This window comes from Peromyscus californicus, unplaced genomic scaffold (genome assembly GCF_007827085.1).
Source record: "Peromyscus californicus insignis strain IS unplaced genomic scaffold, ASM782708v3 Scaffold_10__1_contigs__length_136768540, whole genome shotgun sequence".
Lineage (NCBI taxonomy): Eukaryota > Metazoa > Chordata > Mammalia > Rodentia > Cricetidae > Peromyscus > Peromyscus californicus.
In genome coordinates, this window is record NW_026294391.1 from 26,994,113 (window position 1) to 27,282,470 (window position 288,358).

At 42.7% G+C, this 288,358-nt stretch overlaps 3 protein-coding genes, 1 non-coding gene and 1 pseudogene across 9 annotated transcripts; 4 read left to right on the top strand and 1 right to left on the bottom strand.

Moving 5' to 3' along the window:
* The first annotated feature begins 16,692 nt into the window (after window positions 1–16,692).
* On the top strand, window positions 16,693–17,142 carry LOC128114051 (DNA-binding protein inhibitor ID-2-like; annotated as a pseudogene).
* Window positions 17,143–97,569: 80,427 nt separating this feature from the next.
* Ctps2 (CTP synthase 2) lies at window positions 97,570–214,916 on the bottom strand. 4 transcript variants are annotated; one of them, XM_052719111.1, is made up of 20 exons: window positions 214,343–214,502; window positions 213,631–213,659; window positions 209,213–209,417; window positions 208,497–208,667; window positions 204,842–204,942; window positions 198,611–198,727; window positions 198,408–198,491; window positions 197,022–197,102; window positions 191,226–191,374; window positions 186,227–186,359; window positions 183,940–184,028; window positions 181,506–181,600; window positions 177,303–177,365; window positions 177,170–177,213; window positions 146,133–146,229; window positions 130,710–130,765; window positions 127,703–127,799; window positions 118,123–118,267; window positions 101,378–101,487; window positions 97,570–99,451 (listed from the first exon to the last, which is right to left on the bottom strand). In XM_052719111.1, the coding sequence occupies exons 3-19, from the start codon at window positions 209,376–209,378 to the stop codon at window positions 101,418–101,420; spliced, it is 1,758 nt and encodes a 585-aa protein (XP_052575071.1). In that variant the 5' UTR covers window positions 209,379–209,417; window positions 213,631–213,659; window positions 214,343–214,502; the 3' UTR covers window positions 97,570–99,451; window positions 101,378–101,417. The 4 variants fall into 4 exon arrangements, with proteins under 4 accessions (XP_052575071.1, XP_052575156.1, XP_052574989.1 ...); XM_052719196.1 differs by lacking the exons at window positions 213,631–213,659; window positions 214,343–214,502 and adding an exon at window positions 214,806–214,916; XM_052719029.1 differs by lacking the exons at window positions 213,631–213,659; window positions 214,343–214,502 and adding an exon at window positions 214,509–214,670.
* Window positions 155,591–158,007, top strand: S100g (S100 calcium binding protein G). 2 transcript variants are annotated; one of them, XM_052719316.1, is made up of 3 exons: window positions 155,591–155,802; window positions 156,088–156,233; window positions 157,793–158,007. In XM_052719316.1, exons 2-3 carry the CDS (start codon window positions 156,099–156,101, stop codon window positions 157,895–157,897), a joined length of 240 nt encoding a protein of 79 aa, XP_052575276.1. In that variant the 5' UTR covers window positions 155,591–155,802; window positions 156,088–156,098; the 3' UTR covers window positions 157,898–158,007. The 2 variants fall into 2 exon arrangements, with proteins under 2 accessions (XP_052575276.1, XP_052575361.1); XM_052719401.1 differs by lacking the exon at window positions 155,591–155,802 and having other exon boundaries at window positions 155,836–156,233.
* Window positions 214,917–233,975: 19,059 nt separating the features above from the next.
* On the top strand, window positions 233,976–262,658 carry Syap1 (synapse associated protein 1). Of its 2 annotated transcripts, XM_052719527.1 has the most exons (9): window positions 233,977–234,356; window positions 234,753–234,871; window positions 235,095–235,161; window positions 238,865–238,938; window positions 247,722–247,861; window positions 255,387–255,532; window positions 258,106–258,164; window positions 258,581–258,728; window positions 260,729–262,658. In XM_052719527.1, the coding sequence occupies exons 1-9, from the start codon at window positions 234,164–234,166 to the stop codon at window positions 260,854–260,856; spliced, it is 1,074 nt and encodes a 357-aa protein (XP_052575487.1). In that variant the 5' UTR covers window positions 233,977–234,163; the 3' UTR covers window positions 260,857–262,658. The 2 variants fall into 2 exon arrangements, with proteins under 2 accessions (XP_052575575.1, XP_052575487.1); XM_052719615.1 differs by lacking the exons at window positions 258,106–258,164; window positions 258,581–258,728 and having other exon boundaries at window positions 233,976–234,356.
* Window positions 262,659–267,943: 5,285 nt separating this feature from the next.
* On the top strand, window positions 267,944–268,048 carry LOC128118445 (U6 spliceosomal RNA). Its single transcript, XR_008221219.1, has one exon. It is a non-coding gene; the product is annotated as a U6 spliceosomal RNA (small nuclear RNA).
* Window positions 268,049–288,358: the final 20,310 nt, after the last annotated feature.

Genomic DNA, 288,358 nt, shown 5'->3' on the forward strand with positions numbered 1-288,358 from the left:
GTGTGCGTGTGCGTGTGTGTGTGTGTGTGTGTGTGTGTGTGTGTGTGTGTGTGAGAGAGAGAGAGAGAGAGAGAGAGAGAGAGAGAGAGAGAGAGCCCATTTTGCTTATTGTGCTCACTGTGAGCAACAAAGTCTCTGATCTGTGGGTCTTACATTATCTGCCAATACCCATAAAACCCAGGCAGACTGACTTGCTAGCTTAGGAGCAGAGTCAAACCTCACACTTTTCACAGCTTTTGATATCATCTCATCCTCCAATGCCTAATCAAGGTCTAACACCTCCACGACACCTTTACTAGCCTTGGAAGTCTATTGTTTTGTTTGTTTAAGACAGGATTTCAAGGATCCCAGGCTAGCCTGGAACTCAATATGCAGCAGAGGATAACTTCGAACTGCTGGACGTCCTGCCTCCACCCTCTCCATTGCTAGGATTATTGTAGTACATGACCACACCCTGTTTATGACCACCCTGTAGTCAGACAGTCTACCAACAGAGCTACATCCCCAGCCCCTTCTCAGAGCTCTATTCATCCCTTCCCATGTACCACAGATATGTCGGTATAATTTTGTATGTGTTCACATTTTAACATCTCTAACCCCATTGCTGTCTACATGACACTGGTTTAAATATTTGCTGATTAACTCACTGGCAATTATCCCATCCATGTAAAATATCAGAGACTACTCACAACATGTGAACACGAATGGGCCTGCTCCTCCTTACACACACACCATCCTCACATCTGAAGGGGACAAAGGGGCAGGCAGGAAGGAGGATCAGAAGTTCAAGGTCATCTTCCTTTCCTGCAGTGGTTTCCTTTCTCCTCCATCCCCAGTCTCCTATAGTCCTTCACTATACTTTTGCCTTACAAACTCTAACCAGATAGTCTTAGTAAAGTCAAAGCCACTAAACTTGGACTACTCAGTGGAGACACTAAAGAACATTGGAGGCTGGGAAAATGATTCAGTGGTTAAACACTTGCCATGGAGCATTAGGACCAGACTTCAGAACCCCAGAACTACACATAATACCCTAGATGGGTATGGTGGCCTTCTTGCATTTCCAGTCTGGACACAGGGGACCCCCACAGCAAACTGGTTAGGAAGACTAGTGTGTTGGTGAGTTCTGAGTTTGATTGGGAGACCCTGTCAGAATGCATAAATGATTTTACCGTTATCCTCAAGCTTCCCTCCCCAACACATGCATGCACACACTCAAACATGTGTCCACACATATACCAAAAATGCATATATACATATACACAGCATACACAGATAAAAAATGGAAAAGAAAAAAATCATTGTAATATAAATAAAGACCAAAGCACATTTGTCTTTAGATTGCCTTAGGTAAAAAAACAAAAAACAAAAAACAAACAAACAAAAAAAAAAACTTCCTTTCTTTCCCCAATGCATATCCCTTTGGAATAAGGCCTCACTAACAGAATAAAATGAATATATTTTTTCCATTCCTTTATTCACCAGAAAAGTAAATAGCTGTAGCCCGAGTTTATTGACAGGCATAAAATATCTACCATTCAATTGCCCATAATTAAACCAGAAATGTCAGTCATTTTAATGTAGCCACTATGAAAACATTTATTTCCCAGATAGAAATTCTTCTTTCCTCTCTTTCCTTTCTGCCTCCTTTTTTTTCATTCTCTCCTTTTCTCCTTCCCCCTCTAGCTTCCAAGTCCACAGTATTAAATGCATTTATTTTGCAGCTTTTCTAGGTGAACCACTTGATAAGCAGCTGGGATTTATCTGTAACATCAAAACATCCCAAGTTCCCTTAGAGATGAGGGATTGCTCTTGGGCCACAAAAGGTGTCTATAACTGATTGAAAGCTAGGCCATCAGTGAGAACCGGAGTCTTTTCTGCTATAGATGGAATAGGCTATAAAGGAGAAAGGAGATTGAACTAAAGCTCTCCCTGCATCCCCTTCCTCCATAATCAGAGAGGCAGGAAGAACACTGAATTTCCGAGAAGAGTGACTTCACTATGGTGACATTCACCGTCTGCTATCCCCGCAAAGTTGCATACACAAATGAGAGATGGAATGCTGTATGCACAAATTAGAGATGGGAACTCGCATACACAAACGACAGATATATTAGCAGTGAGGGCTGGGGCTGCAGCTCACTTGGTGGGCACTTGCCTGGCATGTATGAAGCCCTGGGTTTGATCCCCAGCACCTTGTAAACTAGGAGTGGTGTCGAACACCTGTAATCCCAACACTCAGGAAGTGAAAACACATCACAACCTGAAGGGTGTGATGGTCACAGTGTGATGGTCACAGTGTGAAAGCACGGTGTGAATGCCACATCAGGCCATCAAGATGACTCAGTGGGTGCAGACCCCTAAAGCCCACATAAAGTTTAAAGGGACAAAATGACTCCATAAAGTTGTTCTCTGAGGTAGGTGCACAATGGTATGTACACACACACACACAATAATAATAATAATAATAATAATAATAATAATAATGACAATAATAATATCACCCTCATTAAAATAATTAATAAACTATTTTAAAGTTGAAGGTTATTCTTGGCTTAATAGCAAGTTCAAGGCCAGCCTCGGATACATAAGACTCTGTCACAAAAAGAGATTTATTATCAGTGAATGGCCTTTTTGCATTTTGCATGAGGATAGCTCCAAAAGCATACTGTTAAAATTATGCATTTTTAGTAGTTTTTAGAAATAAATTAATGTCCTAGAAGATGGCAGCTGTTCTGTTTTAGGAACCCGAAAAGAACAACTTTTGCAGTGGCAATTTCCCCCCATCTTATCCTTTAGTGTGTTGGGGGAGGTGTATTCCCCCACATTGTAATGCCTGCTTTTTGTAGACAACAGATGACTGGAGAGTTGCAATTCAAGTCTTAAGAGCTGTGAAGGTTATTGTTCTTTAGGGAGGGCTAGCAATCTCTGGGGAGATGCTATGAGGAGGGATGAAGAAAGAGAGAGCTAGGAGACATCCACAGGAGAACATATCAATGGCTCAGTCACCAAGATTTTTTTTGCTTCTCTGTGTGATACAAAGAGCTAAGGAAGCCAGGTTAGAATAACTGGTAAGGAGAGGCTCACACTCCCAGCTACAGCAGGCCCTGCCATTCAGAGCCTCTTTTGGTTTCACTGCCTTCAGAGCCTGAATCTCCAGCCTGCCAATCATATCTGTGACCTGCTCGAGAAGTTCCACAGAATTCCTTTCCTGAATAGAATGAGTAAATAATTTTGTTGCCTGCCTATACCCCCAAAATGCCTTAACCAATAAACTCATTAGCTTCTCAGTGAGATAACCAGCGATGCCTGTTCAGATCTCCATCCCAGAAAGGAGTTTTCTGATCCTAATTCACCTTCTCATGTATCAGTCAAAAGATCTGGATGCTGGATAACTGTTTCTCGTTTCAAATGAGAGGCTGGAGAGATAGCCCAGTTGTTAAGCATGTGCTGCATAAGCAGAAGAGCTGAGTTTGACCCCCACAACCCACGTTAAAAAAGGCAAATGCAGCCGGGCGGTGGTGGCGCACGCCTTTAATCCCAGCACTCGGGAGGCAGAGCCAGGCGGATCTCTGTGAGTTCGAGGCCAGCCTGGTCTCCAAAGCGAGTTCCAGGAAAGGCGCAAAGCTACACAGAGAAACCCTGTCTCGAAAAACCAAAAAAAAAAAAAAAAAAAAAAAAAAGGCAAATGCGCTGGCACACACTTGGAATCCTGGAGCTGGAGAGGCAGAGGCAGGTGGACTCACTGGTCAGCTAGCCTGGCCTCATTGGTGAGCTCTAAGCCAGAGAGAAACCCTGCCTCAAAAACACAAGGTAGACAGCACCTAAGAAATAAGAACAGAGGTTGACCTCTGCCCTGTGCCCCCACACACACACACACTCAGGGAGGGAGGGAGGAAGGAAGGGAGAGGGAAGGAAGGGAATATGGAAGGGGAAGGGAGGGAGAGAAGGAGAGAGAAAGGAATTTAACTTTCCAATGATAAATAGGAAAAAGGGACATCCACTCCAGACAAAATTTAGATTTCATAATTTACCATGTCCAGAATGTAGGTTGTGACAAATTCACCAAAGAGAGGGTCTCCTATGGAGACACTACCTGGATAGCCACCCAGCTATGCTCAGGTAAGCCTTTCTACATAGTTAGAACTCCTACACAAGCCTCTGACAGCTGCAGTGAGTTAGCTCCACATCTTTACAGACGTGCTGAAGGCTGAATCCGACTCACTGTACCTTCTAAGTCTGGAACAGGCGAAGGATTGCACAGGTTTGAATGAAGCTCTTAGAAGTTTATAGCTTGCCAGCGAGGCAAGCTATGAATCTTCAAAGAAATGTGTGTGTATGTATCGCATTTGCATAGCTCCCATTTATCACCCATAAGCATCTCATAGCAAAGCCATTTGGAAAGAATCATTATCAAAAAGCAATCTGTGTCTCCTTATTGACTACACCTCATTAATTTCTGACTTGAGTCTCTCAAAATTGTGTCACTGAATATTTGCTTGTTGGTTTCATTTCCTTAAACATGAGTGATGGCAGTCATTACATCACCTTATATTTATGGAGTTGTTTATACTTTTCAGGAAATTTCTAGCCTCACAACAATCCCCCAAAGAGCTTTTAGCCTCTTTTAAAACAAATGTGTTGGGGATGGGGGAACCACACACACAGAACAGCTAGCCTCAGGTCATATATAATGTGGACTTGAGCAACTTCAGTTTTTCAAAATCCAACAACCTAACACGGTAAAGGTTCCTGCCATTATGCGGCAAGTCCTTGATAGTTCTGTTACATAAGGATTACTTTTCAAAATCTGGATTAAACTGCCACCAAAATATTTCGATAGTGTCCCTCCACTATCAATGAAAATACTACCCAATAAATCAGCGTGAAGATCTTGTTTCTAAAAGCAAATGACTGGGCTGGTTAGATGACTTAGAGAGTAAAGGCGCCTTTCCACCAAACCTGATGACAATCCTCAGGACCCACAAGATGGAAGGAGGGGACCAACTCCCACAAGTTAGCTTCTGACTACCGCATGCTTGCAGTGGCATGCACCCTCAAACACACATTAAATAAATAAATAAATAGCAATCTTGTGGTAGATATAGTGGCATATTCGAGCAATACCAGGCAGGGTGATTAGTACCAGTTTGAGATCAATATGGGCCATATAGTAAGTCCCAGGCCTGGGTTACACAATGAGACTCTATCTCAAACACACACACACACACACCAGAGAAATCTTAGCCCTCCAAATGAAAACACTCTAGGTCTCCAGCAATGCCATTAAGATGTCAATTCTCACAGCAGCAGTGGCTACCTGCATAAGACTATCTACACAAGGCAACATCTGGGCCCGTTAACATCATGAAGAAAAAGGGACTTATAAGGCCCCACCCCTTCTGTTAAAGCTCGCAGTGGGGGGAGGGGAGTCATATTCCTCAGAGGTGGAGCCACTGGCTCATTGACCCTACTGAAGCAAATAATCCCCCACCCATGCTCATACATGCAATCTTAATTAAATGCAGTAGTAGGTCACACACAAAAAAAGGACATGAAAATAGGAGGGGGATTTGGTGGGAGGGTAAAGGGATAAGAGAGAACAATGGAGAGGAGAATTCAATCAAAGAACATTATACGTATTACGAAATTGTAAGAGAAATTACTACAAATTTAGAAATTTTAAATCTAAAAGAAGTCAGCTCTCAGTTTGATGTTTCTACTCTGCTAGTTCCACAGGATCTTCTCCTTCCTATCAGCAAGGCGTCAATGTCAAGTACCATGCTCACTCAGGACAGCGCACCTTACATGGTGCTTTATGCAAATGTATGACATTCCTACAGCAATCCCCAAGTGATGGTCTGTCCCACTTCCATTTCTGTTGCCGTTATAAAATATCCTACCAAAAGGCAACCTAGGGAAGAAAGGGTATATCTGCCTTACAATTCCAGGTTAGAGTCCATCATAGAGAGGAATGAATCTGAGGCAGGAGCTCAAGCAACTAGTCACATGACTCCATAGTCAAGAGCAGTGAGAAACAAATGGATTCTTGTTTGCTGCTGCCGCCGCCGCCGCCGCCGCCGCCGCCGCCGCCGCCGCCGCCACCGCCGCCGCCGCCGCCGCCGCCGCCGCCGCCTCCATTATCTAGCTTTCTCCTGTTGGATACTGTTCAGGACCCAGTGCCTACAGAATGGTGCCATCCACCATCCACAATGGGTGGGGTCTTTGATGTCAATTATTAGTCAAGACAACCCCCCACAGATGTTCTCACAGGCCAACCTGATCTAGACAATTCCTAACTAAGAGTCTCTTCCTAGGTGATTCTTGGTTCTGTCCAGTTGACAAAACTAATCATCAAGTGGTCTATTGCAGAATTTACTTACTTTGTTGTTTGTTTGCTTGTTTGTTTTTGAGACAGGGTCTCGCTATGTATGTAGCTTTGGCTGGCCTGGAATTCACCATGTAGACTTGTCTGTCATGGAACACAGAGACCGCCTGCCTCTGTCTCCTGAACACTGGGATTAAAGGCGTGCCCCACCACGCCCCCTTCATGCCACTATTTTTATTGCCATTTTGGTGATCAGAGAGAGGCCTTTCTCAAAATGACTCACCAGGGAATTATCAGAGCTAAGACTTGCTGAAACCTCAGTACTTCCTCAAACACTAGGCCAGTGTGAAAAGCAATGAAGACCTTCTCCAAACCCCACGGGTACAGTCTTCCTTTCCTGAGCAAATTAAAAGGCAGGACCCTACTGCCTTGATGATGCTAGCATCCTATCTGCCCACCCCCCCAGTCTCCTTTTCTCCCCAGTTACCTACTCTAAAAGATTAATCAACGCAAACCTGCTCCTGGTGAATCCTGTTCTTCTTCATTTTATGGGCTAGTTACAAGGATTAAACTTTTTAATGTATGTAAAAAGACTTTGTAATCATGTAGAGCATGAGCATATCTAGCAAAGTGTCATTATAATAATTACAGGTTATTCAGAAGCCAACAATAGCAGCTCTCTTCCCTCCTCCCTCTCCCTTTTCTCCATTTTCCCTCTCTCTCCCTCCCTCCACCCTTAGTAATTCTGAGCAAAATGCAGTAATCCGTGGAATAAACAACCAGCATAGACACCACAGGATACAAAAGACCAGAATACAAAAGGCCCGGGGTCTCCAGAGCCGTAGGAGTAGCCAGGAGATTTGGCCTCATTTTAGAGGAGAGTGGTTGGTGGCTGTCACTTTATAAAACGGAGTCCCCATTTCCTCCTGTAATTATTTATGAGGCAAGTTAAGTGATAGAAGCCAGCAAAATAAATACAAGATGCTTCCATATCAATGAGGTGTGTTCGGCATTGTTTCACAAAATAGCAATAGGAAACCTGTAGACGATTAACAGAAAGACTATCAGAAAAACAGGGGCTGAGGAGATGGCTCAGTGGGGAAAGGGCTCTCTGCGCAAGTGTGAGGACCCATGTAAAACCCAGGTGCATCGTGCTTCTATAACCCCAGAACTGGGGAGAGGAGGGGACAGAGACAAGAGAATCTCATGGGCTTGCTGGAGAGCCTGCCTAGCTGAAACGACAAGCTCCCAATCTCAAAAACTAAAGACTCCTGACATTGATCTCTGACCTTCACTCTACACACACACACACACACACACACACACACACACACACACACACACACACACAAAAGAATGAAATGTATAGGTTTCTCGCAGAGGAGAAATTCAGTTTTCACCTACATATCCCAGCTTTGGTGGATCCCAGGAAGATAAGATGAACTTCAAGTTTTCTTGGAAAACCATGTGAAGCTACAGAACGAGAACTGGCCTTTCTCAAACACAATTTATGAAATATGTTGTTTTGTATGTTAATTCATTCCTTACTGTAGAGAACAGTCCTGAAGAGATATGCTTATTCTTATCTTAGAGAGCAGAAAAATTTCTGGACACTAGCGCAAGGACCTAATGTCAGCACTTGGTAAGTAGTAACAGTAGAATGAAAAGTTCAAAGTCAACCTCAGCTATATAGCAAGTCTGAGGCCGGCCTGCTCTACATGAGACCTTGTCTACAACAATAGCAAAAAAATGAAGTTCAAAGTCATCCTTGGCCACAGAGGGAATTTGAGGTCAGCCTGGACTATGGGAAACCATCTCACAAAAGGAAGTTGTAGACTGGGAATACAGCTCAGTCGGGACATTGCTTGCCTTGCACGCATGCAGACGTGAGTTCAGTCTCTAGAACCCAGGTAGGTGAAAGACAAAAAGCTGGGTATGATGATGAGTGTTTGTAATCCCAGAGCTGGGAAAGGAGAGACACGCAGAGCCTGGGGGCTCACTAGCCAAATACTCTAGGCTACTGAGTGAGTTTGAGACCATTGAGAGATCCTGTGTAAAAAGGGTGGACAGAGCCTGAAGAACGATATCTAAAGTCGTCCTCTGACCTCTACACACATGTGCTCATGTACATGTGCACTCACACACATATGCACCTGCACATATGCAAACGTGTGCTCTCTGTCTGTCATCCTCTCTCTCTGTCTCTGTCTCTCTCTTTCTCTCTAAGCGAGTCTGAAACAACATATTACTACATTACTATATAAAATAACAACACTTGCCTGAGTTGCACTAGGTCACAGGCACTCTACAGAATATGAGCCTCCCTCCCTCTTCTTTTAGCTCTGCATTTGAGAGAATCCCCAAACATGCAAGCTGTAAACAAAGTCCATCTGATATCTGCCGGTTGAGCTGGCTCTGCCCCATAACCACAGGCTCCAGTGAAGGCCATCATCCCTTCTGTGTGGTTTTCGCCATACTGAAGTCACCCTGAGGTCCACAGGAAGGGAGAAAATAGCCCTATCTCCCTCTTGTACATACTTCCTCACATGGGCACCTACATGGTTTTGTCTGTGTCACAGGACCTCTCTATGGAATAACCTCTTTCATATCTGCTACCTGCAGTGCTTCCAACACCCTCAGCCACGAGCCCATGGGGCCATTTTGGAGAGCTGCTCTGAGACAGGCACTGCCCTCCCCAGAGTCACCTCCTATGATCATCATTGGGCTCCTGTGTTCTTATTCTCCTCAAACCCTCTGTGGTGGTTTGAATGAGAAATGTTCAGGTATTTGAAAACTTGGTCCCTATTAGTGGGGATGTTTGAGGACTGTGGGGAGAAGGCGAAGTCCTGAGTAAATGTGTATTATGGACATGAGCATGGCCGTGCCAAGGACACTAATGCCTTAGACCCATGAGGCCTTCCCTGAGTCAGGCTCAAAGTAATGGTAAGGACCTCCCCTGGTCTGAAAACAGAAGTTGATAGCCTGTGTAGAAAGTGTCAACCACAGCTTCCTCCTCCCAGATTACCTCCACCTGAGACTGCTCCTATATACAGACCCTGCCACCCCAGAGATTATTTAGCCCACCTCGTCCAGTTGCATATAACAAACCTGTTTCCTCATTCAGCTGTATGTGAATGATGTGATCATTCAGCCTTCTACTCCAGCCACCTGATGCCACACCTCCACCCCACCACCATGGACTCTAACCCTCTGCTACTGTAAACCAAGTAAACTCTTTTTTCTACAAATCACTTTTGGCCATGGTATTTTATCATAGCAACAAAAAGTAACTACTATACCTTCTGCCTGCAGACCTCTGATACACCCATTGTCTTAGTCACTGTTCTATTGCTGCGATGAAACACCATGACCAAGACAACTCTTACAAAAGAAAGCATTTAATTGGGGGCCTGTTTACAATTTCAGACAGCTAGTCCATGACCATTGTAGTAGTCTGAATGTAATTGGCCCCCATGATCTCATAGGGAGTGGCAATGTTAGGAAATGTGGCTTTGTTGGAGTGGGTATGGCCTTGTTGGAGGAAGTGTGTCACTGTGGGGGCAGGCTTTGAGGTTTCCTTTGCTCAGGATACTGCCCAGAGTCTTAGTCAACTTCCTGTTGTCTGCAAGATATAGGATTCTTCAGCTACCTCTCCAGTACCATGTCTGCCTACACGCTGCCATGTTCCCCACCATGATAATGAACTGAACCTCTGAAACTGTAAGCAGGCCACCCCAATTAAATGTTTCCTTATAAGAGTTGCCATGGTCAGGGTGTCTCTTCACAGCAATAAAAATCCTAACTAAGACACTATCATGGCAGGAAGCATGGAAGCAAGTAGGCATAGCCCTAAAGTAGTAGCTGAGAGTTTAGATCCTGATCCACAGCAGGAGGCAAGACAGAGAAAATTGGGCCTGAGACGGGCATTTGAAACCTCAAAGCCCATGCTCTGTGACACACTTTCTCCAACAAGGCCACACCTCCTAATCTTCCTAAACAGTTCCACCAACTGGGAACCAAGTACTCAAATAGATGAGCCTGTGGGGGCCATTCTCATTCAAACCACCATACCCATTACTTCTTAATCATCCCTTCACATATATGTGAAGTACAGGACTGGGCAAAGCTTAGGGCCAGGCATGTATCTTGCTTCACTCACTTAAAAAGACACATTCTTATCTTCCACACTGTCTCTGTTTACTCAGCTGACCTCAAAAATCTAAGACAAAGTAATCTTTGGGCACTGAAGTCAATTGGGTAGAGTGATGGACTGGTCTAAGAATTCCATCCTAAAATCAAGTCTGCCACATGTGCACATAGACATGGTGACCTTCATTCTGAAGATCTTATATACCTTATACCTTCACTTATTCCTGGAAGCTTTGAAAAGGCTTTTGGTTCACAGTACTAAAGTCTGACCAGATCAGACTTAGGCAGCCTTAGGAGAAATCCAAGGCCCAGGAGTTTTCAAGTGTTGCAGCAGAGAATAACAAGGGTGTGAAGAGAAGATGAAGATGTCATCAACTGAACACAGAAGTCTGTGAAACCAGAAAGGCAGCTCAGATGCTGTGTTCTCTCCTCAGTCCCCTCGCGTTTCATGTTTCCATGTGCATGTCTACACAGGAGCATTTGCTCATCTGAACTTGGCATAGTATGCCAATTCTGGAAGTGGACTATCAACCTCCCCACACACACATCTGCCTCTTGCTACTTTGTAACTTGGACTAATGACTTAAGTGTGGACATTAGTTTCTGCCATATGAAAATGAAAGATAATAACTGTTTATGGGTTTAATGAGTTATGTTTCAGTTTTTTAAATGTCTACTGTGTATGTTCATTGGATGTGGTACTACCTTACATAGAGACATTTTCATTTTCAGAACACACACACACACACACACACACACACACACACACACACACACACACACATATATATATATATATATATATATATATATATATATATATCACATCACATAGAACATATCACTTTCATAACCACTTCACTTCCATAACCACTTCACTTCCATAACCACTTACCTCCCCTTCCTCCCTGTCCCCCTCCCATTTGTCTCCTTGGTTTCCCCAGATGCTTCACTTCTATTTAATGTCATATATACACATTCTATTGGACGTGTCATCTGAATGGAGCTTGTACTTCATGGCAATCTCTAGGTAGGTTATTTCACCATCAACAATGGAACCAGTATACATAAGTCAGGAAGTGGTTGGGAAACAGGATCACTGTTCCACAAACAATTCCTACTTGAAGAAAGAAAAAGGAGAAAAACAGCACAATGGTCATGATTCATAATGCATCCTCCTTGAAAGACATTACAACAGAAATCTACCCTAGAAAACCAGCTGCCCTTGGTTCAGTTCACTATAGCTGCATCTGAGGTGAGGAGATCTGCTTCCTGCTCCTGTTCCAGAGGACTCGAGTTCAATTCCCAGCACCCACATTGGACGGCTCACAGCCAACAGTAACTTCAGTTCCAGGGGATCCAGTGCTGCCTTCTGGCCTCTCTGGACACACATGGGTGCTCTCACATGGAATACACACATAAATTTTAAAACAAAAACAAAAGTTTGGTGGGGTTTTGCTTATAATCCTTCAGTCAGTTCTCAATGCTAAGTCAGAGATCTCCTCAAGTCTTAGGTGTGAATCTAGATACTAACCTAAGAATAACCATCTTTTAGTAAGAAATTTATGATCTCTGCTTTGCCTGGAGCGTTCCACAGGATAGGTTCCCACCCCCAACATCTGATTTAGGAAAAAATACAGAACAATAGCAAGACTAGGGAGACACAACTATTCTGTACCCCCAGACTACATATTCTATCTCTTTGATGGACAAGGAGCACACAGTGGAAGATGTCCTGGGAAGGCAGAAACAGAGCTATGAAGTTCCCCAGGCTCCAGCACCATGGCCTGCTTTGTTTCCTGCTTCTGTTCATCACTCTCCCCCACCCTGCCACCAGTACTATGGACTATTTATTAACTGCATGGTGTGGGACCTTCCCCTTCCCTCAGAAACATTTAAGAAGAGGAATCTTGTTTTGTGTGGTGAGATTAAAGTCTTTTCTAAACCCCATTGGTTATTATCTGTGGTGATAATATTTTTGGTTGTGAGCCTATCCTTTAATGGCTGAGCCATCTATCCAGCCCACCATGGGGTTAACAAATGCCCTGCTCTGAAGGAGCTTTCTCTAGCTGCTTCTTCAATTTATTCCTTCCCCTAACCTTCCCCAGGACCTGACACTTGGCATTCATTCTAGGCAAGGTTCCTTACTAAACTGTTTAGAATTTGCTGCACTGAATTCCTTCTGCACCATCACAAACAGCTGCCTTTTAGGTCAACTTCTCCCCTCATTTACCCATTTCAAAGCCATGTTGAGGAGCCCCAAGGTAAGCCCCTAAAATCCAATTTGTCTGGTTTTTTTCTTGTTGTTTGTGTGTGTGAGTGTATAGCAGAATTCTCCCTTTCTTCTGCTCATATCCCCATCCCTGTACCCCAGCACATGACTTTTGTATTTAAAGTTCCACAGAACCTCTCAGCAGCTGTCAATAAACACCTTCCCACCCTTAACACTCCCGCCCATGTGCATTTCAAATCCATACTTCCATTCCAGTAAAACCACATCTTAATCCCAGTACACAATGGTCTACTTCGGCCTTAATTGACTTCTTACCCAGGAAAATAAATATGTATCTAGTCCATTGACTTAACCACTTAGCCTTGACTACATGCAGCGTATAAGGCTCAAAATAAATATTTATCTAATGTACAAATTCAAAGGCCCTAAATCCAGCCCAATTCTTTAAAACTGGCATTGTGAAAAGAACTCCCCCATACTGTTTTGAAGTTATTAATATGTAGCTGCTGTGTCCCCAAATCTCATCAACTTCTCAGCATTCCCTGAACAGCAGCTTCCTTTAAGACAGGAGCAAACTGGCAGACAGGAGTGGTCTGTACATTGTAGAAAAAAAGGTTTTAATATTCTTCTTTTATCTGTTTTTATGTTTTCTAAACTATCTGAAATAACTATTGTTTTATAACAAAAAGTAAAAAAAAGTGTCCTATAATGTCCCTTCTCTTACATAAATTTTAAATTTTTATTTAAATATTTCTCTTACATAAATTTTAAAAATGTATGTGTGTATATGTGTGTCTGTGTGTGGGTATGTAGATATGTGTGTGCAAGTGCCCACAGAAGACAAAAGATGTCAGCTCTCTTGGTACTGAAGTTATAGGCAGTCATGAGCTACTGAACTTGGGTCCTCTGCAAGAGCAGGAAGCACTTTTATCCGCTGAGCCTTGTCTTCAGTCCTACATAAATAAATACACATACACATACACATATACATATTCTGTCTTAGGGTTTCTGTTGCTATGAAGAGACACCATGACCATGGCAACTTTTATAAAGGAAAACATTTAATTGGGTCTGTCTTACAGTTCAGAGGTTCAGTCCATTATTGTCACAGCAGGACTCATGGCAGAGTGCAGGTAGACATGGTGCTGGAGAAGTTAACTGAGAGTTCTACCCCCAGATCATCAGGCAGTAGCAAGAAAGAGACACTAGGCCTGGTTTGACACACATCCTCCAACAAGGCCACACTTCCTGAGAGCACCACTCCCTATGAGCCTATGGGGGCCATTTTATTTCAAACCACTACAATATACATCTATTTAAATTCAATCAGGGGCCAGTGAGATGGCTCCTCAGGTAAAGGCATTTGCCCCCACAAGCCTAGCAACTTGAGTTCAATCCCTGGAACCCATGTAAAGGTGGAAGGAGAAAACAGACTCCACGAGTTACCCTCTGATTTCCACACTATGTGCTATAACATGCATACCCAACCCTTCCACACAATAATAACAATAAATAAAATACATATTTTAAATGCAGGGAGCTGAAGAGATGGCTCAGTGATCAAGAATGATGACTGCTCTTGGAGAGTCCACAGTTCGCATTCTCAGCACCCACATTAGGTGGCTCACAACTGCCTGTAATTCCAGTTCCAGGGGATCCAACAAACACCCTCTTCTGGCCTCTAAGAGCATGCATGCACACACACACACACACACACACACACACACACACACACACACACACACACACACCATACATGTAATAAAAAGTAAATCTTTTCAAATTCAGTCAGCACAGTTCTTCTGTAGGTCATGAAAATATTCTAAAATGGAACGATGTTGTATTTGCACAGTTCTATAAATTTCCTGAAAACCATTGGATTACACACTTAAAATGGATGGATTTTGTTGTGTGTAACTTATACTTCAAAACAGCAGTTTAAAAAGATAGAAATTCCATTTTATTCACTTAAAGGATAGTTATTTCATCAGAATACCCATACAGCAACCTCATGAAATGTTGGGAGCAAGGAGAGGTCAGCTGGTAAAGTGATGAGGAGGGAGGAAGGGGCGGGGAAAGGATGGAAGGAAGGAGAAAAGACTGAAGAGAGAGAAAGAGTGTGACATGGCCCCCTATAGCAGTCACATGAGGAGGTGTCAGCACCTTTAAGAAGTGGTACAACCTTTGGGAGGTGAGGCCTATCTGGAAGTCTTCAGAGAACACTGGAATATCCCTTTGAAAAAGAGATTGAGGCCCTGGCTCCCCCACCTTCTGTACTTTCAGGATGCCCTGAGGTAAGCAGCTAGCTTTCTCATGGTTTTTCTCCCCACCATGATGGACCAAAAACAATGAAACTGTGTGGCAATGGAAACTTTTTTGCCTTTTTCAATTGATTATCTTAAGCATTTTGTTACAGAAACACAAAGCTGATTAAAACACAGATAGAGGGAAGAAGGAGAGAAGAAAATATGTGGATTGGAGAGAAAGAGGAAGGGAAGAAAGGGATGAGAGAAGGAGAACAGATATAGAAAACTCAACAAGAGATGTCTCATTTCAGCATAGTTAAAGACAGCATAGCTACCCAGCTCTGTCACTCATCCCTACTCCGAGAGCTGTATGTGGTCTATTCGTCGGTTAGTAAATGAACAGTTCTGGCCCTCCAACACAGCAGCAGAAGGCTGAGACTTTGAAGACATTGATAGGATGTAAAAATTGCACTACCAATTTTGTCAGATGCACACAGCAATTGTAGCATTGTGTCTTTGAAAGACAGATTTTATGCAACAAACAGAATGCTCTCTTCATGTTGGTCTACCACATGGGGCTAAACAGCCCAAAGTGTTGCACCTCAAATGGAGAAGTGCTACATTCATATCATCTAATCTGACAGTTGTTTAACACATATTGGACACAATGAAATATGCTTCCTGTTTGGGAGGCTATAGAGGTGAGCAAGATATGGTTCCTATTCTCTAGGAATTTACAATCACATCAAGTAATCCTATACTAGGGGAGCTGTTATACTTTATGAGAGAGGAAATGAATGAAAGTAAGGCTGAGGCCTTTGTGAATAATTTTCAAAAAAAGAAAAGGGAATTCCTTCTAGCCGGGGGAAATAGCATCCACAGAGGGTAAGACACAATAAACTAGGCAACAGTGATTAATAGCACTTGTTGCCCTTGCATAGGACCCAGGTTGAGTATCCAGAAACCACATGGTAGTTCACAGTCATCCATAATTCAGGTTCTAGAGGATCTAACTTCCTCTGACCTACACAGACACTACACACATGTGCTACACACACATACATGCTGGCCAAACACTCATACATATAAAATAAAATAAATAAATAAATCTGAAAGAGAGTTTTTAAAAGAGATGGTGAACCCCAGTAAAATCAACAGAGTGAAAAGATGCCTTCTGGAATGGAAGAAAATATGTATATACCATAAGCAGAAATACAAGGAGTTCAAGAGGCTATACAAATAACTCAAAAAGCAAATAAACAAACAAAGCAAAAAAAAAACAAAAAGAAAAACAAAAAACCTCAATAGTTGGGGCTGGAGAGATGGCTCAGCAGTTAAGAACACTTGCTGCTCATTCAGAGGACTAGAGTTGAGTTCCCAGCACCCATGTCAGGCAGCCCACAAGCACCTGTGACTCCAGCTCCAAGTTAGTCAACCCCATATTGTGGTCTCCACAGGCACCCACCCATACAAAAATAAAATTAAAATCTTTTTAAAACTCAACTGTAAAAGAAAAACAAATAACCCAATCAAAAACCTAAATAGATATTCCTCTGAAGAAGACATACTACCATAGGAAAATATACTCCACATCACTAATCATCAGGGGAATGCAAACCAAAACCATAATGAGGTACCACCTCTCCCTGATAGAATGCTGCATTCTCAAAAAAAAGTTGGGAGGATGTAGAGAAAAGGGAAAACTTACCCAATGGCCAGCAAAGCTAGCTTAGCAGATGTCAGTGGTGGCCCAGGCTCCAAGGCAGCGCTCTCCCTCCAGGTCTTCTTCTACCGTGATCAGCACGAAAGCCATCAGTTGGGTGAGGTCTGTTGGGAAAAACAGCTTGTCAGATCAAGCCTGAACATTTCCTGGAGGAAAGCCCCACCCAGTAGGTGACCCAATGAACTTGCTATACAAGAAGGACTACTACACCAAGCTTGAGGATCTGGTACCCAGCATCCCCTAGAACAAGAAGGTGACCAAGATGGAAATCTTGCCACACATCATCGATGATGTCTTGGACCTTAGACTAGCACCTTGTGATCATCCTGTACCGCCAGAGACCTGGGCAGAAACAGATATCCAGGATGCCACTGACCACTTCAACACAGACATCAGCACCCTGTCCTTGAGGGCTTCTGAATCCCCCTCTGGGTTAAGGACAAGTGATAACAAAGCACTCTGAGGCTGAGTAACTAAGATTTGGAACTTTTTTTCTTTCCTCCTTTAAAAAAAATTCTTATTCCTTTTCCTTTTACACAAGTCTGCGGAATCTTTTAAAGCACTGAACTTAATTTTTCTCCCCAATCATTTCACCAGTAAAACAAGTTGAATGGATCTTTAGAAAGAAAACTAAGACTGTGGTAGCAATATTTGTTAAAAAAGGGCCTTAGATACCCTTACTGCAGTTACAAGGTTTTCTTTATATATTATCTCCACTATGGGGTGTAGAAACACTAAAAAAAATAGGGAATTGCCCAATAGAAGCAGACTTCACTTATTTTTCAAGTTACATATGGGAAGACTTTTAATCTGAAATTACATTTTTATTACATTTTAAATTTTGTTTATTATATACACATATGTTTATTCATAAGTGTGTAGGTATGCATGTGCCACAGCACACACAAGAAGGTCAAAGAGCAACTTCAGGAGTCAGTCTTCCTTTTCCACCACGTAGGCCCTGGTGTCTTGGACCTTAGACTAGCACCTTATTGACCCCAGAAATAACCTTATAGACACAAGCTTACTGAATGCAATATATATCCTTACCTGTGTGTGTGTGTGTGTGTGTGTGTGTGTGTGTGTGTGTGTGTGTGTGTTTGCGTGCGTGCGCGCATTTTCTTATACAGTGACAGAGATGTATATTTCTTCATAAAAATGTAAGGGTGTACCTATTCATGCTGAACTTTTTATAAGTTTAGTCATAAATGTACCTTTTGTAGAAAATAAATCAAGTGTGTTTATTGAATGGTGATTGTTTGCTTTATTGCTTTGATTTTTATGATGTTATGGCATAAGTGAACCCAAATAAACTCAAGTTCAAATTTATGGATGCGGTATTATGATCATAGTAAAATGTATCTGAATTTAAAAAAGCAAACAGAAGATATACTGGCACTTACAATAATATAACTAGAACTGATAGAGGATCATTACACTAAAGGAAACAAGCCAGACACACAAAACTGAGTATAACATGCTGCCATTCACATTTTGAATAACAAAAGTGAGTTTCTGGGCAGTAAGAGAGCTCAACCAGTCACCAAGGCTGACAACACGCCGGTGGTGGAAGCAAAGAGCTGACCCCCACATGTGGTCCTCTAAACTCCACGTGCATTCTGCGGCATGCGAGCGCACACACACAAACAAAATAGACAAAAAATGTATTAACATTTTTTAAGAGTTAATCTTATGGAAATTGAAAAGTAGAACCATAGTTACTAAGGGCTGAGGAGAATTGGGGGCAGGGAGGGATGGAGAGAGATTGATCAGTGGCCACTAAGTCATAGTTAAGAGAACTACATTCTGACTTCTATTGCACAGTAGGGCGACTTTAGATAGCAATAATGTGCTAGATTTTTTTAAAGCTGTAAGAAAAGGTTTTGAATGCTTTCGCCAAAGCAAAATGATAAATGTCTAGAGAGAGATAACATATGTACCTTGATTCAAACTTTACACGGTGTATATTTGTGTATATATTGAAATATCCCACTGGGGTTCCATAGGTACATATAAATTGATATTGGTAGACATCAGTTGAAATTTTAAATAAAAAGCAGGGCATGATGGTGCACGCTTATAATCCCAGCATGTGAGAGGTGGGGACAGGAGGTTCAGAGGTTCAAGACCAGCTTCCATTAGCAACAAGTTCAAGACCAGCCTGAGCTATATGAATCTTTGTCTCATTTCTTTTTCCTTTTAAATAAAAAAGTCAAATTATTTGGTTTGACTGCATATAAGAGTCATAAGCAAGATATGAGGGATGTGTAATTAGGACCAAATAGTGGGAGATCTGGGGAAATAAACCCTCCTCTACGGGTAAAATAAAGTCAATGTTTCTCAAGATCCTACTTTCTGGGCTGGTGAGATGGCTCAGAAGATGAAAGGCATTTTCTGCCAAACTTGAAAAGCTAAGTTCAACCCCCGAGACCTGCATGACAGAAGAAGAGAACTACCTCATACAAGTTGTCTTCTGGCCTCCACATGCATACTCTGACATGCACATGCCCAAATAAAAATGCCTCCACAAAGTCTTTGCTATGTACTTTTCATATTAAAGAAAGATAAGTTATTTGTGTGAGAGAATAGATTGTAATGGTTCACAAATTCTTCCAGTCTCCAAAAGAGATGGAGCATAACTTCCCTCTTGCTGACCTGAGTGTTGTAGTGACTCTGCTGATGCATCAAACATGCCATTGACACCATCAAGCTATAAAAAGTCCTTGACCTCCATCTAAGAGGCTCTCACCAGATGCTCTTTATGGGATAACTGAGTTTTCCTTGGCTAAGACCTTGTGGACAGGCTCACGTGGTTAAGAAACTAAAGTCCAGGTGAGTGAGCTAAGAAGCTGGTCTTTCCCCTAGGCAAGTTCAGATGTGAGCCCTGGCTCACACCTTGATTATAGTCTCCCACACAGCGTGTGATGGTTTGAATGAGAATGGCACCCAGGCTCATGTGTTTGAATGCTTAGGCCCCAGTTAGTAGAATTGTTTGAGAAGGATTACGAGGTGTGGCCATGTAGGAGGAGGTGGGTCACTAGGTGGGGGCTTTGAGGTTTCAAAAGCCCATAACATTCCTGTTGGCTCTCTCTCTGCCTCATGCTTGTAGATCAGATGTAAGCTCTCAACTACTGCTCCAGCATCATGTCTGCCTGCCTGCTGCCATGTTCCCTGCCATGATGATCATGGACTCTACTACCTTCTGGAATCATGAGCCCCAAATTAAATGTTTTCTTTTATAAGTTGCCTTAGTCATGGTGTCTTATCACAGCAATAGAAATCTACAGGCCAGCCAGCTTTGCATACACAGCATTGAATAACAAAGAGACCCTATCTCAAATAATACAGAGGACAAAGACTGAAACCCAAGGTTATCCTCTGACCTCCACACATGCACCTGCACTTACACATACACACACACGCACACACACACACACACACACACACACACACACACACACACACACTTTAAAAAGTAGGAAGAGCCGGGCGGTGGTGGCGCACGCCTTTAATCCCAGCACTCGGGAGGCAGAGCCAGGCGGATCTCTGTGAGTTCGAGGCCAGCCTGGGCTACCAAGTGAGTTCCAGGAAAGGCGCAAAGCTACACAGAGAAACCCTGTCTCGAAAAACCAAAAAAAAAAAAAGTAGGAAGATTCAGTCATTAACATAGATGGGCAAATGCTTGGAGTAACAAAGCATTAAAGTATTTTCTAGAGGTCCGAGAATGATTGTTTACTGGTTAAGAGCACTGGTTGCTCTTCCAGAGGATCAAGGCTGAGCTCCCAGCACCCACAAGGCAGCTCACAAGTATGTGTAATCTCAATCCCAGGAATCCAGCACCTTCTTCTGGCTTCCTCTGGCACGTATACTCATGATTTGTAGACATACGTGCAGGCAAAACACCCATACATATAAAAATAAATAAATAAAATTTTAACAAAATAATATTTAAGATAAAGTATTTTCTTTTTATATTTTATTTTATTTAAATAACTTTTTTTCATTTATTTTACATACCAACCGCAGTTTCCCCTCTCTCCTCCCCTCCAAGTCTCCCCCCACTTCTCATTCCCTCTCCCCTTCCACTCCTCCTCCATCTCCATTCAGAAAGGGGCAGACCTTCCATGGGCTTGAACAAAGCATGGCACATCAAGTTAAGGCAGGACCAAGCTCCTCCCCTTGCGTCAACACTGGACAAGGTAATCCATCATGGGGAACAGGTTCCCAAAAGCCTGCTAAGCACCAGGGACAGGTCCTGATCTCACTGCTAGGAGCCTTACAAACAGACCAAGCTACACAACTGTCACACACATGAGGAGGGCCTAGGTCAGTCCCATGGAGGCTCCCTAACTGTTGGTCCAGAGTCCATGAGCTCCCACGAGCTCAGGTCAGCTGCCCCTGTGGGTTTCCCCATCATAACCTTCCTGGTTCATACAATCCCTCTTCCTTTTCTTCAGTAAGACTCCCGGAGCTCAGCCCAGTGCTTGGCTGTGGATCTCTGCATCTGCTTCCATCAGTTACTGGATAAAGGCTCTCTGATGACAATTAGGGTAGTCATCAATCTGATTACAGCAGATGGCCAGTTCAGGCACCCTCTCCATTATTGTTAGGAGTCTTATCTGGGGTTATCCTTGTGTATTCCTGGGGGTTTCCCTGGTGCCAGGTTTCTCCCTAACCCCAAAATGTCCCCCATCACGATGTCTCTTTTGTTACTCTCCTCCAATCTGCTCCCTCAAGTTCCAATTCCTCCATGCCCTGTCCTCTGCCCCCAGTTTACCTAGGAAATCTCTTCTATTTCCCCTTTCCAGGGAAACCCATGCATTCTTCTTTGGGCCCTCCTTGTAAGATAAAGTATTTTCTAGACTTACAATCTTTGGATTGCATGAAGATAAGAGAAGGTTCACTCACAGCATAATTAGGAAGTCTAGTAGAGGGAAGTTTCGAAGGCAAAACAATGAGATGGGTAAAAATGAAAGTCTACAAGAGGGTCCTGGGATAATTAGAGTGTTCTCTTTGAAGTTTGCTTACATGTGATGCAGAAAGTAATGAAAATAAGAAAAGGAATGCTTTGAGACATTTAGTCCCACTACTAACGAATGGTATAGACCAGTGGTTCTCAACCTTCCCAATGCAACCCTTTAATAGTTCCTCATGTTGTGGTGACCCCCCAAAATAAAATTATTTTCATTGCTACTTCATAACTCTAATTTTGCTACTGTTATGAATCATAATGTAAACATTTGCCAAACGGGGGGGGGTCACAACCCCCAAGTGGAGAAAACTTATATAAATAAATGATGGAGCAGCAAGAAGCTGAAACTTGGGGTTGGAGAGATGTCTCAGCATAAGAGTACACGCTGCTCTTGCAGAGGACACAAATTCAGTTTCCAGTACCCACGTTAGGTGACTCGAAAGCTTGTGAAGCCACAGCTTCAGGGTATCTGACTCCCTCTTCTGGCCTCTTGGGCATTGTACTCATGTGCACATACCACCCCCCACACATACATATGCACATAACGAAAAAGAAAAGAAACTGTTTAAAGAAGAGAACTCAGAGAATAAATAAATACTTATAACTTTTCTCTGACACCTTGTGTCACAAATACCTGCCTACGGAATTTTGTCTCATTTGCATAAAATACATATTTGTATATGAAATGAGTTCTATCTAGACAGCCAATTGAGTCACTTAAGTAAAGTGACAATCTATGATTCTTTAAGCCAATTATTTGCAAACACATCCCAGACTCGCATTTAATGCAGAAGACTCCAAAGAAATCATTAAAAAGCCTCGAGGGAAGAAATCATGCTCCAAACCTACAGGAACGAACTTTACAACTGAAGTTTCACATTTTGTCCTTTAGTTGATGCATTTGGGTAGAAACATTCTCAAAATAAACTTATTTCAGTGCTTCTCAGAGTCTTTCTTTTTATTTTTGTTTGGTTTTATTTGTTTATTTGTTTGTTTGCTTTCTTTGCTTTGGTTGAGCCTCTGCATCCAAGTTGGCCTGACACTCACAGTGGAGCCTGGACTGTCCTCAAACTCATGTCCGTCTTCCTCCCTGGCCCTCCCCAGCACTGGGGTTAAAGGCAAATGTGTTTCTTTAGTCTCTGGCCACTGTTAAATCTGAAGTTCCTCAATTGCCCTTCTTCAGATCAAATAACCTATATTTTGTCTGCACGGGGATCTTTGTCTTCTGGCTCTGCAGTCAGCAGAGGACATGCCTGCACTGGAAATTTTCTGCATCAAATTTCTTCTCCAAGAGCTGAGTGTCCCCCAACACCCGGCACCAGATCCCAGGAGCTAGGTAATTATCTCTAACAGAAAAGCTACTGTTGGTTGGACATTTTTAATAAGAAACAGGGGTGAATCTCAGCAAGCAAGGTCATATTTCTTAGTTGCCTTGTAATTTCAAATAAAATGGACTCTGAGCCAGGTTCCTCTAAGTTTGTGATCACCCTCTTCCTTTCTCTTCCCCTGGGGTTGTGAAATGTCCCAACAGCCAGCCTGTCATCGGTCATTAGTCTAGAGGAAGTCGAAGTAATTGATGAGTTACAGGTATCTCCCTTCCTTCTGAGATGTATACATTCACCAAGAAGCTAAATAGAAAGAATCCAACAAAAGGTCTTGGATAGATCAGGAATACAGGAAACATACCTAAACATAATAAAGGCAATTTACAGCAAGCCAACAGCCAATATCAAATTAAATGGAGAGAAACTCAAAGCAATTCCACTAAAATCAGGAACAAGACAAGGCTGTCCACTCTCCCCATATTTATTCAATATAGTACTTGAAGTTCTAGCTAGAGCAATAAGACAACAAAAGGAGATCAAGGGGATACAAATTGGAAATAAAGAAGTCAAGCTTTCACTATTTGCAGATGATATGATAGTATACATAAGTGACCCCAAAAATTCGACCAAGGAACTCCTACAGCTGATAAACACCTTCAGTAATGTGTTGCTCGAGTTTTCCTGACTGGCCCACAGTCAGGACAAATCTCTCTCACCCGCCAGTCCCAAGCCACTCAAACCTGATCAAGTAAACACAGAGACTTATATTGGTTACAAACTGTATGGCCGTGACAGGCTTCTTGCTAACTGTTCTTACAGCTTAAATTAATCCATTTCTATTAATCTATACCTTGCCACGTGGCTTGTGGCTTACCGGTACTTTACATCTTCCTTGTCCTGATGGCGGCTGGCAGTGTCTCCTGACTCAGCCTTCCACTTCCCAGCCCTATTCTCCTCCTTGTCCCGCCTATACTTCCTGCCTGGCCACGGACCAATCAGTGATTTATTTATTGACCAATCAGCAACACATTTGACATACAGACCATCCCACAGCACTTCCTCCTTTTTTTTTTCAAAAAGGAAGGTTTTAACCTTAACAAAGTAAAATTACATATAATTTGGGAATTTGGACGTAGCTTCTCTTACTACTTCCTGCTGGAGGGGGGCGCTGTATCTTATGGGGGACATAAAGAAAATTTAAGGATCATGGAGTAGTCCATGAGGCTGTATTGTCTGAGCCAGTTGCCTTGAAAGGATTCTGGATGTTGGATCATCTGGGCCATGGTGTCATCGGAGACCTTTCAGGTGGTCTTGGCTGGTCAAACCTGATGTGTCTTAATCTGGAACAAATCCATAGCCTCTGGCTTTCTGTGGAAACAAAAGCAGAATCTCCTTTCCAAAGCAACATATCCTTATATCCAAATTTTGAAGTCAAGGTACCTTTAAAATATGCATATTGGTTTAACTCAGCTTCCTTTACAATCAAATATCTCTCTGTAGTTAAGAATCCCAAAGACAACACAATCCAGATTCTCTGTGTAATATTCATCTTCACGTGGCTTATTTTTTATATTAATTTTACTGTCTCTTTAAAGACTTTATTTTTTAAAACCATGTATTTGTTTCTATACTGTATATATCACCTTTTTTGTCTCTTTCAAGCCTACATATATTTTGCACATATTTTAAACTATTACATCTGAATCTGTCTTATTGTGAATCTATTGCTTTAAACTGCAGCATCTGTGGCTGCTGGCTCCGCCCACCTCAGCTTCCCAACATGGCAGCAGTACTGTAGTTTTCCGCCAGCTCTGGGAGCTATCGTGGGTCTATGCTTTTATCCAAGCAGCGTGTAGCCCAGAAACCTCTTTTTTTGTTTTGTACTAGAAAATCCACCATGCAGCTTAATGTGTCACTTGCAGAGGCCTCATTCCCGCCATACCGCAGGTCGAGCACGCACGCTAGGAACCCGCCAGTAGCTCAAACCGGCAGCTGCCGCTCATTTGAGAGAGACAATTAGGAAGCTGTTTTTAGCTCCGTTTTAGAATCTTTTTTTTTAGTTTTTAGGTGGAAACTCTTGCCCCACGTTGGGCGCCATTTGTTGCTCGAGTTTTCCTGACTGGCCCACAGTCAGGACAAATCTCTCTCACCCGCCAGTCCCAAGCCGCTCAAACCCGATCAAGTAAACACAGAGACTTATATTGGTTACAAACTGTATGGCCATGACAGGCTTCTTGCTAACTGTTCTTACAGCTTAAATTAATCCATTTCTATTAATCTATACCTTGCCACGTGGCTCGTGGCTTACCGGCATCTTTACATCTTCCTTGTCCTGATGGCGGCTGGCAGTGTCTCCTGACTCAGCCTTCCACTTCCCAGCCCTATTCTCCTCCTTGTCCCGCCTATACTTCCTGCCTGGCCACGGACCAATCAGTGATTTATTTATTGACCAATCAGCAACACATTTGACATACAGACCATCCCACAGCAGTAATGTGGCACGATACAAGATTAAGTCAAAGAAATCAGTAGCCCTCCTATATACAAATGATAAATGGGCTGAGAATGAAATCAGAGAAACATCACCCTTTACAATAGCCACAAATAATATAAAATACCTTGAAGTAATTCTAACTAAGCAAGTGAAGGACCTGTATGACAAGAACTTTAAGTCTTTGAAGAAAGAAATTAAGAAGATATCAGAAAATGGAAGGATCTCCCATGCTCATGGATAGGTAGAATTAGCTTAGTAAAAATGGCAATCTTACCAAAAGCAATCTACAGATTCAATGCAATCCCCATCAAAATCCCAGCACAATTCTTCACAGACCTGGAAAGAACAATACTCAACTTCATATGGAAAAACAAAAAACCCAGGATAGCTAAAAGAATCCTGTACAATAAAGCAACTTCTGGAGGCATCACAATCCCTGACTTCAAGCTCTACTATAGAGCTATAGTAATAAAAACAGCTTGGTACTGGCATAAAAACTGACATGTGGACCAATGGAATTGAATTGAAGACCCTAACATTAACCCGCACATGTATGAACACCTAATTTTTGACAAAGAAGCCAAAACTGTACAATGGAAAAAAGAAAGCATCTTCAACAAATGGTGCTGGCATAACTGGATGTCAACATGTAGAAGATGGCAAATAGATCCACATCTGCCACTGTGCACAAAACTTAAGTCCAAGTGGATCAAAGACCTCAACATAAATCCAGTTACTCTGAACCTGATAGAAGAGAAAGTAGGAAGTAGTCTTGAATGCATTGGCACCGGAGATCACTTCCTAAATATAACACTAGTAGCACAGACACTAAGAGCAATAATTAATAAATGGGACATCTTGAAACTGAGAAGCTTTTGTAAGGCAAAGGACACAGTCAATAATGTTGCTAGAGTTTTCCTGCCTGGCCCACAGTCAGGACAAATCTCTCTCACCCGCCAGTCCCAAGCTGCTCAAACCCAATCAAGTAAACACAGAGACTTATATTGGTTACAAACTGTATGGCCGTGGCAGGCTTCTTGCTGACTGTTCTTACAGCTTAAATTAATCCATTTCCATTAATCTATACCTTGCAACATGGCTCGTGGCTTACCGGCATCTTCACATGCGACTTGTCATCATGGCGGCTGGCAGTGTCTCTCCCTCCGCCTTTTACTTCCCTTCTCTATTCTCCTCCTTGTCCCGCCTATACTTCCTGCCTGGCCACGGGCCAATCAGTGATTTATTTATTGACCAATCAGCAACACATTTGACATACAGACCATCCCACAGCACCTCCCCTTTTCTTTTCTTAAAAAGGAAGGTTTTAACCTTTACACATCTCCAAAGTCAGCTTGGTATATTTGGGAATTTGGGCGTAGTTTCTCTTACTACTTCCTGCTGGAGGGGGGCGCTGTATCTTCCGGGGAAACAAAGAAAATTTTAGGATCATGGAGTAGTCCGTGAGGCTGTATCATCTGAGCCAGTTGTCTTGAAACGGTTCTGGATGTTGGATCATCTGGGCCATGGTGTCATCGGAGACCTTTCAGGGGGTCTTGGCTGGTCAAACCTGATGTATCTTACTCTGGAACAAATCCATAGCCTCTTGCTTTCTGTGGAAACAAAAGAGACTCTTTTCCAAAGCAACATATCCTTACATCCAAATTTTGAAGTCAAAGTATCTTTAAAATATACGTACTGGTTTAACTCAGCTTCCTTTATAATCAAACATCTCTCTGTAGTTAAGAATCCCAAAGACAACACAATCCAGACTCTCTGTGTAATAGTCATCTCTACGTGGCTTATTTTTTATATTAATTTTACTGTCTCTTTAAAGACTTTATTTTTTAAAACCATGTATTTGTTTCTATACTGTATATATCACCTTTTTTGTCTCTTTCAAGCCTACGTATATTTTACACACATTTTAAACTATTACATCTGAATCTGTCTTATTGTGAATCTATTGCTTTAAGCTGCAGCAGCTGTGGCTGCTGGCTCCGCCCACCTCAGCTTCCCAACAGGGCGTGGTACTTTACCACCAGCTCTGGGAGCCATCGTGGGTCTATGCTTTTATCCAAGCAGCATGCAGTCCAGAAACCTCTTTTTTTGTTTTGTACTAGCAAAGGCTAAATCCACAATGTAGCTTAGTGTGCCACTTGCAGAGGCCTCATTCCCGCCATACTGCAGGTCGAGTGCGCACGCCAGCAACCCGCCAGTAGCTCAAACCGGCAGCTGCCGCTCATTTGAGACAGACAATTAGGAAGCTGTTTTTAGCTCCATTTAAGAATCTTTTTTCTCAGGTTTTAGGTGGAAACTCTCGCCACCACGTTGGGCGCCAGAGATCGACTACAGACTCTTAATGACTTTCAAAGATTATTTGGAGACATTTCTCATCTAAGAACTATTGTTGGGGTAAAAAATGATGAACTGAATAATTTGTTTAAAACCTTAGAAGGTGATAAGGACTTAAATAGTCCAAGAGAATTATCACCTGAAGCTGAGAAAGAATTGGCCTTGGTAGAAAAGAAAGTACATGAAGGGCACGTAGATCGTATTGATCCAAAGCTGGATTGCATTTTGGTTATTTTACCTTCTAGGCATTCCCCAACAGGAATATTAATGCAAAGGGAAGATATTATATTGGAATGGATATTTTTACCAAATAAACCAAATAAAAAATTAAAAACTTATGTGGAAAAAATCTCTGACTTGATTTGGAAAGGAAAATTGAGACTTCGTCAATTAGCAGGAATAGACCCAGCAGAAATTGTCGTACCTTTAACTAAGGAGGACATTGAAAAATTATGGATAGAAAATGAAGCTTGGCAAAAAGCTTGTAGTAATTTTTTGGGAGAAATTAACAGCAAATATCCCAAAAGCAATAGAATTGATCTTATAAAGAGAGCTGATTGGATCTTGCCTCAAATTGTGAGGAAAAAACCCATATCTGGAGTTCGTACATTTTATACAGATGCCAACAAACAAGGAAAGGCAGGTTACAAATCAGAAAATTTAAGTAAAGTGGTTCAAAGTCCTTATAATTCAGTTCAAAAATCAGAATTGTATGCTATTCTGTTGGTATTAATGGATTTTTCAGAACCTCTCAATATAGTAACTGACTCTCAGTATGCTGAAAGAGTAGTATTACATATTGAGACTGCAGAATTTATCCACGATGCTTCAGAATTAACTTCATTATTTATTCAATTACAAGATACAATCAGAAAACGGAGTCATCCTTTATATATAACTCACATCCGATCCCATACTGGTCTGCCAGGCCCTCTAGCACAAGGCAATGATGAGATTGATAAATTATTGATAGGAAATGTGCTGGAGGCCTCAGAATTTCATAAAAAACATCATGTAAATAGTAAAGGTTTAAAAAAGGATTTTTCCATAACCTGGCAACAAGCCAAAGAAATAGTAAAGAAATGTCCTACTTGTTCCTTCTACAATCAAACACCATTACCAGCAGGATGTAACCCAAAGGGTACTCAGAGGAATGAAATCTGGCAGATGGACGTGTTTCACTTTGCAGAATTTGGAAAACTGAAATATGTACACCACACTATCGATACTTATTCAGGATTTCAATGGGCAACTGCTTTGAGTTCTGAAAAAGCTGATTCTGTAATCACTCATTTGCTAGAAGTTATGGCCATTATGGGTATACCTGCACAAATCAAAACTGATAATGCTCCATCATATGTCTCTGTTAAAATGAAACAGTTTTTTGCTTATTATAATATAAACCATGTTACAGGTATACCACATAATCCTACAGGTCAAGCAGTTATAGAAAGATCAAACAGAACTCTAAAGGATATGCTAAATAAACAAAAAGGAGTAACAAAAACCCCCAGAAATAGACTACATAATGCTCTATTAACTTTGAATTTTCTCAGTGCCAATGAGAAAGGAACAACAGCTGCAGAGAGACATTGGATAATAGAAAAAACTACAGAATTAAATCAACCTATATACTTTAAGGATGTGCTGACCTCAGAATGGAAACCAGGGTATGTGTTACGTTGGGGACGAGGTTTTGCTTTTATTTCTACAGGAGAAGATAAGCTGTGGGTACCATCAAAATTGATAAAGGTTCGATTTGAACAAGAGAGACCTCTTAATTAGAGGAGGTGATAGTTCATCAACTATCGTAAACATCCAATTTAAACTAACTTACACCAGTAACACATGCCTTTTCATTTAATCAGATAACTTGTCAAAAAGGAACATCCCCAAAAAACCTTGGGGAAAGGTTTTTGTTTTTGTCTTTTAGGAGAATGAAGGTTAACAAATTTGAAGAACACTGGACAAATGAGACAACTGAAGAAAAGGAACAAATCATCTATCCTAAGAAACAGAGTGAAATGGCGTATGGGTATGTTATCTAAAAAAATTTTATGTCTTCCTAAATGTTTGTTTCTGCTTTTCTTTAAAGATTTAACACTATTTAACTTCTAATAGTCCCAGTTCAATTAAAATTTAAAGCTGACTTTGGAGTTGGAGAATGGCTCTCTCCTTCTTTAAACTCAAGCATGTTGTTAAAAGGAAAATGCAAACTCCCTGTATCATGCCAGAGGAAAAGAGCCATCTTCTGCTATGGGACAGGAGAAAAGCCAAATTAATTAAGGGACTATTCTATTACGAATCTCAACTCTTTGATTCTATTCTGATTCTTTAAACTTTTCTTAAAGTATGAATTTTATATCAAAATTTACAAGATCAATATATATAGATATATATACATTTTAAACTTTGTTAAGATATAAATGGTCATATAGTGTACTAACTAATTCTAAAAAGTCGCATATATAGTCTTTGTGTTCGAGTCTCTTATCAGTTTTTTGCAGGAAATCACGGTTAGGCCTAACATCAACTGAAGTCTCCAGGAAGAAGATGGGGCCCCACAACAACAACAATTCCACGTGGACAATAATAACATCACTAAGCTGACAAACATCATCTACAGATCAGCTTTGAACTACAAAGTGCTCAGAGCAATTTTGAGAAGAGCTAGTTGAGATGATCCAGTCTCAAAGACTACTTGAATAAGGATTTGAGATAAACCCTGAATTTTGGCATTATACACAGACTGGATAACGAAGGATATATTTACCTTTCCTAGAATTTGACAATTAACCTAAAATTTTTCTTTCAGGATAAAGATACCTTCGCCCATACCCAGCAGGAAGCAATTTCAAGAATACGACGCCCACATTCCCAAAGAGGTGGTGTGGGGCGGTTGGTTTTTTTTGGTCTTTTAATGGGTTTTGGGTCTGGGATAATTTTCATTGATTAGGGGGGTTGGTTACAAGTTGTTGTCAAGGGTTAGGAAAAAGGCTAAGCAAAGGAGATTAGATTTAAGGTTCTTATTAAAAAAAAGAAAAGAAAGAAAGAAAAGAAAAATGTAAATACTTTACATTGGATTGGATTGTTTTATATTGTATACAAATTATATATATTGAAATTGATATTGTTAGAAAATGTTATATATATTTTTCTAACTGTACCGTTCATCTAACAATGTAATGCAATTTTCTGATCCTTGAATGTTATTACCAACTATTAGGATATAAAGAAATGAAAGTTAGTAGTTAGATATTATAATAGAACTTGTAGTTATATTAGGTATGTTTTCAAGATTGAGTAGATATATTTTAGATAGACAGGTTATCTTCAAACCCTTCAGAGATCTACAGAATATGGCATTTAAAATGTTTTAATAACTTAGAAAATTTTTCTTTTTTGTTATGACTATGAGACATGTCGGCTCCTGGCAGTACCAATCTACTTCAGAGAAAATATGGGCATTGAAGAAACTGCATATGGAGTTAACTTTCATTGTGGCAAAAGTTAGCCACTGGACAACAAAGTATCCTCGAATCAACAGGACAAAATGGACAGACAGGACATAAAACAAAGGATTACTGATTCTTGCCAAAACAAGTGTGGTTATGGCTTTATCAAAAGGCATCTTCAGAGGCCAGGACAATATGGCACCATCCCTGAAGTGGCCTTCGCAATTCGAAAAAGGTACAGTGCCCTTTTCTTCGAAGGCAGCTGAACAGGCAGTGGGCCGATGGCCTCTGATGTGCAATGGAACAGCAGCTGAAACAGTTATTCTTGAAGAGTAACTAAGCTCACGCCTCTCAATAGTAGACTGGCATTTGATGGAGGGATATGGAGAAGAATGGGATGCTGAGATGAAGCCATATATACACAGCCAGGAAGAATGGACAGCTGAGTTGGAAAACCATCAGCAATTTCCAGAATTTGAAATCCTGAATCAAAGCTTTTGTAAGGCAAAGGACACAGTCAATAAGACAAAACAACAGCCTACAGAATGGGAAAAGATCTTCACCAACCCCACATCTGACAGAAGGCTGATCTCCAGAATATATAAAGAACTCAAGAAACTAGACATCAAAATACCTAACAGTCCAATTAAAAAATGGGCCAGAGCTAAACAGAGAATTCTCAACAGAAGAATCTCAAATGGCCAAAAGACATTTAAGGAACTGTTCAACATCCTTAGTCATCAGGGAAATGCAAATCAAAATGACTCTGAGATACCACCTTACACCCATCAGAATAGTTAAGATCAAAAACATTGAAGACAGCTTATGCTGGAGAGGTTGTGGAGCAAGGGGAACACTCCTACACTGTTGATGGGAATGCAAACTTGTACAGCCACTTTGGGAATCAGTATGGCAGTTTTCCAGAAAATTGGGAATCAATCTTCCTCAAGACCCAGCTATACCACTCTTGGGCATATACCCAAGGAATGCTCAATCATACCACAAGGACACATGCTCAACTATGTTTTTAGCAGCATTATTTGTAATAGCCAGAACCTGGAAACAACCTAGATGCCCCTCAACTGAAAAAGATAAAGAAAATGTGGTACGTGTACACAATGGAGTACTACTCAGCAGAGAAAAACAATGACATCATGAGGTTTGCAGGCAAATGGATGGAACTAGAAAATATCATCCTGAGTGAGGTAACCCAGACTCAGAAAGACAAACATGGTATGTACTCACTCATAAGTGGATACTAGATGTAAAGCAAAGGATAACCAGACTGCAACCCACAGCTCCAGGGAGGCTAGTTAGTAAGGAGGACCCTAGGAAGGACACATGGAATGCCCAGCAATGGAGAAGTGGATGAGATCTACATGATCAAACTGGGGGGGGGCGGTAATGGAGGGCAAGTGACGGGGAATGAGAGCTTAGGGAAGTGGGAGGTTTGAGCTGGAATGGGAACAGAGTGGGAGAGCAGGGAAAGAGATACCATGATAAATGAAGACGCCATGGGAATAGAGAGAAGCAGAGTGCTAGGGAGGTTCCCAGGAACCAACAAGGATGACTCCACCATAGACTACTGGCAATAGTCAAGAGGGTGCCTGAACTGACCTACTCTGGAGATCAGATGGCTGAATACCTAACATCATAGAACCCTCATCCAGTGACTAATGGAAGCATATGCAGAGATCCATGGCCGGATCCCAGGCAGAGCTCCAGGAGTCCAATCGATGAGAGAGAGGAGGGATTATATGAGCAAGGGATATCGAGACCATGACTAGAAAAAGTACAGAGACAACTAGCCAAACTAGTGGAAACACATGAACTGTGGACCAATATCTGTGGAGCCCCCATGGAACTGGACTAGGCCCTCTGGATAAGCGAGGCAGTTGTTTAGCTTGAACTGTTTAGGGGGCCCCCAGGCAGTGGGATTGGGACCTGTCCCTAGTGCATGAGCTGGCTTTTTGGAGCCTAGTGCCTATGGTGGGACACCTTACACAGCCTTGGTGCAGGGAAGAGGGGCTTGGACCTGCCTCAACTGAATGTACCAGGCTCTGCTGATTCCCCATGGGAGACCTTGCCTTGGAGGAGGTGGGAATGGGAGGTGGGTTATTGGGAAGGCTGGGGGTGGGAGGAGGGACGACAGGGGAATCTGTATTGGTATGTAAAATGAATAGAAAATCTCTTAATAAAAAAAGAAAGAAGCAACAACAATTTAAAAATAAATAATAGCAGTAATTGCATTATGCCAGGAATCTAGCATGCTCTGGTCCTAACCCATATGTTATACCTTAGACAATAACCTACCATGACTCCACCCTTCCATCTAAAAATATATCCAACTTCCTCAGACTTTGTTGATATCAAGAGAAATAGAGACAACCCTGGCTTAGGACCATGGAAATGGAAGCAAAGTCATCAAGTATAAATAAAGGACTGGATTTAAAGGCCAGACAGGCCTGCATAAAGCCCTAGAAGTTCATAGTCAGGATATACATAGAAGGCTTGAACTGGGTGAGCAATCCAAGGGCTGAAAAAGAATACATTGGTGTGAGCATCTGATGAAGCCATCCATGACTTTGATGAAAGCCGTTTTAGAGTCAGAGGAAGAGGAAATAAGATTGAAATGGGCTTAAGAGTCTTTAAGAAGGAAGAAACAGATATAGCAAGTTTAGGCTGTTCTTTGGGAAATGTGATAGCTAACCGTGATTTAGAGCTCTGCCAAGACTTGTTAAAGGTTTTCCCCCCCCCTTTGGAGATAACAGCAACTTTAGTATCTTAAAAGGCCACAGGGAAAGAGCCAAATTGAACACATAAGAAAAATATCAAGAAATATCTTTATTCTAGTGGAGATGGGAAAGAAGAGGCTTAAAAACACATAGAAAAGGATTGGCTTGGAAAAAGTGAGCAATGGCTAAGTGGGGGAAGGTGCATATCCCCAAGCCTAACAACCCGAGTTCAATCCTTGGGAATCACACAGGGTAAGGAGAGAACCAGCTCCCACAAACGGGCCCCTGATTTCCACACATGCACCATAGTGTTGGTGTGTGTGTGTGTGTGTGTGTGTGTGTGTGTGTGTGTGTGTGTGTGTGCAATCAATCAATCAATAAATTTAAAATGTTTTTCAACTGAAATACAGGAAAGAAAAGGAGGGTCTGGACTAACTTAGGGAAGTTTGAGATCAGGAAGTTATCAGAGTTTCAAATCTCAGGATTCATTTCTCTCTGTATAGTACAAAATAAGATCACCTTCTAAGTGAGAGTATACACAGTGGGTTTGAGCATTAGATGAAGATTTTAGATTCCTTTACTTGTATCATTTTTGCACATAAATATACAGTCATATTAAATCTACTCATTTTTATAAACAATGGTCTTTTTTAGGATTGATTTTTATTTTATGTGTATGAGTGTTTGCCTACATATATGTATATGAACACCACATACATGCCTTGTGCCTGCATGCCTTGTACCTGCAGAGGCCAGAAGAGGGCATTGGATCCCCTGGAACTGGAGTTACAGACAGTTGTGAGCTGCCATGTGGGTGGTGGGAACTGAACCTGGATCCTCTGTAAGAGCAGTCAGTACTCTTACCCACTAAGCCATCTCTCTGGTTTGCATTGATTAATTCTAATAGTTTGTTGGAGGCACCTGTAACTCTAGGACTTGGGAGATGGAGACAGAGTGTTACAAGCTCAAAAATAGCAAACATGCGCTATCCAATGAGGTCCTGTGTCAAAAAAAGAACTAATGTGCAAACCAATTACAGTAGTTCGAGAATTCTCCATTTGCCTTTTGCTATAAATCTCTGAAGCTGGACATTCTTGTTCAGGAGTCCTCAACCCCCCAGGTGGAAAGATGAACAGAGCAAGGATTACATTGTCCTGCTGGGTAGGGCCAGCACGAGAGGAAGGCAACAAGAGGGTTTGGAAAACAGTAGCATGTTAGAAGAGAGAGAAGCTGCGGAAGCAATGAAGTATGGAGTCTTCCTCTGGACAGGAAAAGACTTAAAGCCCCAGGGGCAGGAAAAAGAAGTTGAGTCAATGAGTTAGTGGAGCAGATGCTCTGGAAACAGAAGGGTGAGTATGAGGAAAGGCTGGATGGCTAATGGAGTATAAGCTTTAAAATGAAGATTAATTCCAAAAGGGTCAAGACCATTAAAAGAGATTACTGATGTGGAAAGTGGGCAGTCTCCTGGAATCTCACTCTGGTTGGCAAGGCTTCAGATTCCTCTATCTTGTCTTCCAGACTGAAGTAAACCATTTCCAAGCCTCAAAGCCATCCTGAAGAGTTCATTTAAGCAAATGTTCACTAAATGTTGATTCAGTAGCTCCTGAAAGCAAGGCTACCTGGAAGTTAAGAAAATAGCTTGAGAGTCAGGCTCCCTGGCATGGCTGCCCACCCTGATGTATAACCCTGGTGTGACTTTGTTGTTTGGTTGGGTTTGGTTTGGGTTTTGTTCTGAACTGACTAAATTTATTCTTTTGACAGTTTCATACATGTGTGTAACACGTTTTGTTCACTCTCACCACTGTACTGTTATCTCCCTCCAATCCCTGTCACTCCTGACCCCTCCTCCCCACAAGCTCCTTCCCCACATTCATGTTTATAACAGTGAGTTTCAATTGTCATCTTGACAATCTAGATTCACCTGGGAAGGAAGTCTCGGTGAGGGATTGTCTAGGTCAGTGGTTCTCAATCTTCCTAACGCTGAGACCCTTTAATATGGTTCCTCATGTTGTGCTGACCTGCAACCATAAAATTATTTCATAGCTACTTCATAACTGTCATTTTGCTACTGTTATAAATCATAATATAAATGTTTTTGGAGATAGAGGTTTGACAAAGGGTCTAGATTAATCCTGGAGTGAGTTCTTGAATACCTCTGAGCCTCAGTTTTCTAGTTTCTAAAATAAGTGTATTGGGACTGGATAGATGTCACAACAGTTAGGAGCATTTGCTGTTTTGTCCAAGGACCTGAGTTCAGTTCCCAGTATTCATGTCAGCCAGCTCACAACTGCCTATAACTCCAATTCTAGGGGATCCAATACCCTCTTCTGGCTTCCACAGGTACCCATATGAACATGCAAAGACATAGGCACACACATAAACAATAAAAGATAAACCTTTAAAATATGGTTATTGCTGTGGAATAATCCTCTTGTACACTAAAAGATTTGTCACTCAAATTGGTTTAATAACACACTGATTGGCCAGTAGCCAGGCAGGAAGTATAGGCAGAGTGACCAAACTAAGAATGCTGGGAGGAGGAAGGGCAGAGTCAGGAGTCACCAGCCAGATACAGAGGAAGCCAGATGAGAATACCTTACTAAGAAAAGGTACCAAGCCACATGGCTAAATATAGATATGAATTATGGGTTAATTTAAGTGTAAGAGCTATTTAGTAATAAGCCTGAGCTACTGGCCAAGCATTTATAAGTAATATTAAGCCTCCAAGTCAATTATTTGGGAAGCGGCTGCTGGGTATTTGGGAGTTGCTGGTGGGACAGAAACTTCTGCTTACAGGGTATTGATGACACGCACTTGCCAATGATTCTTCCTGGGTCTGACACATCAGAAACATCCAGTAAAGTTTAACCACCATTCTTGAAGATGAGGAAAACATGCAACCACTTTTCCAGCTCTAATAGAAGATGATGTCAAAGACTTCAGTCCTCCATTTAAATAAAAGACTAGCTGTTTGTTGATGGTTTTAATAAGGTTACTGGAATCTGCTGTTTATGTTCTCTGCCTGCATTTAATGGGAGCTTCTCTCCATCCCTAGGAAGACAGCAAATCCCTTCTGCCCATTTGCATATGCTGATGGTGTTACCCCAGTTCTGAGGAAGGATACTGTGTTTGGGTGTATTTATCACAGTGTCTCCAAGTAGGTGAGATATTCTGTTGCTGTTTGAGTTATAGATTACTATTTAGCTCCATCCATTTAATTTTAGGAGTTATCTGGCTGACTCAATAGTTGGCTGTATTAACTGCTTTTTTCACTGATGCAAACAAAATACCTGACAAAGGCAACTAAAGAAAGGAAGAGTTGGCAGACTTAGTGGCACACACCTTTAATCCCAGTACTTGGAAGGCAGAGGCAGGTGGATCACTATGAGTCCAGGGTAGCTTGGTCTACATTGTGAGTTCTAGGATAACCAGAGCTACATAGTGAGACCCTGTGTCAAAAAAAGAGAAAAAAAGTGGAGGAAGGAAGAGTTTCTGTGGGTCCACAGTTAGTGGGTACAGCCCATGGCAGCAGAACCATGAGGTGGCTACATTCAAAGTCAGAAAGCAGAGAATGAATGATAAATGCTGGTGCTCAATCACTTGCTTCATTTTATTCAGTCTGGGACCCCCGTGGAATGGTGCCACCTACATTCAGGATGAGTCTTCCCACCTCTGTTAACTGAATCTAGACTCTCCCTCAGAGACATGTATAGAGATTTGTTTCCTAAGTGGTTATAGATCTTGTCATGTTGACAACCAATATTAACCATTATATGGTGTCTTAGTGTTCTATTGCTGAGAAAAGATACCATGACCAAGGCAATTCTTATAAAGGAAGTATTTATTTGGGGACTTGCTTTCAGTTTCAGAGGTTTAGTCCATTAACATCATGGCAGGGAGGAGCATGACCACATCCCTGATGCTGGAGCAGTAGCTGAAAGCTACATCCTGATCTGTAGGCCAAAAGAGAGCCACTGGGTCTAGCATGGGCTTTTGAAACCTCAAAGTCCATGAAACACTTCCTCCAACAAGGCCACGCCTCCTAATCTTTCTAATCCTTCTAAATAGTTCTACACCTTGCATTCAAATACATGAGCCTCTGTGGGGTCAGAGTAGGGAGTCTTATTCAAAACACCACATATGAGTTGTGTTGGTTAGGGGTTTAATATTTTATTTTCTGTCTGAATGTTTGCTTTCACACATGTATGTGCACTACATACTGCCTTGTGCCCACAGAGGCCAGAAGAAGGCATTGAATGCCCCAGAACTAGAGTTACAGGCAGTTGTGAGATGCCACATGGGTTCTGGAAACTGAACCCAGGTCCTCTGCAAGAGAAGCTGTAGTGGGGTGTTTGTTTGTTTGTTTGTTTGTTTGTTTGTTTGTTTGTTTTGCCACCAGTCAGCTCCCAAACCATGACATGGAGACTTATAATTAGTTAGGAATGCTCAGCCTTATCTTATGCTTGTCCCACGAGCTCTTATAACTTAACCTGTTTCTTTTCATCTATGTTTTGTCTCGGGGCTTTTTTGCCTTTCTTTGATTCTGTATGTCCTACTCCATGTCTGGCTGCCTGGCTAACTGGCTGCCTGGCCCCAGATGTCTCCCTCTCTCCCTCATTCTCTCTCATCCTCTTCTCTCCAGTCTAGATTCCTCCTCCTACTTATTCTCTCTGCCCACCAGCCCCACCTATCCCTCTACTGCCCAGCTATTGGCCATTCAGATTTTTTATTAGTCCAATCAAGTGCCTTAGGCAGGCAAAGCAACACATCTTTACATCGTTAAACAAATGCAGCTTAAACAAATGCAACCTACCTTTAGTTAAAGCGATCTTCCATAACAAGCAGCAAGTTATTTTAATCACTGAACCATCTCTCCAGCCCCTGCACTAGTTAGTTTTTCTTGTCAACTTGACACAACCAAGAGTCATCTGGGGAAAAGGAACCTCAACTGAGTAACTGCCCAGATTGACTTGACTTGTGGCCATGTCTCAGAGAGATTGTCTTGAATGATAATTGATGTAGGAGGGCCCAGCCTGCAAGTGTTACAGCTCTGGAGGAAAACGTATCCTGACTTTTCAGGAAGTCAGGCTATACTTACAGCTGTGAAGAGAAGGTATCCTGGATACCTAGAGCTGTGAGGAAAAAGGGATCCTGACTTGTTGGGAAGTTAAGCTATACCTGAAGCTGGGGTCCAGTGGGGGTTGGTCTCCCCACAGGATGTGACAATCCTGCTCCTCTCCAAGAGAAAGCAGTTACAACTGAGCTCTGCTCTGCCCCTCTAAGGGAGTTTCCCAGCAGAGGCATCCATTTCTTCTCATCTCCAGCCCAAGTTGTTACTTCTTCTGCTTCACTCTGCTAAGGGGGAACCCCTGCAGAAATGTAGCAATCTGCTCCAGCTCCGGCAAAAAGTTGTTCCTTCTGCTCTGCTCCCTTAAGGGAGCTTCCCAGCAGAGATTCTGCTGCACACTGGCAAAAGAAGGTCTTCACCCAAAACTCTTTCAAAACTCTTTGGGAAGGAGGAATCTGGGAGATTGGCTGCCTCTACCAAGGTGAAGGGCAGCTGCCAACTGAACAGGCAGAGGGGCTTATATAGGGCTTCTTAGGGGTGGAGTTTTTCCGGGGAGAAGATTTTCAGAGAGAGAATTGGTCATATTTCAATCCCCTTATGCTTACACAAGCTCAGATTGGCTAGATTTTGTGCTCAGGAATTGACTGGTTTTCTGCTTAGGGATTGGCTGGTTTCATGTTCAGTTGGTCAGGGGCAGATTTAACTCTAGTTTCAGGACCAGGGTGTGTTTCTTTCACTGGCTCTGGTTCCAGGACTGAATTGTGTTTCTTTGGCTCTGGTTTCAGGGTCAGGGTGTGTTTCTTTTGTTCTGGTTGGAAGGCCAAAGTGTTTCTTTCACTGGCTCTGGGTCCAGGGACAGGGTGGGTTTCTTTGGCTAGCCCTTTTACCCTACATAGTCCACTGTGGGCAGCATCATCTCTTAGCTGGTGGGCCTAGGTTGTATAAGAAAGCTAGCTGCGCATGAGGCAGAAAGAAGCCTGTAAGCGCTGTTCCTTACTCCGACGTTCAGTTCTCTCTTGAGTTCCTCCCTGGTTTCCCTCAGTGATGGACTGACTGTGCCCTGGAAGTGTAAACTAAAATAAACCCTTTCTTTTCCCAGGCTGCCTTTGATCATGATGTCTGTACCATCAACAGAAAGGAAATAAGAACATTTTGAAGGAATGGGATTTGAGACTCATAGTGTTCCAAGAAATGGACATTCAAATGCATATACATTGATATATGATTCCCTACTACTATTTTGGTTTTTCTTAACACACTGAAAGGAAACTGTCACTTGGAAAAGCTAAGTCAGATATTTGAGTACTGTTAGTTGCCACTAGCAACATTGAAGAGCATGCATACAGTGGTTTTATGTGTTTATTTATATGTGACTGTGCACACATGAGTGCAGGTAGTACCTGTGGAAGCTAGAAAAGGGCATTAGATCCCCTGAAACTAGAGTTACAGACTGTTGTAAGCTTCCATATAGATGCTAGGAACAGAACTTGGGTCCTGTTAAAGAGTACTTAAAGCTCTTAATTACTGAGCCACATCTCTAGCCCCATAGTGATTTGTTCCATAAAATATTTTGCAGACTTTTAACTTGGGAATAGTGTGCTAAATAAGTCAGCAGAGCCCAGACAGGTTAGGAAAGCAAATGTACTATATGCACAAAGTCACATTCATTCTTCCTGAAACACAATGACCACAAACATCCACAGTTACCTGATGGCCAAGCTGGGCCTAGAAGCCAAAGCTGCAGCTCTCAGTCAAATGTTCTTTTGTGTGCCTCACCTTGTAGCCTGGATCTTGGCGCTTAGTTGAACTGTGATGTCTTGCCAACATAAATAATTGCTCAGCTGGTAGAAACCTCAAGGAGCAGCCAATTCCATGTTAAAGAATAAGACTTGGAGAGTTCAAATCTGAATCCTCTCTACCATACGAAACAGCCAATTTTGTGGCACGAGATAAGAACCACTACTGCTCATCACCAGTCTGAAAGCAGAAACAGGTATTTTTTTTTTCTTTTTGCGGGTCTTGTTGGGAGCAAAATGCCTTGTACAGAGCACATGCAGAATCATGATCTCATTTTCCAAAGTCTTAGCTCTGGAAACACAATCGGCTGAAAGAAATTTATCCCTGTCCATAAATTAATTTTGCGGACAGTTTTTCACAGACACCTCCCTGGAAAGCTTACACCAAATGAGTCACACTTACGCTTACAACTACAATTTATCTTGGTTAATGGGCATTTTTTGGCTCCCTGAAAGGGAATTTTAATCTTCTGTAGAAGCAAAGGGATTTGGTAGTGAGGAGATATGTCAAACTGTCAGAAAGAGAGAGGGCGGGAGGAGAGAGAAATCCAGAGAAGCCAAACTAAGTCAAAGAGAACTATTGGGTTAAGCCATAGGAAATCTCTGAGCCCTCTGTGATTAACCCTACATGGTGTCTCCTGACCTATAACACCTTTGCCATCCTGTTTACCAATGTTTTCCTGTTCTAATTGGCATCCTCTTATGGAAATCAGAGGTCCCACAGAACAACCAGGTTTACTGGAAAGATCTCCAAAAATTCTGATAAATATAAAACTGTCCCCATGCCAACAAGTAGATAAATAACTGTGACTCAAATCTCAGTGCTCTGTACCACACAGATCTGAAACACTGATTACTGTTCTGTAGACTACCCACTGGCTTTGCAAAAAACAAAAACAAAAACAAACAAACACCACAACTCCCAGGCACCAACATCCATCTTTCTAGGTCCTATCCGCCATAGAAAGTTTGTTTCTCAGGTGGGAGAAGCCACTCCATCTGGTAATGTTACCACCCAATAAGGAAATGTGTAGCTAGAGTTTTCCTGCCTGGCCCACAGTCAGGATAAATCTCTGCCATCCGCCAGTCCCACAACCGCTCAGACCCGACCAAGTAAACACAGAGACTTATATTGGTTTCAAACTGTATGGCCGTGGCAGGCTTCTTGCTAACTGGTCTTACAGCTTAAATTAATCCATTTCCATTAATCTATACCTTGCCACATGGCTCATGGCATCTTTACATGCTGTTTCTTATCATGGCGGCTGGCAGTGTCTCTCTGACTCAGCCTTCCACTTCCCAGCTCTATTCTCCTCCTTGTCCTGCCTATACTTCCTGCCTGGCCACGGGCCAATCAGTGATTTATTTATTGACCAATCAGCAACACATTTAACATACAGACCATCCCACAGCACTTCCCCTTTTCTTTTCTTAAAAAGGAAGGTTTTAACCTTTACACATCTCTAAAGTCAGCTTGGTATATTTGGGAATTTGGGCGTAGCTTCTCTTATTACTTCCTGCTGGAGGGGGGCACTGTATCTTATAAAGAATATTTTAGGATTATGGAGTAGTCCATGAGGGTGTATCGTCTGAGCCAGTTGCCTTGAAACGGTTTTGGATGTTGGATCATCTGGGCCATGGTGTCATCAGAGACCTTTTAGGGGGTCTTGGCTGGTCAAACCTGATGTATCTTAATCTGGAACAAATCTATAGCCTCTGGCTTTCTGTGGAAACAAAAGCAGAGCCTCCTTTCCAAAGCAACATATCCTTACATCTAAATTTTGAAGTCAAGGTACCTTTAAAATACACATTTTGGCATAACTCAACAGCTTTTGTAATCAAATGTTTTTCTTCAGTTACGAATATCAAAGAGAACATAATCCAGATTCTCTGTGTGGTAGCCATCTTTATGTGGCTTATTTTTTTATATTAGCTTGAGCCTATTGTTTTAAACTGTAGCCTTCTAAGCCTGAAATGGCGCTGGCGCTATGGCTGCTGGCTCTGCCCACTTCAGCTTTCCAACATGGCGGTGATATGTTCTCCGCCAGCTCTGGGAGCCATCAACTCTCAGAAATAGTGGGTCTATGTTTCTATCAAAGCAGCGTGTAGCCCAGAAACCTCTTTTTTGTTTTGTTTTGTTTTGTACTAGCAAAGGCTAAATCCACCACACAGCTTAATGTGCCACTTGTAGAGGCCTCATTCCCGCCATACTGCAGGTCGAGCATGCACGCACGCTAGGAACCCGCCAGTAGCTCAAACCGGCAGCTGCCGCTCATTTGAGAGAGACAATTAGGAAGCTGTTTTTAGCTCCATTTTAGAATCTTTTTTTTTAGTTTTTAGGTGGAAACTCTTGTTCCACGTTGGGCGCCATTTGTTGCTAGAGTTTTCCTGCCTGGCCCATAGTCAGGATAAATCTCTGCCATCCGCCAGTCCCACAACCGCTCAGACCCAACCAAGTAAACACAGAGACTTATATTGGTTTCAAACTGTATGGCCGTGGCAGGCTTCTTGCTAACTGGTCTTACAGCTTAAATTAATCCATTTCCATTAATCTATACCTTGCCACATGGCTCATGGCTTACCGGCATCTTTACATGCTGTTTCTCATCATGGCGGCTGGCAGTGTCTCTCTGACTCAGCCTTCCACTTCCCAGCTCTATTCTCCTCCTTGTCCTGCCTATACTTCCTGCCTGGCCATGGGCCAATCAGTGATTTATTTATTGACCAATCAGCAACACATTTAACATACAGACCATCCCACAGCAGAAATGCCCAAATGCCCAGTGCCCATCTGGTCTTCCAGACTGTGGCCCATCATTGCATGCCCATACTCCCTTGGAGTTGTCATTGGATGGCTATTTTCAAGAACTATTATCTGCCACAGGGTAACAAAATTATTATGGCAGTCCCCACTTAGCCAGCTTTCTTTGCAAGGCTTCAGTTACACACAATCAACCATGGTCTAGAAATGTAAATGGAAGATTACAGAAGTAAATAACTTCAGAGTTTCCAAGTACATATCACACTGAGGCGCCTGATGGAATCTTGTACTATACCACTCCATCTGTGACGGTTCATCTTCACTGTCAACGTGACAGGATTTGAAATCATCATGGAAACATACCTCTGGGTGTATCTGTGAGGCTGTTTCCAGAAGTCTCCAATGGAAGAGGGAAGACCCGCTGTGAATGTGGCTGTTACCATCCTATGGGCTGAACTGAATGAAAAAGTGAAAGTGAGCTGAGTACCAGAATTCACTTCCCTCTGCTTCCGAGGTGACCAGCTGCCTCAAGCTCCTGCGCCATATCTTCCCCTATCATATGCTCAAAGTATGAGCCAAAATAAACCCTCCTTCCTTAAGCTGCTTTATGATTATGATTATTATTATTGTTATTATTATTATTATTATTACTACTACTACTTCTACTACTACTATAGTGTGATAGTGTGATTGTGTGTGTGTGTGTGTGTGAGAGAGAGACAGACAGACAGACAGACAGACAGAGACAGAGGGAGAGAGATGGAGGGAGAGAGGAGAGAGATGCACATGTGCATGCAGACCATAGTCCACATGTGGAAGGCAGAGGACAACTTTCAGGAGCAGGTTCTCTCCCTCCACCTTGTTTTGAGGCAGGGTCTCTCTCATTGTTTCTGCTATGCTGTGCACTCCAAACTATTTGACCCACAAGCTTCCAGACAATTCTCCTGTCTCTACTTCCTGCCTTGCAATAGAAGTGCTAGGATTACACTCAGCTTTTTACATCGATTCTGGGGAACCAAATTCAGATCATCAGGTTTGTATGGCCAGCCCTTAGAAAGACAAAAGTAATTAATACAGCATTCTACTTGGGCCACGAATAATTCCCTTTCCAGCATATTCATGCTATATACTCTACTAGCCCATTAGTCATTTTGCAACTATCTTGGTTGTCAAAGCCACTGTCACTGTATTAAGGGCTTATGATTTGAAGAAGGGACAAAATAGCCTAACATTACAGCAAAATGCATATGCCATTCACCTCACTTCATCTCATCACACAGGCATTTCACTAGAGGAAGAGTGATAGGTCTGGAAAAATGGTTCTGTGGTTAAGAGCTCTTGCTGCTCATCCAGAGGACCCAAGTTCAGCTCTCAGTATCCACATCAAGTGACTCACAACCACCTGTAACTAAGTCCAGCTCCAGGGGATCCAGTGCCCGCTTCTGCACAGACTCACATACAGAAGCAGACATAATACACATAATTTAAAATAATAAAAATAAATCTTTTTTAAAAGAGTATGAGCCAGGTATGGAGGCATATACCTTTAATGCCAGCACTCGGGAGACCCAGGCAGGCTGACCTCTGTGAGTTCAAGGCCAGCCTGGAATATATAGTGAGTTCTAGGATACCAAGGGCTACATAGTAAGACCATGTCTCAAAGAGAGAGAGAGAGAGAGAGAGAGAGAGAGAGAGAGAGAGAGAGAGAGAGAGAGAGTACAGTAACATATTTAGAGAAAAATCATACCAGCACAACTTTCATTATGGCATATTTGTATACTTGTTCTATTTTTATTAGTAGTAATCATCTCTTACTGTACCTAATTTATCAATTAAATTCCATCATAGGCTTGGAGGTATAGGAAAAAAAGATATATATATAGATATATATGATATATATATATATATATATATATATATATATATTATATATATCACACATTCATTTCAGTATTACCCCATGGGTAAGCAGACACTATTGTGTTAGTAATTTTGAACCCCACCTATGACTAAGAGCACACTCACTGTCGTTCTCTTCAGCATGCTGCTTTTGTTCATTTCTACAGCGTGGTTGTTCCTCACTCTTATGTGAAACAGAACTGGTTGATTGTACAAAAGATGTTTCTGGTTTCCCTGAAGTCTTTCCTGTGTTAGCATTTCAAAAAAATGAGGACTGGGATATTCACGAATACACTTCTGGAATGTTCAAAATCTTACCTCACCAGGCTCACTTGCCCACTGGCTCTTTTTGTCTCAGTGGTTGTCTTTGTTTCTCCCTGCCTTATTCCTGTAGAGCTTTTGTTTGACTTGTCATTTGAGCACTATGTGTCCTTGTGTGGATTGTCATCTGTGCTGGCTAATCTTATGTCAACTTGACACACAAACTAGAACTATCAATTGAGAAGATGCCTCCATAAGATCTGCTGTACGGCATTTTCTTAATTAGTGATTAATGGGGGAGGGCCAAGTCCATTGTGGGTGATGCCATCCCTGGACCGGTGGTCCTGGGTTCTATAAGAAAGCAGGCTGAGTGGGTTATGAAGAGCAAGCCAGTAAGTAGCACCCCTCCATGGCCTCTGCATCAGCTCCTGCCTCCAGGTTCCTGCCCTGTTTGAGTTCCTCTCCCAACTGCCTTCAATGATGAACAGTGCTACAGAAGTATAAGCCAAATAAACCCTTTCCTCCTCAACTTGCTTTTGGGCATGGTGTTTCATCACAGCAATAGAAACCCTAACTAACATATTATCCTTGTTGTTTTACTAAGACTTCCCTGATTTGGAAAATGATCTAACCATTATCTTTTCAAATATGACCTCTTCGCCATTCTGACTCACTCATTAATTTCTTCTTCTAGAACTTAGTCTAGATATATATTTTACAAGTTTTCATTAGCTTTTCCACCCCCTTCAGCTCTCTGTGCTCCTTTATGGACAACGTATTTTGATACATATTCTAGAAAACTATAGCTTGAGCATTATATAGCATGTTGTTAAGTACATTGAGGGCTGAGGATGCAGCTGGTAGAGTAGCATGAGAGAGGCCCTGGGTTGGATCCACTGCATCACAAAAACTGGCTGTAGTGGCGCACAACATTTATATTTTAATTTCCACAAATACATATCTGAATTATAGTTCTACATGGCTCTCTTTAATTGCAGTGCTGGACATTGAACCCAGGACCTAACATGTGATAGGCAAACATTCTACCACTGAGCTATATCCCTGCCCAGTATGTCTTTATGCCTTTGGTCATTTTTTAAGGCTATTTATTGTACAATGTTTGTGATAGTTAAAAAATTCTACTACTTGGTATTTAAAATCATTGAAGAGTTTGGTATGTCTGGGAACTTATGGAGAGGATAAACTGAGCGAGGAAGGCACACCCTGACTGCAGGCAGTACCATTCCATGGGCCAGGTTCCCCGATGGACTAAAAGAGGCAAAGGAAGAACATTCCCCAAATGAGTGAGTGCATTTTCCTTCTCTGCTTCTTTGCCACCAGGACATGAACTGTGCTGCTCCTACTTGCCTCCATCACTACAATCTTTGAACCCTCTGAGACTGTGAGCCAAAATCAACCTTCCTTGCTTTAAATTGATTCTATCAGATATTTCATGGTGGCAACATGAAAGTAACCAACACGATGTTTATCCAATGATTCTGCAACCTGAAGTTCTTGGCATATGATTTTGCTGTTAGTCACATCTGCTAATTCTTGCTCTATGTGTATTGCTAGTGGTGACTGTTTTGAGTTATTAACTAATGTTCAGTGGGATTATTTCCTTGTCCATGAAAACGACATGCTGCTTATGTTGAAGGTATTGTCCTCCAGAGAGTACTTGTCAGGAAGCCAAAAAAATCAATCTAGACATATATCCTGTCTATTTTTTGAGTTGGTGATTTCCTTTTCATACAAGCAATATAAAGTCAAGATCTAGGGCTGGAAAGATGGCTCAGTGGTTAAGATCACTTACAGCTCTTTCAGAGGACCTAAGTTCAGTTCCGAATACTCACATCAGGTAGCTCAAAAAACACCTGCAACCCCAGTTCCAGAGAATCCAGTGAATTCTTCTGGCCTTCCAGGGTACCGGCACTCACACATGCACATACCACCCCCCAACCAAACATATAATAGAAATAAAAATATTTAAAGAATAAAAATAATAAATTCAAGATACAAGATACAAGAAGGCATATTTATAGTTACAACTTCCCAAGAGAAATTTGTTTCTCCCATAAGAGCTGAAAATCACTTTCTGATAAGCTCTTTTAAAGCTCAAAATTTATGACAATGTCTCTTTTTTTTAATCTCTCCCATAAACAGTTCCTATTGCTACATGGTCTTCAAGACCCAATTGTCATGGTACTGGCATTTACCATCTCTTAGCTTCTCAAGCTTAATTTGTTTATTTCTTTTGCTTGTTTTGTTTGTTTGTTTGTTTTGAGACAGGGTTTCTTCGTGTATCCCTGGCTGTCCTGGAACTCACTATATAGATCAGGCTACCCTCAAACTTACAGAGATCCACCTGCCTCTGCCTCCTGAGCGCTGGGATCAAAGGCGTGCGCCATGATCACCTGACTTTGGTTATTTCTAATAATATATAATAGTTATATTTTCGGGGATCATTTCTATAGTTGGGGTTTGCTACACTGGGAGTTAATGGGTTTGCCATCCCTCCTGCCATCTCAGGCAGGCCTCAGACTCTGTAAGTAGTCGAGGATGCCCTTGAACTTCCGATCTACCTGCCTCCCTCCAGAGTGCTGAGAGTACAGGCGTGTCTCAGTTGGTTTATGTGGTGGTGAGGATCAAACTCAAGGATTCCTGGATGGCAGGTGAGCACTTTAGCAACAGAGCCACATCTCTCACCCAGTTGCTCTATGTTTTTGTTTCCTACAGATATTCATTACTTTCTTATAAAGTCAGTGACTATTTGAGGTAATGCTAGTTACATATCACCCAGAGATCCCAGTTGTTTGCAACAGGAGAGTTACGTCATCTCTTCAGCTGTTGTGTCATTAAAAAGGTCCTTGTGGCCATTGGACATAACTGGATTTTAGTTCTCATATTTGTCTCAATAAGAAAACAAAATCTGGTTCAAACAACATTGCTCTGCCTTCCGTAGAGTTTGGCAGCTGCTTATGCATGTCTGGTGCACTCCTAGAATCCAAATACTTGGGATGTGGAGGCAGGAAAATCAGGAGTTCAAGGCCATCTTTGGCCACATAGTGAATTTGAGACCAGTATGGGCTACACGCATCTTGGAGAAAATAAGGAATAGATACTAATTATAAAGTTCTGTAAGAAACTAGCAACCTTGAAAAATTACTGAATTATGACATCAATCTGATATAACAAGAACTTAGATTCTTCTGGTTATTTTTGCTTAATAAATAATATGCTGACAGTCAAATATGGCATAATTGGCTTAAAAACACAAATTTTATTGCTGAGCACTTTTTATGTAATATAACTCCTAAAATATTATGTATCCTAGACAATAATTTCACAGTGACTTTGATTTGTTCTTCATCTACAATTAACAGGCAAAACAGCAGTTCCGAAATTGGATTCCTTCTTGCAATCATTGCTCAAACATTCATTAAATTCTGGGCATTTTGTTAACACAAATGGAATGAGGATCACAAAAGCTAAATAGGGCCTAGGGCTGTGGCTCAGCATACATGGAGCACTATGTTTGGTCCTTAGCACACACAGAAAGGAAGAGGGAAAGAAGAGAAGGAGGAGGGAAGGTGGGAGAGTTTCCTGTAATCCCAGCACTCCAGAAGTTTAAGGTTTAAGGCCATCCTCAGCTATTTATCCAGCTGGAGGTCAGCATGGGCTGCAAGATATCCTGTCTAAAAAGAAGAGACTGGAGGGGGGGAGGAGAAAACAAGGGAATAACCTCTGGCCCCAGGAACACGGGTAGATTTTAATGACATAGTATAAATATAGATAACCAAAGCATGTTCTTACATTCATTGAGCTACAAACTACTTGTTGAAATGACCTCATTTCCATCCAAATACATAGAAAATGTATGCAGAATTTACACACCATTTTTACTGCTTTGGTGTGAAGCTTGAAACTTAATGGTTTCCAAGCTCTACAGTCAGGGACAACAGTGACAAACTTCAATGAAGCTCAGACACAGGATTATTTTTCATTCCTTAGAAACATCAATAATATTTTTAAAGGTTCTTTAAATTATTCTTATTTGTGTGTGTGTGTGTGTGTGTGTGTGTGTGTGTGTGTGTGTGTGTGTGTGCTATGTGTGTGCAGCTGCCCAAAGAGACCAGAAGAGAGCATCAGATCCCCTAGAAGCTGAAGTTGAAAGTGGTTGTGAGCTGCCTGATGTGGGTGCTGGGAACCAAATTTTTAACCATTGAGCCATCTCTCCAGGCCCATCAATAGTATTTTTTAATAGCTATCATTTGTTGCACAAATATTACGTGAAGTTTTAACAGCAAAGACTTGCATCTCTTTTAGGCCTCACACAATCTCTGCTTAGATGTTTCTCCCCTTACACAGTAACAGAGTGATTAGAAAGGTTAGCTTACTTGTCCCATAACAGTTACATTGCCTAGGGGCTGTTCAATTCTTAAGTTTTCAGGTATGCTGACTTGGGCTCTGCCTCTACTCAGACACCTGACACCAATCCCAAAAGGAACAGATGTTCTAAATAAAAATTGAAATTGACCTTGATTGGCATACCAGAAAAAAAAGATTCAGTCTTGTTCTCAGAAATGAAGATTTCCTTGCTAATAAAAGCTCTCATTCACTCAACAAATACTCCTTGAATATCTATTGTGTCCCAGAATTTCTTCTGATTATTAAATTTAAATTGAAGAAGATGCTGCTCATTCGATAACTTTGCACTATATTATGAAGAATGAAAAGGAAGGAAAACATAATTTGAACTATTCTTTCTAAGTATAGCTGAGGAGTCAGCTTGAACCTAAACTTTACTCCCCATAGAAATCAGGTATACTCAGGAACTTGGGAAGTAGAACCTGAGGTAGCCAGGGATTTATGAAATGGGCTCCATTGCTATATTGTTTGCCTAGTGTGTGTGCATGAAGCCATGGGTTTAATCCCCAGCATTAAACTGGAGGTGGTGGCATATGCCTGTCATTCTAGCAGTAGGAAAGAGGAGACAGGAAAATCAGAAATTCAGTCTTCCTCAACTTCATGTTCAGTTTGACAGCAGACTGGGGATACATGATACCCTGTCTAAAAAAAAGTGCTCCTAAGGAAAGAGATTGAAAAATAAAGAACAACTAGTGCACCAGAAAGTGGACAGAAGATAGCTCAGTTGATAAAGCATGTGCCTTGCAAGCATGAAGACCTGAGTTCAATCCCCAGAACCCAAGTTTAAAAAACAAAACATAGTGGCACATTTGTAATCCCCAGGCTAGAGAATCAGAGACAGGCAGATTTCCAAGGCTCACTGGCCAGCTAGCCTAGTCTTCTTAGTGACAGACTTTGTCTCAAAGAGGAGTGGAAGTGGGTGTGTGGAAAATGCCCGAGGAATGACATTCCAAGCTGTTCTTTGACCTCTACACGCATATGCACACACACACACACACACACACACACACACACACACACACACACACACACACACAAGAACGTGGGAGTGCATGTGTGCATATGCATGTATGCACACACACACATACACAGAGGAGGGGAGAGAAATGGAGAGGGAGAGTAATCAAGAGAAATGAGATAGATCTTCAGATTAACTGGTTTTACAGTGCAGTCCTGGAAGCAGAGGACTGAAGCAAAGGAGCAAACAAACCTCCTAAGAACTTGACGCCAGGTATCAAGAAGAGCAGTTCCTTTCATGGACAATAAGTCCCACTGCCCATGACTCTCGAGGCAAAGAGTGTCTTCGTTTTAACTGTCAACTTGACACAGCCTAGAGTCATCTGAGAAGGGAGTCTCAATTGAGGGATTGCCCAGCTCAGATTGGCCTGTGGGCATGTCTGTGGAGGGATTGTCTCAACTGCTAATTGCTGTAGGATGGCCCAGACCACTGTAGACAGCACTATCCCATAGTCATGAAAAATCTAGTTTGCCTGGTCTACAAAGTTCCAAGTAAGCCAGGGTGACATAGTGAGAGTTTGCCTTTAAAAAGACAGATAAACAGGAAGGGATGAAGGAGTAAAGGAAGGAATGAAGGAAAAGAAAGAAAGAGAGAAGAGAGAAAGGGGGAAGAAGGAAAGAAGGAAGGAAGGAAAGAGAGGGGAAGGGAGGAAGGAAAGAAGGAAAGATGAGGGGAAAAAGAAAAAAGAAGGAAGGAAGAAAGAGAGAGAGAAAGAGAAAGAAAGAGATAGCGAGAGAGAGAGAGAGAGAAAAGAAAGAAAGAAAGAAAGAAAGAAAGAAAGAAAGAAAGAAAGAAAGAAAGAAAGAAAGAAAGAAAGAAAGAAGCTAGTTAAGCATGCACCTGTGGGCCAGCCAACAAGCTTGAAGTCCCTGCTTGAGTTCCTGCCTTGACTTCCTCAAGGATAGACCTGTAAGCTACAATAAACCCTTTCTCCCGCTAAGTTGCATTGGGTTGTAGTATTTTATCACAGCAACAGAAAGGAAACCAGAACACCGTGCAAACCTGATAACTGGAGGTTGATTTCCCTGAACCTAGTTTCAAAGCCAGGTGTGACAACCCGACAACGCTGAGAGTTAAAGACCTTGAAATACTCAGACCTAAATGGGATGTCCTCATCAAACCCCTCCCCGTAGAAAAGGAAGTGAAAAGACTATAAGAGCCAGAGGGATTGGATGGCTTTAAGAAAACAGTATCTTGCCAGGCGGTGGTGGCACATATGCCTTTAATCCCAGCACTCGGGAGGCAGAAGCAGGTGAATCTCTGTGAGTTTTACGACAGCCTGGTCTACAGAGTGAGATCCAGGACAGGTACCAAAGCTACAGGGAGAAACCCTGTCTCAAAAAACCCAAAAAAAAAAAAACAAAAAAAAAAAAACAGAAGGAAACAGTATCTTCCAGACACAACAGGACTGATGCACATAAGAACTCCCAGAGACTGTGGCAGATACACGGGGCCTGCACGGGTCCATGCCAGATACAGTCCCAGCACTGAGATGGGGAAGTGGGCAAGGGCCCCCATCTCTAATGGAGAAGCTATCTGCATCAACATCTGCTTGCAAAGGAAAGATTAGTTTTCTCCAATGGAATCTCACTGGGTATATAAACCACATTGAAGGGCAGGCCCCATGCCCAACAGCAGAAGGCCAACACAAAATAAACTCAATGGTGTTTTTGGAGATTCTTTCTCTCATATTGCTTTGTTTGGGAATGTTTTACCTCACTAGTCTTTTGCTTGTACATTATTGTTTCTGATTTTGTATTTTTATGGATTTTGGTTTTTGTATGTGTTTCATGTGCTTTTTCTTTGTTTTTTGTTTGTTTGTATTCTGATCTGTTTGTTTTCTAAAGAAGGGATGGAGTTAGAAGGATGGGGATGTAGAGAGAATCTGGGAGGAGATGAGGGAGAAAAAAAAACATGATCAGAATATATTGTATGGAAAAAAAACATTTTCAATTTAAAAAAAAAAAAAGCCAAGTGTGAGATACACATCTTTAATCCCAGAACCCTATCCTGCAAATTGGGAGGACAAGATAGGAGAATAGCCTGGTAACTCACAGGCCACTAGCCTAGAGTATGCATCAACAAAAAAACTGCGAAAGATGTTGCCTCAGCAAGGTAGGAGAACAGAACCCCTGGAAATTGTCCTCTGGTCCCCACACATGTGCCATGGCACAAGTACACCTGCGCCATGCACACACACACACACAAAGAAATAAGAGCATGCACTTGAATTGTATAGCTTTTGAAATTCATTGTTGTGTCTCACATAGCCCAGGCTGGCCTGGAATTCTCTATGTAGCCAAAGATGCCCTATGAACTTCTGATCCTCCTGTCTCCACCTCCTGAGTGCTGAGATGACAGGCATGCACCACCATGCCTGATGACTGATGATGTAGTGCTGGGCATGGAATACTGGAGGTCAGGCATGCTAGGCAACTCTAGCAACTGAGCTGCATGCCCAGCCCTGAATTACAGGGCTTCTGCTTGGTTTCTACAAACAGCAAAGACAAAGGGGTTGATGTGTCAAATACAGCCTCTCTGATCAATGACGGAAAATGTTTCCCCCTTTCATTCCAATAAACTAATACCTCATTTCTTCCAGTATGGCATTTCTCCGAAGACTCCTAAAAATGAATGAAGCAGTTGCATTGGAAACCGGCACCTGCAGAGATCTGTCACCTAAGTAGCCATTATTCTGATGTGCCTGTAGTGTTTTTATTTTTCAATTTATCACTGATTACACTAGTCTATTTTTCATCTCCCTGTGAGCCTAATTCTGTCCACCCACTCAGATGTCACCCCTGGCTATGAGCAGTTCATGAGCCTTTTGCAGCATAAGGAGATTATGTATGTTATAATGACTTTTCAGGGGTGGGTTATGGCAAGAGTAATGTAGTCATTGAGATGAGCAGGCTCTCACACTAAGGTCTGCTTGTTTTTAAAAAAAGAAAAATAGAGTGATGAAAGAAAGAAGGAGAAAAATAAGAAGGAAGGAATAAAGGAGAGGGAGAGAGAGGGGGAGGAGGGGGAGGGAGGAAGGGAGGGAGGAAGTGTGTGTTAGACCTGCATTCTCTGTACTTCACATTTTTAAATGAAAAAAGTGTAAGGTATGTTCATAATAATGTCATGATGATTAAATGTTGACTACAATAGCCTGAACATATTGAATAAAATGAAATAAAATGCTGACATTGATTTCATCTTTCTCAGTTTACATTTCCATGCAGTGCTGAAGACAGAACCCAAAGCATGATGCACACAGGATGAGCACTACTGAGCTGCATCCCCCAACCCTGTGTTTACTTCCTGGATGTGAGTAACAGAACATTTTTTAAACAGAGGTAGATGTGGTGGTATAAGCCTGTAATTCCAGCACTCAGGAAGTTGAAGCAAGGAAGATTGTGAGTTCAAGGCTAATCTGGTCTACAGGGAGAGTTCCAGGACAGCCTGGGCTACATAGTGAGATCCTGCCTCAAAAAAAGAAAGAAAGAAAGAAAGAAAGAAAGAAAGAAAGAAAGAAAGAAAGAAAGAAAGAAAGAAAGAAAGAAAGAAAGAAAGAAAGAAAGAAAGAAAGAAAGAAAGGGGGAAGGAAGGAAGGAAGGAAGGAAGGAAGGAAGGAAGGAAGGAAGGAAGGAAGGAAGGAAGGAAGGAGGGGTCTTGGTTGGTAAAGTGCTTGTCAAACAGGCATAAGGGCCTGAGTGCCGCAGCAGAGACTTAAGAGTCCCAGGACTGGGGAGGCTGAAGCAGGAAGATCCTTGGGGCTTGCAGGCTAGCCTGCCTAGCTGAATCTAAGAGCTCCAGATTCAGTGAGAAATGTTGTCTCAAAGAACAAGCTGGTGAAGCAACTGAGGAAGACACCCAGCACTGACCTCTGACCTCCCTGCGCATGCATCTGCACGTACATGTCCATATATACACAAACGTGTCCATATACACCCATGTGGCTCACATAAGTATATTTCTCTTCAGCGCTCAACTAGATGCTGCCCTACTCAGCCCTCAGTACTTCACTTGGTCTTCATGGACACATGTTAGGGCTCTTTATGTTATCACTGTTTCAACAGTGGAGATCCAGGTATCTCCCAAACATTCTCAGGGAATATGTGTTCATCATGATGATCATTCTGAGCTGCCTTCATGCTTCTGCCCTCACAGAACACAGCATCTCCCCCCATACTCATACCCCTAAGAAATGATGTTTCCAACTCACACACACATATACACACACAAATAAATTTGGGAGTTGGGTAAAGATGCTTGCTGCCAAGCCTGATGACCTAAGTTCAGTCCCCTGGACCCACCTGGTAGAAAGAGAGAACCACGAGAAAGAGCCACCTCCTAAATGTCCTCTGACTTCCACATGTGCTCGCTCTCTCTCTCTCTCTCTCTCTCTCTCTCTCTCTCTCTCTCTCTCTCTCTCTCTCACTACACACACACACACACACACACACACACACACACACATTTTAAATAAATGAATAAATAAATAATTTTATGCTAAAAAGAATACATTTTTAAGGGCATGCTTCTAAGGAGGGGTTTAGTAACCCATTTTATCAAGCTCTCTTATCATATCCAAGTCTCTGGATCTTTCACTTGCATAATAAGAACTCCTTTCAAAATATTTTCCCAGTGCTGGGGATATAGCTTAGTTGGTTGAGTGTTTGCCTAACATGCATGAAGCCTTGGATTCTACCCCCAGAACCACATAAATGAATCATGTTGGTGAACACTTGGTTTGATTTGGTTTGGTTTGGTTTGGTTAGGTTTGAGACAGGATCTCATTGTGTGGTCCTGACTGGCTTGGAACTTGATTTGTAGACCAGGCTGGCCTTGAACTCACAGAGATCCACTTACCTCTGCCTCCTGGATACTAGGGTTAAAGGTGAAAGTCATCTGCCATTATGACTGACTTATACTTGTAATCTTTTTTTTAATTTATTTTTTTTAATTTTTTTTCATTTTACATACCAATCCCAGCTCCCCCTCCTTCCCCTTTTCCCGCCCCCCCACCTCCTCCAATCCCACAAAAATGCCTCAGGCACACATACACACACACACACACACACACACACACACACACACACACACACACACAAATAAAAATAATTTTTTTTAAATTCTCTGTTTTGGAAACTGAGCATGGTGAAAACAAACACCTGTAATCCTAGTACATTGAAAGTGGAGGGAAGGGGACAAGAAGAGTTCAGTGTTATCCTTGGCTACATAGTGACCAACCTGAGATACTACATAAGATCCTCCAATAAATAAATAAATACATACATACATACATACATACATGCATACATAAGTAAATGCCTCTCTAAATGGTCCCATTTATCTTAGCAAGATCGTTTCTAGACTTTAAGCCAATATCCCCCAGTACTATCCTCCAACCATTCTAGGGCTCTGGAGAAATAAACTATGTAAAGCATCATCATTTGTGTAAGTTGCAATTCCCAGAAAAAAGAAAAGCTGCCCCTGTTGTCTTAGTTAGGGATTCTGCTGCTGTGAAGAGACACCATGACCATGGCAACTCTTATAAAGAAAGCATTTAAATGGGGCTGGCTTACAGTTCAGAGGTTCAGTCCATTATCATCATGGCAGGACATGGTGGCATGCAGGCAGACATGGTGCTGGAGAAGGAGCTGAGAGTTCTACATCTTGATCCACAGGCAGCAGAAGAAACTCAGCGTCACACTGGATGTAACTTGAGCATAGGAGACCTAAAAGCCCACCCCCAGAGTGGCACACTTCCTCCAACAAGGTCACGCCTCCTAATAGTGCCCCTCCCTATGGGGGCCATTTTCTTTAAAACCACCACACTTGTGTTAAAGACTCTTCGAGGCCAAATGACTCAACTAGTGACAGTGGAAAGTTAGAATGCTGCAGATAATAGCCAAATTATCTCGGGCTATTTTTATTCCTTGTGAAAGCCATTCATTGCCCATTCCTGTGTCTGACTTTAAATCCTTTTGACTAATCAAAACTTTTAGATTGTGTTTGGGGGGAGCTGAAGACTCATCAATTAAGAAGTACTTGGTGCTTTTGCAGAAGACCTGAGTTTGGTTCCCAGCACCCATGTCTAGGGGTTCACAACTGCTTGTTACTCCAGCTCCAGGAAATCTGGTGCCCTCTTCTGACTTCCTCAGGCACCCTAACAAACATACAGCATTCAAGCACACATACACATAAATATAAAACAAATATTTAAAAAATGAATTAAATATAATGTATTTGAATTAACTGTGTATGTGTGTTTGCATGCATGCACATGGCATGACTTACATGTGGAGATCAAAGCACAACTTGTGGGAGTCACTCCATCCACTGTGTAGGTCCGAGAGCTAGAACTCAAATGGCCAGCCTTAATGGCACATGGCTTTACCTGATGAGCCATCTTGCTGCCCATAAAACATATTCTTAGCAGAACAGTAACTTCCACCAATTAAAAGGCTAAGAATGTCATCAGCGCCTAAAACCTCAGTGGAGTTTCCCCGACTTTGCTGTAATTGCTTGTCCATGGCCCCCATCAGTTGTGCATGGTCAATGCCTTGATTTACAACTTTCCTAATAAATTACTCAGAGTAACTATAACTACTCACATTTGGCTTAAGGATAAAGTACCTCTTATTCCCTTTAAGGTGAAAGCTGTGTTGTTTTGTTTTAAGTCCAGATCTCATGTAGCCCAGGCTGCTGCCTACTTGCTATGTAGTTGAGGGTGACATTAAACCCCAATCTTCCTGCCTCCATCTCCCAAGTGTTTCAATCATATTCACCAGTTGCCCTTTCTTATTCTCTTCCCACTCCCATTAATCTCCTCCTTCTTCCCAGCTAGCTCCATTTCTCCTTTATATCCGTGTGTGTGTGTGTGTGTGTGTGTGTGTGTGTGTGTGTGTGTGTGTGTGTGTTTTTTACAGGAGTGGGGATGAGAATTCATTTACAAGAGCGTGTCTTCCTTACCAGTGGTTTAAAAGGCTGTGGAAATTGTTTTGGGTCCCAATAAAAATATCAGGAGACAACAGTGAAATATGTGAAGAAGGGCGTGGTTTGAATGTAAATCTATTTCTCTGTAGAATACCCCCTATTAAGTTGGTTTTCTACAGAACTCCACTTAGTTATTCCATGGTGGTTCCAGGGTAAAGGAGGAACAGAAAAAGAAGTCCTGAAAAGTAATTAAACAGTAATTTGTGTGTATGGAGTTACCAATACAAAATAAGTTTATGGAAAAGAATTCAACTCGAGAAAAATAATTGCCCAGAGACCATCCAATCCATCATGTGTCGTCTAAAGCATAGACAGTTGCTTGTTTCTTCACATCCATTCTCCCTTTCTTATAGCCCCTGATTTTGAGGTAGGCATATGACTATCGGGTAAAGACCACATTCCCCGCCTCCTGTTCAGCTAAATTGGGCATGTGAGCAATGGGCTATAAACCAGATTTTGTCTGACAATCTTATGTGAGGACCTTAATAAATGACCAGGCTTACATTTTCTCCCCTCCTTTCCATATGTCTTCTTCATCCAGCTGCTTTGACCATTTTAGCTTCAATTAGAATATTGATTGGCATGAGAGCTATGCCCAAAGGATGGCAGAGGGGAACAGGAAGGGGCTTCAACAGAATCATCATGGAAGACCTGGAAGGCCCCTTCCTGACTTCACAGTGAGAAGCACAACTTCTGATAGGAGTTTCTTTTTTTAGTGTGTGTGTGTGTGTGTGTGTGTGTGTGTGTGTGTGTGTGTGTGTGTGTGTGTGTGTTTAGGTATGCACCTTCCATGGCACGTGTGTGGAGGTCAGAGGATAACTTGCCAGAGTCACTTCCTTCCTTCCACTATGTAGATCCCAGGGATCAAACTCAGGTCATCAGGCTTGGTGGCAAGTATCCCAGCTCCTCTTGAGAGTTTTCACTACGACCCAAATAGTCCTAACTAAGATGCCATTCTTTTCCTTATTTATTTAAACATGTGACTCAGATTCTCCTAGGAAAGAATGCAGGCACATGCCCCATTTGGAAAGACAATTTTATTATAATCAACGGCTGGATGTGATCCAAGTCTGGTTTTGAAAAAACTATCTCTCTTACCATTTTGTTACAATGTGTGGTACCTCAGCAATTGGTATTAGACAAGAATATTAAGAGTCAGCTAATATTAATAATGGATTAATTTAAAATAATACAAAGAATCAGGCAATAGTGGCACACACACCTTTAATCCCAGCACTCGGGAGGCAGAGGCAGGCAGATCTCTGTGAGTTTGAGGTCACCTGGTCTACAGAGAACGTCCCAGGACAGCCAGGGCTGTTACACAGAGAAACCCTGTTCTGAAAAACTGAAAAACAAAAATATTACAAGGGTCTGGAGAGATGGCTCAGTAGTTAAGAGCCCTGCCAAGGAACCTGTGTTCAGTTCCCAGCACCCACATGGCAGCTCACAACCATCTCCTTTTCCAGGGAATCTGACACCCACCCTCTTCTGACCTATGCAGGCATTCCTGCATATTCAGGCAAACACTCATTAACATAAAACAAAAATGAATAAATCTTTTTTAAAAAAAAAAGAGCAAAAGAACATCCCTAGCTCATTATTTTTGTAATTGTATGTGCAGGCACATATAAGTCCCTACCTAATAACTTCAAAACTGACCAATATGAGGGGCAATTATAGTAGTTTAAACGAGACTGGCCCCCATAGACTCATATATTTGCATGTTTTGTCCCTAATTGATGTACCATTAGGGAAGGATTAGGAGGTGTGGCCTTGTAGGAGTGGTTGTGGCCTTGTTAGAGGAGATGTGGCCTTGTTGGAGGAGGTGTGATCTTGTTGGAGGAAGTATGTTGCTGTGGGTGGGCTTTGAGGTTTCCAAAGCCCATGCCATGGGTATGCAGACAATTTGGCTGTAACATCTGTCACCCCATTGATCACCAGGGCTGACTCAAATAATCTGGCTGGCTAGGCAGGTGTCCGGTTCCCCCATCACTGTTCCATGTACATGCGTCCCTCCTGAAGCTGTGTGCTCAGTTGAAGAGGATAGTCTTTCCCAAAGAGAAGGCCAGTCTTCACTCAGGGGCATAGGAGTAGCTGCGTTTTCTGCTAGAACCTCCAAACAAGCTCCCAAACCTGCCTGCTGCCTGTGGATCAGGATGTAAAGCTCTCAGGTACTTCTCCAGCATCATGTCTACTTGCCTGCTGCCTGTGGATCAGAATGTAATGTAGTGGGTAGCTGTTCCAACTTTTACCTGGAAGTACTACCTCAAGCACTATCTGAGGCTTCCGGTAACTGTCATGCCTATGAGGTCAGGCCGAGAGAGGAACCCTTAAGACCCGAGATCCAGATGTGCTGGCTCTCTTGGTTCCTGGATCCTGGACGCTGGAGGTAGATCGAGCAGAGTTCTCCAGACGACACCGCTGGACTGTTCTACACCTTTCCTGGACCCTGTAACCTATCCCTTTACTTGTAAGTTACCCCACAAATTAAACCTCCTTTTTAACTATGTGGAGTTGCCTTAATACTTCTGCCAATAATGTAAAGCTCTCAGGTACTTCTCCAGCACCATGTCTACCTGTATGCTCCCTACAATAATGATAATGGACTAACTCTCTGAAACTGTAAGCAAGCCCATAATTAAATGCCTTCCTTTATAAGTTGCCTTGATTGTGGTGTCTTTTCACAGAAATAGAACAGTAACCGAGACAGTTGCCATTCTTTTTCATCTGATCAGAATATTATTTTATCATGAAAAATGGCAACTTGGAAAAAAGAAACCCACAAACATAGCTAACAGGACACTGGTTGTTTCTGAATGAAAATAAGAAATAAAAAGGAAAGGATATGACTGCTCCTAGTTATGGTGGAGGAGAAAGTTTATTATAGATATGTGGGAGAACATAGTCAGAGGTAGGGATATCTGGGAGAGTCCAGAGTGAACATGACCAGGCTGAGTTGGACCATGTGAGGAGGGGGGAAGGGAAAGGGAAAGAGGGGAATCAGGTGCAGCAGCCAGGAGGCAAAGGTACAAAAAGAGTGGGTAATCACAATGTCTGGATTATGTAGGGAAGAGCCTCTGGGGGAAGGGCAGCTCAGTTCCTGGGCTGGAAAAGTTTAGAATGTGGGGGTGGAGTATTCCAGACATATCTTGTAACAAGTAGGGACTGAGAGATGTTGGAAGAACCTTGCATCCAAGGTTCACTTTGACATGTTAAATAGACCCTCAGCCATTTGTCCCGAGTTTGAAACCTAACATCCCAGCCTCTTTGCTGATAATAAATAAATGATAAGGGGAGATAAAATCTTCTCTGTGACTACTTCCTGCTGACATTGGGGCATTGTTGTTGGGAGTGCCCATGGAAGCTGGGAATGCTGGCCAAGTCTGGGAAGAGCAGGCTGTTTCGCTCGCTGTCCAGGCTTTGAAGCTGTCTGGGATGCAGTTTTTGAGGGAACATCTGGTGCTGGCATTGGAGCAGTTTGCAGTTGACTTGAAATCTGCTGGGACAGATAGACTAGGGAGAGAAGGTAAAGATAAGGAGTCTGGGGGAAAACCTTTATCCAGGGTATACATTTGAAACTTTTAGGCCCATGGTCCTGGTAGTTGAGGGAGGGAAGTGCCAAGACCAGGGAAAGGGGGAGAGATTCTACCCTAAAGAATAGGGGGAATAGGCAGGCAGAGAAACAGGCTGTTGGTTGACATTACTTATCTGGAGTCCATTTCACCTGCGAGAGGTGGAGCCAAGTGGATTCCCTGAAGCTTACAAGTTTTTTGTTTTTGTTTTTTGTAAGTTTACAAAGAGACGAAAGTTTTAGATATTTTTGTTCCATTGGAAGCTCCGCCTCAGCCCCCTCCTCCCTCTCCAAACCCTGCCCCTAAGCAGCAGCTCCTCCCCCGGAGCTGCTCAAGACCACGCCTATGGGGTTTTTAACCTTAGGTCCATAGACCTGCCATGTGATTTCTCCTCCTCCCTACCTCCCCCCCTACCCCACCCTCACCCCCGAGATCACCCAGGAATGCTTTACTCAGATTAAACCTTGTCCTTTACCTTTTAATTTGGCTCGATTTGGCTTACTGCGTTGGTGGAGAATCCTAGTACTGGGGATTCAAAGTACTTAACAATGTTAGCATTACCACTGTTTGTAATCTGTACTGAAATTCACATTGTAGAAAGGGCAATAGACTTATGCCTTTAAGTCATAGTAAAAGCTTTAGGACCCAAAACTGATTCTGGGTTAAAAGCATTAACACATCTTCCAGAGGGCTGAATATATAGATTGGATGGAGGTGTTTTTAGCATGATTGAGAAGCACTTTTATGTCTGTACTTAGAAGACTACCAAAGAGAATTTAAAATCTTGAGCTTGTGATTATGATAATAGTAGTCAGTGTTTATCAGAGCTAAATCAATAGTTTATTAGAACTCTATTGATTAATGTTAAAACTCTGAACGTTTGAAGTCTTAATACAACAGTAGCATAGCAAGTGAAAGAAATCTGAAACATTTTTTATATACCTTAAATCACTTCCTTAGACCTTTACAACTTGCATTTATACACCTCAAAACAATTTAGACCCTTACAGCTGGATTAAGTTTTTATATCCTCAGACCTTTTATAGCTTGTATTTGTGTATCTTAGAATCTGGTAACAAGGCAAACTGTCTTTCTCAGCTGGAGGCCCAGGAAAGTGAGGCTTGGGGCCTTATTTTTATATGAAGCGAATCAAGACGGCCTCTGAAGCCTTGGGGAAGGGGCTGGTATGCTTGCTGCTGTTAAAGCTACAGTCAGTCAGTCAATATCGCCAGAGATCTGAGAAGGATAAATTATAGCTGGAAGTATAATCCAAATGGTCTACGTATCAATTAAAATTACAGAGACCTGTTGCCTAGATGGGTTACCCTGGGCTCCCGTAGTTCATTGGGGCCAAAAGTAGTCGCTCTTTGGCTCTCATACAAGACAGCATTTAATCCTCAGTTGTCATACAGAGCAGCATGGCCTTTGGCTGTCAGACCCAGGTCTGAGATTTTTCCAGCATAGGAATTTGGGAAAACTGACCTTACTCTGACCAGGCAGAGTAGGGCAACCAACCCCCCAAAAATGTTCAGTTTTTGAAAAGCTCCGATGGCCGGCGAGGCTTGGGGCACTTTTTCCCAGTGATTAGTATTTCCACAATTCAGCTGGAGTTGTTGTGCCCCATATATCTTCTTTGGGGACAATCAGGTTCCCACTAGGAAGGAGTATGTCTATTAGGGAAAGCTTAAACATTTTAAGTGTCATATTCAGCCGATCTCTGAAGAATTTCAGGACCATCTATCTATTAAGTATACCTGACTTACTTGCTTTAGGCTTAACTTTGAAAACATATAAAGGAGGTCAAATAAGACTTATTTCTATAATTAATCATGACTATAAGTATAGTTCTGAACACATTAAAGGATTTGATTATTTTTAAGATGGTTTACTGTTAACTTGTATGTTTTAATTATCTTTAACAGTTTATGATAAATTAGTAGCTTTTATAAGACTAATATTTTATAGAGTTATCCTTATTAAGTTTAAGCCTTAAAATTTGAGTTAAAGATTTAACTGAAGATCCTTTAGCATCAAAATGAACCATAAATGCAGTAAACTTTTACCGTTATAGACTATCACAGTTTTTTGTGTGACTTAGTTTATCCAAATAGATAAAGCTTAACAAAGTGAGCAAAGATAAAGAAGCAATATAAATATTACTGTGAACCTGAGTAGAACCTAGGAATTTATCAAATATACGTTATTTATCAAACATATGTTACTTATCCAAATTTTTTAGATGCTTGGTATTGAACAGTTAGCAAAGACGTAAGTAGTTAGACATACATCTTAAATCAGCTTTTTAATCTGAGTAGACCTTTATAACCTTACATTTTTATCATCATACAAAAATCCATATCATCCAAAATATGCTGGAGACTTGTCGTTGCTTCCTTAGTATAAAAAGAGATACAGTGATAAACTAAGGGCTCAGTAGGACTGAGAAGTTTTATAATTGTTGCTTTATACCATGTGGTCATCTAAACCAAGACGATGGTGAAGTCACATGGTATGTACGCTTTAACATTGCTAAAGATGGCTGCCAGCCCTGTAGTTGGTTACATCTTGATGAAATTATCTGCCAAGATGGAGGACAGTCATATGGTTATCTAAAAACATCTATTTCCTAAACAAGAATCACATATATAGTAAGTTGTAGCAAAATAAGATTACTTACGTACAGGTTCTAATTATAAGCCTTTTATTATAAGTTTAAAGCCAAATTTTGTTACAAATTTTATAGATTTTTTGCACCATACCCAATGAACTTACAAATCCTGAGATAGAGTTTACAGCATAGTCTTAAGAGATTTTTTGAAGCCGGGTGGTGGTGGCGCATGCCTTTAATCCCAGCACTCGGGAGGCAGAGCCAGGCGGATCTCTGTGAGTTCGAGGCCAGCCTGGTCTGCAGAGTGAGTTCCAGGACAGGCTCTAAAGCTACACAGAGAAACCCTGTCTCAAGAAACCAAAAAAAAAAAAAAAGAGAGATTTTTTGAGAGCAGAGCATAGAGATAAAAGACTTTTAAGAGTAGGAAGTAGAGCCCTGGAGATAAGAGCCTTTTTGAAGTGTAGAGCAGAGCAAGTTTACATATAAGGGATTCAGGGATCATTTGTGTGTACAGTAGCAGATGTTACAATTTGTGAGAATCTGGAAATCAAGTGAGCCAGTTTTGGGCCATTGATATGTACTGAGGCCAAGCTGTAGTAATAAAATCAGAGTCTGTGGAGGAAGAGAGAGGCTTGCAAATTAGAACACCCTGCCGGGGTGTTCCTTTAGGCTCCAAGAGGGGAGCTGAGAGCTGGGACTGCATGCTGGAGTGAAAGACAGCATAGGAGGAGGAAAGAGAGCCTGTAAGTGTCTTTAGTAGCAAGACCCAGACGCGTGTACCAGGACAAAGCCGAGAGAAAGTTGCCCATGTGGTGGGCACTCCAAGAGCATAGCAAGCCCTAGGAGCCAGAGAGACGCCTATGGAAATCCAAGTGGGAAGAAGCAAGGAAAAGAAAGAGTCCCAGTCTGCCGCAGGTGAGACTGCAGTTCCTGGGGGAGGCCAGAGAAGAGGAAAGGGTGGGGGAAAAGGGAGAAGATGTTCAAGTCGGTGTAGCAGGCCAGAGGAGTAGCAGCCTACAGGAGCCAGAGAGGTGCCCATATGGAGAGCATAGCCGGCCAGAGCCCAGAGAGACAAGAGACCAATGGTTAGAAAGCAGGCAGCGGGAAGCAGCAGCTGAAGAATCAGGCTCTAGAATTTGGAATCGCATTGGATGGATGGCAGGAGCCAGCAGAAACAAATGATCCATACATACCTTAGGGGAGTCAAATCAGCAGCTTGGTTCAGAGCATCAAGTTCCTTGGGGGAGGGAACTCATTCATGCCAGTCCTGGGTTTCGAGCACCAGATGAATGAAAAAAAGAAATAAAAAAGAAAGGTTATGACTGCTCCTAGGTATGGTGGAGGAAAAAGTTTATTATAGGTGTGTGGGAGAGCACAGTCAGAGGTAGGGACATCTGGGAGAGTCCAGAGTGGACATGACCCTGAGCCATATGAGGAGATGGGGACAGGAAGGGAGAGGGGAGAGAGAGGGGAAAAGGGGAGAGAGAAGGGGAGAGGGAGAAGAGAGAGGGGAGAGAGGGAGAGGGGGAAAAGAGGGCAGCCTAGCCCTTGGGCTGGAGAATTCAGGGTAGGGGGTGGGGTATGCCAGTCAGGAGGACCCTATAATGGGTAGGGACTGAGGGATGCTGGGAGAACCTGGCAGCCAGGTCTGCTTTGATATGTTAAATAGGCATCTCAGCCATTTGTCCCAGGTTTGAAACCCAACAATGCCCAGCCTGCCAGCTTCATTTTAGATAAAAGCATTGTCAGTCTCTGAAGGAGGCAGGCATCTTTAGAGAGAAACTCCTATACCAATGCATCTTCAAAAGTTCCTTTCCTAGTTGGGTGTGGTAGTTTACACCTCTAATACAAGCACTCAGGAGGCTGAGGTATGAAGATCTTCATGAGTTCAAGGCCAACCTGGGCTACAGAGTAAATTCCACATCAGCTGAGTTAGATACTACCTAGATAGACAGACAAACAGAATGTTTCAGCTCAAACTTTGGCAGGAAAACTAATCATCTGTGAAGTGCATGCTCAGAAGTGTTGCTGTCTGCCATTTTAACCTTCTAAATATATGTTCAATGGTGTGTTCATGAGCTAATGGCCAGAAATATCCTGGTCATTTCCTGAACTATGGCCTTAATCTGAGCATACTCAGTAACATATATCTTAAACTTCATGTTCTCAAGAATGTGCTCTCCTATATAAATATGTCTAAGCTCCTGGCTGAAATTCCCAGGCTTCCTTTCTAGAGGAGGGAGCTATTTGGGGAATAACTCCACTGTTCCCTTACCTGATGCACGGGATAAACCCTTTTCCATTTCCTTTTCTTCTGCTTGAGCTTCTGGGCTTTGCATTTATCAAGAGGAGTGAGAGATGGAGCTGGAGAGATGGTTCAGTGGTTAAGAGTGCTGACTGTTCTTGCAGAAGATCTGAGTCCAATTCTCTAGTGCACACAATGGGCAGCTCACAACTGCTTGTGACTCGAGCTTCAGGGGACTCAGCCCCCTCTTCTGGCCTCTGAAGGCACCTGCATTCACACACAGGTATGCACACACAGAGACATACACACATGAGCGTAATTAAAAATAAAATAAATCTTGTATAAGAAGAAGGACAGATCATTGTGTTCTGCTGAAGTATATAAAAAGGATGGAAGGAAGGAAGAGAGGGAGGGAAGGAGGAAGGGAGGGAGGGAGGGAGGAAGAAAGGAAGGAAGGAAGGAAGGAAGAGAGGGAGGGAGGAAAAAAGGTTTTCTCCAATAGTTCCCTTTCCTAGCTTCATTTCTGCTTTGGCTGCAATTTCTCTAAAAAGGGAATTGGAGTGGCAATGCAGATCTCAGGTACAGTATTTGTGCAGCATGCAAAAAGCCTTGGGCTTAATACCTAATACTAAAAAAAATAGAAGAGAGGGATTGTCCTTGGCAGAAGAGAGGAAGAGTTAGAACAAAATGAAAGAGCAGCTTGTACTTGGCCTTGACTGGAGCTGGAGCTAATGAACACTGCCCCCACCCCAGCCTCAGCCATCTCCAAGCAATCTTTGCCTCCGATAAAGCTGCAGGCCTGCTGATCTTTCCAGGACCAACACTATATGGAAGTCAAGTAAATAGATACGGAATGCTTATGTGGTCTTACCTTGCCAGACCCAAACCTCAGTAAAACATGAAAAGGAATATCCATTTTGGCCCCTTTGATCATTTGTGTTCGCCAGAAGTCTCATTGCTTGCAAGGCATCTCTTTCCTTTGTAAAGAAGTTGATGGTTGGGGCAGGGTACCAAAAGTCCAGGCAGCTTCCTTACTGACAGTTCTGCATGAACAGTTCATCTTGATTCAGCTAATCTGAAACCTGCTCCCGCAGTTTCTGTTGCTGTCTGTCTCATTCCGAGACAGGGTCTCATGTAGGCTAGGCTGCTCTACAACTTGCTCTGTAACTGGGGCTATCCTTGAACTCCTGAACCTCTGCCTTCACCCGCCAAGAGCTGGGATTACAGAAGGGCATGATCACAACCAGACTCCCCTGTTTCTTTTCTACAGCAGGAAATCCAAAGCTGAAGAGAGAGCATCCATGATAGACACTTTACCTTATCAATTCAAAAGTTACATAAGAGTGTCTAAGTTTTATAAAATTGATTAATCTAATTTTAGTACTTTTCCTGCTCTCCAACCTGATATTGAATTAGAGGTTGTCAGTAATCACAGAGCAAGAAGAATTTCCATACTCAAAATGTTGGAAATGCTTAGAATATCAAACAATTGGGTGAGCAGTATTTGCTTATTAAATTGCATAATGTCAAATGAATATTACTTTCAGATATTCAAATAAAAGACAAAATACCAAACAGCCTTGCAAGTTCTAATTCTCCATAATCATCAAAAGGAAAAGGTAACCCAAATAATAAAAAGTTAGATAATATTTCTAGAAGGAAAAATAAATGTCAGGTCTTGTCAAACTAATAGATAAATTCCAGTAAAATCACCCTTGAAATGGGAATTTTTAATGAATGAAATTATTGCAAAGTTCACATGAAGGATAACTGTAAGAAAATAAATCCAAGATAAAATTAAAGACAAAAAATGAGAGGATTATTTATTTGTTTAGATATTAAATTTTACCATAGAAGCCTCACATAGTGGTGCAGGTCTTTAATCCCAGCACTCAGGAGGCAGAGGCGGGTGGCTCTCTGTGAGTTCAAGGCCAGCCAGGACTAAATAATGAGACCCTATCCAAGTGCTGAGATTCCAGGAATGTGACACTACACAGGTTCTATTCAGTATGGGGGATGGAACCCAGGGCTTCATGTATGCAAGTCAAGCTCTTTACCAACCAAGCTACATCTCCAGCCCCTGTAAGACTACTTCACAATAATAATAATAATAAAGCCGGGTGGTGGTGGCGCACGCCTTTAATCCCAGCACTCGGGAGGCAGAGCCAGGCGGATCTCTGTGAGTTCAAGGCCAGCCTGGACTACCAAGTGAGTTCCAGGAAAGGCGCAAAGCTACACAGAGAAACCCTGTCTCGAAAAACCAAAAAAAAAAAATAATAATAATAATAATAAAAAAAACTCCTTAATATTATTTGGTCACAAATATGATATTGGAAGGATTTTAAGTAGCATGAAAATTACCAACACCCCCACATATGCTCTGGTATACATGCATACCTCTAGAAGGCCACACGGGAAATGGTGATAATTATTGCTATAGAAAGTAACTCTCTGAAAACTCTCCATTTGCCCTTTTGCATCCAATTTAATCCTCCCTCCTATTCAGTGTATAAGGCTCTTCAAGATCCACTTCCACTGGCTTCCCAGCCTTATAATTTCTTTTTTCTTTTTTCTTTTTTTTTTTTTTTGGTTTTTCGAAACAGGGTTTCTCTGTGTAGCTTTGCGCCTGTCCTGGAACTCACTTGGTAGCCCAGGCTGGCCTTGAACTCACAGAGATCCGCCTGGCTCCGCCTCCCGAGTGCTGGGATTAAAGGCATGCGCCGCCACCGCCCGGCTTATAATTTCTAAGTGATAGCCAATTATAGGCCCCAGGGGAAAAAAAAGAGACATTAAGTATTTATTGTCCCAGATCCTGCCTCTTACAATGACGAGAATTACGCATGTATATGTCCCTCTAAGAAAGACTATGGTACCTGTTGCCTTGCCATCTGTTCTAGGGTGATCTCTGTTGCTGTGACAATGCACTCTGAGGGGAGTTGGGGTAGGAACTCAAGCCAGAACTTGAAGCAGAAACCATGGATGGAGGTCTACTTGCTGTCTTGCTTGAAAGCTCATGCTTAGCTAGCAGTCTTAGACAGCCCAGGAGTGCCTGCCCAGGGAATGGTGCTGCCCACGGTGGGTTGAGCTCTCCAACATTAATTAACAATCAAGACAATAACCCCACAGACAATCTGATCTGGGCAATCCTTCAACTGGGACTCCCCTCTCAGATGACTCCAGGTGGTATCAAATTAACAATTAAAACTAGAATACCATATTAGAATTCTCTAGAAAAAAAATGAAGCCAACAAGGGGAGTGTGTGCATGTGTGTGTGTGTGTGTGTGTGTGTGTGTGTGTGTGTGTGTGTGTGTGTGTGTGTGTCTGTCTGTCTGTCTGTCTGTCTGTCTGTCGGTTGGTCGGTCTGTCAAAAAACAGAGAGAAAAAGAGGACTTTCTGTACATTCAGGTAACCATGGCTTCCCCTTGCCCATTCAAGTCTAGAATACTATTTCCTGTAGTTGAAATTTGGAATGTCTTCCATAGGGTCCTGTGCTAATGGCTTAGCCCTCAAGTGGCTACATTTCAAGGTACATTGGCCTTTAAAGAAGCAGAGCCCAGGTCTGGTGAGATGGCCCAGTGGATATGGAAGCTGGCCTGGGAGCCGGATGACCTGAGTTTGATCCCTGGACCTGCATGGTAGAAGAGAATGAACTCTTGCAAGTTGTCCTCTGGCCTGTGTGTGCACATCCATCCTCATACAAATAAAATTATAAATAAATAAATAAAACTTTAAAATTAAGAAATAAGAGATTCCCTTAAGGAACTGTGCTCCATTATTCCATTTAACTACAATGATACCTGTTTCCTACTGGGTATCTGGCTAAAGCTCTCATTAGTAAATATTAATAGCTATAGTTAAACATCACTACAAACAGCTAACATGATGAATTATATTAGCTTATTACAATCATAGGCCAGCCAAGTGATCAAAAAGCTCGCTCTCTCTCTCTCTCTCTCTCTCTCTCTCTCTCTCTCTCTCTCTCTCTCTCCTCTCTCTCCTCTCTCCTCTCTCCCTTCTCCCCTTCTCTGAAGAATTTTCAAATGAAACCAAGGACAAAAATGCAGAAGAAACTTGAAATGCTAACACACCTCTACAGCCATTGTGTCTGGCCCTCTGAACCATGGTCTGGCCTCATTGTCAACTCCAGGACACAGCTGGCCACGGACAGGCAGTCCAACACAATATTTAAAATTCAAAATATGAAACTCTGAATAATGAAGCCATCTGGTCCATATTATGTTGTCCCACAATCATAAGTAATGTGGGCTATAAATACAACAAGCAGAAGGAAGCAAACAAGAGACTATTCATCAACTCAGAAAATGCACACATGATATGATGACTCCAGTAGGGATACTAACACAAACACAGACATACCTTTTTCAGGATACTCTTTACAAATGGTGGGCTGCTGTGGATATCACTCTATATAAATAAAATGCTGATTGGCCAGTAGCCAGGCAGGAAGTATAGGTGGGACAAAGAGAGAGGAGAATTCTGGGAAGTGGAAGGCTGAAGGAGAGAGATGCAGCCAGTTGCCGCCATGACAAGCATGTGAAGATGCCGGTGAGCCACGAGCCATGTGGCAAGGTATAGATTAATAGAAATGGGTTAATTTAAGATAAAAGAAGTAGATAACAAGAAGCCTGCCACAGCCATACAGTTTATAAGTAATATAAGCATCTGAGTGATTATTTTATATGTGGGTTGTGGGACTGCGGGGGCTTGGTGGGACCTGGAGAGAAACTCTCCAGCTACAGTGGGCTAAAAACTAGCCTGCATTGAAATAGTCAACCTGTTAGTGCCCTTCTGTCTGTTGCTTTGTTAAGAATGAATAGTTAGCCCACCATGGTAGTACGTATCTATAATCTCAACCAGTTGGTAAGCTGAAGCAGGAGGACTATGAGTTTGAAAGCAAACTGGGCTACATAGTAAGAACTTATCTCAAAAAAAAAAGGTGTGCACAGGGCTGGAGAGACGCCTCAGCAGTTAAGAGCATTTGCTGCTCTCGCAGAGAACCAGAGTTGGGTTTCTAGCACTCACATCAAGCTGCTCTCAACCACCTGTAACTCCAACTCTGGGGAATCCAGTACCCTCTTCTGGCCTCCAAGGATACCTGCACTCATATTTGCATATACACACAGAGAGAGACACATAAGTTTAAAAAAAATAAATATATCCTTTTTTACTATTTTATTTTTTAGTTTTTTTGTTTTGTTTTGAGACAGGGTCTCTCTGTGTATCCTTGGCTGTTCTAGAACTCATTATGTAGACCAGCTTGGCATCAGACTCACAGAAATCTACCTTCCCTTGCCTCCAAGTGTGGGAATTAAAGGCATTTGCCATTTTTTAATGTATCATATATGAATGACAACAGGAGGCCATATGTGGTGGTGTACACCTTTAACTCCAGCACTCAGGAAGCAGAGGCAGGAGGCTATCCACAAGTTTGAGGCTAACCTGGTCTATATAGCAAGCTCCAGGGCAGCCAGGGCTTCATAGTAAGACCCTGTCTCAAAAGAAAGAAAGACAACAAGAACCTATAGCGGTTCCAAATCCAGAGTCAGTCCCCAAGTGTTACATTCTAAGGCCACCTTAGTGGATAGTACCCTAAGCAACTAGTATGGCTTGTCGTTAACTCCCTCTATAAAATCTGTAAGAGCTTGTGGGAAAAAAGATGACAAACAAGCAAAATGGTTTAGCTCTAGATCTGTCTATCCGACAGTCTCCTTTTCTCTCTGATTACCTCCATAGTTCCCTCCAACTCTACATCTAAAATCGAGCAGGAGGCCAGCAAGATGGCTCAGTGGGTAATGGTGTTTGCCACCAAGTCTGGATGGCCTGAGTTCAGTACCCACATAGTAGAAGAAGGGAACTGACTCCCAGCAATAATGTGTGTGCTCACACATATTTGCACATGCAAAAGATAAAATGTTTTTAAAATGGTAAAACAAAAGTGACAATGAGTTGAGGGTTCATTGTACTATTTTATTATTCTATAATACTACAAAGTTTCCATAGTAAAAATTATTTACATTTAAAGGAAGGTTTTAAGGTTTGTGTATGTTTCTTAATTACATTTATTGATTTGGAAATGGAGCACACACATGTTCCAGGGTGCATGTGTCAGAGGGCAACTTTTTTGTTTTTGTTTTTGTTTTTTCGAGACAGGGTTTCTCTGTGTAGCTTTGCACCTTTCCTGGAACTCACTCTGTAGCCCAGGCTGGCCTCGAACTCACAAAGATCCACCTGGCTCTGCCTCCCAAGTGCTGGGATTAAAGGCGTGCGCCACCACTGCCCGGCTCAGAGGGCAACTTTTGGGACTCAATTTTCTCCTTTTACCATGTGGGTTCCAAGGATTGAAATCAGTTCATCAGACTTGCTGGCAGGCGCCTTTATCAGCTGAACCATCTTGTTGTCTTGGTTTTAAAGTTTTTAAATGTAGATATCTATCATTCTATTATCACTCCAGATTTTTGTTGTTGCAAAAATACAGGCTCACTTGAAATTTTAAATACAAAGACAAAATAAGAAAGTCACTATTAATCTTACCATGAAAATACAAGCAGTGGCATTTTCTCTGTATTGGTCCTATTTTATGAAAATACATGTGGGTTGATGTTGTACATACCATGAGTTGATCTTTTTTGGCTTAAGGTTGTGGATATTTTCTACAATTTATATATTGTTTCCTTGTCCTTTTTCTTTTCCTTTTTTTCTTCTTTCCCATTGATCATCTAGAAAACCAGTACCTATTTGTTATCCATACTTTGAGCCTCAGGATTTAGCAATTATTAATGTTTAATAATTGTTTGAATTCCTATTCCAATTCTATTTGAATTCCTATTTCAAAAAAGTGAATGATGAATAAATTGGTGTTATTACTTATTTGATTAGACATCATTTCAGGCGTGAAGAATAATTCAAAGAAACTTCCCTTTCCTTGGGTGACTCCTCTTCTCCTTACTTGTGGGATTTCATAGAAAGGACTTAGGAATTCAGTCATTTAACTCTTCTAAGATTGCTTCCATACATTTGAGAAGTGAATTAACATGGGCTTCAGAGCATATATCATACACTGGGAAGTTAGATATGAAACTTTGATGTGCATAGGATTGCATTATTATTTTGTAAGTAATGTATGTTTTGTGGTTGGGGTGAAGGTGTACACATGCTATATCAGGTATGTGGAGGTCAGAGGATAACATTTGGGAGTCAGTTCTCTACTTCCACCTGGGTCTCAGGGACTAAACTCAGATCTTTAGGTTTGGCAGCAAGCACCTCTGCCCACTGAGCTTTCTCACTGACCCCCAAAACTGACATTATATAAGCAAGGATATACATGCACTCCTCTCCAATCTCTTCCTCTTACATTTTTTCTACCCCTTCTTCCACAATGTTTCCTGAGCTTTGGAGGGGACAATAAAGAAGTCCCATTTAGAACTGAGCAGTTCACAGTAACTTATTCTTTGTATTTTGACCACTTAAGAGTCTTTACATCAAATGTCACCCACTGGAAAAAGAAGTTTGTCCAATGAAGTCTAATCTATGGGTATATGTTTGTTGATTAGTTTGGTTTTTGATCCAGGGTTTCATGCAGTCCATGGTGGCCTCTGAGTGCTGGGATCACAGGTATGTGCCAGCATGCCAGGTTCATGCAATACTGAATTTGAAACAAAGGCAACCTGCATGCTAGACAAGCATTCCACCAACTGAGCCGCATCTCCAGTCCTTTATTCATTTTTGTTTCAAGTAATATTGATGGAGCATCTACTATCCTTCACTCACTCTTCCTAATGAAAGAGACATGTCTCACCACAGTATGAATAGATTTGACTGTGCTGTAAAGTGAGTAAAAGCCCAAAAGAATGGGCACCTAATTTATCTTTGACTGAATTGAGGAACTGTCTGGGAAAAACTTCTGGAGGAAGGAGACAGTGCTTGAGTTATAAGCAATACTTTTGTGACAATTGTTTCTGCCAACGATATTTACGTTCTTTTCAGTCAACAAGATCCATTTTGTTTTGTTTCAAATAGCTTAATTCCAATTACACAAGCCCATCAAAAAATGAAAGAGAGCCGGGCGGTGGTGGCGCACGCCTTTAATCCCAGCACTCGGGAGGCAGAGCCAGGCAGATCTCTGTGAGTTCGAGGCCAGCCTGGGCTACCAAGTGAGTCCCAGGAAAGGCGCAAAGCTACACAGAGAAACCCTGTCTCGAAAAACCAAAAAAAAAAAAAAAAAAATGAAAGAGCAAAACAATCACTTGAATTGTACAGGTGAGTCTCTTTCTGCAACCCAGTTAGAAAACCCATCACAAAATATTTCATCATGACAGCCAGGCATGGTGACACACAACTGTAATCCTAGCACTTGGGAGGTTGAGGCAGGAAGAACACCTCAAGTTCAAAGCCAACTTAAGACACATATTGAGGCCTTGTCTAAAAAAAAAAAGCTGTCAAAACACTACATGTCTTACTCTGCTTTCTGTTGCTGTGATAGGACCAGGACCAAAAGCAACTTAGGGAGGAAAGGGTTTATTTCACCTTACAGTTTATAGTCCACTGTGGGAGCCTACAAAGATTCCAACTTGTGGTTTGACTCAAGGTCAGAGAATCAGAGTTTATATTGCTCTTCAAGGCTGCATAATAGGGTGCAAAGGCATGGTTACCAGGTGTCTTATACTTCAAGGCCTAAGCACAAGATGCTTTGCAGTGGGATGTGGTTACCAGGTGTTTTGAAGGGTCTACTTTTGTATGTGCTTTGATCTTGAAAGAGGGAGGTCTTTTGCCTCTCCCCTTGCTATTATAAAAATCCCATTAGAAATAAACTCGAGGCTGCTGGGTATTGACCCAGAGCCCTCCCAAAGCTATCCTGTGTCTCTGTTTTTTCTTCATCTATATTTCCATCTAGCATTTCTCAATTTCTCACTCCCCTCTTCAAGGAACCCTTTGATAGGTTGGGGCTGGACCGCAACACTGAACCCCAATGCTGGTACCCCAACAGTCTATCATAGAGAGAAGCAAAACAGGAACTTAAGTAGGAACCTGGAGGCAGGAATTGTAGCAGAGACCATAGAGGAACACTGCTTACTGGATTGCTCCTCATGACCCTCTCAGCCTGCTTTGTTACACAGCCCAGGACCACTTGCACCTGTCCAAGGATGGCACTTCACACAGTGGGCTGGGCCTTCCTACATCAGTCATTAATCAGGACCATACCCCATTGACTTGCCTACAGGCCAATCTTATGGAGATATTTTTTCAATTAAAATCCATTCTTTCCAGATACATCTAGGTTTGTCAAGGTGACAAAACCAACCAGCGCACTACATAATGATGAACACTGTACTGCAAATATCCTTTAAATTTTTATTTTGTTATTTGTGTGTGTGTACGATGTGAGGAAGAACACACACCACAGCACACGTGTGGAGGTAGGAGGACAATCGTATAGAGTCAATTCCTCTCCTTCCACCTTTACATGACTTCCAGAGACTGAACTCAGGTTGTCAGGCTTGCTGAGCAATTTATTAATTTTTAAAAAGGAGAAGGAAACAAGGTTGAAGTTGTAACCATGATCCCCTCATTACAACACACACTCATGTTTGTGAGGCACACATGCACACACATGTGCACATAAGCACAGACTAATAGAGACAAAGTGCTGACCTTCAGTGAAAAAGAATAAATTGAAAAAGCCCACTAGACATTTCTCAACTAAATGTTTTGTAAGCTATTTCATGTGTCAATTGTACTTACAAAGACATATACTTTTAGGACTCTTTCACATGTATTTACATGTGTATGTACATATGATTAAATTTCCTTGCATGTACACTAAAATGTGATTTTTTTCCCTGTCTCTATAACTAGGAATTTTGTTTTAAGGACAGGAGCCTGCTTGTTTAGGTCTTGTTTGGCATGTTGTATTTCTAAATGGAGATTTGTTTGTTTGTTTTGTTGGTTTTTTGTTTGTGTTTGCTTGCTTGGTTGGGTTTTTTTTCTATTTTTGTCTTTGTTTTTGGAAACAGAGTATCTCTGTGTAACAGTCCTGGCTACTCTGGAACTCACTCTGTAGACCAGGCTGGCCTCAAACTCAGAGATCCACTTGCTTCTGCCTCCCGAGTGCTGGGATTAAAGGTGTGCACCACCACCACCTGGCTGTTACTTTTGTTTTACTTATTTATTTGTGTGTTGGGAGGCAGACTCACATGTCACATGCATGTGTAGAAGTCAGAGGACAATTTGGGGAAGTCAGTTTTCTCCTTCCTGAGTTTTGGGGGTTGAACTCAAGTATTCAGTAGTGGCTGCAAACACCTTTACCTGCTTTTATGTGTATTAAATCTAGATTCTACATATAAGAGAAAACAGGTAATATTTGTCTGAGTCTAGCTTGTTTTACTTAATATGATTGATTATCTAAAGTTCCATCTTACTTCTTGCAAATGACAATTCTATTTTTCTTATGGATGAATTAAACTCCATTGTGTATATATACCACTTTTTTAATCCATTCATGTTTTGGTGGATATCTAGGCTGAATGCATTACTTGGCTAGTTTGTTTTTTATTGTTATCATAAAATAGGATTTCTTAAAGTTAAATAAGCTATGGCAAAGGGGATTAAGGAGCTTTCAGCAGCCAGATTTACTCCCTTGTATAATAAAATCACTTCCAATTGTGTCTCTTAGATAATTAACATGATGCCTGTCTTAGTTACTTTTTTCTATTGCTGTGATAAAATATCCTGACAAAAGCAACTTAAGGGAGAAAGGCTTTCAAATACAGTCTATCCCAGTGGGGAAATCAAGGCAGCAGCAGCTTGAAGCAATTGACCATTTTGCACCCACAATCAGGAAACATGAACAATGAATGTCTGTGCCCAGCTTACTCTCTCCTTCTTATACAGTCTAGGATCCCAGCCCAAGGAATGGTGCCACCCACAGTGGATGCGACTTTCCACTTCATTAACCTAATGAAGATAAGCCCTACCCCCAGGCATACTCAGTGGTTCCTCTCCCAGGTAATTCTAGATCTCATCAAGTTGACTCTTGAGATCAACCAGCACAATGCCTTATAAGAAAAATTATGTTCTCAGTTATGTAATAAGCATGTCACCTTATTTACCTACTTCACTGCTGTCTCAGCAAATCAAATGATTGTAGCTAAAATAAATCATCTTGATTGAGGCACCAAATTTATAGGCAATGAGTATTTTCTCACAGCTATGGAGTTTTATTTTCACAATAATCCTCTTGCCTAAAATTCCAGTTCTAAGTCATTTAACCCCTATAGCTGCTTACTTGAGCAGGCATAAGAGTAAAGTAACAATAAAAGAAATGAGGAAAACAAGACAAAATGAAATAAAAATACCACTGAGAGTTTACTTGAGTTAGCTAGAAATAGTAGGAGGATTGCAAGTTTGGTGTCAGTCTGGGTTTCACAGTGTCAAGAAGAATTCCTGAGAAGATGCTGGGTCTGAAGAGAGTGGTTGATTGAATAGAACTGCAGTACTATTGAGAGGTGGGAATGTCACAGGTGCCAAAGCTAATTATATTATCTTGGGCTAGCTTTAGCCCTCTGGATAGCCATTCATCTATGTCAGAACTAGCATCCTGTGACTAATAGAAACCTTCTGGAACCTACGAACTTAGCAGACCACTGGTTTCCACCAACTCAAAAGCTAGAATGTCATCAGATAGCATCTGATGCCTATAGGAAAGCTCCCCCCCCCATCTTCTGTAGCAACTCTCTGATGTTTCCATCGATCTATCTGAAGAGAGTCTTGATTTATGACTTTCTTTGTTCTGTTACTATAGAAACTTAGCGAAACTGTGTCCACATTGGGACATAGAATTTGTGTTCTCGGGCCATTGTCACTCAAGTTTGGCCCTAGGATTAACTATCTGTTATGCTCTTTGAGGGGAGAGGTGTGGTTTTGTGTGTGTGTGTGTGTGTGTGTGTGTGTGTGTGTGTGTGTGTGTGTGTGTGTCAACAATTGTGAAAAAGAAAGGAAAAGCAAAAGAATAGTAGATGCTATAAGAAAAATGAGTCAGGAAGCAGACAAACTTGATGTCAACAGGCTGAGAATTTTATTGAAACAGTGAGGGGCCCAACCTTCCCTAGGGATGAAGGTTGAGCACACTTAGAGGGGCTATGTGTATATATATATACACGCACACACACATACATACAATCTGGTAGCTACCAGGAACTTACAGCTATTTTTTGTGGTTTGACTGGAAGCAGGGTGGGTTGTTTTTTATACTCAGGCATATTGTTTCTGCAGGTAGAGTAGAATGGTCTGGCTGAGACTAAGCCATTCTTTATGGCTAGTGGCTATCCTGACTCAGTTCCTCAAAACCTGAGGCTATTACCCAACAGATGTCATAATAGCCACTCTAATGGATGTCATTCCTCCCTCCAAGAACACTATTTGGCATCTAAAGAATTCTAAGGAAAATGTGGTAGTTTGAATGTAATGGACTCCCATAAACCTATAGAGCGTGGTACTATTAGCAGGTCTGGCTTTGTTGGAAGAAATTTGTCACGGTGGGGGTGGACTTTGAGGTCTCATATATGCTGAAGCCAGGCCCAGTGTCTCAGTTCACTTCCTGTTGCCTGCAGATCAAGATGTATTAACTCTTAGTTCTTTCTCCAGCACCACATCTGCCTGCATGCCATGTCCCACCATGATGATAATGGACTGAACCTCTGAAACTGTAAGCCAGCCCCAATTAAATGTTTTCCTTTATTAGAGTTGCCATGGTCCAAATGGATGGAACTAGAAAATATCATCCTGAGTGAGGTAGCCCAGACTCAGAAGGACAAACATGGTATGTACTCACTCATAAGTGGATACTAGATGAAAGGCAAAGGATAACCAGACTACAACCCACAGCTCCAGAGAAGCTAGCAAACAAGGAGGAACCTAAGAGGGATGTACGGATCACCTTGGGATGGGGAAACAGAGATCCTGATGAGTTAACAGAGGCCTAGGTGGAGCAATGGGGGGGGAGATGGGAATGAGAACATGAGGAAATGGGATGGTCGAGCTGGGAGAGGGATGGAGTGGGAGAGCAATGAAAGAGATATCTTGATAGAGAGAGACATTGTGGGGTAAGGGAGAAACCTGGTGCTAGGGAAATTCCCAGGAATTCGCAAGGATGACCCCAGATTAAACTACTAGGAGTAGTGGAGAGGGTGTCTGAACTGGCCTACTCTGGTAATCAGATTGGTGAATACCCTAACTGTCATCATAGAGACTTCATTCGGTAACTGATGGAAGCAGATGCAGAGATCCACAGCCAAGCACCGGGCCGAGATCTGGGAATCTAATCAAAGAGAGAGAAGAAGGATTAAATGAGCGGGGGGGGGGGGGGGGGGGGGGGTCAAAATCATGATGGGAAAATCTACAGAGACAACTGAACTAAGCTCATAGGAACTCATGAACTTTAGACTGACAACAGTGGAATCTGCATGGGACTGGACTAGACCCTCTGCATACAGGAGACAGTTGTGTAGTTTGGTCTGTTTGAGGGGCCCCTGGCAGTGGGATCAGGATCTATCCCTGGCACATGAGCTGGCTTTCTGGATCCCATTACCTATGGTGGGACACCTTGCTCACCCTTGATGCAGGGGGAGGGGCTTGATCCTGCCTCAACTGAATATACCAGGCTTTGCTGGCTCCCCATGGGAGGCCTTACTCTTTTGGAGGAGAGGATGCAGGGTGGGTGGAGGGGAGCAGGAGGAAGGATGAGAGGGATATCTGTAGTTGGTATTCTTAAATTTAAAAAAATAGCAAAAGGAAAAAGTTGCTGTGGTCTTGGTGTCTCTTCATAGCAATAGAAACCCGAACTAAGATAGAGAAGAAAGGGCCTTGGTATGTAACTGCCTAGTTATGTGCTTGCCTGGCATGTGTAAGGCCCTAGGTTCAATCCCTGGTACCAGGAGAGAAAAAGAGGAGAGCAAAGAACTCCCTCAAACACCAGAGGGAAAGCCCGACATGGTGCCCTACATCTGTTAGCTCAGCACTTGGGAGGTAAGAGGCAGAAAGATCAGGAGTTTAAGGCCAGCATAGCTACAAAGTGGAATTTTTGAGACAGTTTCAAAAGAAAATAAAAGAAACAAACAAAACTGAGGCAGTGTGTAGGGCTGGGGTATCCAGGGAGCCACTTAAAGAAACAAGCAGAATGTCAGAAGACTTGGAGGAAGCCAACCACAGTCAGGCCAAGGGGACAGACCTTGTAGACATACCACTTTCTCAAGGCACGCCCTGGATAGAATTCACGGTGCTCAGGATGTACACTAAAGCCTCCAAGCAGCTCACACGTGCTCACACATTTCTGTGCTTGGCATGAAAGTGGTATAGCAGTTCCTACGAGACAGCCACTTTTGCTCTGGGGTGCAGCCTTGGCTTCTGGCATAACTACCTTTCCTGCGGTTTAGTCTCTCTTGCAGGTTTTGTTCTACCCAGAATCCAACATGACTTCAGGCTCAAGACAGCAACATATCTCTGTACTTTCAACAAAAATAAAGGAAACAGACAAACATAAAATGAAGGCAGGGTGCCAGGATTTCATCCTGCTTTTAGTTAGTTTGTAGGCCAAAGCGAGGAGCCAGGCCATTTTTTTGCAAAAGCAGCTTCTAAATCTGTCTATTTTACCTTGGACTGACCATACTAGATATTGTATCACCCTGGTCTACCTTCCCCGAGAACCCTGTTGAGTTTGTCTAACCAGAGTCCCCTTTGGAGGGACCAGCAAGGTGGCTCCGTGGGTAAAGGTGCTTGCCACCAAGCCTGATGACCTGAGTTCAAGCCTCAGAACCCACATGGTGGAAGGAGAGAAGTTATGTGGATGTAAGAGATAACTCTCAGTTTAACAAGGCCTGCCACCTTGTTAAAAACTCTTGCTGCCTTCAGTGAGTCAGTGCCAATGCCACACGTCATTACTAAAGGCAAATGTGACAGGTTTCCATTGTCGCCGCTGTCACGTATGCCCATGCTCCATATCTGCGCTACCACGGCTTGCCCTCTCTCTCTGTCTCTCTCTCCCTGTCTGTCTCTCTCTGTGTCTCTCTCTCTGTCTCTCTCTGTGTCTCTCTCTCTCTTGCTCGTTCTTGCTCTCTCACTCTCGCTCTCTCAGTCTCTCCCTTCCCCAGAGACAGTCTTTTGCGTCCCCACCACCCTACACCCCCCAAAAAAATCTCTTGCATGAGGTCTGTTGCATGGTGTGATTTTTGCAGCATTCCTTGGCCTTCCAGTCATCACAAAACCCTTACACTGGTAGCTTGGCTGGGAAGGGGATTCTCTGGACTCCACCTCCCATCTCAGCTTAGGTGTGTTTTGTTTGTTTGTTTCAGGTTTATGCAGATAGCATTTTTACCCACTGAGCCTTCTCTCCAGCCCTACAATATAGATTCCAAGCCCAAGGGTTTTGTGTGTGTGTGTGTGTGTGTGTGTGTGTGTGTGTGTGTGTGTGTGTGTGTGTGTGTGTTGAGTAGGGCAAGACACACTCAGGCATAAGCATAGACTTCTCAAAGGAGAGCCATGCCTTATTGTCTTTACAATGGCTTTGTGTTTGATCCTGTTACACAGCTCAGAGAGAGAGAGTAATTTACAGCAAAGTTTAAAGGTGAAAGAATTTCCTTTTGTAAACAAAGCTGTAAGGTGGATTTATGAGGGTTTTGTCCTGATTTAGGAAAGAGAGGCCAGTGCTAAAAACTGAAAGTTATAGATCATTTTGGCCTGAAGTGAGCACAGTTTATTTATTGTCTTTGACATCTCGGTTTGAGGTGTCTTTAGGGAAGCATGCATGGTCTCTGCAGGCAGTTTTGGTTTTATCAGTGGTGTCTGAAGTTCCCTATACCTGTTTTCTTTCTCATGCATTTCTTTCCATGGCCCTTCTTTTTTTGCCTATTGTGCCTCAGAATCATGACATTTGCAGGAAAATGGAGGTGGATAGAAATCATCATGTTAAGCAAAATAAGCCAGACCCAGAAAAATACCTCATGTTTTCTGTCATATTGAGACTTTAGGAGTTAGGCAGACTCCCTGATAAACAGATAGGGAGAGGAGCCATAGCTAGGTAATAAAGGTGGTGAATCTCCAAGATGGCCAGCTTCTACATCAACCTCCTAATTTGAGACAAAAGGCCTTGTTGGCTTTTGTCTCCCACCATCCGGCCCCCTGCTGATGGACTACCTCAATGAGTTCAAGGCCTGCTCAAGACATGTCACATTGCAGTTATAGGCCAATCAGCTATCCTATCTCTCTTCAAACTGACCAACCCTAAATTATGGGAGGAAAACTCTTCAGAGGCTTTAAAACCCCCAGCTCTCCAGAAGAGACTGGATTTTTCAGCTTCCCAAGTACCCTCTGCTTTGCCGAGCATCTTTTTCTCTGTGTGTCTACTGCATGTGTGCATTCTCTCATCCCCAATAAATGCCTTTCTTTAGCTGCTGATTCTGTCTGCAGTGCTTGAGATTTCTCTGCTGCTACCTGTTGCACTTCGGATTTTTCCCGCCTTTTAAATTCTTTAACTGGCAGAGAAAATGAACCTAATCAAGACCCCTGGACTCTATCAATATCCAGAACCAAGATGCAAAGATGTGTGTGTGTGTGTGTGTGTGTGTGTGTGTGTGTGTGTGTGTGTGTGTGTGTGTGTGTGTGTCTTTGAGAGAGAGAAAAAGCCTTTTATCCCTGATGTTTCTGCACTGTAACTTTCTATCCGTTGATGCACCCTTGCCCCTGTTCTTGGTTATAAATCCCCAGTTGCTTTTGTAAGAGTCAGAGTTGATTTCAGTCTCTACTGTTCTACAAGACATCATAGTGGTGATTCCTGTAGCTACTGTGACAGCCCACCCACCCCCGGCCCCCCACCCTGCTTAGATCCTGCCTTACTATTCTAACTCAACACTTTTCAAATTTTCATGTGTATGTACTACATGTGTGCATATGTGTGTATACACACTTATATTGCATGGGCACACATGAATATGGATGTGCATGCATGTGAAAGCCACCTGTGGGTTCTGGGAATCTGAACCACAGAATCAGCCACATGTGGGTTCTGGGAATCTGAACTCCTCTATCAAGAGAAGGTTGATGTCAGGAATCACCTTCAATTGTTCTTCAACTTTACTCAAGGAGGCAAGGTCTCTCTAGCGAACCCAGAGCTCAGGGATACAGCTAGTCTTGCTAGCCAGCTTACTCTGGGGATCCCTGTATCCACCTTCCCAGGCTGAAATTATAGCAATGTGGTACCTACAGGAGTTCTGGGGAATCTGAACCCAGTCCTCATGCTTGCACAGCAAAACTTAACCACTAAACCATCTCCCACCCACCCCCTTTCCTTCTTTTCTCTTTGCCTTACTGTTCTTTAACGGCTGTCTCCTTAGCCATGTATGTTTCCTTTAAACAATGTCTAAAGCCGTGCTCTTCATATGGCTGTGATACAGTCTAGGGGGTCTTGACTGGGTTCGTTTTTTCTCTACCAGTTAAAGAATTAAAAGGCAGGAAAAACATCAAGCTCAAAAAGCAAACCAGAGCAGACAGAAGTTTAATATGGCCACTAGAAAATTTGCACTGGGCTGACAAGATAGCCCAATTAATAAAAGTACTTGTCACACAAGCCTGACGACTTGAGTTTGATCCCCAGAACCCACAGTGGAAGAGAACCGACTCTCAAAAGTTGTCCTCTGACTTCCACGTGTGTGCCAATAGCGCACACAGTGACACATGAGTGCCCCCTGTGCATACCATATACATACACAAATACTATTAATTAAAAAAATTTTTTAAACCAAACTTTCTAGTAATATATGTGGGCCAGGTTTGGGGGGGTCACACCTGTAATCCCAGATTTTTTTGATTGTTTAATTTTTGAGACAAAGTCTTGGGTAGATGAGGCTGGCCTTGAACTTGACATGTAGCCAAGAGTAACTTTGAGTTCCTCATGCCTCTATTCCCAAATGGTTGGATTACATGTGTGATGTGTGTGTCATCACACCTACTTCAGGAATAAAGACTTCTTCAGGGAGGTAGCTGGAGAAAAGCTCAAAGATTAAAAGCACATACAGCTCTTACAGAGGTAGTTCAGTTCTCTGCATCCACACCTGGCAGCTCACAAGCACCTGTAACTCCAGTTTCAGAGGATCCAATGCCCTCTTCTGACCCCACAGGCACCCATATACACATCACACACACACACACACACACACACACACACACACACACACACACACACACACACAAAATTAATCTTTTAAAAAAAAAGACTTCTTCCAACCGTCTTGCAAAATCAGAACTGAAACAATGAGTGATCAGAACACACCTTGACCAGGACTGCTGATACATACAGACCCCCTGTTCCTGCATTCATTCCAATTTTTCTCTACTAAACCCAAAGCTCATGTCAGGACCCCGGAGCCAGACTTGGGGTCACTGGATGCCTTTGTCTCTTCCCAATGTGTTCACATGGAATAAATCTCATTTCTTTGTTCCTCACAATTACTGGGCTGTTTCATCGGTGTACTGATAGCAAAGCTTTTGCCCTTAAAACTCCAGTAACAACTTCTCTCAAGATCCTTCAAATCTGGGCAGCATTATTTGAGGTGGGACCACTGGGTCTCAGGAGCATCCTTGGGAAAAGTCTGGGATGCCAGCCAATAACTAGTGTTGCCAGGACTCATCATCCAGAGATGCATCTGCTCTCCTCCTAGTCACCCCTGAGGATCCAGTTAAGCACTGCATTAATGCCTTCCCTGGTTAGACCATGTCTTCTATGTTCTCTTTGGCTGACTGCATCAATTCAGAGTCAAGCCTGTGACTGGATGAATTAATTATTGGACCTTCTCCCAAACACTTTTTTCCTTCATATTATTTTATTATTCTTTTTCTACTTAATAGAATATCTTAATATCCTATCTAAGATAAAAAATGCTTCTTTAACCATGCAACAAAAAGAGAAAAGAAATCATCTTTGCAGAATATTTCTCTGGAAGAATCCAGAACAACTTGGTAATCTGAACTCTAGGGATGAGAGTGAACTCCCAAGTACCGAGGCTAAATTGAGACTTTCCTGCAATCTTTCAATCTCACATCATGGTTTTGCTTGTTTAAAAAACCATTTTCACTATATAATTTTTTTTCAAGCTTAGATTCCGTTTTAGACTTGTCAAAAACCTTTTCTTGCATTATGCAATCAGTAATTGACAAGCTTTTTCTGCAAAAGTATTTTATGCTTTTGGTCTCAACAACCATTCATTTCATAGAAAGAAAGTAGCTATAGACAAGATGGGTGTGGCTAAGTTCCAAGAGAACTACAAGACCTTACCCCCAAATGTACTACATACCACATGGTCTTTACTTTTCCTCTCCTCTCTCCCTCTCTCCCTCATGTTCACTCCATGCTTTCATGGAAATAGAACTCAGAGATTCTCAAATATTAGGAAAGTGCTTGGCCACTGAGCCACATCCCCAGTCTTACTTTTCCATTTCTCTTTTTCTTCCTTCCTTCCTTTCTTCCTTTCTTTCTTCCTTCCTTCCTTTCTTCCTTCCTTCCTTTCTTTCTTTCTTTTTTATTTCTTCTCTTTTCTTTTCTTTCTTTCCTTCTTTCTTTTTTTGGTTATTTGTTTTGGGTTTTTGATACTGTGTCAGGGACCTGTGAGATGACTTAGAAGGAAAAGGCCCTGACAACCTGAATTTGATCCTTAGAATCCACAGTAAAGGTTGACCTCCACATTTGTTATGGCATGTGTATGCCTGCACTCACACATACATCAGGCATGCACACATGTGCATACACCTGCACACATGCACACACATACAAATACAATAATAATGAAGTTTTTAAATTAAAACAGTAGAGAGCATCATATAGCCAAGACTGGCCTCTCACCTGCTATGTAGCTGAGGCTGGCCTTGGACTCCAGATGCTCCTGCCTCTACCTCCCAAGTTCTAGAATTACAGACATAGAGGCCAGACTGATTCCTCCATCCCTCACCCCCTTTTAAAAATGTGTATGGGTGCTTTGCCAGTATGTATGTCTGTGTGCCACATATCTGCCTGATGCCCAGAAAGGCCAGAAAGGGGCATCAGATTCCCTGGAACTAGAGTTACAGATGGTTGTCAGCCACCGTGTAGATGCTGAGAATCAAACCCAGGTCCTCTGGAAAGATAATCAGTGCACTTAACCATTGAGCCATCTCTCCAGCCCCTACTTCCCCATTCCTAAACAGAATAAAACAAATCTCAACTCAAGAGGAGGGCTTAGGAGGGCTGGGAAAAGGAAAGCTAAGGCTGAGTGTGGTTCAGTAGTAGAGCACCTGCCGACCATGCTTAATACTCTGGGTTCAGAAAAAGAAAGGAAAGGAAAGGGAAGGGAAGGGAAGGGAAGGGAAGGGAAGGGAAGGGAAGGGAAGGGAAGGGAAGGGAAGGGAAGGGAAGGGAAGGGAAGGGAAGGGAAGGGAAGGGAAGGGAAGGGAAGGGAAGGGAAGGGAAGGGAAGGGAAGGGAAGGGAAGGGAAGGGAAGGGAAGGGAAGGAAAGGAAAGGAAAGGAAAGGAAAGGAAAGGAAAGGAAAGGAAAGGAAAGGAAAGGAAAGGAAAGGAAAGGAAAGGAAATAGGGAACAGAGGGAAAACATGGAATCCTTTATTCACTCAGAAAAGCAAAGTATTTCACAAGTGGGAGAAAAGCCTGTGGATGATGGCTCACACTTAAAATGCCAGCATTTGAGAAGCAAGAGTTCAGAGCCAGTTCAAGTCAAGAGTAAGACCATGACTGAAACAAACAAAAAGGCCAACTTGGGCATGATGTCTCAAAAAATGAAAAATAGATGAACATTTAAAGCCATAAAAACAATAATATCTTCCTCTCTTTTTTGTATAAATCAGTGGAGCCAGCAAAGAAGTTCCTTCTAAGTTGAAAATCACTTGAATTTTCTTTCATCTCTAGGCCTTAAAACAACATACACTCCAAATTAGCTAAATATATTGCTCTCTTGAGCCATTAAATTCTCTGCAAAAGCAACCATTGTGACAAGTGGTCTCATCACCCTGGCCTGTGTTGAGGTATCTCTAGCTCAGAGAACCCCTTCGGGACAGTGATGCAGCCTAGATAGGTCAGTTTTCTGGACCACTGGCTCTAACCTCCAGGTTCTTAGACTTTATCTTATGCTACGAAATGTTGTGCCCAACATACTAACTAAAAGCAGTCTTCCCAGAGGAAACAAAGCAACACAGAATGCCCATTTTCAAACGTTTTTGTTCCAAGAAAAAGCTGGGGAGGAAAAAAAAAGACAATCTAAACTGTTCAGGCTTAGAAATTAGTTCCAGCTGGCCATAGTGACTCATCTCTGCAATCCCAGTATTTAGGAGGTGAGGCAGGAGGATAATCTTGAGTTTGAGGCCAGCCTGGAATACACGGGGTGTTCCAGGACAGCCTACACTATAGGGTAAGAAACTGTGCTTTAAAAAAAATCCAGCTGGGTGTGGTAGCATGCACCTATAATCCCAGCACTTGGGAGGCAGAAGCAGAAGGTGTTCTGTGAGTTCTAGGCCAGGCAGAGCTCCATAGTGAGGCCCTGTCTAAAATAACAACATAATTCCATAATCAAATGGTATCACCTCTACTTTCTAGCTTCTCACTGGCAATTTTCTCAGAGGAAGCAAATAATGCTCAAGAGGCCATGGGTATGGAAAACGGACCCCACTCTGGAGAGACCAAGCTGAATGGCATCCCTGGAACTTGGAAACATCTTCTCAGGATCCTGACAGACAAGAGTCATAAAATCAAAAGCTGCTTGCCATAGGGTCCACTGCACCAAAGATCTTTGGCATGGTGGCTATTTTCAGCTGAAGAAATCTGAGAGAGCACATACAGGAAAGTTTCTTGGGCCTTCCCCTTCCCTCCATTCCTGAAGCAGATAAAAAAAACAGGACAGATGTTCTGACATTCCCCCTGAAGCAGTCATGAGACTCGCAGATGCGAGGTGCCCTCCTTAGGTACCAACCAAATAGAAGCTATTTCTTGCACCTCCTTTTCCAATCTTTTCTCACCCTTTCATGCTCTTCTAAAGGGGACTTTGTAACACCCACTCCTCTCCTTAGATCAGTGGCTCTCAACCTTCCTAATGCTGTGACCCTTTAATAGAGTCCCCCATGTTGTGGAGACCCCCAAGCATAAATTTATTTTTGTTGCTACTTCATAACTATAATTTTGCTACTGTTATGAATCATAATGTAAATATCTGATATGCAGGATATCTGATATGTGACCCCCCAGATTGAGAACCGCTGCCTTAGAGTCTATGAAGGAAACTGCAAAAATGTAAGTCTGTTTGAACCAAGATGGTGGGGCTCATGTGAGGAGGAAGAGGAGACATGCAGGCATGAGCTGGAAAGGAAAACCCCTTCCTGGCACTTGGATCCCCTGTTTGCTTCCCCACTGTACTCCCTTTTTCTCCTGCACCTGAGTCCCCCCTGCCCCCAACACATACAAATGGATATTTGAGATGGAAAAGTCTCCTCTATTTTCCTTAGGTCTGGATTTGAACAAATCTATTTCCTTCCAGTAATTTCTGTCTCATGGGTCACAGTGGGCTGTAGGAACCTTGAAGTTCTGGTAACATCTATACTTGGAGGTAGCCATTACTATATAAGTAAGCCCTCCTAAGCCCTCCTCTTGAGTTGAGATATAAGACTCGTCATTAGGCCTAATACCCTCCACATTATGTTTCCTCTCATTGTTTTTTATGAGGGTCCCATGAAACACAAAATTCAGATTAGATAAAGGTGAACCTCTCTTTTGTCACAGGAAGCTCAGTCGTGAACTTAACACTGGCAAAGCAAAAAAAGTATTTTTTCTCCCCTCCATGTCTCTGAGTCTGTTCATCTCCCTAGGGCGCCATCTATGGCTTGCAGAAACTCAGCCCTCAGGGAAGCACTAGTGAGTATCAGTGCTCACTGCCGACCTAACAGGATAAATGAGAAACACACACAACTTTGTAAAGCTCAACTAAATAGAAAGTTCAAGTAAAAAGTACGTCAGCAAAGGGACCATTAAGATTGGAGCTATCAGCTTTTTAAAAGGGGTGGGGGCAGTTAGAGAGATGGCTCATTGATTAAGAGCACTTGCTGCCCTTGCAGAAGACTGGAGTTCAGTTCCCAGCACCCACATCAGGCAGCTCACTACCACCTGGAACTTCAGCTCCAGGGGATCTGCTGCCTTCTTCTGTCTTCTACGGGTATTGTATAAATGCAGTACACATATAGACAAGCAGATGGGTGCCCACGCACTATTTTAAAAAAACAGGAGCTAGAGGGCTGTGGAGATGGCTCATTGGTCTGCTGCACAAGCCCAAGGATCTGAGTTTAGATCCCCCTGCATTCACATAAAAGCAGGATGCAGAAGCATGTGTCTATAATCCCAGCAATGGGAGAGGGGCAGAGACAGGCAAAGCCTAGGGGCCTTCCTGGCCAGCCAGTCTACTAAAATGACAAGCTCCATGTTCAGTAGAAAACTGTCTCAAAAGAGTAAGGTGAAGAATTATCAAGGAAAATGCCTAATATTGACCTCTGGTCTCCACATGAACACTCATGGGTGAGTGTAACTACACATACACGTGTATACACATATACACACACATGCGCACTCGCGAGCACATGGAAAGAAACGGAAAAAAAATAGACGGAAGTGGGAAAAAACTGAACAAAACAAAAACCCAAGTCCATTCAGCTTTGATGGGGTCTAAACTTCAATAAAGTGTAGACTGACAGCAAGCAGGTACAGTCACTCCAACAGTTTTGTACCAGACATTTAAGCCAGATAGATTCAGGACTTCCAATATCAGGTCCAGACACTCCACCCACCCAAACAAAGTAATGGTCCAAAGGCAAGGAAAAAGTTTAATCAACATGACCATGTGCAGCTAGTCCCTTCCCTTGCAAAGATGTAAACAAGGTCTACCTTCTCTCCTAAGGTCCCACAAGGTCTACCCACTCTCCTAAATCCCAACTACAAACCCAGGCATGATTCTGCCAAAGTCCACTCTGGGGAACCAATGAGTTTATTGGGCTTCCTTACGGAGCATAGATGAGTGGTTACTTACAGGAGTGTGGGTGCTCCTTCCCCTAAAGGCTGCATATGGAAAGCCTTTACCCAGCAGGGATGAGGGCTTCCCCACAACCACACAGATGGAGCCTCTCCTACTCTTCCTTGGTCTATATACTCTAGCCCCCATACAAGAGGTGGTAGGGAATAACTAGAGACTTAGGTGTGGGTGGGTCTTGTGACCCTTCTCACCCCTCTGTGAGGATATGTAAACAGTCAACAAGCCCAGCTGGGTTGCAAGGGGGTACAGCTGAACTGCCAAAGATGATACTTACTTGGCTTGGAAGATACATAACATGTTGGGAAAACAATGTAAGAATTTCAGCCTATTTTCATGGCATTGACAATAGAGAATTGGGTCTGAGTCAAGAGGCATAATTAAGAAGTTCTGCTCAGCTAGGTATAATGGTACACACCTTTAATTCCAGCACTAGGAAGGCAGAGGCAGGAAGATGTCTGTGAGTTCGAGGTCAGTCTGGTCTACATAGTGAGTTCCAGAAGTCAGGGTGTCTTAGTTCTGGTTTTTATTGTTGTGAAGAGACACAATGACCACAGCAACTCTTATAAAGAAAACATTTAATTGGAGCGGCTCACTTAGTTTCAGGGGCTCAGTCCATTAGCATCATGACAGGGAGCATGGCAGTGTGCAGGCAGATGTGGTGCTGGCTACATCTTGACCAGAAGGCAGCAGGAAGTCAACTGACTGTCACACTGAGGGAAGCTTGAGCAAAAGAGACCTCAAAGTCCACCCCCACAGTAACACACTTCCTCCAACAAGGCCACACCTCCTAATAGCCACTCCCTTTGGGAGCCATTTTCTTTCAAATCACCACACAGGGCTATATAGTGAGACCTTGTCTTGAAAAAAAAAAAACAAACAACCCAAATATAACAACAACAAAAAAGAAGAGTCCTGGTGAAAATGTAGTCTGGTCAAAATGTGGTCTGGTTGATCATCATCTCAGTTCTTGTCCTTATTACTCAAAGAGTCAGACCAATTCCCATGAGATAACTACTCTTGGGGTGATATCATGGAGTGAGCTGTGAGGCTCTGTTGTTCCTAAAATCTAAGATGGACTGCAGATTTAAGACAGTGAGTGGAGACTTTTAGGTCCCTTGTGCATGTGGGGGGGGAGGAGTCTGACAAAAAGATGCCTGTCTTATCTTTTTATCTTCAGCCCAGAAGGGGGATAAGATAAGATTGTATTCAGTCAATACAGTGGCTGCACCTTAAGCAACTGCTGTTCCAACTGGCAATTGCAACTCCACAGTGGTTCAGCAGCACTGGCCTCAGCCATGGGGGAATTCTGTTCCCTCAGGCACCGACTCTATCACGGCTGCTGAAGGGAACTTTATCAATTCTCTATCCTTCTATAGAACTCAGGATTCAAAGGTTGAGGTGAAATCTTCCTAGCTCAGAGAGGCTGAATAGCGAATAGCTAGCTTTTTCTCCTTGTTTGTGTCTCCCTCAAAAAGGGCCGTCCCCCTGCTCAGCCCCCTACTAAAGAATCCTCGCTACACTTAGTTCCTCCCTACCACTTCCTGTCAGCTAGTTGATGACTCAGCCTCCTGACCCCAGGTTAATTTTATTTAATCAAACAAAAGTAACATGTCTTTGTATCATTAACAAAAGTAGCAGAAACACATGTAACACACCTTTACACAGATAAAATAACATTCCACAACATAAGATAGATTAGGTACCACTCATTCCTAGATAGGCACCCCTTGGTGCTATGTGCAGAGTCAAGCAAGAATCTGGCCCAAAGTAGTAGAGATGGGTGCAAATGGAAGGCGGAGATGCCAGGTTTTCAATCCTGCTTGCAGCTATGTTGTGGGCCCAAGTGAAGAGTCAGAGCATTTTAACAAAAGCAACTTCTAAATACTCCTTGTATAATAACCGTTAGACTTCAGAGAAGAGCAGCTGCATGACGGGTTGGCTTGGAAAAGGAGCCGACACAAATCACCCTTCAGCAATGAGCTTTATTAGGAGAAAGGGCTTCATGTCAGCAGGTGTGCCAGCAGGTGCCTTTATCCACTGAGCCATCGTGATGGTCCTAGAAATTATTAAGTGAATTGTCAGATTTAGAAAGATAAGCATCACATTTTCCTTCATTTTTGGATCCTATATTTTACAGAAAGACATAAAACCATGTGTACTTATATGACACGAAAGCAGAAGGGAAACTATAAGGAAACACAGGGAACTAATGGGAGGGCAGAGAAAGGAAATGTTAGTAACAAAAAAATAACCCGTGTCACACACGAACCAAATGAAAGTAGCCTGGCAAGGCAATTCTTTTTGAAGAAAGAGTGGGCCAGAACACACAACAGCCTAACAAGCACACTTGACCAAGACGGCTTCTGTCTTTTATCCCTAACTTAGGTGGTGAGTGAGTCTCATACCGTTGGTAGAAGCTTGGCTTCACAATTTGATGTAACTGGCCAACAGATGCAAGGAGAAAGGGGGAGGTTCCAGAAATGTGTATTCCAGTAGGGCTGTCTTTGATAGAAAGAACAACAATTTCTTACCGGGAAGACTGAAGGGGTAGAGGGTAGGAATATGGTCAAGACACATTTTACACATATATGAAAGCCAGTACTGTGTACATTGACTTTATGTCAATAAAAAGGTGACTTGCTGAGTGAACAATTTAGAGTAACTTTCTAGGTGTTCCCGCCTGGGCTGGTTAGTTTATGCCAATTTCACACAATCTAGAGTCACCTGGGAAGAGGACCTCAATTGAGGAATTTCTTTTCTTCCATCAGATTGGCCTGTGGGCATGTCTATGAGGCATTTTCTTGGTAATTGATGTAAGAGGGCCCATCCCACTGTGGGTGGTGCCAACCTTGGGCAGGTGGTACTGGACTGTATAAAACAAGCTGAGCAAGCCATGAAAAGCAAGTCAGTAAGCAGCATTCCTCCAGTAATCTCAGCTTCAGTTCCTGCCTCCAGGTTCCTGCCTTGGCTTCTGTGGTGGTTCAAAAGAAAACAGCCCCCATGGGGAGTGACACTATTAGGAGGTGTGGCTTTGTTGGAGTAGGTGTAGCCTTCTTGGAGGAAGTGTGTCACTGTGGGGATGGGCTTTGAGGTCTCCTATGCTCAAGCTATGCCCAGTGACACAGTTCACTTCCTGTTGCTTGCAGATCAAGATGTAAACTCTCAGGGCTGGAGAGATGGCTCAGCGGTTAAGAGCACTGGCTGCTCTTCTAAAGGTCCTGAGTTCAATTCCCAGCAACCACATGGTAGCTCACAACCATCTATAATGAGATCTGATGCCCTCTTCTGGCCTGCAGGCAAAACATGCAGGCAGAACACTGTAGACATAATAAATAAATACATCTTTAAAAAATAAAATAAAATAAAAAGATGTAAACTCTCAGCTCCTTCTCCAGCAACATGCTGACTGCATGCTACCAGGTCCCACCATGATGATAATGGACTAAACCTCCGAACTGTAAACCACCCAATTGTGGTGTTATTGTGTTCCCCGAAATAGTGTGCATGCTAATAAACTTATCTGGAGTCAGAGAATGGAACAGCCACAATATTAAACATAGAGGATAGGCAGTGGTAGTACATGCCTTTAATCCCAGAAAGTGAGCCTTTAATCCCAGGGAGTGATGGCAGAAAACAGAAAGATATATAAGGTGTGAAGACCAGAAACTAGAAGCAATTGGCAGGTTAAGCTTTTAGGCTTTTGAGCAGCAGTTCAGCTGAGATCCATTCGGATGAGGACTCAGAGGCTTCCAGTCTGAGGAAACAGGATCAGCTGAGGAATTGGCAAGGTGAGGTAGCTGTGGCTGGTTCTGTCTCTCTGATCATTCAGCGTTCACCCCAATACCTGGCTCAGGTTTGATTTTATTAATAAGAACTTTTAAGATTCATTCTACACCCAATTAAATGTTTTCCTTTATAAAAGTTGTCATGGCCATGGTGTCTCTTCACAGCAATAGAAACCTTAAGACAGTTTCTCTCAGTGACAGACTGTAACCTGTAAGCCAAATAAATAAACCCTTTCCTCCCAAAGTTGTTTTTGGTCAGTGTTTTATCACAGTGACAGAAAGCAAACTAGGACAATGACACTTAGTCACTTGGGTATTTGTTCTATTCTTTGCGAGATTTCAAGTTCAGGAGGAGTCTCCTAAAGTACACACACACACACACACACACACACACACACACAATCACATGACAACAACCAAGAAGGTGGTTGTTTCTTAAGTGTCCTTCCTTCTGGTCCTACTCACTGCCTCATTAGCCCCAGCGAAAGCACTCAATTGTTAAGTGACTTGAAAAATCAGGATCATTAAAATTGAAAATGTCCATTTAAACCAGCCTACCCTTTGTGATGTTAAAGTGTCCCCTTTGTGAGTACATTCTTCTCTCTCAGCTAGGCCTATTGCAGCTTTTAACCTGGGCTTTTCAGAGCCTCTAGTGGTCTTATTGCTATAATTTTCACAAGTGGAACACTGAAGCAATTTAATATTATTTTTACCACAAAGATTTGTTTCCATGTTTTCCATGTATTGGGTAGCTGAGATTTCTGTGGCATCTTGCAAAATAATGATGTGGAACCTTATAGCAGTAAAAAGGAAATGCTTAAAAGGCAAACAAGAACCACCCAAAAAAAAGTAAGAGGTTAAAATATTTAAATTAGTATGTGAGGGACTGGAAAGATGGTTCAGCAGATAAAGAACACTTGCTGTGATGAACTAGTCTGCCCCCATCTTAGGCTTAAAAGCCATCTTATAGTAAAGACAAACTAGGTTCATTTCTGTTTATGATTCAACCTGTTTCTCAAGGATGGGGCTATGCCTCACCTGTAACCTTAACTACAAATGGTTCTGTACTGCCTGTTCCAGGAATGGCAATCATGCCTTTGTTTCAAAAAGTTAATAGCTATCTTGCAATCCTACCTGTATTTCAAATGGGTTGTTATAACTACCTTGTTATGGCTACCTGTTGTCATGACCACCTTGCTATCCCCACCTTGCAACCATGTCTTTGTTTCAGCAGGCCATTAGGACTAACTTGGTATGCTTATGTTCTGCTCATAAATTTTGCCCACCAAATCCCCCATTTGGAAACCCCCTACCACTAAGCTATGAAAACCTTGTCTTCCTCATGTCCAAGGCTGACCTCTTGAATCCTGCCTTAAGTGGAGGCAGTCTGTGTACATGAATAAAAAAGCTTGCTTTAAGCCGGGCATTGGTGGCACACGCCTTTAATCCCAGCACTCGGGAGGCAGAGCCAGGTGGATCTTTGTAAGTTCGAGGCCAGCCTGGTCTACAGAGCGAGATCCACGAAAGGTGCAAAGCTACACAGAGAAACTCTGTCTTGGGGGAAAAAAAGCTTGCTTTAATAAAATAAAATAAAAACTGCTTGCTCTAATTAATTTGGCCATGATGATTTGGGTCGGTGGTCTTTCTCATCATATCTTTGGGATTAACAGCATCCATATGGTGGGTCTAAGCTATCTGAAGTTCCCAGAAAAAAGCCACACCTACAAAGAACATTCCACAAGGCTGAACTTCAATAGTTGTGAAGAAACTGGAAAGTTGCAAGTCAACAACCAGATTATCTTGGGATGTTTTAGACCTCCAAATAGCCACACATTGCCTACCTTTGTGTATGACCTAACATCCTTGTGACTATTAGGTAAATCCACTTGGAATGTACAAACAGAACCTTAGCTTCCACCAATCTAAAATCTACGAATGTCATCAGGCCTAAAGCAGATGTTTCCCTGCTTTTCTGAAACCTGCCTGCCTGATGTTTCCACCCATGTATTGGAAAAGTGTCTTATTTTCTTTGTTCTGTTACTATAAAAATTTATGAAAGTTATTACATTGGAACATGGAATTTGGGGTAACTTAAATTTGTGTTTTTGGGCCATGGTCACTCATATTTGGCTCCTGAAGAAATTATGTTTTCTCTTTTGAGGCACAAACTGTGTTTTTATACATTTATGAGCACTCAGACCAGGAATGGCAGGTAAGGGAGGTACGAGTCTAAATTATTACTTTATTTGTACATATTTTTATTTATGTGGTGTTTGTGTGTGTGTGTGTGTGTGTGTGTGTGTGTGTGTGTGTGTGTGTGTGTATGCCACATGGATGCAGGTGCCAATGGATGCCAAAAGAGGGTAACTGGATCCCCTAGAGATAGAGTTTCAGGCATTTGCAAGCTGCTCAATGTGGACACTGAGAACCAAACTTGGGTCATCTGGAAGAGTAGTAAGCACTCTTAACCACTCAGCCACTTCTCCAGTGCTACAGATTCTGTTTTAAAAGTAAAGTTGTTACTTTGTTCACTGTGTTTTTTAATTAATTTTCAATTTTAAAAAACATTGAATGAGAGGACTGGAAAGATGGCTCAGGAGTTTAGACCACTCATTGCTCTTCCAGAGGACTGAGATTCCATTCCTAGTATGGACATGATGGCTCACGACAATCTGTAACTCCAGTTCCATAGGATTTGATGCCCTCTTTTGATTTCAGTGGGCACCGGTACACATGTGGTGCACATACATACATGCAGGCAAAACATTCATACACATAAACTTTTTTAATCTAAAAAAGGTGCTCATTAAAAAATGTTGAATTAAAGTAATACTGATTCTTTGTCAAAAGTTAAAAATAGCATATACCACAGCAATCCTACTCCTAGGTCCATACTCAGAACTAAAAACATATTCACAACAAATATTTATGCATGATGATTCCTGGTAGCACTATTCACAAAAGACCAAAGGTGGAAACTAGCCAAAGGCCCATCAATAATGAATAAACTGGCAAATGTATACAACAGAATTTTATTGAGTCATAAAAAGGAATGCTACCATTTGGGTAAGCCTTGACAAGATTAAGGTCAACGAAAGAAACCAGACACAAAGGGGTCACATACACCGTACACTTTCACTTTATGAACTACTGCAGTAGGAAAAGCTGTCCAAAAAGGGATTGGTGGCTGCTGAAGAGCTAATGACAAAAAATACAAACAAAAGCCTCAGGTGGGCTGAGAAACTCTAGACTGAAAAGCTGACTTGACTAGTAATACCTGTGGGCTGTTAGGACCCAGGACTCTGATAGGAGGATCAGCACACTAACCTCCTCTGCCATCTACCACTTTGAGACTGTAGGGGAACTGATCTGCAGATGCTGTCTTCCATCCCAAGGGGAACTGATCTGCAGATGGAATCTTCCATTCCCAAAGTCCTCTTTTCTGTCCCATAAAATCCCCAACCCTTCTGTACCACATGCACACAGTCTCCACTCCCAAGGAGAGACTGATGTCCTCCAGTTATTCTGGTTAACGAATAATTCTGCTCGTGTAAAGGCTGGTCTGCACTTTCTTTAATTCCCAAATTGCCTCAATCAATCTGGATCTAACAGTTGCCAGGGGATGAGGAGTGACTGCTAATGAGAACAGGGGTTAATTGTGGAGTAACTACATAAAGCTAATAGTTGTACAGTATGAGTGAATGCTACTGTACAATTAACTTTAAAATAGTTATTTTTGCTATAAAAAATTGCTAGCCAAGCATGTTTGTGCACACCTTTAACCCCAGCAATCTAGAGGCAGAGGCAGGCAGATCTTTGTGAGTTTGAGGACAGCCTGCTATACATAGTGAATTCCAGGACAGCCAGGGCTATGTAGAGAAGCCCTGTCTCAAAAAAAAAAATTGCTAATGTTCAGCAGGGTGTAATATCTCATACATATATTCCTAACATTTGGGAGGCTGAGGCCAGAGAATCACAGTGAGTTCATGCCTATAGTAGGCTACACAGTGAATTCCAGGTCAGCTTGGGCTACAGTACGAGATGCTGTCTCAAAAAGAAAAAAGACAGTGGTCACAAAAACTGAAAACAACAAAAAAGGCATGAGAAGAAGGCTTTCAGTAAGCATGGAATGAGAGAGTGTAATAAAGGATAAAAATGACCAAAAATTGATTCTATACATTTGTGAAGCTGTCGAAAGAATAATACAAAGTAAACTTAATTAAAAAAGAAAGAAGATTATTAATTTTTACATTTTTTTACATTGTTTGGTGTCTGTGTGTGTGTACATGCAGGGGTCAGAAGACAACTTGTGGGAGTTGGGTTTGCTCCTTCCACTTGAAGACAGCAAGTTGAAGAGATGGAACTGGGCCCTACTTATCCTGGTTCCTGAGTTTTCAGATCCCCTTTACACTTTGTATTTGAGATAATAGACTCACAACCCCAAGGTTTGCACCTGCGAAATTTCACTTCTAACTGGAAATAAACAGAATGAGAAACCAAAATCACCTTAACTCCCACATCAAGCTATACTTCATATCCAGGTAAAAGAATAACTCATTTTAAACCTGAAACTGGCACATGCCTGCCACCTTTCCCATACAATATTAGGAAGGCAAAGTCTCCCCAGTTCCTGCTTCCCACTTTGACCTCACTATGTTCTGGACAAAACACAGAAACACTTTCTGTGCCAGGATGCTGCTGAACGAAGTTTAATTAAGTATAGCAAAGTGTGACTACTACAGGCTGCCTCTGGAGGGAAAAGAAAAGGATCCCTTTGGTTCTGTTTCATGAAGTAAACATTTTCCGATTCCCTTTGAATCTTCATAGCCCATGTCAAGGGAACAGTGTGGTGGTTTCTTCAGATAATTCTTTCATCTTAAGTATAATTACTTCGGAGGCTTGAAAAAAAAAAGGTAAGTATTAGTTACATCAAAAAGTGAATAATAAGCTCCTTTAAAATCACCCCTGTTAATCTTTACAGCATTTTAGTTTGAGGTCACCCCATTTATGACACACAGTAGTCTCAGATAAACAGAAAAATCTACAGAGAGCTCATAGTACAGCGATACAACTCTTTGTGGTTCTTTTTTTTTTCTTTTTTCTTTTTTTTTTTTTTCAATTCTGGACATTGAACTTGGGCCCCAGGCAAACCAGTCAAGCACTCTATCACTGAGAACAGCCCCAGTTGAATAGAGCAGTGAACTCTTGACAAGTTGTCCAAAAGTTGCTGTTCCAACAAAACACTAGCATATCCAACCCCAGGCCTGCCATAACCTCTAGGGTCATCCCAAGTGGCATCTGGCTCCAAGCAAAAACTTATTAACACTATCCATGATGCTGTCTTCTCTTAGAATACAAAATATAGTAACAGAGGAAATAGGCTGCCCTTGAACACCAATCCTATCTCTAGCCTCTTCTTGCAAAGAAACACTACTACTCTATAATTTTTATTTCTTGGATTTATTTTGTGTTTGAGCACTTTGCCTGCATGTATGTATGTATGTGTGCTGCATGTGTGCCTGGTGCTCTCAGAAGCCAGAAGAGGGCATCAGATCCCCTGGAACCAGAGGTACAGACTGTTGTAAGCTGCAATATGGGTGCTGTGAACTGAACCCGGGCCCCTCATAAGAGCCACAAGTACACTTACCCCATCTCTCCAGCCCCAATCATATTTTATTTTTATTTTATACAAAGTCAAGAGAATCTGCCCTGCTATGAGTGGTCTATAACACATTCAGCAAGATGGTCTTTGTTTGATTTTGTTGAATTTTTTAAAACTTTTTAAAGATTTATTTATTTCATTTTACATGATGAGTGTTTTCCTGTATGTATATTTATGCACCATGTACATACCTGGTGCCCACAGAGGCCAGAAAAAGGCACCAGATGGTCTGGAACTGGAGTTATGGATAGTCATGAGCCACAATGTGGGTGCTGAGAACCAAACCTGGGTCCTCTGGCCAGCACTTTAAACCACTGAGCCGTCTCTCTAGCCCCCTATTTTGTTTTTAATTTTATTTTTACTAATATGTATTGTATAAATGTTAGAGAGAGACAGAGAAAGCATAGCTGTGCCATAGCATGCGTGTGGGGGTCGGAGCACAAATTCCAGGAATCAGCTCTGTCCTTCCAACATGGGGTCTGGGGATTGATTCAAATCATCAGGCTTGCATAGCGGGTGCTTTGACCTGCAAAGCCACCTCACTGGCCCAAGGGTATCATTTAAAAAGAAAAGGAAAAATTAGATAGCACACAAATCAGTGGTTTTAATTATGATTTGACCTTTTCATACATGGATAACTGCAATTTATTCAGAAAGCAGGTTTGGGGGGGGTGTTTTTGTTTTTAATATAGAATCTAATATAATCCAGTCACTGTGTACCTGAGGATTATTTTGAACGGCACTGCCCGAGTGCTGGCATTATAAACATGTAACATGTACACAATTAGCAAGTCGTTTTTGTAAATAAAGTTGTATTGGCACACAACTATGTCCATTTGTTTCTATATTGCCTATGCCTGCTTTCTCACTGCAATAGCTATGACAAGCCCATAAGCATAAATACTATCTGGCATTACAATCTTTTCTGGTCAATCTCCAACATAGACTATTACAATTCTAACCAGTAATTTACAGGTACTGATATGCTCATTCCTGGCCTCAGATGTATGCCATTTCTCCCAAACACTGTCTTTTAACAGCACCCAAGGCTAAATCTGGGCTGAGGAGGACCCTGGGAACCAAGTCCTGTAATGCTCCCATCTCTACCAAGATGCCAGCTTCCTGTGAGACAAACAAATAATCCTCCAAAATGCTTCCTTACCCTCTCAGGTGGCCCGTTATTCCTGAGGCAAGAAAGAGCTTCAGTTGATTTCCAGTTCAGCCAGCTTTGCCTCGGAATAGCTGTCATCGCTGACATCACTGTATACATCACTATATTAACAGAGAAAAGTCACTCAGCAAGATGTTAAAAAATGCCACAAATCATTAGTCAAGTTTTAGCTCCAAACCTGTTCCATAATTAAGATCCATGTAGAGGACATACTAAGAATATTTGATGATCATTTTGTAGTCTAACCACATGCAATGGTCCTTCTTGGCTCAGAGAAACTGATTACATGCCTTCATCACAAGTCGGAGGTTAGTTATTATTATTAGAGCATTTAGGAAAGTGTTTCATAGGTTGAAATGTATAAATCAAAGACTACAGATCAGCTGTCCACTTCCACAAAGCCTTGACTGCTCTGCTGCCTGACCCTGTGCCTGTGGCTTGCTTTCTACTCGAGGAGTTCTATTAACAATCTGATTTCATACGAAAGCCTGAAGCCAGGAATGGTAGCTCACACTTGTAATCCCAGAACTTATGAGGCTGAGGCAGGAGGACTGCCGAAGAGTTCTAGGCCAACCTGGGTGGGCTATTGTGAAAACTTGTCTCCAAAAAAAGTCATGTCATCTGCAGGAAAATATATGCAACTGGAGATGATCATATGCAGAGAATTAACCCAGTCTCAAAAAGACAAATTTTGCATGTTTTATCTTATTCGAGATTCCTATTATTTTACAGAAAATATATAAAATCATGCATGTCTATATGACATGAAAGAAGTAAAACTGTCTAGGGGGATGAACATGACTAATGGGAGGAAGGGGCAAGAGAAAGGAGAGTGAGGATATAAAGGGGAATACTTCCGGTATTCGATACATACATATACTTCTAGGATAACCTTAAAATTGTGTTTAATTTTAATTATTTTATAAAGAAAGTGGGCCACCAAGATGGCTCAGTAGGTTAAAGCACTTTCTGTACATATAGCCTTAAGACCTGAGTCTGAAACCCAGATAACTGACTCCCAAAAGTTGTCCTTTGACCTCCACTCTCAGCATTGTGGCAGATGTGTATGCAAATACACAACCCATACACACACATGTGCACACACGCACGCACAAAGAAACTTTTGAAAGAAGTGAGACAAGTGGAAATGAGGCCACTATGGACACACCTTGAAGGGGCTATTGGGACTTCTGCCCCTCTTTGCCCTTTTTGCCTCCTAGCCACCATAATGTAAACAGTTTTCTTTTACCATGTGCTCCCCACCATGGTGTTTTGCCTTACCACAGAACCAAAAGCAATGGAGCCAGAAGATCATAGCCAGAACCCTTCAAAACAATATTTTTTAGGAAAAGAAAAGCATAGAGGATGGATCCCTTTATTTCATGTCAATCTAGACTAGGGACTATTGTAGAATATTTTTTATGGTGTGTTACTTTTGTTTATGTTGCATTTGTTTAATTCTGTGAAGCTGTGTTACTATGCCTGTCTAAAACACCTGATGGTCTAATAAAGAACTGAACAGCCAATAGCAAGGCAGGCGAAAGGACAGGTGGGGCTGGCAGACAGAGAGAATATATAGAAGGAGAACTCTGGGAGAAAAAGGAGGAAGAAGCCAGAAAAGGAGGAGGACTCCAGAGGCCAGCTACCCAGCTACACAGCAAGCCATGGAGTAAGAGTAAAATATACAGAAGTAAGAGAACTGGAAAATCCCAGAGGCAAAAGGTAGATGGGATAAGTTAAGGAAAGCTGACAAGAAACAAGCCAAGCTAAGGCTGAGCATTTATAACTAAGAATAAGCCTCCATGTGTGATTTATTTGGGATCTGGGTGGTGGGCCCCCCAAAAGAGTAAAAAAGAAACAAGGGACTAAATCTCAGTCTATCTGAGGTTGAGCACCACATTGTCTTGTTCCTACTGAAGTCAATCTGCTCCTAGTTCAATGCTGGATTTTTTTTTTTTCATTTTTCATTGCTCTGATGACAACGATTTTCTTTGGCAATGAGAGGGTTCAGGACACACTACTCCAAAATATGGCACCTTGGCATAGTGAACATTTTAAAGTAAAGGAATCTGAGGTAATGTGACAGGGCAAGACAGTGCAGAGGTTCCTCCATCTCATATTCTTGATGAGACCATTTTAGGTTTGCCTAGAATTTGATCTCCTTGATAGCAAATCCCACGGAAAATTACCTAGCTCTATTCTAGGAACCAAGGCCAAGATACCCCAGCTAATTTATCTTGGCTTCTGTTAAACAACCACATGCTTATACAAACCTCTCCCTCCATAACTGCTCATCTTAGTTTTTGTTAAACTGCTTGCTTGTGCAAAACCTCTCCCTGCAGCTGCGGAGCAAGATAACTGAATGTGGTTTTTACTTCTGAAAGCCTCTTGCTCTAAAATCTCTGGGCTATACTGGGGTCCTGAAGACCTGAGAGTAGTCCCAGAAGCTGGAAGAAAGACTTTCAATAGACTATCAACTCTGTCTGAATGGTCTTCTCTGGTGGGCTACCGGTAACAAAAGCATACACAGGAAGGTCTCTTGAGCTTTCATCTGGCCCTTCTGCCCTAAAACAGGTGCTCTGGCCTTCCCTGAAGCAGATGATGTAGACCCTGAAGTGAAGGGTGCCTCCCTAAACAGGGAGTTGTCCCAGTCAATTGTCATGATATCCCGTCCTCTTTGTCCACGTCTATGTTCCATGCCTCTCCTGCTGTTCGTCAGTTATGCTATAACAGAAACCCCTGAAGAGGTCAGCGAGGTAACTCAGCAGCTAAAGAACTCACTGTGCAAGCCTGAGGACCCGAGTTCAATCTCTAGAAGCCACCACATAAAAGGTGAAAGGAGAGAAACAACTCGATAAAGTTGTCCTCTGACATACACACACAGGAAGGAATGGGGAGGGAGGGAGGGGAGGGGAGGAGAGAGACAGGGAGAGAGACAGAGAACAAATGAAAGTTTCTCTGGGTCTTCATTTCCTGATAAAGACTCCTAATGCCTGACACATCCCTAACTTTGGCCAGGCATTTGCTGACCTAAATGGCAATAAAAGTCTGAAATCCTTAACCAGTGAAATTTCACTTTTGTTCTTTTAAAGGGAAAAGGGAAAACCACTGGGAAAGCTCTATGCAGATAGACTAGAAAACAAAACTCCTACTCTCCACTTACTGAGTGATTATCAATAAACAGATATACTAAATCATCAAAGTTTCTGTTTTGTTTATTCATTCTCCTTCTTGACTTTCTGACAAAACAGCAGAGGTATGGTGGCATCAGACCAGAGAAAACAGCGAGGAAAAGGTTAAGAATTAGTCAAAAATGGAATATAGGTTAGCTAAAGATATAAAACAACATATCATTTTTATTAAAGTCAAATACCACCTCCCACTTTTTAGTTAGAAAAAGCACTTGTACTGCTATATAATGACTGAGAGCTTGTTTTAGTTGTTAGTTTGTTTGTTTTTAAGATTGACCCAAAGGCTGGAGACGTAGTTCTGTTGACAGAGTGCTTGCCTTCAATCCCTAGCACTGCATAAACTGGGCATGATAGTCCATGCCTCTAACCCTCTCACTCACAATGCTGAAAATGGAAGATGCACCGTGAATCTGAGGCCAGCCTAGACTCCAGAGTGAATTCCAACATACTGTAGGCTTCAGAATGAGAGCCTATCTCAAAATCAATTAACTAGTTAATTAACAATCAAAACAGCTACAACTTCAGAGATTGGCCAGAGATGTATAAATCTGGTCTGAAAATTACATAAAAATAAGCTTTTGTTATTCATGAAGGTTACATGCTCCTGTGACGTGCTCTCAAAACTTAGGGAAATACAGAGAATCAGGAAAAACCATTAGGCACTTAAGTTTCAGAATTCTTTCCTAAAAATCATTTTTAAAGTTAATTTAAAAACAGAAATTAGTTTAAGAACGAATTATTTCCTGTGCCAGGTAGAATTCCCCACGAGGGCCTTAGATGGGTCAGCTCTAACCCACCAGCTCTCACTTTCTACCAAACTGCCAATGCATCAAAATGGAACAACCTGAGTCAAGCAAATTGAGGCTCAGCTTGAGTTTATTCATCTCTAAGGTTAATAATTTTTTCCTAAGTGTTCTGAGACTAGGTAGGACAATAAACCATGACACTCGAGAACAGAATTGTCAGAATAGGCATTACTGCTAAACTTGCTGATTTAGAGCACTCATCTGGAGGCCAAAAACAAGTGACAGAAATAAAATGTGGGTCATCAAACAAACACAAAACAACACTGGCTTCTGCAACAGACTGGAAAATGTAAGCACCACTCTGGGCCCTATATGATTTGGGGGATTATTTTTGTTTCACACAAAACAAACTTAAGAGTCAGTCATAAGCTAGATATGCATATTTCACTTAAAGTTATCTCAGCTCTATATTAATATTAACCTATCTTTTAAAATAATTATACACACACACACACACACACACACACACACACACACACACACATATGGATCTATTGTCATTTATGGAACATGATTCTGCAGTGTAGCCCACACAGCCTCAAACTCACAATTCTCCTGCCTCAGCTTCTTGAGTATGGAACTAAAGACGAGCACTATGCCCAGCTAAATATTATGGTTTTGCATGTTAAATTCCATTAAGTGTCACAAAACAAACAACTGTATTTCTTATTACATTTAAGGAAGCAAAGTTTTAAATTGTCCAGTATAAGTACAAGCCACCGTGGTTATATAAATTTAAAACAATTAGAGTCAAATGGAATTAAAAATTCCATTCCTTACTTGAACTAGCACTTCAAGTACTCTACAGCTATGTGCGGCTAATGACTGCCATTTTTGAATAGTGCAGATTATCGAACATTTCCATCATTTGAGAAAGTTTTAATGGATAGTATTGATTTAAAACTAATGGGGCCAGCCAGATGGCTCAGCAGGTAAAGATGCCTGCCGCCAAGCCTGAGGACCTGAATTCGATCCAAAGAACCCCTTGGTGAAAGGAAGAGAACTGGCTTCTGAAAGCTGTCCTCTCAACACACACACACATACACACACATGCATGCATCCATGCATGCACACACACATGAATGCACACACACACACACACACACACACACACACACACATGCACTCATGCAAAATAAAAATGTAATACATAAACTTTAAAAAAAGATTAAAAAATAAACTACAATCACTATGATAGTGATTATCATTATTATTTCCTCAAAAAAAGTGTTTTTAAAGGCCTTGCTATGTATGATTAATTAAAAGCATAGCAAATATTTCTCATATACATGTTCCCCAAGTAGTAGAAACTCCTTTTTAAAATAGTTCATCTCTCTCTCTCTCTCTCTCTCTCTCTCTCTCTCTCTCTCTCTCTCTCTCTCTCCAGGGTTTTTCTGTGTAGTCCACGAAAAACCAAAAAAAAAAAAAAAAAAAAAAATCTATCTAGCCGGGCGGTGGTGGGCGCACGCCTTTAATCCCAGCACTCGGGAGGCAGAGCCAGGTGGATCTCTGTGAGTTCGAGGCCAACCTGAACTACCAAGTGAGTTCCAGTAAAGGCGCAAAGCTACACAGAGAAACCCTGTCTCGAAAAACCAAAAAAAAAAAAAAAAAAAAAATCTGTGTAGCCCTAGCTGTCCTGGAACTTGCTGTAGACCAGGCTGGCCTCGAAAGCACAGATGAGCCTATCTCTACCTCCCGAGTGCTGGGATTAAAGGTGTGCACCACCACCACCTGGCTCAAGGTAAATCATCTTTAATGCAAGATATTTAGCTGGGGATTTGAAGTAAGAAGCTTCAGTTACACCAACAAAGCAAGGCGTCTCCTCTTACAGGCTTCTAAGGGAAAGGGAGGTCTTACATTCAGCAGGAGCAGGCTTCGTTAGTATGTAACCTGTGTTACTTGACCGAGGCCAGGGAATGAGGCCTATGTGATTAGGCTACAGGAGAGGACAGGGAGTGGGGCTTGGTTAATGTGTGACTATGCAATGTGAAAGCCATCAGGCTGCCTTCCACCTCCAGGTGGCAGCAGAAAGACTGGGTGTGTGCCTGGCCTGCTCACGGCCCTCTGTGCTTTAGGCCCGGGTTCTAACAGTTGCAAGATCAAAACCATCAGTTTCAACACAGGTGGGAATTGCTATCCTAGCACACTACTTTGACCTGCAAGGCTTGACCACAATGGTCTCCATGTTTATTTGTTTTTGAAATAGTCTTTTGTAACTCATGCTGGTTTCAAATCCACTATGTAGCCAGGGATAAGCTCAAATTTCTGATCCTCCTGCCTCCACCTCCAAAGTGCTAGACTGCAGACATGATCTACCAAACCTAGTTTACCTAGTGCTGGGGATGGAACCCTGGACTTCAAACATGCTAGACAAGGTGAAACATTTCTGTCATTTGAGAAAGTTTTAATGTATAGTTATTGATTTAAAACTAATGGATAACCTGTCTGCCAATGACTCCTTACTCCTAATAAATTCCCAGTAAATGAAAATATTCCAAGATAGGAGGGGAAGGGTGTGGTGATGTTCCATATATCCCACCTTTTATGCTACCCTGAAGCAGCCATTAATCACTTCTTCTCTATTAATAGAAAGAGGTGGTTGGAATTTAAAAACAAGCTTAATGGCATAGTTAGGACTCCCAGCATGCATGAGTTCCTATAGTACTTTGTATCAAAATCCATTTCATGTGAAAAAGTGTGTTTTAAAAACACATTGCCATGCATAGTTTTCCCCAAAGCATTGTTACTGCTATACTTACTTGTTTCTCGAAGGGCCCCTGGAAGCCATAAAATACAAGAGCAAGGGAATAAAAACTTAGTATGCTCTGAATGTGTTTTGCATCTCAGAGTAAACAGGAGACTTCAACCCAGGCAGGGCTTTAAAAGCACAGTGGTCTGTATCACTCTGAACTCCATTCCTGGCTGGCAACCATATTATCAACGCCACAGTGAAGTGAGACCTATAAAGAGCACCTTTTAACCAATGCATAATCCCCAAAAGAAGGAGTACTCAGATGTGACTTATTAACAATAATTTGCCAGAAAAAAAACCCTCTAAGTATAAGTTGAAGTCAATCATGGGGGTGGTGAAAAGATGTTGAAAAGAACAGCTCAAAGCAAAAATAAAATAAAAATAAAAAATAAAAAAGATTAGGCTTTCTGTCCCAATTCCCTTTGTTTGAAAAGTAACAAAGGAGAGAAAGTGGTCTTTTGATAGAAGTCTATACCAAGCCTCATGTCCACTATGTCTCAGAGCAGCCCTAAGGATGGTCGACAGCAACTTGGACACTCCCCTCCAATGAGTGGCAGATCCAGAAGCATCAACTCCACCATCAAAACCACCACCACAGCAATAAAACATTTAAGCACATATTGTATGATTGGCCCTAGCAGCATCAACCATGAAGGCCAAAAGTCCAAAAGCAAGGTGGGTCCAAGTTTACAGTGTACTAGAAACTGAACAGCACATAGGTGCAGGGGAGAACATCTGAGTCTTTGGTTCGGAGCAGGCAAAGTGAGGCAAGCATGCCTCAGACTCTAGGGCTTAGAAGGAGAAAGGTACAGTGTTATCACGGTACAGTTAACCTGGGGCCCTCAGCCCCATGCCCACCTTCCCAAGTCCCATGAACTGAAATCCTAATAGGATATAGATTGGTGTTCCTTCTCACTAAGCAGGTCCAGAATATATATCAAGAGCCAGGAGGCAAAGGCATTAAACCCCTCTAGGGAGTTCTCAAGACTCGGAGGTCTTCTGTATGGATTTATGTGCATTTTATTCCATAAACCAAAGTAAGCCTTTGAGGGTTTTGAGCTGCAAAGTCATGTGAGAAGACCATTCTCATGGCAGAAGATGGATTATGAGGATTAGAAGGAGAAAAACCAGAGGCACAAAGTCCAGGCAAGAGGCTTTGTAGTAGGTAAAAGATGAAGGCAGCTGGAACTAAGGTAAAATTAGTAACAATAATAGAAGAAGAAGAAGAAGAAGAAGAAGAAGAAGAAGAAGAAGAAGAAGAAGAAGAAGAAGAAGAAGAAGAAGAAGAAGAAGAATTCACATTTAAGTTCCTACCATAGACCAAGCATTGTGCAAAATGATTTCTATAATAGTGGGAAACTTAATCTTCATTATAACTATGTAAACTAGGAACTTTTACTTTGAGTTGGGGGGACTGTATGTGGTGTGTTGCTAGGGTACAGTCCAGGGCCTTATAAATACTAAACTATAATATTAATCCACAGCCTTCCACCCCCTTTTTTGAGACAAGGTCTTACTATATATCCCTGGCTGGCCTTGAACTCATAGAGAACAGCCTGCCTGGCTCCAAAGAAACTTTTTTTTTTTTTTGGTTTTTTGAGACAGGGTTTCTCTGTGTAGCTTTGCGCCTTTCCTGGAACTCACTTGGTAGCCCAGGCTGGCCTCGAACTCACAGAGATCCGCCGGCCTCTGCCTCCCGAGTGCTGGGATTAAAGGCGTGCGCCACCACCGCCTAAAGAAACAGTGCAAAGAAAGATGAGGTCCCAACCTTTCAGGAAAGAAGAGTTGGGTTTGGATTCAGCAAGTCCTACTCAATTCCAGAGCTCAGGGTCTGAAAGCTCAGGCCACATGTCCTTGTAGTACAGTACAATGCTTGCCTAGCATGGACAGAGCCTTGGGTTCAATCCTCAGCACCACATACCAAGTGTGGTAGTACAAGCCGGCAATCCCATCACCAGGGAGGTTGAGGGAGGAATTCAAGGTAATTCTCAACTACATATTGAGTTGGAAGCAGCCTGGGATATGGGAGACCCTCCTACAAAGCTAAAAGATAAAGTATAGGCTAAATAGTAGGTCGTGTCATTGGAACTGATGTTAATTTTCTTAGGTATGACATTGAATTGTGTGAAAATGTGAAAATTTAAGAAAATTTTATGAATATTTATGTATGAAGTGCTACCATGTTTGCAACTTACTTTTAAATGGTTCAAAGCTAAACTTTGTACCCAGAAGATGGAGGAAGAAAGGGAGCATAGTAGAACTATAACAACTGGTACATGTGGCCAAATAGCTAAAGGATTACTGGACTAATCTGCTATCTTGTTGGTATACTTGAAAGTTTTCGAAATAAAAGAACTGCAGGGAAAATATATATATTCACTATTGTACCTGGCTTACTTTTCTGTTACTGTGAAGAGACACCATGACCTAGGCATCTGACAAAAAAGAAGGCATTTAATTGGGGGATTGCTTACAGCTTCAGAGGATGAATCCATGACCATCATGGTGGGAAACATGACAGCAGGCAAACAGGCATGGCACTGGAGCAGTAGCTAAGAGCTCACATGTTGAGACAGCAACCATGAGGCAGAGAGAGTTCTAATTGGGAATGGTGCAGGATTTTGAAACCTCAAAGCCCAATCCCAGTGACAAAAGTCTTCCAACAAGGCTATGCCTCCTCCAACAAGGCCACATCCCTTGATCCTTCCTAAATAGTTCCACCAACTGGGTGGCAAGCATTCAAATATGAGTCTATAGGGATCATCTCATTCAAACCACTACTACAGCCAAGGAGAACCACATATAGGTAGAAAGACTAGAAGGAAATATTTTTAAAATGAATACAGTGCGATTGTATTAGGTTGTTGAGCTTATGGCTGTTTTCCCCCCAAATTTTCTATAGCATTACATCTAGAAATCAACAAAAAAGTAACTCATCTCAGGTTGGAAGTCAGCATGTGATTTAGAAAGACAGACAGAGACAGTGTGAGTGAAATGGGTTCCTTCTCTTCCTGACTGCCTCCGGGATTCAAAGAGAAAGGTATCATGGTAGGCTGGGGATGGAGCTCAAGGCTGGAGTACGTACAAAGCCCTGGCTGGGTTCAATCCTCAGCATCACTCAAAGAAAATTAAGTGGCAAGAGCAAATGGGAAGAAGACACTAGGAGTCCAGTCTAGAAGGGAATCAGGAAATGGGAGAGCCAGACTCCAGGAACACACTTCCTTTAAGGACCCTTTTAATTATGAAGTAGTTCTGACTTTTGAGTTTGGTCTGCAATAGTCAATCAAATACAGTGCACCATCAAGTACCTTCTCTATTGGTTTGAATACCACCACGCCTCTTGTTTTGCTATGAAAAGATGATCTCTCTGTACAAGAGACAGTAAATGTTGGTTGGAGTCATGATTCAAGGTCCAAAACTTAAAATAAAATGTTACTCAATTGTCTTAAAAGCCCAGTTTTATCCTTTAAAACACCATTTCCCCCAAAGAGTTGTATTCCTGTGAACTGTGGATTGACTGTACCTGAGTTCTTGTGTTCTGATACAGATGAGCACTACCTAAGCAAGAGTCTTACTCTAACCTACAAATGGGCCTGACAGATGCCCACATCATAAAACTAGAAGCTGCTCTTAAACTTGTTGTGTACCGACTGGGCATGAGAGCTGTGCAGGGCAGACAGAGACACACATGTGCTGAAAAAGGTAAATTGTATATCCTTCTGCTGCTTTAAAATGGAATTCCTGGGCTGGGGCTCAGGAGTGTGACTCAGTGTAAAGCTGTATGCTTAATACGAGCAAGGCCTGGAGTCCAATCACCAACACCAGCCCCCAGAGCAGTTCCTCATACAGGTTATATAGATGCTTTGTTTCTACAGACTAAAGAACTCCCCGTTCCAAGCACCTTAGCATATTCCTCATATTGGTTATATAGATGCTTTGTTTCTACAGACTAAAGAACTCCCCGTTCCAAGCACCCTAGCATATTCCTCATACAGGTTATATAGATGCTTTGTTTCTACAGACTAAAGAACTCCCCGTTCCAAGCACCTTAGCATATTCTGTGTAGTGCAAGTAAGGTGGGAGAGAAAGACCAGGGACGTTTGGGGACACGAGAAGCAGAAAGGAACTCTTCACCCTGGAATCCAAGTCTCTTGCCAATGGAGAATCGAGAATTCCAGCACAATTAGTTACTAGCTGCTTAAGGCCCTTTTGGGGGCTGGAGAGATGGCTCAGCAGTTAAAAGAACTCACTGGCTGCTCTTCCAGAAGATCCAGGTTTGGTTCCCAGCACCTATGTGGTCACTCACATCAGTCAGATATGAGTCCAGAGGATCTGACTCCCTCTTCTGGCCCCAATAGGCACTGCACACACCTGGTGTACAGAAATACATGCAGGCTAACACCCTACACACAGAAACTAAAAATAAATAAAATCTCAAAAAAAACCTTTTCCCCTTTCTAGCTATAAAACATTTTCTAGGAATTTCACTAGAAACTCCGTTGATAGAGAAAAGACATATACTAAACTCCTTAATGCAACCCTAGTGGCTCCTGGTTCCTTTTTACCAGACTGTAATTCCATTCAAGGCATCTTTAGAGCCACCTCAGATATCTCTTATCAAATGAAAAAGAAAAAAGGAAAAAAGATTTCTAAGCAACCTTTTGAGATGTAACTTTTATATATGGCTAATGCTAAGACAAGTCATTGTGACTGCCCCTTTCAGAACCTGTATTCAACTTGGGTATGCTGTACTTTCAGTGAGTCTGGAAGAAGCCCACACCATGCTCTCACCACATAGTACTTTCTTCTGAGTACTTCTCTTTTTCTTAACCCTCTCTATTAAAATACCCTCAATAAAATCTCCAACTCTACTTCATTATATACCGGCTAGTCCTGAAATTCTCTTCAGTGTCCAAGCCACAAACTCTCAGTTTGGCCTGAATCAAGGTCCCTGAAAGTCTAGGGGAATTCCTGAAGCTGCTGAGACTAATATCGAGGAGCTGCGTTTCTGTACCCTCACTGCTGACACAAGCGTCCAAGTTTTCTACATTTTTCTTACAATTATATGAAGCAGTCTCATTCCTCTTGAACTGTGCTAGCAAGACCATTCAAACTTGTGGTTACCTTTTTAAAAACATGCATATGTATATGTCTGGGTGAGTGTATACCACTTGTGTGCAGGCAGTCAAGGGGGCCAGAAGAAGGTGGTGGATCCCCTGGAGCTGGAGTCATAGGTGGTTTTGAGTTACCAGATGTAGATGCTGGGAACCAAAGTCAGGTGCCCTGGAAGACTGGGGTTAAGCCATCTCTCTAACCCTTGTGTTTACCTCTTATAAATGGGACAGATAAAATTTTGACACAGAAAGAGACATAGTACCAAAGATTACAATTACATGTTGAATGGAGCATAATTTCCTGTTAGACATGTTTACTCTAAAAATGGATTTGCACTTATTCAAAATGAATTAACCTGGCAGCTGCCATCTTTCAAAAGGCTTGTAGGGTCAGTCTGTAGCTGATGACTTTCAGGATGAATTCTCTACTACTAACTTGAATCGGGTCACTTTTCTTGGCCTACATTGTTTGTACAATGTGATTTATGATGACTATTGCTTTCCTTCAGGGAGTCTGGAATTTTGATGGATGCTAGGCAGAGAACATCTGCGTGACCATCCCTTAGTAAAAATCTCTCAACTCCAAGTCTATGGGCAGAACCACCACCACACATACACACACACACACACACACACACACACACACACACACACACACATACACACACACACACACACACACACACACACTCATGCACGCACACGCATGTGCACACGCAGTGCTGGAATGAGGGTGCACTTGCTAGCACAGAAGGGAGTGAGGGAGCACAGGAAACCTAAAATGGACTTCTCCAAACTCCGCTTACATCTTGTCCCTGACTGCTCCTTGTGTGCATGTATACTGTGTCACTGTCATAGATATTAGCTGTGAATACAACTATGTTCTGATTTTGACTCAAGAATTACTGAATATGTGGGTATTCTTAGGTGGGACCCGCAAAACAAGGCTCTTATTTTGATTTTTTTGTTGTTTTGTATTTTGAAGCAAGGTTTCGATCTGTAGCTCAGGTTGGCATCAAACCCATGGTGACTCACCTACCTGAACCTCCCAAGTGCTAGAATTATAAATGTGAATCAGCACATCTGGCTGTGGTGGCAGCTGCTGCTGCTTCTCCTCCTTCTCTTCCTTCCTCCTCCTCCTCCTCCTCCCCCCTTCTTCTTTTTTCCGGGGGGGGGGGGGGGGTCTCACTGTGTAGTCTTGGTTGGCCTGAACTCAACAGTAGACAAGGCTTTAAGCCTCAAACTCAGAGTTGTGCCTTCCTCTGCCTCCTGGTGCTTAGACTAAAAACATGGACCCCCATGACTGGCTGCATGTACTTTAAATTACATTGTGGGGGGAGAGGAGGGTGCATGTGTGGAGGTCAGAGGACAACTTGTGGGAGGCAGTTCTCTCCTGGGGACCCAATTCAGAGTGTCAGGCTAGGCAGCAAGCACCTTTACTCGCTAGGCCATCTCTCTGGCCTGATTGGCGTGTACTTTTCAGCAATTAATAAAAAAATTTTTAAAATACTACCCTAGAACGACTGTGCCCTTGAACCAACTGCTGTAAGCCTAAAACTAGGGGGAATTAGCCTTTAGAACTGCTGCCATTCTGAGATAACAGAGTGGCTGACAATTTAGTTCACCAGCTCTAAATCCCTAAATAATATTCTTACTACGACTCCCAAGTGCTCAATGATAAATATTTTCTCCACTGGGCAGAATGCAGAGGTTACAGCTCAGGTGTTCTTATTAAAGCCAAGAATTTTTACACTCTGCACCTTGAAGACAAAGGCTGCCCACGTGCCATACAGCTGAGTATAATCAGAGACAATTTCAGGGGAAGGAAGTCATTCTTCCAGTGTTCATGCTCAAGCTGTTTACAAGCAGTACTCTTGTTTGAAAGAAGCACAGCTTGTATCAGTGTGTGGCCAGCAAGGCAGTCACCTGCCGTTCAGAACTCAGCAATCCCATGGCGGTGCCAGACAGCAGTTGAGGTAAAAAGTCCTTTGTGATCCTGGTGTCTGTCGCTGGATAATTAGTCACCACTCTTGTGGTTTGGGGGATTTGTTTATTGGCCTTTTTGTGGGTTGGGTTGTGTGTGTGTGTGTGTGTGTGTGTGTGTGTGTGTGTGTGTGTGTATGTGTGTGTGAGCAAGGTTTTACACAGCCCAGGCTAGCCTTGATGACCTTGAACTTCTGATCTTCTGGGTTCTACCTGCAAAGTGCTGGGATTATAGGCATGCATCATCGTGTGGTGCTATGTGGTGCTGTATGGTGCTAGGGATCAAACCTCAGGGTGCATACATGCTAGGCAAACATTCTACAGCTGAACTACATTTCCTAGACTGGTTTGGGGTTATTTTGCTTTATGGAGGCAGGGTCTTGATATGTAACTCCAGCTGGCTTGGAACTAATAGTGTAGACTAGACTAGCACTGAATTTGCAGTAATCCTCTAGTCTCTGGAGTGCTAGCATTACAGGGCTGTACAACCACACCTGCCACATCAATCGCCATTCTTCATTGAGATCCCTGCAATATGTCAGGTGTAGACCACTCTCCTCTGCTGCCTGCACTCTCCACGTTAGTGGAGAGCCACCTGTGTGCTCAGTAGCCAGGCAGACATAAGGGAAGGCACCGACTTGTGACTGATGCACAACCATGGAGGACTACGGGTTGGCTGAACTCGCAATGAGCTCCATTAAGAGGGCTAGTCTCTCTAAGAGTGTATCTGACTTAGCTGTTTCAGGCAAGTGCTCAGCTATGGAGGAGCTTCACTCATAAATGCCAGCCTCCATGCAGAAATCAATAGGCCTCACACAACACAGCAAGTGGGTAAAAGGACAGCCAGACTACACGAACCATACACATTCACTTGTGAGCTGATGCTTGCAAACGGCCAGATACTTATCAGTGTATAATTTCTCTCAGCCAACTAACTTGCTCCATTGTCACCTCCTTCCCTACATGAGAATCTGTAATAACAGAGAACGTCAGGTAGCCATAAAATGTCATAGGACACTTGTGATTTGGAATTCCACATTGAAATTTCAATCTGCAATATAAACTATGCAGCCTGAGAACCCAGAAATGTTTTCATCATATGAAATCTCTTGTGCAAAACAATAGCACAGAAGCCAGGAGATTTGGAGACCACATCTGAAGCAGGGAAGAATCTGAGTCCCCTTAGGCTGTTCCTTATGGTAGTCGCCAGACACAGTTGAAAGCCACTGCAGCCACTGCTGTGGGGCGTAACCCACCACCCCACAGTTCCCCAGAGTTTTCTTGAGTGCGAGCAGCAGGAAATATTAGATAGAAGGATTCATATTGCGGAGAATATCGCGGAGATAAACAGATAGAAAATAAAGGATAGCCTCGAGAGGGCCTGGAACCTTTTCCAACGGGCCCTGACTGTCTCTGCCCCAGGGTTTTTATAGAAACGCCAAGGGGTGGAGCAAAAGACCTCCTCCCCCAGCACAGCCAAGTGCAGACCATCTCAGACACCTGCACTCAGGCCCGTGGTCCTAATCATCCTCTATGTGGACCTGCTGGGTAAAGCCACGAGGAACCTGAAAATGGGCTCCCACACACTGCCCTGGTTGTGACAGCCAAGAGTGACTATCAATTTGGTCAAGGCAGCAGCCATGTAAGCCATGTAAAGCTGTTTCCATATGAACCCACAGGAAAGTGAAGCACTAGCGATGTGAGCTTCTCTGAACAATAATGCATTACAAGAAGACTGTGTAACACAAGCTTACAGACACCCCTTGTCCTGATGCTCCTGATCTCAGCTGCAGTCCTGCAATGGTTGTTTACAAGGGCAAGAGTCTAAGCAACATACAGCATTACCGTGATACTCAATCACGCTTCCTAAGTCTGGTATATTCTAGGTAGTTCCTTCTACTTCTAAACTCGCTACACATAATCCATACAATATTCTCAGAGGAGAATAAATACAGATATAAATTCTATCCAAACTATTATTTAAATGTCATGAAATCTCGGTCACTACCTAGATCTTAACAATTACTGTGCTGTTCACATGGGAAATTAGAACAGAGCAATACCTTCCCTCCTCTCCTGTTTTTTGTCTGTTTGATTGGCTGGTTTTGGTTTTTTAGGTTAGAGATGTAGTTGAGTAGGTAAGAGTACTTGCCTAGCATGCATGAATCTCTGGGCTCCATCCTCAGGACAGCTAAATGTGATGACACATATCTGTAATCCCAGCACTTGGAAGTTAGAGGCAGGAGAATCCAAAGTTCAAGGTCATCCTTGGCTACAAAGCAAATTCAAGAACAGCCTGAGCTGTGAGACCCTGTCTCTAAAACCAAAAACAAAAGACATGATGTCTCACTATTTATACCAGCTTGGCCTGGAATCCATGATCCTCCTGCTTTAGCCTCTCAAATACTGGGGATACAGATATACATCACTACAACCAGCAAAATATATCTTTAAAATTTTAAATGATTATTCCTAAGGTCAATACAGTCTCGATGTCCATTAATACTATGATAATGAAAAGAATAGCAAAAGTTTAGGATCATCAATTGAACTAAACAGAAATTAAATAAAAACCAATTTACTTAACAACTTTCAGGGAAGACAAGAAAAATCAGATCCCTTACCTTACACTCTTAACTCAAAATAAAGTCCAGATACACTGTTGGATATTAAACTATGAAAGTGCTAGAAGAAAACACTAGGGTTATGACTTATAAGATCTTTCTACAGGAAAGACTTTTGGCATGATACTAAAGATAGAATACAGAAAAAATAAAAATATGCTTTTTTTCAAAACTTAAATTCCACAATGACATTCAATTTTGTGGAAAAGCTAAGATGATAGTAACCATACATCTTGGCTCATTGCTAGGAGCATTAAGCTGGTTACCTGGGCGACAGTCTGTTTATCTGTTGCAGATGGGCATTCAGATTCCCAGTTGCGGCAAGTAAGAGCCCCAGGTATGGAGGGGAAGGCTTCATTGGCCTAGAAGAAAACTCGGGATGGAACTGGACACCAATGAAATATGGATGACCTGAAATGAAAGCAAGCATGAAGTAATTGAATCAAGCAGACAACCAGCCACTAGAAAGCTTACCATATAATTGAACACCAACCCACACTAAGCACTGAAGGGATTATTTCACTTGCCAACAGAGTTATTTCCATGACCCATTTTTGGAATAAAATTCCAAATTGCAAAACCCATTTAACTTAATTAGAGACCTAGAATTTCTTGGGTTTTTGGTTTTTTTGGCTTTTTTTTTTTTTTGAGGTGGTGGTGTTAGACTAAGGAAAGTGAAGCAAGAGCTTTTGAGTGCTAACATGAAGTCTCCTTCTTGAACATCAACCTACTTTTCTGGTTTCTTTTGAGATAGGGTGACATGTAGCCCAGGCTACCCTTGAACTGCTCCATAGCTGAGAATGATCTTGAACTTTTGATATTCCTACCTATACCTCCTAAGTGCTAGGATTATAGGTGTGTGCCACTACACTGGGCTTATGCAGTGCTGGGGATTTATATCAGGACCTCATACATTCTAAGCAAGCATTTTACCAACTTAGCTACATCCCCAGCCCTAGCCTGCTTCTGGAAGACCTTTCATTGTTGGCTCAATTTCCATAGTATCCCTAGACTTCAAGCTACCCCCTACCTGAGGCTGGGGAAATGTCTTAGTGAATAAAAGCATTTTCTAAGCAAGCATGAGAACCTGAGTTCAAATCCCCAGCATCCATGTAAAAGAGTTAGGCACCACTGCCCCATGCCTGTAAGGCCAGCATAGGAGGGTGAAGACGGGAGGATTTGGGGAGTTTCCTGGCCAGCCAGCCTAGCAGGAAGTGGGGAATTTGTTGACAGCCCATCTCATGGCAAAAAAGGTAGAAAGTAATAGAAGAAGACACTGAACACACACACACACACACACACACACACACACACACACACACACACACACACACAAACTGAGCATTCATAGCTGGTAGATACTATACTGAGCAGGCAGAATAGTTTCTTCATTGGAGCAAATTCTCCTGGACAGGTCTGACCTCAGAAAAATCCTGTGGAGGAATACTGTACATGTAAGCAGAAGCCTCCTTGAATTGGAGGGCTATTCAGCTATGAAAGCTTCGCACAGGAAATGATACCTTCTCCCTCAACAAAAGAAGAAAAGAGTTAAGTATATTGGTGCAGGGATATAATCCCAGCACCCCAGAGGTGGAAGCAAGAAGATCAGGATTTCACAGTCATCTTTAGCTACACTACAAGTACACAGGCCATCCCGTGCTACAGGAGACCCTGTCTAAAAGCAAAACAAAACAAAAGTCAGTGTCCTCATTAGTTTTTATTGTCGATGCGATACAGCCTAGGGTCACGTGGGAAAGGGAAACCTCAAGTGAAGAACTGCCTTGATCACATTGGCCTATCCCATGTCTGTAAGAGATTGTCTTGATTGATGAGGAAGAGCTAGCCCACTGTGAGTGGCACCATCCCCAGGTAAATGGGTCTGGGCTGTATAAGAAAACTGAGCATGATCTAGAGAGTGTTCCTCCTTGGTTTCTGCTTCAGTTCCTGCCTTAATTTCCCTCAATGATGAACTCTGACCTGGAAGTATAAGCCAAGATAAACTCTTTCTTCACCAAGTTGCTTTTGGTCATAGTATTTATAACAACAGAAATCGAACTAGAACAGTCGGACCTAGTGGTACAAGCTGGTAATCCCAGCATTTAGGAGGCAGAGATAGGAGGATCACCACAACTTTGAAGGCAACCTGGTCTACACTATAAGTTCCAGGTAAACCTCAGCTACACAGAAAAACAACAACAAAAACAAACAAAAAACCAAGAGCCTTAGGAATGGCTCAGCAGGTAAAATCGCTTGCCTCCACCAAACCTGACTACCTGAATTCCATCCCTGGGGCCCATGGGATGGAAGGAAAGAATCATAAGATTTCTAACCTCCATATACAAGCCATGGCACAAGGCCCACCCTTCACCTCCACCCCCACAAATAAGGAAACAAATGTAATAAATTAAAAAAACAAAATAAACAAAACTTTATTTTAAAAACAAAGAAAAGTCATCCATACTTAGAGACGAAATTGAGCAATATAACTTTAAAGTAAAACACATTAAAGATTATAGCATAATATCTAGGGATGTCTTAGAAAGAAAAAAGACAGTACTTCTGTTTCTGCAGAGCTACAGAGAGATGCTGTGACACAGATCATGTCAGAGCCAGGGACAGACTATTGAAATGAATGGATCATTGCTCAGAATCATTTTATCCAAACAAATTCTCTGGGTGGAGATGAAGAATAGTGAAAGAGTTTTTATTTTGATGATGTTCTATCAGTCAAACAAAGTACCTTTAAAAATAATGCTCTTAATCGCTTTTAAGCAGATTCTGACATTCTACAAATCTCAAGCCTTGTTCCTCTCAGAATCCTTGAGGGACGGTAGAGACTTGTGGCTATGCTTCTAAAGGGTACTTAAGATCAAAATCTTCTGGGGAATTTTCCTTCATAAAATGAATTCCCTTGCAGTCAGCTTTCAAAAACTGCAAGGTTTTACAGCAGCTCTCATTTCCTTCCCAGCCTTCATTAACTCTGAAGGCATCAATGGGCATCTAAATCTTTGTGAAGAAAGTGGCCTCTCGGTGTTTGCTGACAATAAGAGAAGCAGGAGAATGAAGAGAATAAGCACTTGAACAAAGTAAACTAACAGTTAGTTGCTTAAGAAATTCCTGCCCTCTTCTCACAAGCCAAGAGAGGCTGGTAGCCTTCAACAGCAATCAGTGATCATACTTTAACATCAAAATGACTCCTGAAATACATCATTACTATTCTCATCCAAAATTCTACACAGTAACCAGACAGGGTGGCTTACACCAGTAATGCCAGCACTTGGGAAGCTGAAGCAGGAGAATTATCTCAAGGTGGAGGCTGGGCTACACAGTGTATTTTAGGACTGTTTGAGCTACTGAATGATAACCTGTATCTCAAAAAGAAAACCCCCCAAAAAACAAAATTAAACAATAATAACCACCACAAAATATACTCTAGGCAGAAGACCCAATGGAAATACAGAAAACTAAAATGTCTTGAAGGTGGGAATAGAAGAAGGCTATGACCTGAGTTTACTCCCCACTTCCCAATGCCTCGCTCAATGGTCCTGGACATGTTATTTAACCTCTCTGCACTCCAGCCTCCTCCATAAACGGGAATTAACATCCATCGACTACTTTGTGAGGCACACCACAGGCACATATGGAGTCCCTAGCAGGGGTTTAGGATCAAGCATCTAGTGAGCTCACTAAATGTCCATTGTTTTCCTTCAGAGTCCAGGTAAGAGGCTACTATGTTCAAGGCAGCCATCTCCAACATCATCTCCTCCCGGTTTGGGATTCACACCACCCCCTTTCTGTTTGAGATTCTTGAAGTACTCAGATTATGGACCATCAAAAGGGGAAAAGATAGAAAAGAGCCTTTAAATCAGAGAATTATGACATGGGCTGAGATGGAGAAAAAGTTGCCAAGTTGTAAAGAGAGTCTGGAAGTCTAAATCTCATAGGTTGAAAAAGCAGTTTCTCCAACATTATTCTAATACTTTATGTATTTGTGTTTGTTTATTTGTTTGAGACAGGATCTCTCTGTATAGCCCTGGCTGTCCTGGAACTCACTATGTAGACCAGGCTGGCCTTGAACTCAGAGATTCCGAGTGCTGGGTTTAAAGACATGAGCCACCATGCCTGGCTATTAATTTGTGAACAAGGTCTCCTTTTGTAGCCCTGGCTGTCCTGGAGTCTACTATGTAACCTAGATAGGCTTCAAACTTACAGTGATCCTGCTCAGTCTCACAAATCCTGGAACTACAGGCATGCACCACCAAACCCAGATCAGGCTACCATTTTGGAGTATCCAACACATACTTCACATTCAACAAACCAGAGTGGTTTCGCCAACAAATTAGCATGACTCGACTGCAAAGCCAGAGCCCTGTCCTGCTTAGGAAGTACTAGAGATGGGAGAACCTAGAGGCAGGGAGGAACTTGAGGAAAAGTCAGACTTGAAGCCATCATGAAGTGAGGCTAAGGTGGTAGGGACTGGAAGGGCAATCTCAAACACTTTCTCTGCATTAGCAGACTCTGGCACTTGACAAGTGATTACAAGTTGGGGTGTGAAGGGAGGGGGAAGAGCTTAATAATCCAATGTCAAGTTGATCTAGGAGAATGGTTCTTGATCAGGTGGGAGGTGGTTCTTGACTTGCCAGTGTCTACAGATTTTTTTTTGATTGGCTGATTGGTTGGTTGATTTGAGTTTGGTTTGGTTTTTGAGACAAGGTCTCTTGTAGCCCAAGTAGATCTCAGTGTACCTAAGGATGACCTTGAACTCCTGATCCTCTTGAGTCTACCTTCTAAGTGCCAGGATTACAAGCATGCATCATCACACCTGGCATTGAGGTACTGTGGATTGAGCCCAGGACCTTGCGCATCCTGACAAACAGTCTGCCAGGAAGATAGAGCTTTCCCCCAACTCTGTACAGATGTTTTTGAAACACCACAACTAAGGGGTAGGAGGAAGCAAGTCTGCTACTAATATCTGTTGACCAGAGGCCAGAGATGCTGATAAATACCACACAGCATGCAGGACAGCCCAACAACAAAGAATGATCTTACTCCAAATGTCAATGGCAGAGAAGATAAGAAACTTCCAGGAGAGGAGACTGATGGTACATTAATATAAATCATCTTAAGGAAAAGTATGGAGAACATTTCAATTTATTTTGACATAAAATTAACATATCAAGAGAACATCCAGACAAACAAACAGATCAAGAAGAAATTTCCCAAGTGTTCAAGTTTGTCAAATGAAATGTATACCCATGGGTCTAGACTTGGGGTTACAAATATTTCTGTAAAGGACTGAATAATAAATAGTTTAAGCATTGCAAGCCATGAAATCTCTTTCCTAACTATGCATCTTTCTTACTACAACATAAAAAGCATCATCAGAAGCAAGGTCACTCTGACCATCCCTGTCTGTGTGTGTGTGAGAGCCGACATAAACTCTCAGAGTCACCGTGCCTGAAAGTAGGTCATAACACCCTCATTCCTGCCAGGCATGGTAGCCCTACGCCTATGATCCCAGCATCTGGGAGGTGGAGCCAAGGAGATCAGGAGTTCCAGGCAAGCCTCAGTTAGGTACTGAGTTGAAGAAGACAAGCCTGGAATACATGAAACTGTCTCAGAAAAACAAAAACAAAACTAACAGGGGGAAAAGGACCCTCATTCCAGGGGGATTCTGCCCTGCATATGTGAGGCAAGAATGCTGCAGAGAGGCCAAGAATCTGGACAGTCTTGCTGGCCCCTCAGTCTATTCCACCTTATCACATTTATGATAATGCCTTATCAGATTGCCACAAGACTGCCTATTCCTCTTCAAAGCTAAGAATAAAAAGAGTTTTCCCTGGATTTGGGGGTCTTCATTTCTGAAGGCCTCTGTGTCACATGAAACTAACTAAAAAGACTTTGTTAGGCTTTGTGATAGCTAATCTTGTCAACCTGACACACTTAGGAAGAGGAAGCTTCAGCTGAAGAATTGCTTCTACCAGAGAGGCCTGTGGTCATGTCTGTGGGCCACCGTGTTCTTGATTGCTCACTGATACAGGAAGGCTCAACTCGCTGTGGGCAGCACCAGCCCTGGACAGGTGGGCCTGGTCTGTATAAGAAAGGAAGTTGAATGTGAGCTTGGTAGCAAGCCAGCAAGTAGCATTTCTCCATGGGTTTTTTTCTCCTTTCCTTTTTTTTAAAAAAATTTATTTTATTTTATTTTACAATACAATTCAGTTCTACATATCAGCCACGGATTCCCTTGTTCTCCCCGCTCCGGCCCCCCTCACCTTCCTCCCAGCCCACCCCCCATTCCCACCTCCTCCAGGGCAAAGCCTCCCCCGAGGACTGAGATCAACCTGGTAGACTCAGTCCAGGCAGGTCCAGTCCCCTCCTCCCAGGCCGAGCCAAACAATCCTGCATAGGCCCCAGGTTTCAAACAGCCAACTCATGCAATGAGCACAAGATCTGGTCCCACTGCCTGGATGTCTCCCAAACAGATCAAGCCAATCAACTGTCTCACCCATTCAGAGGGCCTGATCCAGTTGGTGACCCCTCAGCCATTGGTTCATAGTTCATGTGTTTCCATTCATTTGGCTATTTGTCCCTGTGCTTTATCCATCCTTGGTCTCAACAATTCTCGCTCATATAAACAAACCCTCCTCTTTCTCGCTAATTGGACTCCCAGAGCTCCACCCGGGGCCTGGCCTTGGATCTCTGCATCCAGTTCCCTCAGTCATTGGATGGGGTTTCTAGCACGACAATTAGGGTGTTTGGCCTGGACATGAGTGGGGGTAAGGAAGGGCAAGGGGCGAGGGAAAGAGAGCTTGGGGGAACGGGAGATCCCAGCTGGATCAAGAACAGAGAGGGAGAACAAGGAATAGGAGACCATGGTAAATGAAGACCACATGAGAACAGGAAGAAGCAAAGTGCTAGAGAGGCCCACAGAAATCCACAAAGATGCCCACACAACAGACTGCTGGCAATGGTAGAGAGACAGCCCGAACCGACCTACTCTGGTGTTAAGATGGCCAAACATCTCCATGGGTTTTGCTTCAAGCTCGTGCCTTGCATTCTTGCCTTGGCTTCCCTTGATGATGGACTGTAACTTGTAAGATGAAATAAGCCCTTTCCTCCCTAAGTTAGTTTTGGTCAGTGTCTACCTTATTAATGTGTAAGGGTGGCCTATATGGTACTTTTTTTTTTTTTCGTTGTTTTGTTTTCTCAAGACAGGATTTCTCTGTGTAGGCCTGGCTGTCCTGGAACTCACTTTGTAGACCAGGCTGGCCTCGAACTCACAGAGATCCGCCTGCCTCTGCCTCCTGAATGCTGGGATTAAAGGCGTGTGCCACCACCATCCGGCAGCGCTACTGGTTTTGGTAGCAGGAAAGCTGAAGAACTGAAAGGGTCGTGGAGAGAAGATGAGGCTTGATGCCATGTGGCAGAGTTAGAATCCCGGGAGAAAAGCCAGAGAAGGCCACTGATGAAGGTGCAAGCCCAGCTGCAATGAAGACCCCAGATTATCGGAGATTCCAGGACTTGGGAACAACAGCCAAGGACAGTAGCAGGTGTGGAACCCGAACCTATAACACAAGCTTTTGCTGTAGGCGGCAGAGCCAGAGAAGTGGGACTGCCCAAACCTTTAGAGGCTCAGAAGATCACGAATGAGTCCAAGCTCAGAAGACCACGAATGAGTCCCAGACTGTGGACATGGAGTTTTTTACACTGTTAAGAGTTTGGTTTTGCTTTGATCGGATTGTACCTGTGACCTGGTTCTTCTCTCTTCAAATAAGAAAGTATATGACTCATTTGTTTGTTTGTTTGTTTGTTTGTTTGTTTTTAATTTTACAAGAGTCCACAGTAAAGCAGCTTTGGACTTTTAAAGAGATACTGAACTTTTAAAGCATTAAAATTTTTAAAGATTTTGAGACTTTAAAAATTGGACTGTTATATATTGTGATATCAACATGAGATCTTGGGAACCAGAAAGGAAAAGTTACAGCTTTACAGTGAGGTGTTTGAGTGTTCCATTGACAAGGGGTAGATTTGTGATAGCTAATCTTAGTTGTCAACTTAACACACCTGGGAAGAGGGAATCTCAGTTAAATAACTGCCTTCATCAGATTAGCATCTGGTCATGTCTGTGGAATATTTTCTTGACTACTAATTGATGTAGGAATGGCCAGCTTGTTGTGGGCCATACCATCCCTAGCAGGTGGTCCTGGGCTGTATAAGAAAGCTAGCTGGATGTGAGCCTGGGAGCAAGCCAATTAGTAGCATTCCTCTGTGGTTTTGCTTCAAGCTCCTGCCTTGGCTTCCCTTAATGAGGGACTAAATATATCCTGTAAAATGAAATAAACACTTTCTTCCCCGAGTTGCTTTTGGTCATAGTGGTATATCACAACAACAGAAAAACCAACTGAAACATGCTTTTCTCTGTGGAAGACTGAACACAGGGCCTCCTACCCTGAGCTAAATCCCCATCCCTTGCTTTTCTCTTATTAATCTTGTGTCACAGGAATGTTAGCTGTGACCTTTATGAGGAGTGAGGAAAGGTCACACCTTTCTACCCCTATACCAATCTCCAATAAAACTATTTATGGACACAGAAATTCAAATGTCCCATAATTACGTAATTATTTTCTCATGTCACAAATATTCTTTTAAAATTTTTTAATCACTTAAAAATGTGGAAAAAGAAAAAGTATTAGTTCAACACACACGTGTACACACACACACACACACACACACACACACACACACACGGGGGTGGGGGAGAGAAAAAGAGAGAGAGAGAGAGAGAGAGAGAGAGAGAGAGAGAGAGAGAGAGAGAGAGAGCGAGAGCGAGCTGACCCCTGGGAAAGATGAAGAGCTGAGACAAGCTAGGACCTCGGGTATTCTATGTCCTTGCAGGGCTGAATGGGAAGAAGGCTGCCGTATGTCTTGTCAGTAACAAATGTGTGCTTTTGGGCCTATGCTTTCAGGGTCTCCTAGCCCAGACATACACAATTTCTGTGCTACTTATTTATTTCATGTAACCCAAACCTGCCTCAAACTCACCACAAGCCCAGGCTGGCCTTTAAATCAAAGCAATCTCCCTGAATCAAAACTTTCCAAGTACTTCAATTACAGGTTCTCTTTTGTGCTCTTCCTCAACAGAAGTCTAGTTCTTTGGTTTTTGTTTTAAGATAGGGTTTTATGTAGTCTAGGCTGTCCTCAATATGTAGCCAAGGATAACCTTGAACTTCTGCTCCTCCTGCCGGGATTACTTTACAGGAGTGTACCACCATGCCTAGGTTATACTGTGCTGGGAACAAAACCTAGGGCTTTGTGCATGCTAGGCAAGCATTCTACCAACTAAGCCACAGCTCCAGGCCCTTGTTTGTTTGGTCTTATGAAAAACTCTAAGTGAGGTGATTAGTGCCTAGAAATTCAATGACTGACCCAAGGTTGCCCTTTGAGCACAAGCAGTAGAGAGTCAGGAGAGGATCTGGGACATCCATACAGTAGACATCCACAATTATCACCAAGAGCAAGGAGAAGAAGAAGAAAGCCAGTGGACAACAAGCTGTCTGTTTTCTGCAGAGCATTAGCTTAGAGCTGACACAGGATGGCGAGAGGCAAACGGCAAAGATACCTACTACTTGTATAGTTGGTAGACTTGGGAAAACTCAGCTACTGATGCTAAGTTCAGACTAACAGGTCCCAAAATGATAAGGACTATATGCAATGTGTTTTCCATGCATTCTGAAGTTCTGTATGTATTTCAAGGGATTGAGGAATCGGGGAAGGGGAAATCAGTCTGTGTTTGACAAAAGGTGTTAGGTCATCAGGAAGCTTTTTAGAAACAAAGAACCCACTTACTTGTCAATTCAATAATTTCCATCCTCTTTCCATCTATATCCTGACCAACAAAACAAAGGTCTTTCTTCTCGAATTGGTTGATCAGGTTGGGGTTTACCTGGAAATACAAGAAAGTCAAGGCTTTGAACTACAGAGCAATTCAAACAAACAGCTTATGAAGAGGTCCTGCATCGGGGGGTGCATTACAATGCATTTCCACTGTAATGACCCTCTACTTAATTTCTATATTCAACACCCCAAATCTAATTTTAAATTCATGATGAACTTGAGATATGAAGTCTAATTCAAGTCACGTGAACCTGGGAGGGCCATGCTGTATCACTCAGAGATAGGATTCAAAACAAAAGACCATGGCAATATAAATATTCTGAATCAGAACCCTGATACCCACTACTTGTAGACATCCCTGTATCTGCTGCTTCCCTGAGTTAAGTGTACTTAACAATCGGTGACGGCCAATCTTGGTTGTCAGTCTAGCTGGATTTAGAATTATTGAGGAGACACACTTCTAGGCATGTGTATGAGGGCATTTCCTTCTTAGTTACTGACTAAGAAGGGAATATCCATCCTGATCTAAGCAGCACTACTCCATGGCCAGGGCCCTGAGCTGAATAAAAAGGAGAAAATAAGCTGGGTACCAGCATTCCTCCTTCCTCCTTCCTCCTTCCTTCCCTCCCCTTTTCTTCCCCTCCTCCCTCCCTCCTTTCTGACTACTGGCAAAAATGGTATCAGCTACCTTGTACTCCCCTATCATGATCTCCTTATAATGATGGCCTATTTCTCCTTAAACCATGAACCAAAGTAAATCCTTCCTTAAGTTTCTTTTGTCTGTATTTTACAAAGTAACAAGAAAGTAACATACACTATCTAACCCCAAATTCTAATTTTTAAATGTGTATGTGTATAGTGTGCATGTGTATAAGCATGTTTGCATGTTTATGGGTACACATGGGTATGGGTGTATTTTGTGCACAAGTGTGCATGCACGTGGAAGGCAGAGGTTGATGTTGGGTGTCTTGTTCGATAGCCTCCTGAGGTGGAGCCTCCTACTGAACCTGGAGCTTGCTCAGCTTGCCCCAAGGATCCTGCCTTAGCCTTCTGTATGCTGGGATTATAGGCAGGCTGTCACACTTGCCTAGCACTTATGTGGGTACTGGGAATCCAAATTCTAGTCCTCACACTTGTGAGGCAAGCACTTTACCCACTGAGCCATCTCCCCAGGCCCCCAAATCGTAAGTTTGATTGAGGATTGAAATTCTTCTTTCCCTTGGTCTTGGGACTCTTATCTGTCTCATTCCAGAAGCTGACTCCAATTGGCCAAGCCAAATACGATAAACCCATTGTAGTGGTTTGAATAAGAATGCCCCCCATAGGCTCATATATTTGAATGCTTAATCATTAAGATTGATTGGCACTGTTTGAGAAGGTTTAGAAGGATTAGGAGCTGTGGCCTTGTTGGAGGAAGTGTGCCACTGGGCTTTGAGGTTTCAAAAGTCCACACCAGGCAAGTATCTCTCTCTCTGTATCTCTCTGTCTCTGTCTGTATGTCTGTCTGTCTCTCTCTCTCTCTCTGCCTGTGGATCAGGATGTAGGTTTCAGCTACTGCTCCAGCTCCACATATGCCACCATGCTCCCACCATGATGATAATAGACCAAACCTCTGAAACTGTAAACAAATCCCCAATTCAATGCTTTCTTTTGTAAGAGTTGCCTCGATCATGGTGTCTCTTCACAGCAATCGAACAGTGACTAAGACACCAATTCCTCTTGGCTGATATTGTAAAAACCCAGGTTTAAGGTGACCAATGATCAGTATGGTACTAGCAATGGTACAAATTCACAGACTGACGGATAATTGAAGTTAACCCAATTAGGACTGAGGATGTAGCTCAGTTGGTAGAGTGCTTGCCTAACATGCAAGAAGCTAGTTCAATCCCCAGCACCACGTAAAACTGGGCATGGTCTTAGCACTGGAGAGGTAATGGTTGGATGATCAGGAGTTCAAGGTCATCCTCATGTACATATGAAGTTCAAGACCAACCTAGGATACATGAAACTGTGTCTCAAAAAATGATTGGTGGCACAAGCCTTTAATCCCAACACCTAGGAGAAAGAAGCAGGCAGATCTCTGTGAATTTGAGGCCAGCCTAGTTTACACAGGAGTTCTAGGCCAGCCAGAGTTACATGGTAAGATCCTGTCTCAAAAAAAAAAATCAAAACTAACAGACAAACAAAAAAATCATACTAAAAGAAAGTTCTGTGATACTTCAGTTGCTGTTGGCAACCATCTTACAATGATGAGACAGACCACTCTGGGCAAATCAGACAGACAGAAAAGGGAGGCCAAGAGAACCATGGAGACAACAGGAATCCTGGTTGTACCATGTTTCGAGTCTACCTGTGACCTGAGCTAATAAATGTCTTTATTGTTCAATTGGTTTGAATCAACAACAAGCAGAGATTCCTATTCTTCCAAGCCAAACACATCATGATTGACTGACTAATCGCAGAATGACCATCCACAGTTCCACATGCCATGCTTGGCCTGCTGCAATCTCAGCTGTTAACTCCTCTTAGTCATAGCACACTAAGCCTCAAGCTCAGTGTGAGCATCGGAAGAGGTTCTTGAGAGTTCCAATGCACCATACAAGATCCAGAAACTCCCTCCTGTGCCAGAAGCATTTAGCTCCTTGCTGGAGGTTACCTACCTTTCTCAAACCTGAGAAACAAGAGGCGTAGGTTAAGGAGGAATGGTGAGCTTGTTTGGGTCTAGGGTAGTCTTTTTGCTGTGTCTGTTCATTGGCATTCAGGTTCTGTGATACTCTGCCATCATCTACTCTTTTATCACAACAGCTTCCTCTAAAAGCGAGAGGTGCTAGGGAAATTTAGCAGCCTTACCTACAGATATTACGAAGCTGGACACTTTCCCCAAAGGGCCCACTTACAATTGCTGGGGTTCACTGCACCAAGTATCCACATCCCTCAAGAATTCAGATGAAAGGCGTACCTCATAACGATGTCTGTGTCTTTCTTCTATATAAGGAACATCACCATAAAGCTTCTCTGTGAAGACACAAGAATGGAATCAACACTGAGTGATGAACTTCAGAAGCATATATCCATGGCAAGAGTGTAGAGGAAACCTCTGTGGTCTCCAACAGAGTCAGAAAGGACCAGACTCCAAGGAACAATTTAGATTTTCTTGTCTTCTGGTAGAAATCCCTGCAGCAATTCTCTTGTCCCTGCTTACCCAGTACTAAGATTACAAGAGCACACCACCATGCCCAGCTCTTTACATGCTGCTGAGGATCCAAATTCAGGTTCTCCTGCTTACAAGGCAAGCACTGTACCCACTGAGCCATTTCCCCAGCCCTTATGCCCAATTTTTATGAGGTACTGGGGATCAAACCCAGGGCTTTGTGCACACAAAGGAAGCACTCTATCAAACGAGTCACATCCCCAGAGCCACCTGCATATTTTCTTACCCTACTGTACTGGGTGGTTTTGTGAGTCAACCTGATACAAACTATAGAGTCATCAAAGGAGCCTCAGCTGAGGAAATGCCTCCTTGAGATACAGCCGTAAGGCATGTTTTTCAATTAGTGATCAATGGGGGAGGGCCCAGCCTGGGTCCTGGATTCTATAAGAAGGTGGGCTGAGCAAGCCAGGGGAAGCAAGCCAGTAAGCAGCACTCCTTCATGACCTTTGGATCAGCTCCTGCCTCCAGGATCTTGCCATTTGAGTTCCTGTCCTGATTTCCTTCGGTGATGAACTGTGACGTGGAAGTGTAAGCCAAATGAACCCTTTCCTCCCCAACTTGCTTTTTGATCATGGTGTTTCATCACAGTAATAGAAACCCTACTAAGACACCTACTATCCACATTACTGCATATTCCACCTTAAAAATATACTTTGACCCTAAAATTCAACTTCTGGACTAGGAGTATAGCTCAGTGGTGGTGTGTCTGAGTGCTAGAGTGCTAATTTGGCATGCACATGATCCTGGGTTTCGGCTGGGGAGATGGTTCAGCATATGTAAGCATTTGCCTCAAAAGCCTGACAGCCAAGTTCAGTTCCCAAAACCCATGTAAAACACCAAATGTGGTGCACATCTGTAATTCCATCATTCCTACAGCAAGATGTGGGGGGTGGGGGGAGACAGGACAACTGTCTGGAAGCTTTCCAGCCAGGTAGCCTGGAGTACACAGCACAACAACTGAAATAAGAGAGACCTTCCTCAGTGAAGTCAAAGGCCAGAATAGAATCAAAAGTTCTCTGGCCTCTATACATGCACTGTGGCACATCTGTGCACACAAACATAATCATATATAAACACACACACGGTATGGCACATATGTACCCACATACACAAACATGAACACACACACACACACACACACACACACACACACACACACACACACACACACACCACAACTCTCAGAGACAGATTCTAGGTTTGATTCCCTAGTACTGCCAGAGGTTTAGGGTGTGGGGAGGTGAAATAAAGACAAAGATTTAACCACAAAGATGTTCACTGTTGCATTATTTAACAGACAACAGATGAAAACAAGCTAAGCATTAAGACGAGAAGACTGGTGCCTTAAATATCACCCCATTTACCTATGCTTCTTAATCAGGAGTGTGTGGCTGCAAATCAAGCCAAGAGGCACATGAACAGGCATGTAGCTGCACCACCACAGCTCAGAGCAGCACCTTCAGCAAGACCTTGGGCACAGCAACCTACAAGACGGATGCTCAGTGACTACAGGACCACATGGATAGAGCCAGTTCCATCCGCAAACTCCACTCAATTAAGCCACATTACTGGAACACACTAAGAAAGCAGTGACTATCTCCACATCATCAATCCTCATGGTGCAGATCCCAACATGCACCAAAGGACTAAAAGGGCTGGAGTCACTGTCAAGCTCTACCAGAATCAGAAGCCATGCTCTGTTCAGTAGACAGAGTGGTATAGACTCTCAGACATCATGAAGCTGGAATAGGAAGTCTCAACTGAGAAAGACCAAATTAATGCCTTGTGACTTCATTTGAGCTTTTGAGAGTGACGATCATAATCAAGCTTCTAGCTGCAATTCTGCCCATATACACGGTGATGAAATGAATAATAGTGAATAGTGAAGGTGTGTGGTGGTATAAATAAAGTTGCCTGGGGTCAGAGCTATTAGAGCCATAGCAAGTGCGTGGCAGTGGTGGCGTACGCCTTTAAGGACCTGGAGGGCGGTACATACAGGCAGTGACGAGGCAGTCACATGATTGGGTTTACAACCAATCAGAAGCCAGAACAAGGAGACTTGAGAGACAGACTCACAGGAAGGAGGGCTCCTCTTTCGGAGAGCTCTCTTGGCTGAGGAGGATCCCTGAATCAGGAAGGGTGAGGCTCTTGGCTCTGACCTCTTGGCTTTCTTCTCTGAATCGGCTCTGTGTTTCTTGTTTAATAAGACCACTGAATTACATCTACAAAGGTGTTTTAGAGAAGCCGGGTGGTGGTGGTACACACCTGTAATCCAGCACTCTAAAGGCAGAGACAGGCAAATCTCTGAGTTCAAGGCCAGCTTGGTCTACAGAGGGAGTTCCAGGACAGCCAGGGCAGTTACACAGAGAAACCCTGTCTCAAAAAATCCAAAAAAAAAGTGTTTTAGAGAAAAGTGGGGAGAGTTGGGGCAAAAGGCACCTTTGGGAACTCCATCTGATGTACTGCCAAAGGGTGGGGAATTCAAGACCACCTTTGTATTAAAACTATTGGTTCATAAAAATCAAATGAAAATGGGAAACAGCACAGTGATACACAGTTGGAAAGCAGGGAAGGAGGCTTTATGCCAACTCTGTGTGAACTGCAGAAACTGCATGGCTTATGAACTATTATCTAGCTTAAGGCCGTCTGTATTTGCTAAGGTGTCTATCTCACAGGTGACAAGAAGGGGGAGGGAGGAGACAGAGACTCTGAAGCCAGACTGAATGGCTTTAAATCCCTCTACACCATTAACAGATATGTGCCTTGGGTAAATGATCTAGCCTCGATGCGTCAGTTTTCCCCATCTGTGGAATGGGAATTATAACTGACTATCCCTACTTTATAGGGTCATTGTGAGGATTAAATAAACACAAGTATTAGGACAGTTAAGAAATCAAATCTATAACTGTTATTGTTATTTCTAGATAATGGAATAGAAACAGAAGGAAAGGATGTAGAACATAAGTTCTATGTGGTAAAAGACAAAATAGGGACCTGTCTGATTCTTAAGACTGACACTTAGCACATAGTAGGTAGTGACAGATTTGTGAGGAATAAATGAAACATGCATACATAATGTGCATAGTGTATGGTGAGACCTTTCTGGAGATTTTGGTATTTACTTATTTATTGGTACTGAACACTAAACCCAAGCCCTTGCATACACTAGGGAAGTGCTCTATCACTCACTGAGCTACACTGTCATTGTCGGTCTTACTTTTTAAGCAAAGTCTTTGAGACAAGGTCTCACTAAATTCCCTGGGCTGGCCTTAAACTTGCTCTGTAGCCCATGCAGGCTTTGAATTTGTGATTCTCCTGCCTCAGTTTCTGGAGTAGCTGGGATTACTGGTTTGAGCCACCACATCCAGCTGTTTGGAATTTTTATTTTATGCATTTAAAATCTTTCTTTTTTTTTTTTTTTTGGTTTTTCGAGACAGGGTTTCTCTGTGTAGCTTTGCGCCTTTCCTGGGACTCACTTGGTAGCCCAGGCTGGCCTCGAACTCACAGAGATCCGCCTGGCTCTGCCTCCCGAGTGCTGGGATTAAAGGCGTGCGCCACCACCGCCCGGCAAAATCTTTCTTGATTGCTTACAAATCTAGTAGAAATAAACTCAGAAAGCAGCCCATGGTGATATCTTTAAACTTCTGTGTTAAGAATAAGCTTAGGGACTGGTGAGATGGCTCAGCAGTTAAGAGCACTCATACACATAAAATTAAATTTTAAAAATAGTAATATCAGAAATTATACTCATAAAGTCCCACTGCACAACTGTCCAAATGTGAGCTGAACAAGGATGACAATAATGAACATGTCCAACTGGATGGGGGAAAGCCCACACTGCCCCAACCCTACAAAGAACTGAGGAAAGCTGAGAGCGGGAGAGATGGACTTCTCCGGGAAGAGCACAACAATTGCTTGTCCAGTGCCAAACAGCCCTGAAAGCAAATAGACAAGTAACATGATACAGACTCAACAGGTTCTAGTTATCTTGTCATCTAAAATCCACTTGCTCTGTCATTTTGTTTCTCACCGCACCCCACTCCATAGCGTTGGCATTTCGGTCCCCAATAAACCTTTCCTTCCACCCATGGAGTGGTCCACTGCAGTGGTTTCACTGTGCCATCACTTATACTTGCAAGGCAAGCGCTTTACCAAATGAGCTATCTCAAGCCCTCTATCCAATATTCATCCAGCACTTCTGTGCCTCCCTTGCAGACAAAGAAACTTTCTTCTTGTTGTTGTTGTTGTATAGCTCTGGCTGTTTTGGAACTCTGTAGGCTAGGCTGGCCTCAAACTCAAGTTCTGCCTCCTATGTGCCGGAATTAAAGGTTTGTGCCACCATGGCCAGCCAAAGTCACTTTCATAAGGAGCGCAGGGAAAGGTCTTACTTTCTGAGACCACTGCTCCTACAAGACACTGACCCTCCATGGAACCTTATTTGGAGGCTATCAGCAAAAGGGACTTTTAGCTTTGAGGACTGTTTGGATTTTTCCTCTTTAAGTTCCAGCCATTCCATATCATGTGGAGGTCAAGAGTGGGTCAGTGGCTCTCTAACAAGTGACGTTGATGACAAAGATTCTGTTCTATGTAAAATGGTCAGGGGTCCTAGGGTGTGACAGGAATAACTGAAATGCTGCACATGATGTCTTCATTCCTGGTACGTGGAAAGTACACAGGCAGGAGCTGAGCATAGCAGCACACACCTAGAACCCCCAGCCCCTCGGAGGTGAAGGCCAGATGGAGCGTTCCAGACAAGCCTGGGCCATATAGTGAAAGGCGGCCCCCCAAACCCAAGAGCTAGCAGTGTATGTCAAGGATAACACTAGTCTCCTGTGTACCACAAAGAAAGAAAACAAAAGGACAGCATCAGGGCCTGCTTCTAGCCTTCTCCTTTCCTTGCTACTTTTGGATTTAACGCTACTCCTTCCGCTTTAATGAAATGACTCATTAATTTTCAATATCTAAGCAGCTTCCCTTTCCCTAATTGTATGATTTTGTGGTCAGCTTTAATGTCAGTTTTACATATTTTTTAATGTATTTGTATGGGTACAGGTGTTTTACCTGCATATTTATCAGGCATTTGAATGTATACTATTTGAGTGCCTGGTGCCTAAGGATACCAGAAGGGCATCTGATCTTCTGGAACTGGAGTTAGAGACAATTGTGAGCCACCATGTGGGTGTTGGCAACCTAACCCATTTCCTCTGGAAGGGCAGCCAGTGTTCTTAACCATTGAGCCACCTCTCCAGCCCAGTGTGTCAAATTTTCAGGAATAAAACATCACAATTTAGCTGGGCATGGTGGCACACGCCTTTAATCCCAGCACTCGGGAGGCAGAGGCAGGCGGATCTCTGTGAGTTCGAGGCCAACCTGGTCTCCAAAGCGAGTTCCAGGAAAGGCACAAAGCTATACAGAGAAACCCTGTCTCAAAAAAAAAAAAAAAAAAAAATCAGCCGGGCGGTGGTGGCGCACGCCTTTAATCCCAGCACTCGGGAGGCAGAGCCAGGCGGATCTCTGTGAGTTCGAGGCCAGCCTGGACTACCAAGTGAGTTCCAGGAAAGGCGCAAAGCTACACAGAGAAACCCTGTCTCGAAAAAAAAAAAAAAAAAAAAATCACAATTTAAACACACTATCCCTGCTCTGTTTAAACATTGTAGTGCTTTGTTATCTTTCAAGGTATTTTTTGTTGGATGCTAAAGATAGAGCCATGTGCATGTTAGGCAAGCACTCTACCACTGAGTTATATCCCTAAGCCTTTTTATCTAAGAAAGAGAGAAAACAGGAGTAGAGGGAAGAGAAAGAACCTATAAGACACAAAGGTTATTTGCTCCGCTCTCCTCAAGCCAGCCTCACCCCAACCCACTCCAGTGCAGAGGCTCACCAGGGCCTCAGACATGATTGGCAAATATTCCACCAGTGAGCTATACCTCCAGCCCAACTGATTCCCATTTGTTATAGAATACTTGTTTACACTATAAAGATGTGTCTTTGCCAAGGAACCTTCTGACTGGTTCAATAAAGAGCTAAATGGCCAATAGCTAGACAGAAGGAGAGTAGGCAGGATTTCCAGGAAGAGAGAGAACTCTGGGAAGAAGAAAGGTAGGATTAGCCAGAGAGAGGCAGAGAAGAAACAGGAGGTACAGGACAAAAGAAAGGTAACACCATGTGGTAGAATGTAGATTAATATAAATGGGTCAATTTAAGTTATAAGAGCTAGTTGAGAACAAGCCTAAGCTAAGGCTGAGCTTTTAAAGTTAATAGTAAGTCTCCATGTCATTATTTGCAGACAAAAAAAAGTTCTGAGTAGACTTGGTGCTCCTGGCATGCAAAGACATGGCTCTTTTTAGAGGCCTGCTACTGAGCACTTGAATGGGGTTTATGAGCAATGGCATGCTACTCAGTGGTGGGAGACTAGTAGAAACAGCTACCTCAGCGTGGACCCAGAAACTTCCCAGAGCTGGGGCAGATAGACCAGCTCCAGGCCAGGCCCCGCAGGCATGAGGCTCCACTCTCACCAACTTGAAGGGGGCAGAGCCAGACACCAGGCCATGTGCTAAGTGAAAGGCCTAGCTACTGCTTAGCAGTTTGTTTAGTTCAAGAGGTCAGAGAAGGCTGCAGAAGCACAAAAAGTCAGGTCCAGGCCGAAAAAAACTCTGAAAAGTTTAGTGTGCTTAAAAATGGGCTTTGATGCTAAAGAAAGAAAATGGGGGGGGGGGGGGGACTGGAGGGATGGCTCAGAGGTTAAGAGCAGTAGCTGCTCTTCCAGAGGGCCTGAGTTCAATGTCCAGCAACCATATAATGGCTCACAACCATCTGTAGTTAGATCTGGTGCCCTCTTCTGGCCTACCTGCATACATGCAGGTAGAACACTTGTATATATAATAAATAAATCTTAAAAAAAAAAAAAAGAAAATGGGTATAGACAATCATAGAAAATCAATCAATCAATCAATCAATCAATCAATCAAAGTAGGCTTGGTGGTGGTGGTGCATGCCTCTAATCCCAGCATTCAGGAGGCGGAGGCAGAGGCAGACAGATCTCTGAGTTCAAAGGCAGCCTGGTATACAAAGCGAGTTCCAGGACAGCCAGGACTGTTACACAGAGAAACCCTGTCTCAGAAAAAGGAGGAGGGGGAGGAGGAGGAGGAGGAGGAGGAGGAGGAGGAGGAGGAGGAGGAGGAGGAGAGGAAGAAGAGGAAGAGGAAGATGATGATGATGTTAGGCCTTGTGGCACAGGCCTGTAAGCCCAGATACTCCAGTGACTGAGACAGGAAGATTACAAGTTCACAGCACACACAGGAGGCAGAGGCAAGTGGATCTCTGTGAGTTCAATGCCAGCCTGATCTACAGAGCAAGTTCCAGGACAGCCACAGCTGTTACACAGAGAAACCCCGTCTTGAAAGTATCCCCACCAAAAAAAAAAAAAGTTTAAGGCATACCTAGGTTACAGAGTGAATTTAAGGACACCCTGGGCAACTTAATGAGACCCCCCATCTCAAAATAAAAAAGTAAAAAGAATTGGCAATGTAGCTCAATGGCAAAGTACTTGCTTGAGGCTCAAGTTCAATCTCCTCTACCAAAAAAAAAGAAAACACATTTCAGAAGTATTTTTTAAAAATGATACTGTAGGGCCAAAGAGGCACTCTCAGAAGAAGGCTAGAAGCCACCATATGGACAGTGTCACAAGGCCTGGTTCTGACTCTCCCAACCTCCCAGATGGCCTTTTGCCTTTCAGCCCACCATTTCCTCTGCCAAAATACAGAGACGCTGTATTAAATGGCTTGGTCTTTTTATTCTCTGCACTTAACAGGATGGTTAACCGGCAGACAGAAAGGGAGGAAATGCCATCCTTCACTCCTCTCCCTACCATGTGCTGCTGCTTGTTCAGATCACAATTCAGCCGACCTCATGGCCCAGCCCATCACCATCAATGACCCCTCCTCCTCATCTTTGTTTGCTTTATTTATTTGGGAAAAATTTCAAAAGACACAGAAGATGATACGAGATTAAACTTCAGTGTCCATCAATAAAGTTATATTGCCTACCTGTCCAGCATGATGGCTGGTCCTTTCTTAGAAAAACGTATCAAGCAATGGTTTGGATCAATTGGGTGAAAGACCTGGGGACAGGAAGACCTAAGCAGTCTACACTCTAGCAAACCGACAGCTGGAGGGGAGAAAGGTGGCTGTGCAGCAGTGGGAAACTGCAAAACCACAGGCAGCAATACAGATAACAGAGCAGAGAACTGGGGACCGGAGAACAACAGCACGGCTAATGTCATTCGGAACTTACTCACCCTTCTTTCAAACAGTCTGGCAGAATTATCGGTCATAAACTGCTCATAGCCTTGGACCTAATAATCCAACTCCTGGAAATCCGTCCTAAGGAAACATTCCAAGGAAAAAGCCTGTGTGGAGATGTCCCTCCCAATCAGCATTTGTCTTATAAAATGCCGGAACCAATCGGAAATGGTTATCAGTAGGAAATGAATCAGCACATTAGGGTTCCTTAACTCAATTCAACACTATATGCCCGGCGCCAGGTACCAGGTACACTGGTACACACCTGGAGTCCTCAGCATTCAGAAGACTGAGGCAAGAAGACTGCTCGAACCCAAGAACTCAAAGCAAGCCTGAGGAACAAGAGCTACCGGGGGCGGGGGTGGGTGGGAGAAGGTGGACAGAGACAAGGACAATGACAAGTAATCTGAGAGGTAGAGGCAGGAGGATCAGGTGTTCAAGGTCTTTGCCTATATAGTGAGTTCTGGGCCAGTGTGGACTACATGAGACTCCGGCTCAAAACTACAAAAACTCTGTGTGCCTGTGTGTGTAGACTATGGCTGCTGAGAAAAGGTAGATCAGTTTTTTTATAAGGACAAGCTGTTGACAGGTTATCCAATCCCAAGTGGTCAGCCCTAAGCACATACAAGGAACACTAAATGGGCTCAGTAGGTTACACACACACAGCAATAATAATCAAAGAAGAGGTCACGAATTTGAGGAGGGGAGTACACAGGAGAAGCTAGATTGGAGAGAGGCGAAATGATGTGAATACAGCACTCATGCATGAAATTCTCAAAAAGTAAAAAATTTAAATTTTTAAAATATATATACACACATACTAAACATCTAAATAGGCACAAAACCCAGATACATGAAATTATGGTAACAATAAAAGAATATAGAGATTAAGCAAAATAAAGTTCAGAAAAGACCACAGATACACAAACTTAGAGCATCATAAATAGTTTATAAAAACAGCTGATGTTTAGTGACCTTTAAGCCAGCTTTGACAATTCCACACACACCATCACTGGCCCTTTTATTTAAAGGGCTCTGCCCCATTTTGAGACAGGCAGGTCTCACTTGCTATGTAGCCAAGTATGACCTTGAATTTTTTTTCTTTTTGCCTTTTGTTTTGTTTTGTTTTAATTTTTTGAGACAGGGTCTTTCTGTGCAGCCCTGGCTGTCCTGGAACTCACTCTGTAGACCAGGCTGACCTCAAACTCAAAAATCTGCATGCCTCTGCCTCCCAGAGTGCTGGGATTAAAGGTATGGGCCACCACTATCTGTCGTGACCTTGAATTTTTGTATCCTCTTGACTCTCCCTCCTGAGTGCTGGGATTACAAGTATGCACCCCCACCAGGAGGCCCAGCTCATTCAAGGCAGGGGATGGAGGGCTTCATGCATCACAGGCAAGCATTCTATCAACTGAGCTACATTCTCATCTCCTAAAGCCCTGGAAACAAAACAAAAAACAATCTCAGAGGACACATCCACACAGGACACAGAACTTCTAAAAACAAGCTCATGTGAATACAATTCTTATAAACAAAGTAAATGATGACTACCGGTACCTTTGTCCAAATAAATTTATACATATAATCCTCGACTTAGAAAGAATGAATTCAGCTTTCACAGCCCTTATTGGATTAACAAATGATGTAAGAAGAACACGAATTGTCCCTCAAGAGAAAAGTATTCAGGCTTTGTTCTGCTTGAGGGCAATCTTTTATTAAAGAGTTCTTTATATTCCTACTTCCCCCTAAGTACAAAGCACTGTAAGTACAGGCCTACAAATCAAATTGAAATTTTTTTAAAAAAAAGAATAGCATAAAAATGATTTCTATCAAAAATGGTTAATCATTTTGTTGTTTGTATTTTGTTTTGTTTTTGAAATAGGGTTTTTCTGTGTAGCCCTGGCTGTCCTGGAACTCACTATTATGTAGATTAGACTGGTCTCAAACTCACAACGATCCACCTGCCTCTGGCTCCCAATTGCTAGGATTAAAGATGCATACCACTACACCCAGCTCAAAATGATAAACAATTTTTCAGGTAGCATAGACAAATGTACTTTGCTCATACCGACCTTGCAAAAATGTACTGACCAGAGGAGAAGCCTGCAACATAAATGTGCCAGCTTATGAAAACAATCCTACAAAAGATCCTACAAAAGACGTCAACTAGGGAGCCAAAGCCCACACAATATTTGTTTGTTAATAAAAGACATTCAATAGAACCATGGGGAGAGTTGTTATCCCTTACAACCCTTGCCAAAGACCTCATGGAAGCAAATCTCACGGTGGGCGGGCGGGGGGGGGGGGGGGGGGGGGGGAGGCCTGGCTAAAGACCACAGGCACATAAGCCACCTGCCTTTTGGAAAAAAAGAAGAAGCACAATTTAAACTCAGGCACTCAGGACCTGAGGATGCGGCTGAGTTGGGGAGCAAGTTCCCTGGGTGTGCTCTCCAGGGGAAGGGCAGACTGCTGGATCAAAGTCATCCTTGACTGCACAGTGAGTTTGAGGCCAGCCTAGGCCATCTTAGTCCTGTGTCAAAAAAAATAACAAATAAATTAAAGCAATCAAGGTTAATAAATCATTGGGTAAAAACAGCCCAGAAGCGTGTAAGTAGATTTTGTAAATTGTGGTACAACCACACAATGGACTATTATATATAGCCATTACAAGAAAGGAACTACTGATACATGCTACAGCATGGACGAAACTTGACAACAGTGTGTTTAGTGATGGAAATCAGACATAAGAGACCTTATTTCATGTGGTTCTACTTACACTAAAATGCCAGAATAGGTAAATTTTTAAAAAGTGGCTCAAAGATTGCCAGAGGCTTGAGGGAGCAGAGGTGCTAACAGCTGGAGTACAGAAATTTCTATTGGAGGTAATGAAAATGACCTAAAATTGACACTAATGATAGTAGGACATCTTTGTGGATACTCTAGTGATGGCTGGACAGCTCTGAGAGAACAATGAAAACCAACGAACTGTATACAACAGATGAATTATACACTCCATAATGGGTCTTATGTCTCTATAAAAAATTATCTTTGGTGCTATGCTTAAGCTTCATAAAATTCAGAGCCATGGAGATGTCTCAGAAGGTAAAGATTCTAGACAGGCAGTGGTGGCATACACTTTTAATCCCAGCACTTGGGAGGCAGAGGCAGATGGACCTCTGTGAGTTCAAAGTGGACCTCTGAGTTCAAGGCCAGTCTGGACTACAAATCGAGTTCCAGGACAGCCAGGACTGTTACATAGAGAAACCCTGTCTCAAAAAAAAAATCTTAGAATATATTGAGCACAATGTTTTGTTTTGTTTTTTTTATAAAAGTTTAATACAATTATCACCAAATCTTTTACAACACATAATTTTGATCATCTTTTTCACTAACCATTTTAGTTTTTGTCACTTAGACAATAACAAAAACTAAGTTCAAAGACTTTGAAAATAACCGAAAGGCAAAGAAGCACTAACAGCCAGAAGAGAAAGTTCTTGGCATCTGTGAAGGAACATGCAGGGCCCATGGCCTCTTGCAGAAAGGAGGGAAGGCTGGTCACTTGTCTACTTACTTTTTCATTTCAAGCTTGCTAAGAAGCATTATGTTCTTCCCAAGCTTTATATCATCCTTAAAGGAAAGAAAGAGTATTTTTCTTTTCTTCTTCTTTTTTTTTTTGTTTTTTTGTTTTTTTTTCAAGACAGGGTTTCTCTATGTAGCTTTGGAGCCTGTCCTAGAACTCACTCTGTAGACCAGGCCGGCCTCAAACTCACATAGATCCACCTGCCTCTGCCTCCCAAGTGCTGGGATTAAAGGCATGCGCTGCCACCACCACCCAGCTCACAGAAAAGAGTATTTTCAATCTTATTCTTCCTTGAGTTAGGAAGGTGTTCTGTTTCATTTGGGGGTGGGGGCTGAGATAGGGTCTCGGGTTCTAAATGTGACTTTAATCCTCCAGCCTCTACCTTCTGAGTGCTGAGATTACAGGCAGGCGCCATCATACCCAGCTCTTGCTTTTGATGATGTTGGGCTGGAACACAGGGTCACACACACGTGGGGCTAGGGCTCTGCCACTGAACCACATGCTCTGCCCCAGAAGGTATTCTTGTAACTTCCCAGCAATGGCTCTGGATACCAGAGTTCCCCAGGCCCTGCCGCACCTTATCCTTCCCATTCATCCTTTTTTCACTTGCTTTGAGGCCCTGGGAAGACAGGATTGCTTCCTGTCCAGCCCCTGCTATAGCTGCAGAATCCAGCATGGTGCATATGTGCAGGACAGGCACTCAAGATACATTTAGTAAATTATGGGCTCTGGGGTTTTGTTAACATGAAGTTATTCTCACATAATATGATCATCTATGAAACCAGGTCCACAGAAATAATAATTAACCCTGTGAGGATCAGGAAGATCAGCAAATATCAGATAGCAAGCCAAGTTGTTCTCTCTCCCTATGCAGGGACTATTTTACTCGAGGGACAGAAACCTTTTGTTTGTTTGTTTATTGGTTTTTCAAGACAGGGTTTCTCTGTGTAACAGCCCTGACTGTCCTGGAACTCATTCTGTAGATCAGGCGGCCTTGAACTCAGAGACCTGCCTGTCTCTGCCAGGCTGTTTATTTATTTTTTAATTCTTCTAGATTGCCTCTCTCTCTCTCTCTCTCTCTCTCTCTCTCTCTCTCTCTCTCTCTCTCTCTCTCTCTCTCTCTGTATGTCTGTCTGTCTGTGTGTGTGTGTGTGTGTGTGTGTGTGTGTGTGTGTGTGTGTGTGTGTGTGTGAAGGTCAGAGGACAATTTGTGAGAGTCAGTTCTCTCCTTCAATAACGTGGGTCTCAGGATCAAGCTCTGGTCATCAAGCTTGGTAGGAAGTGCTTTTGCCCACTGAGTGATCTCTCCAGACTCCTAGACTTAGTAGACACAGAACTACCCTCCTGTCTACAGGAAGTTCATGAATGCGGAACTAAATAAAGCCAGTCACACACAAAACCATGAAACAGAAGCCAGGTGTGCTGGCACACTTTGAGGTGGAGTCAGACAGATCAGGACTTCAAAACCTACCTGAGCTGCATTCAGAAATCCAGGCCAACCTGAACTACATGATAATGAAACCTAGTGTGGAGATCAGAATACACCCTACTCTACGTCATTCCATATTGGATCAACTGGCTTTACAGGCTGTGTGCTGCTGTGATTTTACAAGCAGCTTTTAACTCCATTTTTGAAGAAGGCTGGCTGCAGCTCCTGGGTGGCTCCATCAACTGTATCATCTTTCAGGCCCAACCTCTCCAGTACAGACTGATATATGACTTATTCTGAGAAACAGATGGACAGCCATCCTATAAGTTTATTGAGGAAATTTAAAACTGTGGGGGCACATGGGTGTATTAAAACCATATCAGGGAACCAAGCCTAAGTACTTACCAGACCCATCAGACTGTGGAAAGCATAATTCCCTCACCTAGACCCTCTAAAGTGATGGGCACCTAACACTGCCGTGGCATGGCTCCATGCTAACCTATCATCAAAGGCCCGTGACTCCCTGACTCCCCGTGGTCCTTCACTGTTGATGGTGCCTACTCAACTGCTTGCCCATCTACCTGTTCAGCCATCTAGACCTGGACCAGCTCCTGACCCATTTCCTGCTTTGTTTCCTGCTCTGGACCCGCTTGATCTTTTCACCTCTTGGCTGAATTCTGTAGCTTCGCTCCCAATGCCGTCCATCCAGGAGCTCTACCAGCAGCTCCCTCTTGGCACTGGTCTGTTTTGCTATCTTATCTATACAGACTTTTTCAGCCCACTCTGAAACCTCTTCAACTTTGCTGCAGCCTCTTCAACCTGTATTTCTTCTGTGACCCATATATGCATATGGAGGTATACAGATATGTTTACTGTGTGCTATATGATATGAGAATTAATATCAGTAATTAAGATTGGCATAGAGAAGCATGGAGAGATAGCTCGGCAGTTAAGAGCACTTGTTCTTAGAGAGGATCCAACGGTTTCCAACACCCATATCAGGTAGTCCACAACTACCTGTAACTCCAGTTCCAATGGATCTGACCCTTCTTCTGGCTTCCAGGGGCACCTGCACTCACACATGTACATACTCATACACATAATTAAAAATAAATCAGCCCAGGTGGTGGTTGCAGATGCCTTTAATCCCAGCACTCGGAAGGCAAAAACAGGCAGATCTCTGTGAGTTCGAGGCCAGCCTGGTCTACAGGGTGAGTTCCAGAAGAGCCAGGGCTGTTACACAGAGAAACCCTGCCTCAAAATAATAATAATAATAATCTTAAAAAGAAAAGACTAGAATAAAAAAACTTGCATTCACCTCAGCCAAGCCACCAAAGTAAGCATAAGTAAATTTCATGATGGATTTCTGCCATTGATACCGCTAAATCTTGCTATTCAATAAATGCTAACATTGTGGAAAGATACAAATATGTTCATTTAGGTTTCTGGCACAGCACACACATGGAACACTGGCTCAAACATTCAAAAGGGAAACAAGGAAAGAGGGAGTCATTTTCAATGTAGGTCCATGAACTCAAAAACACCTGGAATTCGCATTAGTGCTCTCAAGAGAACTTCAGCAGGACAGGACAAACATGGTCCAGCACCCATTATCATTTGCTCTCTGGGACACTGTTCAGTGGGTTATTTTGTGCATAACCAATACTCTTCAAAAGGACCTTGAATGGGGAGAGATTGAATGCCTCAAGTGACAGGTCAGCAAGAGCAGATGACTGGGTGAGAGGGTAGCTGGAAAACTGCTAAAAAGGGTACGGTTGAGCATGCTCTAAGGGACAGGTCCTGGCACGGCCATGTGAAGCACCCCTAGTGTCTTATAAAAATCAAAACTCTGGGATACTTACTCAGTATGGAATTTTCAGTTGTGAAAACGGTTCGTCTTAATCCCAGTCTCATTGTTCCTCCCAAATCGCCAGGGTTATGTTCGGGCATGTCAATTACCTTTAACAAAACAAATCCAGTTTTACCATCTTGCGAGAGTAGTTTCCCACATTTTCAGCTTTAATTTTAGAGGAACAGTTGTTGGGAAAATATTCCCTCGAGTACTATGTCTGATCAGTTCTTCCAGGACTCCTGATAAAAATCAGCCACCTGTCACATCCTTCCCGAATTGTATAAACCTCTTACCACAAGTTCTCAACTTTCACTCAAGTTATTTACAAAACAGTATATCAGGGGCTGAGTATGTAGCTTGGTTAGTAGAATTCTTATCTAGCATGTATGAAGCTCTGGGTTTGATTGAACTTCATAACAGAATGGTGGCACACACCTATAATCCCAGTGCTAGGGAGGCAGAGGCAAGGGGATCTCTGTGAGTTCAAGGCCAGCTCTGGCTACATAGTAAGATACTGAGAAAGAAATAGAGGGAGGGAGGGAGGGACGGAGGGAAAGAAAGAAGAAGAAAGAGGGCTGATATAGTTCCATTAGTGGAGCACTTGCCCAGCATGCACAAAGCCCTGGGTTTGATTTCCAGTTTGATTTCCTCATAAACCAGACATTGTGGTAAACACCTACAATCCAATCCCAGCACTAGGCAAGAAGAGGCAGGAGGATCAGAAGTTCAAGATCATCTTTGGCTGCTTATTCCAAGCCACCCTGGGATACATGAGACCCTGCCTCAACAAAGAAAAAACAGCTGGGCAGTGGTGGTGCACGCCTTTAATCCCAGCACTTGGGAGGCAGAGGCAGGCAAATCTCTGTGAGTTCAAGACCAGCCTGGTCTACAGAGCGAGATCCAGGACAGGCACCAAAACTACACAGAGAAACTCTGTCTCGGAAAAAGAAAGGAGAGAGAGAGAGAGAGAGAGAGAGAGAGAGAGAGAGAGAGAGAGAGAGAGAGAGAGAGAGAGAGAGAGAAAAAACAATGAGAGGAGACCTTGAAAGATAATTCAGATGATTAAAGTGCCTTCCATGCAAGCATGAGGACTTGAGTTAAGAGCCCTAGTACCCAATAAAAGTCAGATGTGGTTGCTCACATGTACATGTGTATAACCCCAGCGATCTCACAGTCAGCCAGTTTATGCAAATCAATTAGCTCAAAGTTCAGTGAGTAACCGTGTCACAAAAAAATAAGAGAACCATTGAGAAAAACACCAGACATCAATCTCTGACCTTCACCTGCTGTATGTGCATACAGCTACACAAGCACATACACATACCAAACACACACATACACACACTCTCTCCCTCTCCTCTCCTGTCCTCTCTCTATTCTTATACATCCTGTGAGTCAAAAACTTAGCAATGCTGCTGACCTCTCCCTCTTCTTCATATCTAATCTGTCAAGTCCCATTAATTAACCCCTCTGGACCACCTTGTCCTAAATGAAACCCTTGTAAACACTGAGATAGCTGGGTAGCTCAGCCACCCAGTATCAAGGAGCCCTGGCCTCTGTCCGGGGCCTTGCACAAGGCCTTTTCTCCTCACTGGGCTTCTCTCAGCTGTCTGCTGTATGCTTCTGTATGAGAAGGGCGGTTGTTATGTTTCCTTACCAGTGGGCCGTTCCAACCAGTAGAAAAGAACTGAAGGAACAAGCTGAATGAATGAACCCCAAGAGAACAATTTCAGATTTGTTGAGTCACACCACAAAAACTCAGAAAGATGTCTATGAATAAAATCTGTTTTCATTAGCCTAGTAATTCCTTTTCTTCAGTTCTGATCACTATGATTCATTGTTTTGTTTCATGTTTTTTGGTTAGTTTTGGTTTGGTTTTTGGTGTTTTGAGACATGGTCTCAATATGTAGTTCTGGCTGTCCTGGAACTCACTATATAGAACAGGCTGGCTTGAACTCATAGAAATTGGCCTGCCTCTGCCTCTTGAATGCTGGGATTAAAGGCCTATGCCACCACACCCAGCCATGTTTTTGCTGTTGTTGTTGTTGTTGTTGTTGTTGTTGTTGTTGTTGTTGTTCTTCTTCTTCTTCTTCTTCTTCTTCTTCTTCTTCTTCTTCTTCTTCTTCTTCTTCTTCTTCTTCTTCTTCAAGATGTTAGATCAGAGTGTAGTTGGCTAAAGTCAACCTGTTCTTTTTTTTTTTTGATTTTTCAAGACAGGGTTTCTCTGTGTAGCTTTGCGCCTTTCCTGGGACTCACTTGGTAGCCCAGGCTGGCCTCGAACTCACAGAGATCCTCCTGCCTCTGCCTCCTGAGTGCTGGGATTAAAGGCGTGCGCCACCACCACCCGGCTAAGTCAACCTGTTCTAATAAAATTGCTCAGGTTTCTCATAGAAGATTGCTTATACTCCCACACACACCCTGAAAGTCACATACGGCTCTAAAGGAATCCTTGACACCTGGAATTTCCTAAAGGATGATTTTCTAAGAAAATATCTGATTTTATTAGTGCCCCAGAAAATGTTTGGAGCCATCTGAACCCTGACACCCAAGCAAACTCCAAGAGTCACTGAGGGGAAGGCTGGGGGAAAATGGATTCTACCTCCTGCTGGAAGTTGTGCTTGATTTCTGAATTGCCCTTAACTCCTAGCATGTCTTCCCTATCTTCTTTGGCTGGCAAGTGAGGGCTAGAGTGTTACTGAGTGAACTGAGAGAAGGCAGCCTCCAGTTTAGGAAGCCAAGCTACTTAGAAATGCCCGCTCCTTGTGTGTCTTTTCTAAGAAAAGGTAGGTAAGTTCACAAGAGCTGCCACAGACTACTAAGAAGTTCTGTGTTCTTAGTTCCATTTAGGTTCCATTCAAGTTCCAAATATGGTGATAAACTCCCCTGGGTTCCTGTCAGAGGTGCACTACAATTCTTCAGTCAGTTCACCTTTATTTACTATATAGGGTCCAACTACCTAGAGTCTTTGAAGGTAAAGTGCTTCAGTTATCAGTGACTATGGTAATCAAGAAATATATTGGCCTGAACTATTGAAAACAGAGTAAAAAAACAATTAAGAACAGGATGGGAGAATGCCAGAGAGAGAGGTCAGCAATTAAGAGCATGTGTTGGTTGCTCTTGCAAAGGACCCAGGTTCTGTTCCCAGCATGCAAGATTCGCTGGGTTTGAGCCCCAGCACCACATAAACCAGGGCATGGCTGTGCTACATAGCAAGTTCCACACCTGCCTGAGCTACATGAGACTCTGTCTCAAAAGAGATAAAATGGGGGGGGGGGGGGTGGCAAGTGATGGCCTCTCAGGCTATACAAGCAACCTAATTAGGCAACAAACAGACCCAAAAAGCCTAAGAGAGGAGAGCAACATGGTTTGAAAGCATGCTAATTTTATCACTGTCAAGTGGTTAGTGAACCCCAAGTGCCTTTATATTTATCCCCAACATTTCCAAAATACCACAGTTTTTGCATCTGAAAGGAAAAAGCTTCTTCCTTTACAAAACTATTTCCTTGACCCCACTATTGGCTGGGATCTGACCCCCACATGCTGTCCTTTCTTGGAACAGAGCCATATAGCATACAAGAAAAATTTTAAAAAGATCAATAAGTTATAAAGCTTTGGGAGATGTAAAGGCACCGCACAAGGATAACTAAGGCACTAATTAACCTTGACTGAGATATTCTGCAACCTCGATAAAAGTGTAATGAGTTCAAGTCCTTCGGCGTCCCAGGGTACCTTAAACCAAGTGTATGGAAGTCCGAGTCTCTTATCAATGATGAAATTCCTTAATGGCAGTGTGTATGGGGCCTCCCTGACTGCATCCTGGGAATTGGTTCCTTATCTGAATATTTCACTTGGACAAAACCAGAACATCTACTCCCAGAAGACCCTTTCCACCTCTCTCCTCCTCTTCCTCATTAAAAAAAAAAACACATTTATCTATAGTGTTGTGTGTGTATGAGAGAGGGTGCTTATGTGCCACAGAGGGTGTGTAGAGGTTGGAGGCCAACTTTCAGGAGCTGTTCTCTCCTTCCACCATGTAACTACCAGGGACAGGACTCAAGTCATCAGGCTTGGCAGCAAGCACCTTTATCTGCTGAGCCATTTTGTCAGCCCTTTGCTTTTGTTGTTGTTTTCCTTTTTACAGGACTAGTAATTAAACCTAGAGTTTCATACACGGTAGGTAAACACTCTACCTCTGAGCTATATCCCTAGCCCCATTTCTAGTGATTTGCCCAGACTTTCTAGTGTGTTCCTCAAGTACTCTTGTTTTGTTTTGTTTTTTGATTTTTCGAGACAGGGTTTCTCTGTGTAGTTTTGCGCCTTTCCTGGAACTCACTTTGTAGACCAGGCTGGCCTCGAACTCACAGAGATCCATCTGCCTCTGCCTCCCAAGTGCTGGGATTAAAGGTGTGCGCCACCACCGCCCGGCTCCTCAAGTACTCTTTACAAAGATTCCCCGATCTGTTCCTCTCCTACTGTCCACTGGGTTCTTGGGGGTTCTCTCTCCCTTTTTTTAAGCCTTACTCTAATTTGGATTCTCTATGAGTCATGTTGAAGATGTGCATAGAATTATGAACCAACTTGACGTCATTAGTATGTTACCTAACGCTGTCTTGCTACTTGGTCCAGCAGTCTCTGTCACTGTAAATCAAAGGAACCCTCCTGAGTGGCCCTCGGGTCTCACCTCATGCATGCCTAGCAAGCTGGACTTCCCTGATAGATTCAAACCTGTACTTTCTACTCAGCTAGGCAAGTCCAATGCCAATGGCTCCTCCACTCCCTGTCCCCCACCACACTCCCATATACACACCACTTCTTCATTCCATTTCTAAAGAGGCCTTCTCCCTACTTCACCAAAGAGCCCATGATTTGAGACATGCTCCAATTCTCCTTATTGCCCTATAATGAATATGCTCTCCTTACCAAATAAATCATCTACATATTGTTAATTCATTTCCCATACCCCTCCAAAGATTTTCACATTCTAGTTCTTAGACCCTAAGAACACGTGGACCTTTTGTGACATTAGAATTTACAAATGGGATTATGTTAAAGTTCCTGGAAGTGGGAGGGGGCTTTCTTGCTGTGTTATGATAAGACAGAAGGCATCACATAAGCTGGAGAGAGGAGAGGCGGGATGAAGTCATCATTTCTAAGGAATTCACCCCTGGCACAGACGTTTATTCGGGGTTATGAGGATAAACCCATATAATCATGTGGGACCTTGAGAGAGGAAGGAAGGACAGAATCAGAGGTGAAATGATAGCAAAGCAGACATTACAGACAGACTGGATGATGCCAAGCTTCTGGCTTTCAGGATGGAGAGTGTATCCATGAACAAGCAGCCTCCAGAAGGTGAAAACCTAAGCAGTCTCTCCTGTAACTTCAGAAGGAACATGTCCTGTCAGCTCATTTTAAACTTCTGACCTACAAAAGGGAGCAAGTTGCCCCAGGTACTGTGTTGGTAAGAACTTAATAAAGCAGCAACAGGAATCCAATGCTGTCCTTTTTGTATAGCTATATACAGACCAAAGGGAACAGTATCCATTCATAGTGTTGCTACAATGGTTTCAGGGGGCTACAGAAGTTGAGTGCCTGTAGTATAAAAACAGACCACAACCAAAGTCCTCAGTAAGCACTGGCTCCTATGTGGATGCCTCTGGGAACTCAGAACTGAAGACAGTACAGACAGGAGATACACACTCCAGGCCAAGGCTGGATGGAGAAAAGAAAATGAACTCTGATGGTCCAGGGAGGGCAGGCACCACATAAAGGCCAAGTGTGTGTGGGGGGGGAGACAGGTATGCTGTCACTTTTAAGGACAACTAAAATTAAGTTATCCTTTTAAATAACCAAAATTCAGTTCCTTAGAAAGGATGAGTTCAGGGTATTTTAAATTTCAAAGTCAAAAAGATAACATACAATAGCATTTCACATCCACCTTGTTTTGTGGGGACCTGGTCATTAGTAACACTAATACAATTAGTAATACAAAAGGATTTTTTAAGACAAGGTCTCATGTAGCCCAGGTTGGCCTCAAACTCCCTATATGTATCAGAGGAGGACCTTAAACTTCTGATTCCCCTTTCTCCACCTCCCAAGTGCTAGGATTACAGGTGTGCACCACATAGGCCAAAAGTTATTGAGTCTACACATCCCTCATTTCAAGGGAAGATCTCTGCTTAAAATGGCCCCATGCTGCCTGTCAGAACTCAGGCTTGTAGCCAACGCTAACAGAACTTGAAAAATACCCTGTGCTTCTTCTCAGGTTTACATGCTCATCGCCTCCAGTGTTCTCTCTCATGCCTTATTTTTACCTTTATCTTAGCACAAGGGTAACCCAGCAGTCAGAAACGAAAATCCACTAATAGTCTCATGAAACATTAACTAACAATGTATGGAAACCTGCCATAAATGCAGGGTGTGTTCAAAAGAGTGTGTTTTGAAATGAGAAAAGGGGAAAGAATGACGGGTACAAGGTTGGTAATGGAAAAATGGAGAGGCAAAGGTTAAGCAGCACCTCTCTGCTCAGTTGCTTGATCTTTGGACAGACTTAATTTTTTTTACCCCCTCAGGAAGACTCTCGGCACCTGCGGCTTCTGTGACCACGTTATTCTGCTCAGAGTCAATAGCATGGAATGCCTGAAGGAAAAAAAAATCCTTTGGGCTGGGAATGTAGCTCAGTTGGTAGAGTGCTTGCTTAGTTAGCATGCATGAAACCCTGGCTTCCATCCCCAACACCACATAAACTAGACATGGCCTAGACTACTTTAAACCTGATCCTTAGAATTCATGTATTATGTATTTGTTATACTTTTATACATCATCTGTGCCACATGATATGAAGTAAGTACAGTATATAAAACATCTGTCATATAATCTACTGATATTTGGATTATATGTAGTAATTAAAATCATTTTTTCAATATAGCCACAAGAAATATAACACCAGCTACCATCAGTTTTAGCTCCAAAATGATCATTTGAGAAAACAATTGAGGAGATTGAAATATGCTGTGATAACACCACTGAGGTTCTATCGAAAAAAGTTCTTGTCCTTAGGAGACACAGGCTAAGGTATTTGCAGGAAACCAGTGAGATTCCACAACTTCTTCTCAAATGATTGATGAGGAGGAAAGAATTGGCCCAGAAAAGGGGAAAGCACATGTGGAAATGTTAGCAGGTAGAGTCTAATCAAAAGGTACACTTCTGTATTATTCTTGCCACTTTGCTTTAGATGTAAAACAAAACAAAACAAAACAAAAAACCTTAAAGATGTTAGAGTGAGGCAATCAATCAGGAGGACTGAGATAGGAGGACCAGGAAGGAGTTCAAGGGTAGCCTGGACTACACTGTGAGTTGGGCTACACAAAGAGATCCTGTCTCAAAAACCAACGGCAACAAAGAAAGACATTGGAGGAAAAACTATAGTCCTTACTATGATTAGTCACAAAAGCTCACTTCCTCCCAGGAAACTAGAACTTACATGTAAAACAAGCAAACAAAAACACTGGAAATTTGCTAAAACCTTTAAAAAACCGTAGCCAAAATCAGAGTATTACCATGTAAAATCATCAACTAAAAACCATACAAGCTGGCCATGGGAGCCCACACCCGCAATCCCAGCACAGCTGAGGTAGAGGCAGAAGGACCAGGAATTCAAGTTATCCTTGGCCAGGCTGGGCCTCCTGAGAGCCCCTGGCTCCAAAAATCAACAAATAATGAGTTTGGAGATATAAGAGCTCAGAGCGTAAGAGCACTTGAGCATAAGCACAAGGAACTGAATTTACATCCCAACACCCATGTAATAGGTCAGGCCTGGCTGTGTGCCTGTAACCCCAGCACTATGGGGGTGGAGAGCAGAGAAGGGGTTCACTGGGCTTGCTGGCTACCAACCTAGCTCAGGTTCCATGACAAACCCTATCTCGAGGGAATAAGGTGGAAGACTAATAGAGCAGGACAGGACACCTGACACCCTACACAACTGTACACACATGTGTACACATGTATACACCACACTCATACACACACCCATACACACACACACATACACACACACACACATATACACACACACATGTATACACACACACACATATAAGTGGGTTAATACATAAGTCTGTACTGGAGTCAGGTAAACTGCAATAAAACATACAAGACCTATAGAATAATAAATGCTCAGGATTGACCAGAATCATGTGAGCAACACCACAGCATTTCACATTTGTTCTCCAATGTAAATAAGGTCCTAGAGTTTTAGAGGCAAAAAAACATCTGGGCCAAGTACAGTCCCACATTTCAAACCTGAATTTGTAGGTAGTATACTGCAGGTCAGAGAAAAGTTTAAGTGTCCAAGTGTTTAAAAGCTGTTGAAGTGCTTTTGAAGTCAATCTGGAACTCCTACCTGTGACTTATAATCAGCATTAGAGTAATGTCCCCAAGAAATGTCCTAGCTTTTCATGGACCTCTTTCCAGGAAAAAAAAAAATCAATTTCATCTCTAATTTCAAATCCTGGCTAGTCCAAAAATTCTGAAATCGTTCCAATGGCTTAAGCGTAAGTTGAGTGTTTTCACAAGTTTTAGAATGATTTAGCAAAATATATTTTGTTACAAACAGGAGAAATATTGCCAGACTTGGTGGCATACACTGTTAATTCCAATACAGGAGGCAGGAGGCAGATCTCTATAAGTTCAAGGTTAACTTGGTCTATATAGCAAGCTATATCCAGGGTAGCCAGGAGTGACAGAGGGAGAGGAAAGAAGGGAGGAAGGGAGAAAGAAGTAGAGCGAGAAGGAGGGATGTAAGTATAAAGAAATAAAAAGCAGAGAGAGGAACAATAATCAAAAAGAAAATGGCATGTTACTCAAAAATCTTACTTTGCCAAATAAAATCAGAAATTTTTATCTATCTTCTCTTTTTTGTTTGTTTGTTTGTTTGTTTTGAGACAGGGTTTCTCTATGTAGCCCAAGCTGTCCTGGAACTCACTCTGTAGACCAGGCTGGCCTCAAACTCACAGAGATCTGCCTGCCTCTGCCTCCTGAGTGTTGAGATTAAAGGCATGCACCACCACTACCCGGCCCAATTCTGTTGTGGTTTTTTTTTTTTTTTTTTGAGACAGGGTTTCTTTGTGCAGTTTTGGTGCCTGTCCTGGATCTCCCTCTGTAGCCCAGGCTGGCCTCCAACTCACAGAGATCTGCCTGCCTCTGCCTCCCGAGTGCTGGGACTAAAGGCATGCGCCACCACTGCCTGGCTCCAATTCTGTATTTTAAAAGCTGTGTAATACTGTCCTTCTGTGACAGAATTTTTTTTCTACATAGGAAGAAAAATTTTTCAAGCCTAAATCTGCAATCTTATTGCTTTCAGAAATGTGAGCTGTGAGCAAGATAAAAATTCTATATTGGAGGGAAAATTATTCTAAGAAAAAGAAAATACAGGTTTTATTCTTGGGACCCTGAACCATTAAGCAACTGTTGAAGTCACTCTTTATCGGAGCTTGCCCTTAACTGAGAGTCTTAAGCCTGGTTTCAGAACCCATTAATCATTACCCTTAAGGAGTAAACAGAGGGGAATTTCCTAATCAGGTGGTATGTCTGTAAAGACTATAAAAGAGCTCCTCCTCAGCTTCTCGCCGCTTCTCACCCCTTGCATTGCGGCTTGACTCCTCCAGTGCTTGCACTGACTGGTGAGCAGCTCCGTGTGATCTGAACACGGCCCACTAGCTTCTGGAGTGCTGCGGGGAGAGCGAGCCCGGGGCTTCCAGCAGGCTAAGCAAGCACTCCACTAACAGCTATTTTTAAAATCATTTAGGAACTAATAATGCTGTTCCCATCTACCTCTCTTCTCTCCCTTTTCCTTTTTCTCCCCCTTGTCTCTCCCAATAAATGGGGGGAGGAAAACCTTGTGGGGAACACGTGACATGGAAGCTCCACTTCAGCTTTTTGGTAAATCTATTTTCTTCCCAATTTAGAGGACAGCAGAATGAGCACTAAGAAGTCTCCTGAAGAAATGAAGAGCATTTTCCAAAAATATGCAGCCAAGGAAGGCGATCCAAACCAGCTATCAAAGGAGGAGCTGAAGCTGCTGATTCAGTCAGAATTCCCCAGTCTCCTGAAGGTGAGTGCACACCTCTGAGGGTGGGAGGGGAGGACAGCTGAGGGCCTGGGGCTGAGGACTGCCTCGGAAATACTGAGCACAGCCCTGTGCAGATATGGCCACATACAACCCAGGGCCTAGCAAAGGCTAAACAGGCACTCTACCACTGAGCTCCAGCTGAAATCCACATGACTTTTGTTTTTAGAACACACACACACACACACACACACACACACACACACACACACAGAGCTGAAAACATTAACATCATAATCTGGTGTTTCCTAATTTTCTTATAATTCACAATAACTTTGTGCATGTGTTGCTGGGACTTGAACCCAAGACTTCACACATGCATGTGGAGATTGGTTGCATAGTAAAGTACTTATATATACTTAACACTACTGAACTGTCCGCATAAGAATGGCTAGATGAGGGACTGGAGAGATGGCTCAGCAGTTAGGAGCATTTACTACTCTTGCAGAGAGCCCAGGTTTGGGTCTCAGTAGGCACATGGCTGCTCACACCATCTTTAACTCTGGGTTCAGGGGATCCAATGTCCTCTTCTTGCTTCTGTGGGCACCAAATACACATGGCACATATTTACACATGCAGACAAAATGCACATACTCATAAAATTTTCTTTAAATCTTTAAAAACATGAATAAATCTTTTTTAAATGGATACGTGATAAATTGTTAGAATTTTATCATTTTTGAAACAGGGTCTATGTAGCCCAAACTGACCTAAAACTCACTATGCCATCCAAGCTAACCTCAAACTCAATGCAATCCCCCTGCTTCAGCCTTCTAAGTAGTTGGGATTACAGGCTTGAGCTACCAGGTCCAATTTGAAGAATTGTTTTCAGAGACATAAAGAAGTTCAGATCTCTTCCAGGACAGCCAGGGCTAAATAGACAAGCCCTGCCTCTAAAACAAAACAAAGAAAGTTTAGATCTTATCAAATACATCAAAATGCAGATTATGGCTATCAGAGAATAATAAATGTGCTATATAGTGTTAAATTTTTCTAAAGAGCAAGGGGCTGGAGAGATGGCTCAGTGGTTAAGAGCACATGACGCTCTTTCCAAAAGACCTGGATTCAGATCCAGCACTCCTCTCAAGTAACTTACAAGCACCTATAGCTCCAGAGGAGCTGATGCCATTTAATGGGCTCTGGGGGCAACTGCACTCACAAGTACATGCCCACAGACAGATGCACACACATGCACATAAGTATGTTTTCAATGGGGGAGGGGTGGTGCACTCACTCATCTAATCTCAGGACTCTGGAGGCAGAGGCAGGTGGATCTCTGTTGAGTTCGAAGCTAGTCTGTTCTACATAGTCAGGGCTACATAATGAGGGCCTGTTTCAAAGATAAATAAAATAAAAAAGGAAGACAGAACCCAGTTATGTTACATAAAACCACACCTATCATTATATTGTCAGTGGCAGGTGACTGAAACCTAGGCTGCCTTCTTGGAAGGAAAAATCCAGTTCCTCTAATTTCAGAGATGCGTTCCAGTATCCTATCTAAATTTTCTTCCTTCTCCTACCCCATTCTTTTTGTCTAAAACCAGGGTTCGAGTACTCTAGACAATCTCTTTGAAGAGCTGGATAAGAATGGCGATGGAGAAGTCAGTTTCGAAGAATTCCAAGCATTTTTCAAAAAGATATCACAATGAAGAAGCCATCAAGGAGCCCCATCACCACCTACTTATTGAATCCTTTGCAATCATAAAGATCTAGCTGTGAGAGCAAGATACTGTTAATAAATCAAATTCTAAGACATGTCTCTCTTGTCTGTTGTTGAATATTATTTTAAGGTGTTACTTTTGTTCATGTTTCATTTGTTTAACTCTGTGAAGCTGTGTTACTGTGCCTGTGTAAAAGACCTGATGGCCTAATAAAGAACTGGCCAATAGCAAGGCAGGAAAAAGGATAGGAAGGGCTGGCAGGCAGAGAGAATATATAGAGGGAGAAAACTGGGAGGAGAGATCTAAGATCTAGGGGCCAGAGAAGGAGGAGGACGCCAGGGGCCAGCCACACAGCCACACAGCAAGGCACGGAGTAAGATTTACAGAAGTAAGAGAATGGACAAGCCCAGAGTAAATAGGATAATTTAAGGTAAGGAAAGCTGGCTAGAAACAAGCCAAGCTAGGGCCGGGCATTCATAAGTAAGAATAAGCCTCCGTGTGTGATTTATTTGGGAGCTGGTTGGCGGGCCCCCCCAAAAAAGAGCAAAAACCTCTAACAATACTTGTCAAGTATTCACTCTTGATTACTTAGATTTTAGAGTAATCTTAGCCTGATGCACCTTCTTTATTTTTCTGAATCTTTTATTTATCTAATGTGTGTTTATTGCACGTATGTACATGTGAGCAAGTGCATACACCAGCAGGTCACAGTACATGTGCGGAGGTCAGAAGACAACATGAGTAGTGTGACGAGGGGACCAAAGTCAGTTGTCAGACTTGGTGTTAAGTACCTTCTTCTTCCTGAGCCATCTTGTTGCCTGACTCACTACTTTCGAGATTAAAAAGAAAAGTCATCAGACCCTATTTAAACTCAGTAGGTCATAGAAACCAAAATAAGATTTGAATTAGAAGGGGATAATGGAAAGAAGACAAGTTTCAGTGGGAGAAGGAAGCGGGAGAGACAGAATAATGGGAGTGAAAAGAACTAAAAATCACCATACACATACATAGAACCATCAAGGAATACAATTTTTTTTTTTTTTTTTGGTTTTGATTTTTCGAGACAAGGTTTCTCTGCATAACAGCCCTAGCTGTCCCGGAACTCACTTTGTAGACCAGGCTGGCCTCAAACTCAACAGAGATCCACCTGCCTCTGACTCCCAAGTGCTGGCATTAAAGGCATGTGACATCACACTCAGCATTTTTTTTTATTTTAAAAGTAAAAAATTTTAAATATATATTGCCAAGTATGATGGCTCATGCTTGTAATCTTAGCACTTGGGAGGTATAGGCAAAAGGACTGAGTTCAAGGTCATACTCAGTTACATAGAGTTTAAAGCTAGCTTGGGCTAAATGAGAGCCTGTTGCGGGGCATTTACCCACCAACCCCACAGTTCCTCAGAGTTTTCTTGAGTGCAAGCAGCAGGAAATATTAGATAGAAGGATTTAGATTGTGGAGATAAACAGATAGAAAATACAGGATAGCCTCAAGAGGGCCTGGAACCTATTACAATGGGCCCTGACCATCTCTGCCCTAAGGTATTTATAGAAACACCAAGGGGTTGAGCAAAGGACCTCCCCCCAGCACAGCCAAATGCAGACAATCTCAGACACCTGCACTCAGGCCTGTGGTCCAATCATCCTCTCTATGAAGACCTGCTGGGTAAAGGCACTAGAAAACCTGAAAATGGGCTCCCACAGCCATGGTAGCACTAGCCTTACCACCACCACCACCCGCGCCCCCACCACCCCCCACCCCCCACCCCCACCCCTGCCGCACCAGAGAGGCTAAAGAGATGGCTCAGTGGTTAAGAGTGTAAATTACTGCTGGGCAGTGGTGGTACACGAGGCCAGCCTGATCTACAGAGTGAGTTCCAGGACAGTCAGCGTTATAAAGAGAAGCCCTGTCTCAAAAACAAAAAGAGTGCATATTGCTCTTGCGGTGGATACAAATTCCCAGCACCCACATCAGGTGGCTCCCAACTACTTGTAACTCCAGCTCTGAGGGATCCAATGCCCTCTTTTGGCCTCCTCCCAAACCTGTACACATGTGCACATACCCACCCACAAGACACACATGCATAAATCTAATTAAAAGTAAAAAGAGAGGCTAAAGAGATTGCTCAGCAGTTAAGAGCACTGGCTCTTCTTTCAAAGGACCAGGTTTGGATTCCCAGCACCCACATGGCAGCTCACAACTGTCTATAACTCCAGTTCCAAGGGATCTGGAGTTATAGACCAGGCACACAAGTGGTGAACTGATAGTTACACATGCAGGCAAAACACTCATAGACATAAAACAAAATAAATTTTTAAAATAATACATAAATCTAAAAGAAAAAAGTCCAGGATACTTCGACAATTTTGCCAAGGGAAATAAAAATGCTGAAGAGTCAAGTAAGGCCTTCAGTCTACTTTTCTTTCAAAACAATTGTTTCTTGCTCTGAGTGCTGGCATCATTTCTAATCTCAATTCGTATTCCACTCTGTTCAATGGCTAGCAAGGAACACACTTCAAAAGCAGATACTTGTCTACAGGGCATCTCCCAACACTTACCATGCCTCTGAAACAAATGACCCCTCAGGGAATAAAGGGAATTCAAGAGAAAGAGGCACAAGGCTCATCACGGCAGGAATGCCCTCAGGTTGGCCAGCCTAAGGCCTTGGTTCTGGAAAACAATGTTCTAACTAATGTTCTTCAATATTTATTTTTAACTCACACTCTAAGGCCAAAATTGCCATGCTCTACTTTCTGTGGCTGATGCCAGAAAGGTATGTAACCGTTTTCCACTTCAAAATGTAGAAACTGTGATAACAAATGGTTTCCAACTACATGGGCCTCTATATTACCATACCCTAAGCTAAGAATCACTGTCTGCAAAGCATGGCCCTTGACTCCAGTGAAGGGTTAACCCAACGAACTTGAAAATGTAAGTTTGGGGGCTCAGATAGCTCAGTCAATAGAGAGCTTGCTTTGCAAGCTCAAGGACCAAAGGTTGATCTCCAGAACTCATGTGTGAAAAAAAAGAAGCCAATGTAGGGACACTCTTAGATCTTATTGCTGGGGAGGCTGAGAGGCAGATCTCTGGGCCTCACTGGCCAGCCAGCCTAGCCTACCTGGTGAGTTCCAGACTAATCAGAGACCCTACGTCAACAAAAAAATAAGTGGACAAAACCTGAAGAACACTCAAGGTTGTCTTCTGGCCTCCACAGTCATGTCTGTGAATGCACATGCATGCACACACACAAGTTTAAGCTAGGTATGTCCATCAAGCTAGCTACAGTCATATTCCTAGTAGCCCTGAGGTGACCAGTGGACCCCACACCTACCTAGCCTGTGCCTCTAGAGAATGGATAGGAGGACACAGGCTAGACAGGGAGAAGCAAGCTCTCTGGGGAGTTGAGTAGCAACCATCTTTACTCTGGAAGCCCAAGTCTGTAGAAAGATCTGTTAAGAACATGTAGCATGGGTGGCCACAATGGCACCAGACACAAAATGAGTAGGGCTTTATGACTTGGGGTGGGGGGAGATGGAGGAAATATGTTCAATTCTGTTCGGATATGGGCTAAAATATAGAATCTCAGCTGGTGGTATTACCTATAATCCCATCAGTTAGAAGGCTAAGGTGGGAGGATCTAGAGGTGAGGTCAACCAGAGCTACATAGCAAAACCTCGCCTCCAACAAAACAAAACAAACCAAAAACCTGACGTACACACTAGAAATTAACACTCCCTGCTTCCTGAGAAAGCGATGTGACTAGATGCCTTCTGCTCATATTTCCAAACCTTCTACTCACTCTTTCATGCCTTCCTGACACGATGGAATGTACCCCCTCAAACTGGAAAGCAACATATACCCCTCTTCTCTTAATGTTGCTTCTTGTCATATATTCGTCTCAACATAGAGAAAAGTAACCAAGACGGTCACACATTAGGAGCGGGCAGGAATCAGAGATCCACTTCTCACTTGGTATCTTATTTTGTTTGGACTTTCGAACTTTCAAAAAGAAAAACGAGGGAGATGATGAGATTGCTCAGCGGGTCAAGGCTGTTACACCTGATGCCCCGAGTTTGACCCCCAGGACCCGCATGGCGGAAAGAGAACTAACTTCTGCAAGTTGTCCTCTGACCTTCACCTGTGTCATGGGGTATGTGTGCGAGCCTGTGCCATGGGGTATGTGTGCGAGCCTGTGCCATGGGGTATGTGTGCGAGCCTGTGTCATGGGGTATGTGTGCGAGCCTGTGTCATGGGGTATGTGTGCGAGCCTGTGCCATGGGGTATGTGTGCGAGCCTGTGTCATGGGGTGTGTGTGCGAGCCTGTGCCATGGGGTATGTGTGCGAGCCTGTGTCATGGGGTGTGTGTGCGAGCCTGTGCCATGGGGTATGTGTGCGAGCCTGTGCCATGGGGTGTGTGTGCGAGCCTGTGTCATGGGGTATGTGTGCGAGCCTGTGTCATGGGGTGTGTGTGCGAGCCTGTGTCATGGGGTATGTGTGCGAGCCTGTGTCATGGGGTATGTGTGCGAGCCTGTGCCATGGGGTATGTGTGCGAGCCTGTGTCATGGGGTGTGTGTGCGAGCCTGTGTCATGGGGTGTGTGTGCGAGCCTGTGCCATGGGGTATGTGTGCGAGCCTGTGCCATGGGGTATGTGTGCGAGCCTGTGTCATGGGGTATGTGTGCGAGCCTGTGCCATGGGGTATGTGTGCGAGCCTGTGCCATGGGGTATGTGTGCGAGCCTGTGTCATGGGGTATGTGTGCGAGCCTGTGTCATGGGGTATGTGTGCGAGCCTGTGTCATGGGGTATGTGTGCGAGCACGCACACAGGTACACACACAAAATAAATGTTTAAATACAATACTCTTCAATTAAAAGAGAATAATTTTTAATTGCTGAGTCATTGGTTTTCATAAGCCTCTCTGCCTTCCATCCTTTCAACAGTCAGAAAATAAAACTGTCTTAACTTTGAGAGTATACTTGTGGTTTTATGATTACAGAAGTTTCCCCAATGATCAGACCACTGAAATCAGTGTTGTGTATTCAAAAAATTAAGCAGCTCCTGGAAACACTTGCTGCCAAGCCTGATGACCTGGGTTCAATCCCCAGGATCTGTATAGTGGAGGGAGGGAACTGACTACTGCCTCCCACACACGTAAACCCAACAGGGAAGTAGATAGGTAGGTAGAATGACTGATTGACTGTTGATTGACTGACTGATAAAAAACGAAGCAGAAGAAGAAAAGGAAAAAATCAAACAACAGTTTAAAAAAGAAAACAGCCTAAATAAAAGTCATCGAAGAAAACTCTTAAAAATTGTGATTAGGAGCCGGTTGGTGTTGGTGCATGCCTTTAAGCCCAGCACTCGGGAAGCAGAGGCAGGCGGATCTCTGAGAGTTCAAGGCCAACTTGGTCAACAAAGCAAGTTCCAGGACAGCCAGAGTTACATAGTAAAACCTTGTCTCAAAAACAACAATGATAATAATAATAAAGCATAAAAGATTCTAAAAAAGTAACTTCTAATCCTTCCACCAAGAAATAGAGCAGCATGTCTGGGTATGCAGCTGTACTGGCTAGTTTTATGTCAACGTGATACATGCTAGGGTCATTTGGAAAAAGGGAACCCAATTGAGAAAATGCCTCTACCAGATTAGCCTGTAGGCAAGTCTGTGGGGCATTTTCTTACTTAAGTGATTAATGTGGGAGGGCCCAAACCACTTCTCACTTGGTATCTTATCCCTGGGCAGGTGGTCCTGGGTTGTATAAGAAAGTATGCTGAGCAAGCCAAGGGGAGCAAGCCAGTAAGCAACGTTTCTCTTCTGCGGCCTCTGCCTCAGTTTCTGCCTCCAGGTTCCTACCTTGAGTTCCTGACCTAATGTCCCTGGATGACAGAGTAGGTAAAATATCCCCCACCCCTGCCCCCAGTTCATTTTGGTAATGGTGTTTTATCACAGTAATGGTAGAGTATTTTTGTAGCACCACAAAAGCTGGGGATAAAATGCTGAGCATTTTCACATGCTGGGAAAGCACACTGTACCACTAAGCCACACCCACAGTCCTGGTGCTGGTTTTAATGGCACTCTGAATGATTTCACCATCAAGTTTACTACTGGCTTGTAAAAGATATTCTTTCCTTTCTTCGAAGTACCGGCTCTCTCTGGTTTGTTTCTGAGACTGTGAGCACCAGGTGGGGTCACTATAAAGTCTACTAAGCATCTATGATGAGATGGGGTTTCTCTGTTTCATTCAACCAATATGCTGTGTTAACAGATTTCATTCCTGGGCTAGGCAGGATCGGTCATGATCCTGACAGTCTTAGTCAGGAGCCTTGACTGTCCTGAAATTCCTTATGTAGATCAGCTACTCTCAAACTTCGCATAAATCCTTCTGCCTTTGCCTTCCCAGTGCGAGGATTATAGGCATGTGCCACAACAACCAGCTGGATTATGCTTTAATGCTGTTGAACTAGAAGTTCTAGTATTTAAGGTTTTAACAGCTTCATTCCTGTCTTAGTTACTTTTCCTTGTGCTGTGACAAAATACCCTGACAAATCAACTTAAGGAAGGGTCACATTTCAAGGATACGGTCCATCATTGCAAGGAAACCCTAGAAGCTAGAATTGGAGGCAGCAGTTCACATTTCATCCACAGTCAGGAAGCAGAGAGCAATGAATGCTGGTGCTCAGCTTGCTCTCTCCTTTTATTCAGTCTGGGACCACAGCCTGTGGAATGGTACTGCCCATATTTATGGTGCTTCTTCCTTCTTCAATTAACTTAGTCTAGATAATCAATCCTTCACAGACATGCCCGACAGCTAAATAATCCCTTGCAGGTGTGCTTGGGTAACTGGTCTGCCTGATTCCAGATCCTGCCAAGTTAACAATGAACACACACCATCACAATTGCCAGGCATCAGTAGTCTATGGTTTGAAGTTTATTGGTGGTACCTTTTTTTATTATCTAGGCCAAGCTAGCTCCCACTTCAGCCTATGTTCTAGGTGTCAATCAGCCTCTGGCATGGAAACATGTTAGTGCAGCTCCAAATATATAAAGCAAAAGATAGTCGTGGTGGCTCATGCCTGTAATCTTAGCATTTGGGACGTAGAGAAAGGAAGACCAGGAGTTCACCATTCGTAGCAAGTTTGACATCAACCTGGTGGTATACATGAGACTCTGTTTCAAAGAACGTGAGAGGGGGATGGAGCATGGTTCATCATAGAGTACTTGCCTGTCATGACCAAACTTATGGGTTCAATCCCCAACATCACCAAAAATAAAATAACAATTTGTTAATCTAAATGTGCAAACCATCTACTATGGGCAAACAATTATGAAAGATACTAACTTCCAGACCCTTGAGGTCCTAAGTCTGTGATAAGCAAGGAGGGGAGGAATAGGGAAAGCAGCATTATCCACTAGGTTTTGGGTTTTGTACCTAGTGCCCTGATGCCCTGAGAGGAGTATATGGGAAAGAGGCAGCAGTGAGTATTTAAACCAGAGAAAACCAGTGAGATGGTTCAGTGGGCAAAGGTACTTGCTACACAAGCCTAACAACTTGGGTTTGATCCCCAAAACCCATGCCAAGATGAAGGCAAGAATCTACTCCACAAAGTTGTCTTCTGGCCTCCATATGCAGTGGCACGTGCACAAATAATAAAAGGAGGAGAAAGAAAAGAACGACCCCAGGCAAACGCATCATGACCAATTTCAAAGGTTGTTCCAAGAATGCACGTGCTTTGTCTTTGGGAAAAAAGGTGCCGGGCGGTGGTGGCGCTAGCCAGGCGGTGGTGGCGCACGCCTTTAATCCCAGCACTCGGGAGGCAGAGCCAGGCGGATCTCTGTGAGTTCGAGGCCAGCCTGGTCTCCAAAGCGAGTTCCAGGAAAGGCGCAAAGCTACACAGAGAAACCCTGTCTCGAAAAACAAAACAAAACAAAACAAAACAAAACAAAACAAAAAAGGCAAGTATTCAGAATAAAGAGGGCACCCTGGCTTCAGATCATGAAAGTCCTTGGGTATCATGCTAAGTAGCCAATCCAAGGTCGGAAAGGAAGAAGAAAGGTGTCAAGAGTCACAGACTAGAGCTGTGAACTCAATGGCAGAGTACTTGCCTCGCAAGCATGATGGTCTAGGTTCCATCCCCCACCAAAATCATAGAGTAACATCAGCCTGCTTTAAGATGAGATAGGCATCCTCTGCAAGGGAGTGGCAGACACCAAGTAGAGGCTTTCACAGCAAAGCAGGTAAGAGCACGGGCCACACACAGGACTTTGATAGAACAGATATGTTCTATGACTGCTATATACACCAGCACGGGAAAGTGTTTCAAGTTGAGCCTTCAACAAGGGTAAAAATGAAGTAGGGCATGGTGCTTCATACCTGTAATCCCAGTATTCAAGAGGCAGAAGCAAAAGGATTGTTGCAGAATCATAGCCAGCACATAGTGACCTTTTCTCATAAAACGGAGGTGGGGGTGCATATCCTTGGTTGGCCTTCTTAACCTCTTTTCCTACACTGATCTGATTCTCACATCACCAAAGTTCATCTACATTACCCTTGTAATTAACACTGCCAGGACTTTGTCAGCCACAAAATTCCACTGCTCACGAAGCTGTAGGCTCCATCAGGGCAAGGCTGTGTGTGTGTGGGTGTGGGTGTGTGTGTGTGTGTGTGTGTACATTCACACATATAGAGACAGAAGAGGACATCAGGCACCCTGCTCTATCATTCACTTTATTCCTTTGAGACAGGATCTGTCACTGAACTTGGAGCTAGGCTGGCAGCCAGCAAGCCCCACAAGTAAGCTCCTGTCTCTGCCACACACGCCCCCATGTAATTGGATGCATGCACAGCCACACCCAGCTACAATCTCAGCATTTGAGAGATGTAGGCAGAAGGATCAGGAGTTCAGGGCCATCCTTGGCTGAATAGTGAATTCAAGGCCAGCCTAAGATACATGAAACCCCATCTCGAAAAATAAACTACTGAATAATTAAAACTTGTTAGAGAGTGGGTCTCAAATTTTTTTTTTTACCATATTCACTGAACTATGTAGCTAGGAGATGGTAGCATGATTTTAGTAATCATTTCATAATGTATATAAACAGCAAAACTTACATATTGGTACATCTTGAATACATACAATTTTATATGTTCTTTTAAAAAAGGACCATTTTTCTTCCAGTCATGATGGCCCCTGCCTAACACATCCTTTCCTGTGCCCTACCCCCACCCCTTTACAGAGTCTGCTATTTTTGAAAGGAGCCAGTACAATTTGGAGTGAGTGCCCATTAGTGAGTTTTAAGGGTAATCCATAATTTTAACAACAAATGACTGACTCCATGAATGCTTTGAAGCTAATGTATTTGTCAGCCTTTTATACCTTGAGCTCAATGGGAAATGCCTTAGAAATAGGTATTTCAGCCACTTTTTTTTTTTTCACTAGAAATGACTGAATGTTGGTGGGAGGAGATACCCTGCCGGGGAGAACTGTTTGGAACTGTCCACTTTCAAGTCCTAAATACGGCATTACAAATGAACTACCAACACAACTCCACTTCAGGCTACTTGGGAAATGGAGAGATTGCTGTATTAGTTCCTGTTCTTGTTGCTGTGACAAAAGGAACTTAAGCATATCCCAGGTTGGGAGCGCGGTCTGTCATGTGAGGAAGGTGGAATGATAACACTGACTCTCTGGTGGCAGTGTGAGGCCCACGGTGGTCACACTATGTGCTCTGTCATGAGGCAGACAGATGAGTGTTCAGCATGCTTTTTCCTTCTGAACTTTTAAAACAGTATTGTAAAATTACATTTATTTATTTCTTTATTTATTGTGTGTCTGAGTGGATGTGCACACATGCGTTCATGCACCATTGTATATATGTGGAAGTCAGAGGATGAAAACATGCTAGAGTTGACTCTCTCCTTCTACTTTGTGGGTCCTAGAAACTGAACTCAGGTTCTCGGGCATAGCAACAAGTACCCTACCTACTAAGCCATCTCCCAGGTCCTTTTTAACTTTGTATTCAGTTCTGACACCAGTCCATGGAATGAATGGTGCTGCCCACATTCAGAGTGAATCTTCCCTACAGAGATGGCTCAGCAGTTAAGAGCTATTTCTGCTGCTACACTGGTGTGGAGCACATCTTAATCCCAGCACTCAGAAGGCAGAAGCAGGTGGATCTCTGAGTTCGAGGCTAGCCTGGTCTACAGAGTGTGTTCCAGGACAACCAAGGCTACACAAAGAAACCCTGTCTCAAAAAAAAAAAAAAAGATAAAAAAGGTAAAAAGAGCTATTTCTACTCTTCTGAAGACCCACATTTGGTTTCCAGTACTCACATTGGGCAGCCCACAACCTCCTATCACTCCAGCTCTAAGGGACCCAATGCCCTCTTCTGCTCTGCACATGTGTCATACACACATGGAGATGCACACAAAAGTAATTACAAATAAACAAGTCTTTAAAAACAAGATGGAGTGGAGGAGATGGCTCAATAGGTAACAGTACTTGTTCCACAAGCATGAGGACCTAAGTTCAACTGCCCAGCAGCCATGTGAAAAGCCAGGTGCCACCACACATGTGCCTATAACCACAGCATTGTGTGGATAAAGACAGAAAGATCACTGAGACTTCCTGGCCACCAGTCTAGCTCCAGATTCAGTGAGACACCTTGTCTCAAGAGAATAGGGTACAGAGTGGTAGAGCAAGACACTCAACATCTTCCTCTGGCCACCATATGCTTGTACATAGGCAGTATACACACACACACACACACACACACACACACACACACACACACACACACACACAATCATTCTTCCCCTGTTATAGCTCTATTCTTTATAACTGCCTTTCTGGGAAAAATGATTTTAAGCACAAACTAATTCTCAAAGGCTTTCTATATTTTTTGTCAAGTAGAAAATCTTCAATGTTCTAAAAGTAAATCAAATGTCCAAGTAATATAAGTTGCCTAAACGGTTACTCTGGAGTGGATTGTCTGGATATCTGTTTACTTGTTTGTTTGAGACAGTCTCAGATAGCCCAAGCTGGCCTCAAACTCCTGATCCTCCTGTCTCCACTTCCCAAGTGCTAGGATTACAGAGATATGGTCTTTTGGGGGATTTCTTGTGGTTTGGCTGGTTTGAGTTTTGTTTTTGTTTTTTAAAAATCTCTTAATTTGCATAGCATATAAAGTCATTGAAAATAAGCCAAAGGAAATACTTCAAATAGTGCTTCAACTAAAGACAACATAAATTATCCTTCACAGGAATCAGCTTTTAATTGTAACTATTTCACAAATCAGATGTCAAATTGAGCTTAACTCTGAAACTTCCTACATCAAAAAGGGATAAATGAAGGCATATGCATAATAAAGAAATCCAATCAGAATATTATCAAATACTACAATCTCAGATGTCCATTTGCACCTTGCTAAAACACTTCTAGCCATCCCATGAGTGGTTAAGTAGTAGAATTCTAACCTGGGGCTGGAGAGGTGGTTCAGCAGTTAAAAGCAGGTGGACCCAGATTCAGTTCCCAGCACCCACATGGCTGCTCACAATCATCTGTAACTCCAGGTTCAAGGGGTCCAATACCATCTTCTAGCCTCCCAGGGCACCAGGCATACACATTATATACAAACATACATGAAAGCAAGACACTCATACACATAAAATAATGAAATAATTTAAAGGAAAAAATTCTAATCTCCCATTTTTCATTTTTTAAAAATGTGTATGTCTATGCATCTGTGTCTATGCCATGTGCAGGTACCCAAAGAGGATAGAAGATGAAGTTGGATCTCCTGGAGCTACAGTTAACAGGGAATTGCGAGATGCCAGATATGGGTGCTAGAAACAAAATCTGGGTCCTCTAGAAGAGCAGGAAGCACTCTTAACTGCTAAACAATCTCTCTAGCCCCTTTCCTCTTTCTTTTACCAATACCACCATCTGAGTGTCCTTGTATGTTTTGAAGGCAGCACATGCATTCTGTTTTCATGGTGTTATATTTTACATGAATTATGTTGGGGAATATTATTTTAAGGTGTGTTACTTTTGTTTATGTTGCATTTGCTTAACTCTGTGAAGCTGTTTCACTGTGCCTGTCTAAAACACCTGATGGTCTAACAAAGAGCTAAACGGTCAATAGCAAGGCAGGAGAAAGGATAGGTGGGGCTGGCAGGCAGAGAGAATACATAGAAGGAGAAATCTTGGAGGAGAAGAAGAAGGAACAAGAGAGCAAAGAGGAGGATTTTAGGGGCCACCTACCCACCCACCCAACTACACAGCCAGACACAGAGTGACAAGGAAAGAAAAAGTATACAGGAATAGAGGAAGATAAAAAGCCCCAAGGCCAAAGACAGACAGAATAATTTAAGTTAAGAAAAGCTGGCAAGAAACAAGCCAAGCTAAGGCTGGGCATTTGTAAGTAAGAATAAGCCTCTGTGTGTGATTTATTTGGGAGCTGGGTGGTGAGCCCCCCAAAAGAGTAGAAAAAACAACCAACAACAAATTCATTTTCATTTGTTTTTTAATAATGTTTTGTTATGTTTTACATATTTTGTGTGTGTATGCAAGTGCCACAGTGCATGTATGGAAGTCAAAGAACACCTTCCAAGAGTCTGTTCTCTCCTCTCACCATGTGGGTTCTAGGAATCAAACTTAGATTATTACACTTGGTGGCAAGTACTTTTACCTGCTAAACCATCTCCCTGCTTATTTTGGTTTTATTTGTTTGTTTTTGTTTTGTTTTGAGGCAAGGTCTCACTATACGATTGAGGATAGCCTAAAACATACTCTACAGCCCAGGCTGGCCTCAAACTCACTATCCTCCTGCCTCTGCTTTCTCAGTGCTGGGATTATAGGCATGATTTCAAGTGATACCATCATGGCAGGAACAGATTCTTTCTCCACTGACTTAACTAAAAAAGAAGGAAAAGCAGAGTGTCCAGTGGGAGAGGGGATCAGGAATCTACAATCTGAGTTTGTATGGAGAGCTGAAACTTTTATACTGGGGATTCCCTTTCTCAGAGATGGCTGGTTTGGGCTATTGGAGAGGATTGGATAATCCAAAGAAAAAAAAAAAAGCTGACTTGTTCCCACTACATAAGCCCCAACCTCTCCCAGGAGATTTGGGAGTCCCACCAAAAAAGGCTACCAAGTCTTTGTCTAGAAGAGAGAAGACTCGGGAAGTCAGCCATTTTAAATGTTGAAGTGAAAAGTACATTAATCTACCTAAAGCCTGTCTGTCTGCCTACCAGAGAGCTGCCCAGCACCTAGTCCCTTAGATTGATACAGAGTTAGAACATAAGACAGCTATCTATGTGCCTGATAAGCCTCCTCTAAAAGCAGCTGAGACAACTTAAAGCAGAAAAAAGACCAGAGTTGCTGCAGATCCAGAAGTATTCCACAACGCTCTAGAGTGTTCTATTAGGTCTTGTGAATAAATCAGAGAAATGGCATAATATAACAAATTTCTTTTCAGAGCTGAGGACAAAACCCAGGGCCTTGCGCTTGCTAGGCAAGCGCTCTACCACTGAGCTAAATCCCCAACCCCAATATAACAAATTTTTGCTCTCTCTCCTGGGTACTCTTGGACTTAGCACCTACTGTAGCCCTTGGGAAAAAATCTATTTCTCCTTTTATGTGTGCCTGTTAAAAGTCTATTCTGAATAACAGTGTCTCCAATGATTTTATAAGCAACCATAACACTTATCTTGCATGCCAAAAAAGGGTGGGGGTCATGACAACCAATGAAATAAAACAGATTTTAGCAGCAGACATATCCTAAAAGAATCTACTGGTTTCTAACATGTTTACTTTCTTTAGCTAAAAAAGAAGGAATGACTATGCCCACTAAAGTAATTGCTATCCGCCCAAGTAAAGTCACTCCTCAGGCATTGTGATGTTGGCTGCCTCATGATTCCATTCCCCTTAGTCTTTTTCTTTAATAAGACTTTCAGCCATCAGCACAACTGCTGGCTCTTAAGGCTATTTTTCTCCAGCAAAGTGATCTCAGCACATAAAGACATTCAATAGCAATTAGGTTTTATTGTTTTCATCTCTCTTATGTGTATAGGAGTCATTGAAATGTAAAATGCACACATCCTCTGACTTAGCAATTCCCTTCTATGGATTCATCCCACAGATGTGCTTGTGTGTGGGTACAGAACATATTTGTACATGGAGGTCAAAATGTAGAATGATTTAAGGTTAACAAAATAAAGAGTACAACCTAAATACCATACTATAAGCACAATACCATAAATGCAATAAATACTGTCAGGCCCATAGTGCACACAGCTAGACAAGTTGTAAAAGGTCCTTACACAAGGATATGTGATCAGTATAAGGTGGGAACAATGTCTAAAGCATGCTAGCTAAAGTGGCTGTGGGTGTGGCCCAATAGTAGACGCTTAGCTAGTATACATAGTGCCTTGCGTTCCCATTCATTGCACTGCCTCCCCCAAAAAAGTTTATATATCCACCCATGCATATGGACAGGTGCATACGCACATGCACACACACGCGCGCGCACGCGAGCACACACATACACACACACACACACACACACACACACACACACACACACACACACACACAAGCATGCACGCACTCACGCGTCACTGAACTAATAACAGCAAAAAAATGAATGTAGTTGCTTCTGTAGAAGAAAAATAACACAAAATAAGGTGAATGAAGTCCTTTTATGATAACTTTTCTATAGGTTTAACTTTTTTATCCTGGGTATCAATTTTTCTTTGTGCACACATACGGAGCTAAGAGTAGTCAGCCACGACTTACCCTCGACAAAGCTGTCTAATAGCGGCACCTACTGGTAAAATCCCTTCCTGTCCCAACGCATCTCCTGGAGAAGAAAACCCATCATTTTCCTGGCAGAGCCACTGCAGCTATTACTCAGGAAATACATTTCTATTAAAGCCTCCTAAGGAACTCTTTGCTGATATGAGGCCTTCTGAGCATCATGTTTAAAAGTGCCATCTGTCTGGGAAGTGACGGTTCATTATGGTTTGAATTGAAAGCTATAAAAAGGCATGAATATTTCTATACCCTTCCATGGGGTGATCTCCAGCATACAATGCCAAGTGAAAAAAAGCAAATCAGAAAAAAATGAGAAGAATATGCTATGATGTATCTAAAAAGGGGAGAAGTCACAGATGGACATACACATTTGTTTTTACTTTTAATTAATTTCAATTTAATTTATTTACGTGTGTAAGTGTATTGTCTGCATGTTTGTAAGTGTGCCATGTTCACGCGGTGCCCATGGAGGCCAGAGGAGAGCGTCAAATACCCTGGAACTAGAGTTATACATGATTGTGAGCTGCCATGGTGAGTGCTGGGACCTGAACCCAGGTCCTCTGCAAGAACAGGTGCTCTTAACTGCCGAGTCATGTCTCCAGCCCCTATTTATATTTATTTTAAAAATGCAAAAATGGCCGGGCGGTGGTGGCTCACGCCTTTAATCCCAGCACTTGGGAGGGAGAGGCAGGCGGATCTCTGTGAGTTCGAGGCCAGCCTGGTCTCTAAAGCGAGTCCCAGGAAAGGCGCAAAGCTACACAGAGAAACCCTGTCTCGAAAAAACCAAAAAATTAAATAAATAAATAAATAAATAAATAAATAAATAAATAAATAAATAAATAAAAAATGCAAAAATGGGGCTGACAAGATGGCCCAGTGGACAGCCGGGTGGTGGTGGCACATGCCTTTAATCCCAGCACTCGGGAGGCAGAGGCAGGTGGATCTCTGTGAGTTCCAGGCCAGCCTGATCTACAGAGTAAGTTCTAGGACAGGACAGCCAGGACTGTTACACAGAGGAAACCCTGTCTCTAAAAACTGAAAAAAAAAAAAAAAGAAGATGGCCCAGTAGATAAGGATGCTTGTCACCAAGCTAATGATCAGAGTTCTACCCCCAAGACCTCTATAAGACCTATATGGTAGAAGGAGAGAGCCGAGTCCCATAAAAGTGGTCTCCACCACTACAGGCAAACTGTGGCACATGTGCCCAGACATACACACACACACACACATGCACTCAAATAAAATTTCATTTTTTAAATGGAATGAACCAAGAAGAAAAGAACAGATAGTTGCTATACAGGAAGGTAGAGGAGAAGTAGAGGAATGTTAGTTATGGTGCAAGTATGGAAGGCACCTTCACAGGTTCCTGTATTTGAACACTTGTCCCCAGCTGTAGCGCTGTTTAGGGAAGCTGCGGAACCTTTTGGACGAGGGGCTTAGTTGGCAGATAGAATGGGATGAGGGTTAACAGGCCAGCTTTGCTTTGTACTTGGTGTCTGCCTACAGCGTGAAACAACCCACCTCATGCTCCCACCACCCCGGACAGGAACGAGTCTCACCGCTGTGCCTTCTCCATCCTGATGGGTTATATCTCCTCAAACTGAGGCAAATTAATCCATCCAAGGCTCAGGAGGCAGCTACGCTTCTTGAGTGCTTCCCTAGCATTCACAAAGCCCTGGGGGTCCATCCCCAACACTACATGAACCAGAACTGATGGCACCTACCTGGAATCCCAGAACTTGGGAGGTAACAGGCAAAGAATCAGAAGTCCAAGGTCATCATAGGGTTCCATGAGAGCCCATTTCAATTTAAAAAACACTCTTCTCTTAAGCTGTTAGGGTGGGGTATTAATTATGTCACAGAGATGAGAAAAGTAACTAGTATAAGGAACTAGGAATAGAACTAGATTTCTCTAAGCCAATAACTATTGATTTTTAACTATGCATCTATGTGTAGGGATGTACATAGGTGCAGGTCAGAGGCACTGGATACCCTGGAGCTGGAGTTACAGGCAGCTGTGAGCTGCCTACTGGGAGTGCTGAGATCGAAAACTCAGGTCCTCTGCAAGAGCAGTACACATTTTTTTAAACAGGGTATCTCTATGTAGTCCTGGCTGTCCTGGAACTCACTCTGTAGACCAAGCTAGCCTCAACTCACAGAGATCACCTGCCTTTGCCTCCAAGTGCTAGAATTAAAAGCATGTCCCACCATGCCCAACCTGCAGTATACATTCTTAATTGCTGAGCCATCATTCGAGCCCAAAGTCAAGGATTCTTAATGGAGACAGTTCTACCTCTGCCCTCCCACCATTTGGTAATATCTGGAGAAAATTTTAGTGTCATAATTGAGGACAGGGATAGTGACATCTAGCACCTCACAAATGACAAGTAATAACATGCCCCAGTTATGCCGTGCTAGGGATGGAACTCAGGGTTTATGTACACTGAACAAACACTCTACCAACTAAACTACATCCCAAGCCTTGGAATTTCTTTAAGAAGTGAAGTGATCCAAAATTGATTGCCAGGATAAGTGGCATAGATCTGTGAAATGCTAAAGCACACTGAATGAGACACTTCTAATGTCTCATTAAAATCTGTAGGATGTTAATAACAACAACATAAGGACCGACAAAAAGGCACCAGCCCCAAGCTTCACAACCTGAATTTGATCCCTAGTATCCGCACAGAAGAACCAACTCCTGCAAGTTGTCCTCTGACCTCCACATACATGCTGTGGCACATGAATCCACACACATGTGCTTGAGAGCACACACACACACACACACACACACACACACACACACACACACACACACAAAATAAATAAATAAAATTCTTTAAAAACCACAGAGAGAACTAGACATGGCAGTTACTACCTGTGACTCCAACACTTGAGAGACTAGGGTTAGAGGATTGCTGTGAGTTTGGGGCCAGCCTGGGCTACACAGTGAGTTCTAGGTAAGCCTAGAATATGGTGGGACCACATCTAAAACAAAACAAGGGCCTATGAGATGGCTCAATGGGCTAAAAATGCCTGCCACACAAGCCTAACAACCTGAGTTCATTCCCCAGAACACACAGCAGCAGAAAACCAATAACTGTCCATCTCTCTTTCTCTCTTTCTCTCTGTCTCTGTCTCTCTGTCTGTCTGTCTGTCTCTCTCTCTCTCTCTCTCTCTCTCTCTCTCTCTCTCTCTCACACACACACACACACACACACACACACACACAAATAAGTAAAAGTAAAAACCAACCAAGGAGAGTACAACCACTGTATTATTAGAGAGGGGTGCTTGGCGGCAGGGATGTAGCTGGATATACACAGACAGGCAACTGATGGCCAGGCAAGCCAAAGGCCAATGACAAGCATGAAAGGCAAGATTTACTAAAGAGTGTGGCAAGAAATCGAAGGCACAGAAATAAAGCCTTCCTAGAATGACTGGTTCAATTCTTCATTTGTTTTGTTAAGGATCTAGGGGGAAGACCACAAGAGGGACATCTAAGGTATAGGGAATCTCCATGGAAAAACTGAAAACTACTTCAGATCATCCAAACTGGAACCCCGGAGTGTGGGAGGAATTGAAATGACATGGGACAGATGAAGGCAGCAGCATGTGATGAAATGAAGCAGCATGTGATGAAATGTGAGCGCCTTCAGGCTTGGCAAATGATCCTGATTTTTTTTAAACATTTAAAGTCAGGCATGGTGGCACCTGTCTTTAATCCCAGCACTTGAAAGACAGAGGCAGGTGGATCTCTAAGTTCAAGGACAGACAGAACTACATAATGAGACCCTGTCTCAACGAAACAAAACTCCAACCATTTCTTCTTTATTTATGTGCACACAGACATGGATGCGGACAAAGGCAAGAAGACAGTGTCAGGTCCCTAGAACTGGACTTATGGGTGGCTAGGAGCTACCTGCTGTGGTTACTGGGAACCAAACGGGTCCTCTGGAAGAGTCGCAAGCACACTCGGCCACTGGGCAATCTCTCAAGCAACATGACTGAGTATCTTGGGGGAAAAGGAACTGGCAGGTGAGGACCAGCAGTACAGTGGTTGTCACATTTGTTTTAGAAGGATAGATGGCCACCAACATGGAAAATAGGCAGACTGGGGACAAGACTAGAGAAGGGACAGCTCATTTATTTATATTAGCTGTTATAAATTGTTGTCACAGTCAATTTAATCCTTTCCTAAACATTAAGCTTGAAAGCTGCTGCAAAGACAAGTCAGGCAGAGCTGTGTTTCTTCAAGACACAGCTGGCAAGATAGACTAGTGAGAACAAAGCAGTCTGAAGCAGAAATAATAGGAAATAATAAATTCATATGTGATTTTTAAAGTTCTGGCACTGTTAGGAGAAAACAGTAATTACCCCTTAGGGATCTAGGCAAGAACTGAAACCAAATGACAATGACTGGACTCAGAAAGATCAACAAGCCACTTACCAATGGAACCGGAGTGTTTGGCTCAAATTCTGTAGAATTAGCATCTAAAGACAAAGACATTTCGTGATTTACCAACATTGCTGACACATGTTCTTGATTGAAATAAAAGGTTCTTGGTAAATCTGGGACTTACCTTTCAAGCCCAGGCAGTTTCTTGCAAATTCAATCACAGCCAGTTGCATCCCAAGGCAAATTCCTGTTAGGAGAAGCACATGAGCACGTTTTGTATCTAGAGACATTTGTGTTCAATTGTTTCCCCAAGTCTCTTAGAATGCGGACCTCAAGAGAGGAAGACTTCCTGTTTTGTTCCCTGTGACCCCCTTTAGCACCCAGAATAGTTCCTGGGAGAGCAGTGAATGATAGAGGTTAAAACTAAAGGAGCAACCTAAGGTCCAGAGGTGAGCAAGAAGCAACTGGAAGGCAGATGAGCAAGTGACAAGCTCCCAGAAGACAAATATGCCATCAGCCACAGCTGCTCTTGAACCAAGGCACCGATGTGGGCTGCAGAGCTGTTTCAAAGACCTTGAGTCTTTCAGAGCATGGCTAACAACACCCCAACTCAAGAGGAAGTCTCCTTGGGCTGAGATTTCACATTCCTGCTTGTCAAAATTTCACAACCAAGATACGGCCTTGTCTACAGGGCATCCTGAGGTTGGTCAGTCTGAGAATGGCCTCCTAAGGAGCTGGGGCTGCTAATCTCGGGGAGAAAAGGAGCAGCAGGAGCTGACACCGGTACTATGGGCAGGTGCATGGCAGAAAGCAGGGAAGGAGACACAAAATGAAACTGTGCAGGTGCTCAAAAAAGGCAGAAGTGGGTTGGAGAGGTGGCTTGGAAGTTAGGAGCACTTGGTCCTCTTGCAGAGGGCCCAGGTTCTCAACACCATATGGCAGCTCAAAAATGTCTGTAACTCCAGTTCCAGAAGATCCAAAGCCCTCTTCTGGTCTCCAAGGACACTGCACGCATGTGGTACACAGACACATATACAAGCAAAATACCAAGGCACCTAAAATAATAATAAATCTTTAAAAAAGAATGAGTGGAAGATAAAGCCTGGGTCACTGCAGGCCTGTTGCCATACAGATGCTTTTGAATCTATCTCCACACTCACTGCAGCCCACCAACTCCCTCCTATAAACAGACAGCAAGGAGCATTCCAGATGCTGCTACAGACATATACATGTGATCCAGGAGATGCAAGGGGAGAAGCCATCAATGCAACAGCATGCCAGGATTAAAAGGATAAGCAGCAAATGGCTGAGTCATTTCTGACTCAAGGAACGTCAGAAAGTTCCATATGGCTAGGGCATTAAGAGACATGATGTTGTGAAGCAGAGATGCATATCTGTAATCCTAGCACATGGGAGGTATAGGCAAGAGGATTGGGAGTTCAAAGCCAGCCTCAGCTACACAACAAGTTTAAGGCTCACTTGAGTATAGGGATATGAGAGAAAATATATTCAACATAGACTATATACATGTACAAAAGCTTGAAAAAAAGATTAAAACAGTAGAAATGTGAAAAGAATTTCACTGGCCATTTTATATAGTTTTTTATATATTGACAGACCAGATATAACATGTACTGTATAAAACAGAGCACTTGAGGGTGGAGAAATGGCTCAGCAGCACAGAAAAACCCTGTCTCAAAAAAACCAAAAAAGAGAGAGAGAACACGTTATTCTTGCAGAAGAGCCAGTTCGGTTTCCAGCACCCATGCCTTCTTCAGACCTCAAAGACCACCAGGCACCCATGTGGTGCACAGACATACATACAGGTAAATCAAAACAGGGTACTTATTGGTCATTTTGTCTTTATTAAAATTACATGCCTTTAACTGCACAAAATAAAAACAGGAAAAGGGCACACATGAGGGGGGGGGGACATGAGAACAACTTGCAAACATCTGCACAATGAAAAATCACATCAGGAGCTTTAACCAAGTTTAGGTGGAAACTGAGTTTAGAGAGAGATTATAAAAAAAAACATGAAGGGCAGAGCTCTAGCTCAGTTGATTGAGTGCCTGCCTACCATGCTCCAAACTCCAGGTTCCATTCCCCACTGTAGCATAAGCTGGTGCCTATCTATAATCCCAGCACTAGGGAAGTGAAGACCGGAGGCTCAAGAGTTCAAGGTCACCTTGGCTATATAGCAACTTTAAGGCCAGCCTGAGCGACATAAAACACCCTGTATGAAAACATACAGTTATAGTTTGAATGAGAACGGACTCCATAGGCTCATAAGTTTGAATATTTGGTCTCCAGTTGGAGGCTGTTTGGGGAGTGACTAGGAAGTGTGGCCTTGTTGGAAGAAAAGTTACTTTGGGCAGGCTCTGAGGTTCAAGACTTGCCATTTGGAGTTAGCTCTCTCTGCTTAATGCTTACAGATCAAAATTACGAGCTCTCAGCTGCTGCTCCAGTGTCAAGCCTGCCTACCTGCTACCATGCTCCCCACCAGGATGGTCATGGACTCCTCTCCCTCTGGAACTTTAAGCCCCAAATAAACCCTTCCTTCTTTCTACTATAAATTGCTTGGTCATGGTGTTTTATCACAGCAATGGAAAAGTAACTAAGACACATGCCCTTTCTTCATTTGTGTGTATACATGACATATATGCACACGTGGGGTGATAGTGCATACATACCCAAGTGCAGAGGCCATAGGAGGAAGTCAGGTGCCCTGCATTATCAATCTCTATCTTATTATTATTATCTTGATACAGGGTTTCTCAATGAACCTGGAGCTTGCCAATTCATCTAGGCTAGCTGGCCAGCAAGTCCCAGCAACCCTCCTGTCTCCCTATCCCCCAACACACAGTGTTAAGGTTATATGCATGTACAGTCATACCTAGCTTTTAATGTGGGTATTGGGGATCAAATCAGGATGTTTGTTGCCCACTGTGCCATTTCCCCCACCTGAACACCCCTTCTTAAAAAGCAAAAAGTAACAATGGCCCAAATGAGCTTAGGTCAGGATAAAACAAAGCAAGTATCCTGGTTTTTCTTTGGAAAAGGAGTCTCAAGAGTCTGGAGTACCCAGGGAAAGAGCAGGTAATAGAAAAAACTAACATCTAACATTCTGCTGACCTTCCCTTCAATTTATAAACCCACCAGAATCCCTGCAACACAGTGAGAGACTGGGCCTCCATGCCTTCCTACCTGAATCTCCAGCAGCAGAACTGCCTTTAGCACATCCAGTTCCCATGTCATCTGGCCTTACTGTTAAAAAACTAGGCTTTGCAATTTAAACAAGAGTATTCAAAAGACCTGCCTCTGAAGGGATAGTGATATATGCATGTAGTCCCAGTATTTGAGATGCTGAGACAGGAGGATAGCTTGAACCAAGTTCAAAGTCAGCCTAGACAAGACAGTAAGACCTTATTTCTTTTAAGAAAGAAAAAAAAGACCTGGTTTAAGCAAAATTTAACAGAGCTGCTCCTGTGGCACTGGTTGATCTTTTTGTATTATCTTCTCTAAAATGAATATAAGTTTCAACTTAGAGCTGTGGGTGCAGCACGGTCGTAGAGTGCTTATTTGGCATACACAAGGGTTTCATCCCCAGTACCAAAATACACACACAAAGTTTCCACTTAAGCACTTCTTTTTCTTTGCTTTTTTGTTGTTGCTTGTTTGTTTGTTTGTTTGTTTGTTTGTTTGTTTTTTCAAGATAGGGTTTCTCTGTGTAGCTCTGGCTGTCCTGAAACTCACTTTGTAGACGAGGCTGGCCTCAATCAAACTCAGAGATCCACCTGCCTCTGCCTCCTGAATACTGGGATTAAAGGCGTGCGCCACCACACTTGGCTTAAGCAATTCTTTTTCAAACAGAAAGGTTAGTACAGAGTTCTGCGGAATGGCTTTTTGCTAGAAGTGCTAAGAGGAGTGGTAAAAAGAATACAGAGACAGACTTCTTCCAGCTTCTTGCTACTCAGAGGCAAAAGTTTGCTATAAACTGTAAGTAATAATTCTAGGCTTTACAAATCATTTGATCTCCTCCAACTGTACAGCCATGAGCAATATGCAAAACAAACTGGGTGGCTATGTTACAATAAAACTTTATTTACAAAAGCAAGCTAGGAGCCACATTCAGTGTGATAAGCCCTGTAGCAAACATTTTGGTACCTGACTTTCAAGACTAAGTTCACACCTTCCCAAGAACAAACCTTATTATATGTTACCCCAACTAAGGTATGACACCTACCTTATGTCAAAAACCTGAATAAGGGATGGCAATATATCTCAATGGCAGAGTTGCCTTGCATGTACCTTAAGACCCTAGGTTCAATTCCCAGCACTGAAAAAAAAACTGAAAACTCATAGGATCAATAAACAAAAATTTTACCCAGAAATGGAATCTTCTTTGTCCTTGCCCAAGAAATTGCCTGGAGTTTTCCCAGTGTTCCTCGGATTCCAAAGCCTCCAGGCACAAGAATACCACTGAAATTAACACAAGATGAAAGTAAAGTTGACCATCCACCATTTTAAAAATACTTCTCATTAATTAATACTCTGTGTGTGTGTGTGTGTGTGTGTGTGTGTGTGTGTCTGTGGGTCCATGTATGCCTGTGTATATGAGCAAATACATGCCACAGTGAGTATGTGAAGGTCAGAGGACATCTTATAACAGTTGGTTCTCTCCTTCTGCTATGTGGGTGCCAAGATTCGAACTCAAGTTATCAGACTTTGCAGCAGGAACTTTTACCTACTAAGCCATCTCACCAACCCATATTACTTTTCTTTTTAAAACTTGTGTCTTCGCCGGTTACGTACAATGTTCTCAAACTCAGTGCTTGGCACAACCACCAGTGAATGTCTCAGGTCTGTTTTCAGAATAGATTACATAATTAAACATCTTTGAATCTCAACCTGACAGGAATTTATGACAGACAGTTTCTCATAACTGACTTTAATATATATTTTCTGATAGGTCTTGGTGGCTTCTGAGTACAGTAACTGAGAAATTCCACTCAATAAAAAATACAGACAGCCAATCATGGTAGTACATGCCCATTAACCCAACACTCAGAAGGTAGAAGCAGGAGGATTGCTACAAGTTCCAGGCTAGTTGACTATGGCTAAACAGCAAGAGTCTGCACCAGTAAATGAAAACCAAAAACAAAGACTACACTGAGAACTGTGTGTGATAATACATACTTGCAATCCCAGCACTCCAGACACTGAGGCAGGAGGATTCAGAGTTCTAGGCCAGCCTGGACTATATAAATGAGATGTCTCAAAAGACAAAAACAAGTATGTAAAAGAATATAAAATAGGGGCTGGAGAGATGGCTCAGAGGTTAAGAGCACCGACTATTCTTCCAGAGGTCCTGAGTTCAATTCCCAGCACCCACATGGTGGCTCACAACCATCTGTAATGAGATCTGGCACCCTCTTCTGTGTACATAATAAATAAAAAAAGAATATAAAATAAAAGAATTTACCAGGCAATGGTGACACATGCCTTTAATCCCAGCACTTAGGAGGCAGAGGCAGGCAGATCTCTGTGAGTTTGAGGCCAGCCTGGTCTACAGAGTGAGTTCCAGGACAGCCAGAGCTACACAGAGAAATCCTGTCTTGAAAAACAAAACAAAACAAACAAAAAGAAAAAAAGGAGTTCTACTGAGGGCTGGTAGACAGGGAGAAGGAGAGAGAAACATAAAATGAATAAAAATAAACATGGGTTAAAGTCCTTTTGTTGTTGTTGTTAAATTTCCAGGACAGGGACTCATGAAGTGCAGAGCAGCCCCAAACTCACTCTATAGACAAGACCAGACTTGAACTCTGGGCCCCACATGTTGGGATTACAGGTATGTACCATCACACCCAGCTGGGTTCTAACTACTATATCAACACTTTGAGCTCTCTTACATCATCAGAAAGAGTTAAAGCAGCCTATGATGTCAATGGCCAATTAAGTAACAGTGAGTGAAAATGTCATGGCTAGAGAAAACACTCAAACTAAAAAACAACAGTTCAGTCTATGTGGGTTTGAGGCCAGCATGTTCTACATAGCAATTTCTGGGATAGCCAGGGCTACACAGAGAAAGCCTGTCTCAAAAAACCAAAAAAACAAACAAAGAAAAAAACAGTTCAAGGGGAAAACCAGGCAAGTCATGGTAACCTCAAGATCCAATGCTGCCCCAGGGTTCTCTCAATCACTTACAGAAAGAAAGGAGAAGGGAGGGGAGAACCAGCACATGTGGAAGGGCTTGGGACCCAGCTCAGTTGTTAGTGCTTGTCTAACACACAGCCCTGGGATTCCATCCCCAGCGCCCGATAAACCAGGCATGATAGTGCATGTCTGTAAACCCTGAACCTAGGAGGTGGAGACAGGAGGATCAGGAGTTCAAGGTCATCCCAAGATACACAGTTTCCAGGCTGGTCTGGGCTAAACAGACCCTAATTCAGCAATAAATTAATTAATTAAAATAAAAATAAATTAGTAAACACATAGAAAAATCAGAGAAAGGTCCTGCTTGTACTTCATTTTATATATGTAGTAGTCATCACTGCATCTTTCGGTAAAATCAGCACTCTTTCTCTACAATGCAGTCTCCCCACCCTCTCCAAAGAAAACCACTCCTACTGCCCATGTCACCTGAGCTCATATGGTACACCTGAATGCAATGTGGCATGAATGCTGCACAACCACCTACAAAGACCACCAGGACTTAACTACTCCAAATGCATAAAAATTAGCAACTGTTACAAGTGGAATAATTACAGAGAAAGCACAATGACAATGTCCTCCTCATGTGGACAGTTCCTGGTACTCACTCAGCTAAACACAACTTCTGCCAAGCTTCATGGAATTTCACAGGGTCCTCGGCTTTGGTGATTGGCTCCAGATCAATGGAGTCTATGTACTAAAAAAAAAAAAAAACACATCAAAAATCCAACAGATTAAAGGAACATTTAAGAAAAATAAACACTCAAAAATACTACAGCTATATAGTGATATATTGTGTCCCCCAATATATTGTGCACCCTAATAAAGCTTATCTGGAGATCAGAGGAAAAAGCCAGCCAATATATTAAACATAGAGGTCAGACAGTGGTAGCACATGCCTTTAATCCTAGCATTCGGGAGGCAGAGATCCATCTGGATCTCTGTGAGTTCAAGGCCACACTGGGAACAGAAGGTGTGGTGGCACATGCCTTTAATCCCGGCACTAACCATAGAGGTCTGGAGGTCTGTACAGACAGACAGGAAGTGATGTAGCTAGGCAGAGAGAGGAAGTAAGAAGGCAGGGACATAAAGGCATATAGGCGTGGGTATACAGGAAGTAGGCCTCTCTTTGGCTAAGGATTTCTAGTGATAAGAACATGCGGCTGTGGCTTTTTTTCTGCTTCCCTGATCTCTCAGTTTTTGCCCCAAAATCTAGCTCCGGGTTTTTTACTAATAAGACCTTTTAAGATTTATCTTACACAGCTATCTAACAGTTATTCGATATCTGAGGGCTAGTCTAGCTTAGAAGGAGCTCAATGAGGCCTCATTCTTCCCAGAGGATCTTATAAGGTACAGAGTGAATTCAAGGCCAGCATGGTCAAATTAGCAAAGCTCTGTCTCAAACTATAAAATTAAAAGAGGGCTAGGAATATAGCTTAGTGATACAACATTTGCCTAGTGTGCTCAAAATCCTAGGTTCAATCCTAGTACCACAAAGTGTAAGGGGAGAAGGAGAGGGAATTGGACAGAGAGATAGAAGAGGGAGAGGAAGAAGGAAAGGAAATGACCTGGGCACTGACTCTCTACTGAGCTTCCTAGTAAGGAGCACTTTACATATGTTATCACAGGTCATCACTGGGGGACTTCCAGCTGAATCTATACAACTTCATGTTGGAAAGGCCTCTGGTAAGTTTGCACTTGCCTTTCCCCAGACTCCACCCCATAAGACTCTTCCATTTGCCAGTTTTCCTTTGTATTCTCTGGCTATCATAAATCTTAGACATGGCTAGAACTGTATGTTGAATCCTGTCAGTCCTCCTTTTCAACTTTCCATACAGTGCTTGGACTTAAAAACCCTTCATCACAATCTGCCTTTTTGGGAATTTATAAATTGTGGGGTTTTTTGTTTGTTTGTTTGTTTTGAAGTGCTGGGGAAGGAACCTAGGACCTTGATCATGCTAAGTAAGCACTCCAGCACTGAGCGACATGCCCAATTGCGATGGTTTGAGGGAGAACAGTCCCCCATAGGCTCATATGTTTGAAAGCTTGGTCCCTATTTAATGGAACTGTTTGAGAAGGATTAGGAGGTGTGGTCTTATTGGAGAAGGTGTGTCACTGGGGATGGGCTTTGAGGTTTCAGAAGCCCATGCCAGAACCAGTGTTCCTCTCTCTGCCTGCAACTGGTGGATAAGATGTGAGCTCGCAGCTTCTTCTCCAGCACCAAGCCTGCCTGCCTACTACCATGCTCCTTCCACGATGATAATGGACTAACCTTCTGAAACTGTAAGCAAGCCCCCAATTAAAAAAAGAGTTGCCATGGCCATATGTTTCTTCACAGCAACACAATAGTAAATTGTGTCTTGTTTGTTTGTTTGTTTGTGTGTTTTGCAGTGCTGGGAATGGAACCCAGGGCCTTGATCATGCTAAGTAAACACTCCAGCATTGAGCCACAACCCAGCCCAATCTGCCTCTTTAGAATACAAAATACTGGAGTGACAGAACTATCTAAAAGAGGTCTGGAGAGACAGTTCAGCAGTTAAGAGCACCCACTGCTGGGTTCCCAGCACTCATATCAAGCGGCTCACAACCACCTCTATCTCCAGCTCCAGGGAGATCCAATGTCTCTGGCCTCCCTCATGCACTTGCACTCACATGTACACACTTACACATAGAAATAGCTACACATACAAATAACTAAAAATAAGCCGGGCGGTGGTGGCGCACGCCTTTAATCCCAGCACTCGGGAGGCAGAGGCAGGCGAATCTCTGTGAGTTTGAGGCCAGCCTGGGCTACCAAGTGAGTCCCAGGAAAGGCGCAAAACTACACAGAGAAACCCTGAATTGAAAATAAATAAATAAATAAATAAATAACTAGAAGAGCAGGCTGGGACTCACCATCAGATTCAACTTGTGGTTGATGGCCAAGGCTGAGTGTTCCAGTGCTTTGAACACAGAGGCATAGCAGTCCCTGAGCTTGGTGTATTTACCAACCAGGGCGATGGAGCATATTTTCTGCAGTCTTTCATACCTGAGAGGGGAAACAAGCTCAAAGTCCATATGTACACTATGAAACATCACAAGCAACAATGCAACCACTGCTCTTATTCCAAGGTACTTTTCAGAGCTTTAGAGACAGACAAGACACTCAGTGTACTTGACACACATCTCTCCTCCAACATGCCAAAATCTGCTCATCAGATTTCAAAAACATAAGAAGAGCTGGGGAGATGGCTCAGTGGGTAAAGCACTTGACACGAAGGATGAGGACCTGAACTCTTATCTCCAGAAACTTTGTAAAAAGGTAGGCATGTCAATACACATCTGTAATCCCAGCATTCCTATGAGATAGGAGGTGGAGACAAGAGAGTCCCCAGAAATTGTCCTCTGTCCCCACATGCATATGGTAGCACAAATGCACGTGTGCATGCATGCATGTATACACATACACACACACACACACACACACACATACACACACACAAAGATTAAAAAACAAAACAGTTTCTTTAGAAACCCCCAAGAATCCTCAATGATGGCTTACATAAGCAGGTATAGATATAAATCTCAGAGTTTATCAAAGAAAAACTTAAAGCATCAAAACAAAAAAATTAAAAAGCTATTTCATAAACACTGTGCTGTTCATAAATTAGTTTATAAGGTAACACTATATAAGAAAATGCAATGTACTTGTCAACAGGAAACATTTAAGTATGTTTGTAAGGTGACATCATATAAGAAAATGCATTCAAAGTTGTCTAAATTAAAATTATCACATTCCCAACTGGCACACTAAAGTCTGATTATTTGGAACATGTCTGAAGAATAGCACTAAGAGAACTATTTAAAATATTACAAGACATTTAGATCATTTTGATGAGAAAATTCCATTCTACAAAAGACACTCAATCACATTTCACAATTATAGATACAATTTTCAGTGTTGCTTTTGTCAGGAAATCTGTTCAGAGAATATGAAAAATATGGTGATCAGATGTTAGGTATGTAGATGATATTGTAGTGCTTTGAAGCAAGTTCTTGCCCCAAACATGGAGGCAAAATGTTACCATAAGGAGGTATCCCCCTTTCATATCTTCATCTGCAGTGTGGGCAACAAAACAGGATCAAAAACAGACTGGGAGGTGGGGATATGACTTAGTGGATGTAACACTTGAAATCTTGAGAACTCATGTAAATGCAGGATGGGTATAGTGGCCCAGCTGTAATCCCAGGGCAAGGAGGGTAGAGATGGGTTCCCCGGGACAAGCTGGCTAGCCAGGCTAGCTGAAGCAGCAAGCCCCAGAATCAGCAAGAGACCTGTCTCAATATATAAAGTGGAGATAGTGAGGAAAATATGAGATGTCAACCTTGGACCGCCACAAACATGTACATGAATATGTGTGTGACCCTAACAAACACACATGCAAAACTGCACAGACAGATGCAAAAACAAAAACAGGCTGAGTGCCAGGATGTGTGACAGTTGACAGAGTGCTTGCCTAGCATGCTGGAAGCCCTTGGTTTGATGATCCTCAACACCATGTAGAAATGGGCATGGTGGTAACACAGCTGTCATCAATCCTAGCACTCAGGAAGTGAAGACAGGCTGATCAGAAGTTCAAGATCATCCTCAGCTACACAGTGAGTTCAAGGACAGCCTGGGATACATGAGATTGCACCTCAAAAATAAAAAGTAAACCAGATAAGGTAGCACACAGGAGGCAAAGGCAGGCAGAGATCACTCTGAGTCTGAGGTCTCCCTGATCTACATATTGAATTCCAAACTAGTCAGAGCTACACAGTGAGCCACTGCCTCAAACACATAAAGATAAAATAAATTAAAAACACAAAAACAAACTAGGCGGGGTGGAAGAAAATAAAACTAAGAGACTAAATGTAACAAGAAAGGTTAAGACTTCCCAGGAAGATTCATAATAAAAGACCTGAGGGAGCCGGGCGGTGGTGGTGCACGCCTTTAATCCCAGCACTCGGGAGGCAGAGCCAGGCGAATCTCTGTGAGTTCGAGGCCAGCCTGGGCTACCAAGTGAGTTCCAGGAAAAGGCACAAAGCTACACAGAGAAACCCTGTCTCAAAAAACAAAAACAAAAAAAACAAAAAAAAGACCTGAGGGAAGGGTATCAAGCCTTTAACTCTGCTTAGTTTTATCTTGCTCAGCAGAATTCACAGTGGTGTGTGGCCAGAAGTGGTAAAGCAATTGCCTAGCATGCATGAGGCCCTGGGTTCAAACTCCAGTATCACAAAATGATGATGATGATGATGATGATGATGATGATGATTATAATAGTGATGATGAATTCCTGATAACCGAAAGCAAGTTAATCTCAAGCCAAATATTAGAGATGTCACAAGAAGCAGATATTTTGTCCCAAGGTGTGGTCCACCTACTTAGCAATTGCAGCTGCCAGTGTGCAAAGAGTTACCTGGGCCTCACTTTCTCCTCACAAAGAGGAAGGACATGGCTCTGACCCAAAAGAAGGCACAGTAAAGGCAATTATAGGCTCCCCTTTCTACTCATGTCCAGACTTCCCTGACAAAAGTCACATGGTGATAGATAGACAGATGAGTGTATGAGCCAAACACCCCAGGGTGGGGGCTGCTGTGCTGGCTGGCTGATGTCCTAAGCCCATCCTTATATTGACTTTCCCCGTAAACTTTCACTTCCCAGATCAGCCAAAGGTTCACCTCACATGATTAAAACAGCTATCACAGATGTGTAAGGCAGGCTTCTGATACTACTGTGAGTTGTTGAGGAATGGGGAGGAGAGTCTACTTTACAGGCCCACACAACACGGGCAGGTCCCAAAGTGGGAAGGGGTACCTCATTTCAGCCTGGGGTCCCCAGAAAGGAACATAGCCACTTTAACCAGGACCCCTGGCCTCTGAGTGGCAGTGAGCTTACATCATCAGAGCAGCTGCTCTGCCCTCTCACTGACCCCTTACATGGCTCTACAGACTACAGTGAAGGGGTGGCCATTATCCAGTGCAGTCACCAATAAACCAACATAACTGTCCAAATGATACAGATATCGTGATCGCTGTTTACTTTGAAGACTGTGCTGGGCTGAACAGGTCCCCACCAGGCTGGAGATGTAGCTCACACATTAAGGCTTGTATGTTTGAAGCCCTGGGTTCAATACTCAAAGGGAGGGAAAAATAATCTGGGTATGGAGGCTCATGCCTTTAAATCCCCAAGAACCTTATGAAGTGGATGTAGCGGCACACACTTTTAATCGCAGCACCCAGAAGACAGTGGCAGGCAGACCTCTGAGTTTGAGGCCACCCTGGTCTGTAGAACAAGTCAGGACAGTCAGAGCCACAAAGAGGAACACTGTCTTGGGGGGGGGGGGGGGGACAAACAACAACAACAAAAAAAAAACTTATAAAAATGGCCTTGTCTTTGCTGATACAATTAACGATCTGAAGAAAGGAAAGAATATCTTTTAAAAGTTGTCTTTTAACTGGTATTCAAGTGTGCATATGCACAAAATAAATTAATGTAATTTAAAAAAAAGAATTTTTAAGATACATAACTACTGGATGGGAGCTGGGAATGGTGGTGGATACCTATATAACCCCAGTACTCTGGAGGCAGAAGCAGGAGTTCAAGGCCAGTATGGGCTGCATGAGACTATCCCCAAACCAAACCAAACAAACAACAAGTCACTGCCAGATGGAATGGTAATAGCAAAGCCAAACTTCCCATTTAAAGGATCTTCTTTAGGAAATGTTAGCCAAATCAAACAAAAACTCTAACACTTACAACTATAAATCAGGCTAGGGATGTGGCTCAGCAATACAGCACTTGCCTAACATGCATAAAGCCCTGAGTTCTGGCCCCAGGACTGGATAAAAAAAAAGGTAGAGTAAATATTCAGTAAATAAAAAGTAAATTAATATATAAATCAAACTTCCAGGGGCTGGAGAGATGGCTCAGAGGTTAAGAGCATGGCAGCTCTTCCAGAGGTCCTGTGTTCAATTCCCAGCAACCACATGGTGGGTCACAACCATCTATAATGAGATCTGGTGCCCTCTTCTGGTGTGCAGGAATATGTGTAGACAGAACACATACACAATAAATAAATAAATCTAAAAAAATAAATAAATCAAACTTCCAGAATTAAAAATATTCCTTTGAGCTGGGCAGTGGTGGCACATGTCTTTAATCCCAGCACGTAGGAGGCAGAGACAGGCAAATCTCTGAGTTTGAGGCCAGCCAGGTCTATATATATATATATATATATTCCTTTGAAAATCCAAATCTCTCTCTCTCTCTTTTTTTTTTTTTTGGTTTTTTGAGACAGGGTTTCTCCGTGTAGTTTTGGTGCCTGTCCTGGATCTTGCTCTGTAGACCAGGCTGATCACGAAATCACAGAGATCCATTTGGCTCTGCCTCCCGAGTGCTGGGATTAAAGGTGTGTGCCACCACCGCCTGGCTGAGAATCCAAATCTCTTTAACTCACTTGGGTTTAAGTTCAGCAAAGTCAACAACTCCAAAAATCTTCAAAGAACACAGAGAAATACTCTAACAACAGATTTAGATATATCCACACCAGAACATACACATACAAAATTGTAAACAGGACATCCTGGCCCTTTCAAGTAGGTTTTACTTCCACCTACAGGCCCAACAATTATTAAAAATTACATAAAGAGGCCAGGGTGATAGCTCAGTCAGTAGAGAACTTGCCACAAAAGCAAGAGAAACTCAGTTCAAAGCTACATAAAGCCAGATGCTGTAGTATGTTCATCTGTAATCCCGCAGTCCCAATTTCCCATGCATTTATAAAGACTGAGAAAGTAGGGAAAGAATTGGGAGAAGTTTTTAGAAGTCCTATCTATGTCAAAAAAACTTACATAAAGAATTCCTTTCACATACCTGTCAGCCATGGCTTTCCACTTGAAAAGCAAATTACTTGACTCACTGATGGGCAGGTCCAATCTCTCTTTAAAATATTTAACCACGCCTTGCTCCTCCAAAAGAAGAGGCACTCGGTAGATGGAAGAAACATCATGGATACAGATGACCTGATCAATGATAATAAAACATCTTTCTTAATACACCATTGGAATAAGACAAAACTCAAGAAATGGTTTATACTAAAATAAGAAAGCTACGTGTTGGGGCACAGGCCTAATTCCAGCTTCCCAGGAAGCTGAGGCAAAAGGACCATAAGAAATTCAAGGCCAGCCTCAGCTATACAGCAAAATACAACTTCAGAAAGAAGGGAAGGAGAGCGAGAGGGAGGGAGGGAGCAGTAATGAAAGAAAGAAAATAAGAAAGGGGATGGGGATTTAGCTCAGTGGTAGAGCGAATGCCTAGCAAGCACAAGGCCCTGGATTTATTCCTCGGCTCCTAAGGGTGAAAAAAAGACAAAAAAAAATAAAGGAATGAATATGTGCTGGAGAGATGGCTAAACACCTGAAAGTATTTGTTGCTCTTTCAGAGGGCCTGGGTTTGACTCTCAGTACCTACAAAGTAGCTCACAACCATCACTGTGGTGGTTTGAATAAGAATAGCTCTCATGGGCTCATACATTTGAAAACTTAGTTACCAGGGAGTAGAACTGTTTGAAAGGATTAGAAGGATTAGGAGGAGTAGCTTTGTTGGAGTAGGTGTGGCCTTGTTGGAGTAGGTGTGGCCTTGTTGGAGGAGGTGTGGCCTTGTTGGAGGAGGTGTGGCCTTGTTGAAGTCACTGAAGGTGGGCTTTGAGATTTTTAAATCCCATGCCAGGCCCAGTCTGTTTCAGTCTCTCTGTCTGTCTCTCTGTCTCTGTCTCTGTCTCTGTCTCTCTCTCTCTCTCTCTCTCTCTCTCTCTCTCTCTCTCTCTCTCTGTGGATCAGGATGTAGTTCTCAGGTATTGCTCCAGTGCCTGCCTGCATGCTGCCATACTCCCACCATGATGATAATGTACTAAACCTCTAAAACTACAGGCAAACCCCTAATTTAAATGCCTTATCTTATTGGTTGGCCAGGAGTAGTGGTGCACACCCTTAATCCCAGCACTTGGGAAGTAGAGGCATGGGGATCTCTGTGAGTTCAAGGCCAGCCTGGTCTACAAAGCAAGTTCCTGCTGTTATACAGAGAAACCCTATCTCAAAAAACAAACAAACAACAACAAAGCAATTTCCTTGGTCGTGGTATCTCTTCACAGCAATAGAACAGTGAATAAGACAATCGCTAACTCCAGTTCCAGAGGATCCAAAGACTTCTTCTGACCTCTGCAGGCACCAGGCATGCATATGGTACTCATACATACATCCATGAAAAACACTCACACACATAAAATAAATAAATCTTTAAAAAAATCAAAAGAAAGAATGTCAATGGAAGAAGGGAAGAAAGAAAAAGAATGATGTACTGTTTACATCATTTTGACATAGTACTGGGTGTAAGTCATCTAAAGATAGAGTATTTAGGAGACTATCACAGGTTATATACAAGTACTGCACCTTTTTTGTTTTATTTTTTACATTTCTTGAAAGAGAGCATTCGAGCATGCAGCGCACATGTGTGTGGAGATCAGAGGAAAACTTGCAGGAGTTGATTTTTTCCTTCCACCACTATGGGTCATGAAAACTGGAACTCAGATTGTGAGACTTGGCAGAAAGCACCCAGGCCTGCACCACTGTCTTGCAGGAACTTGAGCACTGGAGGAATCTGATATTCCTGAGGAGTCCTAGAACCACCAATCCCTTGCAGATGATGAGAGAGGACTGGAACTGTCTGGTCTTAGTCCCCAGTTCCTGACACAAGCTTCAAAAACCTCTCAAATTTCCTGAGTGAAGCAAGTGTCTTTGTTTCACAACTGAAATGATTCCTGGTGGTCCTGAGAAAACTTCCAAATGGCCACCAAAGCAAAACCAACCAAGTGATTAGAGGACTGTCAACTAATATCTCGGGAGGGGAAGGAGGATGGAGACCGAGCTCAAACACATGGCCAAATAATCCACTAACCATGCCTCTAGACAAATATTCCAATAAAAACTCTGGAGAAAGGGCTGGAGAGATAGCTCAGTGGTTAAGAGCACTGGCTGCTCTTCCAGAGGACCTGGGTTCAATTCCCATCATCCACGTGGCAATTCATAACAATCACCTAACTCTAGTCCCAGGGTCTCTGAGGGACCAGGCACACACATAGTGCACAGGCATACATGCAAACAAAACACCACAAAATATACAGACATACCTACATACAGACATACAGACACACATAAATACCTCTGGAGAAGCCAGGTGTGGTGATACACACCTTTAATCCCAGCAAACAGAAGGCAGAAACAGGCCTGGTCCAGTTTGAGGCCAGACAGGGCTAAATGAGACCCTGCTTGGTTTATCTGGGTTTAGTTTTTTGTTTTTTTAAATACCTCAGGCTGGCACAAACATCTAATCCCAGCATTTGGAAGCAGAAGCAAGAGGATCAAAGCCAGCATCTATTATACTGCCCAGTCTAGGCTACTGAGACCCTGTTTATATATAAAAGCTGGTGGGGGTGTTGGGTGTGTGTGGGGGTATTACTAGGTAAAGGAGCTTAGCACCAAGCCTGATGACCTGAGCTGGATCCTCCACGTGGGCACCATGGCACACAATGCACACACTCACACACAAATGTAATTTAAAAAAATTTTTTTCAGAGCTGAGGACTGAACCCAGGGCCTTGTGCTTGCTAGGCAAGTGCTCTACCACTGAGCTAAATCCCCAACCCTAAAAAAAAAATAATTTAAAGTTGGGCATAGTCACGCCACCTGAAATCCCAGCATTTGGGGGAGCTTAAGGCAGAGAGATCAGAAGCTGAAGGTCACCCTCCTCTGTGTAACAAGATGGAGACCAACCTGGACTACATAAAACACTGTCTCAAGAAAATCAAAAAATAAGCCGGGTGGTGGTGGTGGTGGTGGTGGTGGTGGTGGTGGTGGTGGTGGTGGTGGTGGCAGTGGTGGTGGCGGCAGCAGCGGCAGTGGCCGCAGCGCACGCCTTTAATCCCAGCACTCATGAGGCAGAGGCAGGCGGATCTCTGTGAGTTCGAGGCCAGCCTGGGCTACAGAGTGAGTGCCAGGATAGGCTCCAAAACTACACAGAGAAACCCTGTCTCAAAAAGAAAAAAAAGAAAAGAAAGAAAATTAAAAAATTAAAAACGTAGTGAGCTGGCATGACTTACGTGTACCGCCCAGTGTGGCCTCAGAAGCACCACACTTAGACAGACCTTGTCTTGCACAGGTGTGTATGAGATTGTTATCCCTGCTGCTGTAGCTGCTTTCGCCTGATGTCTGCCACCTTGTTCCCTGTTCCCTTCTCTCTGGTAAATTTACAAGGGCACATTGCCATAGGGAAATTAATCACACCTGTTAAAAGACTGCCTTTAAGCTATAGTGTTTTCACTAGACCTAATTAATGGCTTTTAACATCCTCTCAAGAACATGAGGCAGGGTACCTGGAGGCATTGAAGAATCTACCAAATCCCAAAAATGTTCCGCCAACTCTAGGTTTGATTTTCCCAACACCACCGCTATAAAATCAAGAGTTCTTCACTGGTTTGAATATTGCCAACTTGTTAGTCAGACTATAGTGCATTACTGTGCATGTACCAGGGCAGTTCCAAGCACCAAGATGTCACCAATATGTGGTTCCATCCCAGTTACTAATCAAAGCTAAATCTCAGTGGGTTGGGGTTCAGTGTTGGAGGACTTTTCTAATATCACCAACACTGAAAAAAAAATTGGCAGGCATGGTGGTGGATTCCTATAATCTCAGTACCTGTGAGATAGAGGCAAGAGAATCAGTTTCAGTCCAATCTGGGCTACATGACACCCATTCTAAAAACAAAAACACTACCTAAATCTCAAGCCAAGCATGTTGGCACTCACCTATTATCTCAGCACTCAGGAGGCTGAGGCTGGAGGATCACGAAATTGAGGCCAGTATGGTGACCTTGTCTCAAAAGTGGAAGGGGGCTTAACAGCTGTTGTTCTTCCAGAGGACCCAAATTTGGTTCCCAGGACCTGAATGGAAGCTCACAACTGTCTGTAACTCCAGTCTCAGAAGATCTTATATCCTCTTCTAGCCTTGCTGGGCACCAACCATGCACATGGTATACAAATATGCATGCAGACATGCATTCATACACATAAAAAAACCACTATATCTGTAGGCAACTGCAACTTCAACAAGTAGAAAGCATGGAGTTATTTACTCATTCACCATGCTGTGACACACACCCTGGGAGGTAGAAGCAGGAGGATCAGGAGTTCAAAGTCATCTTTAGTTACATAGAGAGTTTGAGGCCAGCCTGAGCTACAAGAAACCTTGTCTCAAAAATAAATAAATAAGAAGGAAAACAAGACTGGATCACTGGGGCTGAAGAGAGAGCTCAGCCATCAAGGGTACTTACAGCTCTTGCAGAGGACATGAGTTAGATTCCCAGCACCCACATCAGACAGCTCGAAACCACCTGTAACTCCAGTTTCAGGGGGATCTGATACCCACAATCTCTTTGGGCACCTGTACTCTCTTATACAAACCCCCACACATACATATAAACTCAAAATAATAAAGATAAATCTTAAAAAATAAAAGAGACTTGGATCACTGTTACATGTCTTAGACTCCACAACAGCCACAGTTGGAACTCCATCTTCCTTCTCTAAGCTCTCCGCAATCCAATGCAAAATGTTTTATTTATTTTTTCTATTCTGGAAACCTGGCTGTATTTGCTTAATCCACATGCAAAGCACTGTCTACCAAGAGGAAGGGTACACAAAACAACTGAACCAAAACAAATTGGCCCAGACATTGAGAGAGAGAGAGAGAGAGAGAGAGAGAGAGAGAGAGAGAGAGAGAGAGAGAGACCCTTCTTTTAAAAGCAGTTCAGGCTTGAAGGCTCGAGCAGAGGACTCTATCAGCTCGCTCCACGAGCACAGATACCCCATTAAGGATCTGTAAGAGAACCTAGAGCTCGAAGGAAAGCTTTCTAGCCAGCCTCACCCTGTTCCTGAGCTCCAGTCACACCATTCTTTATAAACTGTAGCCAACTGTAACCCCTCATACCATGAGCTTACTGAGAACAAGAGCTAGAAAGAAAAAGGAAATCTAAATGTCAGAATACCCAAGTTGGAAGTCCTGCAGACAGAAGGCCAGAGCCTAAATTAGTGTAATTTATGGAGAAATGAAATCAGCTGGGCCATTTATATGATCCGAAAACATAGCATGAACGTCAGCATACTGTGTGGTTTAAAGTGTGTTAAGCTGTAACAGGTACAAAAGAAAACCGAATGAAGCAGTATGTGTCCTGGCAAAACAAAGCATGAAAAAATGCTAAAGAGACAGCACACAGTTCTCTTACTAGAAGTTCACTGAGCTAAAATGCCCACCCTGAGCTTCAAGGGGCAGCTCATGACTGTTTTCAGCACATGGCATGTAGGAGAATCAGGAATTCAGGTCAGCCTAGGTTACGTGAGACCCTGTGCCTCATTGAGTAAAGGCATATCCTCACACCTTGATTTTGATCTCTGAAACCAACCTAAAGGTAGGAGAGAATGGATTCCATCCACAAAGTTGTCTTCTGATCTCCGCACACGGGTCATGGCAGAAGCACACACACACACACACACACACACACACACACACACACACACAGTGACTAAATAACTTTTAATCTAAGGAGCACCAAGCACCAACCTGATCAGGGTCCACATGACAAAACATAGAAATCTTCTCCTTCACAGCCATCTCAATGGGTGCTGAACTACGGCAGACAATCTGTGAAAGGCAGTCATGCATGGGTCAGTAAATGGGAACAGGGCTGATCAAACTGCCCAATTCATTGTCAGAAAATCATTCTATGCTTTTCTTTTCTACAAGAGACTAGACCAAGGATGCACTTGTTCACCCTGGGCATTCCGCTGTAGCGTGAGAAATTGGTCTGGCCACTAGCATAAGCACTTCTCACTAAGTTCAACAGAAACCCACCAGAAAGAACTCAAAGCATCCAAATGTCTCTGGCGAAGTTAAAGCTCTACAGGGCTGTTTCATTAAAAAGAAGAGGGGGTAGATCCGAAGTTAACAAACTTTCACTAAAGGGTCACACAGGAAACATTTTAGCTTTCCACAGAAGGCACTGAGGATCCTACTATGGGCTATGCCAAAACAGCTACAGACTACATGTAAATAAATAATTGTGTGTCCATAAATTTTTATTTACAAAAATAGGCAGCTGTACCGGGCCGTGGTGGCACACGCCTTTAATCCCAGCACTCAGAAGGCAGAGGCAGGGGGATTTCTGTGAGTTCGAGGCCAGCCTGGTCTACAAATCAAGTTCCAGGATAGCCAAAGCTGTTACACAGAGAAACCTGGGCTGGGCAGTGGTGGTGCACGCCTTTAATCCCAGCACTCGGGAGACGGAGACAGGTGGAGCTCTGTGAGTTCAAGGTCAGCCTGGTCTATTGAATGAGTTCCAAGACAGGCTCCAAAACTCTAAAAGCTATACAGAGAAACCCTGTCTCAAAAAAAAAAGAGAGAGAGAGAGAAAAAACCCTGTCCTGAAAACCCAAAAAGAAGGCAGCTGCTTTGTGGACCCCCAACAGCTGCTGGCTGTAACTGGGTTACCTACTATAGGAACACATGAATGCTTCTTAGACTAAAGCTCAGAGCAAAGATAGCCAGTCCTTGAAGGGACACAGGAAAATCCCAAGGTTTCACATTCACTCTGAGGGAGCCAGGAACCTTATAAATGACAGAGCATTGTTGTATCTTGTCTGCTATAAATGGAGCCAATTTAGGGATAAAGAAATACTCATTTCCTGGATGCCAGATACAAAGTTTACTGTCCCAGGAGCCATTTGAGAGGGACAAATGACTCAGATGTTAAGTTAAAGATTAAGGTATGGGGGGGGGTATAGTTCAAAGGTAGAGCACGTGCTTAGTATGTGCAAGTCCCTAAGTTCCATCCCCAGCACCAAAACCAAAGAGTAAATAAACCATTCTTAGCGGGTGTTCTAGCCTGTGAAATGCAGGTCCTACTCCAAAAGACCTTAGAGACAAACTTACCCACTGTGTTTAACTCACCAGATCTGGAGACAAACCCAAGCCCCTCAATGAACGGACACTGTTCTGTGTGGGTTTGGTTTTTTGTTCTCCAGTCGCACTGGGCTAAAAAGAAAGAACAAATGGACAATTTATGGCTCTTGAACTTCAAATGGAGGTCACCTAAAATATCAGTGCAAAACTAATCAAAGTCACTAGTCACATACTTATGCGGAAAAGCCCACCTGTGGTACAAGGCTGACATGAATATTACAGAAATTCTCTTTTTTTGCTTTAAACTGGAACTGTCGGAATGCTTCCACAAATGCCATTCCTTCGATGTCTCCAATAGTGCCTCCCAGCTGAGGGTGGAAAGCAAAAATAAGGCACAAATGACCAAACATCTTCCACAGCCCACAAACCAATGAAACTGTCTTGCTTTTTAAGTTAATTTTCTTTTGAGATGGGGTCTGACTATATAGTCCTGGCTGACCTGGAACTCCCTATATAGACCAGAATAGTTCCGAAGTCAGATATCTGCCTACCTCTGCCTCCCAAGTACTGGAATTAAAGGCATGTACCACAATGGCCAGCTAAATTAAGTAATTAATTACTTTTGGGGAGAGTTTCATACTGTAGCCCAGGGTGGCCTGGACTTCTACATAGCCCAGGCTGGCCTTGAACATGTAACATGAGCCACCACACCTGATTTAGAAATAATTTTGTTTTGTTTTATTTTTATTTTTCAAGACAGGATTTCTTTGCATAGCTCTGGCTATCCTGGAACTCTTCGCTCTGTAGACCAGGCTGGCCTGTACCTCAGAGCTCTGCCTGCCTCTGCCTCCTGAGAGCTGGTTTTAAAGGTGTGCACCACCATCCCTAGCTTTAGACATAATTCTAATAGACTGAGGATAAGAACTGAAGTTTAATGCTTTCACAAGAACAGAAGTCTATAAATGTTAAAAATCATTAAATTATACACTTAAAATGAATGAAATTTTATGATATTAAACTTCAATAAAACTATTAATAAAAAATCCTGGTCTGGTAAGACACATCTGTAATCCCAGCACTGGGGAAACTGAGGCAGGAGTATGAAAGGACCAAGCAGATGCCATAACAGGCTGCTCAGTCTTCTCTCAGAGATCAGGTCTCAATTTCAGTTTCCTGAGAATTGAGCAAGCAGTTTCTGGGAAGGCCACGAACAAAAAAACATAGTTCTTGCAATAGCTCCCTATCTGCATGTACTCTGACCGTTCAAGGTTCAGCCAGTTGTTTACTGTCTGGGACCCCCCACCAACTTAGAGCTATGTGCGAGAGTCAAGGACAGAGCCTGGGCCACTGAGTCAGCCCCCACAGTCAGTATGTGCTAGGCCAGCCAGCCTCCATGGCAGCTCAAGGACAAAGCCTGGGACTTGTCTAGACCTGCCCTAAAATGATAACTGTAACCCCTAACCAGTAAATTCAAAGTTTACACACCCTTATCCAATCATATGATGCAAAGGCTTGTACCACCCTGCTTGCGATTTTTCCCTTTAAAAACCCCTCACCCTGAGAGCTCAGGGCCGTCCTCCTCCACCCGCTGTATCAAGTGTTGGACATGGACCAAATCCGGGCTTGCTAGTTATCAATAAACCCCTGTGTATTTTGCCTTGGATATCGGCTGTATGGTGGTCTTGCTTGGGGTCTCATGATGTGGGTACAACAATCACAAGTTCAAGACTAGCCTAGAGTACATATATCCGATCTCAAAAAAAAAAAAAAAAAATCCAGGCATGGTGACAAAAAGAAGGTGAGGCAGAAGGACTGTCTTGAGTCTGGGGCCTGCCTGGGCTAAATAGTGAGTTCTAGGCCAGCTTGGGCTATAGCGAGACTCAGTCTCAAAGAAGAGACAGAGAGGATAGAGAGATGGCTCGGTGATTAAAAGAACTGGCTGCTTTTCCGGAGGACCTGGGTTCAACTCGCAGCACCCACATGGCAGCTGACAATTGTCTGTAACTCCAGTCCTAGAGGTTACTCTCTTCTGTCCCTGGAGAATGTACCATGTACATAGGCATGGTACATAGACATACATACAGGGAAACCACCCATGCACATAAAAATAAAACTTTAAAATATAAAGTAAATTTTAAAATAATCAAAAAAGGAGAGAGACAGGGACACAGAACTCATAGGCAGGTAGAAAGTTCCAAGGGCTGGAAAGATGCCTCAGTGGGTAAAGGCACTTGCCACCAAGCCTGACGACCTGAGTTCAATCCCTGGGACCTTACAGGGTAAAGAAAACTTACTCTCCCAACTTCTCCTCTGACCTACACAGGCATACCCTGGCATGCACACTGTGACACATGTACGTGCACACATACACACACAGTAAATAAATATAAAAGAAAAATTCACAATAAAACAATGAATGTAATGAAAAGAATTATCCAAAACAGGGACTACAGAAGAGAAAGGTAAGACTATTTCTACCAATGGTCCTAGCTGGAAGAAAATACTCAAATCCTGTCATGAGAAAGGTTGATGGCCACCTGTTTCTGCTTGGGTGGTTCAATTGATTGAAATAGTGATGCTGGGCGGTGGTGGCGCACGCCTTTAATCCCAGCACTCGGGAGGCAGAGCCAGGCGGATCTCTGTGAGTTCGAGGCCAGCCTGGGCTACCAAGTGAGTTCCAGGACAGCCAGAGTAGTTACACAGGAAAACTATGTCAAGAAAGAAGAGGAAGGGAGGGAGGGAGGGAGGGAGGGAGGGAGGGAGGGAGGGAGGAGGAGGAGGAGAGGAGAGGAGGGACAAGAGAAGGAGGAGGAAGAAGAGGCAGTCACTGCGGCGGCAGAAGCAGCAGCAGGAGGAAGAGGAGGAGGAGGAAGACATCTGTATGTAATCTCAGCAATGCTTAGGAGGCTGAATGAGGCTGGAAAATTGCTGTAAATTCAAAGCCAACCTGGATTACATACCAACTTCAAGGTTAGCTTGAAGTACATGGAGAAACACTGTCTCAATAAATGCAAACAGGGTCAGTGGCTCAGTCAATAACTTGACTGCCAGGCAAGCGTGAGGACTTGAGTCCGATTCAGAGAATGTAAAAAGCTGTGCACAGCAGTGAGTGTCTGTAACCCCACCCCAGAAGGTGGGGGTGGAGACAGGCAGAACCCTGGAGCTTGCAGCAGCAAGTCTAGCCAGATCAATGAGCTACAGGTTCTGTGAGACCCTGTCTCACACAATAAGGTGGTGGGCAACTGAGGAAGATAACCAATGTTCACCCCTGGCTTCCACGGGTATTGGAATACATATGCACACGTGTATGCACATGTGTACACACATACACCACAGAAGCACACAAAAAATAAGTCAAATTTAAAAGCCAGACCAGGCATGGAGTCTATCACTTTTAATCTCAGTGCTCAGGATAGAAGCTGAGGAGACAGGTGGATCTCTGTGAGTTCAAGGTCAATGTACCATTTCCAGGCCAGCCAAGGATAAACAGCATGTTCCTTTGGGGGGGGGGGGGAGTCTGTACTTAAACCAAACCTTATGGGAATGTCTTAGAGGATTTTGTCCTTTGCATTTTTGTGTTGCTGGGGACATAATCCATGGTCTCACATATGTTAAACAAGTGCTCTACTGCCCCAGCCCCCTTCTGTTTTTATTTTTTGTTTGTTAGAGTGTTTTTTTGTTTTGTTTTGTTTTTGAGACAGGGTTTCTTTGTGTAGCCCTAGATGTCCTGGAACTTGCTCTGTAGCTCAAGCTGGCCTCAAACTCACAGAGAACCAACCACCTGCCTCTGCCCCCTGAGTACTCCTGAGTCCTGGGATTAAAGGCGTGCACCACCACCACCACCACCACCACCACCACCACCACCACCACCACCACCACCACCACCCAGCTTGTTAATGTGCTTGGGGAGGGGCGAGTTTTGTGACAGGGTCTGACTCCGTAGCTATGACTGGACTGGGGCTCCATATGTAACCCAGGCTAGCTTCAAACTCCTTCCCCAGTCTCTGGAGTACAGCTTGCTCTTGTGCTTTTCAACAGGGATCCTATAGTTGTCAATGGAACATGAGGAAAGGTGACTAAGACTTTCAATCTTATCCGTTCCTGCCCTCATGTGGTCTAATGTGGCACTGCAGCCTCCCAACCCATTTGGAAATTCCCTTTACTCTCTCCTATTACCAGTGTGTTCAGAACCCTTGAGATAGTCCTTTCTTACTATAAGTTTGTATTTATTAAACTTAAAACTCCAGAATAGATAATCCATAAGCTTTAAATAACCTGCATTATAATTTATTGTTATAATTGTTCTATTTTGTTATTCTCAATCTTGTACTATATCCAACTTACAAGTTAAACTATTACACAGTCAGAAGTGGTAGCATACTACCATATACCATAATTCTAGCACTTGGGAAGCTGAGGCACAAGGACTGCTGGGAGTTATAGGCCAGCGTGGGCTACATAATGAATCCCGGGCTAGCCTGGACTATAGGGTGAAACCTTGCCTCAAAAACATCAAACACAAACAAAAAACTTGATCGTAAGCATAAATGTTTAAGAAACATACATTAGTGTCTGGTACTATGTATGGTGTTGGACACAAAAAAAAGAAGTGAAAAATTAACTGCAAGGGAGGACTCCATGACCAGCTTCCATGAGGTCATCTCCCATTACTAGGTGGGAAGGTTTTGATGTCATCCAGCCTTCTTTAAGTAATCCCTCACCTGTGCTTTGTGCTGTTATTGCTTTTTAGACAGAGTCTTACCATATAGCCCTGGCTGGCCTGAAACTCTCTATCATAGATCACGATGGCCCCGAACTCACAGAGATCTGCCAGCCTCCGCCTCCTGAGTGCTGAGATTAAAGGTGTGTGTACTATGCCTGGCTTTTTTTTTTTTAACTCACCTGTGCTTTCTAAGCAGGACCGATAAACCCACTGATTCACAAAATAATAACAAAAAATTTAGAAAGGGGACTAAGGATGCAGCTCAGTTGGCAGGGTCTGAAGCCCTGAGTCCAACCCCAGTACCTCATCAAACTGGATATGGTGATGCATGCCTGTAATCCCAGCACATGGAAGGTACAGGCAGAAGGTTCAGAAATTCAAGGTCATTCTTGGCTACATAGTGGAGTTTGAGGTCAGGGGTATATGAGACTGTCTTTTAAAAATACTTTTTAAACCGGGTGGTGGTGGCGCATGCCTTTAATCCCAGCACTCGGGAGGCAGAGGCAAGTGGATCTCTGTGAGTTCGAGGCCAGCCTGGTCTACAAAGTGAGTTCCAGGAAAGGCGCAAAACTACACAGAGAAACCCTGTCTTGAAAACCAAAAAAAAAAAAAAAAATTTTTTAAAGGAAACCCTGGGGCTAAGGAGATGGCTCAGTGGTTAAATACTTATTGTGCAAGCCTTGACAACCTGAGTTCAGACCCCAGAGCCCACATGAAAACCACACATAGTAGCACAAGTGTCTGTAATTGTATTGTGGGCCTACCAAGATATGGGATGTGGAGGCAGGAGGATCATCAGAAGCTCACAGGCCAGCTAGCCTGGTATACAAAGCAGTCTCAAACAAGGTAGAAGTAGAAACTGAGGACCCGCACTCAAGGTTATCCTCTGACCTCCACATGAGCACTGGGACACATACACACATACACACACACACACACACACACACACACACACACACACACACACTTTCATTTTTAAGAGGAAGTACTTCCTTGGTATAAACCGGGAAGGTAGAAACACCCAGGTAGAAAAGAGTTTGTATAAAACACTACATTATATAGACATACGGGAGTGAAAGAAAAGTCAAGGCAGTCAACAAGTCGGCAAGTTCAAATGCTGCTTTCTCGAAATGGTTGATGTCAAGCCCCACCTCCACCACCTGACTTTCCCAACCCAATCTCTACTTTTCACAGCACTTTGCGAATATTTCTCTCATACTAGAAATTAAAACACATTCCGGGATAGGAATGAAGCTCAGTTGGTAGCATACATGCCTAGCACACATGAAGCCCTGGATCCCATGCCCAGCATGACATAAACCAGGAAGAATGGCACCTGCCTGTAATCCCAGCACTTGGCTAGGATCAGTAGTTCAAAGGCTTTATTGGCCATATATCAAGTTCAAGGCCAGCCTGGGCTACCAAAGATTCTGTTGTCAAATAAATAAAAGAATACACTACATTGTTATGGACAGTGGGTCTATAGGCTCCTCAGGGACAGAAGAAACTGTCCATTCCAGGCTCCAACCCCAACACTGACTATATTACTCACCTGTCTGCACACACAGACCACTGCATCCTCACCCCAAAAGAAAGTGTGATTATCTGTTCAATAACTGACTTTGACCATCTCTGTTGTTCCCTGCTGGAACCCCAGCCCACAGCCTAGTTCACAATACCCAGGAGGGGAGAGTAAATGAAAACTGGATGCTTAAAGACCCAGCAGGCAGTAGCTTATGAAGAAAAGTTCCATGCTTGCCTCAATAACGCATATCTGGGGATCTTCCTTATTAATGTCCACGGACACCTTGGCTTGATTCATGACCCACTCCTGGATAGCATCAGTAATATGAGGGACAACTGCAGAAAGAAGGAATAAACAACATAGCAGGTTATTTCATGTTCATGAGAAAAGAAGCATATGGACCTCCCATATGATGTGAAAGCAAGCAGGCAAATGAGACCAGCTGGAGATCTTATGCTATTGTCTCCATCGCTGGAACCAGTATGGACTGAGGAATTTAAGGCTAGTCATTGCCATGATAGGCTGTTGCTCTTGAAGCAGACCAGATGCCGAGAACAAGAAGCAGAAAGAAGTGTTATCACTGATGTGGACGAGAAAACTTACCAGTCTGGAGAGGTGGCTGAGCAGTTAGGAGTGCTTGCTGCTTTTCCAGAGAACCTGAGTTCACTTGCTAGCACCAACATCCAGAAGCTTATAACTGCCTGTAATTCTAGCTCCAGGGATTCCAACACCCTATTCTGGCTTCCAAGGGCACTCACACACACGTGGCATACATGTACACATACATACACACACACACACACACACACACACACACACACACACACACACACACACACATATATATGTAATTAAAAAAAAAACTTAGGAACCACCTACCATGTCATCTGAAAACTGGGCAAGGAAGGCTTCTGGGTAAGCCAGATGCTAGAATTCATGGGAAGAACAACCAGCAGCTGTACAGGGTAAGTACCCTGGGGATAATAGCAGCCAGCAGAGAGGTCCAATTCAAGGGTAAAGCCCACCCCACTCACCAGGGTTCTAACACAGAGATATCAAAATCCATCTGGGTATTATTTTAGTTTTCTATATGGCTTCTGTAATAAATTATCATTAAAAAAAACTTGTTTTTTTTTATTTTGTTTTGGTTTGTTTTTGAAACAGGGTCTCCCTGTGTAGTCATGAGTGGCCTGAAATTTGCTACATACACCAGGCTGTACATTCTTTATCATTCTGCACCACCATGCCCAGCCAAAAATACCATAAATTGGTTTTCTTTTTTAATTTTACTTATTTTATGTGTATGGCTGTTTTGCTTGCATACATGTATATCCATCATGCCTGGTGCCTTCAGAAGATAGAGGAGGACATTGGATCCCCTGGAACTGGAGATACACAGTTGTTATTCACCCTCTGGGTGCTGGGAACCAAACTAGGGTTCTCTGCTAGAACAAGTGCTCTTAATAATCTCTCCAGCCCCCGATGGTTTTCTTTTTGAGGCAAGGGCTCATATAGCTCAAGCTGGCCTACAACCTGCTCTGTAGGTAAAGATGACTTTGAACACCTACTCTTTCTGTCTCCACCTCTCAAATGCTGGGATTACAAGTGTGCATGCAGTTCATGAACTTAATAGTTTAAAACAATAATAATTATTGATGAGATGACATAGTAGGTAAGGGTGATTGCCAATAAGCCTGAAGACCAGAGTTCAATTCCCAGACCCCACTTGATGGAATAAGAGAAGCAACTCCTCCTGCAACTGTCCTCTGACTTCCACATGTGCACTATGGCATGCAAGCATCCACAAAGACACATACGCATATACATACAAAATAAAAATAAATGTAATAAAATAACAGCAACAAGACCACGTATAAGCCAGCACTCAGGAGACTGAGGCAAAATGATTGCCATGAGTTTAAAGCCAGCCAAAGTAAGTTCCAGTCCAGTCCAGTCCATACTACTGTATGAGACACTGTCTTTAAAAAAAAAAAAGCTGGGCAGTGGTGGCGCACACCTTTAATCCCAGCACTCAGAAAAACAGAGTGTGCTGATTTGAATGAAATTTTCTCTTAGGCATTTGAATACACAGTCCCTAGTTGGTGGTACTTAAGAAGTGTAGCCTTGTTGGAGGAAGCATGTCACTGGAAGTGAGCTTTGAGAGTTTAAAAGCCTCACACCATTCCCTATGCTCTCTGTGCTTCTTGCTTGTTGTTCAAGGTGTGAGCTCTCAGCTTGCTAGTCCAGCAGCCATGCCTACCTGCTGCTATGTGTCCCCCATCCCACGTGATGGCAATGGACTCTTATCCCCCTGGAACCATAAGCCCAAATGAGCTATTCTATAAGGTGCCTTCGTCAGTGTTTTATCACAGCAATAGAAAAGTGACTCATGGGGGCTGGAGAGATAGCTAAGCAGTTAAGAACACCAGCTCTTCTTCTAAAGGACCTGAGTTCAATTCCCAGCACCCACATGGCAACTTATCACTGTCTGTAATTCTAGTTCCAGAGGTTCCAACACCCTCACACAGTCACACAGACACACATGCAGGCAAAACACCAATACAGAAAAATAAAAATAAATACATCATTTTTTAGAAATCTTCCATTTGGTCAGGAAGAATCTATATTATTTAAAGAATAAAATGAAAGAAAGAAAGAAAGGAAGGAAGGAAGGAAGGAAGGAAGGAAGGAAGGAAGGAAGGAAGGAAGGAAGGAAGGAGACTAATACACAGAGGTAGGTGGATCTCTGTAGGTTCAAAGCCAGCCTGGTCTACATAGCAAGTTTCAAGCAAGCCAGATCTATACACAGGAGACTCTGTCTCTAAACCAACAAAAAAATAAATAAAATCAGGACCTGGGGATATAGCTCAGTTAGAGTCCTTGCCTAGCCTGCACAAAGTACTGGGTCTGATCCATAACACTACATAAACTGCTGTGGTAGTACATTCCTATAATCCCAGCACTTAAAGAGGTGGAGGCTGGAGGATCATCACATTCAAGGTCATTCCTGGCTACATAGCAAGTTAAAGGCCAGCCTGGGCTACATGAGACCCTGTCTCAAAAAAAGAAAATTAAAATTAAAAATATTATCTGCCAAGTGGTGGTGGTGCACACGTTTTTTTTTTTTTTAAGATTTATTTATTTATTATATATACAATGTTCTGTCTGCATGTATCCCTGCAGGCCAGAAGAGGGAGCCAGATCTCATTACAGATGGTAGTGAGCCACCATGTGGGTGCTGGGAATTGAACTCAGGACCTCTGGAAGAACAGCCAGTGTTCTTAACCTCTGAGCCATCTCTCCAGCCCCCAATCAGGAGTCCCTTGGGGCTGGAGAGAAGGCTCAGTAGTTCAGAGACCTTAGTGTTCTTTTTTTTTTTTTTAAAGATTTATTTATTTATTATGTATACAGTATTCTGCCTAGATGTAGGCTTGCAGGCCAGAAGAGGGCACCAGATCTCTTTACGGATGGTTATGAGCCACCATGTGGTTGCTGGGAATTGAACTCAGGACCTCTGGAAGAACAGCCAGTGCTCTTAACCTCTGAGCCATCTCTCCAGCCCCGTGGTGCACACCTTTAATCCCAGCACTCGAGAGGCAGAGGCAGGTGAATCTCTATGAGATCTGGTCTACAGAGTGAGTTCTATAACAGCCAGGGCTGTTACACAGAGAAACCCTGTCTTGAAAAAAAATTAAAAATATTATCTAATAACAAAACTGATGAAGATATATTCAGGAACATTGGAGGGCAGCAATCTTTACATTTCTGAGTGAAAAAGAAAAGAAAGCAGAGATTTTAGGGCCCACAACCTTCTCATTTCTGTTAAATATACAGTGTCCTCTGAATGACGCTTAGCATACAGGGTCCATAATGTTATGCAGTAAAATACCTTGAACAGTCTTCCCCAGGTAATCACCGCGCCTCTCTTTATTGATCACATGCTGAAATATCTTCCCAGTGGTGATGTTGTTGTCTTTATAAAGATTAATGTCCAAGAATCTTTCATAATTTCCAAGGTCCAAATCAACTTCTCCACCATCGTTTAAAACAAACACTTCACCTATGATCAATAGGCAATGTAGAAATTAAAAACTTACTTCCAACAGATTATTTTTCAGTCAGGCAAGGAAACTCATACCTATAATCCCAGAACTTGTGACACTGCACTTGTACATGCATGTGCACACACACACATTATGTATCAAGAGTTTGGGAAACACCCTTATTTTTCAAATTGAATGAATCAATAGCCTTAAGAACTTTCGAACATTTCTAAGGTATGATCCAGCAAGTCTACTTCTGGAAGCCTATACTAGAGAAATCACCCAAAACACAAGACAAGAGAATGGAGAGATGGCTCAGCAGTTAAGAGGATTTGTTGCTCTTGCAGAGAACCAGAGTTCAGGTCCCAGAGCACCCTTGGCAGGTAGCTCACATCCACCTGTAAGTCCAGCTCCAGGGGACCCTTCTCTTCCAGCCTCTGTAGGCACCTGTATACACATGGCATATACAGACACATATGCACATAAATAAAAATTTAAACACATACAAGAAACCACTGCAAATTACTTTAGCACTTTAAAAGGAAAAGATTCCTTTTCCTACCATGTTCATAAGGTGAGAAAGTCCCGGCATCGATGTTAATATAGGGGTCAATTTTGATGGCAGTAACTCGGAGACCACATGACTTGAGAATGGTGCCAATGCTGCTGGCGATGATCCCTTTACCAATGCCTGAGATGACTCCACCAGTAACCAGGATATACTTCATTGGCGAGTGAGTGGGTGGCTGCCAATACCCAGATGAAATCTGAGAAACAACCAAATTAAGAATCAGATTTGAGCCAGGAGATGGTGGCTCTTTAATCTCAGCACTTAGGAGGCAGAGACAGGAGGATCCCTGTGAGTTCTAGGCTAGCCTGATCTACAGAATGAGTTCCAGGACAGCCAGGGCTACACACAGAGAAACCCTGTCTCGAAAAACAAACAAACAAAAAAAGTATCAGATCTGAAAAAAAAATGGGTAAGGTAGCCAATGCCTATGATCCCAGTACTCAGGAGACTGAGGCAGGAAGACAGTTCTGAGTTCAAACACAGCCCAGGCTACAAAATGAGTTCCAAGCCAGACTGTGCTACAGAGTAGGACCCAGTCTCAACAACAACGTAAAGCTAGCTAGTATGTTGGCTCACTCTTTTAGTCCCAGCACTCGGGAGGCAAAGACAGATCTCCCTAAACGCAAAGCCAGCCTGGTCTACAGAGCAAGTCCCAGGCCAGTCATGGCTACACAGTGAGACCCTGCCTCGAAGGAAAAAAGAAACAAACTAACTAACTCAAGAGGCCAAGGCAGGACTGCCACGAGTTTGAGGTTAACACGGCTACACAGGGAGTACCAGGCCAGGGCTACATAGCAAGACCCTGCCTGAAACAAAACCAAAAAGTATACAAGTAAACGAGAGTCCAAGGCAAGTATGGTAGATTACACCTAACCTGTAATCTCAGAAGACTGAAGCAGGAGGATTCCTGAGACACTAGGCCAACATTGGGACAGTGTCTCATATAAAGTAAAAAAAAAAAAAAAAATCCTAAGAAAAAGAAATTAAAGGGTCACAGAATAGAAACATTCTCTCAAGTCAGTAGAGAGCATATCAAACGATAATTCCAAAAGCACATAACATTTTAAATGCTCAAAACTATTGAAACAAGTTTTGGGGGTTTTGATTTTGCTTTGAGAAAGGGCTTCCCTATCTCTCTTAAACTATCCTGGAACTCGTGATCCCCCTGTATCAGCTTCCTGAGGGCTGGAATTACAAATGCACACCACCGCCTCCAGTTCGGTGCTGCTGGGGTGGGGCGCGTGGCCTTGCTGCCTGCCGCTGCTCCTCCTCCTGCTGCTTTCAGGACATGGTCTCCTGTAGCCCAAGCTGGCCTCCAATTCCCTGTGTAGCTAAGGCTGGCCTTGATCTCCTAAGCTTCCTGCTTCCACTTCCCACATTCTGGGATTGCAGACAAAGTATTACTTTGTAGGCTCTATCTTTTTCAGTTTTCATACAAAGTAATGGGTTTTGTTGTGACATTTTCATACACATGTATGATTACACTTTTGTTTCTCTTTAAAATTATTATTTTTCACATATGGTTATTCCATCTACATGTATATCTATACACCAAGTGCATGTCTGGTGCCTGCCGATGCCTGGAATTGGAGTTACAGACAGTTGTGAGCTGCCATGTGGGTGCTGGGAACTGAACCTATGTGCTCTGGAAGAGCAGCCAGTGTTCTTAACTACTAAGCCACCTCTCCAGCTCTCTTATACTTTTATTCATATTTGCCAACTACTACTCTCCCTTGATTTTGTGGCTTTTATTCCTGCCACAAGAAAGAAAGCTAAGGCTATTTCCTACAAGGAAAGCAGCTGCCTTCGTTCCCTTGACTTTCCATCCACTCCAACTCTGACCTGTACCTAGCTTTGTCATGACAAACTACACTTCCCTAAGATTTAGAAGCACTGGAAAATGTTTCCAAGCTGTGCAAACTGTATGTAGGCAAGGCAATTACACTTTCTTAGCCTGTTTTATTATCTGGAAAGTGGAATAAAAGTATCAATAGTTTGGAATATTATTTGACCCTAAAAAAGAAATGAGCTCTCATCCTAGATAGGCAGGATGCATGCCTGTAATCCCAGCACTTGGTCGGTTGAGGCAGGAGGATCAGGAGTTCAAGGCTAGCATGAACTACACAAGACTGTCTAAAAAGAAATAACTTCGTTGCATGGGTGGGGGGTGATACATAAAGTTAATATAACAGTGTCCGTCTCATCTATCCTTTTTCAAGTTAAGAAGAAAATCTTGAATATCAGCACATGGGAGGCAGAGTCAGATGGATCTCTGTGAATTCAAGACCAGCCTGGTCTACAGAGTGAGTTCCAGGACAGCCAAAACTGTTACCCAGAGAAACCCTGTCTTGAAACAAACAAACAAACAAATAAAAAACAAAAAAATAAGAAAATCTTAATTGTCCATTTCCCAATTTGTCAAAAACAAACCACCCTGCTAGTATATTTAGGTGAGTGAATTGTAGACAACTGCTAGTTTCCTATATATTAAAAACACCATATCCCATGCTGGGCAGTGGTGGTGCAGGCCTTTAATCCCAGCACTCGGGAGACAGAGACAGGTGGATCTCCATGAGTTCGAGGCCAGCCTGGGCTACAAAGCAAGTTCCAGGACAGGCTTCAAAGTTACAGAGAAACCCTGTCTCAGAAAGAAAAAAAAAACACCATCTCCCCCCGCTTTTTTTTGCATGTGCTTCTGTGTGCACACTCACGTATTCCTGTCTGTGGGGATGCAGATCAAGAGCAGGGGACAACTTCCAATGTGTCTTCCTTTGAGGCATGGGTCTCTCGCTGGCCTAGAGCTCACCTATTAGGCTAAGCTGGCTGGCCAGGGAGCCCCGGAGATCTGCGTATCTCCATCTCCCCAGAACTGCAGTTACAAACATATATCACTATGCTCAGACTTTTTATATGGGTTCTGGGGATCAAACTCACATCCTCATGTTTTCGAAAGCTCTGAAAGTCCTACACAGTGAGACCAGAGGACAACTTTCAGAAGTTACTTCTCACCTTTCACTTTGTTTTGAGGCATGATCTATGCCACCACACTCAGCAAAAAAATATTATCACAGATTTAGTTTTGCAGATTTTTTTCAGTCCTGAGGATTGAATGGAAGGTCTCACACATACTAGGCAAGCATTCTGCCACTGAGCTCCAGGCCCAGCTGCATTCAGCTTTTTTACATGAGTTCTGGGAATTGAAATCAGGTCCTCAAGGCTTGCTTCGAAAGCACTTTTAACTAGCTTGAGCCATTTTGCTAGCCCCACACCTGGTTTTTATGGTTTTATGCAGTGCTGGGGACTGACCACAGGGCTTCGTGTGTATGCTAGGCAAGTATCCTACCTACTGAGTTACATACCTATCCTAATCCTTTCTACCTTTCCTGAGCAAATAAGTTTGGGAAAAAAATTTAAGACTATAGGAGGAACATCCACATTTGTGCGCACACGCGCGCGCACACACACACATACACACACACACACACACACACACACACACACACATACACACACCACAAATAATGTAATAAATATTTTAATTAAAACAAAGTAAGAGGAGCCGGGCCGTGGTGGCACACACCTATAATCTCAGCTCCCAGGAGGCAGAGGCAGGCGGAGCTCTGTGAATTCAAGGCCAGCCTGGGCTATAGAGCAAGTTCCAGGACAAGCTCCAAAGCTACACAGAGAAACCCTGTCTCAGAAAAAAAAAGAGGAACAAAGATGCCATTAACAATAAATATAGCTTTTCCATTTTTGGTAGCCTAGTCTGGCCTTGAACTCAAAATATAGCCATGGACGACCACCATCCCTGGTTTACATAGTGCTATAATCAAACCCAGGATTTCCTACAAACTATAGACAAGTATCCTACTGCCTCAGCCACACTCCCATCCCTTAATAATGTCGTTGTTGTTAGATTTTTGAGATGGGAGAATCTCACTCTGTAGTCCAGGCTAGCCTCCACCTCACTGTCCTCCTGCGTCAGACTCATGAGTAGGAGTGCTAGGAGTCACCTCCCAGAAGTCTTATAATATTTTTTTAACCTAATGAGTTCAAAATTATAATCATTTGTTCAGAGTGCTGGTGCAGGCCTGTAACCCAAGCACTTGGGGTGTGGAGGCTGGAGGATGAGTCTGAGGCCAACTCGATCTATATAAGAGCCTGTCTTAAAGAAAAGAGAAACGCTGTAATGGATGCAACAATTTACTTGTGAGCTACATGTCAGCTTTGTACTAAGCCTTGGGGGAAAACAAGCACATTAGTAAAGCACATCTCATTTCCAACTTGCTACACATGACCAGTGGTTCCATTCCACTGTGCAGGCCTACAGCAACAGAAACACCAAGAGACATCTTTCTAATGATGTTCATTTTTAAAGTAATGTAAATCAGACACAAAAAAGTACTTACTGGATAAGCCCGTTTTACGACGTTTGTGACTGGCAAAAGTAAGCCAAGACGATGATCATCAAAACAGTGCAAGGGGGTGGGTAGGGAAATGAACTGACTAGAAAGGGGGTACTAAGGACCTTTGTGGGTTGGTGGAAACGGCTAAGTCTAGTTAAATCCCACAGACCTGAGGTGAAGTGGAAAATTTCTTGGGCATAAAGTACAAGTCGGCCTCCCCCCCAGGCGGTAGGGCTCAGTATGCTGAGGCCAGCTAAAGGGGTTGTTGTTTAACCTGTGAGCTGATAGAGAAAGCCTACTCAAACCCGAATCATCCCTGCTGGCGGTTTCGCTTCCGCCAACGCCATCTCGGGGATCCACAAAGCAGGGAGAAGTAGGGATTGGGGGTGCAGAATCCTGTGAGGAGGGACACACCCCAGGGACGCGCCGATTTGGACCCCAAGTCACCAGCTACTGCCAGGGGACAGGCGACCGCGGCACTGGGCGCAAGTGGGCGTCCCCCAGTCCCAAAGGCCTGCTCGATCGCCAAGGTTTTCGAGCACTATGTGCGAGAAGCGAATGGCTGTGGGCCGGGCGTGGGCACCAGCGGGAAGGGGACAAAAGCATCCAGGCCCCAAGTATGCTCCCGGCAGGGCCGAAATGGCCCCAGGGGAAATATGGTGGTCTGGGCACCGAGGCCCGAGGGGTTTCGGGGGAGGCCCAAGAAGGGAGTTACCTGTGTGTCGGCGAGGACGCCGTGGAGTGTGGCTCAAGCAGCTCCACCCAGCGGCCAGCTGGGCCTGGCGCTCACCTGTCCTGCGGGAGCAGGGACCTCATCTAGGGTGCTCTAGTCACCACTGGGTCCTGCCCGCCCCAGGAACTGAGAAGCCCTCCTCACCCACCTTCCCCTCGCGGTCCTGCAGCCGGCTGAGCTGACTCACGCTGGTTGTGAAATTGGGGGTGTTGCAGCGGTGGGTTCCAGCGATAGTACAAAACAGGCGCCTAAAAAGTGTTTCCTACGGCACAGGCAACTCCCATCACCCTCTGCTCTAGTCGCCCTTGGCCCCAGGCCACGCTCAGCTTGGGCCTGCCCCTCCCTCCCTCCTGTGGTGAGCTAGCTTCAGCCCAACCACTAAGACTTCTGGACAGCTCAGAACCTGGCCGGCAGAGCCCCGAGCTCTCCCGCCAACTTCACTCACCACAAATGCTAGAGCGTCCCACCACAGAGGAGTCCAGGAGCCAAAAGCTGAGAACGGAGAAAAACAAAGCAGAATTCCTGCCTAGGGGCTCACCGCCCATCTACACGTCCATTGGTAACTTCCTTAGCACGAAGTTAGGGAGAGAGGAGGAGCAGAGGAAAGTGGGAGAGAAGGCTTCCAAAGTGACGGTGGGGGAGTGTGTAAAAGATAAGTGTGGCAAAGGACACCAGAGGTTGTTTCAGGTGAAGAAAGGGAGAAAACAACTGAAGAAGAAAGGAACTAACTAGACACAGATTTGAAGGGAGCTGAAATTTTAGGGAACCCGTGAAAGTTGTTTCTTTGGTTGTTTTTGTTGTTCCTTTGGAGTTTTGTTGGCTAGTTTCTCTTTTGGTTTTTGAGACAGGCTAGGGCTGGAGATGTAGCTAATTTGGTAGAGTGCTTGCCTAGCAAACACAAGATCACATATCGTATCTTCAACACACAGCATCAATCTGCCACGATGGCACATATCTATAATCGCAGCAATGGAAAATAGAAACGAGAGGATCATAAGTTCAAGATCCTCCTTGGGTACTTAGTAAATTCGAGGCCAGCCTGGGTTATGTGAGACCTTAGGAATAGAAAAGAGGTCCACTATGTCACCCTGGCTGACCTGGAGCTCTATGTGTAGAAGGCCAGGATGGTCTCAAACTTAAAGCAATCTCCTCCCCTTGCCTCCCAAATGATCATGAAATTTTTTGAATAACCAGGATAAAACAAGACTCACAACTTAGACAAATATTACTTGAAGACCTAGTGGAGTTTAGAAAGGCAATTGTGCACTGATGTCCAGTTATAACATATATAAATATAGATGACTGCTAAAACCAGTTTGCTGGTGGTGTCAAGTAGGACAAGTGGGAGCCTCTTTAAAGAATATAATTGTGGTGGAGGGCCAAAGGTCGAGTCCTAGAGTACACAGACTGAAGTCAGCGAGAGCCTATTGGCAGAGAAAGGAAGAGGGGCCTGAAGAGAGCAAAAACACAGGTGAGTTTAGCAGCAGAGGCTGTGATACTGAAAGTCAAGATTTCAAAGGAAAGCCAGGCTTGGGGGCTCACATCGGTCATCCCAGCACTTGGGACTCAGAGAAAGGCAAGTTCAAAGTCAGCTGGGTATATAGAGCAAGTTCCAGTCCTGCTGGGGATACATATCAAGACCCTGTCTCAAATTTTAAAATATAGAGGACCAGAGAGATGACTCAGTGGTTAAAAGTACTTACTGCTCTTGCAGAAGACTCAAATTCAGTTCCCAGCACCCACATCAGACAAGCAGTTCACAACCACCTGGACCTCCAGCTCCAGAAGAATTCCACTCCCCTAGCCCCTCATGGCACTTGCACCCGGCATCTGCACACACCAACACACAGAAACAAAACTAAAAATAAAACAAATGGGGGAGGGGTAAGAGGGCTCAGTGATTTGACACTTCCATACAAACCTGAGGACTTGAGTTCAGTTCCTAGAACCTACATGTTGGAAGGAGAGAGCTAACTCCCCCAAGATGTCCTTTGACTTACTCATGGGCGCTGTGACAGAATCTTAATCTCAATCTCTCTCTCTCTCTCTCTCTCTCTCTCTCTCTCTCTCTCTCTCTCTCTCTCTCTCTCTCTCTCTCTCTCTCTCATTAAAATAAGGGCTGGTTAACAACACTGGCTGCTCTTCCCAAAGTCCCGAGTTCAATTCCCAGCACCACATGGTGGCTCACAACCTTGTCCTCTTCTGGCCTGCAGGCATACATGCAGGCCGAACACTGTATACATAGTAAATAAATAAATTTTTTAAAAATTAAAATAAATTAAAAAAGGGTATGGGGTTATAACTCACTTGGTAGAGAGTTCCTGCCTGGCATACACGAGATCCTGAGTTTGATTCCCAAGTACCACATAAAGCCAGTGTGGTAGTACAGGCCTGTATTCCCAGCATTTGTGAGATAGAAACAAGAGTATAAGGAGTTCAAAGTCATCCTCAGCTATCCGGTGAGCTAGAAGCAAGGCTGGCTTACATGAAAGCCTGTGTCAACAATAAATAAATACATGAGAGGCTGGAGAGATGGCTCAGTTAACAGGCTGCTCTTCCAGAGGACTCAGGTACAGCTCCCAGCATCCACATGGCAGCCTAGAACAGTCTGTAACTCCAGTTCCAGGGGATATTACACCTTCTTCAGGCCACTGCAGGCACCAGGCATGAATGCTGTGCACAGAAATACAGGCAAAATAAAATAAATATTGCCACTGTTCACAATAGCTAGGACATGGAAATAACCTAAATGTCCTTCAAGGGAACCATGGAAAAAATGAGAGGAGAGAGATAAATACAGAAGAAGGAGGGTGGAGATAAAAATAATAGCAAGGATACCTTCCAAAAGTCATAAAGCATCATATTATTATCTACCTAAAATTACATATAATACATATAAGTCTGTCCATACTTATACAGTTTAAGTGAAAATTTTCCATCTGGGCTGATAATGTTCCCTCCAAGAGCCATAGACCATCTAACAAAAACTCCAACAGCAGGCATGGGAAGCTCCCTTTTGAATTGTTGGTCCAGGTTGTCCAAGAGACTCCCAAAACATTATAAGCTATTGATGTTGCCCTTGGTTGCCTCTCACAGTTGGAAGTAAATCCCTTTTGAAGAAGACACAATGAACTTCAGAAACAGGGCCCAGAAATCCCTGAGCTGGATCTGACCTAAAAGCTTCCTCCCTGAAGACTAGCTTTCCTGGTGCCATGCAAGCTTCCAGGAAGGAAGCACCAACAGTCTCACTCAGCTATAACACCTATGAACCACAAGGACCAGCATGGCACAATAACCTAAGGGTACAGGAGTGGCACATGTAGTAGGAAGGCTTCTCCGGTCCCAGCAGGCCCTCACAGCCCCATGGCCCGCTTATAAAATAATCACTCAGAAGCTTATATTAATTATAACTGCTTGGCCATTAGCTCAGGCTTATTACTGACTAGATCTTACACTTAAATTAACCCATAATTCTTATTTATGTTTAGCCACATGGCTTGGTACCTTTTCTCACTTCTGTCTTGTCATCTTTCTTCCTCTGTGTCTGGCTGGCCAACTCCTGACTCAGCCTTCCACTTTCCAGAATTCTCCTCTCTGCTTACCCCATCTATACTTCTTGCCTGGTTACTGGCCAATCAGCATTTTATTTATCAACCAATCAGAGCATATTCACATCATACAGAAAGATATCCCACAGCACTTCCCCTTTTCTGTCTAATCAAAACGGAAAGTTGCCAGGTGGTGGTGGCACACGCCTTTAATCCCAGCACTCAGGAGGCAGAGGCAGGAGGATCTCTGTGAGTTCAAGGCCAGCCTGGTCTCCAAATCGATTTCCAGGAAAGGCACAAAGCTACATAGAGAAACCCTGTCTCAAAAAAAAAAAAAAAAACGAAAAAAAAAGAGCACTTTACAAAACAGAAAGTTTTAATTTTAACATAATAGAAAAGTTATCAAGCATGAATTATAGTTACAATATCTAATCTATTTTTATTTGGCAAAATTAAGGAAAATATTCTATCTATCCTATACTTATGAGTCTAAGGTTTCATATCTAATTTATCTTTTATCATAACCAAGGAAAATTATAACTATCTAGTCTTCAACTACATCAAAAACCTCAGAAGGATATAATATTACCTAAGTAAAGAGGAAGAGCATTGTAAGCAACTCCCAAAATTCTGGAAATGACAGACATAGCTGCCTGCCTGGACAGTCTTCCAAACTTCCTCTGTAACATTGGGGCATCCATCTTCAGCCCACAGGCCTAGAGTCTCCCAGTCGCTTCTCTCTGTGTCCTGTAGAATGTCTGGCAGTCTCCTCTGCGAAGCAGGAACCTGAAGGACCATATCACCTTGCAAAGTTCAGTGGTCACCTTCCTATGGGTCCTGCATGTCCAGTCGATACAACATTTGGTCAAGCATTCCAGGCAAGAACAGTTTCTTGCCCAAATGGCTATGTTTGCCAAGAAGAAGATAAACTCCATATGGAGTGTCTTTGACGCCCATCTTCCTCTTTGAAGTAAATTGGTGCTGGCAGGAGCAGACACATCTCATTGTCCAGGAAAGTCTAAGTTTTTAAAACATTTTAAATGCCATATTCTGTAGGTCTTTGAAGTGTTTGACGATTACCTATCTATCTGAAATATATCTATGTATAACTAGAAAACTTAACTAGCATGACTATAAGTTTGATTATCATAGATGACTAATTATTAATCTGTATTTTTAATTATATATTACAATTTTAAATGAGCTGCACAAACATAATACATTAAACAAGAGTAGAAATATACATATAGTATAACAAAGTTAACTTCAAATTTGCATCAATAAACAGAAATCCATAGCTATGTAAAACATTTTAAATAAGTTGTTACTCTTTATCCTATCATATCTATAATAGGCACATGTTGGTGGTAACCAGCAGCTCTCTAATTGAACTTAAGACTCATTCAACAGGAGGGAAATTATGCCTGGTACCGGAAACCTAGCCAACCACCTAGAGCTAGTAAAGTCATGGGTCTTGGAGGAGAAACAACCACTACTTTACAAAAGAAAAGTGAGGGGGAGCATAATCCCTAACTACATTCTAAATATTTATCCTTATACCCACAGACAAATTTAGTTTTTATCCTTCACCAAGGAAACTTCTCGTTACAAAAGCTGGAGACCATTACAGAAAACCATAACCAATCAAAATACAGAGAACAAGAGATCCTGTGGTGTCAAGTGCCAACTGATACATCTACAACACAATTCCTATACCTAAGGCTGAGGGATCACTTTGGAAGAGAGTCTGAAAGACTGTAAGCGCCAAACAGGAAGTTTCCTGTAAGATTCTGTCTCCTAGAAATATGTCAGAGGGGCTTATACCCATGAAGTCTCATCGACACAGCTATCTAAGCAGGACCTGAACCAATGACACCAAAGGACATGTTGACATGGGAGGGGAAGAAAGCTCAGGGGGCTTCAACCCTAGACAAGGAACTGCAGGCAACTGGGGAACGTAGAGAGTGGGAGAAATGGTCTTTCACAGAGAAGAGCCCCCAATAGGTTATCCAATACCAAAAGGTCAGCCCTAAGATGATATACATACAGGTAACATAACATTATATAGATTGGGCAGGTTGTATTTATATATTTATGAATATATATATACATATTTAGGAATATAAATATGTAAGAATTTATGAATATATATATGTAAGAAAAAATAAAAAAAGACCATGAATTTGCTACAGAGTGAGATCCTGTCAAAAAAAATGAATAAAAATAAATAAGGTCAAAGAAGTTGGCTCGCCGGGCGGTGGTAGCGCACACCTGTAATCCCAGCACTCGGGATTGCAGAGGCAGGTGGATCTCTGTGAGTTCGAGACCACCCTGGTCTACAGAGCTAGTCCAGGACAGGCTCCAAAGCTACAGAGAGAAACCCTGTCTCGAAAAACCAAAAAAAAAAAAAAAAATGAAGAAGAAGAAGTTGGCTTATTGGGTAAAAGCATTTGCAGCACAAACCTGGCAATCTAAGGTCAATACTCAAAATCCATAATAAAAAAAGGAGAGCACAAACTGCACAAAAGTTGTTCTTTGACCTCCATACACATTCCCCTAAACACACATATCATATACATATACTATAACAATTTTAAAAATAAATATAAGTAAATAAAGATTTAAAAGGAGAAACAATGCCAAAGATGAGACAGTTTAGGGTACACCAGCTGAAATGCAATAAGAATTTGAGATAAACGGTCAAGGAGATGGTTCAGCCAGTAAAGGTCCTTGTCACCAAACCTGTAGACCTGAGTCTGATCCTTGGGACCCACAGAGCAGAAAGAGAGAACTTATTCCTGAAAATTACCCTCTGTCCTCCCTCCAGGAGCCATGGCATGGCCACAGAGCTATATAAACACAAACACAAAACAAAATAAATTTTTAAAAGAAAGGAAACTGAGACGGGGATGGTGTTAGAAGTCCTAGGCACTCACCCAGCTACAAGACCCCGCATGCACTGTCCAGTAGCCAGGCAAGATGCTCAGCCATCCTAGAGCCTTACATCCTGCATAATCCCTGTGCTTTGTGATCACGTAATGATCATGTAATCTGCACGCAGTGTGGTCACACAATCTATGCGCATGCGTTGCATAGCTACGTAAACCCATATGCACATATGCGCGGTGGGGGGGGGCTACAAAAGCGGGTTCCACCTCCCTCTCTTCCTGCACGATCATTCCATAGGCTTCTGCACACCCCTTCTATTCCCTTCCCTTAATAAACTCTTATAGTGGGTTTCGTTGTGCCTCATGGCTTCTCTCGCATGATAAACAGCACTGCTTAATAAATAACATTGCGCCACTTAATCAGATGGGGCTTGTGGAGCTGGAGGGAAGCAACAAGAAGACTCAAGAGGCTTATAGCAAAACCTGACAACCTGAGTTCAGTCTCCAGAACCCACCTCTGACCTATACACACATCCCTTAGCAAATCTTGCCCACAAAGACGCGCGCGCGCACACACACACACACACACACACACACACACACACACACACACATACACACAATGTAAAGAAAATTGAGATAAGGCATCCCTGGAATCAAGTTTGAACAGCATTGCCTGTGTGGTGTTGGATGTGGGAGGGTGGAGAGTGGCAAGGCAGAAAGATAGTGAAGTTGAAAGGGTTAACTGAGGCCAAGGCACTTCACAGAATGTAAGAGAGTGCCCCTAATATTGATAGGAAGGTAGACTCTGGCTGCATAGCAAAAGACAAAGATTGGCTGGGCGGTGGTGGCGCACGCCTTTAATCCCAGCACTCGGGAGGCAGAGCCAGGCGGATCTCTGTGAGTTCGAGACCAGCCTGGTCTACAAAGTGAGATCCAGGAAAGGCACAAAGCTACACAGAGAAACCCTGTCTCGAAAAACCAAAAAAAAAAAAAAAAGTGTACACCACCAAAAAAAAAAAGACAAAGATTTATTAAGGAGAATGCAATTTCTTCCCGTGGAAGATGAAAAAGCAGCCTTACCAAAAACAGCAAGGGTTTGGGATTGAGGAATCAATTTCTGGGGAAAAAACACAGAGGTATCTCTCCACTTGGCATCCTTGCAAGAGCCACAGATATCCATGGAAAAAGATAAAACAGTATTACTTGTGGGGGACTCACAGAGGCTCCCTAGTAAGGCCTTACTCAAGGTGAGAAAGTCTAAGCTTTCTTTGCCCAGCAGGGCTGCATAATGAGATGATTTGGCCAAGGGCATGGTTACCAGGTGTTTTGAAGGGTCTACACTTGTTAGTACTTTATACCCCGACCTTGAAAGGGGGTGGTCTTTTGCCCCTCCCCTTGCTGATGTTTAAAAAGCCCATCATGAATCAACTCAGTGCAACAAAGTTATCCTGTGTCTCTGTCTTTCTCATTGTCTCCGTCTATATTTCTATCTAATGCTTCCTCATTCCTCCCTCCTCCCCCCAGGAACCCTTCAACAGGTTGGAGCTGGTCTCCTACAATTACTGACAATAAAACAAATAGAATTTTTTTAAAAAATGGATCACATCTTCCTACTTCATTTCCTGTTTACAACCAGAAAAAAAAAAACCCTATGATTCTCTGATTTGCTTTGGTTTAATTTTAGTTAAGATGGGGTCCTATGTATGAAGAATGACCTTCAAATTCTTCATCCTCCTGCCTCAGCTCTCAGTGCTGGGATTACAGGCATATACCACTACATCTGGCTGATGCCCCTTTTAGAATGAAGAACCTGAGCCTCAGCAATGTGAAATGTTAATCAAAGGTACATTAATTAAAAGGAGTTGCCCTTTAATCCCAGCACTCGGGTGGCAGAGTCAGGTGGATCTCTGTGTGAGTTCGAGGCCAGCCTGGTCTACAGAGGGAGTTCCAGGAAAGGCGCAAAGCTACACAGAGAAACTCTGTCTCGAAAAACCAAAAAAAAAAAGGAGTTGCCCAACATGGTGGCACATGCCTTTGATCCCAGCACTCAGGAGGCAGAGGCAGAGGCAAGCAGTTCTCTTTGAGTTCGAGGCCAACCTGCTCTACACAGAGAGTTTCAAGACCACCAGGGCTACATAGAGAGACTCTGTCTCAAAAAAATAAAAAGACAAAGACAGGACATTAACGTCAAATATCTTTTATCACAGCTAGACTTCTCACAACAGAAAACAGGGTCTCATCTAATGAATTATTCTAGTATTCTATGAGCCCAAAAGATAAAAAATAATGTATAAATATGAAGAGGCTATGATAAATATTATATTATTAATTTTGAATTTTAAAATAGAAAAACATTTTAGGAAACAGAAGTAGAAGGATCCCAAGTTAGAGACCACTCTGGGCCGCACAGCAAGTTCGAGGCAAGTCTAAGCTGTATAATGTAGTGAGGCCCTGTCCAAAAACCTAAGGATTTGGAGGCCGGGCATGGTGGCACACGCCTTTGATCCCAGCACTCGAGAGGCAGAGGCAGGTGGATTTCTGTGAGTTCAAGGCCAGCCTGGTCTACAGAGTGAGTTCCAGGACAGGCCCCAAAGCTACACACCGAATCCCTGTCTCGAAAAACCACACACACACACACAAAAAAAAAACCCTAAAGATTTAGGATGTGGCTCAGTGGAACAGGGCTTGCCTAGCTATGCCCAAGACTTTTGGTTTTATTGCCAACACCTCAAAAAAAATCAAAGTGTGTCTATTCATAACTACTACTGACATAACACTGTGCTAGACTCTCAAGATGGTTTTTAGAAAAAGAAGTCATCATTATGTTGATTGCTAATAATTTTATAACTATATATATAATTATATATATATATAATCGAATGTTATAAATTTTTTTGGTTTTTCTTTCTTTTTTTAAGATTTATTTATTTATTATACAGTGTTCTGCCTGCAGGCTAGAAGAGAGCATCAGATCTCATTATAGATGAGCCACCATGTGGTTGCTGGGAATTGAACTCAGGACCTCTGGAGGAGTATCCAGTGCTCTTAACCCCTGAGCCATCTCTCCAGCCTTTTTTTTTCTTGTTTTTCAAGACAGGGATTTTCTCTGTAGCCCTGCCTGTCTAGCTCACGTAGATACACAGATACACACATAAATAAATAATAATTTTTTAAAATTACTTTTCAAAGTTCACTCTCTGGCATGCTCGACACCCCAAAAGACCCAAAATGTCAAGATTATTCACCTACTAAATGGTAGGATTAGAACCCCTATCTTGGGCTTCTGATTCAAATTCTACACTCTTTCCAATTGTGCTTAAACACCATTTGCTGAAAATTGTCAATAATTTCAGGTTCTCACAGACTTTGAGCCAAGAAGCTGAGTGTGGTGGCATACACCTTTAATTCCAGCACTCCAGAGGCGAGGATCTCTGAGTTCAAGGCTAGCCTGGTCTACAGAGCCAGTTCCAGGGCAGCCAGGGCTACACAGAGAAACCCTGTCCCCGGAGAAAAAAGAACGGCCAGATAGGCACTGATCCTAAGACACCTCCTGGCTTTTGAAGCTGAATCAATACGCCAACCTTAAAAACAGGTTAGAGTGTCTGTGGGGTGACTTAGCCCACGAGAGCACTTGCACCAAATCTGACACCCCCGAGCTACATTCCCAGGACAAATGCGTTGGAATGAGAGAACCGATTTTCAAAAGTTCTCCTCAGATCTCAGAAAGTGCCGTAGTTGGCTCCCGCAACCCATAAATAACTACAATTAAAAAAAAAAAAAATTAGAGCCGGGCGGTGGTGGCGCACGCCTTTAATCCCAGCACTCGGGAGGCAGAGCCAGGCGGATCTCTGTGAGTTCGAGGCCAGCCTGGTCTCCAAAGCGAGTTCCAGGAAAGGCGCAAAGCTACACAGAGAAACCCTGTCTCGAAAAACCAAAAAAAAAACCCAAGGAAAAAAAAAATTAGAATGCCATCAATACCATCAAAGTGCACCCTTAAAATGGTTAAAATGGCAAGTCTTGTTACATTTCCCAACAATTTTAAAAGTAAATAGTATGTTAAATACTTATACCATTGTCTTTTTTCCCTCCTTGGCTGTCTGAGGGAGAGCAGGACATGGGCAAAGCTCCGCCGGAGCCACTCACGGAAAATCCGGTTGTTAGGGCTCTAAAGCTCTTTAAATGACGAAACAAATGGCTTTTGTCTGAACCGGAAATACCTTCTGACCACATGCCGGAAATGCGAATCACCTGACCTTTCTAACATGGATTATTCAAGGATGTCTACCCGCTGAAAGAGATCGTGCTAGTTCTTTGTACATAAAATAAAAATCCTTTTAATAAGTTTTATTTAATAGTCAGGTGTCGTGGTGCATGCCTTTCATTCCAGCACTTGGGAGGCAGAGGCAGGCGGATCTCCGAATTCGAGGCCATTCTGATGATGAGAGCGAGTTCCAGGACAGCCAGAGCTACACAAAGAAATCCTGTTTTGAAAAACAAAACAAAAAAAAAAGTTTTATTTAGTATTAGTGTGTATGTGCATAATGTATTAGAGAGCTGTGTATACATGCACCTAGAGGTCTGAAGACAACTTTCTGGAGAAGGGTCTTTCCTGCTTTTACGTGAGTTCCGAGGCTCGAACTCAGGTAACCAGACATGCACAACAAGTGCCTTAACTCACTGAGCCAGCTTACTGCATCTATATCAATATATATATTTAAATTGGGGGACCTGGAGAGATGGCTCAGAGGTTAAGTGTGCTTGTTGCTCTAACAAGAGACTGGAGTTCTATTCGCTGCACCCACAACCACCTGTAACTTCAGCTCCAAGGTATCTGACACTTCTAATCCCCGTGGGCACTTGCTCTCACATACACATGCTCACACACATACATATAATTAAAAATAAAAGTAACATTTTTTAAAAAAGGGGGTCTAACTGGCTGGGGCATGCTTTTAATACCAGCACTGGGGAGGCAGAGGCAGGCAGATCCCTATGAGGTCAAGGCCAGCTTGGTCAACATAGTTCCAGGCTAGGCAAACACACATGATGAAACCTTGTCTCAAAAATAAAATAAAGTAATTTAAAATTATATCTCTATGTCCAGTGAGATGGCTCAGCAGTTAAGGGTGCTTGCTGCTAAGCCTTGTTGTGGTATATTCCTTTTTACTGTGTGAAGATTTGTCACTGTGGTTGGTTTAATAAAGAACTGAATGGCCATTCTTAGCTAGGCATGAAGAGTTTAGGTGGGACTTCTGGGGACAGAGAGGACTCAGAGAGGAAGAAAGACAGAGTCATCAACCTGACATGGAGGAATCAAGGATGGGCACAGTACAGAAAGAATAAAGGTAACTGAACCACATAAAAGAACATAGCTAAAGAAATGGGTTAATTTAAGTTATAAGAACTAGTTAGGAGCAAGCCTAAGCTAAGGTCAAGCTTTCATAATTAATATTAAGTCTCCCTGTCATTATTTGTGAGCTGGCAGTCCTGACAAGAAAGTTTGTCTGCAAAGCCTGACTACCTGAATTGGGCCCCTAAGACCCACATGGTAGAAGAGTAGTTGTCCTCTGCCCTCCACACGTGTGCCATGACATGTGAGTGTGCACAATCATATATACATGTGCAATAAATAAATAATATAAAGTTTATGGCAGGTGAGGTGACTCAGAAAGTAAAGATAGTTGCCACCAATGACACACACACACACACACACACACACACACACACACACACACACTAATAATTTTTTAACTTAAAAGCCAGAGGACTGAAGACGTGGCTCAGCAATGAATAATGCTCACTGTTCTTTCCAAGGACCATGGTTTAATTCCCAACACTCTCACATCAAGTGGCTCACAACTTCCTATAATTCCAGATCCAGGGAATCCAATGTGCTCTGGCCTCTGAGGGTGTCTACATGCACATGGTTCACATAAACTCATGCAGGCACATATATACACATAAAAATAAATAAGCAAATATTTTTAAATATTCAAAGCCATATATACATAAACATACAAATATATAAATATTTTACTGTATATTTTAAGCAGGTGAATTGCAAGATATTTGAATTATATTTCAATAAACCTATTAGGAGTTGTGATCGTTTGGGCATGTCAAGCTGAAGTCCAGGATCTGAATAAAAAGTAAGTACATGTCAGTCTAGAGAACTAGACCACTGGGAAATCAAAATTATAATCAGTTCCTCCATTTATTTCCAAAGATCACTGGAATTGTCAAAATGGTAGGGGAAGGCAGACTCATGGGTGTAGGCAGAGTTTCTCTATGTCTCAGCAGTTGATCCCAAATAACCACACAGAGACTTAATAATTATAAATGCTTGGCTGATAGCTTAGGCTTGTATTTAGCTAGCTCTTAAAACTTAAATTAGGCCGGGTGTTGGTGGCACACGCCTTTAATCCCAGCACTCGGGAGGCAGAGCCAGGCGGATCTCTGTGAGTTCGAGCCCAGCCTGGGCTACCAAGTGAGTCCCAGGAAAGGCACAAAGCTACACAGAGAAACCCTGTCTCAAAAAACCAAAAAAAAAACAAAAAAAAACAAAAAAAAAAACTTAAATTAGCCCATTTCTATTAATCTATGTGCTGCCCCAAGGCTCATTTACCTCATCTATGAACTTTCCCTTTTTTTGTCTAAATAGAAAAGGAAGGGTTTTTTGATTTGTTTTTGTTTTTTTGAGACAAGGTTTCTCTGTGTAGTTTTGGTGCCTGTCCTGGATCTCACTCTGTAGACTAGGCTGGCCTTGAACTCACAGAGATCCAACTGGCTCTGCCTCCTGAGTGCTGGGATTAAAGACATGCACCACTGCCACCTGGCAAAAAGGAAGGTTTTAACTTTAACATAGTAAAATTATATACCTCAAAAACAGTTATCAAGTAAGAATTACAGTTACAATATCCAGTCCATTTGTATTTGGCAAATTTAGAGAAAATATTCTATTATTTATCTTATCTTTGTGAGTCTAAAGTGTTAGGCCTAATTTACTTTTTTATTATAGCTAAGGAAAACTTTAAGTCTAATTATTTAGTCTTTAACTCCATCAAAGACCCCAGAAGGCTATAATGTTACCTAATGACAGGGACATCTGGCTGCCTGGACAATCACCCAAAGATCTTCTATAATGTTGGGACATCCAACTTTGGCCTACAGGCCTAGTATATCTGACAGACAGTTTTGAGTAGCAGGGAATTTGGAAGGACTGTCCTATCTTGGCAAAGTTTGACAGTCTTTTTTTTTGCATCCTGCTGGTACAGTTTGGACAGTATATTTGTCTCAGCAATTGAGGCAAGGGCAGTTTCTTTACATTGGATAACTTTTGCCAAAAGAAAGCAAACTCTATATGGAGTTTCTTTGATGCCCATCATCTTCTCTGAAGTAGATTGGTGCTGCCTGGAGCAGACATATCTCATTATCATAAAAAAAACCTAATATTATTAAAATATTTTAAATGCCATGTTCTATAGATTTCTGAAGTGTTTGAAGACCATCTATGTATCTAAAGATACCTGTGTGTGACCTTGAAAACAAACATAACATGACTATAAGTTTGACTATTATAGATGACTATTAATCTGTATTTCTTAATTATACATTACATTTTTAAATAAGATACATAAACACAATACCCCAAACAAAAGTAGAAACATACACACAGTATAACAAAATTAACTTTAAACTTATATCAATATAACAAAAGCCATATCAATGTAAAATATTTTGAGATTAATAGTTGTTTTTTAGATAAAAGTATATTCAACAATCTACCCTTTTTTCTGTCATTCCTATATCCTATCCCCTTTTTTCCTTTAGAAAGAGATCTTTGAATTTAATTCTTTTGTTTAGCCTTTTTTTACTATGACCAATAACAACTTGTAAGCAACTCCCCTAAACAATGACAAACATTCATAATCCATTAAATAACCCAAACACACCCAAACTCCAAGTCTTGGAAATGTGAAATATTCTTTCAAATACTTGCTGTTGTTTGGGGCTCTGGTATCTTTGGGGGAACCTTGAGAAAATCAGGATAATGATTAAGTCTTGACTGGAGTACTCTGTGAGGCTGAACCATCTCAGCCAGCAGACTTGAAACTGTTCTGGATACAAAACTCTGAGGAAACTGAAACAGAGATGCTCTGAGATGTTGGATTATCTGGGCCATCCATTTTTATTGGTGTCTGGTACCCTTGTTCTACAAATACATAAACGTTTAAAGATAACATACATTTTTGTATTAATACAAGTACAGACTGTGTGTACACAAGTTAGCCAAAGATGATTCTTTGTTTTATGTTTGAGCAGGTGAAATATATATTACATTTTTGTAGTTTTTCTAGGTTTGTTTCTTTATGTCTGTAGCCAGGATTTTCAAGGGAGTCTTCTCCAATCAAACCTGATCTCTATCAACCTGGAATGAATTCACAGTCTCTCATCTCCTGTGGAAATAAAAGTATAACATTTTCCCCAAAGTAGCATATCTTTGACTTCCATTTTGAAGTCAAGACATCTTTAAAATATAAAGGTTGGTTTAATAAAGCAGATTTCATAATCCAATGTGTCTTAGCAGCTGTTGTTCCTTCATTAGCAATCAGAAAATCTAAAGACAACACAATAACATACAAAATCCAGCCTCTCTGTGTATTTCCCATCTTTGTATGGCTTATTATATTTTTTATTACTTTCTTTTTAAGGACTTCATTAGTTTTAAATTATTTTTAATAGTTTAACTATTATTTGACTGCATATACCTTATCTCTTCTCTCTCCCAAGCCTACATATATTTTTAAACACACTGTAACCCATTTAGAGGTTTTTTTTCATCTGGATTTGTCTTTACTGAGCATCCATATTGTTCTCTGATTGAATGAGATAAATCTTAAACTGCTATGTCAGCTGCAGGCACTATGAAACTTAGTGTATAGTGGTAGCACATGGTGATTGGTGGCTGGCTCCTCCCCACTTGGTTCCCTGAGGGCTTAGCCTCATGGTGGAGGTACTGATGGGAGCCATGTTTACTGCTGCAGCTCTGGGAAGTTGTTGGGTTCATGTTGTCACTGTGTAGCACACCTTCTGCTGCTCATAAACCCCATTTAAGTATTTGGTAGAAGAGCCATGCCTGTGTTTAACACTAGCACTGAGCCAAGGAAGCTGCCTCTTAAAGGAGCTGTGCCTCTGTTTGTCACTAGTATTGAGCCTACCCAAGAAAAGATTGTAGCTGAAAGTTTTCCTATGTCCCACCCAGTCCACAGACACTCAGACCCAAGAAAACACATAGAGGCTTATATTAATCATAACTGCCCAGCCATTAGCTCAGGCTAACTTCTGACTAGCTCTTACATTTAAACTCAGCCCATTTCTGTTTATCTATATGTCGCCACATTTTCTGTGACTTTACCTGTGTGCTGTTATGTTACATGCTGCTCCCTGGATGGCAGTCTGGCATCTCCTGACTCAGCCTTCCTCTTCCCAGAATTCTCCTTGTCTACTTATCCCACCTATACTTCCTGCCTGGCTACTGGCCAATCAGCATTTTATTTATCAACCAATCAGAGCAACACATTCACAGCATACAAAGTGATATCACCCATCAAAAAATGGTTATCAGGAAGCTGATGTTTGGCTCTATTTTTGTGTGCTTAGAATCTTTTTTAAGCTCTCCGGTCTTATGTGGATGTAGGTGCCAGTTGTTTGGGCACCATATGTAGACAGAGTTTCTCTGTGTCCCAGCAGCCTCTTCTAAATAACCAGACTGAGACTTATTATTAATTATAAATGCTCAGCCAATAGCTCAGAGTTGTTACTAGCTAACTCTTACATTTTAAATTAACCCATATTTCTTATCTACACTCTGCAACATGGCTCAATACCTTTTTTCACTACAAGTTCATCTCTTTCTCTCTGTCTCCTCTCGGTTCTGAGAGATCTCTCCTCTCCTTCTTTTCACTCTCTTATTTTGCAAGTTCCTCATAACCTCTACCTGTCCAGCTATTGGCCAGTCAGCTTCTTTATTAACCCAATCACAATGGCACATATTCACACAGTGTAAAGGAATATTCCACACATGGGCATCATTCTACACCAAATGTCTAGAGTTTGAACTTGGGAAATATGTTTATCAATTCCTTGCCAGTTTTCCTTGTTTGATTTGTTACAGAAAAAACAAGAACATAAAAAAGTAAACATAAGCCAGGTATAGTGGCACACACCTTTAACCCCAACACTAGGGAGGCAGAGACAGGTGGATCTTTGTGAGCTTGAGGTCACCTTGGTCTATATAGTGAGTTTCAAGACAACCAGAGCTACATAGTGAGACCCTGTCTCGGAAAAAAAGTAGATATAAAATTAAAATCAGTCAGCATCAACAATTACAAACCCAAGGACAGGTTTGTTCATTTATATCCCCAACTATTTCCCCACTTCTGGTAGTAATTTTTTAAAAGATTTATTTTATTTCTAGGTATATGTGTGTTTTACCTGCCTTTCTGTGTATCACATACCTGCCAGGTACCTGTGGGGGCCAGAAGAGGGTATCAGATCCCCTGAGACTGAAATTACAGATAGTCGTGAGCTACTACCACATGTGTGCTAGGAATCGAACCTGGGTTCTTTGTAGGAGTAGTCAGTGCTCTTAACTACTAAGCCATCTCTCCAGAGCTTCTGGTATTAATTTGAAGCAATCTCTGATCATGTTTTCATTTTGTCCTCCAATATTGCAATATGACTCTCTAAAATAAAAGAACTTCTTCGGAAACCTATACCCACAGCCACATAATAATACCATTACTGATGGCACACGCCTTTAATCCCAGCACTTGGGAAGCAGAGGCAGGCGGATCTCTGTGAGTTCGAGGCCAGTCTGGTCTACAGAGTGAGTTCCAGGACAGCCAGGACTACACGGAGAAATTCTGTATCAAAAAAAAGAAAGAAAAGCAATAAGGAAAGACAAATGTTGTATGATTACACCAATTTCCCATACTCCATGTACTGGGGTTTGAACCTAGGGCCTCCTTCCTGCTTGCAGAGGTTTACATGAAGAGAATGGAAGTTGTATAAGAATTTTAGCTTGCAAGATGGAAAATCGTGGAGACTGGTTGCAAAGTAACGTGAATGTGCTTTAACCCTGCTGAATTGCTGACTTCAAAATGGTTGATGGGAAATTTTGAATTTTGACTACAATTTAAATAGAATCTCACAATTCTTTGATCTCATTAGCTCCTTAAGCTCCAAATTGCCATCTATATAAGTATCATACTCTTTTTAAGTGTGTTTGCTGAATTAGTATCCAAATAAAATGCACAATTGTAGAGTGTGGGCGTGTAGCTCAGTTGGTAGAATACATACTTAGCATAAAGAAGGCACTGAGTTTGATTCCCAGAACCAGATAAGAAAGGCTTGGTGAGGAGCCTGGAGGTGCTGGTGCACACCTTTATCCCAGCACTTGGGAGGCAGAAGCAGGTGGATCTCTGTGAGTTTGAGGCCAGCCTGGTCTACAGAGCAAATTCTAGGTCAGCCAGAGTTCCACAGAGAAACCCTGTCTTGAAAAACAAAACAAAACAAAGAAAACGGGGGGGGGGGGGGCTTGGTGAGTGTGGCAGAGAGTTCAAGACAATGCCAGACTGGGTCACTTGAGACCCTATCTTTAAAAAACAGCAATGAAAAAAGAAAAAACCAACTTACTGTGTAACCCTGGATGTCCTATATAGACAAGACCGGTCTCAAACTCACAGAGATCTGCCTGCCTCTGCCCCTGTACTTAAAGATCTCACCACAACAGGCCTTGAGACCCTGTCTTTAAAAAAAAAGAAAGCAGAAATATCCAAATGTTTTCTTTTCTTTTCTTTTAATCTTTATTACATTTTATTTACTGTATGGGGGTGTGAGGCAAACACAATACATATTATGGTACAGGTGTGGCAATGAGAGGACAAGTTACAGGAATAGGTTCTTCTACCATGTGAGTCCCAGGTCAAGGCAAGGTGGCAGGCACCTTTACCTATGAGCCATGTAATCAATCGGCGTTTTATATTCTGTTTCACTCATTTTTGTGTTTTGGAGAAGGGTCTCATGTAGCTCTGGCTGGTGTTGAACTCAAGATCCTCCTGCCGCAGCTTTCTGAGTGCTGAGAATACAGGTATGTACCACTATGTTCAGCTAAGTTTCTTTGTGTGCATGTATGTTCACATTTTGCTGTGCTGGGCATGTGTTTTGCCACTCTACCACTGAGTTATAGTCCCAGTTCTCTAAGCTACTGTGGAAAATATTTTCAATTGTAATTTTTGTGTGGGTAGCCACAGAGCATGTGTGGAGGTCAGAGGACAGACAACCTTTAAGAGTGAGTTCTCTCATCACATAGGTACCAGGAATCAAACTCAGGTTGACAAGCTTGGTGGTAAGTACCTTTACCTGCTAAGCCATCTCACCTAGCCACTGTAAACCATTTTTAATCTATACGTACTCCACCCCAACTTCTTGCTTGCAATTTTTTTCTTTTCTTCTTTAGGTTTTTTTTTTTAAGATTTATTTATTTATTATGTATACAGCATGTATGACTACAGGCCAGAAAAGGGCATCAGATCTTGTCACAGATGGTTGTGAGCCACCATGTGGTTGCTGGGAATTGAACTCAGGACCTCTGGAAGAGCAGTCAGTGCTCTTAACCTCTGAGCCATCTCTCCAGCCCCTAGGTTTTTTTTTTTAATGTTGTTGTGCTTTTAACACAAGGTCTTATGTAGCTCAGATTAGCCTAAATCACTATGTACTTAAGGCTAGCCTTGAACTCTTGATTCTCCTTCCTCCAGTTCCCAAATGCTGGGACTTCGGGTATGAGCCACTGCCCTCAGCTTGGGTTACTTAGGCTCAGGAGGTGACTTTTCCATTTCCAAGGGGCGGGGTGGGGGGGGAGTGAGGGCTGTAACATAGTCTAGCTGGAGCTGTAAAGGCAAGGCTGTCACTTCGAGGCAATCACAAAATGAGACCCGGTAGGACAAGCCCAAAAAGATGCTGTCCAAATGCTCATAAAGCTGGGGAAAGAGTAAAAAGGGCATAGACGGGGCGGGGCTCCGCTGGGAAAGCCCTTTAGCCTTTTGCCCCTTTTCCACGCGCACCCGCCCGACGCCAGAATGGGCGGAGCTCGGTCCGGATGTGACGCATGCGCAGTCAGCTGAGGAGCCATAATAGAGGGTAGGGTCAGGGCGGACTGGCACCGGCAGTGTCGCCCAGGCTTCCGGCCGGTCGGTCGCCCTCGAAGACCCGCGGTGTCAGGTTGCAAGGCAGTTAGCGCTTTTGGGTGAGGAGACCGTGGCGGCGGCGGCGGCGGCGGCGGCGGCGGCGACCCCTCGGGCGGGATGTTCCGAGGATTGAGCAGTTGGTTGGGCCTGAAGCAGCCCGAGGGGGCGGCGGCGGTCGGAGAGCCGCCCAGCGGGGACGAGCTGTCTGCCGGAGACGCGCCTCCTGAGGAGCACCCCGAGCAACCCACCCAAGACGAGCAGCAGCCGGCAGAGGACCCAGAGCTCCTACACCAGGCCAGAGGCCTTGGAAGTGAGTCCCCTCCGGGTCGCGAGGGCGGGCTGGAAGGGGACGCGGGGATGCAGGTGGGTGAGAGGGGGGCGGTCCTCCGGGACATGGGCGACGCTAAAGCTTCACCAAGCCATCTAGTCGGGTCCTGGATGTCCCTAAGAACCTGTCGCTTTCCATGTGGAAAGCCCAGGCGCGGTAAAGCGAGCAGTGTGCCACCGTTTTCGGGGTTTTGACAAACAATTCGGTTTGTTCAACTTGCCAACTTGCACCTGAATCCCCACCTCCGTCTCCCAGCTAGAGTTGGTTTGATTTTGGTATCCAAGAAGGTCCTTGAGCAGAACTCTCTGCAGATACTGATGGGAAGGTGTGATAACCATTGTATTTGAATGAAGTACAGACCTTTTTTTTCATTTACAGATTATTTGTTTAACTTTGCGAGTGCTGCCACAAAGAAGATAACAGAATCTGTTACTGAAACAGCTCAGACAATAAAGAAATCTGTGGAAGAAGGAAAAATAGATGACATCATTGATAAGGTATATTTAGAAAACTTGTAAAAGGAGGAATTTATGAAAGTTGTAAGTAGCTAGTGTAATCTCATTAATTCAAGTAAAATATAGTATCCTGATGGAACTTTTTTAGAATATCTTTTCTTGATTCTTGGACAATTTCATACATGTGCCCATGTAGCTTGACTGTAATTCTTACCTAATAGTAAACTTCAAAGTAATTTGACTTTTCATGTGTTTTTTCTAACAGACCATTATAGGGGATTTTCAAAAAGAACAGAAAAAATTTGTTGAAGAACAACACACAAAGAAGTCAGGTATGATATAGGTTTGTCTTAGTTTCTCAGTCAAGGTGTATGTGTGTGTGTGTGTGTGTGTGTGTGTGTGTGTGTGTGTGTGTGTGTGTGTGTGTGTGTCGGTTTGTGGTGCTAGGGATCAACCCCTGGTCCTTGTACATACATGCTAGGTATACTAGGCAAGCACTGCTGCAGAGCTACAACCCCAGCTTCCCTATCAGGTTGTATTGAGTGTTTATTATGTGCTGAACCTATACTAAGGCTCTAGTAATAAAAAAAACATCTAATACTGGGATGGGGCCCAATGGTAGAGCATATGCATAGTGTATACAGTTTATATGTACAGCTAGGCATAGTGGCTGTAATTTCAGCACTTGGGAAGCTAAAGCAGGAGAATTGCTATGAGTTTGAGGCTGAACTCCCAGCCTGAGCTACATAGTAAATCCAGGCCAGCCTGGGCTACAAATTGGAAAAAAAAACTTTTTAAATTAAAAAATAGTCGAATGTGGTAGTGCATACCTTTTGATCCCAGCACTTGGGAAGCAGAGAAAGGTCAATTGCTGAGAGTTCGAGGCCAGCCTCGTTTACATAGTGAGTTCCAGAACAGCCAGGTCTATGTAGAGAGACCCTATCTCAAAAAAGAAAAATACAAACACACACACACACACACACACACACACACACACACACACACACACACACACACAAACACACACAAACACACACAAATACACACACACACACACACACACACACACACACACAAAAACACACACAAATACACACACATTCAGTCTTTTACTGAGCATGATAGAGAAGAGGGTCAATCAAAAAGACCAAAGCCAAGCCAGGCCTGGTGGTGCACACCTGTGATTCCAGTGCCCAAGAAGCTAAGGCAAAAGGATTGCCAGGAGTTTGAGAGCTAGATTAGCAAGACCTAATCTAAAAACAAAAATCAAAACAAATAAAAACCTAGCTGGGACCTGTAACTTCCAGTGTTTGAGAGGCAAAGGTAGAAAGATCAAGAGTTTAAGCCAACCTCAGCTACATAGTAAGCTGGAGGCCAACCTGGGTTAAATGAAATACAGTCTCAAAACCAATCAAGAAATAAAACACTATCACCAGCAACAAATAGCCTATGTTGTCAGATTCTTTCATCTTCTTAGCTAGGGCAGCAGCTTGAAAGGGGTAAGACTTCTAGCCTCTACATTTCAGATAATGATCCCAGTGTTGACAGGTCTTTGCAAAAAGCCATTTTAACGTTGATACCAACTGATTTTCATTGGTTTGTTTTTGAGACGGGGCTTCACATAGCCAAGACTGACCTCTAACTTGCTGTATAGTCAACAAGGACCTTGAATTTCATCCCTCCTCCCTCTGCCTCCCAAGTGGTGGCATTATAGGTATCACAATACTAGGTTTGTACAGTGCAGGGAATGGAACCTAGGGTCTCATGCATGCTGAGCAAGCATTCTACCAACTGAGCTGCTATATCCCCAGCCTAACACTAATGTGACCATCACCTCATCACTGTGTATGAGGCAAATGTGGAACTGTCTCTTTACTTTAGAATGGATTGCTTTGGGTCTGACATGTGTTAGGGGTTAGTGCAGTTAGAATCCACTATAAAGAGCAGATGGGTGCTTGAGTGGAGTCCTGGATACCCTTCCTAATCATATCTAGATAAGTGTATGTCATCTTGGTATCTTCTGCATTCAGCTTCTAACTGTTCATTAACAATTTGACTCCAGCCTTATCATTTATTGCCTCTAATTTGTCTTTTACTTTGGTTTCACTTAAGGTTCATTGTGTCTCCCTTCCCCCTTAATTTTTATTACCTTTATTTACTTCTGGCCTGTGTGTGGCAGAGGACAACTTCCAGGAGTGTTTTCTACCCTTCTGCCACTTGGGTTCCAAAGATCGAACTCATAGCATCAGTTTCGCAGCAAGTGCTTTGAACAGCTGAGCCGTCTCAGTAGCCCTTTCTATTTATTTTATTGTTAATTATGTGTATGTGTGATAGGGGCATGTTCCTTAGATCTGGAGTGGCAGGTAGATGTGAGCCACCTGACAATGGATGCTAGGAACTGACTCTGGGGCCTCTACAAGAGTAGTATGGCACCTGAGGAGGTCAGAAGAAGGTATCAGATCCCCCTGGAACTGGAATTTCAGAAAGTTGTGAACCACTACATATGTACTGGGAATTGAACCTGGATCCTCCCAGAAGAGTAGCAAGTGCTCTTAACTTCTGAGCCATCTTTACACTTTGTCGTGCAGTCTTAACTTCTGAGCCATCTCTCCAGCTTTTTATTTTTATTGTTATTTTTATTTTTGAGACAGGGTTGTACTATGTGACCCTGGCTGGCCTGGAACTTGCTGTGTAGTCCAGGATAGCTTTGAACTGTTAAGAGTTGTGCACAGAGAACTGCCTGCCTCTGTCTCCCAAGTGCTAGAATTAAAGTGGATCACCATGCCCAGATTTTTTTTTTTTTTTTGGTTTTTTGAGACAGGGTTTCTCTGTGTAGCTTTGCGCCTTTCCTGGAACTCACTTTGTAGACCAGGCTGGCCTCGAACTCACAGAGATCCGCCTGGCTCTGCCTCCCGAGTGCTGGGATTAAAGGTGTGTGCCACCACCGCCCAGCTCATGCCCAGATTTTTTAACAGCATCTCACACTATAGCCTAGGCTGCTTAGAACTTGAAGCAGTTATTTGCCTCAGCCTCCCAAGTGCCAAGATGACAAGCATGCACCACCATGCCTAGAGACATAATACACAAATCTAACACCTATTCATCGTGCTACTTGATGCAATGATGTCCTTTATAACATTTCCCCCCAGAATCTAGTTAAGTCCAAAAACTAGTTGAAGATATGACATTATATATATATCTGTCATTTCTCTTAGCCTCCTTGAGTCTGGAATGTTCTAACAACGTTTGTCTTTTTTTTTTTTTTTTTTGAGATAGGGTCTTAGACAGTCCTGACTGACATCATATTTGCTATATAGTATGAAGTTGTCCTTGAATTCCTGGTCTTCCTGACTCTACCTCCAAGTGATGAGGATGGACTGTTCCCCTCTTAATAGACTTTTGTATATTTGAACTTTATCTGATACTTTCTCATGATTAGAATAGGATTGTATATTCTTGATGTTCTGTTCTTGAAATAACATGTTCAGTGATCCACAGTGTGTTTCTCCCCTACTCTTTGTGACAATGTGTGTCACTTTGCACATGTGGAGGCCAAAGGACTCTTCCACCATGTAGTCCCAGACATAGAATTCAGGTCTTCAGTCTTGTGTGTAAGCACCTTTACCCACTGAGCCATTTTGTGTGCCCAGTGATACTGATTTTGATTATCTAATTAAATTGTTGTCAGATTTCTATACTGTATCATTCAAGTGGAGTATTTGTTGACCAAATACATACATGCATAAAGCTTACAAATTAAGTCTGGTATTATAGTGAATAGTCATATTTTAAGTGGTTTTGTAAAAACCTTCCTTTTTGTTTTTTAATGACAGATTACGGTATAACTGTTGTAACCATGTAGTGCCTTCAGAGGCCAGAGGGTGTCAGATCCCCTAGAACTGGAATTAATAGGCAGTTTTAAGCTGCCATGTGGGTTCTGGGAACTGAACCCAGGTACTCTGCAATAGCAGCAAGTGCTGTTAACGACTGAGCCATCTCTCCAGCCCCAATAACCTTTTTTTCCCTCCTGTATAGAAGCCGCTGTGCCGCCATGGGTTGATAGTCACGATGAAGAAACAATTCAACAGCAGATTTTGGCTTTATCAGCTGTGAGTACCCTGTAAATACCCTGTATAGGTAACACTTTTCTCCTCTCATAGTACATCTCTGTTCATAGGACTTTCTCTTTAGCTGAATTCTTTTTCTTTATTCTTTTGTTACTGTTTTTTGTTTTTGTTTTGTTTTGTTTTGGTTTTTTTTGAGACAGGGTTTCTCTGTGTAGCTTTGCGCCTCTTCCTGGAGCTCACTTGGTAGCCCAAGCTGGCCTCGAACTCACAGAGATCCGCCTGGCTCTGCCTCCCGAGTGCTGGGATTAAAGGCGTGCGCCACCACCGCCCGGCCCAAAGGTCTATTTTTAACAATGCCAAGAGGTGGAGCAAAAGTCCTCCCTCTTGCTAGTTACAGTTACCTGGTACCCAAGCCCATGATCCAAACAACCTCTTATGCAATCCTGCTGGGTACAGCCACTAGGAAACCTAGTGGGCTCTAATAGGTTCCTCTTTTTTTTTGTTTTTTGTTTTTTGTTTTTCGAGACAGGGTTTCTCTGTGTAGCTTTGTGCCTTTCCTGGAACTCACTCTGTTGCCCAAGCTGGCCTCGAACTCTCAGAGATCCACCTGCCTCTGCCTCCTGAGTGCTGGGATTAAAGGCATGTGCCACCACGTCCCAGTCCCTCTTCTTTATATTTTAAAAGAAAAAACTTTTGATGCAACCACATCAAACTTAAAGACTAACAGGTTAACATAATTCTAATATAAATATTGCTATGCATAGTTACGATTTTCTCAGTCTTACATCTTAAAGCAAATTCTTAATATTTCTTGCTAACAAAACATAGGGTAAACTTCTGATGTATATATCTTAAACTTAAATACTTTCTTAACTTCACCAAACCATGGTTAACATTGATAATTTCTACAAGCCTACTCTCAACCTGCCAACCTAATCTCAACCTACAAGCCTACTCTCAACTTACAATTTAGAAATATACAAAGCATAATATTAATTCACTCAACACGAAAATTTTTTTTTAATTAAATATACTGAGGAATATTAACACTCCCCCTTTTCTTTAAAAAAAAAACTTCCCTATTTAAACAGTTCCATTTTTACATAACAGTTCCATAAGCAGTTCGTAAGTCATCATTGTTGATAGAGTCTATATGCATATGTAAATTCAAACTGTCCCATTGTAATGAAATCATTACTGTCCATTTTATTTTTTAAGTTCAAAAATTCAGCCGGGCGGTGGTGGCGCACGCCTTTAATCCCAGCACTCGGGAGGCAGAGCCAGGCGGATCTCTGTGAGTTCGAGGCCAGCCTGGACTACCAAGTGAGTTCCAGGAAAGGCGCAAAGCTACACAGAGAAACCCTGTCTCGAAAAACCAAAAAAAAAAAAAAAATTCAAAAAGAGTTTTGGTGCTGTTCCTAAAAGTTCCTTTGAGTGCTCATAGTCAGGGCCTGGCTTGTCAGCTGCTCTTAAATCTGTGTATAGCTGTCAAAGTCGTAATGACTCTGAAGCAAACAGTTCCAAATACGAAAAGTTCCATAACCAAGACTTTTCAGTTCAAGCAAGTCTCTTTGAAACTTTCACTTTCAGCTACTGCTCTGCTTTGCAGTCTGTAGCCTTCCGGAACCAGTCCTGGGCCAGGCTAGAGAGCTTCACCTCATAGCCACACCGGCTCAAGGCTCCTTCAGCTGCCATGAGCTGAAACTGTGGCCTTCCCATGGCAACCCCAGCTGTGGGAGGAAAACCCATTACCTGCACCATTGACGGTCCAAGTGCTCAGCAAACTGGGTCCCCGGAATCCTCCGTACGCTGTCCTGTTGCATGGCTGCCTCGCTGCTGGAAACTCGGCCTGCCATCAGTCTCAGCAGTTCCCACAGAGTCTCAGGCTGGCTGTTTAACTTGGAGCACTCAGCAGTTCCATCTTGTCTCAGCTGTTTGTCTGGCACTGACACTGCTTCTCTGGTCCTGGAAGCAGTCTGGTCTCTGCCGTCTCTACTGTTTATTGTTGTTCTACTCACTGTTCATCTTTCCCGAGGTGACGCAAACCGCTGGGCTTTCTCTGCCGTTTGCCTTTCTCGCGGTATAGCATCCCAAAGGTTGCAGAATCTTGCTGTTCACCTTTCCCGCAGTGCAGGATCTCTGCAGGGATTTCCAAACTGCTGCTTGTCCTCAGCCTCTCTTGTGGCTTAGCTTGTTCATTTTTCACTGTGGCTTTCTTTCAGTAGAAAGCTTGTAGACCCTCGTGCATCTGCCACCCGCACGGCATTGATGCCTTGAGGGTTTCAGCTTCCGAGACCCTCTGGCTGCTATTTTCTGAAGCTGGCCGTCTCTGGAACTGTTTCTTGTTGTTATTGGTGGCTTTCTGGAACTGCCAAGTCCATAGTCTACCATGGACATTGCTCTCCGCTTCCAGGTTGGAAAAACCTACTCTTAAGTTACTTTTTTCACCGTATCCTTAAACCTAAGGCCTATATATTCTAAGCCTACATTTCTCTGACTAGTTTATCCTAAATCTATGACCTATTTAAGCCTACATTCTATAGGACTAAGACTGCCTAATAGACTACCTTATTCTTATTTAAACTTACATTTACAACTATTTCTTACAAGCTTATTATAGGACTACCTTAGATAGGACTACTTTATCTATAGGTCTACTTTATAAACCTTATCTTTTATAGATAGAAAAGAGACAGAGACAGAGAAATTGATCTATAGAGAGGAGTCTAACACTGCAGCCTTGAGATATTTCCTTCACTGCCTCCCTATACACCTGAGAATAAAATACCATTGTCTTCATTTTTCAATTCATTATCAGCATGCCTACACTCGCAACGCCCCCTGCAATCCTTTCGCCAAGTCCCTGGTCCCTGTTCGTGGCACCATCTGTAGAAGACCATCTCCCACACTTATTTACCCCAGGACTCTTGAGGAATGAGGGATAAGAGACTTAGTTAGAAATACAGAGAAGAGAAATGGGTGGGTCTCGATCCTTATCCACAGGTCCAGAACTTTATTCCAAAGGTCTATTTATAACAATGTCAAGGGGTGGGGCAAAAGACCTCCCTCTTTCTAGTTACAGTCACCTGGTACCCAGGCCCGTGGTCCAGTCAACCTCTTGAGCAGTCCTGCTGGGTACGGCCACTACGAAACCTAGTGAGCTCCAACAACCAAGTCTCTCCAGTCTTGAGGGATAATTCTATTACAAGTTGATCATGAGTTTAACATCTGCTTTACAAAAGGTGAATGTATGCCATGTAAGACTATCGCTTCCTTAGATCTCCTTAAATCTAACATTTCCACAGGAATCCATTCAGCTCATACTCAGCCTTGAGGATATCTATCATTTGGCAGTTCCTGTAAGGTTACCAGATAAATTAAGTTTGGCTGTTTGAAAACCTTAGGCTGTTCCTCTCTAACCTTATAATCCAACTCAGAGATTGGTTCTCCTTTAAATCCCTCTGTCTGGGTCTGAATACCTCTATGATCTGTTTTGATAAGTTTTTCTAAAACTTACATCTTGGCACTCATATTAACCAACTTTTTTAGTGATAAAACAAAAATGATTAAACCAATAATGTTTATAATTGACGTTGCATAAGTCTCATCTAAATTAATTATCCTCTTATTTAATTGTTCCATTTTCAAACTGTCCAGCATATTATCATACACCTAATTCCCATTTTTATTGTGGGAAAAAACTCTGATTTAACTAATTCTACCCTTTAAGAATTCCCAGTTGTCTCACCAAATCTGCCAAAGATGATGATTCAGATGACAGTGAAGTATGAGGCTGAGTGCTGCTTCATAGAACAGTAGAAGCCTGAGTAGGTGTCATGGCAGCTACCTAGTATGGCAGCAGCCCAAAGAGGAGGTCCAGGGAAAGCCCACAACCCACCAGGAGAGGCAACCTGCTGTCTGAAAAATGCACACGGAATTGTGGGGAAGAAACACGTGCAGCAAGAACTGCCTAAAAGCAGAGCTGCTTGGTGTTGAGGGGCTAACTCTGGAATCATATTGAGCCCATGCACCTGTGGAGTTTGTTGCAGAGAGGCTGCAACAGAAAAAAAAAATCACTTGCTCAGAGGCTTAGGGAAAAAAGAAAGGAAAACCTAGCTGGCAGGGTAGTGACTCTGGCCACATGCAGCTTCTACCTGTGCAGGTGACTGCAAAGCCACAGGCAAGTGGCTTTTTCGTGAATTCATGCCCCACGTTGGGTGCCAGAATTGCTAGAGAATTCTAATTGGTCTTAATAATAAAAACCCGGAGTCAGATAGCAGGGTAAATGCTGAAAGATCAGAGAAGTAAAGCAGCAGCCAGAGTCACCTCTTACCTCTCCAAATCCTCCTACTGAAAAGGGCCAAGCTCCTGTCTCCACCGCCTTATATTCTCTCCACCCAGCCATATCACTTCCTGTCTGTCTGTACAGACCTCCAGACCTCTATGGTTAACTAATGGCTAGCTCCACCCTCTGATCTTGAGGCAAGCTTTGTTAGAGAACAAACAAAATATCACCACAAGCAGTGATGTTGCAGAGAACAGTTTCAGAAAGAAAGTCCCCATACTCTATCTTTTGAAGCTCCCAGGATGACTATAGTGTAGCTAGTGCTTTTATCCCCATTGCACACTGAAAGGCCTAAGATTCTAATGTTATGCTTACTTACCTGTATTTTCTCAGAGAGCAAAGGCCAGCTTGATCAAAGCTCAGTGCATGGCACATGACTTCATGAATCCATATTTTCACTATGATCAATAGTTTTCACTTTTGTTTATTTTTATCTATGTAGGCATTAATGCCTGCATATATGTCTGTGTGCTACATGTATGCCTCATGCGTTGGAGGCCAGAAGAAGGTGTAGGGTCCCCTGGAACTGAAGTTGCAGGTAACTATGAGCCTTTATATGGGTGTTTGGACTCAAACCCAGGTCTTTTGGAAAAACAGTATTAACTGCTGAGCCAACTCTCTAGCACTTCCCCCACCACCTTGTTTTTGAGACAGGGTATTATAGCATAGCTCCAGCTTGCTCAGAACTTAGATATCTACCTGTCTGTGCCTCCCAAGTGCTGGGATTCAAGGCGCATTTTTGGTTTTAAACTACTTTTTTGTGAAAAATTTTGTTGCATTTATTTTGTGTGTGTGTGTGTATGTGCATATACACATCACAGCACATGTGGAGATCATAGTATAACATGCAGGGAGTTGATTCTCTTCTACCATGTGGGTCCCAGGGATCTCTGATCTCTCTCACTGGACATTCTTTAACCTAACCCCACCCCCTTTGGCACTAGGGATTGAATTCAGGGTCGTGTGTACTATTTATGTGCTTTATTGTCACTGAGCTACACCACCAGCACCCACTTCTTTTTTTTTTTTTTTTTTTTTTTTTTTGGTTTTTCGAGGCAGGGTTTCCTTGTGTAGCTTTGGTACCTGTCCTGGATCTCGCTCTGTAGACCAGGCTGGCCTCGAACTCACAGAGATCCACCTGGCTCTGCCTCCTGAGTGCTGGGATTAAAGGCGTGCGCCACCACCACCCAGCAGCACCCCCACTTCTATTGTTTTTTTTTTATGGTAAAAAGTTGAGTCGTCTTGGCTTTTACCTCCTCCACAGGAAAGCCTGGACAATCGTCATTGAAATAATTGTACTCATGGACCAGAAACTCCACTTAGGGGAATTTCTTCAAAAGATAGCATTTTGTGGGCCAGTAAAATGGCTTAGTGAGTAAAGAAAACTCTTGCCTCACAAGCCTGGTGACCTGAGTCCAATCCCTTGGACCCACATAAAAGATGGGAGAGAGAACCAAATACACAAAGTTGTCCTCTCACCTCTGCATACAAGCTGTGTCACAGGGGTATGTGCCTCTACCTCCCCAACACACTAATGATGATAAATAAAATTGAAAATTTTGAAAGATCACTTTACAAAGGAATAAAAACTCTCCTTTTTTAGAGATAGCATCTTATTCTGGAATTCAGTATATAGCCCAGGCTGGTCTCAAACTCTCGGCAATCCTCCAGCTTTAGTCTCCCAAGTGCTGGGATGACAGATGTGTGCCATTATACCTGGCTTTCAGAATTCTTTCCAAAAGGTTAGAAACTATTTAAATGACTATGGAAACAGGTCTGGTTTAGTAAGTTATGGTAAGTTAGTGCTCATTTGATTTAGCCCTCAGAGCTAGAAAGTTGTTCATGACCTTGAATGAAAAAGGAAAGTCAGCTTTCATGTTTGTCATCCCAGCAGTCAGGACGTGGAGGCAGGAGGATTAGGAGTTCAAGGTTATCCTCCAATAGGGAGAGAATTTAAGGCTAGATTTGCTATAGGAGACTGTCTTTAAAACAAAACATTGGGCCGGGCGGTGGTGGCGCACGCCTTTAATCCCAGCACTCGGGAGGCAGAGCCAGGCGGATCTCTGTGAGTTCGAGGCCAGCCTGGGCTACCAAGTGAGTTCCAGGAAAAGGCGCAAAGCTACACAGAGAAACTCTGTCTCGAAAAACAAACAAACAAAAAAACATTGGGACTGGAGAGTTGGCTCAGTGGTTAAGAGCACTGGCTGCTTCTTCAGAGGACCCAGTTTGATTCCCAGCACCCACAGGGCTGCTCACAACCATCAGTAGTAACTCCCAGTCTCAGGATCTTACACCCTCTTCTGACTTCTGCAGTCAACAGGCATGCATGTGGTGCACAGACATAGATGTTGGTAAACCACCTGTACACATAAAAACTTTTTTAAAAAGAGAAAAAAGGTTTTGTTTTGTTTTGTTTTTTTAATGTATGTATCTTTTTAGGTATGAGTGCTCTGTTTGCATGTATGCCTGCAGGCCAGAAGAGGGCACCAGATCCAGATCTCATTACAGATGGTTGTGAGCCACCTTGTGGTTGCCAGGAATTGAACTCAGGACCTCTGGAAGAGCAGCCAGTGCTCTTAACCACTGAGCTATCTCTCCAGGCCCCCAAAAAAAAGGTTTTTGAAAAGTGAAAATGCCTTATGTATCAAACAAGATCTTTTTAAAAAAAAATAGTGCTAGCTAATCACAATGTATGGACTACCTGCCTTCCTATTTATGTGAAATCTTACCTGCTGTACTAGTCAGGATTCTCTAAAGGCACAGAACTGACGGAGTGAATATACATATTAAAAATAGATTAGACTGGCTCTCAGGATGTGGTTCACATAGTCCAACAGCTGTCTCACAACGGAAAGCTGAGACTCTGTTAGTTGTTCAGTCCACAAGGCTGGATCTCTCTGCAGTTCCTGTCTGGCACTGCAGTCCCAGAAGGTTCCTGAATATAGCTGCTGGTCTTCAGTCTGCACTGGAATCCTGAAGAAGTTGGATTTAATACCAGCTACAGCAATAGGATAGATGAATTTGCCGTAGAGAGTGAGGGCAAGCAGGCAAAAAGCAAGGTTTCCTCCTGTGTCCTTTTATGTGAGCTGCCAGATTTGGGGTGGGTCTTCCTAATAATGTGATTAATAAAATTCCTCACAGCAGTGCCTAGAAGCTTGGGTTTAGTTGATTCCAGATGTAGTCAAGATTAGCTACCACACTTGCAGAGACACCAGGTATATTGGAGAGATAGGTGCAGAAGAGTGTTACGTTGAGCCAGAAGTTGTCTGTAACTAGGAGGATTCTGTGTTGTGTTGTTTTACTTTGTTGAGTTTTTGTTTTGAGGCGGGCAAATTTAGTTCTAAACTTACTAGGATAGCACAGGCTGGCCTTGGACTCATTCTGCAGCAGAGGCTGGCCTTAAATTTCTAAGCCTCCTGCTTCTTCCAAGTACAGGGATTACAGGCATTCGATCCCATACCTAGCTCTTAGTTCTGGGATTCTTCATTCCATGCTTTTCTCAAATGTTTTGTGGTGGTGGTTTTGTTGTTTTTTATGTTGCTTAATTTTTGGTTTTTAATTTTTATTTTATATGTACAGGTATTTTGCCTCTATGTACATGCACCACTTACATGCAGTGCCTGAGGAAGCTGGAAGAAGCTGTCAGGTGCTCTAGAACTGGAGTTATAGATATTATGAGCCACCATGTGGGTTCTGGAAATTGAACCCAGGTCCTCTGGAAGAGCAGCCAGTGCTGTTTACCACTGAGCCATCTCTCCAGCCCCATCTGCTTCCTTCCTTCCACTCTGTGGATCCTAGGGATCAAACTCAGGTCATCAGGCATGGTGGCAAACACCTTTACCCACTGAGCCATCTCACCAGCCCAGTTTCTTGTCTTTTTGAGACAGGGTCTCATGTAGCCCAGGCTGACTTCTAAACCTCTATATAGATGATGCTAATTTTGAAGCCCTGATCCCCTGGCCTCTACCTCTCAATTGGGGGGATTATAGGCCTGCCGCACTGTGCTTGGTCTTGAGTTGGAATGTTTCTAATAGCTTTCACATACCTAAAGGTGTCTAATAAAAATAAACACGTTTATATGATTTTTAATTATGTGATTTCAACCAATTGAGTGAACCATCTGGCCTCCTGGGAGCCGCTGTCCAAGTAAATGTTACAAAAAACATGGAAGGATGGATTGTTCTTTCTCTTTTAAGTGAGCAAGTCAGTGGCAGCTCAGTGGACCTTGTGACTGAGGGTTTGGTAAAAATTTAGTGGTGCGCACCTTTAATCCCAGCACTCAGGAGGTAATGACAGGTGGACCTCTGAGTTTGAGGCCAGCCTGGTCTACAGAGTGAGTTCCAGGAAAGCCAGTGCTACATAGAGAAACCCTGTCTCAAAAAAAAAAAAATAAGTATATCAAATCCATGATACATTATAACCTATTAATTGCATTTTGTGATTCCCCCCCACCAATTTTTGCCTCCATTTTTCACCACAGGACAAGAGGAATTTCCTTCGTGACCCACCAGCTGGTGTGCAGTTTAACTTTGATTTTGATCAGATGTACCCTGTCGCCCTGGTCATGCTCCAAGAAGATGAGCTACTAAGCAAGATGAGATTTGCCCTTGTTCCTAAACTGTAAGCACCGTGTTCTTAGTCAGACACTGCTCAGAGATTTCAGTTTCCTAAGGGCTCTAGTTATATGCACAGTGCCAGAACCCTCTTGATGCTATCTGTTCATCCAAACAGGCCCTGTAGCCCTTCAGAGACCCTGTGTACTTGGCAGCATGCCCCAAAATAGAAAGGGAGGGCAGACTTGGCAGGTAAAGTCAGAATGGGAAGGATATGTGCTCTTTGGCCAAGTTAAGGTAGAACATGTTTCCTTCAGAAATGACACATAGACCCAGATAAAATCAGATCTGTAAAGGCCCCTTGCCTTTCCCAAAAATCCAGTGTTTTGTATTCAGGCTCTGCAGCAGCTTGCAGCAGCTGTGTTCTGTTCTTTCCTGTGGTTTTTCTTCCACCAAAGAAAGGCCCTTCCCTACTCATAAAATCCCAGTTACCCTTTAAGCTCGAGCACAAGCAGTAGTCCGTGAGGCTTTGCCATCAGCCTGCCAGCAGAGGGCGGCCTTCCTTTCTGCAGTATCCCTGTGGCTTTGTCTACCTCTGACTCTCATGCAGGGTTTTTGTTGTTGTGTTTGCAGTACTGGAAACTGAATTTAGGACCTGGCTCACACCAGGCAATGTTTAAACACTGAAATACATCCCCAGACCTCTTTTTGACTTTTTAACACAGGGTCTTACTAGCTGGTCTTGAAGTCACTCCATATCCTCAGCAGGCCTTGAAATTTCAATCCTCCTGTTTCAGGCTCTCAAGTAACTAGGTTTACAGGCCTGAGCTACCAGGCCTGGTTTTTATTATGATGATTATGATTGTCACTGCTCTTTATTTTGTTCATATTTTTTGAAGTCAGATTTCCAAACAGGGCTTGGCTCAGGACTATAATCCTAGCACTTGGGAGGCAGAGGCAGGAGGATGGTGAGAGGAGAGACCAGCCTGGGTCATAAGTGGGAAACCCTGTTTCTAAGCAAAATAAAGGCGGACATTGTGACTTGTTATCCCAGTACTCAGGAGGTTGAGGCAGAAGAATCACTATGAGTTTGAGGACAGTCTGGCTTATATAGTGAGTCCCAGGCCAGCCTAAGCTATAGAGTGAGACCCTGTCCAAAAACATAATATCAAAACAAACAAATAAAGCTGGCATTTTTCCTTACTTTATGAGAGTCCCCTTTTTAGAATGCTCTTATTCTTGTTTCATGGTTGCAAAATCTTCCTGTTCCCAGAGGGGTACAATTTATAGTTCTCTCAAAATGTCTTTCTGTGCACTTTCCTCAGAAACTTTCTGGGACTCTGCCTTCTGGTTGCAGGCTTCCTTCCCTTGTCTTTTGCAGTAATGATGCTGTATTGATGATGGGCTTCTATGGCTGGAGAGACTTAACTAGCTGTAAGTAGGTAGCTTCCCTGCTAGAGGACTCTTCAACCTCCTGGCCAGCTGCAGGCAACACAAGAAGGGCCTGGCCTGACACCAACCTGTGTGCAGGCTGTGCCCTGTAGCTTTAGTATGGCATCATAGCCCCAGTCTCAATTGTACCAGGCGAGCCTGTACCCCACATAGGAAACAGTTAGGATTTATCTCATGGGAAGGGCAGGGCAATCTGGGAGAGAACAGAACCATCTCTCCACTCCTCACAGGCACCTGTGGCATTTGTTCCAGGACCTGTCTGCAGGCCTGCTTCTTGCTGGCCACCCATCACATGGGTAACACAACTCCACACAGTACATTTTTGTTTGCCTGTTGACTTTTCGGCTTCCACTGTCTATAGGATTTATCTATGCAGTTCCTCTTCTGTGATTTCTAGGGTGTTTTCAGAGGGACTATACATGAGCTCATGTTCATTATGCAATGTTTAGCTGACCACATAGGGATTTTGACAAACATTTCATAGTCCTTGGGACCATATGACAGCTCGGGTCTTTTGTCTATATGAGAATACTACACCAGGTGGTGGTGGCGCACGCCTTTAATCCTAGCACTCGGGAGGCAGAGCCAGGCAGATCTCTGTGAGTTCGAGGCCAGCCTGGGCTACCAAGCGAGTTCCAGGAAAGGCGCAAAGCTACATGGAGAAACCCTGTCTCGAAAAACAACAACAACAAAAAAAAAGAGAATACTACTTTGGCAAAGTTCTTCTAGTCTCGGGAAGACAGTTATATAGAACCTTTTCTTTGTGTTTTCCTCTATAGTAAAACTCTTCTCTCCATAACTATCAAAATACTGGTGGCAAATTCCTTTTTATTGTTGTTTGGCTTTGTTTTGTTTTTGTTTTTGAGACAGGCTTTCATATGACCCAGATTGGCCTCAGATACCATATGTAGCTGAAGATGACCATGAATGCCTGATCTCCTACCTTCACCTCCCAAAAGCTGGGTTTACAAGCACATACCACTCGAGACAGTCTTACCAAGTTATCCTGGCTGGCCTGAGACTGTGTTATTGACCAGGCTAGCCAGCCTCAATCTTTCAGGGACCTCCTGCTTCATCCTCCCATGTGCTAGGTGCTGAGATGGAGGCATGAGTCATCACAACCATCCTTTCTTTTCAGACTTGTTTTTCTATATACCAGGCTGTCTTCAATCTTGCTATGGAATCAGTCAAGGATGACTCTGAACTTTTGATCCTCCTTCCTCCAACTTACTCCACAATCTAAGTGCTAAGATCAATTTCTACAGTTTTACATCTCTCTTCCAAAAGAAAAGTATATATAATATAGCTAAAATCACATTACAAATTTTATCTTTAGACTGTAGCTAAAATAGCTATTTATAGTTGAGGATATAAAGAAATGTACCATCTACTCCTCTACTGCATATGCTCACAAAACCCTAGGAATTGACTTACTGTTTTAAAGGATGGTCACAAGAATTATTTCTAACTGGGCATGGTGTGGCACCCCTATCATCCTAATACTCAGGAGGCTGAAGATAGAGAGTTGGAGACCAGCCCTATAAAAAGTCTAGCTTTGGAGACTAGAAAGATAACTCAGTGGTTAGGAGCACTGACTGTGCTTCCAGGGGACCCAGGTTTGATTCCCTGTACCCACATGGTGACTTAGAACCATCTGTAACTCTGATTCCAGGGGATTTCATGCCTTCTGGCTTCTGTGGGCACAGACATATACATGCTACACAAACATACATGCAGGCAAAGTATCCATTCAAATAAAATTTTTTTTGAGAGAGGGTTTCTCTGTGTAGCTCTGGCTGTCCTGGAACTCACTCTATAGACCAGGCTGGCCTCAAACTCAGAGATTCGCCTGCCTCTGCCTCCCGAGTGCTGGGATTAAAGGTGTGTGCCACCACCGCCTGGCTCAAATAAAATAATTTATTTAAAAAAATCTAGCTTGAGCTGGTGAGATGGTTCAGTGGGTAAAGGCACTTGCTGCCAAGATTGAGGACCTGAGTTAAGTCCTCGGGGCTACATGGTAGAAAGAAACTGAGACTTGGGAGAACTAATTGGGCCTGTTTACCTTGTAAGTCCCAGGCTCTTAAGTCAAAACATCAGAGCCAGGCAAAAGTGAAAATGCAGCTAAGTGTGCTAACACATACCTATAATCTGAGCATTTATGAGGCTGAGACAAGAAGACTGCTGCTAGTTTGAGGCCAGTCTAGGCTATATAGTAGGTTCCAGGCAAAGCTTGTGTTACAGGCCAAGTGAAACTCTGTCTCGAAGGGAAAAAGTTGTGAGGAAGTGGGCTGCCTAAGTATCTTCAAGGCCTTTTATTTCTGAGCTCTGTGAAACATCTCACATGAATGAACCTTGGGTGTACTAATGTCTCTGTGGTGACTCATGGGCTGTTTGCTCTGTTGATGAACAAAAACAACCATTTGGATTTCTTTCTTTGCCAGACTCCCTCCCTCTTGATGTAAGAGGCAGGCACATTGCAGAAAACTTGTGCATCACCCTCTGGGGGAAGAATCACACTCCAGATGACATTGTAAAGGTTCCAAAAAGTCCTCTGATAAAGAAACCTACTGGGCACAGCTGTAGCTCCCAAACACGAATCTATTTTGCTTTTGTGTTGCATTTGAGGCATTAGAAGCCTGTGGACATCCTATGCGAACACTGGGCATATGTCAGCCTGTGGCTGGAAAAGACTGATAGTTTCTCCCCTGCTATCAGGGGGCTTCAAAGTGTATCTGTGACACAGCAGCAGGGCACTGGCTGGGTTCAGGCTGCCGTAAGGAAGTGCTGACATACTAATGGACATTTCAAAATATAAGGCCAGTCCTTCAATTTCTAAAGTGTCCCTAGATAGTGACCGTTGGTTCAGAAAGAATATCCAAGATGATCAGAAGGACACTCAGAGAAGAAAAGTCTTAGAAGCTCCATATTTGTTTATGATGGCTTGTTTTTGTTTTTATGTGGTTGGTTGGCAACAGGTTCTCATGTATTCCATACTGGTCTGGAATGCTATATATAATGGAGGATGACCTTGAACTTCTGATTCCCCTGCCTTTACCCTGAAGTTCTGGGATTACAGACTTAGGCCACCATGTCCGGCTTATATGGTGCTGGGGTTAGAACCCAGGGCTTTGTGCCTGCCAGGCTAAGCAAGGACTACCAACTGTGCTCCATCCCCAAATGTACACCCTTGATTTGGTTTAGGTTTGTCTTCCAAACTAGAGATTATAATTTGAGAGAACAGTCATCAATTTTTAAAAATTATTTTGAAACAATGAAAAGTTAGATTTGAATGCAATACAAAGACCATTTGTAATTCATTTATTGTGTGTGTGTGTGTGTGTGTGTGTGTGTGTGTGTGTGTGTGTGTGTGCGCATGCCCAGTGTGTGTATATGAGTACAAGTGTCTTGGTTAGAGAATAATTTTATGGAGTTAATTCTTTCCTTCCACCTTTACATGGGTTCTGGGAATCAAATTCAGGTCACCAGGTTTATATGACAAGTACCTTTACCTGATGGAACTTTGAAACTTCATTCTATTCATCATCAAATTTTCCATATATTCTTGTATTTATATCCATATAGTCTCATGCATTTGATGCAGTGGGTTGTAATATGTTGTTATTTTGATGCTCAAATCATCATCACTTTGACAAGTGGGAGCCCAGCAAAACTTAATCTGTATCCTTTGGTGGTGGTTTTGTTTGAGACAGGGTCACACTATGTATCCTGTATCCCTGGTTGTCCTGAAACTCTCTACATAGACCAGGCTAGCCTCAAACTCAGAGATCACCTGCCTGCCTCTGCCTCCTGAGTGCTGGGATTAAAGGCATGCGCCACCACACCAAGCTCCAAGCTCATTTTTACCTTTCTCTAACCCTGGGATCCACCATTTATTCAGAAAGTGCTGGCACCTTTTAGTGAAAAATGAAATTTTATTCATCCTTATTAGCATATATTAATTAAATATAATGATGGTTTTCAGAAAATGACATTTAGAAAGCAAGAACTGAGCACCATTAGGGTGTTACTTCTCACCAGGAGAGGATGCCACTAGGAGGTATACACATGCTCATCTGTGTCTCCGTGGAATGAATACTGTATTCACAGGGATACCTTCCAATAAAGATCACTCTCATTTTCTTCTGCTGTGTTTGTAACTCCCTGCTCTGGCAGTGAGAAGCCTGGTTCTGTGACCTTTAATGTTTTTTATTTTTTCAATCCCCTGCATGTCACTAAGCTCTCATTTCTGATTCCCCTTCGTCCCCCACTCAGACACCACTCTCTTTCTGCTTGATTCTTACTGCCCTTTCTAGGCCACCTATTGTGTGTACCCACCATACTCCACTTGGCACCAATGCCTTAAGCCAGGCAAGTCCAATATGCAACCACATTTGAGGACCACTGTCAGTTCTCAGGTTGAATAGAACTTGTCTTTATCAACCATCTCCCAGGTGGTTGTGGGTGTAATTTGGTAGTAGAGTGCTTGCCTAGTTTTTACAAAGCCCTGGGCTCTATCCCCAATTCTGCCCAACACCCAAAGCTGTTATAACCATCTCTCATTCTGTTTCTACTAGTTTCTAGCTACTTTAGCAAGCTGCCAGCTGGTGTATTTCCTAAGGAATAACATCAAGCCAGGTGTGGTATCAAATACCTGTAATTGTAGCACTTGAGTGATGGAGGCAGGAGGATCAGGAGTTCAAGGTCAACCTTAGCTATGTAATGAGTTTGAAGCCAGTCTGTGATACATGAGACTCAATCTTAAAAAAACAAGCAAGGGCTGGGGAGATGGCTCATCAGTTAAACACTTGCCTGGCAATCATGAGGACTGGAATTCAAATGCTCAGAATCCATGTAGATGCCAGGTGGGTGTGGCCCAACCTTGCAAAGAAGACACGGGATCCTGGAGCCAGCTGACCAGACAGACTATCCATATCTAGACTGGCTGTATCAATGAGCTCAAGGTTTGATTGAGAGATCCTACCTCAATACATAATAAAGTAGAAGAACAGTTGAGGATGGTTTCCCATATTCAAGATTGATCTTCCACATACACGTGTATATATGTGCTCACACACATTCAGACATATATACCCACACATACAAACACATGAAAAGTAGAAAACAAAAAAGAACAACATTCACAGTGGTTTCTTCCCACTGCCTAAAAGCATATAATCCTTTAGAAAACAGGAAAGGACTCATAGTCCCCCTGGTTAGTCACACTGCTACACACTAATGCGTTGTTTCCTTCTGTCAAGGATCAAATCTATATAATAAAATACTAGGAAATAGGGGGCCACTGATATAGTTCGGCAGGTAAAGGCACTTGCTGCCAAACCACATGAGTTCAAGCCCCACATGGCAGAAAAAGTGAACTCCTGAAAGTTGTCCTATGGATCCTGCAGCATGCACATATAAACGTTAATTTTTAGAAAGGGATTAGAGAGATGGCTCAGCGGTCAAGAACACTGTCTGCCCTTCCAGACAACCCAGATTCAATTTCTAGCATCTACATGGTAGCTCACAACAGTCTGTAACTCTACTTCCAGGGGGATCCAATGCCCTCTTTTGGCCTCCATGGGCTTTGCACATGTGTCGTGCACAGATATACATGCAGGCAAAACACCTGTACACATAGAATAAAATTAATAAGATAAATAAAAGCAAGCCTGGTAGTGGTGGTACATACCTTTAATCCCAGCACTCGGGAGGCAGAGCCAGGTGGATCTCTGTGAGTTCGAGGCCAGCCTGGTCTACAGAGTGAGTTCCAGGATAGGCTCCAAAGCTACACAGAGAAATCCTGTCTCGAAAAACAAAAACAAACAAAAGAAAAGATAAATAAAAGCACCAAGAAATACTGATAGTTTATGAGCGTTATATAACTCATCTCTTGCTGCTGTGGAGAATATAGTTCAGCTTACCCTGTTATTTAGCTCTCGCTTGTAAAGCAAATGACCATTTCCTTTGGCCTTCACAAGGATGGAAAGCGCTCAGGGGCTGGAGCTTTAGCTTGGTAGTAGAGTGCTGGCTTGCCTGGCACACAGGAAACCCTACCTCCCCAGAGGCAAATAAATAACGGTCCACTGTAGGCTTTGCTATACTAACCTGTGTGCCCTCCCACATGTCACTGTCTATCAAAGTGTAAAGGAAGAAGTATTCTGGAGGAACTACTTCTACCGCATCTCCCTGATTAAGCAGTCGGCCCAACTCACAGCACTGGCCGCCCAGCAGCAAGCTTCTGGAAAGGAAGAGAAAAGCAGCAGAGAAGATGATTTGCCACTGACAGGTACATTCCGGGGAAAAGAGATCATTCTGGAAGAAAAGAATTGATGTAAAATATTCCTGCTTAGAGATGCTAATGAGCTCTTGTCATCTTGTATGCATCAAAAATGTTGACATCTCTGAACAGAAAAATTTTCTTTTTAAGGGAAATTTTCTTTGCTGCCCTTCCTGACCCAGCTTACATGTGTCTTCCCCAAATGTTCTTTTGCTGTCTCATTCTTGGTTCTTTTTTGTTTGTTTTTTCAAGACAGGCTTTCTCTGCATAGCCCTGGCTGTTCTGGAACTTCCTCTATAGACCAGGCAGGCCTTGAACTCAGAGAACCACCTGCCTCTGCATACCGAGTGCTGGGACTAAAGGTGTACACTACCACCAACAGGCTTCTTTTTGCTTTTTATTACTCTTGAACAGCAATCTTCTTCTCTACTTCTCTTTTCTTGCCCCTTTGGGCTTTGTTTTGTTTGGGGGGTCTCATGTAGTTCAGGCTGGCCTTGAGCTCCTGATCCTCCTGCCTACACATCTCAAGTGCTAGGGTTACAGGCATGCGCTACCAAGGCCAGATGTTTCTCAGACTTCTATTTATCCCAATTTCCTTAGGACTTACAGTTGTAGAGTACAGTAGCTCTTATTCTAGTCCAATAACAAGTATCTAGCTCTGAGCTAAGCTATTAAACATTTGGCACTTTCCTCCTGTGATGTATTACCCCTGTTTGCTAGGGAACAAGTTTTATAATATAAGCAACTATTTGATGAACTATTATATGATATTAATGTAGGGTTGAAGAGTTGACTTGGCAATTAAGAGCACTTCCTGCTCTTCCAAAGGACCCAGATTCGGTTCCCAGCACCCACATGGATGGCTTCCAGTCCCTTGTACCTCGAGTTGCAGGGGATCTGACACCCTTTTCTGACTTCCATGGGTACTCAGACATAAATAAAAATAAAGCTGGGCGTGATTGCAGGCACCTTTAATCCCTGAAGGCAGAGGCAGTCAGATCTCTGAGTTGGAGGCCATCTTGGAATTCCAGACTGACCTGACATATATAGTAAGACCCTGTCTCAAAAATAGATAGATAGATAGATAGATAGATAGATAGATAGATAGATAGATAGATTGTATAATATTTTATATATTTATTTTATGGCACTAGAATGGATCCCTGTGCCTTGTACATACTAAGCAGGAACTCTACTGAGCTATATCCAGAGCCCTTCTATTTTTTTCCATTTTTCATGAGTGCCTGCTATGTGTATAGATATGTTCTAATTACCAATAGAATCATCTGATAAGTGGAGCAATTTAGTTTGTGGAATTTTAGCTAAGTATGTCATAAGACACAGGTTGTACAGACTACTAGGAGAGGCTCTGAAACTACACTCAAGGTCAAGTTGCATATAGGTATGAATCCCAGCAAACTTTCGTTCTTTAGCATATCCTTAAATTATGGTTTGTTTGTTTGTTTGTTTGTTTGTTTGTTTGTTTGTTTTTAGAGGATAGCTTTTTGAAACAGGGTTTCACTGTGTAACCCCAGCTAGTGTTAAACTCCTAAGCCATCCTCCTTCTCTGCTCCTGAAATGCTAAGATTACAGGCGTGGGCTACCATTCCTGGCTTCCTTAAATTAATGTTATTGGGAAGTGCTGGGCTGGGAATATAGCTCAGTGGTAGAGCACTTACCTAGCATATGTGCAGATAATAATACGTTCAATACCCAGCACTGCTGAAAAAGAAAAAAAAGAAAGCTATTTTCCCAAAGACTGCCTGTTTAACAAAATGGACTTAAAAGTAATTCAATAAGACTGTCAGCATGGTTAATACGATAAAGAGCAGAAGGGGTGGAGAGGTGGCTCAGCAGTTAAGAGTGAGTGTTGCTCTTACAGAGGATTCAAGTTCAGTCCCCAATACCCAGATTAGTCAGCTCACATTGCCTGTAACTCCAGCACCAGGGGATTCAACACCCTCTTTTGGCCTCTGAAGACACCACATGCAGGTACACATACCCACACTCAGCCACACACAGACAATTAAATCTTTATAGGATAACCAGCAGAATGCTAAGATGAGGCATTGTATTTTCCTTTGTGCTTTCTAACCAGGTTGGTAACAGCTTCAAGGAAACTTGATAAATAGCTTCATTCTTAGTATCCTAAAAGAAAACGAGAATCAATTTTGCTTACACTGAAGTCCAAAGATAATTCTTAATGGAAATTCCATATAAGGATATTGAATATGATTGCGGATTTAAAATGGCATGCCTGCCTGGCATGGTGGTGCACATATTTAATCCCAGCACTCAAGAGACAGAGGCATGTGGATCTCTGTGAGTTCCAGGGTAGTCAGGGCTACATAATGAGATCCTATGTCTAAATAGATAAAAACAAAAGGACACTCAAAGTAGGAGGTTCACATGGTTGTGCCTGGCTATGTCATATCATAACTTCAAGGGAGCTAAAAATATACAATAAAAGCTCATTTCTGAAAATGATTTAACATCATATCTGTGGATATTTTAGCTGTTCTTATGATATGCATTCAGAATTAAATCAAGCAATTATTGTCTCTTTTATTCTCACTTCATAGAGGCAGTACGGCCCAAAACACCACCTGTCGTAATCAAATCTCAGCTTAAAACTCAAGAGGTAATACAGTTTTACGTTATACCTAGTAAATGATGTCTGAAAATGAAGTTAACTATCTCTGATACCATTTAAAACTGCTTGAGAGTGTCAGTCTTATGTCTGCAAGATGAGGAGTCCAGTACTTGAATAGTCAAGGGCCTATAGCTGAGAGCTGAGGTGATTTCCTGGCATAAATAATTCTAGATGTGCTCATCAGGAATCAGAGAAAATGGTTTGAGTGATCTAAACAGTGAGGGAGAATAATAGCCTCAGGTGGTAACTCACTCTGTTACCAAGCAACTGCCAGTTAGAAGGTTGGAGAGCAGAAGCATTGTCTTACAGCTAGCAGAGAAGAACAAAAAAATGAGGCTGTGTTAAATTATGAGACATAGGTGTCACTTAGAAGCCATTCCAAGAGCTCTTTGGTTGCATTTCAGGATGAGGAGGAAATCTCTACCAGCCCAGGGGTTTCTGAGTTTGTCAGTGATGCCTTCGATGCCTGCAACTTAAATCAGGAGGATTTAAGAAAAGAAATGGAGCAACTTGTACTTGATAAAAAGCAAGTGGAAACAATTGCACTAGAAGGTAACACACACACAGTGGCTTTGTTCTTTTTTCCTAATTCCAATCTCATTTTAAAGTCAGTAGACAGAGGCTGGGGATGTAACTCAATTGGTAGAGTGCTCACCTAGCCTGCATGAGGCCCTGATTTCAATCCCCAGCACCATACAAAACCATACATGGTAATGCACACTTGTAATCCCAGTATTCGGGAGGTAGAGACAGAAAGATCAGAAGTTTGAGGACAGTCTTGACCACATGAGACCCTGTCTCAGAAAAATAATGAAGCCAGTCAACAAACTAGGCGTGGTAGTATACACCCCTCTAATCCTAGCACTTAGAAAGGTAAGGCAGAGCTGATATGAATTTGAAGCCATCCTGAGTTATATGGTTAGTTCCAGGCCAGCCAGAGCATTATAGTGATATCTGTCTCAAAAACAACCTGAAAATGAATTGTAGCTTTACATTTTATACAGTGGTGGGGATTGAACCCAGGGCTTTGCATATACTAGGCAGGTTTGCTATGCCTCACTTATCCCCAACCCTAGCTTTGTGTTGTTTGAGACAGGTTCTCATGTAGCCCAGTTTGGTTTCAGTCTCACTGTCCAGTCCGCTGGCCTTGACCTCTTGTCTCTCCACCTCACTGTGTGCTGAGATTACAGGTAACACACCATGCTGCCTCACCTTTTTTAATGGCCATGTTTTGTTTACTCATTTTTTTCTAACACTCTACAGTATCTGCCTTATCTTCCACATACTTTCAATAAGTGTGTGCAAAGACACACAGGTAAAATGAGTGTGTGAGTGGAAGGGTTCAGCTCTAAGTCTTAGTGTAGAGGACTGATATGAGAACTCTAGGTAAGTTCCACAGAGACCAGGCTTCTGGGAGAGATCACCTGGCTTTGGATGCTGGTGTCTGTTACCACTATCTGGAGAGACTGGATCTTTTCTGGTATAGTGGTTAAGCACAGGCTGTGGAGTCTATGGGTTTGTCTCTGTCAAAAGCCCTGTTTTGAGCAAGTTGCATAATCCCTCTTAAGTCTCTGTTTCCACACATCTCTAAGGTATGGATAGTAGTGAGATCTTGTCCAAGGATTATTATAAGGATAATAATATCAATATAGAGCAGATGTGGCAGTGCACACATGTAATCTCAGCACTTGGGAGGTAGGGAAAGGATTGCCTAGGCTACATTCAAAGGGCCAGGTCAGTCTGGATTACATCGAAGACCCTACCCCCAAAATACAAAACAGGGCTTTAGTGTGGCTCAGTTGGTAGAATGCTTACTTAGCACCTGTGTAGCCTGTTGGCCTTGACCTCCTGCCTCTCCACCTCCTGAGTACTGGGATTACAGGTATCCCACCATGCTGTCTCACCTTCCTTTTTAAATAGCCATGTTTTGTTTTATTTTTATAACACTCTGCAATATCTGCCTTAGCTTCTGCATACTGAATTCAAGGTGCTGTGTTCAATACCAGGCACATGATAAAACTGGGCATGGTGGCCACACCTGTAATCTCAACACTAAGGTAGTAGAAGCAGAGGATTAGAAATTCAGGATCATCCTCAGCCAGAATTGTGTTGGAGGCCAGCCTGGGATACACGATGCTCTGTCTCAAAGACAAGGGCCAGAGAGATGGCTCAGCAGGTAACCATGCTCACTGAGTTAGATTCTTAGGACCCACATGGTAGGAAGAGAGAACAAAATCCTGGAAAATATCCTCTGACCTCCACACATAACCTTGTGACACTTGTATACCTGTGCTTACACACACACACACACACACACACACACACACACACACACACACGTTTTAAAATGAGGAGGAAATGGGGGCTGGAAATGTAGCTTAATAGTAGAGTGCTTGCCTAGCAATGTCTGAGGCCCTAGGTTCCCATGCCTGGTACTACAAAGAAAAAAATGGCTAGGCCTTGTGTCAAGTATTACAGTTGAGTGAATTGTTACCACAAGTATTACAAGTTCAAAAAGCACCTTTCTTTGCCTCTCCCTTTGTTTTCTGTAGAAGATTCTGCCGATTGGGAAAAGGAACTACAACAGGAGCTTCAGGAGTATGAAGTGGTAGCAGAGTCTGAGAAGCGAGATGAAAACTGGGATAAAGAAATTGAAAAGATGCTGCAGGAGGAAAACTAGTCCCAAACCAATTCTTAACATTGTGCTGACATTACACTTTGATGCTCGCTGAATCAGAAGGCACAAAAAAATAAATAATGAACTTTATGCAATTTGAAATTATTTTTTTTCAAGCTAAAACTTGCCTCTTATAAAGTATGCAAAACAGCTGTTGTAATAATCAAAAATAACAGGATATTGTATGTAACATTTCATATAAATCAAATTAGCAATGTTGTTATAGGCAGCAGAGCTAGCTATGCCACAGAAACACAAGTAAAATACTAGAGTTTGTTTTCCACAAGGTTGGCAATATTTTTCTTTAGCCATGATTTTCTAAGCATATATGCTCATTGCCTTTTTGTTGTTACATGGTTAAAGTACTTACTTAATGGCTTAATTACTATCAGAATGACCAAATTATACCAAAGAACGCAAGAGAAAGCACTTTCAAAACTATTTTCTTGTCAGATATTTTCTAAAATTCTGTCTGAAAGCCAAAAGCTGAAATAATTAAGTTCACTTGAATGACATAAACATCACCCAATTCGACGTTAAGAAACACTGTGCAGGACTAGGGATGTGGTGGGCACTTGCCTGTTGTAGAATATTACTTTAAGGTGTATTACATTTGTTTATGCTCTGGAACATTTGTTTAATGATGCAAAGATGTGCTGCATTATTTTATGTTGCATTTGTTTTACTCTGTGAAGCTGTGTTACTTTGCCTGTCTAAAACATCTGATGGTCTAATAAAGAACTGTACAGCCAATAGAAAGACAAGAGAACAGATAGGCAGGGCTGGCAGGCAGAGAGAATAAATAAAAGGAGAAATCTGGGAGGAACAAGAAGAAAGATAGGGAACAAGAGAGGAAGGAGGAGGACGTAACAGCCAGACATGGAGTAAAAAGGAAAGAAAAGGTATACAGGAATAGAGAAAGATAAAAGCCCTGAGGCAAAAGGTAGACAGGATAATTTAAGAAAAGCTGGCTAGAAACAAGCCAAGCTAAGGCTGAGCATTTATAATTAAGAATAAGCCTCCATGTGTGATTTATTTGGAGCTGGGTGGTGCACCCCCAAAAGAGTCAAAGAGCAAAAACAAACAACATTGTGGCACCCAATGTGGGGCTAGAGTAAAAGAAAATCTAACAATACTTGCCTGTCATTCACAATGCCCTGGGTTCCAACTCCACCTAAAAAAGCAAGGTAGATTTGTTTAAAAAAAGTTTTACTTTCCCCTAGAACCTTTCATTCTGTTTTGTTATGTATACTACAAATTCAACATCAGGCTTTTTGTAGGAACTGGGACCTTCAGTCCTTTTTGTATTAATAACCTTCAAGAAGCCTATTTACCTTAAGGTTTGTTCTCATGGTAATGGTCACTATGTATGAATGTCTTAAATGATTAGCCTTTATAGAATGATCTTCCTTGGAGTATAACTTCTTGAACTTGCTAATTAATCCTTCTTGTATTCTGCTATGCCAGCAGACATCTGTTCATAGAATGTGATCATTTTAAGAGCAAGGTGATTTAATGTTAGAAAACTAACTAGCATTCACCTTTTGTATTTTCACAGCGCCTTTATTTCATAAGGGGGAATAAAATCAAGACATTTCTTTATAAGAAAATTGTATGTGTTTATATTCTTCTACACATAAAAACTAGTCTATGGTCCGCTGGTGTAGGTGGTCAGTGAGAGAACCAAGAATAGATATAAGTATTACTCTCAATGTTTATCTTTTGAGATATACACTGATAAAATGAACCAGACTGCCTCATCTCATGTCACTTCCTTTTAGCAATAAACTTGAGTATTCTATGAAGCCATTGACCCAATATGAAAGGATTTCCACATACAACATCAGAAACCACTCTACTAAAGTAAAAAGTGTTCATTTGGGGTTTAGTATGGTTGGAGGTAGGGTCTTCTGTACTTCTGCTTGGCCTGGAATTTACTGTAGATCAGGCTGGCCTCAAACTTAAAGTGATCCTCCTATCTCTGCTTCTGCCTCTGACTGATATTTTGTTAATTTGATAGAGAAAAGGAATATATTTAAATGATTTTTGAGCGGCTAAGAATCCTAGATGTAAGCATGATAATGCCTGATTCTTAATACATGTACATGTATATATTGGGTTTTTTGAGACAGAGTATCACTATAGAGATCAGGCTGGCTTTGAACTCACAGAGAACTGTTTGCCTTTGCTTCCTGAGTGCTGGGAGTAAAGGTATACCACCATACCCAGCTTAGTTTGGGGTTTTTTAAAGACAAGTTCTCATGTATCTCCGTCTAGTATCAAACTCACAGAGATCTTCTTGCCTTTGCCTTCCAAATGCTGGGAGAAAAGATGCACCATTATACCTGGCTTACACTAAAATTCTTATTGTTGCTGGTCGGTGGTGGCACACGCCATTAATCCCAGCACTTGGGAGGCAGAGCCAGGCAAATCTCTGTGAGTTCGAGGCCAGCCTGTGCTATAGAGCACGATCCAGGACAGGCACCAAAACTACACAGACAAACCCTGTCTTGAAAAAAAAATTCTTACTGTTGAATAAACACAAAGAAGCAAAGATGTTAGAGAAGGAAGAAGAATGAGCCTGGGCATGGTGGTATATGCCTGTAATCTCAGTACATGGAAGGTAGAAGCAGAAAAATCAGGTTCAGAGTAGCTATAACTTTACAGTGAACTCAAGGCCAGCCTGGGCTACATGAAACCCTAACGCAAACAAACCCTAATTTCAAAATAGAAACAAATGGAAATTCCCTTATGAAGTGGGAAATCTCGGTTGTTAACTTTCAAGAAGTTGAACTTAAGCAGATGAGTTGGCTCATTGGATAAAAGCACTTGCCACACAAGCCTGAGCCCACCAGAAACCATGCTGGACAGAATGGACCAACTGCCAAAAGTTGTTCTCTGACCTCCACATTCTCACCATGGTGAACATGTCCATACACATGCAGGCATACACACAATGAGTACTATGAGACACAGAAGCTAATGGCTGAAATGGCTCCAAGAACCTGGGAATTCCAGGGAAGGCAGGTTACCAGATCTGTTTTAAAATCCTTGTGTAATTTGACTTCGAAAAATAACTACATGTATCATTTTTATTTTTTTAAGAAATATTTTTTCTTTTTAGACAGGATTTAACTCTTTAACCCAGGCTTGCCTGAAATAATTTTCTGTGTTTTGCCTTCCTGTATGTCTGCACCACATGTGTGCCTACTGTCCACGAAAGCCAGAAGAGGGCATTGAATTCTCTGGAACTGGAATTACCAATGGTTGTGAGCTGCCATGTGGGTTCTGGGAACCAAACCTCAGTCCTCTGTAAGAGCAGCAAGTGCTCTTAACCACTGAGCCATCTCTACTTTTGACAAGGGTAAGAGTAGGAAAAAAACATAAGCATTAGAGGTCTGGGTGAAGTAGCAATGCCTGTAAATAATCTAGCACTTAGGTAGTGTGGTGGTTTGAATGAAAATGTCCCACATAGGCTCATAGGGAATGGTACTATTATGAGGTGTGGCCTTATTGGAATTGGTGTGGGCTTGTTGGAGGAAATGTGTCATTGGGGGTGGGCTGTGAGGTTTCAAATACTCAAGCTAGGCCCAGTGTAACACTCTTCCTGCTACCTTTGGATCCTGTTGTTGTTTTTTACTCTTTTGGGAGGCCTACCACCCAGTTCCCAAATAAATCACACACAGAGGCTTATTCTTAATTATGAATGCCTGGCCTTAGCTTGGCTTGTTTCTTGCCAGCTTTTCTTAAATTAACTTGTCTGTCTTTTGCCTCTGGGCTTTTTCTTTTCTCTTTTCTATTCCTGTATATCTTTCTTTATTACTCCATTGCTGGTTATGTAGCTGGGTGGCTGACCCCTGATGTCCTCCTCCTTCCTCTCTCATTCCTTGATCTTTTCTTCTCCCAGATTTCTCCTTCTACATATTCTCTCTGCCTGCCAGCCCCACCTATCCTTTCTCCTGCCTTGCTATTGGTCATTCAGTTCTTTATTAAACCATCAGGTGTTTTAGATAGGCACAGTAACACCACTTCACAGAGTTAAACAAATGCAACATAAACAAAAGTAACACACCTTAGACTAATATTCTACAACAGGATCTAGATATAGAACTCTCAGCTCCTTCTCCAGCACCGTGTCTGCCTGCATACCACCATACTTTCCATCATGATGATAATAGATAGACTAAACCTCTGAATTGTAAGCCAGCCCTAATTCTATTCATTCCTTTTTAAGAGTTGCTGTGGTCATGTTGACTCTTCACGGCAATAAAAACCCTAAGTAAGACATGTGGCTAGGATAGGAGGAAAGCCAGTTCCAAGGCAACCTGCCTTACACAGTGAAACCCTGTTTTAAAAAAGGTTGGGGGAGAAGGGGCCGGACATGTAGCTAAGTTGGTAGAATGCTTACCTAGCAAGTGTGAAGTTCTAGGTTTGATACCCAGCATCAAACAAGCAGGGTGTGGTGGCACATGCCTGTATCTCTGAATTCAGAAGGTAGAGGCAAGAAGATCAGAAGTTCAAGGTGATCCTTGACTACATAGCAAATTCTATTCCAATCTGGGCCACAGGAGAGCCTGTTCAATGTATTGTTTCCAAATTAAAAAAATCCCCCAGCACTCAGAAGGCAGAAACAAGCAGATCTCTTGTGAGTTCCAGGTCAGCCTAGTCTACATAGTGATTTCAAGGACAGCCAGAGTGATTTCAAGGACAGCCAGAGCTACATAGAGAGACCCTTTCTCAAAAAAAAAAGAAAAAGAAAGAAAGAAAGAAAAAGAGAAACCAACTTTTCAGAAACATAAATTAAACAAATAAAAGAAGACTATGTCCAGAGAAATAGTTCAGTTGCAAACATGAGGACCTGGACTTAATACCCAGAATCCACATTAAAAAGCTGGGCATAAACTGGATATGCCCAGTTTAATTCTAGCACTCAGGAGGCAGAGGCAGGCAGATCTCTAAGAGTTCAAGGCCAGCGTAGTCTACATAGTGAGTTCCAACCATCTAGAATTACATAATAAGGCCCTGTCTCAAAAAAAAAAAAAAAAAAAAAAAAAAGAAAAGAAAAGAAAAGAAAAAGCTGGGCATGATGGCACATTCTTTTAACCCCAGCATGGAAATGAAGACAGAAGGATCCCTGAGGCTCATTGGCCAGCAGCCTAGCCTCCTTGCCAGCTTCAAGTACATGAGAGAACCTGTCTCAAATACCAAAGTGAATGTTGCCTGGGGAATGACACCTGAGGTTGAATTCTAGACTTGACATGAATGTGCACCTCACCCTTCCCTACACACACACACACACAACACACACACCAAAAAAAACCCACTATTATAGTTGGGGAAGTAAAAAGTAAAATTGTTGAATGTCTCCAAATGCTAGTAAGGTAATATAAATGGGAAAGTGAAATGTAGCGAACATTTAATGTAGGTTTTCTACTCCGAGAACAAGTACCACTTCAGTTATAAATTGCAAAGTAGCCATTAGGCCTATCCCAGTATGGTGATTTGAACAAGTGTTGACTCATCCGTAGCATTGTATGCAAATATTTTAAGTGATGGACTCCACACTCACCATCGTCAAAAATACAAGTCTGAAGATAGCAAAAGTTACTGAGTGGGCCAATAAGATGGCTCCGAAGATAAAGGCACCTGCCACCAAGCCTGGCAACCTGAGTTCAATTATCAGGACCCACACGGCAGAAGAAGAGAACAGCCTTCACACATTGTCTTCTGCCCTCCACAAGCACACCAGAACACAAACTACACACAACGTAGGTAATTTTTTAAAGTTACTCAGTATGTGAAATGGTAATGTTTCATATTCTGCTGATGATAATATAGAGATTGGGGAATTTCTCTTTGAGAAAGTCAATACTGGAGGTCTTTAAATGGAAAGTTGACTATGTACCTGTCTTGGACCAACAGTTCCTCTCTCAGGGAATATAAAACACTATAATCACCTAAGAAAATAACTTACTTAGAAAAGTTAAAGACAAATCTGTTCAGTGGCAGGTACACTAAATGGCATGTGTAACTATGTTCATAACAGTGGTGTTCTAATGACCTCAGTTTGCATCCAAACCCAAACTCCATCACCAGTAGAATGGAATCATAACTACACTGTGATTCCTCAATGGGATGTCAAAAGTGTGAGCAAACAGTGATGGGAATGAGCTGAAGAGTCTCATAAATATAATGTGAGGCAGAGCTAGGCATGGTGGAGCATGGCTATAATCCTAGGACTCAGTAGGCTGAGGCAGGAGGATTGCCTCAAATTGAAGGCCACCCTGGGGTACATAATTCTAGGCCAACTCAAATTACAGAAAGACCATCTAAACATTTACACACAGTGTTGTTTGGTTTGATTTTTTAAGACAGTCTCATATAGCCCAATCTGGCCTCAAAAACTCTATGTAGCCCAGGCTGTCTTCAAACTTGTGATCCTCCTGCCTATGCCTCCCAAGTGCTGGGACTTCATGCATATACCACTAAAGCCCTATTTTTAAAAAATGGTGCTTGGAGTGGTGGCACATCTGTGTGAGTTCAAGGCCAGCCTGGTCTACAAGTGAGTTCCAAGACAGAGCCACATTGACCCTTTCTCAACAGACACACAGACAGACACACACACACACACAGAGTTAAGTAGGACTTGAAAAGAGAATGACATCACATACACAAACTTCAAACACAGGCAAAACTAAGCTGTGTAGTTAATAAACTCTAAGTGAGCCGGGCGGTGGTGGCGCACGCCTTTAATCCCAGCACTCGGGAGGCAGAGGCAGGCGGATCTCTGTGAGTTCGAGGCCAGCCTGGTCTACAGAGCGAGATCCAGGAAAGGCACAAAGCTACACAGAGAAACCCTGTCTCGAAAAACCAAAAAAAAAATAAATAAATAAATAAACTCTAAGTGAAATAGCTACTGTAAAAAAAAAAAAGCATTCAGAATGATGCCAGGTAGTACACATCTGCAATCCCAGCAACTTGGGAGGCATAGGCAAGAGGATTACAAGTTCAAAGGCAGCCTGGGCTACATAGGACGTTCAAAATCAACCAGGGCAACTTAGCCAGACTGTCTAAAATTAAGAGTATTTGCTTTAGCAGCACATAAACTAAACTAAAAATTGGAATAATACAGCGAATATTAGCATGGCCCCTGCGCAAAGGTAACACACAAATTCATGAAGCAATCCAAATTTTTTAAAGTAAGATTTTTATTTTTATTTATATGTGTCTCTATGCAGGTTTGCGCATGTGAGCACAGTGCTTGCAGAGGCCAGAAGAGGGCACCAAGTCCCCTGGAGCTGGAGTTGCAGCTAGTTGAGGGCTGCCTGATATGGGTGCCGGGAACTGAACTCCAGTCCTCTGCAAGAGCAACAATTGTTCTTAACCACTGCACCATCTCTCCAGCCCCTAAAAATACATTTTTAAAAGGAGTCTGGGGCTTGCCCTGAGTTCAATTCCCAGTATCACTTTTTTTTTCTTTTTTGAGTCAGGGTCTGACTTTGTAGCCCTAGTGGAACTTGCTATGTAGATCAGACCTGCTTCTGCCTCCCGTGTTATGGTCTCAAAAGGGCATGGCTCTTTTCAAAATTATATAGTATGTGTTTAGAAAAAAAGGGGGGCTCTGTATTATATAGAATTAGGAAATCAGGTTGAGAAGTTAATAGCTATCTAAAACAAGGAAAACAATGCCCGCCACTGTTCATAACAGCCCCAGCTCAAACTTGTCTCCTGTCCCAGAAACCTTTGGCCAAACTCAAATGATCTATAGGACCCGAGGGGTTGGGAATATTCAAAGAACTCTGGAAACAACTGGCAGGTAGCTTCTCCTCCAGGCCCACTGAGAGTGAAGAGAAACGGACAAGATGCTTGCAGCACACTTTTCAGCCAAATGTCCACATCATACATTAAAGGAAGCCTACAGCTTTTAATTTAAAACTCAATTGATTGTGTAAATAGAGAGCTGAGTCATTGCCTTTCCTATTAAAGCTACTGCTCCATGGTATGGCTGAGGCTGGCCTACCAGGGAAAGGCCCAATACAGAAAATAGAGTGTGACTTTTTTTTAATTCATTTATTTTTATTTTATGTACGTTGGTGTTTTGCCGTGGATATTGGGTCCTCTGGAACTGGAATTACAGACAGTTGTAAGCTACCATGTGGGTACTGGGAATTGAACCTGGGTCCTCTGGAAGAGCAGTCAGTGCTCTTAACCACTGAGCCATCTCTTCAGCCCCAGAGTGTGACTTTTTTTAAGACAAGGTCTCTTAGTAGCCCTGGCTGCCCTGGAACTCACTATGTAGACCAAACTCAGAGATCTGCCTTGCCTCTGCCTCCCAAGTGCTATGATGAAAGGCCTGTGCCACCCTGGTACTGATTTGAGATAAACAATTTGATTGAATGCTTAAAATGGTAGGGCTGTGGATGTAGCTGGATGGCCAAATTTGTGCCAAACCTGCAGAGAGCACTGGGTGTAATCTCCAGCAACAAAATAAAACTCTAGGCCCCTAATCCCAGCACTCAGGAAGTTATAGCAGGAAGTTTGCTTCACATTTACATTTATTAATATTTATGAGACTGGTAAGAGCACCTTCTGCTCTTGCAGAGGACCTGGGTTCTGTTCCCAGCACCCACATGGCAGCTCACAACCATCTGTAACTCCAACTCCAGGAGATCTAATGCCTGTTCTGACACCTCTTCTGACCTCTATGCGTTCCTGAATTCCCTCAAGAACATACATGTAAAATTAAGTATTTTTTTTAAATCTGTATGTATATATGGGTGAACAAGTGCCATGGCACATGTTTGGAGGTATAGATATCTTGTATACATATAAAATTAAAAACAAAAACAAGCTGGGCGGTGTTGGCGCACGCCTTTAATCCCAGCACTCAGGAGGCAGGGGCAGGCAGATCTCTGAGAGTTTGAGGCCAGCCTGGGCTACAGAGTTCCAGGTACAGGGAGACCTTGTCTCAAAAAGAAAAGAAAGAAATGCTGGGGGGCTGATAGGATGGTTTAGTGGGTAAAGATGTTTGCTGAAGATCTGAATTCAATCCCTGGGATGCATATGGCAGAAGAAGAAAATTGACTTTCCAAGTTATCTTGTCTTCTGACCTCTACATTTGTGCTATGGCACACAAATGTCCCCATATATACACATGAGCAAAATAACATAAGTATAATAAAAATATTTATACTGATCTTTGTGCATGTCCATAATCCCACAAGCAGGGGTTGAGGCAGGAGGATCGGTACAACTTCCAGCCCATGCACCCCACAGACACACACAACTAAATAATGAAAATCTGTGCCCTGGACCTAGGTGGTTCAGCTAAGTGGGGTAGAGAAGTTACAGTAGAGTTTGTTGTCTTCCCTAGTCTAAGGTCTTCCTCTCTGTTTCCCAAGCCACCTAGAAAACAGAGCCTATGATGAGGCGAGTATGCTCAAAACACATATGAAACCCCCACAGAACTAAAAACAAAAGAACTAAAAACTAACACAAGAGTTTCAAAAGAGGAAGAACAGAAAAGCAGAGCCTACGAGCTGGAGAGATCCTCGATGGTTAGGAGAGCTTGCTGTGTGAACACGAGGACCCACATTTGGATCCCACCATCCATGTAACAAGGCCAGTACTGCCTCTTGTAGCCACAGCCCTGTAGGGTGACAGAGAGACGAGGATCATTGGGACTTGCTGGCTGCCAGCCAAGCCAAAAGCACTCCTAGCTCCGGATTCAGAAAGAGATCTGCCTCAAAGGAAAAGGCAGATGGAGATAAAAAGATACTTGATGTCCTCATGCAAATCTCTAGAATGCACATACAAACAAATTACACCCTCCCCCTCCTCCCTCCCTCCCTCTCTCTCTCTCTCTCTCTCACACACACACACACACACACACACACACACACACACACACACACACACACACACACTTGGGGCTGGAGATATTCTTGCTGCTCTTGCAGAGTTCAGTCCCCAGCCCCCATGTCTGACAACTCACAACCACCTGTAACTCTAGCTCTATGTGATCAGACATCTTCTGGCTCCACAAACACTGCATTCTCACACGCACACACACAGAACTTAATCCTTGGGACCCACTTGGCAGAAGGAGAGGACCAACTCCAGCAAGTCCTCCTCTGACCGCCACATGCACACCACAGCATGTGTGTCTACACCTATGTATGTATACATACACTACACTACAATAAACATGTAAATAAATACTGATATTTTAGTTGGGAGGTTTAAAAGCCATGGTATAGGAATGAGAAGATGCAATTGGTTTAGGAACATGCAAGGTGACACATTTCCCAGCTGCCACTGCCTCATGAGTAGCCTTGAAGAGGCAGGCATATTCACCAGCTACTTGGGATGTCTCTCTACAGGCTGTTGTTTGGCCGGGGGGGGGGGGGGGCAGGGTGACAATGCCATGTAATGCTTCATGAGAAGGAGAAAAAGCAGAATTTCTCAGCCTGGCTCTCTGATTCCTATCTGTCATTTATCAAGTTTTTACCTGTGAGTATTAGCTTTCCCACAAGGCTTGGTTGCTGTGGCTACATGGGATGCCAGATCCTATGTCCTGTGGTAGGGAGGAAGTCTGGTGGGAAGAGACAAACTCTGGACATGTGGACAGTTAATGCCAGGGACACTCTGATGGCACATATGTCCTAAACAGTTCAATATTGTTTTTCTTATTTTTCCAGAAGAAATAAAGCAAGGTATTCAAAGTCCTTTTCTAAGATCATATTGGTATCAAATGGTAATTTCCAGATTAACCTAGCTCTGGGAAATGTGGAAGCCCAGGTTAAGAATATGGATTTTTATGGAGCAGGATTTGAATCTGGGGAGTGACAGCAGGTAAGACGTTTTTAAGAAAGCCCTCTATCTCTGTTCTCTATAGCACAAATCCTAATTGGTCTTATTAATAAAAACCTGGAGTCAGATATCAGGGTGAAAGCTGAAAGATCAGAGAAGCAGATCAACCAGCCACTAGTTCTTACCTCTATGAAATCCTCAGCCAAAAAGAACAGTGAGCTCCTGTCACCTCCCACTTTATATTCCTCTCTGCCCAGCCATATCATTTCCTGTCTCCACTTCCCTAGTGCTGGGATTAAAGGCATGAGATCTCAAGTACTGGGATCAAAGGTGTGAGCCACCACTGCCTGACTCTGTTTCTCTTTTAGACTGGATCAATCTTGTGTAGCCCAGGGTGGCCTTGAACTCAGAGATCTATCTGCCTCCGCCTCCGGAGTGCTGGGATTGAAGGTGTGCCAACATTGCCTGGTCTCTATGGCTAACTAGTGGCTGGCTTTGCCTCTGATCTTCAGGCAAGCTTTATTGTTAGAGTATACACAAAATATCCCCACAGTTCTCCATCTTCTCAGCTGGCTAAATATCACAAGTGGTTGGTCCCTGAGAGGCAGGACACTGGAGACAGCACTTATGAGGAATCCCTGATGGAGTTGAGAGCTTCATTTGAGCTTTATCATGCCTTCCGAATTTTCCTGTATCCATTTAACTCTAACCCCTTTTCCTACCAGAGAGATGAACTGGTCCTGAGGCAGCAGGATCTTGGGTTAGTGAAAAAGAGTGACTCAATGCTTTTGACCAGGAGCAGGAGGACCATCTGTCTGTCTGCTGTTGACCTGAGGACCATCTGTCTGTCCACTGTTGGCTTGAGATTGTAGGGATCCTGGTACCTGAGCTGTGTCTTCTGGTATTGCAGGAAATAGGGATACAATCCCATGGAATATAGGTTACACTCATGACATCTATGTGGTTAACATCCAATATGTGACCACATATGTTGTTCAAAAGTGTCCGATGGAGAAAAGACTCTACAGTCTTGCCAAAAGCGTTTGTAGTACTTCTCACCAGTAGATTGGAGTTGGGGTGTCAGAGGTTAGAGGGCTTGGTGTCAGCTTCTCTACAGCTGTCATGCTGGCACTTGTGTTCCTTTTTAACTGTGGATGGTTCTCTTTGGACCCTGGAGTTCTCTATATTCCATGGAGCTGTTATGGGCTGCTTAGGTAAGAAGGTGACTTTCTGGCAGTCTGATGGGCTGACAAGTGAGTCTTGAGATTTTAAAGTCTGAAATACCTGAACTCAAGGTCGCTGGGATCCATCATCTGACCCATACAGGGGGACATAGCCTGAGTCTCAGAGAAAGGCATGCCTAGTACAGGTAACATTCCATGTGTCAAAGAGGTTTTGGTGGGAAACAATGTTTGGAAACTGGAACCAGACACTGTTGGTGCATTTGTGGAAGACATCAGTGAGATTCCACTAGAAGCTAGGAAGGGCAGGCCACTGCTTCTAAAAGATGGAAGAGTACCCAAGATTGGCATCAACTTCTCATTATCCAGGGGGCACTGGTACACAGCCTGCTGCTGGCTCAGGTCTTCAGCTTCCTGCTCTATGTTGATTGGCAGTCAACTGAATATTGGGACTGTGGGGTTCCACATCCACTTCAGACCAGAGGAAAGGCTGTTAATGCTGTCACAGGCATGTGCTCCAATACCACAACCAAATAAAAGGTTACTAGATCACTAGGGTATAGTAACACTCAGAATGCGGAGGCAGGAAGATATGGATTCCAAGCCTAGCCTAGGCTACATATCAAGACCTGTCAAAACAAAAGCTGTTTATCTAGTTGCTGCAGGATGGTCTGTATGTGCTCTGATTGGTCAATAAATAAAACACTGATTGGCCAGTGGCCAGGCAGGAAGTATAGGCGGGACTAACAGAGAGGAGAATTGAGAGAACGGGAAGGTGGAGGGAAACACTGCCAGCCACCGCCATGACAAGCAGCATGTGAAGATGCCAGTAAGCCACGAGCCACGTGGCAAGGTATAGATTTATAGAAATGGATTAATTTAAGATATAAGAACAGTTAGCAAGAAGCCTGGCACGGCCATACAGTTTGTAAGGAATATAAGTCTCTGTGTTTACTTGGTTGGGTCTGAGCAGCTATGGGACTGGCGGGTGACAAAGATTTGTCCTGTCAAATCTCTGTGGGCCAGGCAGGAAAACTCTAGCTACATCTAGTTCAGTGGTAGAGTGCTTATCTAGTATGCATAAAAGCTCAAAGTTCAATTCATAGAACAAGAAAGAAAGAAAGGAAGAGGTGGAGGAAAGAAACCAGGTAGATCATTATATCTTGCTAGGCATGGTGGTAGACACCTGTAATTTCAGCACTGGGAAAGTAGAGGCAGAAAAATTAGATGTCATGGTCATCCTTCACTACATAGCTGAGTTTAAGGTCAGCTTTGGCTACATGAAATCCTGTCTCCAAACAAAAAAATGAACTATAAACAAGCCTCTTTGTATGAAATAGTGACAAGTAGGAATACAAATACAATACAAGTACACAGACATACATGCAGGCAAAATATCTATACACACTGGTCATTGTGGCACACACCTTTAATTGGACATTGAGTTATTTGCACTGTTGGCATTTGGTTTGGTTTTATTCAGATCATGACTGTGCCCTGGTTCTTTTCTCTTGAAGAAAATATTTAACTTAATTTTAATTTTTACAGGAGCCCACAGTTGAGAGACTTTGAACTTTTGAAAGAGATTTTGGAATTTAAAGAGACTGGCTATTTTTTTATGGTTTTGTTTGTTTGTTTTTTGTTTTGTTTTGTTTTTTCGAGGCAGGGTTTCTCTGTGTAGCTTTGCGCTTTCCTGGAATTCGCTTTGTAGCCCAGGCTGGCCTCAAACTCACAGAGATCCGCCTGGCTCTGCCTCCTGAGTGCTGGGATTAAAGGCATGTGCCACCACCGCCTGGCTGAGACTGGCTATTTTAAAGAGATTGAACTTTTAATGAGTTTGAATTTGTAAGGACTGTGGAACTTTTAAAGTTATTTATATTTTATATTGTGATATTAATGTTAGCATTCCATCTTGGGGATAAATGAGGCCAACCTAATGGAGACAATTCTTCAACTCAAGGGTCCCTCCTTTTTAGGTGTGTCAAGTTAAACAACTAAAGCTATGACACTGCCTTAAAGAAATAAAGGGTATTGGGTTGCCTCGACCAACCTTGATGCAGAAGGAGGAGCTTGGTCCTGCCTCAACTTGATGTGCCATGCTTTGTTGACTCCCATGGGAGGACTGCCCTTTTCTGAACGGAGATGGAGGAGGAGTGGATGAGGGGGGTGTAAAAAGGAGGCGGGGGAGGGAATGGGAGGAGATGAGGGAGAGAAAACTGTGGTCACTATGTAAAGTAAATGAAAAAAAATTTAAAAAAGAAAAGGTAAAGGAAGAGGGTTGGGAAAATGGCTCAGTGGGTAGAACCTTTGCTGCTTGCTGTTAAAGCAAGTGGACCTGAGTTCAAATCCCCAGCAAGGCATAGCCATACACACACACACCCACACACACTGTCTTTTTACCTCCACATATTTGCTATGGCACACACATGGCCACACTCACACATACAACGTATCATACAGACACATGAACACACTCACATACACATATCAATAAATATAAATAAAATTAAAGGGGTTGTTTAAGTGACTCAGCAGGCTTTGGGAAGTTGCTGCTAAGCCTAATGACCTGAGTTAATCCCTGGGACCCACATGGTGGAAGGGAGAACTCCAAGCTGTCCTCTGACCTCCATGTGTGCCATTGCTGTAGAATGTTATTTTAAGATGTGCTACATTCGTTTATGCTGTGGAACATTTGTTTAATGATGCAAAGATATGCTGCATTCTTTTATGTTGCATTTGTTTAACTCTGTGAAGCTGTGTTGCTGTGCCTGCCTAAAACACCTGATAGTCTAATAAAGAGCTGAACGGCCAATATCGAGGCAAGAGAAAGGAGAGGTGGGGCTAGCAGGATAGAGAATAAAAGAAAGATCAAGGAATGAGAGAGGAAGGGGGAGGACTTCAGGGGCCAGCCACACAGCCAGACATGGAGTAAGAAAGAAAGAAAGAAAAGGTATACAGAAATAGAGAAAGAAAAAAGCCCAGAGGCAAAAGATAGATGGGGATAATTTAAATTAAGAAAAGCTAACTAGAAAGAAGCCAAGCTAAGGGCAGGCATTTATAAGTATGAATAAGCCTCCACGTGTGATTTATTTGGGAGTGTGGTGGTATTGTGTTCCCCAAAATATTGTGTACATTAATAAACTTATCTAGGGTCAGAGAACAGAAAAGCCACAAGATACTTAGGCTAGAAAATGTTAGCACATGCCTTTAATCCTAGCATTCCAGAGACAGAAATCCCTCTGGATCTCTGTGAGTTCAAGGCCGCATTGGAAACAGCCAGGCATGGTGACTCACACCTTTAATCCCAGAAAGCAGCCTTTAATCCCAGGGAGTGGTGATAGAAAGCAGAAAGGTTTATAAGGCATGAGGACCAGAAACTAGCAGCATTTGGCTGGTTAAGCATTTGGCTGGTTAAGAATTTGGCTGGTTAAGCATTTGGCTGGTTAAGCATTCAGGCTTCTAGCAGCAGTTCAGCTGAGAGCCATTGGGATGAGGACACAGAAGCTTCCAGTCTGAGGAAACAGGACCAGCTGAGGAATTGGCAAGGTGAGATAGCTGTGGCTTGTTCTGTCTCTCTGACCTTCCAGCATTGACCTCAATACCTGGCCTCGGGTTTGATTTTATTAATAAGAACTTTTAAGATTCATACTTTTAAGATTTGGGGTGGCAGACCCCCGCAAAGAGCAAAAACAACCAAGAACATGCCATGGCATGCATATGTCCACATGTATACACACATACAAAGCTACACAGTAAAATATGTGTGTGCACCACCACACCACACCTGCCCTAAAACAGTTTTTAATAAGTAAAATTAAATAAAAAATGAAGCAGAAATGGAGGAAGACACCTCTAGCCTTTGCATGAGCATACACAATATTCCCCACATAAAAGAAATTCCTAATCACCCCCAGAATCCCCTGCACAGCTGTACCCATCATTGTTTTTTGTCTCTCAACAAAGACTATCCTAATTTCTATGGTCCTCATGTTTTACTTAATTTTCCCCCTCTATTTCTATTTTATATTTATATGTACAGATATTTTACCTGCATGCATGTATGTTATGCACCATGCCTATGGAAGGCTAGAAGGGGGCCTTGGATCCCCTGGGACTGGAGTTAGACAGTTGTGAGCCACCATGTGGGTGCTGGAAATTGAATCTTGGACCTCTGGAAGAGCAGCCAGTGCTCTTAACCACTGAGCTATCTCTCCAGCCCCTTCCTGGTGCTTCTTTATAATTTATGTAAGTTTAGAGTTGCCCTTTTGTGTGTGCATGTGCATTTGGAGGCCAGAGGTCAATGTCGTGTCTTCCTCAGTCCCTCTCCATCTTATAGAGAAGAATGCTTGAACTCACAAGCATTCATCTGCCCCTGCCTCCTGAGTGTTGTGATTAAAGCCAGGTACCCAACCTCACCTTATTTATTGAAGCAGAGTATCTCATTGAACATGGAGCTTACCAATTCAGCTAGGCTGGTTGGCTGCCAATGAGCTACAGGGATGGGCCTATCCCACCTCTGCCCAAGTGTTGGGGTTACAGATGAGCACCCCTGTGCCCAGTTATTACATGGCACTGGGGACCTGAACCCAGTATTTAAGATGAGCCATCTTCCCAGTTCTAGACTTGTCTATTTTTTTTAAAAAAATGTCATTTTATTCATTGGTTGTCTTCAAATTTCCCCTCTTCTTTGTTTGCACTTGTGTGGGGGGGGGCAGGGAAGATGACTCAGCTGGAAGAGTTCCTGCCTACCATGCACAAAACCCAGGGTTTGATCCCTACCTTTAAGGAAACTGGGCATAGTGATGTTTTCCTGTAATCCCAGCACTCAGGAGGTGAAGCCAGGAGAATCAGAAGCCCAAAGTCATCCTTGGTTGCTATATTAGTGAGGGTTTCTCTAGACCAGTGTTTCTCAACCTTCCTAATGCTGCGACCCTTTAATATAGTTCCTCGTGTTGTGGTGACCTCCAACCATAAAATTATTTTCATTGCTACTTCCTAACTGTAATTTTGCTACTGTTATAAGTCATAATGTAAATATTTTTGGAGATGAGGTTTGCCAAAGGGGTGACAACCCACAGGTTGAGAGCCACTGCTCTAGAGCAACAGAACTGATAGAATGAGTCTATATTGGGAGTGGGGCTGGAGCACCTTCACTCACTGGGCCATCTTGGCCTGAGTGTTTCCATTTTCTTTTTGATATATATGTTTTTTGAGACAGGGTTTCTCTGTGCAACGGTCCTGGCTGTTCCGGAACTCACTCTGTAGACCAAGCTGGCCTCAAACTCAGAGATCTGCCTGCCTCTGCCTCCCAAGTGCTGGAATTAAAGGCGTGTGCTACTATCACCCGGCTATAAAATATAATTTAAAAATTTGGATTTATAAAATAACTATGCCATTCCCCACCCACTTCATTTTCTTTTGAGACAAGGCCTTACTCTGTAGGTCAGGCTGATCTGGAACTCATTATATAGTCCAGGCCAGCCTCAAAGTCATGGCAAGCACCAAGTGCTCTTAACCACTGAACCATCCCTCCAGCCCCATGGCTCGTTGCCAACCCTGATGGCCTGAGTCTAGTCCCTGGCACCCACATACATGTTGGAGGGAGAGAACCAGCTCCTGAAAGTTTTTTTCTGACCTCCACACACGTGCTCCCCACCCACAAATAAATAAATAACTGTAATAAAAAAAAAAAAACTACGAACGGGCTGGCGAGATGGCTCAGTGATTAAGAGCACTGACTGTTCTTCCAGAGGATCCAGGTTCAATTTCCATCACCCACATGGCAGCTCATAATGTCTGTACCTCCAGTTTCAGGGGATCCAACAACTTCGCACAGACACACATGCAGGCAAAACACTAATGCACATGAAATAAAAAAACTATGAACAATACATTTTCATTCAACTCTGTTAGGAATTTTGGTCATCTTCATCCCTGTTTTTCCTTTCCCTTCCTCTCCCATGATTTCTGTAACTTTTCCCAGAGACCCCTGCTTCTACCTTCATGTCACAAATATATAAATGGTCATCTACACACACATAATACATACAAGCATATGTGTGTATGGATGTAATATGCTGAGGATGATGCTTCATACCTGTAATCTTAGCATTCAGGAGGCTAAGTGGATCTCTGAACGTTGGAGAACAGCCTGGGCTACACAGTGAGTTAAATACATAAATAAAATCTAGGACCCGCATATAGGAGAAAACACAAGGTATCTGTTTGGGTCGGTTTTATTTCAGTTAAGATGACAATTTCCAGTTCTATCCATTTTCCTGCAAACAGCATATTTTCATTCTTTTATTTTAAATGGCTGAATGACTCTCTATTGTGTGCACATGATTGCTGGGACCCAAACACGGGTGGTGGCTGTTTCTCCTCAGGCGACAGAAAATGCTTGCAGGTTTCCCGCCCACAGGAACCAGGGGTCTTTTGATGCTCAAATTTATTTGTTTGTGGGGGGAGGGGTGCAACTTTGTGATGTCCTTTTTCTAAATGATTAGAATGGTAAATTCTACAATAAAAATACATGTTCATGCATATGTTCTATTTGTAAAGGACAAAACATAACGATGCAAAGTGTTAATAATGGCTGTGTCTTTCGATAAGCTTATAGGTGATTATTTCTTACTGTGTCTGCAATCCTTTTACTTATTATAGTTTCATAATAGGAAACAGCATTAAATCACTTTCATGACAGAGCAAAACAAGTCGAAAAGAGAAAATAAAAATGATAGCAGAAACATATTGGTGACTATAAGCCAAAATTAGCCCCAATGAATGAAGGAGGAAAAATCTTATCGGGAAAGCAAAGAGAGATGGAGAGAGCTGGGTTTAATAATATTAGAGATTAGAAAATGTCACAGTTGCTGCTGCCTGCTTCTCCAGTATCAACAATGTTATATCTGTATATCTGAAAAACATTATGCTAAGTGAAAGAAACCAGACACAAAAGGTCACATATTGCACGATTCCATTTCTATGAAATATTCAGACTCTGTAAATCCATAGAGACAGAATGCAGATTGGTGGTTGCCAGGGACTGGGGGGGGAGGGGGAGTGGAAGAAACTGCTTAATGGATTTTTATTTTAGAATGATGGAAATGTTTTGGGACTAGTCAGAGGTGGTAGTGACATAAATTCTGAATATACTAAAGGCATTGAATTGTTCCCTAAAAATGGTTAATTTTATATTATATAAATTTCACCTCAATAAATTAAAAAAATGATTGAGTCTTGACATGTAAGTACATAAAATATATACATATATACTTTATATATAAACACTCTAGATATTATAGAGGCAATAAGATAAATTTGAAAATGGACTCAATAGTCAGTATTACTAAGGAATTATTGTAACAGCATTGATGATGACATTGTAAGTATGTCCCTCTGTCATTTGGGCCACTCAGAGCCCTTCTCTGAGATGTCTGCCTAGGTTATCACGTGATCCCAGCCACTAAAGCCTGAGCTGAGGGCCTCTAAGACACCCTGGAAACTAACCATAAATGCTGGTTGATTCTGGTCTTTAAGATTTTTTTTGTTCTAATCCAAGACAGGGTTTCACTTTGCAGATGAGTCTGGCCTTGCCTGGAACTCACTACGCCGCAGCCCAAGCTGGCCTGGAACATTCAATCCTCTTGCCTTAGCCTCTCAAGAACTGGGATTACAGGTATATGCCACTATAATGGGACCCAGCAGCTTCAAAAGCCAGCAGCTTCCATGTGCTACTCTGTAAAGTCAGGGTTGGAATTCAGATCTAACTCCGTCTTCTTTGGTGGCTTTCCCCAGAGAAGCTGTGACATCAGGAGACACTAGAGAGGAATGGGAAGGGAGGAAGAGGGCAAGGGGCTCCTTTCTGGGTTTTGTAACCATATGGGCAATGTTGTCACCTGGCTTTGTGGGGGGTTGATTGCCATTCGCAGCTTTCCCCAGGACGAAGGTTCTGATGCCTCTAGGGACCCAATAATAACAGCACCTTGTCCAGAGAGATCTGGGTCTCAAACACACAAGGTTCTTCTCTAAGTTTGTCAGTCCAACCCCCCTTCTCCCTCCCCAATGCTAGAGATTGAACCAGAGATCCTGAACATGCTAAACAAACACACTACCCCTGAGATATACTTCAGCCCCCAAACTTACCAGGTTTGTTGTTGTTGTTGTTGTTGTTGTTGTTGTTGTTGTTGTTTTTTGAGACAGGGTTTCTCCGTGTAGTTTTGGTTCCTGTCCTGGATCTCGCTCTATAGACCAGGCTGGCCTTGAACTCACAGAGATCCACCTGGCTTTGCCTCCCGAGTGCTGGGATTAAAGGCGTGCGCCACCGCTGGTGGGCCAAATTTACCAGTTTTAATTACTCCACCCTCTTGTTTTCTCCTTCAGGTCCATGGATAATAGTTATGTCTATAAATTGCTACACATGAGCTAATTATTCTTTTTATTTGTTTCTTTGCTTTGAGTTTTGAGATAGAGTATCAATATATAGATCAACTTGGCCTAAAATGTGTGGCATTCCACCTGTCTTTGCTTCCTGAGTGCTGGGATAATAGACATGTGTTGCCAACCAGAGCTGTATAAAGTGATTTTCATTAAAACCTAAGTCTATTAGGAGTTCATGGTTTTCTTTCCCATTTCTTTTAATGCAGCTCAGGCTGGCCTTGAACTTCTGATCCTCCTTCCTCCATCTTCCAAGTGCTGGGATTACAGGCGTACTAGCCTTTCCCCCTCTTTTTTCTTTTCTCTCCTCTCCAACTCCCCCTTTCAAGACAAGATCTCCTTATATAACCCAGGCTTGTTTTGAATTCAAGCCAATCCTGCCTAAGTCTCCTGAGTACTAGGATTACAGGCCAGGTGATAGGTTATTATTATTATTACTACACATTGTTGTGAAATATTATTTTACGATATGTTACATTTGTTTATGCTGTGGAACATTTGTTTTAATGTTGCAAAGATGTGTTGTATTCTTGTTTTTTTTGTTGTTGTTTTGTTTTTTAATTTTCCGGAGCTGAGGACCAAACCCAGGGCCTTGTGCTTGCTAGGCAAGCGCTCTACCACTGAGCTAAATCCCCAACCATGTTGTATTCTTTTATGTTGCATTTGTTTAGCTCTGTGAAGCTGTGTTACTTTGTCTGTCTAAAACACCTGATTGGTCTAATAAAGAGCTAAAGGGTCAATAGCAAGGCAAGAGAAAGGATAGGAGGGGCTTCCAGGCAGAGAGAATACATAGAAGGAGAAAAAAAGAGGGACCGGGAAGCAAGAGAGATCAAGGAGCTAGAAAAGAAGGGGTCAGCCACCCAGCCACACAGCCAGCCACAGAGTAAGAGTGAAAGTAAGATATACAGAAGTAAAAAAAGGAAAAAGCCCAGAGGCGAAAGGTAGACAGGAGGGCTGGAGAGATGGCTCAGTGGTTAAGAGCAGTGGCTCCTCTTCCAGAGGTCCTGAGTTCAATTCCCAGCAACCATATGGTGGCTCACAACCATCTGTAATGAGATCCGGTGCCCTCTTCTGACATGTAGGCATACATGCAGATAGAACACTGTACTAAATAAATAAATCTTTAAAAAAAAAAAAGGTAGACAGGATAATTTAAGAAAACTTGACAAAAGACAACCAGGCAAAGGCTGGGCATTCATAAGTAAGAATAAGCCTCTGTGTGTATTTCTTTGGGAGCTGGGTGGTGGGCCCTCCTAAGAGCAAAGAGAAAAAAAAAAGTAAGAGAATAACCAGCATCAGCATGTAATATCTGTGTGTGTGTGTGTGTGTGTGTGTGTGTGTGTGTGTGTGTGTGTGTGTTTATAAGGGTACTTGTGCCACAGAGCTTGATGGAGTTGGTGTTTGCCCTCCACCATGTGGGTCCCAGTGATTGAACTCAGGTGTCAGGCTTGGTGGCAAGCTCCTTTACTTTGAGCCATCTTGCCAGCTCCTGAGAAGAGTTTTAAAAATATCTTCTTCCTAGAGCTGGCACTCTTAATGTTTACCAATCTAGTAGTATATTCCAAAGCCTGCTATCAATATACTTGGATGATCTGAGTATAAAATATGATAATTTCCTAAATATTTCTGCTAGAAATGTGGACATCTGTAGTAAATGCTGAAATTGGCCAAATTCCTATAGGGACTAAAATCAGGGTTGGCCAAGAAAGATGGTATTGAGTAATAAAGTTAAACAATAAGCTCTTTGTTCTTTTTTTTTAAACCTTTTTGTTGTTTTGTTTTGTTTTGTTTTCAAGACAGGGTTTCTCTGTGTAGCTCTGGCTGTCCTGGAACTCACTCTGTAGACCAGGCTGGCCTCGAACTCACAGAGATCCTCCTGGTTCTGCCTCCCGAGTGCTGGGATTAAAGGTGTGCGCCACCACCACCCAGCGCTCTTTGTTCTATGAAAAGAGAAATACTTCATTTCACTACCTAGCACCCTAATAAATATGTAACAAACATAAACTTGAACTTGGTGAAATAATATTCGCAGCTACTTTAAAAGTAATAGTTTTTCTATTCTGAAAATACCCTGAGGTGGATATGTGAAACTAGCGTGTTTACTTGAACTCCCATTGAGACCTTTAGACACCATTGAAACAGCACATTAAACCTCTCTCCCACCACAGGAAACAATCCTCAAGAGGTTACTTTGCAATACCTCCATTTTATAAATTATGTTATTGCCTTTTGTATATTTGTCTGCCCAGTGCTGTTCCGGGCTCTCCTTATTCTGTTTATATCTGGTTTTTTTGTTTGTTTGTTTGTTTGTTCTCTTTTAAAATTGGACTTATTTAGCATTATTTTACTAGCGCGTGTGTAAGTGCCGGTGGGCATGTGCCACTCTGCACATATGGTGGTCAGAGGACACCTTTTAGAAGTCAATTCAGTCATTCCATCATGGGTCCCAGGGAGAGAATTTAGGTCACCAGGGTGGCATAGCAAGTCCTTTTACCTGCTGAGCTATCTCATTGTCTGTTTTTTGTTTTTTGTTTTTTTTGGGGGGGGGGATTTGTTTGTTTGTTTGTTTTGAAAGGCAGTCTTTCATAGGTCAGGTTGGTCTTGAATTTGAGATATAGGAAAAGATGACCTTGAACTCCTGATTCTTCTGCCTCCAACTTCCTCCCAACCCCCAATGCTAGGATTGCAGGTAGGCACCATCATGCCTGGTTTGGGAACTCCTTATTATCAATCAAGGCATAACCAGTGTTCACTAAAGCATTCAGATGTGAGAGGTGCTCAGTGAATGTTCAATTGGTGAAAGAAAATCCATTGCTGCTGCCAAACTTATTCTATGGTGACCTTAGTCCTATGGCTGCCTGAGGTCCTCACAGTGATACAGAGGTATATCATTACCAGAAAGAATCCAAGAAGTCACAGGAAAAGTTTATCACCTTGGGGAACTGATGTTCTGACCTTCATCTGAACAGGTTTAGAAAACACATTAACAGTGAATCTTATTGACTCAGAGGATCTCTCTCTCTCTCTTTCTCTTTCTCCCTCCCTCTCTCCCTCCCTCATATGTGTGAGGGGTGTGTACAGGCACACATACATGTGTATATGTGTTTGTAGACCTTGGAGTGCCATTCCTCCTCAGGCATCATCTTCTGCTTTGAGTCAGGGTCTCTCACTAAAACCTGGGATTCACTGATAGTGCTCGGCTGGGCTGGGCAGCAAGCTCCAGGGATTCACCGGTCTCTTTGTCCTATCACTGTGTTTGCAGACATGTGCTATATAGCCTGGGTTTATTTGTTTACTTAGATGTAATTTATATGCACGAGTGTTTTGCCTGGTACCACATGAATGCCCGGTGCCCTTGGAGGTCAGAAGAGAGCATCAGATCTAGAGCTGGAATAATGGATGGTCACTGTGAGCTGGAAACCCAACCCAAGTCCTCTGCAAGAGCAGCAAATGCTTTTACTACATAAGCCAGCTCTCCAGCCCAAGCCTGGCTGTCCATGCGGCTGCCAGGGATCAAACTCGGGTCCTTGTGTTTGTGCGTTTGCATGGCAAGTACTTTATCAACTGAGCTATCTCTTCAGTGCCTCCTTCCCTCCCTTTCTTCCTCTTCCTCCTCCTCCTCTTCCTCCTCCTCCTCCTCCTCCTTCCGTTTTGAGACAGGGTCTTACTTCGAAGACCAGACTGCCCTCAAACTTTGGGCAATGCTCTTGCTTCTGCCTCCAGAGTGCTAGGATTAAACGCATGAATCACCAGACCCGGATACAGGGGATCTCCCCCTCCCCCACCCCCTTTTTTTCTCAGTAAGTATGTGTTGAGCACTTTCTCTGTGCCTGGCATTTTGTGGGCATTGAGAACACACATATCCCATAGCTCATCCTTGCCCTCACTACCACAGAAGGTCCCGAATTTGTAACAGGAGCACTTATGACACTCTGCCTGGGACTGGGGTTTCCTGGAGGGGAAATCCAAGTTACTCCTTTCCTCCAGGCAGATACACATTACCCAAGCTCTCAGGCCTCACACAAAAAGTAAACAAACAAACAAACACAGTTCCTTATTAGCCACAGAATAGGAATAATATATATAATATATATCTGTGGTCAAACCTACACAGCTAGCCTGATGCAATTTCATGAGAAGTTCAAAACTAGGTGAGTATGGTGATGCATGCCTTTAACACCAGTGCATGGAAGGCAGAGGCAAGTTGAGCTCTAAGTTTGAGACCAGCCTGGTCTATATATCTAGTTCCAGGACAGCCTGACAGGACTGTATAGTGCAAGCCTGTCTTTAAAAAGAAAAGAATTTTTTTAAAAAAGAAAACAAACAAACAAAAAAAACCCAAATGATAACTGTACTTTTTTAAATGTGTACTTTAAGTGTGTGTGTGTATGTGTCTGTATGTTAGTATGTGCATATGCGTTCAGATGCCCTTGGAGGCCAAAGGAGGGTTTCTGATGCCCTGAATCTGCAGCCACAGGTGGTTGTGAGCTCCATGATGTGGGTGCTAGGAACCTAACCACTCTTAACTGCTGAGCCATCTCTTCAGCTGCCCCCAGAAGAAAAACAAAATAAACAAGGTCCTCAGAATAAATAGACCAACGTATCAAGGTCATAGCTCCAGCCCTCAGTGACCCTAGAGAGAATGCCTGTAAACAAAAGGAGCCATGGTTCCTGTGGCCTTTACCCTATTGTCAAGCAAATTTACAGGCACAATGCTTAAAAGAAATACTTCCTGAAGGAAAGGTGAAAGCAATGTAGACAAAAATGGAGTACCCTTAAAAGACCTGGAAATAAGCTAGGTGTGGTGGCACACACCTTTAATTCCAGTACACACTAGGCAGAGGCAGGCAGGTCTCTGTGAGTTCAAGGCCAGCCTGGTCTACAATGGAGTTCCAAGACAGCCAGGGCTACATGGAGAAAAGCTGTCTCAAAACAAACAAAAGTGATTTAGAAATAAAGACCTGAAGCAATATTTTAGGCCTGTAATTTGAGCTCTCGGGAGACTAGATTAGCAGTCCAAGGCCACTTTAGCTACATAAGTGAAAAAAAGAGGCCATGAATGTGAAGGAGAGTGAATGGCAAGGGTTATATGGGAGGGTTTGGAGGGAGGAAAGAGAAGGAAAAATTCTGTAATTATAATTGCAAGGGGATGGAAAGATGGTTCAGCAGTTAAGAGCACTGGTTGCTCTTCCAGAGAACCCAGGTTCAATTCCCAATACCCCACATGCTAAATCACAACTGTCTGTAACTCCACTTCCAAAGGATCTGACACCCTCACACAGACAGACAGACATACAGGCAAAACACTAATGCACATGAAATGAAAAAAAATATAATCTCAAAAATAAGAAAGGAGCCGGGTGGCAAACACTTCTAATGCCATCATTTAGGAGGCAGAAGTAGATGGATCTCTGTGAGTTTAAGGCCATTTTGGTCTACATAGTGAGTTCTGGAACAGCCAGGGCTACATAGAGAAACCTTGTCTCAAATAAAAACCGAAACAAACAAAAACTCAAGTTGGTTTGATTCAGGGAGGGAGGAGGTGAACCTGACAGAAGCTGTCTTTCCGTGTAACTTTAAAGGTTACATTATCATTTCTGCTACAGTGTACTCTTTTTACAGTGTGTGTGTGTGTGTGTGTGTGTGTGTGTATGTGTGTGTGTGTGTGTGTGTGTGTATGTGTGTGTGTGTGTGTGTGTGTGTGTGTGTGTGTGTGTACGCGCGGCGCGTGTGTTTGAGGCAGGGTCTTTCAGTGTGTGTGTGTGTGTGTGTGTGTGTGTGTGTGTGTGTGTGTGTGTGTGTACGTGTGTGTACGTACGCGCGGCGCGTGTGCATGTGTTTGAGGCAGGGTCTCACTGTTATAGCTCTGGTTGGCCTGGAACTTGCTATGTAGCTATCAGACCAGGCTAGCCTTGAATGCACCACCATGCCTGGCCTGGAAGTAACTATGTAGCCAAGAATGAGCCTGACTCTCATTCTCCTGCCTTTACCTCCCAAATGCTGGGATATCAGGCATTTGTCACCATGCCTAGTTGGCACACTCAGTACCTAAAATAAGAAATAAAAATACTATCAAATCTTACCATTCAGGAAAAATATTAACATATTGAGGAGTAATTTTCTTTTCTTTTTTTCCCTGTTTTTTATTTTTGTTTTTTTTTTTTTTTTGGTTTTTCGAGACAGGGTTTCTCTGTGTAGCTTTGCGCCTTTCCTGGAGCTTGTGCTGTAGACTAGGCTGGCCTCGAACTCACAGAGATCTGCCTGCCTCTGCCTCCCAAAGGCATGCCCAACTACTTGCCCAGACATTTCTTTTATTGTTTTGAGACAGAGTCAAACTATGCAGTCCTGGCTGGCCTGGAACTCACTATGTAGGCCAGACTAGCCTCAAACTAACAGAGATGCACCTGCTTCTGTCTCCTGAGTGCTGGTCTTGCACCATCATGCCAGGCTGAGGAGTATTTTTCTGACATCTGTTATAAATATATTACCATGCTGTTCTATATAAATGAGATCTTTTTTCCTAAGTAAAAAAATGTTTGTAGTTTTAGTAGCTACCTGATATTCTATTGTACTATACTTTAACTATGGTGCATTTTTTCACTTAAAGCTATGGACAATTGCACTATTCTAAGTCTTGCTGGGACAGTTTTCCTTTTAGAAGATAAGAGAAAGTATATAGAGTCTGGCTGTAGGTTCTTTGTCATCTACCATCTGTGTCTTGATCAATGCTTTTGTTTTGAAATCTCAAATGTGGGCTGAAGTGTCCAAATAATGGTACTTTCCCCAAATTAAAAAAAATAATAGTAATAATTAAAATTAAAAATTTCCTCAATTGAACTGAGTTGTAGTGTAGTTCAGAGGTTGGTTGAATGCATGAGATCCTTGGTTAGATTACAAGCACCATAAAAAAAAATGAAAAAAAAAAAAACAATGAAAACCCCAAACAAACATCAATAACAAAACCAACTCTATTTTGCCCTAAGAATTTGATCAATTGAAGTTTACTATCACTCATGTTATTAAATTTTGGCTCCTGCTATCATTGTTTTATGATCAATTGTAGGAAAAGTATATTT

Bases quoted from the DNA above. Each gene is read 5' to 3' on its own strand.
- S100g (XM_052719316.1), top strand. From the start codon at position 156,099: ATGAGCACTAAGAAGTCTCCTGAAGAAATGAAGAGCATTTTCCAAAAA. The intron at 156,234-157,792 runs GTGAGTGCACAC...GTCTAAAACCAG, and splicing joins AATTCCCCAGTCTCCTGAAG to GGTTCGAGTACTCTAGACAA.
- Ctps2 (XM_052719196.1), bottom strand. From the start codon at position 209,378: ATGAAGTATATCCTGGTTACTGGTGGAGTCATCTCAGGCATTGGTAAA. The intron at 208,668-209,212 runs GTAGGAAAAGGA...TATTGATCATAG, and splicing joins TTTCTCACCTTATGAACATG to GTGAAGTGTTTGTTTTAAAC. The intron at 177,214-177,302 runs GTAAGTCCCAGA...CTTTGTCTTTAG, and splicing joins AAACTGCCTGGGCTTGAAAG to ATGCTAATTCTACAGAATTT.
- Syap1 (XM_052719527.1), top strand. From the start codon at position 234,164: ATGTTCCGAGGATTGAGCAGTTGGTTGGGCCTGAAGCAGCCCGAGGGG. The intron at 234,872-235,094 runs GTATATTTAGAA...TTTTTCTAACAG, and splicing joins TAGATGACATCATTGATAAG to ACCATTATAGGGGATTTTCA. The intron at 255,533-258,105 runs GTACATTCCGGG...CTCACTTCATAG, and splicing joins AGATGATTTGCCACTGACAG to AGGCAGTACGGCCCAAAACA.